The sequence below is a fragment of the Rhinolophus sinicus genome, chromosome 9 (genome assembly GCF_057876585.1).
Source record: "Rhinolophus sinicus isolate RSI-liver-muscle chromosome 9, RSI-T2T, whole genome shotgun sequence".
Classification (NCBI taxonomy): Eukaryota; Metazoa; Chordata; class Mammalia; order Chiroptera; family Rhinolophidae; genus Rhinolophus; species Rhinolophus sinicus.
The window spans coordinates 9,503,586-9,791,943 of record NC_142509.1 but is presented as its reverse complement, the minus strand read 5'-3'; positions in this window follow the sequence as shown (position 1 = coordinate 9,791,943).

The following is a 288,358-nucleotide window of genomic DNA, read 5'->3' as shown; positions in this document are numbered from 1 at the left end:
GGCCCTGAGATAGACCAAGAAAGGTGCAGCCATTTGCATAGGGACATAGAACATAATTATAATCTGTGATTCTCTAGATATATGTATATACCACAGTTCCCCACTCTGTTATTCGTCCTAGTGAACACAGTAGAAGACTAAGCAGGAGTAATTGCCGAGCAGTATGGTAAATTCCGTTTTCTTTACAATGTATGCAAAAAGATTGTTGTAAATACACTGGCTTTTCTCAAATGAGAGATTTCCTCGTAGCAACGCTTTCCTGGGGCTGACTTAGAGGCAAGAAGAGGGTCCTCTGGAGAGCCTAAGGAAAAAACTAGCACGAGGAATAAAATTAAGTTGAAAATCTCCTTTGACATTTAAGAAAAGTCAACAACCATCTAAGTGATGAGAGAGACCAGAAATATAACTGGCTGAATGTCAATTTTAAAACTAGAAAGATAGCTGCTACTTTATCTCGCTGAGCAGGTGTTTCTGAGCAGTAAATAACTCATGGATGCTCTATTAAACTTTAATGCTTGTGATAACAGCAAAGAGCATGTTGCCACCCTCCTCAAAATACATATATATAAAAACAAACAGCGATTTTCAACATTTATGCTTTGCACCATTTTCTTTTCACAGTTGTTTTACTGCATTATCTTTTGCTATTATCTTGACCACAAGCCCCTGCTGCATGAAGCTGATTTGCAATCGTAGGCAGAACAACCTCATGTAATTAACTATCTGGCAAGTGTACGATGATCATTTCCACATAAAAAAGATTATCTCCTTGAATGAACACCCTCCAAATAAGGCACTGATTTCACTGCTTGTAAAACAGGGGATGAGATTTTAATTTTTTTTGGGGGGGCAGGCAGGCATGTTTTCCCCTGCTTTCTTCATTTAGTTTAAACTCACCTTTGTGAGGTTTTTATTGAAATAGTAATTATGGCACTTCAAAAGGACTTTAAAAAATATCCAGAAGAAACAAAAATGAAGCAATGTAATTGGAAAAAGGTTAGGTATGAAGAGATGTGCAATTTGAATCAGCCAGATGAGAGTTATTACCTAATAATGAGGCTTTGCACCCCTATTACACTGGCTTTTGTAGCTGAGCCTTTACAAACCATGAGCTAATGAAGCTTCCTGCCTCCCCTGTGACTGAGGTCGCTGTTACCGCTGTCTGATGAGTGGAGAAAATAAGCCATCAAGACCGGTGAACTTGGCTTGTCTTCAGTTCAAACTGTTTATTAATGTCATGGTTTGGAATGAAACATAGAAACCTCAACTCCAAGGCTTTCTTGCTTCGTTTCCTGTTGCTAGAGTGTCCAGACTTTCTATTCCTTGCCCTGTACAACGAGGTCCCAATGTACAGACATAGTGATGATAGAGTTGGGAGCTGAGTTTAAGAACCCGTACCCAATGATGCTTAATGGACCAAGCAGTTGAGACTAAGTCCTCTATGGAAATAAAAAGGAGGGAAGGAGAGTACCACAGCTGTGCAAGAGCCCATGTTAACTATTCAGGAATTTGCTAGCTGGTTGTTAAATCTGAGGTAGCTTGAAATCAGTCATAATGGGAGTTTAGCAGGTCCTCAAATAATGTTATTTTGTTCAATGTTGTTTTGTTATAACATGGATGAGAGAAAAACATCGCTTCCCTGCTGGGGCCATTGTCTGTGTGGAGTTTGCAGGTTCCCCCCAGGTCTGCGTGGGTTTTCTCCAGATGCTCTAGTTTCCTCCCACATCCCAGACATGTACATGTGGGATGAACTGATGTGTCTGAATTGTTCCTGTCTGAGTGAGTGTGTACACGCAGGCATGTGTGACCTGCAATGAAAGAGTGTCCTGTCCAGGGTGGGTGCCACCTTGTGCCTTGAGCTGCTGGGAGAGGCTCGCCACCTGCACCCCTGACTGGAGTAAGAGGGCTGGAAAAAAATGACTTGTTTCTATTCATATTCTTAAATGTATGTATAGCTCACATTTATTTCAATGTTTAATATCAGAAGTGTTTGGGGTCTTTATTTAGAAATTTGGTGACCTTTTTGTGACCAGAAGTATGGGAGAAGAACTTTACTCTTGTTTATATCAGTTAGTCTACAGTAAAAACTGGTTTCCTTATATCACCTAATGTTTGCTTAAAGTTGCAGTTTTCAAAAACCTATCCATGATGTTAAGTGAGGACTTACTGCATTTACACTACAGATATCAGCAAACACTATAATCAGGGCTCCCTCATCCCCAAGCCAGTTCACCAAAGTGCCAATGAGAGTGAGTAAAGAGATCTGAGTGTGTTAGGGTGTCAGATAAGTCCTTTAAAACTGTTTTGCATCCTGCATGAAAAATAGTGCTTTATAGTCATAAATCAGAAGGTGATACTGAAATGGAGGGCCAGAGAAACTCCCTGGAATTTTAGTAAACTTAGGTTCATGCTCATCTGTTAAAACTGAAGTTTGGGCCATCAATTACATGATTGTGGAAAAATCAGTCACAGAAACCACGAAGGGCGTCTTTACGTTCTCTGGGGGTTTTGCCTTCATTTTTGTGTCCTCTCCCATCTGCATTCAATCCCCATCGTTTATTCATTAATGCATTCAGCAGGTTAGTGTTAATTCCTCCCTGAAGAAGAATTTTTATTTTAAATGGGGAAGGCAGGAGAAGAGGCCAAAATAATAAACTAACACGTAATTTAACATTTTGTACAGACAGTTTCTTATGCGCTTTGTAATTATTTACTGATTTATTCCTCACACAAACCAATTAGGTAAATATTGTTATTATGCCTATTTTACAAATGAGGAAACAGGTGCAAAGAGTTTACTGTAATGCATCTGTATTTTGGCAGTGACTGCACAGAGCTTTGCTCAATCAACATTTAGACAATAACCTTTACATGGACATCAGGGTGCCAGAGAAGGCCATTCTGGGGTCTGTTTTCAGATTCTGTAGAGGGAAGAACACTGAATTAGAAGTCTGAAGACCTGCATTCTAGAATTCTTCTCTGCTACTTATTTTACCTCCTGGAGACGCTGTTTCCTATGCAAATGCAGCTAATATCGTCTTTGTTTTCTTTATTTGTTTTGGTGAGGACTAAAGAGATAATGTATGGAAAAGTATTTTGGTTAATGGTGAATTGTTTTGCAAATGTAAAACCAATTCTGTTTTCTTCACTTGACTTCCTTTTTCCCCTCCCATCTCCTTTTTCCCATGGTCCCCATCAATTTAAGCGATTGATTTCTACTCCAAAGAAGGTGCTATTTTAAAGTCATTCCTTAAAACTTGCAAAGATCCTTGAACTGACAAGCAGTATTTTGTAACAAAGCTGAATTATCATACTAAAGTCCAAATTTTTGCCTGATTCCTGGGAGAGGGATCTCAGTTCCTCATAGCACGCATTGACCCATTGAGTTCTCCAGGCGTGTAAAACACATTTACCTATATGTGCAGTACATTCATTTAAAGGGATATGGGAAATATGGAGATAGACGAGACCCGCCATATGGCGAGTGACTCAAGCAGCACCAATGGCAAAATTGCGAGTCATCACCTCCTCTGCTTCCCTGAGCTTGCCGCAGAAAGCAAGGTCACTTCAGCACGTCCATATCTGCTGTTGCCCTTGTCTCCCTAACTCCCCTTCTGCTCCACCCACAAACCCTGGCCTCTCACTCAGAGCCTCACAGCCCCTGTGCCTCTGCTCTCAAATCAGCCTCTGAGCCTGATGGTCCACTCATGCCAGGAGGAAAGCCAGTTTTCCTACTCTGTGCTGCTCATTCTGCCACCTTGACCATCACCCGCCCACTCTAAAGGAATGTGCCCTGCCTCCCCACCCACTGGGCAGGATGGTTCAGCCGGGGAAGAGACAGCTTGGAGTGACAGAATCAGCTTCAGCAAGCACAAGAGGCTTACTTACACTAGTGATACTTACACTGCCCCTGGATTTTAGCAATGGCTCTGCCTCTAATTTGCCAAGAGGTGCTGGTGTAAACAACCTAGGACTAGACTATCCAAGTCAGGGGCAAAGAGGAACATGTTTATTAAGTTAAAATGTATTGAGCATTTGTGAAGTGCCATACACTCTCCTAAATGATTTACAAGCATTATCACATTTAATCCTCCCATCAACCCATGAAGTAATTACTATTAGGATTCCCATTTTGTAGCGGAGGAAACCAAAACGTAGAAAGGTTAAGAAACTTGCCTGAGATCATATCCTCAGCAAAACTGAAGAGCTGGGATTTGAATACTGGATGTCTGACTAAAGAATCTATATTCTTAAACATTCCTCTACTCTGCGTCTTGAAAAAGTGATTTTATATATTATAATATTTTTCTGTCTAAATGGTAACTAGAGAGTGGGCTGTAGTAGGCAGAATTCTAAGAAGGCCCCACGATGTTCACCCATTGGTGTTAATCTCCTCTCTGTAAGTGTGGGTGGGACCTGTGACTTGCTTCTAGCCAATAGAATATGGCAGAGGTGATGGGATGTCACTCCTATGATATTGTTATATGTAAGACTTTTCTTAGCAAACAAGAATGGGAGAGATTCTGCTGCTAGCCTTGAAGAAGCAAACAGCTATGAACTTCCTGTGGAGACAGCCACAGGGCAGGGAACTGCTGGTGGCCTCTAGGACCTGAAGGAAGCCTCTGGATGACAACCAGTGAGAAGTGGAGGCCCTCAGTTGCATGTCTGCAAGGAAATAAAACTCTGTTAACATGCTGAATGAGCTTGGAGTTAGTTTTTCCAGTCGAGCCTGCAGATAAGAACACAGCTTGGTAACACCTTGATTGCAGCCTCATGAGACCTGAGCAGAGGGCCCAGTTAAGCCGTGCTGGGATTGCTAACACACAGACTGTAAGGTAATAAATACGTGTTGTTTTAGGCTGCTAAATTGGTGGTAATTTGATATGCTGCAATAGAAAACTAGTACTGATTAAGAAATTCGCCCAAGTTCACATCCTTAGTAAAGTTATAGAGTTGGGATTTGAACCCAGTGGTTGGTCGGACACAAGAGCCACATCCTTAACCAGTTCTCTATTCTGCCTCTTTCAAAAGTGTTTTTATAGATGATTTTCTTTTCAATATTGTAATTATTTCTTCAATTTTCTATGCCTTATCAACTCATAGCCTATAATATCCTTGAAAAAAGAGGCCTTAGAAGAGGCTTTTGATATTTCTTTCAAAGAGCTCATCTCCTCTTTGACTTTCTTTTGGTTGTTGTTGGCAACACTGCATGTGTCACAGTCCCAGGCCCCTTTAGACCCACTACTGCACTCACAGCATTTCCATATTTTTGTGGGTTTATACAATGTCTAGCATCTATACTTCAAAGCTCCTAAATTACATAATATTATTTAATACGTTGGAAAACTAGATCTCTGTGAAAAACGTCATGAAGATTTTAGATGAGAGGAAATGTAGAATGGAAGAAGGATAGTCAATGCACTTAGTTGGAGTCGGAAAATAAACAAAGAGACCAAATGTGAAAGGAAACGGACCAGAATAAAGGGCTATTTCAGCCTCTGGTTAGGACGTCAGATCCCTTGTTAAGACTGGTATTATAATCCTTGCCCCTGAATGCAGTCAGAATCAGTGACATAATTTGCATGGCCCACTGCCCAAGGGGAATGCAGGGCACCTTGTTCAAAAATGGTGACAACAGAGCCCTTCTGAGTGCAGGGCCATGTGACTACACAGCCTGCATATTCGGGAAGCCAGCCCTGAGCATGGTTCATACAAATTTTGAGTCATATTGGACCTTGTGGTAGTTACTATTAGACATCTATTATTATTGTAATAACTCTTTTTCTCTCTGTGCTTCTTACCTGCCCACGTATTCAAAAGAACTTTCAAGCTGATGCCTAGAATCTACACTATGTTTCCTATCCCATCTCTTCTCCCCTTGGCTACACTGGAATGTTTAATGTATGAGGCAGGAGGGCTCTTATCTTCTGGTTTTACATATCAGAAAATTTAATAGCAAAAATGATCAATACCTGATCAAAGTCAGACCAAAAATGTGGTTCCTTTCTCTTTGCATCTTCTTCTAATAGGATCATAAAGGTAAGTGAGGGCAGATTTCCTGTTCTTTTCCTTACTTTTGTACCTCCAGCCTCCACCCCAGCCTAGCAGTGTCCTAGTACGTGTTATGCTCAGGGTGGTGGCTCAGGATATACTGATTATTTAAATGATTGGTTGAAATTTATTGGTAAGACCTAGAGAAGAGACTTTTTGAGGTGATAAAGCGAGGGAACAGCGTTTTAAATGAAATTGACTTTGTGGGAGGTGATTGTTTTAGAGCTGACCCAGCATTCCAGTTCCACCCCCACTCCCGATCCTGGTCTTCTTTATGGCATCCTTTCTTTTTCTTTTTCTTCCTATCAAGACCTAGGTAAAAGGGTTGGGCATTTCTCCTATAGGAAGCTATGTCCTTAAGTCCTGTGACAGCTTCTTTTATGAAAATTGTAACTGTTATGAGGGACATTTAGAGATTTAAGCTATGAGGTTGAGGGTATTAGATCTTTCCCATGCCATCAGGTCACCTGAGGCCTAGGTATGCACAATCACCTCGAACAATCACCTCGCTGCCAAGCAAGTGGGATTCCACCTTGAAAGAGCTGAGCAGTCCTTCTCAAGTATGGGCCGCCTTCATTTTTATACGGCCCCTAATAATTCCTCAGTCCTCTATCAGCATGGTCTGTGGTCTTAGCGCTCCTCCTGCTTTCAGCCCTATTTGGGAAACAGTTTGATTTCTTCTCATATTGCATGGTTGCAGTCACTGTGTGGCGAAGTCCAGTTGTGAAGTTTTGGATCAGGGACATTACTGTGTTTCCCCGAAAATAAGACCTTGCTGGACAAACACCTGTAGTGTGTCTTTTGGAGCAAAAAATAATATAAGATCTGGTCTTATTTTAATATAAGACCTGGTATAATATAATATAATATAATATAATATAATATAATATAATATAATATAATATAATATAATATAATATAATATAACACTGGGTCTTATATTACTTTTTGCTCCAAAAGATGCATTAGAGCTGATTGTCTGGCTAGGTCTTATTTTCAGGGAAACACGATACAATAATTTAACCCAATCTTCTTTCCAGAAGAGGAAAATCAAGGGACTGCAGTTTTCAGGATAACATGACAATCACCAGCAAATTCACAGCCAGGACTCATGGCTTCTAATTGTGCATCCACTGTTCTATTCTGCATACTAAACAACTCCCTCTCTCCTGAGTCATTGTACTACTAGCTATGACCTCAGCATGTTTTTTTCTTCCATAGTTGCCCTTGGTCCTAAGATATAAATATCATTCTTCTCTACTTGTGCTAATGGATTCCAAATACCATCATTACACATGACTCTTACATCTTGGAATCATCTTTTCTTTTCCAGCTGTCTTCCTTTTCCAGGTGTGCGTGGGTAGTAATAATGGTGTATGCTAACTAGTTCCAACTCATTTATCCCTTTCATCTTTATTGATACTCACCGATTAATGTTATAAAAAATCTTACTTGAACATTTTCTAAATATTTAAGACCCAGCATCTTTAAAAGAACATAAAATGTGTTTCTCTCCTATTCCCTCCAACTCCTTCTGGCCTCTGCTTTATGGTGAACTTGTATCTTCAGTAGTTGAGTACTAATGATGACTTCTGTTATGGAATCTGTCTTGTTGGCCCTGTAGTTTATTTTGAAGGTATCCTCTTTTATCGTAGGATTTCAAAAGTATGAGATACCAATTCACCATGTGTTAGAAATTACAATTAATATGAATTAAAATTAATTCTACAAGTGCCAGTCTATCTTTCTCCATTTTGTTCTCCTGTTTCCTTCAAATAGAAGCTTTGAATGATTAAAAGTATGAAAGAAATATGATATCAGCAGATCACATTTGATTTATTGGCATTTGGTGCACAAATTACCACAATCCATAGATGGAGGGACTGTCATTTTGTGGAAGGAACACCTTTGTGTCACTGCTCTCACCCTCTTAGCTGGGCTCTGGGACTCTGTGGAATTTCGCCCTGCAATTATGTCATTTCATAAGGTGTAATAATATCCGCAGAGAGATTCCCTAGGTCAGATGAGTAGCTGCCTCCAGTCAAGGCTGCTAATGTTGACCTGTGAAGAGGCTCTGTACCCTGGGGAATGGAGAGGGGAACAGAAACTTCCAGAGCTGCCACTTAACTGATGTCAAAAAGAGTCAGATTCTAGTAATCAGAGGGAATGTTGAAATCAAGGGCCAATGGCTATTGAAACACCTTAGTAACTGCCAGAGATTTGTGTGTGGAGGCATATCAATGAAAATGAGGCCAGTAGGAATGTGCCATTTGCCGAATGGTGTGTCAGAAAGCTATTCAGAGTTGGCTAATAGACAGAATATGGTGTCTCTAAACTATGTTGTCTTTAGTTTCCCTGTATTTTGCATAATCAAAATTCATAACGCACGCTTCCGTATTTTTATTTTCTACCCTACTTCTTTTATTTCTTCTGCATGACCCTTGCCCAATGAGGCCGCAGAATGCAGCTAGTCATGTCTGCGCTGACACTTGATTGGACAGAATGCTGAGGTGTATAAGGCTTTACTCTGTTTGGAGGAAACAGGCCAGAGCTTGATGCTGTACATTTTCATGTGGTGTGTGTGTGTGTGTGTGTGTGTGTGTGTGTGTGTGTGTGTGTGTGCATGCTGCAGGATTGGCTGCAAGCCTTTGATAACAAATAGAATAATACTGTTTATATTCGCATGGGGAAAGACTTGACTATCAGAAATGCGCTCTTCACAGCATAATTACAACTTGTGCTGGTGAACAATGAAGATATAATCAGTGCACCTATTTGTCCTCCTGGATTCCAGCTGCTAAAGCAATTTCTTTTTCACAAAACTGACAATTTTGCGGTTCTTGTGAAAAATCCACCATTTCCCTCCTGAAATCCTGTGAAATGGAGCTCGCCAGAGGAAATACTGTGAAAGCAGTCTGGTTCCTGCATCATCTCCATGAAATTAGGCAGATCATATTTCCAACACTGCCATCCTGATTACATGTTTGTTTAAAATGACAGTTGATGTTGTGTATCTCTTTCATTAGGGAGGCTCAGCGATCTTGACATTATTAACTAACTGCAGCACTTGCTGCATATAAACACTAATCCATAGAGACGTCTCAGATGGTGCTTGAAGAAAAATAAGGCTCTTGGAATGTGAGAAACCAACAGAAGGATCTTGGCCGTATTTGCCATTTGGCAGGTGTATGATCAGCTATCACAAGTAAGCCATTTTCTATGAGGCCCAAATACAAAGATTCAGAGGGCAAATATTGACCTCTGGGTTCAAGCACTTAAAGTGGCCAAATCAAGTGGATGGGAAACTGGGGACTTCTGGAGGAGAAAGGAAGCCAGACAGAGAAGGGCTGATTGGCTTTTTTCTTTCTCATTCTTTAAGACCTGGTTGCATTACACATCTAATGCTGGATAGTGAACCACATACAGAAAGGAATGATCATTTGTTTTATTGACATTTCTGAATTGTGTAGCACACTGAAGCCTTATTCTAAATGATCAGAATTTGATGGGCTGGGAGACCTGGATAGGATTTTGGTGTTTTCTCATCAAGTGTTTTTAGAGTCTATGTAGCCAGTTGCCCCTTGGAGATTTGGCCCCTTTCATATCTAGGATACTCTTCATTAGATGCCTTTGTGATGGTGGAAACTGGTGACACTCACTTCTCTTCATCAAAGTCATTTGTGGCTATTCCCTGCTGGCCTGAGCTCTTGCCTCCTCATTCTTGAGCACGGGCCCTCTGAAAAACTGCTTTGCTGCCTGTGAGGCTATCCCAACAAGGCCTCTGCTCCTGCTCAGTTCCTGCCTTGTCATCTTCCTCTCCATTCCTTCTTGCCCATCCCATCCAGTTCCTGACCTGGGGCTGGGTTTACGTTTACACGTATTACCCCACCCCCCCACCCCCAAAACTCTATCCACCTTTCCTCTTGTAGGGCTTCCCTGAGAAGTTCACATGCATGCTGTATCCTTAAAGAGTTGATCCCAAATCGACTCTGCTGACCTCCTGTGGTCTACTGTGGTTTCATGCAGGTCTCTTTCTGGCACAGAATTCCAACCACCAATCCTATTCCTATATTGGGAGTGGAACCAAGAACAGGACAATAATGACTCTTGTGACAAGAAAGGGTTGAGGTAAAGGAATAAAATTATGTTTAAGTCTATCAAAAAGGGAAAATAACCTTGGCATCTCAAAATTATTACTTTTACCTCCTTTTCTCCCACTTTCCTCTTCCCCACAGAAATCATTTATTTACCTTATTAATCCTTCTCCAGAATGGGGAATAGGAGTATGGGAAAGTTGTTCTTGCTCAGACAAGGACTTTTGAAACCAACATATACCATATAGGAGCAGTAGAAAGTTTGTAGATGAATAAACTCAAGATGGGGCAGATTTAAACAAAATTACAGTGACCACAACTGATGGCTTGAATGCATACTTTACTAAACTGCCCAAAATGTTAATTCAAAGTCAGCATGAGTCTAAGAAAGCTCAGTTCCCGATAACTTACATTATATTATCAGCTCACCCTGGAAATAGTAGTATCCATCTCCATGTAAGTGGATTTTTTTTTCTGGTTTGCCCAGGATAGTCCCAATTTATATCCAAAGTCCTGGGTTAGCACCTCCTTTCACTTTCAAAAGTATTCTGATTTGGATGATAAATTATATGGTCGCCCTACCCATAGGATCCTTTAAACCCCAGATGAGTCCAGTTGTGGGAGTGACAGCCATGACCAAGAGTCCAAAAGTCAGGGGAAATGATTTTTATGTCCAAATGAAGAAAGGTTTGGAAAGAGAACAGGTAAATAAGAATACGTAACCAAGCAAAGTACTGGAGATAGAGAAGAAGTGACACAAACTAGGAGGGTCCAGGGAACCTGAAGAGGTGACAGTCAGTAGGGAAGGAACCTTTCATGGCTACCACCCTTGGCTTTGGAAAGAGAGTAATCTTTGTCTGTAGGGGTTTAGACAGTAAGGTATTTATCAACCAGGAACCTTTGGTCTTTCTTCCTAGACCCTTGTCCCTTAGGTTCTCTTGAGGTTTTATATGGGTAAAGGATCAACCAGGCCCCTTGTCAAAGGAAGTGGTGACAGATTCTTCTTGTTTTCCAAAGTGCTCTTGTGGGAATTATCAATTTCTTGAACAAGAGAGTTTAACTGTTGTTTGATCAGACAAGGGAAATTCACCATCTGCCATAGGCCCTTTGTCCTTCTGGAAAATTACTGAACTGTAGTATATCAAAACTATACACAAACAAAAATCAATTGCTTGAGATTCCAGCTCTGACCACAAAGTCAATAAGAATGACAAAGATAAATTTGTTCTTCCCTAAAACACTCTTAGAACACAAATGGAATGGAACTCAAATATGGAGACTTGTGTAGAGGGGCATTTGAAAATTAAGAATAAAGAAGAAATGAGAGATTCCAAAAGAGGAAGATATAGTCAAGGAAAGAAAAGTAATAGATCAAGAAAGTAGATGTAATGGAAATTACCAGAAAAAAAAACACAAAAAAAAAACAGAGAAAAACAGCAAACTCTTCTTTCCTGAAACATTGTGTAAGCTATTTTTCTATAATTTTTTCATGCAGTTCAAGCGTAGAATAGAATAAAGAGGCAACTACTAATAGCTCTGTTTATACTTGCCAGAAGGTGGGAAATAAGCAGATTATGGCCCTATAATCTGCACCCTAAACGGGGTGCAGAATCAGCACATTTAGGCAAAGTAACGATGATGATGGTAATGTTAAAAATAGTAATAATATCTATTTCTTATTGAATTCTTAAGATGTGTCTGGCATTTTCTAAAGTGCATTATGTTTATTCATTTTTGTTTTTACAGTTAGTCTATAGGGTACATCCTATTATTATCTTTATTTTACAAATGAGGAAACTGAAGTACAGAGTGGTTTAGTTAATTGCCCAAGTCACATACCCAGAGAATGGCAGATTTGAGATTTAGGACATTTGATTGGGAATGGAGATGAATGGAAATTCTTGATTACATCCAACATTCAATGCGTGGAGTGAGGAACATTGAGGAAAATTTCCAGGGCCTGAATATAGAAGAAAAAGCCCCTCAATCTCACATGTATATTCAGAAAAGAAAACCAAAGCCCATGATAGTGAGTGAGATGAATGGTTTTCAGATATGTCTCCTAAGATACGTTTATGATTAATTCAATCTACCCCTTAATATTCATTTTATATATATAAAATAACTGAACTTGTTATATTATTATTGTAACTTTTTTATAAGCATATTTGCTTGATTATTTAGCATGGGTCTTGGAGATGTGGAGGATAGGTCAGTAATATTTTATGAAACTAATTATACGGAGAAGATTTGTGAAAGACAACATAACGAACAGGGACTCCTATGGAGAAGGATCTGTGTCTTACAGAAAGGAAGGAATTCATCCAAACGCTGACAGCAAGACCAGAGAGTGAAGCCAAGGCACAAAATTACACAAAAATTATTTGTAGGTAAGCTGATCACTTTGTCCTGATTTTCTACTGCCTTAGTTTATCACTAGTAAAGCTGCACTAAAGTATTTCTTCCCTCAAGAGGTTTATAATGTAGCTGGGAAGACTGGATTTATATAAAAGTATACATGGTAATATTCCACCCAGGTAGACTATAGACTTTGCAAGGTCAAGGACTATATCATCTCAAGTAAAAGGAAATCCAATTAAAAATGGCTTGACTAAGAAGACATTTATTATCTCATAGAGCAAAGAGTACAGATAGGGTATGACCATGTTGATGAATTTGCTGATTCAAAGTTATGCCAGAGCTCCAGAATCCACTTCTCTGTGGTTTTCTTGGCTTTTCCCTCCCGGTTGCAAGATGGCTGTTGCAGTTCCAGGGATCACAGTGTCAATGTCTAAAGTCAGAAAAGGAATTATCTGTATTTTTGTTTCCTTTTCAGGAATGTGGTATCTTCTAAAAAGTCTTTCAACATACTTTTTCATTTTTTTAAACATATCTTTATCCATCACAGGCCAAATTTGACTCATATGCCCAGACTAAACTGATCCCTTGACAAAGCAGAATGAAGTTACCATGATTGACTTAGATCAGAGGGTCTCAAACTGTGGACTGTGGACACGGGGGACTTTCCATGAGACTTTCAGAGGATCGGCAAAGTCAAACTATTTTTGTAATAGTACTAAGATCTTATTGGTCATTTTAACTGTGTAGATATTTGCACTTTAGTGCAAAGCCATGGTGGGTAAACTGCTGGCGTAAACCAAAGCAAAGTGACTAACTGTACTACGAGTAGCCATTGTGTTCTCCACCGCCACAAGCTCACAGTTTAAAAAAAAAAAAAAAAAAAAAAAAAGCCTGTTTCACTTTAAAAATGTCCTTGATAAAGCAGTAAAAATGGCTCATCTTATTAAATCTTGGCCCTTAAATACTTATTTTAAAAAATATTCTATGTGACAAGATGGGAAGTACTCATAAAGCACTTCTGCTGTGTTCCAAAGTACGATTGTTGTCTCGAGGCATAAACACATGCGATTATTTGAGTAGTAAGCTGAAGTATCCATTTTTTTTCACAGAATACCGTTTGTACTTGAAAGAATAATGACAAATTATGGTTATTCAGACCTATATACTTGGCAGAAGTATTTCCAAAAATGAAATAAATCACTTCAAGGAAAACAGCTGACAATATTTGTTGCTAATGATAAAATTTGAGCTTTCAAATGAAAGAATTTTGGAGAAACCTGTGCCTGCTACCATCAGTTTGACGTTTTCCCAATACTTAAAGACATTTCTGATGAAATTAGTGGTGATGTTAACAATTTTTTAAAAAAATATTCTACAGTGAAATAAGTCAATATTTGGAAGATCTGCATAAATTAGTGAACCAGTATTATTCAAATGACCAAGGCATGCTGTTATAAAATTATACATGAGTAAATGATCCACTCAAAGAACAAGATGAGTCACTGGATTTCAGTGCAGTAGAATATGAAAAAGTCATTGTCATGCGGGAGACCTGCTCGATGTGCCATTTGTCATGCGAGGCGTCCTGCGGGGTCTCTGGTCCCGCTCCCCACACTAGAACGCAGGATAGGGTGAGGCCAAAAAGGAACACCCACGGAGCCATAGACAGGGGAGTCATACCACTATAGTCTCACAGGAGGCTGGAGTCACACGATCTGCAATCTGCTGTCTGCTTTTCTGCCAACCGACGGACTGACCAACCAACGCAGCCGGTGGCTAACTGGCTAACTGGTTACAGCTGATGGTCAATCAGCCACAGCTGATGGCCATCTACTACCTGAGCCAGCACCTTTCCACGTGAGGCCGAGAGCCTGGAAACTGCTCTCTAGGACTCTGTCCCCATACTGTGCGTACTGCAGCAGTGAGCCACGCCATTAGAGAATGGTTGCCCTGGTTGTTGGCCAACCTATGGCAGTTTCGTAACCTTTGTCGCAGGGATGGATGCACTGTCACGAAGGCTAGCTTTTCCATGTCGCCTGGGGAGCAGAGAATGCTGTCTGCTCCCTCATCCCATAAACGTAACAGCCAAGCCCCAAGCCGAGACTGGCTCTCCAGGGCGCTGTCTGTACCGCCTCCCCAGCTCCTGCAACTCAGTGGGAGTGTAAGGGGTGTAGGTTGTGAATTCAGTCACAGCTGGGTTGCTGGCAGCAACGCCCGCGGGGCCCAAAAGTTGCTCACGTTTTACCTTTTGCTTCAAGATTGGCCGGGCTTGCGGGTTGGGAGCTACATTGTCTCCACTCGCTTCCTCTGCCTCTGCCTCAGAGTCTCCACTGTGGGGCCCCTCTTCTAACAGGTGGACCCGGGCTTCCAGCGCTTCCAACCAGAACACCTTGTCCAGCACCTGGGCCATTTCATGAAGCGCATTTTCTGTGTTGAGACTCAAGGCCGTGAGGAACATCCAGCAAACGCGGCCGGCTGTAGCCTTCGCCTCCTCCGGCAACCGCTCAGCCAGAGCCTGCAGGGCCCTCTCCATGCTGGCCGTAGAGCCATCCATGTCCTCCCACCCCTCCTTGGGGGTCCAACTCCTGAGAACAGTGGCCACCGGGCACCACACACTGTGTGCGGGCCACACATCCTCCTGCCCAGAGTCAGACGCCATTCCTACCTGGTCGGAATCTTGCTCACTGTGCCAGGTGTCTGAGTGGGTGGAGGCCTCCGTGTAACATGTCCAAAACCCTTGGAGCCTACAGCAGCAGCCCACCAAAAAGCCGGTGATACCTGCTATGGCCAACAGGGCAGCATGCCATCCGGAGGCTCGAGAGGACCACCAATTCACCGAGGCGTCACTTCTCTCCCAGGTAGACTGCGCTCCCCGTCTCTGGTGCTGCTCCTCACGGGCTTCCCGAGACTGAGTTTTCACACACACAAACTGCTCTAACATCCCTCGGAAAGTTTTGGCTGGCGCCATACCCTGCTCGCTGCACCATTTGTTGTGCCAGGTGGCCTGTGAGGTCTCTAGTCCCACTCCCCACATAAGAACGCAGGATATGGCTAGGCCAAAAAGGAACACCCACGGAGCCATAGGTAGGGGAGTCATACCACTATAGTCTCACTAGTGGCACTATAGTCTCACTGGAGGCCAGAGCCACACGACCCACAACCCACCGTCCGCCTTCCTACCTGCCAACCGACCGACTCCCCAACCAGCGCAGCCATGACAGTTATATCAGTGGCTAATTGGCTAACTGGTTACAGCTGAGGGCCAACTAGCCAAAGCTGACAGCCATCTACTACTCGAGCCAGCACCTTTCCATGTGAGGCCAAGAGTCTGGAAACTGCTCTCTGGGACTCTGTCCCCACAGTCATTCACTTGTTTTAAGATTCCATGTTGCAACTAAGATTTAAGAATCCTCACTTGCAAGTTTTAGAATATCAAAGAAGACTATCCACAATTATCTGAAAAATAAATGCTCCACTCTTTTGTTAATCATATACCTACGTAATTAAACACTACATTTTCTTCACATTAAACCAAAACAAATATCACAATTGATTAAATGTAGAAGCAGAGAGGAAATCCAGCTGTCTTCTATTGAGCCATACATTAAGGAGATTTACAAAAGCGTAAACCAATGCCACTTGTCTCACCAAATTGTTTTGGAACATGTAGTTATTTTTCATCAAAAATATATCATTTATGTGTGTACTGGATTTATATCAGTATGTACTGGATTTATTATCATTCGTTTAGAATACATTTCCAAACAAGTATTTAAAATTTTCTCAGTTTTAAATTCTAATATGGTAAATATCAATAGATACAATTCACATAAGCAAAACTCCTTGAGGCCCTCAATTATTCTGAAGAGTAGAAACAGATCCCGAGACCAAAAAGTTTGGGAAATGCCAGTTTAAAGAAACACAATTTATCCCTGGGTGTGGGAGGGACCCAGTCTGCCTGGAAGCACATGGCTACTGAATCCTGACCAGTTAGAAATCCTGTTGGGAAGGAAGGATGGAGGTTGGGTGGTCACCCAGTATTTGCTTCAGGGATTGTCATGTGATGAATGGAAAGAAGAAGTATCAACTACTCTTCCAAGGAGAGAAGACCATAGCTCATGGGGAGGGGGAAGTGGGGAGAAGACCCCTCCATGATTCCTCCTCCTTCTCCTCCCTCTCTTCAATCCTCTTTTATTTTAGAAAAGGGAGAGTCAAACAAGGTATTAGGCAAGGAGTGCAAGCATCAGGGGAGGAGATAGTATCTGAAGTATAGAAAAAGAGAACTGGAAACCACCCAAATCATTTTGTCTCAATTTATTTTTTGTAACGTTGAATTATTTCCCTTGTTTTCCCCTAGATTCATAGGTACATGCACATATACAGACACATAATTTTGAAATATATTCATATATTTTTCTAACAGCTGCTTTCCAGTGGGGCCTGGAATGTGTATCCTATAGCCAAAATATACCACACATATTCTACATAAATGTATATGGAAAACCTTTGAGGAAAAGTGTTATTTTGTTTTAATATTTTGTTTTTTCTTTCTTGTGGGAGCTGCTGAAAAGGGGAGAGGAGAAGTAAGATTAAATTGTGTTCTGTATTACTAAGCCAGATAAAAGCGAGGATAAAACTACTAGAATTTCTTTTTAAAAGACATGAATCTCCTGACTTGGCAACCATAGATCTTATCATGGAGCTGAAGGGATAGGGCGTAGGTGATGCAAGTCGGAATCTCTGCATTAAAAGCAATAAATAAGGAAAATGATGATTAAAACTACACGAAGCCACTGCAGATTATTGAGGCTCCTTCCTGATACTGTCACCTCTGGATCCTTGTCATTTGCTTTACCTACCATAACCTCCACCCTTCCATAAGTGGTTTGACTTCTCTGTCTCCTGGACTAGACCACAAGCTAGTAGCAATACTTGTTACTACTATGTGTCTTTTGACTTGGTATTTCTAGGTTTAAGCATGTTTGGTATATATTGGGGACCTAAATATCCTTCTAAGGACAGTTGTGACCTGGAGCTATTTTATACTCCTGAAGGAATGCAGACATGAGGGTACACCCTGAGTATACATGGAGTACAGCTTAGCAGTCAGGTTCCAGAGGAGACCAAAGGCCTGGGTTAGAGATGTCTTACTGAGATATTATTCTGGGTTCTTTGGTCACCGGTAACCATTTTATTTCTGCCTTTTTCTCCCTGACTCCTTGAGATTCTGTATTTACTCTCCTGTTCTCTCTGATCATCCTTCAATCCAAACTGACCTTTTCCTCAGTTTCTCTGGGACTCTGGCTATGCAAATCTAGTTCCCCATCTTGCTCCTGGTTCTTACTCTCTTGTTATTGCACATGTTTCCTTGACCAGAAATGTGTTTCCCTGGTTTCCTATCTGGCAAACACCTACGCAGCCCTCAAGACCCAACTCCAAAGTTTCACATTCTGTGAAGTTTTCCCTGGTTCCCCCTGGAAGAATTAATTATCTCCAACTCCCACCTCCATAGTTTTTGCTTTGCATCTATATTATAGCCTTTCTTACAATGCATCAGATTTTGCTGTTTCCACATGTTTCCCAGACCATGCTGGGAACTCCCAGGGGGGCAGAGGCTTTGCCTTACTCATCAACATGAATGAAGCACCTAGTGAAGGAAGGACATGTGCTACATATCCCACAGAAACTCAGGCAAGATTCAGTGAAAGAATGAAAATAGTGTCTCAGGCCTCAGTCTCTGAGTCACTTGTCTAACCAAGTCTTCACGTCCTACACAGTTCACCCCACTTGCTCATTCTCCTTTCTTTTTTCCACTCTTCTTTGCCTTCAACCAGAAGCTTGAGCCTTTCATCTGGTGTTCTGGGAGACCCTTCGTACCCAGGGCTCAGCCGCTGAATAATCATTGCCAATTGGAATACACGGGTATTGTCATTTAACATAAATTTTCACAAGACAGTGTTCTGTCCATACTAAATAGTTAGTTAGACATGTGGGTGTACTAGATGGAGGGGGTTTTCAAATGACAAATCAATTGACCTATTAAGTAGTGGGTATTGAGTCCCTGTGCCATGCCTACCCCTAGTGATATGGGGCGGAGGGTGAGGGGACAAAGAAATAAATAAATTCATTTTATTTATATGGAATTGCCAATATTTGACTCTATAAAAGCAGCTTTTTATATAGCTGGGGTCGCTTAGTGGACATATATTGAACAGGCAGAGACCAGGGCAGGGTGCATATGCCCACACAGGATTGCCGTGGGAGGAGTCGTGTGTGGTTGGGCCATGAGGGGGTGAAGAAGCAGAATATGCCTTGGGTTCTGAAAGTAATACATGTATTGGGGGGGTGTTACTCTCCAACACACCCAAATGCTGGAGGACCAAACAGATTATGTTTGGGGTGGACCAGCAAAAGCCTGGTGAAAACTCGTGCTGAATCCTGCAGGGTAGCAAGACTAACAGAAGAGTAAGGCCAGGTCAGACAAGGCAATTAGAATAAGCCTTAGGATATCATCTTGATTTGGCTACTGCAGGATTTAGAACAGGCTGGCAATTTCACAAAGCTGTGTTTTGTGGACATTAGACTGAAAATATTCTAGGCCTGTGTGGAAAGCTTCTTTGTTCAATAAGTTCTTTTTAAGATTTAAAAAAAATTTTTTTTTTTTAAATCCAGGGATCCTAATTAGCAATGAAGATATGTTAGATTCACTAATTTCCTCTAAAGGATATTTCCCCTAAAGATGGTCTGGCTTCACAACAAAGGGGAATTGCGAGTAAGCTCCTTGCACTACTTAAAATTTTGATGGTATATTTTGAGGCATGTGCCAGGCCTGCTCAGGGCCCTCAAAATGCACTCTTAGCATTCTCATCTTAGGTGAAATGTCTTGATGCTGGGCCTCCCAAATCAAAAGGTGTCTGTAAAATGCTATTTCATCATTAGAATTCTGACTCTGAGGCTTGTAGCAGCTCAAAACTGCATCTCAGAAGTTCATTATACCCAATGTGTCCTGAAGACACGTAAGAAAGCCTTTCACCTAAATTATTATTATATTTTTTGGCCAGGAATTTTTACATTCATTTCATTCCCTCTGGGATACGTGGCTCCAGCAATGGTCTGCAGTGGGTTATCTGAGATCATTGGGATACATTTCTAGATCTATAAAGACAAACAAAAAGCTGTTGTATCACAGCGGAAGTGGTACCATGTTGAACATTTTTGTATAAACCCAGATCGTTTTCTAAAGGGAAATATTGAGCTCACAGCCATAATGTACTATCCAACCTAACCAACATTTATGTCATTGTTTTTGGGGAAAGTCCGTTTTGAATTTCAAGTCAAAACTCAAGCCCTCATGTTCTCCCTAGAGCAACCTTGGGAAAGAGAGGGCGTCCTCCGATTTTTCTCTCTACATTAAGAGTCGGCCTTAGGAGTGGGACTTGGAATTCAGGTGACAAGGGAGAGTTCAGGGTTGGACATTTTGTCCTTGTGTACCTATTACTAGTGCTTCCTTTTATTTTTAAAAGTTCGCAGTCTGGACAATTCAATGATAGCCACAAAATATGTGATCGCCAGAATAATGCTACTTCTGAGGCTCTATGAGCAATAATAGGGAAGGAAGAGGGTGGGGAGAGCCTGGGGACCAAGGAGTGTCTGCGTAAGGGTGGGTGTCCCGAGGTGTGCAATCTGCTGATTGCAGCCCCCATAGGTGGTCTGTGGACCACGCCAGCCAGGAAATGTTTCTGAGGAAAGTCTACCATGAGGAATAATATGAGTGCTGATTTCTGCTTTAGGAAAAGTGTTTGTTTCCAAAGAGAAAAAGAGGGGGAAAAATGGCGAAAACCTGAGAGGCTCAGCTCAAATTGGACTTAATGAGTCTGTGCCTCTCCTGCCACCAACTCTTCTCTCATCTGGTAAGAGAGAGACAGCAGGTTTTATTCACTGAAAACTCTGATGACCATGGGAAGGAGTGAAATGTAGCCAGATACTCAGAGCGCCTGTTTGGCAGGCGCCTGCTTTCTCACCCTGGGCTGAGGCTGTTTCCTGCTGAACAAAAAAATGGCTGTGAAATGTCAGCTTGGGAAGGCATTGCTGGGCCTCAGCTCGTAACTCCTCCTCCGAGGGGCTTAGTGCCTGGCAAAGCAATCCTATCAGTTCTGCCAGTGATTCCCCCTGCTGTCAATAGGGGTTATCATATCAATAGACCCACAAATAATTGCCTCTACCAAGTACTCCTTTTCCCAGAGAAGCTAATCCCTAAAGGGGTGGGGGGTAGAGGGGTAGAGAGCTAATGAACCACATCAGAAGGCAAAGCAGAAGGAAAATCTCTCCCAGGAAGGTCAAGGCAGCACATGCCTCTCCATGAGCTGATAAGGCAATAGGGTATGGGACTAGGAGAGAATCTTTAGCTGCAAACAAGGATGGGGAAGTAGGGAAAAAAGAAGGAAAGAACAGAATCGGCTTTTTACCCTGTGTGCCTCATAAAATGAATGATCAAAAGTAAATTACAGACTTGCAAATGGGTGGTTAACGACTGAGACAATATGAGTGCAGAGAGAAAGCTCATCAAAACACACTGGGCAAGAGCCGGAGAGGGAAGGACGGAATACAAATGACACTCTGTAAAGCTGGAGCATCAAAGCAAATGGCCCCCAGCAGAGGGCCAGGGTCATTCCCCACACCTGGCAGGGGTGTGGGGAGGACGTGCAGAGGAGGCTTCTTTCAAAGGAGAAAGAGATGAAGAGGCTGTGTGCATAGAGGAAAATAATAAGGGAAGCATGCTGGAGAGGAGGGAGAACAACAATGGCACAAAGCCCCAGTTCCTTGGGAAGCTGATGGAAACAGCCCTCTCTTCCCCTACAAAGGGTGGGACTTCCATGAAGGGGCTGGGGGCTGGGGGAGGGGAGGAGAGGCCGAGGAGAACACTCTTGTTTTGTAGCCATTCACAGCCTCTCTACATTGCAGATGACCTGAACTATAGAAGTCATACAAGGAAGGGGGTGAGGGGAGGGTCAGGGACCCCCAGATTCACTCATGATCAGTGTGAAGCCCTTTCAGTCCTTCAGCTGCTTCTCATTCTATGGGGGCTTCAAAAAAGCTGGAGGACTTGGGTTCTAGGAGTGTTTTAGAGGGAAAGAGGTTGCTGACGTGAAACCATGCTACCACAGAAGAACAAATAGTTCTAGGAGGAGAACCACATGGCAACACCTCCACTAGTTTGGGGAAAGGTGGGGGAACTTGAGAAGAACCACTAGCACTGGCTGCTCTAAGGAGGACAGATGCTACTGCATACCACAAGGTCATACACATTCGTTGGACCGTGGTTAATTTCAAAACAAGTGATTTTGAAACTCTAGCATGTGCCAGGCACTATGCAAGTGCTGAGGGGGCACAACTGGTTACAATTGCCTCTGTTTTTAAGAAGCTTACAGTATAGCAAGGGAGACAGATATACAAATAACTATTTGCAAGAATAGTTGCAAGAAGAGAACAATTAACTCTGAGCACAGTAGGAGGCTTCACAGAGGAGGTGACATAAGACCCTGGCCTCTAAGTTCTAGATGAGGAGAGTAGGGTGAGGGTGACATGCCTGGAAGAGGATACAGAGGCAGTGAAAGAGCAGAATGTGTTTGGAAAGTGGTAAGCACCTCAGTGAGACTTGGGAGCAGGATATGAATGTGGGAAGTGAATCTGGAAAACTAGGCTGAGGCTAGATTGGGGAGGGTCTTTAAATCATGCTAAAGAGATTGGGTTTTATCCTATAGGGAAGTTCCTGGAGGTTCCTGAGTAGGGGAATGGCACGATGGGGTCTGTGTTTGGAAAGCCCTCTCTGGCAGCTGGGTAGAGGATGCACACACATGGAGATGCCTGGGGACATCTGTACTGTGGTCATTGGGTACATCTGCTGTGCCAGGTGCCTACCTGCTTATACACAGGGACAAGGCCCAGCAGGTAGGATCGTAGGAGGGAGCAGAATTGGCAGGGCCTAGCAAAGGGTATTGGATTTCTCAGTCCCACACAGGGGAAGAGCCACCTGCTCCATGCAGGTTTGAGCCAAGCCACACAGTAGGCTGCTTTTCTCCCTGCCCTTTAGGCTTAGGCAGTAAATGTTCAGCTCAAAGGACATAAAGTGCAAATCATAAGAGAGTGAAGGCAACCAAAACACTAGCACTGACATTTGCCCAGGAATTGCCTTAAGAAGCCAAGAAGTGAAGAAGCTTTCTAATAGGTGTGAATTTCTGACACGTTAGCAGAGACAACTAAGATGGTCTCGTCGCTCCCTTATCCCTTATCTCCTTTCCCCCCCTTATCTCTTAAATATGGCATTTGCCTGATTTTAATTTTTATTTATTGACATTTGCACAGGATGTGGGGACTGGAGTGCTCTTACTCGCCCCTCACCCTGGTGTTTAATTGAATCCCATTGATCCTCTAGGTCACAGCTAAAGCGTCACTTCCTCAGAGGAACCTTTTCCAACTCTATAGATTGGCTTTGGTTCTCTTGCTTTTTTTTTTTTTGAGAATATTGTGGAACAGTGTGTTTCTCCAGGACCCATAAGTTGTCCTTCAATCTAGTTGCAGGGGGCGCAGCCCACCATCCCATGTGGGAACAGGCAACCTTGTTGTTAAGAGCTCGCACTCCAACCAACTGATTCATCCGGCCACCCCTGGTTCTTTTGTTTTGTGTCTCTCAGGACCTATCTCTTCAGCAATGGCCCTGTTTTAGATCTTTTATTGTTTTCTGCTTTCTTTCTCCTTCAAAACATATCTGCCCCACGATATACTCTCTCAACGTTGAAAGAGTTGTTAAATGACTGATGAAAGCCATGGATAAACATATTCAAAATATAATGTTAGGACTGAACATGGCTAAGTATGTTACTTTCTTGCTTAAGCTAAAGGGGATGGTTAATTCTTTGAATTTCAGGCATTTCTTACTAGTTTATGAGAGGCTCTCAGACCCCAATAGAAAGGGCTACCTGGTCTATGAGGAAAGAATAGAGATATTTTGACCTGGTGGATCTTTCCCATCATCTTTCAAGTCCCACATACACTATACAAACCCACTATATGTCCTAGAGACCCTCTTGTCACTGATAGCTTTACCACTTCCAATGCATTGGCTGGACAATATGCCTCCATTCCCCAATGAGCAGAGACTACCAGCTGCTGGATAACTCCATTCTCTTCTTCTTCCCGTCAAACATGATGGTGTTAGGGGTGGCAATTATATCCAATTATAAAGAACACATTTCCTAGCCTTCTTTGCACATGGAGGTGGACACATGACAGAGTTATGATCAATAAGATATCAGTGGAAGTCATTGGGTGGGGCTTCCAAGAAAACTGTAAAAGGGGACTAGACTCAACTGGCACATACACTTTTTGCACTTCCCTCACTCTGGACCTGGGATGTGATGACAAGAGCTGGAGCAGCAATCTTGCAACCATGAGGCAAAGACCCAGCAAAGTCCAGAGACCTTAGCTTTGACATCCTTGAGCCACTACACCAATGTCAGCAACTGCCCACATCTGGATTTCTCATTAAGTGAGAAAAATAAACCCCGATCTTGTTTAAACTACCATATTTTGGGGGTTTTCTGTTACATGCAGTAAAATGATCCTGAACTGATACACCCATCATGTTTTGCAGATGCCCTAGTGAGTGAGTCAGCCCATGTTGAGTGCCTGCTGTGTGTGGCACCGTGTTGCCTCGGAGACTTCTGCCTTCCAGTGATATAATCACCAAGTAAGTGCACTTGCCTTCATCGGGTCTGCAAGGCCCTGTCAGACCAAGCTCCTACCCACCCATTTAGCCCCATTTCATACTGCCTCTTCCTCTTCCCCTCCAATAGTCTCCAGCCCCACTGGTCAGTTCTGCGGAACACAACTCTCCCAGGGACAGGGGCTTTTTGGTGCTCATTGTTCTTTCTGCTTGATGCTCCTCCCTCCCTCTCCATCTCTCCCCCAGCTCTGCAAGGCTTCTCATATCTAAATGCTACCTGGTAGCTAAAGCAAACCCTTCCCCAGTCCCCTCAGTATTCTTTATCTGAGTACTTTTTTAGGTTTTAAAATTCATAGCACTATCACCCTTTGAAACTGCTTATTTATTTATTTATTTATTTATTTATTTATTTATTTATTGTTTATATTTTTTTGATCAGTTTCTCTCTCTGCATCCTGTTGCCTTCTCCCCACCCCATCTGAAGCCTACGAGTTCTGCTTAGGCAGGGCCACCTCTGTATTACTCAGCATTTTATGCTCTTAGTCCCTGCAGAGCATGTCACATGGGATTGACACATGGAAATGCTCTGTAAGTAGAACCCATTCTCGTTATGCATGGGTTCCATATTTGTGGATTCACTTGCTCACTAAAATTTATTTGTCACCTCCCAAATCAATACCCGTGGTGCATTTGCAGTTATTCCCATATACGTGCAAAACTGAAAAATCTGAGTCACCCACATGCAGGTTCCCAGGTGAGGTCAAGCAAGGTGATGGATGCTCTGTCTTCTTGTTTCAACTCTCCTACTTAAACAGGTGTCCTTTTGGTGATCTGTTTATTGCTTTTTCGCACTTTTGTGCTTTTTGTTGGTGATTTTGCTGTTTCACTTGCCCCCATTATAAGTGTAGTGCTGCAGTGCCGTCTAGTGATGCTGAGAGCTAGAAGGCCGCCTTGTACCGTATGGAGAAACGTGTTGTACATGAGCTTTGTCCAGGCATGAGGTATAGTGTTGCTGGCTGCGAGTTTGATGTTAATAGATTGACAATATATGTTAATAATACGGTTCTAAACATAAACAAGGCTTTGTACTGATGGGTTGACAAAATCTTGTGATCAAAGTCTTGTAGGAACCGAACCCTGTACTTCCCCCCAGGAGTGATGGCTCAGTGTTCTCTAATTCAGTGTTCGTGGCGATTATAGAACATTCCTACCTCAAATGACCAGAATGGATTGTGTTTACTGATGAATGTTATAGTTTGTACAGGGTGCAGCAGGGGCACTGGGAAAGGGTGGGGATTCTTAGCATTGCAGCCAATGCATAGACAGTTAATCTGCTCGTAAGTTGGCAGATCCTGTGGTCATTTATTGTTGGTGGAGGGAGGTTTCTTAAATTCTCTTGATGACATCCTAGAGGACTGCAGTAAGATGCTCCAGGATCCACAAGGTGCCCTGAGGTGGTGATATTTTTGAAAAGGGAATTAAAAGCCAGCATCTCTCTGGGCCTGCTTGTGTCAGATGATTATTGAGAAGAAGAATGACAAGAGAAAATGAAAAAGAAATGGGCTGACAGCCTGCAGAGTGGTATTTCAACTCCCAAACAAAACATTCACTAGTAATTATAGAATAACCTTCATTTAAATGCAAATAAGCCTGTAATTAAGATAAGGGACATACAATTTGCCAGCGGTTTTGTTATTTCTTTTTATTTAAAAAAAATTTTTTTGGGGGGTGACAATTATGGTTTTCAGAGATTCCTCTGCTTTGTTGATGAGTAGTCATTATGTTTATGGATTGTGTTGTGAGTGCAATATTTGGATAACTGCAGAATAGAAATTAGTATTACTTACTTTCAGCTGCCCCCAGCAAAAGAAAAAGAAATGTGTACAGAGCATAATGTTGACATAAGCAAAACTTCGTAAGTGGCATGGCCTGGACGACATCACATAATGCACTGTCCCAGATCACCAGGAGCCTGAGACAAATACATTGACTCCAGAATTACAGGAGGAAAACAAACAGCTTTCTTGATGACTTCTAGCAGAGCTGCTGAGCCCTTGCAAACCCTCTACAATTGCACTGAGTGCTTTTCCTTGGTAGAAAATGGGCTGAATCAAGGATACAATTTTAGGTGTTTCCTCAATAGGATCTTCAGAGAGGGAACATGTTGACCTAGCTGTGGTCTGCATGTTAGTTTGTGACACTGGGCAAGTCTGTTAACCTCTTTTGCCAAGTTAATATCAGTCATTTCATTTACCACCTGCTATTGACTCTGGTTGACTCACACTCTGGATTAGGAAAAGTCAGATTCTCCCCCAGGTAGATTAAAAACAAAAAGACTATTTGTCAGGGAAGCAGCATTCAATTATTTATTCAATAAATACACCCCCCATTCTCCTCCTCCTCCTCCTCCTCCTTCCCCTCCTCCTCCTCCTCCTCCTCCCTTCCTTCTTTTCCTCCTTCTCTCTCTTACCTCTACTAGTGCCAAAACTGTTAGTAAATGCTTGGAGATATAGTAGTGAACACACAGGCATCAAGGTGAAATATACCATACGAAGTACGCTATGGACCACTCTCATGGGCACTTCTGGCTACTGTTTCAGGAGGCCTGATCCAACCACCCTAACCAGTCCCTGCTGCCACTTTTCCCTAATGGGTTGGCTTACCTTAGTGTTGAAACCTTCTTTTCAGTTAGAAAGCATTAGAAGCAGAGAGTGTCAGAACAGCTGAAAGGTCCAGCAAGTTTAATTTATTCTTTTAATTAGCAAGGGGGTTGCTTTAATAGTTCATTAGCTGTCACTTAATTAAAGAAAACTTTTCCCCCTAAAATATAAAGACCTTAAACTAGAACTTCCTAAGACATGGCTGTTTTCCAGAAGTTTCTTAGGCAGTCTGAGTGCTAGGCTATATCCTTCAGGAAGTGGTCAGGTAACTGCCTTCTTAGTTTTTTTTAAATTGTGCTTTGAAAGGATACTGTATATTTGTAGGCTCCTTTGAGGAATTGGAGAAGTTTGGGACAATAAGCTGGGTAACATGAGCAAAAACCAATTCAAATGACATATTTAACATATCTGACTCTGCTCACTCATGCTTCTAGCCCCCATTCTAACCTATTGTGGGGACAGAGCCAGGAGTGCAGTTTCCAGGCTCTCGGCCTCACGTAGAAAGCTGCTGGCTCAGGTAGTAAATGGCCATCAACCGTGATTGGATGGCCATCAGCTGTGGCTAATTGGCTGTCAGCTGTAACCAGTGAGCCATTGGCCACTAATATAACTGCTGTGGCTACGCTAGCAGAAAATGGGGGCTAGCAAGAAGATGGTGGCTGAGCTAGCAAGAGCGGATTGCAGTTAGCAAGTGAGGTTGGTTGGCACAGAAGAGGATGGCAGGTTGTGGATAGTGTGGCTCCTGCTCCCTGTGTCTTCAACCCAGCCTCCAGTGAGAATATAGTCACATGACTCCCCTATCTATGGCTCCGTGGGTGTTCCTTTTTGGCCTCACCATGTCCTGCGTTCTTATGTGGGGAGTGGGATAGAGACCCCGCATGACACCCCGCATAACACCTGTCCTCTGCCACTTTCCTTCTCAACTCCAAGAGGATTTCACAAAAAAACATGTGCTTTAAATTAACACATCTCACCTGAAAGGTGATTCCATAGCTTTCCTGAAACTCTCTTTATCTCTGCTAAGTGTTATCTGTTTGTCTCACTGTAGATGTCTCCTAAGAGAACCTAAAATGCCCTTGATAGTTTGTACACTGCTACCTACGACTGAAATATGTTTGATGGATTAACTGGGTAACTTACAGAACTTCAATGTCTTTTTTCTTTAAGTGTATAACTTTGTGTCCTCTGGGGTGATTGTTAACTTCAAAAGCCATTTCAAGGTTCAATAAAACTAATGGAGGTGAGACAGACCTAGTAGAGCATTCTAATTCTTGTCTTCACCATTCTTTATCACCTACATGATGAGCTTGCTGGCTATTCTGCAGTATCCACAGATAATGCACACTCATCCCCCATTTTTACTCAGATGACGCTTCCTCCATGCAGCCTTCTTTAACGTCCCCTAAGAACACTAGAATTAATTAGGTGCTTCTTTTATATTCTGTAAGAGCAGCACCTCCTCTCTTCTGCCAAAAAGTGCTATTTGAATGCGACCAATGGTTGCTCCATATTTCTTGAGATAGGAACTAGATCTTAAAATTGTTGAAAACATACCCTTCGGGAATCATATGCAGCTTCTATTACACATTCGAGGGTAGAAGCTCAGATGTGTCCTGCTAAGCTTCCTTTGTACTGGGAGGGGTCACCTTTTCAATTAAAAGTAATTAAAAGTAAAGTACAGCTACATTGTATCCATGCAGCTTTGAGGAAGTTTATTACCTGTAGGTCTTAGGAAGCCTTGACCTGGGGGAAATAATCTGATCAGATACTTCAGCCTTAGATATTCTGTTTAATAATTAAATAAATCTCTCTTTATATGTGTGTATATGAAGAGAATATCATGCAATTAATGGGTCTTTCATTCCTCTAGTTGGAACCAGAGAGTTGGGAAGGGCAACCTGAACTTGATGGAAGGTGGACATGTTGAAGGGACTCCTGGCCTGAGTGGTCAGTGAGCCCCACTCATGTAGCAAAAGGTTGAGAAAAGAGCTGACCATGTGGGGACGCTATAGACAGACTTGTCAGTGGATTTTGGGAGAGTTACATATCACAATTTAATTTTAATGTCCCCTTTAATTCTTTCTTTTAATAGAGGGGCTGTTTATTTTTTATTAAATGTGTTTTCATTTTTTATTTTTCTATTTCACCCATTTATTTACTTTAATTAATTTGTTTTTTTCAGTTACAATTGATGTTCAATATTATTCTATATTAGTTTCAGGTGTACAGGATAGTGGTTAGACATTTATTTATGCAGTGATCCCCCTGATTAGTCTAGTAACCACCAACACTATATATAGTTGCTGCAACATTATTAACTATACTCTCCATGCTGGTCTTTACATCCTCATGACTATTTGGTAACTACCAATTTGTATTTCTTAATCCCTTCACCTTTTTCATCCAGTTGGCAACCTCCTCCCCTCTGGCAACCATCAGTTTGTTCTCTGCATGTATGAGTCTGTTTCTGTTTTCTTTGTTCATTTACTTTGTTCTTTACATTTCAAACATAAGTGAGATCACATGGTATTTGTTTTTTTCAGTCTGACTTATTTCACTGAGCATAATACCCTCTAGATCATTATCATTACAGGCCTATCTCAAGAAAGAAGAAAAATCACAAATAAACAACCTCATGTTACACCTTAAAGAACTAGAAAAAGAAGAACAAATGAAACCCAAGGTCAGCAGAAGAAAGGAAATAACAAAACTCAGAGCAGAACTAAATGAAATAGAGAACAAAAAGACAATAGAAAAAATTAATGTGACAAAGAGCTGGTTCTTTGAAAAGATTAACAAAATTCACAAACCCTTGGCTAGACTCACTAAGATAAAAAGAGAGAAGACACTAACTAAAAAAATCAGAAATGAAAAAAAGGGGAAGTACCACAGAAATACAAAGGATCATCCAAGAATACTATGAAGGATTATATGCCACCAAATTCAATAACCTAGAAGAAATGGACAAGTTCTTAGAAACATATAGCCTTCTAAGGCTGAACCATGAAGAACTGGAAAATCTAAACAGACCGATCACCAGTAACAAAATTGAATCAGTCATCCAAAACCTTCCCAAAAGCAAAAGTCTGGGACCAGATGGCTTCACTAACGAATTCTACCAAACCTTCAAAGAGGATCTAATACCAATCCTGCTCAAACTCTTCCAAAAAATTGAAGAAGAGACAGTACTCCTTAACTCATTTTATGAGGCCAACATTACACTATACCAAAACCTGATAAGGACAACACACAAAAAAGAAAACTACAGACCAATATCTCTGATGAATACAGATGCAAAAATCCTAAACAAAATTCTAGCAAACCGAATACAAAAATGCATTAAAAAGATTATTCATCACGACCAAGTGGGGTTCATCCCCGGGGCACAAGGATGGTTCAACATACGCAAATCCATCAATGTGATACATCACATAAACAAAATAAAGGACAAAAATCATATGATTATATCAATTGATGCAGAAAAAACACTTGACAAGATACAACATCCATTTATGATTAAAACACTTAATAAAATAGGTATAGAAGGAAAATACCTTAACATAATAAAGGCCGTATACGACAAGCCCTCAGCTAATCTCATAATTAATGGTGAAAAACTGAAGCCCTTTGCTCTACGTTCAGGAACAGGACAGGGCTGTCTCCTATCACCTCTGCTTTTCAACATAGTGTTGGAAGTCCTCGCCAGAGCAATCAGGCAAGAGAAAGAAATAAAAGGCATCCAAATTGGGAATGAAGAAGTTAAAATATCACTCTTTGCAGATGATATGATGCTATATATAGAAAACCCTAAAGACTCCACCAAAAAGCTATTAGAAACAATCAACAAATACAGTAAAGTTGCCGGCTACAAAATCAACGTACAAAAGTCCATTGCATTCCTATACACTAACAATTAAATCTCAGAAAAAGAAATACAAAAAACAATTCCTTTTGCAATCGCAGCAAAAATAATAAAATATCTAGGAATAACTTAACCAAGGATGTGAAGGACCTATATGCTGAAAACTATAAGACATTTTTCTTACTGCCGAATAGTATTCCATTGTGTATATATACCACAACTTCCTTATCTATATAAGAACATTTGTGACAACATGGATGGATCTTGAGAGAGTAATGCTGAGCAAAACAAGTCAGACAGAAAAAGCAGAGAACCATGTGATTTCACTGATATGTGGTATATAAACCAAAAACAACAAAAGAACAAGACAAACAAATGAGAAACAGAAACTCATAGACACAGACAATAGTTTAGTGGTTGCCAGAGGGTAACGGGGGCGGGGGGTGGGGGGTGGGAGATGAGGGTAAGGGGAATCGAATATATGGTGATGGAAGGAGAACTGACTCTGGGTGATGAACACACAATGGGATTTATAGATGATGTAATACAGAATTGTACACCTGAAATCTGTGTAATTTTACTAACAATTGTCACCCCAATAAATTTAATAAAATAAAATAAAAAAAAAAAAGACATTTTTCAATGAAATTGAAGAAGACACAAAGAAATGGAAAGACATTCCGTGCTCATGGATTGGAAGAATCAACATAGTTAAAATGGCCATATTACCCAAAGCAATATACAGATTTAATGCAATCCCTATCAAAATCCCAATGGCATTTTTAAAAGAAATAGAACAAAAAATCATCAGATTTATTTGGAACTACAAAAGACCCCGAAAGGCCAAAGCAATCTTAAGAAAAAAGAACAATACTGGAGGTATCACACTCCCTGACTTTAGCTTGTACTACAGGGCTACAATAATCAAAACAGCATGGTATTGGCAGAAAAACAGACACATAGACCAATGGAATAGAATTGAGAACCCAGAAATAAAACCACATAAATATGGACAGATAATTTTTGACAAAGAAGCTAAAAACATACAGTGGAGGAAAGACAGCCTCTTCAATAAATGGTGCTGGGAGAATTGGATAGCCACGTGCAAAAGAATGAAACTGGACTGCTATCTGTCACCATGTACCAAAATTAATTCAAAATGCATCAAAGACTTAAGCATAAGGCCTGACACAAAAAACTGCATAGAAGAAAACATAGGTACTAAACTTATGGACCTTGGGTTCAAAGAGCATTTTACGAATTTGACTCCAAAGGCAATGGAAGTAAAAGCTAAAATAAACGAATGGGACTATATGAAACTTAAAAGTTTCAGCACAGCAAAAGAAACCATCGACAAAATAAAGAGGCAACCAACTGAATGGGAGAAGATTTTTGCAAACAGTGCCTCCGATAAGGGGCTAATATCCAAAATATACAAGGAACTCATGAAACTCAATAACAAAAACACAAACAACCCAATTGAAAAATGGGCAGAGGACCTGAGGAGATATTTTTCCAAAGAGGACATACAAATGGCAAATAGACATATGGGAAAATGCTCAACGTCACTAATCATCAGAGTAATGCAAATCAAAACCACAGTGAGATATCACTTCACCCCAGTCAGAATGGCTATCATCAACGAGACAAATAGTAACAAGTGTTGGAGAGGCTGTGGAGAAAAAGGAACCCTTATACACTGTTGGTGGGAATGCAGACTGGTGCAGCCGTTATGGAAGGCAGTGTGGAGGTTCCTTAAAAAATTACGAATAGAATTGCCATATGACCCAGCAATCCCTCTCCTGGGTATCTACCCAAAAAATCTGAAAACATTTACACATAAAGACACGTGTGCTCCAATGTTCATTGCAGCTTTGTTTACAGTGGCCAAGACATGGAAACCCCCAAAATGTCCTTCAATAGATGAAATGGATAAAGAAGTTGTGGTGTATATACACAATGGAATACTATTTGGCGGTAAAAAAAGATGATATAGGAACATTTGTGACAACATGGATCGATCTTGAGAGTATGATGCTAAGCGAAATAAGTCAGACAGAAAAAGCAGAGAACCATATTCACTGATATGTGGTATGTAAACCAAAAACAACAAAAGAACAAGACAAACAAATGAGAAACAAAAACTCATAGACACAGACAATAGTTTAGTGCTTACCACAGGGTAATGGGGGAGGGAGGTGGGAGATGAGGGTAAAGGAGATCAAATATATGGTGATGGAAGAAGAACTGACTCTGGGTGGTGAACACACAATGCGATTTATAGATGATGTAATATAGAATTGTACACCTGAAATCTATGTAATTTTGCTAACAATTGTCACCCCAATAAATTTAAGAAAAAAAAACAAGAAAAAAAAAACTGCTTTTGCTGCATCCCAAAAATTTTGGTAGGATGTATTTTCATTGTCATTTGTTTCTATGTATCTTTCGATCTCTCCTCTAATTTCTTCTTTGACCCGGTCGTTCTTTAAAAGTATGTTGTTTAATCTCCATGTATTTGTTTTTTCCTGCTTTCCTTTTGCAGTTGATATCCAATTGCAAAGCCTTGTGATCAGAGAATATGCTTGGTATGATTTCAATCTTCTTAAATTTGTTGAGGCTGATTTTGTGTCCCAATATATGGTCTATCCTTGAGAATGTTCCATATACACTAGAAAAGAATGTATAGTCTGATGTTTTAGGATGAAGTGCTCTATATATGTCAATTATGTCCATTTCATCTAATGTGTCATTTAGGGCTGCTATTTCGTTATTTATTTTCTGTTTGGATGATCTATCCATAGCTGTCAATGATGTATTTAAGTCCCCTAGTATAATTGTGTTTTGGTCAATTTCTCCCTTTAGTTCTGTTAGTAGTTGCTTGGTGTATTTCGGTGCTCCCTGATTGGGGGCATAAATATTGATGACTGTTATGTCTTCTTGTTGTACAGTCCCCTTCACCATTATGAAATGTCCATCTTTGTCTCTTGTTACCTTTTTCACCCTGAAGTCTGTTTCATCTGATATCATTATGGCTACACCTGATTTTCTCTGGGTACCATTTGCTTGGAGTGTCAATTTCCACCCTTTCACTTTGAGTCTATGCTTGTCCTTGTAACTGAGATGTGTCTCTTGGAGATAGCGTATGGTTGGGTTTAGTTTTTTGATCCAATCTGCTACTTTGTGCCTTTTTGTTGTTGAGTTCAGTGCATTTACATTTAGGGTGATTATTGATATGTGAGGATTTCGTGTCATTCTATCTTTAGTTTGCTGATAAGGCTGTGTCTCCATTGTTTCTTTGCCTTTTTGTTGTTGTCTATTATTTCTGTATGGTGGTAGTCTATGATGTTTTCCTCTGTTTCTTCTTTTATTACAGTATATATTTCAGTTCTGGATTTTTTTTTTTTTTGAGTGGTTACCCTTAAGTTTATGTAAAAGAAAGTTTGATATTTAGAGTATTCTATTTTTCTTCAGCACACTTACTTTCTCCATTCCTATATTCAGGTTCAGGCCTTTACTCTCCCCCTTTTTATGTTTTGGTTGCCACAAATTGTCCCTGTTGATGGTGGTCGAATAGCCTCCTTTAGTATTTCCTGTTGTGCAGGTCATGTGTTAGAAAATTCCCTCAGCTTCTGTATATCTGGAAAGGTATATCTGTATATTCCTCCTTCATATCTAAAGGATATCTTTGCTGGCTATATTATTCTTGGCTCATAATTTCTCTCTTTCAATAGTTTGAATATTTGGTTCCACTCCCTCCTGGCTTGTAGAATTTCTGCTGAAAAATCAGATGATAATCTAATGGGCTTTCCTTTGTTGGTTACCATCTTCTTTTCCCTGGCTGCCTTGAGGATTCTTTCTTTGTCGTTGATTTTAGACAGCTTCAATACAATGTGCCTTGGAGAAGGCCCGTTGGGATTGAGGTAACTAGGTGTTCTTTTTGCTTCTTGGATTCGAGGATCCACTTCTGTGCACAAGTTTGGGAAGTTCTCATCGACAATTTGTTTGAATATATTCTCTGTTCCCTTCTCTCTTTCTTCTCCTTCTGATATGCCCATTATTCTTATGTTGCTTTTTCTGATGGAGTCAGAAAGTTCTTGTAGAGTTCTTTCATTTCTTTTAGGTCTCAAGTCTCTTTCTTCTAACATCATTTTGAGGTTTCTATCTTCAATGTCACTGATTCTTTCCTCCATCTGGTCAACGCTACTACCTAAGCTGGCTATTTCATTCTTAATTTCTTCTTTTGAGTTCTTAACCTCCAGAAATTCTCTTTGGTTCTTTTTTAAAATTTCAATCTCTTTCGTATAATGTTCATGTTGTTCTTTGATGTGTTTCTGTGTTCATTAAACCGTGTTTCTGTATTGTTCTGTATCTCGTTGAGTTTTTTCAGAACAGCAATCTTGAATTCTCTGTCATTTATGTCACATACTTCCATATCTTTAAGTTCCTTTTCTTTGTACTCTTCACTTTCTTTCTGAGCTGTCTTGTTGCCTTGGTTATTCATGGCAATTACTGATTTATTATTTCTTCTCCGAGACATCTACAGGAGTGGCTTCTGCAACAGTTTGCTAGGAAGAGGTCTTTCTTTTGTTTTTCAGTACTTGTTGGTAGAATGTTTATTTTCTCTCTGACTGCAGCCTTTTTTTGTCTCTCACACAGTAGGTAGTGCTATGTTTTCTCTGCACTCTTCCAGCTTCTCACACAATTGGGGTATTCCCTGGGAGACAGGCTTCTCCTCTGTTCATAGTTGTCCTGGGTCACAGGGCGCAGTGTCCGTGTGGGTATGCCGAGAGCTTTTGAAGTTCCAAAGCTCTTCCTGCACCAGATTCAGAGCCCGTATGTTTCAGCAGTTCTGTTTACTCCTGCAGGGATCCACCCAGATAGGTGGGGCCAGGGGCGGGGTGAGTTGTGAAAGGTGGCCCAGAGCAATGGTGGTGACCGCCACCACAGCTGGTCCTGTTTCCACAGCTCCCTCCCGTTTGCCGGAACTATTTGGGCTGCAGATCTGTGTCTGCGGTCCACAGTTCTCAGAACAGCAAATATTCTGTTCTTTTGATCTGACACTGCTACTGTTCCGCTTCTAGCATCAGGCAGGTGGGGGCGGGGCGAGCTCTGGGAGGGGAGGGAGGGGGCAGCTAGTCTCAGTGCCTAAGGCTCCGTTCTCTGCTCGGCAGTGAGGGCTTAAACCACCATTTTCAGCCTTTTTCCCTTAGTCTTTTCTCCGAGGTCTCTGCCGTGAGCGTTGGGTTCAGCCGTGGTATATGCTGTCCCCTCAGCCCTGTGGGCCATAAGCATAGCCCAGCAGTCTGAGTTCTTCCTGCTCCCGCAGCTGCAGTAGTTCCGGGATGCAGCGAGCTCGGAGCACTGAGCTAGGTCTGCGTCCTGCGCCCGCGCGGCTCCGTCTCCGCACTTCTCCCTTCCCTCGTCTCCCTCTTGTTTTATTTGCCCACCTTTAGGTGAATTCAATAGTGGGCCTCTTCGTCTTGCCTGTCTGCTGTGCTGGGAGTCCTTCGTGGAGTTGTAGTTTTCAATTAGTTTTAAATTCCAGGGGAGATTTACAGAGGCTCACCTCATGCCGCCATTTTGATGATGTCTCAAGACTTCATTTTTTTTATAGCCTACTAATATTGCATTGCATATATGTACCATTTCTTCTTTATCCAATCATCTATTGACGGGTATTTTGGTTGTTTCCATATTTTGGCTATTGTAAATAGTGCTGCAGTGAACGTAGGGGCCTATATATCTTTTTGAATTAGTGTTTTGGATTTATTTGGATAAATACCCAGAAGTGGAATTGCTGGGTCATAAGGTGGTTCTGTTTTCTGTTTTTTGAGGAACCTCCAAACCATTTTCCATAATGGCTGCACCAATTTGCAATCCTACCAACAGTGCAAGAGTGCAATCCCACCAACAGTGCCCTTTTCTTCATATCCTCGGCAATAATTTTTAATTGATTTATTGATAATAGGCAACCTGACAGGTGTGAGTGATATCTCATTGTGGTTTTAATTTTCTCTGATGATTAGTGATGTAGAGCATCTTTTCATATGTCTATTGGCTGTGTGTATGCCCTCTTTGGAGAAATGTTTATTTAGGTCCTCTGCCCATTTTTTAATTGGATTGTTTGCTTTTTCGGTATTGAGTTGTATGAGTTCTTTATAAATTTTGGATATTAAGCGCTTGTCAGAAGCGCTTGTCTTCTCTCATTCAGTAGGCTATCTTTTTGTTTTCTTGATGGTTTTCTTTGCTGTGCAAAAAACTTTAGTGTGAAATAGTCCCATTTTTTTTTCCTTTCGTTTCCCTTGCCCAGGGAGATAGATCAGAAAAAATATCACAGTGTCAGAGAGTTTACTGCCTATGTTTTCTTCTAGGATTTTTATGATTTTGGGTTTTACATTTAAGTCTTTAATTCATTTTGAGTTTATTTTTGTATGCGAGTATGTTCTGTTTTTATGCCTGAATCATGCTGTTCTGATAGGCTTGTAATATTGTTTGACATCAGGTTGTGTGATACCTCCAACTTTGTTCTTCTTTCTCAATATTACTGTGTCTATTCAGGGTCTTTTGTGGTTACACATAAATTTTAAAATTGTTTGTTCCAGTTCTATAAAAATGCCATTGGCATTTTGATAGTGATTGCATTGAATTTGTAGATTGCTTTGGGTCATATGGACATTTTAATGATGTTAATTGTTCCTATCCATGAGCACAACATAGGCTTCCATTTATTTGTATCTTCTTCAATTTCTTTCTTCAGTGTCTAATAATTTTCTGAGCATACATCTTTTACCTCCTTGGTTAAATTTACTCCTAGGTTTTATTTGTTTGTTTAATGCAATTGTAAATGGAATTGTTTTCTTAATTTCTCTTTCTGACAGTTCATTACTGGTATATAAAAATGCAACCAATTTCTGAATATTAATTTCATATCCTGCTAATTTACACAATTCATTTATCAGTTCTAACAGTACTTTTTGTAAAATCTTTGGGCTTCTTTATATATAGGATCATGTTATCAGCAAATAATGACAGTTTTACTTCTTCCTTTCCAATTGGATGTCTTTTATTTATTTTTCTTGTCTGATGGCTGTGGCGAGGACTTCCAGTACTATGTTGAATAAAAATGGTGAAAGTGGACGTCCTTGTCTTGTTCCTGATCTTAAGGAGAGTGCTTTTAGCTTTTCTCCATTGAGTATGATATTAGCTATGGGTTTGCTGTATATAGCTTTTTTATGTTGAAGTATATTGCCTCCATTCCCACTTTGCTGAGAGTTTTACCATAAATGGATGCTTGATTTTGTCAAACGATTTTTCTACGTCTATTGATATGATCATATGATTTTTATCTTTCCTGTTGTTTATGTGGTATATCATGGTGAACTAACTTTTCATCCCAGAAATAAATCCCACTTGATCATGATGTATGATTGCTTTAATGTATTTCTGAGTTCAGTTTGCTAATATTTTGTTCAGGATTTTTGCATTTATGTTCATCAGGGATATCACTGTATATGTATTAATATCTTTTCTGGCTTTGGAATCAGGGTAATCATGGCCTTGTAAGATGAGGTTGGGAGTCTTCCATCCTCTTGAATTTTTTGTAATAACTTGAAAAGGATAGGTGTTAATTCTTCCTTGAATGTTTGGTAAAATTCACAAGTGAAATCATCTGGTCCAGGAGTTTTGTTTGTGGGGAGTTTTTTGGTTACCTATTCAATTTCTTTAGTAGTTATCAGTCTGTTCAGAATTTCTGTTTCTTCTTGATTCAGTCTTGGAAGATTATATATTTCTAGGCATTTATCAATTTCTTCCATATTGTCATATTTTTTGGCATATAGTTGTTTGTAGTATTTTTCTTATAATGCTTGTATTTCTGTGGTATCGATTGTCACCTCTCCTTTTTAATTTCTGATTTTATTTATTTGGGTCCTCTCTCTTTTTTTTTTTTTTTTTTTTTTTGATGAATCTGGTTGAAGTTTTATCAATTTTGTTTATCTTGTCAAAGAACCAGCTCTTTAGTATTGGATTTTTAGGCTCTATTTTATTTCTGCCTCCGATACTTGTTATTTCCTTCCTTCTACTCACTATGGGCTTCATTTGCTGTTCTTCTTTTAGTTCCTTTAGGTGTACAGTCAGATTATTTATTTGAGATTTTTCTTATTTCTTGAGGTAGGCCTGCTTTGCTATGAATTTCCCTCTTAAGACTGCTTTCAGTGTGTTCCATATGTTTGGGGTCATTGTGTTTTCATTTTCATTTTTCTCAAGATATCTTTTGATTTCTTCCTTGATCTCATTTTTAACCCATTCATCATTTAGTAGCATGTTATTTAGCCTCCATGTGTTTGTGTGTTTTTCAGTTTTGATTTTTTGATTTCTAGTTTCATACTATTGTGGTCAGACAAGATGCTTGGTATGATTTCAATCTTATTAAATATATTGACTTGTTTTGTGGCCTACCACGTAGTCTATCTTGGAAAATGTTCCACGTGCACTTGAAAAGAATGTATGTTCTGCTGCTTTGGGGTAAAGTGCTCTAAAAATACTAAATAAATCCATGTGATCTAATATGTAATTTAAGGCTGCTGTTTCCTTGTTGATTTTCTGTCTGGAAGATCTTTCTCTTGATGTGAATGAGGTATTAAGTCCCCTGCTATGACCTATTACTGTGAATAACTCATTTTATGTTGATTAATATTTGCTTTATGTATTTAGGTGCTCCTGTGTTGGGTGCATAAATGTTTACAAGGATTATATCCTCTTGTTGGATTGATCCCTTTATCATTATGAAAGGTCCTTCTTTGTCTCTTATTATAGCCTTTGCTTTAAAGTCTATTTTGTGTGATATAGCTATTGCTACCCAGGATTTTTGTTTTCTTTCTTTCTTTTTTTTGATATTTGCATGAAATATCTTTTCCCATCTCTTTACTTTTAGTCTGTGTGTCTTTCAATCTGAAATTGTCTTTTGTATACAGCATATGCATGGGTCTTGTTTTCTTATCCATTCAGCCACCCTAAGTCTTTTGGTTGGAGCATTTAGTCCATTTACATTTAAAGTAATTATTGATAGGTACACAGTTATTGCCCTTTTATTATTCATATTTATGTTCTCCTCTGTCCCCCCTTCTTTTTCTTAAATAAGTCCCTTTAACATTTCTTATAATACTGATTAGATGGTAATGAATTCCTTTAGCTTCTTGCAGGGAAAGCTCATTATCTCTCCTTCAATTTTAAATGATAGCTTTGCTGGGTAGAGTAATCTTGGTTGTAGTTCCTTATATTTCATCACTTTGAATATTTTGTGCTAATCCCCTCTGGCCCACAAAGTTTCTTTTAAGAAATCAGCTGACAGTTTTATGGGAGCTCCCTTGTAGGTAACTGACTGCCTTTCTCTTTCTGCCTTTACGATCCTCCCTTTGTGTTTAACCTTAGGCATTCTGATTATAATGTGTCTTGGTGTGGGCCTGTTTGGGTTCATCTTGTTTGGGACTCTCTGTGCTTCCTGGACTTGTATGTCTATTTCTTTTGCCAGGTTAGGATATTTTTCTGTCATTATTTTTTTGAAATATGTTCTCAATCCCTTGTTCTCTCTTTTTCTTCTGTTACCCCTATGATGTGAATGTTGTTATGCTTGATGTTGTCCCACAGGTCCCTTAAAATATCTTCATTTTTTTAAAATTCTATTTTCTGTTCTGATTGGGTGTTTTCTGCTACCTTGTCTTCTAAATCTCTGATTTGATCCTCTACTTCATTTAATTTCTTATAACCATGGTTTCCAATTCTGTATCTGATAGGTTGCTTGCCTCTATTTCATTTATTTTTCTAGAGTTTTCTCCTCTTCTTTCACTTGGGACATGTTTTTTTGTTTCCTCATTTTGGCTGCCTCTCTGTGTTTGTTTCTATGTATTAGGTAGCTCTGCTACATCTCCCAATCTTGGCTATAGAAGGTATTCTCTAGTAGGTGTCCTGTGGGGCCCACTGGCACAGTCTCCCTGGTCACCTGTGCTGGGTGTTCCATGAGTTTCCCTTGTGTGGGTTGTGTGCCCTCCTGTTATAGATGATCCTTGGTTACTATTGGCATGTGAATGGGTGGAATTGACCCACAGGCTGATTGGCTGTGGGGTTTGGCCACATCCACAGCTTATGGGCTAATGTGTAGGAGGCTTATCCTGCAGCTGGCTCTAGTACCTGTTGAGACCATCCTTTGGGTATGCCACTTGTGGGGCTAATTGGGTGGTATTATACTGTGGTCTGAAACCGACCTCCAGGCATGTTGGTTCTGGGGCCTCTTGGGAGGGGCTTTGGTGCAGGCCCAGGTCATACCCACTTCCTGCCACTGACTGGGGACTACCTTGTAGGAGCTACAAAGTGATCTGCAGTTGTTCACTGCCTGTGCTGGGACTGGAGGCTCATGGGAGAGGCCATGTTGCCAACCAAGAGTGGTTGCCACAAGTATGATGCCTGGGGTAGTTCCACAAAAACCCAGGACACCCTGAGGCCTGCTTCCACCTGCCAACTCCTGTAAGGCTAAGCCTCTGATAGAGCCTCGTGCGATTCACAAGTTGGTGAGGCAGGGTCTCAGGGAGTCACCATGGTGGGATTAGTATTGTTCACCAGGTTGATATAGATTCTGGTTTGATGACAGTTCTGAACCTGGAACTACTCAGCAAAAGTCTCAGAGCACACCGAGGCCAGCCGCTGCCTGCCTGGGGCCCATGCACTTCTGAGAATTGTCCAAGAAAGAGTACAATCTCCCTTTTAATTCTTATAGTTTAATTTTTCTCTATTCTTCAGTCATGTTTTTGAACCATTACAGTTGTAGCTGAGCTGTGCTTAGAGCCATAATGGAAGTATTTATGTCTACACTTTGGTGGAAAGGAGATGGAGGAGGGCTATGGCAGGCTACAGAAATCTGTGGTAATGGGCAGAAAAACCTGAAGCAAATGACATAGAGCGAAAGCTGATGGACAGCTCTGAGTAGATTTGTGCAAGGTTCAAGTATTCCTACTTGGGGAAGGGACTGGATTTCTTGCAGTTATGCAAATGGGAGCTCAGTACAATCATTTGGTTGTATAATTTGGTATTCAAATGAATGATAAACCCACCTGCTCTGGGAGGTTTTTTGGAGAAAGAATTTATTCATTCCTTTTGTTTTCTGGTTTCTAACTAATTAGAGATGGATCCCAAGGTCCAGATGGAGATAAAAATACAGCATTTTCTTTATTATTGGTACATCTGGATTGGATAATACAGGAAAATTCAATTAGTTTAAACTTTGGGACCTGTAAAATCCTGGTGTGGTCATAGACCACCAAGTTGAGCAGGATGAAACAGAGATGAACATGAAAGACATTTTCAAACATCTCTAACAGATACTGCTAATATTTCTGGGGTTTGTTGCATACATTTAAATTATTGGGAAATGTTCAATTCAGCTAGAGAATAGTAAAAAAATATTTTGTTTTGGCATCCAAGTTCATGGACCCCCTCTATTTTATTCTTGGACTCCTGAGGTGTCTGTATATCCTAAATTAGGTAGTTCTTTCTTAGGAAGCAACTCAATGAGCAAGGAAAACATCAACAAGCATTTTTAAGGGATTGAGTAGGCTTCAAAGACTCCGATACTTTGACTACCACTCTAGATGCATCTCCACAGGCAATTCAAGTCAATTGGGGGGGGGGGTAGGGAGAAATGTGGCAAGGTGTCTATCTGGCCCCAGGTGTACCACTCTACCCCCTGCTCAGCTCCAGATATGCCCTGACTTTTTTTCCATTTCTTCACTAGTTCACCGTAACCTCAGCAGCCTCTCACAACCTGCTCCTTTCTGAATTTTGCATGGTACCTAAGTGAAAAAAGTTCACTTAGTTTCCCTTCACTCTCTCATTAAGTGAAAGCAAAGCAAACACACACAAAATGATGGATATCTTTTCAGATGCAGCGAAATTTGTCTCTTTCCAGGAAATTTTATTGTCACTTTTGACAGTAGAGGTAGACTTGGTCAGCAACCTCCCTCCCCCGACCAAAGCATGGTTCACTAGGGATGGGAGAAGGAGCACCGGTGACCGTCACCGTCCTAACCCATCACCTGCTGCTGTGAAGACAACAGGGAAAGGAATACAGTCAGAAAAGGACATGGTTTTTAGCGTGAGCTTTATTGACCTTCTTGATAACGCAATGGAGAAATCGCTATCCATGACTTCATTGTCATATTTGTCAAATTAACTATTTGGACATGTCAGGGACTATGGGTGTCATCAGGAATCATTTAGCTGATTGTCTACTATGTGCAGTGCACTGTACAGCGTGCTGTGTTGGCTGCAAAGGAGACTTCAATGATAAACAACAGTAAACATTAGTTTACTCCCACCACCACAGACATCATGACAGTTAATTTTATGTGTCAATGAGGCTGGGCCATGGTGTCTAGATATAAGGTCAAACATTATTCTGGATGTTCCTGTGAGGGTTTTCTTTGAGATGAGATTAATGTTTAAATTGATGGGCTTTGAGTAAAGCAGATTGCCCTTCCCAATGTGGGTGGGCCTCCGACAATCAGCTGAAGGCCTGACTAGAACAAAAGTCTGACCTCCCTCAAGCAATAGCGAATTTTGCCAGCAGATGGCTTTTGGACTGGAACAGAAATACTGAATGTCCCCTTGGTCTCCAGCCTGCCAGCTTACCTTGCAGATTTTATACTTGCCAGCCTCCACAATCATGTATGCCAATTCCTTAAAATAAATATGTTTTTCTACACACACACACGCACACACACACACACACACACACACACACACACACACAATATTGATTCTGTTTCTCTGGAGAACCCTAACTAATAGAGATATTTTACATTTCTCTCTTTCACCTGATTTGTTACTTTTTAGGGCACATTTCCCCCTGGAGGAAGTTGTCTATGACTAGGTTCAGGTTCTCCCATAGCAGCATTGCTCACTATTTCCTCAGAGACTTGGTGGAGAAATTAATCTGCATCTCTAACAACAGCATTGGATTTTTGCAAAGAGCATCCAAGCTTATAGGAATCATATTTGACTTAAGAAAAGCAATAAACAAAATGAAAATGATTATAAAATACTTAAAGATTTCCTTTCTTCCTCACATATTTGGGGTAAGGAGTGATTTTCTCATCTGATAATAAAATTATTTTAATTTCTCACTACAGAGAAGGAGCTAAATCTCCATATGTCTAGTTCAGGGTTTAGAAGAAATATGGTCCAACTGTTAAACAGGCTTTGGTTCTGCTGGTTTCCTGTATTCCACACATTCTCTGCAGAGAATTTTATTTTCTGTAGCTTACTTTATTGTAAGAATATAGTATATAGTACATAAACATACAAAATATATATTAATTGATTACTATTGATAAGGCTTCCAGTCAACAGTAGGATATTAGTAGTTAAGTTTTTGCGGAGTCAAAAGTTATTCATGGATATTCAACTTTGTGGGTGGTTGGCGCCCCTAACCCCCATGTTGTTCAAGGTCAAGTGTACTTCCTTGCACTCTGGCTTTTAGCCAGAGTAAACCTTCAATGCATTGTGTCTTTTAAAACTCTTTGCTGTTACATGCTGTTCCCCCTGCCTGAAAAATTTTTTTAACTCTTTATTTTGCTTGGGTAATTCTATCTTGCCTTTTATGATTCCCTACAGCCAAAGGGCTCTGGTGACATTCTTATCCCCAAACTCTATGTCTTTCTCTGTGCTTTCACAGCACCCACATCCTCCTCTATCATGCTACTTTAAATTCTACCATATTTATTGGCTTATAAGTCTCCTACATTCTACTGTGATGATGGATTTTTTTTATCACCCATTTTATTTCCAATATCACTCAAAATGGAACATGATAGGAGTTTAATAAATGTGTAGTGAATGAGTGAATAAATGAATGAACAATTGGCTGCAGAATATGAATTTTAGGGAGAAAGAAATACAAGCTCTTCTGATAAATGTTATTGTAGTTCACAATTTTGTGGGTCAGGATTATGGGAAGTCTCCTCTTAGCGATTCTTCTGATCCATACAGCATTGAGTGAAGTCATTCAGTGAAATTTGGCTAATATATAAGCATGTCTGTAAAGTTGAAGATGGCTTTACTCTTGTGACTGGCACCTTGTTCGCCATGGCTAAAAGATTGGGCTCAGCTGAAAGTACCTACAAGTATGTGTGGTCTCACCAGACAGCAGCTCAGGGTAGTCAGATTTCTTGTATGGCAGGTAAGCATTCCAAGAGAGATAGCCAGAAGCTGCAAGGCTTCTTCTGACCTGGCCTTGGGAGCATCACTTACACTGCATTTTATTGGTTCAGCAAGTCAGAGAGCCAACCCCTGTCCAAGGAGAGGAGACCAGAACGTCATGAACAGCAGGTCGCCTGGCTCATTGGAGGAGCTAACTAACTATGGAGATTTGGTAGCTCCTGCAGCTAACAATAATCAACTATTGTCATGTTTTACTATGCTAAGTTTCTCTGCTATTATTCTGAAAGTATGATTTTCAAGCATTTCCATCCTATCTTTATAAATAAGATGGGAGAAATGAGGGTTTACTATTGTACATTTAGGTGGACGTGTAGCTGGATGAAAATCATATCCATAGAATGTTCACCATAAAACACATGTCGACTTTAAATGTAGTCTATACTGTCATGACCAAGGGCTCTGTTCTTCAAAGTGCAACATTTCAATTGATAATTTGATGTAGATTTCTCAACTTCAGTGGAATCTCTTTTCTAAGAGTGTTTTGGGTGGTGTAGAGAGTTATTTTGGACTGTCACAAGGATAATCAAATGTTATCACTAATACTTAATTGCATTCTGAAATATATGGGACAGCCCCATACAACAAAGAATTACCCGGTTCAAAATTTCATTAGCACTCCTATTGAGAAACACTGAATACATAAAGATAAGCCTCCCACATTTGCTAATGTCACAACCTAATATGATTATGACAGGAGAGAACTGACTGAATAGCAGATTACGTGAAAGAGAAGACAGATTTTAGTTGGATGCAAGTTTACTAAGAGCCCAAACTCACTGTTATCTTAAGCTGTATTAATATAAATTTCAGTCCACCATATACTGAGAAAAGTGTTCTTGGAGTTTGCTGGTCACTTCTGGGCCCCTGGCTTTAAGAGAAGCATGTACAACTCAAAGAATAGACACCGGGAGGACTAAGAGTCTAGAAACCATGACTTATGTGTGGGAAACATGATACTATCTTCAAATATTTGAAATATTGTGTGGAAGAAGGATTCTGCATATTCTTTGAGATTCTAGAAAGCAGAATTAGGATAAATGAAAAAACACTTTTCTAACAATTAAAATAGTTTGTTAAAAAATGAGGTGTTCTGCCTTGTGGGATAATAACCCTGCTTAGCAGTATCCTTGTAGAAAGTGGAGCACCATTAGCCATTTTAAATGAACTGAATATTTAAATTAACTGAATCCCCATTCAGGATATTCCTGAATGGAGTGTTACCTCTAAGTTACCTTGTATTATTATTATTATTATTATTATTATTATTATTATTATTATTATTATTTTGGTATTTATGGACTCATATTCATGAAATACGTGTGGACTGCACCTCTCCCTGCTTCTATAATAATGCCTCAACTCTTAATTCCTTTCTCTAGCTTTGTAATCCCAAATAAGTCCCTTAAACTATGTAAACTTTTAGTTATTCAATCATAAAGTAGGAAACCATAGTGCCTGACATATTTTCCTAACCAGATAACTATGATAAACAAATTACATAATAGTTATAAACTGTAAAGTATATGAAAATATAAGAGTTTATTTTGTATTCTACCAAAACTCTAGATAGTCAATGTGCATCCCTGTAATGGTCTTATGTCTGAAAAAAATGTTTTAATATTTTTTAAAAGGGCATTTGAATGACTTGTAATTGTTTCCGTTTTTCTGATAAGGTGCGAAGGTCTCTAATAGCTGTCAAAGAAGTGTCATGTGAAGTCAGTTAAGTAGCACTTACTGTTCTCTTATTGGTTGGCCTTTATTTGGTCCAATACAGAGTACAACTTTTGAACAAGAAGTGGTGAAGGGGGGATTTGCTTAACAAACTTTTACTTAAATGATGTTTATTTGGAGGGAGATACCATCATAATTATCTTCAAAAAACAAATGTGTACTGGCATCTACTCTCTTTAAGATGGCTCCATAGTTAGTGGAATAGTTCAAATTCTCCTGCTTGTTAAAAGAAATTATTAAAAGGAAAAAGAATACATCAACTTAAGCTAACTTGTTGTTTTATTAAGAGATCCAAATTACGTGCATTAGCCTCAATAAGCCCTTCTAAATTATAGAAGAAAAACAAAATTATGGTTCTTTTATTTTTTAATTAAATTTATTATAGCTAGTGTGCTGATTTCAGGTTGAATTTATGGTATACTAACGTTATACTTTATATCACATTGGGGTCTCTTGTATAATCGACATGTACTATACACTTGTGCTTGTTTTCTGTGAGTTGGAGCACAATATTACTATTTTAAATTATTATAGAAGTTTATTGTTATATTTCTCCCCTTATATCATATTGTTGGTGATGCCTATGATTATTCGGAACACAATTCCCAATTACAGCAATCTTCCTACAGGGAAAATAATATTTGGTTCATAACAATCCAGTTTATTACGAGATTTCTAGGAATGCCGTTACAAAATGAGGCAACTATATACATTTCTCACTAGAGGTGAATTGCTGATTTTGTTTGTTTTTCTAAAGATAAAGATAATAGTTCTTCATGATAGAACTACAGATACGCCCCATGGAAGGGAAAGTGATTATTGACCTCTCAATGGACATGACCAGTGTTGGTCTTTAGTGGTGTTCTGTTTAGAGCCGTTCCTTCCCCTACCCTTCTGCAAATATTCCCACATCAAATAACACACTGGACAGGAATTTTTTTTAAAATTAAAGTTTATTGGGGTAAAATTACATTGGTTTCAGGTGTACAATTCTGTAATACATCATCTATATATCACATTGTTAATTAAAGTTTATGGGGGTGACAGTTGTTGAGAAAACCCTGTCCAAGTCCAACCCTGCACAAACAGAAAGAATGCTGAGGTCTGGAGTGCTCACTGGAATAGCTTGTCCTGGACCATAGAGCTGGGAAAAGTAGCAGATCTGAATTCAAGTCCACGGTGGTTTTTGTTATTCACATTTCTCCTTACTATCATGGTGCAATTGTTGCTGCAGCTAGTGCAGAAGGTGCTATTAGTTATCTGATACTGAGTCCCTGCTAAGCCCCCCCCCCCATTTCCCTATGTCCAGCTGTGCTGATTGTAATTGGTAGTCTCCCAGTGCATCAGGTAAAGTCTGGGAAGTTCCACAACCTCTGCAAAGAAAAGGTAAATGCCATTTGAAGTGCCAGAAGGAAAATCAATGTGACGGATTCTCTTACCTCTAAGGTGTGCCTCTTGTGATGATTGCCCCCTTATTCTCTGACCCTTCTGGGCCCAAGACATCCCACACCCAGATTAGCTGGCTCTTATAAACTTATTTATGTGCTGTCAGCCAATATCCTGCAGCAACAGCAGCAACAACCTTGATTTGTTTTCCTCTTTTACAGCTCTGTTGCTAGAAGAGGTGGATGGAACATTTAATTTGGCATTAAATTCTATTCTGGGGCATCGTCCCCTGTGGCAAAGGTGATGTGGATGGTTTGCATTTATGATTTTGTTCAGTTCAACTCATTTTTATGCCCAGGGAAGAGTTTGTACTCAAGCTTTTCTTGCTTCTCTTGCAGTTTTATTTCTGATTTCATATACACAATTTCATAGAGTGAAACAGTCTGCTTTCCTTTTGTATTCAGACTACCATTTTTTTCCATTAGAAGTGTTGGCAACAACCTTGTTTCTGCACATACGTGCAAAATAGATAGTGCATCTGAATTCTGAGTGCTGGTTCCATTCTTGAGGGCTATGGTCTGTGTTAGGGGCAGACATGACAGGATCCACATGCATTCCACGGAAGGGATTCCCCTGGGCTCTTCTTTCCTTTTGCATTTTCACCTCTGATTTTCTTCATGGTGGATGGTTCAGTGTGGGAGGGGGAGGTCAACTTGTTTTCCTCTTCTTTATCCTGAATCACCTTCAGCAGGGTTGACAATCAACTTGCTCTGTGTATTTGTATGTTAGAGCCAGAATGGACTGGAAATTATTATCATTTCTCCCAAGGTGAGGTCCCTTAAAGCCTCACAAGCTTTGCTGACTTGCTGCTGTTTCCAGACCTGCCAATAATCCCCCTCTCTCAAGACCCCACAGCTTTCCTAATTACTGGTTTCTCTGCTCAGGCGTGCCCTCTGCCCTCTATTTTTTCTTAAGGTGGCCTTCGTTCCCAAATTCCTTTCTCCACCAACAATAAAAAATTTACCCCCAATTTCCTTCTCCCCCCAGCATTGACCTCACTAGTCTGCTCATCTTTCTTGTGGCTTCTGTCTGGTATCTTCCTTCACAGTGCATCCTTGGCCAAGCGCAGCCTGTGAATAGATACACAAGTCTCAAGGGGAGAAAATCAAGGTAAGGTGAAGGGAGAGACTAAAGCAAGGGGAGCTTCTTGAGAGAACCCATCTATCGTTCCTTCAGGAGTTTCTTAATCACAGATTTTCAGGACACTTGTATCTGGCACCCAGCCTGATGGAACCCAGAACACATTGTTTCTGAAGGAGCCTTTGTTATTTATGGTCGTGAGAGATATTAAAAAAGAGACAACAGGCCAAAAATGGAGTCACTTGTGCTAAACTCCACATCAGTAAACCAAGACTTAATACCTACCCTAATTGCAGTGTTGGCCGCTCCCAGGAATGTAACCTTTAACTAGCCAATCTGGAATTACCTGGTCAGCACAAGTGAGGTAATTGGCTCCATAGGTCCCTTCTGTCCTTTAATGGAAGGCTATCTTGCCTGAAACAATTCACTCTTTGCTAGAAACTTTCTTTTCCTACCCCCTTTTCCCTGTAAAAGCCTTTTTATTCTTTCTTTTTTTTTTTTTTTTTTAGCTCTTCGGAGCTCCTTTCTATTTGCTAGATGGAATGCTGCCCAATTCATGAATGATTAAATAAGCCCAATTAAATATTTAAATTTCTTAGTTGAAATTTTTTAAGAGATAAAGAATAAAAATGGAGAGAAAAACCACAATTAAACTGCAAATGCTATCCAGAGCCTGAGGCTGTTGAAGACAAAAAGGATTGTGCAAAAGAAATTGCAAAAGAGAAACAAGAAAGAAAACCCCACAGTTGTTCCCTGAGTCCGGCCTATTTGTACAATTCCACTGTTAATAAACATTTAGTCTGTTTCTACTAGTAGTTCAGGACGTGGGTAACCGGGAATGAGTCCTCTAACTACACAGATACTTTCCTTACCACACCAGGACCTCCAGTTGTGTACCCCTAGGATAAAATCCTTAAGATCTGCAGGGCCCTAGACACTTTGAGTGATTCTAGCTTCCATCACTAGATGGAGCCCTTGCTATGCATAAATCCAGCCCCCAAGGGCCCTGGGGTAGCCAGTGAAGCCTTAGCTGGAGGGCAGCATTTTTAAAGAATGGTACCTGGTGAAGAAAATCCATTCCTCTTCCAGTTAGGCCAGAAGCCTAGCTGTAATGCAGGTGCTCAAAAATTCTCAGTATGTAGATTTATACACAGTCTTCCCCTCTCCACACACACACCCATTACCTTTACGAACTATTTATCGGAGGTCTGGATGTGTCCCATTGACAATCTCAGTCCCTCCAGGCATATTTGCAGTAGCTGGAAGTTCCTCATTTTGGGGTGAGACTCTCTGGATTCATAAACATGCAGCTTCAATATAATTAGCTGCCTAATTGTTCGCCCACACTGAGCCCATGTGTGTGTTACTAATTATGATTTATTTAAAAACCCTCTGTTTGCCATTCTTTGTTCTCTCTTTCCTCTCCGCTGAAGGGCCAAGAGAGGGATTTGATTTGCAAACTGTTCTGAATGGTAGGTTTTTACTTTCCTCTGCGTTATCTGGACTTCTTCCGGTTTCAAAATCTAAGTAGCTACTTGTACCTAATTCCCAGTGTGCCTACCTGCTACTTGCTACTTCTCCCACCAACAGCTAAAGGTATAAGGACAGGTGTGGATGCCCTATGTCGTAGAAGTAACCAAGACATTAAATGTCACATCGACATACCTGCTGCCCCAAAACTGTGTTTCTAACACAGATATTATACCCAAGCTTCAGCCCATATATACAGTTGCTTGCTGGACAGCTCCACCTACTTGTATACAGGCAGTTCCAACTCAGCGTGTGCAAAACTGGACCTACCGCTCAGCCCTCCCTATACCTCACCTTGTTCAGGTCTGAAACCTGAGTCTCCTGGAGTCTTCACTCTCCTGTTCTCCCAGTTCCTATCTATAAGTTTGGTTACTCTTACTTCCTCATATCGCTGTTCTAACTGTTATAACCAAACTGTCCCATTGTTGCCTAGAGCCTAGGGATGGTGTCCCACTGATTTTCCTGCATCCACTCTTGGGACTCATAATCCATCACACTCCATCCATGACACGGCTAGGTTGTTCTTCTTAACACACCATGTGCTCATGTCCCTCACCTGTTTAAAAGCCCTTCACAGGCCTCTAGCACATTTTATCAAATTTTCCCAGAGGTGCCCTCTGCTCCCTCTGCTTCCCGGGGTCTCATGTCTTGGTGCTTCTCCCACAACTGAGTACTCCAGCCTCAACCAGTCCCGGCAGCTCCCTCCGGTCATGCTGTCATATTCTCATGCCCCTGAAGGGACATTTCTCCTCCTCCTCGACTAAATAGAGCCCATTTTCTTCATCCCTTAGATTAAGCCTGACCTGATCCCTGCAGGAACAGGGGTTACCAAAGTCTCAGGGCACATTTGTCAAAGCCCTTATCACATGTCATTACAATTGCCTCTCCTTATTTGTCTTCCCCTAGAGACTGCAAGCTCCAAGGACTGTGCCATTCAACCTCATAGGTGTCCCCAGTGCCTCTCACTCGGTGAGTAAACAGAAGCCACAGTGAAGGAATAGAAGCCACAACTAGCGTTACTACTATAGGGTGGTGGTGCCAGCTGGAATGACTGGTGTGTGTGTGTGTGTGTGTGAGAGAGAGAGAGAGAGAGAGAGAGAGAGAGAACACAGGAACTCTGGGGCTCACAGCAGGTCCTCATTCTCTCTTTTTAAGTTAATTATTATCTAAATGAAGACCCTCAGGGCACATGCATTTACTTGCAGCCTGGGGAGGGTACCTACAAAGTGAAATATTCATAAGGTATACAGATGCCGTGCACAACAAATACATGCCCTGAAGATGAGAGGGACGTTTCATAGGGAGAAACCTGAATAAGCAAAGCACTGCTAATCAGAGCCTAGTAATCAAGAGCCCTGGATTCTGGACAGACCTTCGGTAATCACCCTCATTGTGAGTTCTAATCAGCACAAAGAAGGCACAGAGAGCCGCAGAGGAAACAGAAGTGCTACTGCAGGCATATTTTATCCTTGAAATGGTCAAAGTGAACTTGGAGTTGGATGCAGCACATCCTGGTGTGGAGAAGTAGAGAAGCTTTGCCCAAACGTGTAGAACTATATCTGGGGCCTGCCCTTGGCCGTCAGCCTCCAGCTCTCAGCCCCTTCAGGGTTTGTCTCAATTGCCAAACCAGTCATGCCCCTCCCAGAAGACCCCCCACCTGGTGACTGAGCCTGGTGGCGGTGTAGAGGCCCAGCCACCTCAGCCTGATAAGGGACAACACGGTTGGGCAATGGTCCCTTCAGTCGCTCCCTGTAGGTTGGCTGAGGCGTGGTCTGAATATCAATTGAACTTCCCTGTTTCCAGTCCTACTTCTTATCCTTTTTTTTCTTAGATTTTTGACCCCTGACTTACATATTGTACTCTGAACTCCATCTCAGAGCTGGTTTTAGAGCATCCAACCCAGGATGGTTCTAACCACAAAGATGTTGTCTAACATGGGATTTTGGACCTGGATCACTCACTTCCTGGCTGGCACGAGGACTCCTTCACTGGAGGCAAGTGGACTAAAGAATGTCTCTGGCGCAAAGTGGGGGGTCCAACAGCTAAAAGTCACCGGTGATATACTGACAGAAGAGAATGCACGAGTGGGTACAATATATTAGATGTTTGAAAGAAATGGAGAAAATATTAGCTGTAAGGATAACAGGATTGGGTGGCTTTGCTAGGGGTTATTGACACTCTGCAGAATGAAAATAAACAGCTGAAAGTAACAGGCAATTGAGAACCAGGTGTGAAAGCCAGAGGGCGTCTTTGATTGCGTACAGGGAACTCTGGCAGCTGGGCTAGGAAAGCTGAGGACAAAACCCAGGACGCCCAGACAGAGCAGTTGAGTTTCAATCACATGGTTAATGGCCCAACCCACCCCAACACAATCAAGGAAGTTTAGCTGTGGGCAGAGCCCTGTTTAGTAGCACCTGAGATCCTGGCTGACTGGTGAGGGCCTGCAATGACAAAGATGGGAAGATTGGAGACTCGGGGGCATGTGGATGCGTATGTGGAAGTGAGCACCATGGGTGAGGAGCTTGGTATCACATGTTATTGCAGACCAGAGATTATCCCCCAGGGAAGAGGCACTAAACAGTTGCCAAGACAAAATGACTGGCGTGTTGACATTAACCATGTGCATATGAATGAAGGGGTCCTAGTGGAAAAGATGGAGGGCATGCATGGGCCCAACCACATGGACTCCCACTCACCAAGGTTGGTTTCTGCCTCTATCAACAACACATTTGGCCCAGGAACTGCTAATGAACGTACAGTGCAGTGGTGTTTCAAGAATTTCTGCAAAGGAGATGAGAGCCTTGAAGATGAGGAGCGTAGTGGCCGCCATCGGAAGTTGACAACGACCAATTGAGAACAACCATCGAAGCTGATCCTCTTACAACTACACAGGAAGTTGCTGAAGAACTCAACATCTACGGTTCGGCATTTCAAGCAAATTGGAAAGGTGGAAAAGCTCATTAAGTGGGTGCCTCATGAGCTGACAACAAATCAAAAAAATTGTCTTTTTGAGGTGTCATCTATTCTTCTACACAACAACATTGAACCATTTCTCCATCGAATTGTGATGTATGACAAAAAGTGGATTTTATATGACAACCGGCGATGACCAGTTCAGTGGTTGGACTGAGAAGAAGCTCCCAAGCTCTTCCCAAAGCCAAACTTGCACCAAAAAAAGGTCGTGGTCACTGCTTGGTGGTCTGCTGCTGGTCTGATCCACTACAGCTTTCTGAATCCCAGCGGAACCATTACATCTGAGAAGTATGCTCAGCAAATCCATGAGATGCACCAAAAACTACAACGCCTGCAGGCGGCATTGGGCAATAGAAAAGACCCAATTCTCCACAACAATGCCCAACCACACATCGCACAACCAACACTTCAAAAGTTGAACAAATTGTGCTATGAAGTTTTGCCTCATCCTCCATATTCACCTGACCTCTCGCCAACTGACTACCACTTCTTCAAGCATCTCAACAACTTTTTGCAGGGAGAATGCTTCCACAACCAACAGGATGCAGAAAATGTATTCCAAGAGTTCATTGAATCCTGAAGCATGGATTTTTATGCTACGGGAATAAACAAACGTATTTCTCATTGGCAAAAATGTGTTGATTGTAATGGTTCCTATTTTGATTAATAAAGATGTATTTGAGCCTAGTTATAATGATTTAAAATTCACAGTCTGAAACCACAATTATGTTTACATCAACCTAATAGATTGGATTCTGGGGGTGGAGACAATAAGCATCAATTACAACCCAAGACAATTGGGCTGTTGGTTTTCCCACCAGCCACCCTGTTCTAAGTTTCTCCTCAGGCAGATGGTGCCCACCACAATTCTGGAGGAGCTACTTTCTGAATGTACATTGACAAATAGATCCAAGTAGCGAGGGGGTATAATGTGGAAGACACGGAGATGCGTCATCGAGATCCCCTTCAGGGAAAATCTTGCTGCTCAGATGTGGGACAGGCATCTTCCACTCTCAGCTTCTCAGGGTCTTTCTCACCTGGAGAGGTGGCCACACCTGAGGTCATATATTTCTGAGGCAGCATGTGTTTGCTACCTGAGCAAGATGGGGTTTAAAGACCAGGCCATTTGGGACCAACACAAGATACCCTGATAGGCACTACTCACTCCAGAGCTCTCTGCTGGGTTGACTTGGCTGAGGCTTGTTGGGTCCGCATCATGGTTCCCCTATTCCCTCCGCCCAATCCTCCCTTTTCTTTCCCTGTTGCTGACCCCTAATGTACACCTTATACCCCACACTCTGTCTCACAGTCTGCTTCCAGAGGACCCGACCTATGGCACTGCCCATTAGCATGAGCCTTTCTGCCTCTGGCTGGGATGCTTCCAGTCCTTATGTTTAGCTTCTGTTGGTCAGTATTGAGATTCTGGTGCTGAAGGTAGCCTGAACTGGTCTTGGCAAACCTCTTCTCTAGCTCCAGCTCAGTCCGGACACACAGTGTATAGAAAGCCTGAGTGGAACACACAATGGGATTTATAGATGATGTAATACAGAATCGTACACCTGAAATCTATGTAACTTTACTAACAATTGTCACCCCAACAAATTTAATTTTTTTAAAAAAAGAAAGCCTGAGTGGTCAAAAACATTTTGTCTTCAGTTTCAAAATGAAAATCCCACATTGATCTTGACCACACATCTGATTCTTAGCTATAAATCCATTCCTTCTTATAAATTCACTGTGGTTCTTTTATGGAATTTAAATCTAATTCAGTGAATGAAGTTTAATCTAGTGTATCTTTGATTGGAGCAGAAAATAGAAGAAAAACTTCTGTTCATGACTATGTTGTAAGACCATAGCAACTTGGTTGGCAGAGAAGGATAAGTGTGTATCTTTGAAAATAACGGTTTTGAGAGAACAACAATAATAACTTTAGCAGATTCAGGTAATATGATGTCCTAGATCCATTTGATTACTTCTGCTGTCCTCTCCTCCAGGTCTTAGCCTCTTTCTTGGGTCTGCGTCTGAACTGACCAGACTCACGGAGGCTTTGGTTTCTCTAGAAATGACCTGGAAAGGCCTGGCCACACAGCTCAGGACAAAGAGTGATTCTCTGTCAGGTGAACTATGACCAGGAAAAGACTGCAGATAGAAATGAGAGAGCAGATAAGTTGGTCAGTCTTTCTCTTCCTAATGGTTTATTCTTAAATATGGTGGTTCTGTGTGGCCTCTCTGGAGATGACCATCAGGATGAACAACCAGTGGTATTTTCTTATGAAGCTGTGGTCATCCTGGTAACACATGACCTTGGACCTTGTATTTGCTTTCCCTTCTTTCTTATTTCTTTTCCTTGCCTCCTCATTCTTGTTCCTGATCTTTTATCTGCCCCCTCCCCCAGTTACATGATATCATATGAGCTTCATCCCAAGAACCGTTTCCCAGGGAACTCAAGCTAAGGCAAATAACTAATACAGAGGGTGTCAAAAAAATGTATAGACATTTTAAGAAAGGAAAACTGTATTAAAATGGTAATACTCTCAAGATCCATCCATGTTGTCATAAGACTCTGGATGATGAACACACAATGGGATTTATAGATGATGTAATACAGAATTGTACACCTGAAATCTATGTAATTTTACTAACAATTGTCACCCCAATAAATTTAATAAAATTAAAAAAAAATGGTAATACTGAATATATACTGATAACGAAAGATAAATACAAGTCACGTTTGACTTCTGCAATTACAAGAGGTGCTCAAAGTGATTACCATCCGTATCCAGACACTTTTGATTACGGCAAATTACTGCTTGAGCAACGTTGACCAAAGTGGCTTGTATACATTTTTTTGGCACCCCTGGAATTTACTGAGTTTGTGATGAGTGCCAGACATGGTTCTCAGTGCTACGTGTATATTAACTCTTTTCTTCCCCATAACAATGCAATGAAGTAGGTATTATTACCATTTTCATTTTATAGATGAAGAAAGTGTAACAGAGTTTAGTGACTTGCCCAAGGTCACCATAAAAGTCAACCTAAGAACAAAAGTTTAGGTCAGACATTCTGGCTCAAGTTATGCTCTCGCTGCTTGAAGAATGGCCACTATCAGAGCATTGGCTAAGATCTTTATGTTTCAAATATCATATGGACTGGCACCTTTAGAAAGTCTTCCCTAATAAATAAAGGAGAGGTGTTATTTCTTTCAAAATGAAATTCTTATAAAACTCTCTGCATTGAAAGGTGAGCATTTATCGAGTGTCCGTTATTGTTGCAGATTAGGTTCTGAAAACAAATCTGTTCATAGATTTTATCTATCTATCTATCTATCTATCTATCTATCTATCTATCTATCTATCTATCTATTTTCCTTGTAGTTTGATTGCTGGTGTCAGTTCTATCTGCTTATGAATGCTGTGAGACAGCAGGGGCCTTCCTTTTCTCTCTGTTATATGTACAACATTGACCAGGTGTTTATCAGCACTACTGCCCACTGATATTCTAACTCAAAACATCAGAAGATGGTTATGGTGGGTCACGTGGTCTTGAGTGAAATCTTGGGAGAAAGGTGAGCCTGGTAAGAAGAAACTTAGAGCCTTCTAGAAATAACGGCTTCTTACCAGGGCTCTATGACCCTTAGCATCTTCTCCCACAGAGATCTGTAAACACACTGGAAGCCCATGAATATCTGGAAATTCATGAAAATTTGTGAGTAGGTCAGTGGCTGCATTTTTGGGGGGAGGGAATTAAGGGAGGACATACACATTTTATCAGATTCTCATAAGTGTTGCTATTATGAAAAAACTGAATTTTAAGCCTTGGGATTACTTCTTTCTGTGTTGCCTTGTCTAAATCATTTAATAATTGGGGGGGTGGTCTCAATTTCCTCCTACAGAAATAGGACACTAGTGCTTCCCAATGCCCAAGGTTGTTGTAATCATCAGAAGAGATGAAAAATGTCTATAGAGGAATGTTGTCATCTCTAAAGCACCTTACCGATGTGGGATGGTTAGTCATGCCTATGGTAAGAAGGGGAGAGACTCTAACAGTGACTAAATAAACATGTTTGGTTCATCCAGAAGTTGACCTTGAGAAAAGGATTTGAGTATAAGTAGTTTATTTGAGATATGCTGTCAGGATGCATTGCTGGAAGAGTGTTTGAGTGAGACAGTGTGTGATAATGAGCAGGTTGCTTCTGTGAACAGTTCGTCTTAGTCTCAATGTGTAGAACATGCTCCTGAGTTGTCTTACCTGAGGGCCAAGCGTGCTCCTACAGCCAGAGAAAGCTCTCAGGCAGAGTCACAGCTACTCACATGAAGATGCCACTGCATGTACTAGAGGGGTAAATGCCAAGAGGAAATATGGGTGGAGAATTGGCAACAGCAAACTGTGAGCTAGACACAGTCACATGCATTATCTGTATTAAATTCAAAGTCAGTGGGTCCCGAACTCAGCTTTCTGCTCAAATTACATGGGAAACTGAAAAAAAGAAAAATTCAGATTTCCAGGACCCATATTTGGGAAATTTTAATTAAGTATGTCTAGGGCAGGTTCTGATAACTGTCATTTTTCAAAGCCTCTCCAGGTAATTTTAATGATCAATGTGTTTAAGAAACATGGCACTTAAGAGCCCATTTAATGTAGGCATAATTTGTTCCATTTAGATGGTAACAAAACTGAGACTTGATGTTTTGTTAAGTGTTTCTACAGTATTCCTCCTATATTGTGGTGGAAGCAGAATTCCAACTTAGTGCCTTCTCTTTACCTCAATGTCCCACTGCCTCTTCCAGGACCTGTTTCTCTTTCGATGCCATGTCTCTTTACCTTGAGGGAAAGGGTGGGACACATTATATGATGAATTATAGAATCCTAATCCTGCTCCCACCAAAGGCGTCTGTGTTACCTACATAGAATGAAGCCTCTGAATAGCTTTTCAAATAAATTCCTTTCTCATCATTTCCTCTGTTATGATCAGGTTCTTAACATCCCATGCCTGGACTGTTGCAGTGTCTTTCTAACTCATCTCCCTGCTTTCAATCATCACTTCCTCTGGTCCTGTGACCCACTGCCAACACATTTATCATGCCACTCTCTTTCCTAGAAACCTGCAAAGACTCCTCATTTCTAATCTATATAACAGAGTCAAACACTCTTGATGAGATACCAGGCCCTCCGCAATCCAGGTCCCACCCTACAGTTTCAGGCTTCATCCTGTATCTCATGGATGATGTCTCAGTCAGCATCCAGGCAGGAAAACAGAAACCTTTCTAGGTATTTGAACAGAGAAACGAAAAGAGAACTTTGGAGTATTATAGAGATTATAACTACAGGAAGTAGCTACAATCCTAAAACTGGAGGTTCAAAGAAAAGAGATTGGGATTATTGGACCGTAGAAGCTCAGAGAAGGAGCCCTGTGGCGATGAGGCTCTGTGATGGGGGAGAGATACCTTATAGCTACTGGTACCTTAGGAGCTCAGAGGAGGGGTCCTCAGAGGAGGTACCTGCACATCTGGGGAGGAGTTACTCGACTTCTGCTGTACTCCAGAGTTTGCAAAAGGACCTTGTGCTCCTGGGCTTACATCTCTGATGATGAGACCTGGGGGATTGTACTTCCAAGGAGGCACAATAAAGCTGGGAGTCAGAGGATCCTAGAGATTAGAACCAATTACTACTGCCAGGGTGAAAAGCCATTAATGGGGTAATGCTGACAAGAAGAGCAAGCCAATAGGAAGAGGCAAATCTCACACTTCCCTCTGCCTCCCAGTCTCCCTCTAGTGTTCCCTGTTTGTGTAACCTAAAAGGGAGCCAGCTGACAACGGAGACAGGTAATCTGCAGATCCCCAGCCCCAGCACCACGTAGCTGAGTAGGTATGGTGCTTCTGTGCTGAGAGACAATGGCTTAATAACTGGCCTGACCCTTGAAGTGATGGAGCCACCAAATATGCTTGGCTCTTAAACATCTCAGTTTTGACTAATGCTATCCTATCTCATTAGAATGTTCTTCCTAACCACAGTCTGTTTGGCCCACATCAACACTAAAATGACCCCTGTTGGTGAAGCCTTCCAGGTTTCCCCCTATTTCTTACCCCTAAGCCAGAAAAAAAATCCTTTCCTTGTCTGTTTTCTCCTGGTATTCTTGCTTCTATAAAGCAATTGTCATATTGTACTACAATGACTTGCTTCGAATCTGTATGTACTGCTTGCAGGAGAATTCTTCAAGAGGAGGATGTTGCTTGACTACTCTCTATGTCTCCAAGAGTTCAATACGTGTATGTCAAATTGAGAAAGTCCAGATGTACGAATGAAGAAATGAATGCAGTGGGCAGATTCCCTGCTTTCCGAACACAAGACCCAAACAAGTGTACAGATCGAGGGGAGGGTGGTGGGTCTTGCCCATTTTCCCTACCAACAATTTTAGCATTACAAAACATGGAAACAAGAAAATAAAACAGACATTGCTTTCAGGATTATTTTAGAATTTAGAAATCCCTTTGGATTTCTAGCTCCCATGTCCTTTGGCCTAAAGAAAATTGAGAATTTGACAGAGGTTTGCTTCTGTTCAGCACAGTCCACTTCCCATTCCCCTCTCTTTTACCTCTTTTCTCTTATTTTTGCAGGACCTTGATTGTTTCCCCCCTAGTAATTAATTCCTACTGAGGTGTCAAGTAATATTGGCTTGAGGTTCTGGAGTGTCTTCATTTTAATGGGAATTCTCAAAGATGGGCAGTCCTTCTAAAATCTAAGGTCTGTATTGCTAATGGTAGACTTTTAGATATTTACAACAGGTTGTGAATGAAGGCATTTTTGGAAGCTTTCATGTTCATACTTGTGTTCCTAAAAACTCATTTAAATTCAGATCTAGCATGTGCTTATCCAGTATTAGTATCTTCTAAGCATTCCATTAAGCACGTTGGCATTCATTGTATCGTGCAATTTAATCTTCACAGCAACTCTGAGGTAGGAATTATTATCCCATATTTATACCTAAGGAAACTGGGGCTCAGAGAGATCAAATAACTTATCTGTGATCACACAGAAAGTAAGAGACAGCGCTAGAATTTGGATGCAGGTCTATTTGAATCTATGCTCACTGTTTCTTTTCCATTAATTCTGCTTACAGGAGGGCTCAGTTCCAAAGTGGACCCCGATGCAAAACGAAACGCCAGGTCTCTATGGAGAAATCTCTTCCTTCTCCAGAGGGCAATGATATTTGGATACATATTTTTCCAAAACATCAGCCTCAAGCAATGCCTGAGTCTCCTGCTCCCAAGGAGAAACTGACTGGAGGGGTGTGGTCCAGGAACAACATCTCTGGCTGGGATACCAGAGGCTTTGCCACTGGGTCATATGACTTTCCTGATCCTGTTTTCTCAATTTTGAAATTAGAGGGTTGGGTGACTTCCAAGGCTTCCTTAAGCTCTAACATGGAATGAATATTTCCTGTTTTGGAGTAAGGGGTCCTTTATCTTCAAGGTCATGGTCTCTGTTGACTCTCTAAGGACTCTCAGAAAGTGATGGAGAGTTGAGAAGCTTGAATCTCTGGTTAAAAATCAGCTGTTTGGAGTGAGGAGCCTGAATTGCCAGTTTGTTATCTGTGAGGGAGATGCATTAGCAGGTCTCAGGCCCCAGTGTGGACAAGTGTCCCGAACATAAACGTTGGTGGTCCAGGTAGACCACTCATGACAAGTCTGTACTGATTAACCCAGTCTTCACTTGCTCAGTATTTGGAACAGGCCTGGAGCTGCCTTGGTTAAATGCTAAATAATTCATGATGCTCTCCCTGCTATTGTTGCCTTGAACAGCTCTTGACTCTGCCCTTTGCTGCAGCTTCCTGGAGCTCCCATGAATTACGGTTTGGAAAGGAAGACATGCGAGGATGCCAGTCCCTGGGGACTGGAGACAAACATAGTCGTGGTTTCTATGGCACCCCTGAGACCCCAAATTGCTGAGTCTCCCACATCTCTTATCGTAACATTTAGAGCTGCCTTGTAGTTCACCCGAGGACATGTTCTCTGGAAATCATAGAATATTTATTAGTGTTATTACATTTTCTCCAGCACCTTTCATCCCAGAGGATCCCAAAATGCTTTGCTAACAAAATATCCAGGGAGATTTTATCCATTTCTAAAATCAAACCATGTTCCTTACTTTTTCTCTCACCCCACCTCTTCTATTTGCCTCCCCTCCATCAATTTCCACCTGAACTTTTAAGACTCTTCATTACTTACCAAATAACACTCAAATGACTTAACTTGGTTATATTAATTTTCTATGGTGGCCGTAACAAATTACACAAATGTGGTTGCTTATAACAATACACATTTATTTTCTTACAGTTTTGGAGGCCAGAAGTCCAACATTCCTTTCACTGGGCCAAAACCAAGGTATTGGCAGGGCCGTGCTCGCTCTGTAGGTGCCAGAGGAGAATCTGTCATTTCACTTTTCCTACTCCTAGGCCTGTATTCCTTGCATTCTTTGGCTTATGGCCCGTTTCACCATCTTCAAGACCAGCAGTGTAGCATTTTCAGTTCTCTCTCTGTTTTATCTTCACATTGTTTTCTTCTCTACTCTCAAACTTCCCTCTGCCTTCCTCTTATAAGGACACTTATGATCACATTTAGGGTCTATTGGCATAATCCAAGAGGATCTCATCATATCTGCAAAATCACATTTGCCATATAAAGTGACATTCAGATTCCAGTTAGAGTTTGGATATCTTTGGGGGCCATTATTTAGCCTACCCACACTTGGCAATGAAAGCTCTTTCCACCTGACCAAAGTCAACATCTAATTTCCCACCACTCCTCACCACTAACCATATGCTTTAGCCAAACTGGACGCTCAGTTCTCTTCAAAAAGTTTTTCATCTTTCTGCTTCTGGGTCTTTGCTTATGATTTTCTCTTTGTTTGGACCAGAAATGCTCCCTTTCCCCCACGATGACCTGCCCTCCCTGTTCATTCCAGGTAGAACAAGTCCCTCTGAAGTGGATGCCGTTCCTGTGGTCTTGCTTACCTCTGGTTGTGTAAGGCGCTTACTGGCTTCCCTGCTAAGCTGCAGGCTCCCTACATGTGAGAACTCTCCATCCTTCACAGGACCCACTTGCTGCCTTCCACACGGGGAACTTTTAATAAATGCCACATACATTATTTCATGGGATAATGGGAGAGGGAAAGTTTTCATGTTGATTCTTCAAGCTATGGTTTTGTCATTTAACAAATATTTATTGTTCAGTTAAAAATACTTATTAAGTTTTCCTCTGATTCCAGTCCAATTCATAGCGATAAACAAGTATGCCTTAATCATGAAAGAACTTAAGACCTAGAGGGGACTTTGGACAACAAACAAGCAAGTATGACTCCTGCTAAGTATAAGAGAAGATCAGGGTGCTGTAAGAGCACCCAGCAGGGGCCTATCTGGCCTCACTGTGAGAATCAATGAAAATTAATTCAGAAATTAGAGATTCTACTAAAAGGACAATGATAATATTATTATTCATAACAAAGATCCACCTTCTATTTGCATAGTGCTTTTTACGAGGTGTGACCATAATGCAATAGAGTGATTTTTTAAAACAAACATACCAAATTATATTACAGGGAATTTCAGCATTGGAAAGGACCTCAAAAGCCATATTGTTCAACTTTCTGATGCAGCTATTTCTTCTACAATTTGCCTGATATATGTTTGCCCAGATTCTGCTTGAACATCTCCAAGGAGTATTGTTTTTCAAAAAAAGGCACTTTGGGTTCTATGTGCACATTACAGAATATAAAGTTAGTTCCATATACATTTATCTATCTATCTATCTATCTATCTATCTATCTATCTATCTATCTATCTATCTATCTATCTATCATCTATCTATCTATCTATCTATCTATCTATCTATCTATCTATCTATGTAAAATTTGTGTATATAACAATACATAAAGTTTGTGTATGTATATATTATATATAAATACATATGTGTGTATATATATGAATATATATATGTAAAAATGTACATATATAGCAATAGAGCTACAATTCTGAGAAAGGAGTTCCAAAAACATTTTGGAAAATGACATTATTGTTAGAACCCATTAGGTTATATATCTACACTCTCTCAAAGTGCCTAATTTGATCACGAATACATACATGCATATGAAAATCTTGAGGTATGTAAAAAATGATTTTTTTAAATAATTATTTCAAAATGATTTCATGGGATCACATCTATGCAATAGCTTTACTCCTTTTCTAAAATGGAGGCCGATGCTCAAAATGAGGGTGGTTTAGTAGAAAGACTATAAGCCTTGGAGTCACTCAGACAGATGAGATCAGATCATTGTTCTCCTACTTAGAAACTGTATGGCCTTAATTAAGCTATTTAATATCTCTGAATCACAGTTTTATGTGTAAAATGAGGCTAATAACACTTTCTTTACAGGACAGTTGTAAAAAGGAAATATGCTTAGCACACAGTGGAACTCAAGTTATTTTATACTCTTTTATGAAGAAGTTGAGACTGGTATTATATACTGTTTTATGGTAAACAAAATAAGGAATAATAAGGTAAGATGATTTTTCTAAGGTTTCGCAGTTTTCTCAATGCAAAGGCCCAGTTAATTGTTTCTGATATGCTATTCTTTATTTCTGTCCTAAAGATGTGCGTTGTTTTTCCTTTTTTTTTCAAAAGTAAATATAAATGTATGCCTATATGAACACACATTAACTTTATCATCTCCCAACACTGTCTGACTTTTCCGTTACGTATATTGGCTGACTCAAAGAATTAAGATACGGTAAATCGGAGCCTTCGTTTTTGAAATCAGAACCTATGTTAGCTGACTTCAGGGAGAAGCATATTTTAGTACAAGGGTACATCTTATGATTTTAGCGTGCTCTGATGATACATGAAAATTCACCTGATGTTTAATGTCATTTGGTTGACATCTATCCCTGCAGTAGTTCTGCCACAGGGCTGTACCCCATTCCTCCATCTGCATGCAGTGCACTTCGTCCACATCAAATCTTTGAATGGGTTGCTATGTCATAAGTCAGGGAATCAATCACTATAAGTGTAGTGGAAAAAGGGATTTATTTTGTTAGTCAGATCCCACAATTGGGAATGAACTGGAGAAGTGAAGGTCCAGAAAGGGACCCGGGAAAACAGAAAATGAGCCAACAACTAACGGGGCAATCTGAGAATACGTCCATTCTCTGAAGTGGAAATATAAAAGGGAACTCGGGGAAGGCTAGGGGAAATGTTGCCTCTATGCAGCGATCACCTCTGTGGGTCTTGAGTCAGGTGTCTGGTAGTGAGTCTGAGTCTGCTGTTGTTCAGCAGGGTCAGTAGTTGAGGAAAAGGGCTGACTAAGGAACAGACAAGAATGAGAACAAGATGAACCAGAAAATGAACAAGAGAACCCATTGGCAATTCTGCTGTGTCCGTCACCACACTGGATTATGGCAGCCTTCAGAGAATATTAGCTACTGTTTCACTTCGGCCTTCCAAATCTTGTGCAAATTCTTGTTTTAGCCAATTCTATATTGGAACTATATATAGAAGAGCTTCTTGGATAAGTTGTTTTAGTTTAACCAAGTTGACACAGAATAATCTGTCAGAGTTACTTACTAAAGGACACAAAAAAGAGAAGAGGTTTGTGGCATATATGCTTGTCTTCTCATCTATACTCACTTGAAAGTCCCCTGACCTTCTTGTAATGTAGTCTTCCAATAGGGTATTGGAGTTATTCATTATATTTTTATTATGGTGAAGTTATAGGCCCAGCTATAAGCCCAGATTTTATGTGCAGTTCAGTATGCTTTGAAAAATTATATAGATATTGAATTATGGCATTATTATGTCCTGATAAACCCATTGTAAATTGAAAATACCATAAGTTGAAAACGGATTTAATACACCTAACCTATCAAACATCATAGCTTAGTCTAGCCTACCTTAAACATGTTAAGAACACTTCCATTAGCCGACACCCGGGCAATTATCTTGAGTTTCATCTCAAGATTACTTGCCTTTCTCTTTTTCACCAAAAGCAGGTGGCACAGGTGGGCATTTTGTAGACATCATAGCATGTGAAAACACAAAACTCAATATCCAAAAAATGCAGGCAACACAGTATATTCTAGAGTATTAATTGTTTACCTTCATAATTGCGTGGTTGAATGGGGGCTACTTGGCTGACTGAAAGCATCCTGAGAGAGTATCACACCACATTTTGTTAGCCTGGGAAAAGACCAACATTTGAAGCATGGTTTCTACTGAATGTATATTGCTTTCACCATCATAAAGTCAAAAAATTGTAAGTTGAACCACTGTAAGTTGGGGACCTTCTGTACACCTGTGCAATCAACACCCTATTGAAACGTTGAAAACCTGAAAATCTTAAAAAGAAGAAAATTGGAGAGCTCAGGTAATGTGAGCTCTCCAATTTTCTTCTTTTTAAGATTATCTAGGCTATTGTAGGCCCTTTGTGTTTTCGTATATTTTTAGAATCAACTTGCTCATTTCTGTAAAATGCCTGGTTGGAATTTTTACTGGTGTTGCAATGACTTTATAGAAAATTTGGGGAAAACTGACGTTTTTAACAATGTTGAGTCTTCTAATCCATGAACGTTGTATATCTCTTCGTTTATTTATATTTTCCTTGATATCCCTCAGCAGTATTTTGTAGATTTCAATGCAGTCTTTGGTACATCTTTTGTTAACTTTATTCCTAAGTATTGTATGACTAATGATATTATTGTAAATAGTATTTAAAGTATTTATTATCCATATTTTGTACACTAATATTTGTATAGTGACTTTGCATTCTGTGACCTTACTTTATTCACTTCTAAATTCTAATATGTGTTTTTTTATTTCAGTAGATTTGTTAGGATTTTCTACATAAATTCTCATAATACCTATGAATAAACTCAATTTTTTTGTTTTCAGTCTTTATGCTTTTTATTTACTTTTCATGCCTTATCTTACTGGCTAGAATCTCTAGTATAATGTTGAATAGGAGAAGTAAAAAGAAGAGCATTCTCATTCTTTTCCGGAAATAAAGGGAAAAGAGTTTAATATCTCACTATTTAATATATTGAGAATCATAGGATTTTTTTGTAGATACCTTTTACCACATTAAGACCTTCCTTTCTATTTCTACTTTGTTCAGGGTTTTAATTGTGAATGGGTATTGAGTTTTGTCAAATAATTTTTAAGTTAAAATGGTCATCTATTGATATAATATATAATTTTCTCCCTTGTTTTGTTAATATGTAAATTATATTGAATGTTTTTTGAATATTAAACAACCTTTGTTTCCTGATATAAACCTCACATGGTCATTACTTGGAATTTTTGTATAATGGTGGGTTTGATTTGCTAATATTTTGTGAAAGATTTTTGTGTCTATGTTCAGGGAGGATATATGATCACAATTTTTCTTTAATTGAAATACTTTTGTCAAGTTTTGAAATTAGGATTTTGCTGTCTTCATAAACCAAATGTGAAATAGTCCCTTTTTCATTTTCTGAAAGCGTTTATGAATACCTGTATTATTTCTTAAGTATATCACATGATTACTAGTAAAAGAATCTGGACTATAAATTTTCCTTGTGGCTATGAATTTCACATTATAAAAACTAGATGTGGGCTATTTTTATTTTCTGTCAGTTTTATAAAATTGTGTTTTAAAGGAATTTGTTTATTTCATCTAGTTGTTATATTTATTGGCATAAGATTATTATGATGTCCCTTATCATCCTGTATATGTCTGTAGGATATGCAGCGATGTTCCCCTTTTTATTTTTGATAGTGGTAATTACAGTATTCTCTCTTGATTGGTCTTGCTCAGATTTTCTCAATTTTATTAATCTTTCAAAGACCACTTTTTGTTTTATGATTCTTCTACTTATTTTTTATTTAATTTTCTCTTTTTCCCCCTAGCTTCTTATAATGGAAATAATCAATGTTGGAGGAGAACTTTCAACCTACTCTACACCTGAGCACTTCAATATTTTTTACAAAGTGCTTTCAACTCTCACTGAGTTTTAAAGACAAAGAGGTTGTTTTCAGCAACTGCAAGGGAATCTGCTTAAATAATTAGGGTAGAGGAATAATTTCATTCTCTTTTGGAGAGCAGTCTATCAGGTAGCCAGTGCACTGCTACAGCTCCCACAGATCCATTCTCTGCTGGAATCGGACCATTTATATTTCAACTACATACACATTCTTCTAAAGTTTTGGGTCACTAGCCATATAGGTGCTGAATCTCTTGCTTCCCATAGGTCACAAAGTGAAAATGAAACAAGTGCAACAATATTTGCTAACAAGAGAAGGAAATTTATATTCAGAGGTCTGAGGTGTTACAAATCCAATTCTGAAACTAGATCATACTTCTGATTTATCTACTTAATCCTGTGTGAAAAGAAATATTGAGCACTTCTTCTATTTCTCCATTATATCACATTTCATCTTGTAGTATGCTTTAATGTAATATATTTTATTAATTTATCTGTTTATTTGTTTATTGTCTATTTTTCTCACTCTACTGGTAAGGTCCATTAGAACAGAATCATTGTAGGTTTTTATCTATTACTCTCTCTTCAGAGTGTAAATAACAAATAGTATGTTCTCAGTAAGCATTTTTTTTTCATGTATATCTTTTCTATTCTTGCTAGGTTATAAATCCTTGAGCATATGTAGAGTGTTACCCATCTCTAACAATTGTTTGCCTGTGGAAAGCCCTCAATTAACAGTGATTGAATGATTTGATGAATGAATGAAACCTTTGAACATTTCAGTTAATGTCAATAAGTATTAAAGTTGAAAGAATGCTTGAATACTCAGCAGTGAGAAAAAGAGGAAAGATCCAAAGCTTGGAAGGGAGTTATGTTTGATTTTTGTGAAGACTCCTTTCTTGCTATGGCCAGCAGCTGCAAAATGCTTGCTATAGAAACACTGGTTCTAGACAGGTATTGTTGAGTTATGGAGGCCAAGGACTGGGAGGTAGGCTTCCACAGTCTTTTCTTGGCTCTGTTACGTTGTCTTTGCACAGAGCGACCCTGGAGACTCGTAGCCTCTTTGTGCTGCTCTGTCCCTATGGAGATGAGGAGATGAGAGAGCAGAAGAGAAGAGCTTTCTTCCCCTTTTCCACATAAGTGTTTGTTTTTAGCTTCATGAATTTTCCAAAGTGCTTAGATACCAAGGTGACAGACGTCAGAGAAAAATGTGACCGCAAAATAACTTGTTAAGAAGACATATAGGAATGGAGTGCATTCCTAAAGTGGTATGGAGCATGGGATCTGGAATAATTTAGTGAAAAGTTTGCAGATCTTTTTATGAACTCAGTAGCTAGGCAGCTTAGTCCTGGTTCAGACAGGATCTTGGCTAAAGTTAAGGAAATGAAGTAGTTCTAATGAGCAGTGATCTGAGTCACCCCATAGGGGTCTTAGGTAGGGCATGAATGGTAGAAACTGATGCCAGAAAGAATTAGAATCGAATGCGCCACCTGTCTTCCCCTAACACATTTGGCCTGCTGTGATGATTGCTATTCCAAAAGCAGGAAGCTGCCTCCAAAGTTACCACATATCCTAAGATCCCACAAATCACAACTTGTTACTCTAACTCAAGCATTCTACAGTTCCATTTTTGTTGCAGTAGTAAATAATACTGCTGTGGGCAACCAGAGACATATAGCCTTTTATTTATTTGGTCTTTGGCTTCTTTGTTACCTGTGTGTAGGTTCGGGGGGAGGGGCAGGGAGTTTTAAGTAGAGACAATAATGAGCATGGGAAAGGCTTTGGGAAGAGACTCTGGGGAGAATAAAATCTGTATTTTGCTAACATCTTCATCTGTAGCCACATCAGGAGAGAGAGCAATCTGGGGTTGCCATAACAACTAATAAACTGTAATTAGTCAAAGAAGAGGGATAAAGTCAAGAGTACAAAAAAAAGAAGAAGAAGAAGAAAAAGGAAAAAGAGAAAAACCAAGCCAAAAACAAGAAGAAAGAAAGAGAGACCTTTAAGGAAAAAAATAATTCATTTTTAGTGTGCATTGATATATGTGTTTTATAATATATTGGTGGGGGCATAGGACAATAAACAAAATATGGAAGGAGAGATGAAAAACATGACAACTATTAGTGTAAGGGTGTTTTTTTTTAAAAAAGTTGAAGTTCTAACAGTGAGGAAGTTAATTTGAGATAACAAACTTGAGGAATATTACACACAAACACACACATGTGTACACACCTGTGCACATACACACTCCAGGAGAGTAGCAGCTTGGAACCATCATACAAGACCAAATTTACTTAGATGATTTGTATCACAATTTCTAAGAGTACTCCTTTCCATGACTGAATTGATGCATTATATGTGGGGGTAGCATTCTGTCCTCATAGGTCAATGCCTTTTCATGCCTCCCCCTTCACCTCACAGACCACTATTCTGTGTCACATTTACTCCCCTCCCGGCTGCCTGGAGAACTGTGCCAGCAAGAAGCGAGAATAGTACCTGGAAGATGGGATGGGAGGCAGCAGCCATGCCTGGTAGCTTCCTTGAAGTCTGGGCTACTCCGTTTCAGGAGGTAAGTGTATTTATTCATTCAACAGGTGTTTTGTGAATTCCCAAATCCAACTATATGTTGGGCACGAGGTGCTAGAGAATGGGACAAATATGGTTTGTGACCACAGTGAATTTGAAATTGTGTTTGTGTCCATAATTGAGAGTGAAATTTAGGGAGTTAGGCAGGGCAAGAACCTTATTGTCTCTAATTCTCTTCACAAGCTCTCCTGGGAATCAGACCGGGAGCAACTCCATGATGGTTATCCCACAGCAGGAAGACGGAAGAGGAAGCTGAGGCACATCTTTCAGGAAGAAGAGTAACAGGCATGTTTTCATGCAGAAAAAAGATTAAGGTGTCTGGAACTCAGAAGATTAAAATTCCCAACAATCAAATACCTTTGCATCCTTCACCTTTGATGAGTAACACAGGGATGCCTTATGCTGCTGATTTTAGCCCACCTTCCCCCTTGTGAACAGGGAGGACCTTGGTTTCCTCAGTGGGCTTGACAACCGTGCCTTAGGGAAGAATGAGACTGATGAAGCATGCCTGTGTCTGTTTTCAGTTAGAAACATTAGCAAACTCAACTACAAAAGGCCACCTCACAGAACAAAAAAATTGCGATGTGCAAAGTACAATGGAATTCTCCCAGCTGCAAATAGAAGTATCTTTGGCTGCCAAGACAGAGGGACCTTGCAGAAGATAGAGCATGAAAGGGATTCAGCACAAAACAAAAGTCAGAGCACAATGGTATATATTTCAGGCACATGAAAGGATATGTGGCAGCAATACTAAAGAGACATGATTTTCCTACAGAATGGGGGCGAAGGGAGAGCAGAAACCCAATCAGCCAATACAATTGTGGCAGAGAAACAGATTTGGTCCTGTAAAGGGAGAGAGGAAAAAAGCTTATTTTTATGAATTAATCTCTAGTTGGTTTTCAGAAGTTGTTCAGAAACAAGTGAACATATGAATAATACATACTGTACACAGGCCCAAAAACACAGAGCTATCTCCAGTTGAGATTTTGAAAATGAAGGCATTCGGAGAAATATAATTGAGTAAAGGGATCAGAGAGAAGGCATCTGAAGGTGGGGGTGTGAGCAGCAGCAGGAAACAGATATCCTGGGGGGGAAATGTACATTTCTTATCTCCTCAATTAGGCTGCAAATTCTTAGATAGCTAGAACAATCTTTTCATCTTTTACAAATTTGTGTTTTCCCAGGTTGCATACCACAATATTTTGCACATAGTAGATGCTCAAAAATATTAATAGATGAATTAATTCAGTGTTGATGTGATGATGAATTTGGCTGATTGCTAAGCTGGTAATCATTGTGACATTGGTATGAAAACAGAGATGAAAACTATATTCTTGGGACGAACATTAATACAGACGAGGCACCCTTTAGTTGCCTAGATTGATAAATAAATCCAGGGATGGTGTGCCTCCAGTAATGTTTTATACAATGGTGCATTTCATTGATTAGCCAATCAACCCCAAAGTAGCATGCTTACTTTATCTAAAGAGTGCAACAGCTAGCTGAAGTTAGAGGTCTTGATGAGTGCTTCCACAGAACAATGGTCCCAAAAGAAGCTCTGTGGAAAAAGAATTCCACGGTCAATTAAGCTTAGGAAATGCTGCTTTCTATATTCCCCTCATTATCATTTAAAAGGCTCAGAGATCCTACAGTAAATTGCCCTGTTGAACGTTGTTTAATCCAAAGCTTTCCAAACTAAGTTGACCATGGAAGGTTTCCTTTTTTCTTTCTTTTTTCTTTTTTTTTAAATTTCCTTCTTTTTAAAAAATACCCATTAGCATTTTTCAGAACTAGTTTTCCATAAAATGACCTTTGAGAAATCCTGGTTAAGGTGATCGTTAAGAAGCAGTGTCTGCCAAGTTCTATGAATGGGGGTTAGGGGAAGGGTAATTAACACAAGGCTCCTCCCTCTGGGGGCTTGTGATGCAGTAGAGACAGACCATCAGCCATACATATATCCATGTCTCTGACCCTAACAATAGTCTGTGCTCCTTGTAAAGCACACTGCAGATATGATCTCATCATCCAACAAGATCTTATCACTCCATCCCTGAACCCCCATCATTACATCATGGCCTCCATCCCTAACCCAAGCAGCTTTAGACCCCTGATCGTGGCCACTGTGATGTGTGCGTAAAGCTATGAGTGATGCCTCTGTGCTGCACAAACCTGCTTCTGCAAGCTATTGCCACTCAGTGGCCTCAGAACAACTGTTGCTGTTATTCATGGACTTCTCCGTATCCGTGGAAATGACAGCACCTGCTTCTCCCTTTGGAGGTGCGTGGTGAAGAAGAGAGAATCTACTTCTTCTCTTAAAGTTAGTTATTTGCATTTCTGGTGCAATCCTTTATCTCTCACCTCTGTACCCATATACACTTACTGTACACTTCCATCTTACTCACTTTGGTCCCATTGTAAGAGCTATTGCAGTTTCAAGATTAGATAGATTCACCAGCTTTGCCAATAACTATGGGACTCTGGGTAGATTAATCTTCTTAAACCTCCAATTCTTCATCTGGAAAGTGAGGAAAATATCATTCATTGCATAGATTATCAGATAATTTAATGAGCCACTGTGGTACAGAGATGCTGGTACATGGCACGCACTTAACAATTACGAGTTCCCTCACTCTTCTCAATTTTCCACTAAATCAGTCTGTCCAGAATTTTCTGCAATGACAGAAGTGTTTTATATCTGTGTGTCTAGCATAGAAGCTACTAGCTGCATATGCCTAAGTAGCACTTGGAATGCACCCAGTGCAACTGAGGAACTAAAATTTTAGTTTTGTTTAGTTTTATTAATTTAAATAGCCCCATAGAGCTAGTGGCTACCATATTGGATGGCACAGCTCCACATAATTTAACTAGCAGCTTTGAGTAGCGGCAAGACAGGGGCAGGCAGCTGCCACGCCCCTCTGCCTCTCAGGCCTCGGGAGAATGAACACATCCATTGTACTGGACATACTCCTCAGGGAAAGAAGGCTGGGTCTTGCTGGAATTTCAAATACACTTGAGTTTCAAGAAGATGTTGTATGTAATGAAGATATTTCAAAAATCTTGCCACAGAAATGTAGGAGGGCCATCAGACTCCAAGCTACTCTATTCCATATAATTATACTCATATCTACCTTTCTAATCATTGGTCCAGAGATGAAATAATGATATTTGCCAAGAAGATTTTAGAACCTTGGCAATTAACAGACTGCATTACCCAACCTCGTGTGAAGTCACTTCTTCCTCAGACCCAAGCCAAATATATAAATGTCAAGGTCTTGGAAATATTAAAACCATTGAGACGAGGGTTGGAGAATTTGGGGAGGGGGTGTGTGGAGGGAATGTAAATTTGGTGAAAAATTAGAAAAACATGCAATATTTATTTTTGTAGTACAATTTACATATCTAAAATCATTTTGCTAAGAAGAAACATAAAATGTATTATGTATAACTTGATTTGCTCATAAAATTATCATTTAAGTAAAATTAGAGATGTGAAGAACTGGAAAAACAAAATGGAAAAAATAGGAAAGAACAGATTTTTTACTGATTCATTTTCTTTATATATTTATTTCACAAAAGGCATCCTCAGGGGTTGGGGGGAGAGGTTCCTTCCAGACATTTTCCTTCTTTCTTTCTTTTTTTCTCTTTCTTTTTTTCTTTCTTTCTTTCTTTCTTTCTTTCTTTCTTTCTTTCTTTCTTTCTTTCTTTCTTTCTTTCTTTCTTTCTTTCTTTCTTCCTTCCTTCCTCTCTCTCCCCCCCTCTCTTTCTCCTTCTTCTCTCTCTCTCTCTCTCCCCCCCATCCCCTTGGGTCTTCACATCTTCATTTAAAACACTCCCTCTCCAATTCAAGCCCATTTTCCTGTTATAAGCACTGCAATGGAAAACAGTTAGCTATCATCTCCCTTAAACCATCCTCCCAAGTTGTAGTTATTTGGAGACTTCTCACATGTCTCTACAGTTGGACATCCCAATTCTTTCCCCATCTTCTCTTCCAGCTCAGCCTCACCCTACCAATTCCTTGCCACCTGCTTGCAAGCCCAGGGCCCCAAAGGGAGCTGGTGTTGACCAGCTGTCTGTTTCTCTTTGGCTTCTGTGTGTGTACTCATGGATCTTGCCAGTTTGGTCTGTGGATAAGTTGTTGGTTGGTGGATGAAGGAGACTAAGAACTCTAATCATAATGACACATATCTCTTAACTGTTTATCAAGTGCCAAGTACTTTTCTAAGCACTTTGTATTCATTACTCCATTTAATCATCCCCAAAACACTAAAAGTACAAAGCTATAATTATTGTATTTCCTAGATGAAGAAAGTGTGGCTTAAGGAAGGTTAAGTAGCTTGCCTGAAGTCATGCAGCTGGTAAGTTACTGAGCCAGCCCCAGAGCTTGGATTCAAAGCCAGTTTGTGTTACTCTAGTCTTTGACCTATTACCAACTACGCAACAGTGACGTCAAACAATAAGAAGCCTATTTACAAAGGGCTTTACGGTTTACAAATTTTCTATACACACTAGCTTATGTGATTTTCACTGCAACAAAGTTCCTGGACAGATATGGGGAAACTGGGATACCCATTTTAGAGAGGTGCAAACATCTCACGGAAGTTAAATGACCTGCCCAAAGTCACACAGTAAATGGTGCTACTGGTGTTCAAACAGCATGTTTTCTGACCCGAAGTCTATTTCTCGCTCCACACAGCAGTTGAACTGAACAAATGCCTTTGGAATTAATGTGTACACACATTATTGAAACTAATGTGCGCACACATACACTTGCCAACTTTTCAGACCTCGTGCCAATGAGTTTGAGTTGGGTGGTAGGGAGGAAAGCTGGCATAACCAAGATTTCTACCACTGTCCTAATACCAAGTTCACAAGGAGGATGGAGAGACATCAGGAAAGAAGGCTTCTGGTCTTTCTTCCTGGTTTTTGTTTATTTGTTTCTCCTTTTAAAATTCTTTTTTATGAGGCTGCCATAAAAGCACTCATTAGGCAGTGTTGATTTTCATTAATGTTGATTCTCCAAGAGCATAATCAATCTTCTGTGACCAACGACCTCATTCCCATGGGAGAAGAAAGCTGTTTAACAAATTAGCTTTACAGATTGTAGGTAAGGCATACAGATGTGAGGTAGCCTACGTTGCCAAAACAGGACGTGGATTAGTGGTTTAATATGCACAAAAACAAGAGCATTAAACTGTCTCCTTGCAGTTATGAAAAATGCATCATTAGAAAGCAGCTGTCCTCCTTCCCCTCTCACACCCCTACCCCTCCTCACACTCCTTCCCTGTGCCCACTTTTGCCCTCCGTGAAATCTATGCTTTGAAAGCACCTAGAGGCAGCAGCACATCTGTGGTTAGTGGGAGGGGAACATAAGTCACAGATGCACAGAGGAAAGCAGGGAGTGGGGAGAGCAGCATAGTTACCAGTTGACTTGGAGCCTAGCAACTTCCCCAGGCACTCTGATTCTTCATGGTTGAACAGGAAAAACCTTCACTCTCAAATAGTATTCCCCATCCAGGGTGACCCAGCTGAACCTCCACTGGTGAAACTCCACAGAGCACCTTGCTGAGTACTCTGTCCTCTCCAGGTGGCCTTTCCAAAGGCAGTATTTCCTGGATAGGGGGCTCCCGCACTTCCCACTCACTGGAAGAAGTCCTGGAAGCCTGAATGAGAAGGAGTCATGGGCCTTGGCACAGAGACAGAGTCGCGACAAGCTTTCCCTACGTCCCCATGTCTTTTCCTATGGCTGTGTCTGGCGCTGTGCGGACCTCCCTACTAAAGCCTTGAGTTTCTGCCGTCAGTGCTGGTCAGCTGGTTCTCTCTCTGCGCACATCTGGGCTGGAGAGTGGCCCCTCCTCCGACAGACCCGGGAGCAGCTGGAGTGAGGGCATTGCTGGACACCAGCTGTGTTTTTCCTTCTAGCGGGCTTCCACCACTGCCACCTAGTTTTATCTTCTTAACATTCCTGTGGGGGACCAGGAGGGACAGAGTCATTTTTCTTACAGAGACATGCTTCACAGTGGCAGGCCACAGCCTTTGCAGACTGGGGTTTTGGAGGAGAGAAGGAAAGGAGAGTGGAACTCTCCTTGGAGGGGACTGGCTGGTGGGCTGGGTGAGAAGTCCTGTTGGTTCAGTTGGCAAGTGCCCTTTCCACTTTCCCCCTTCTGTCTCCTCAGGCTCAGGCACTGAGCTCACTGCCTTGTTGTGCTAGGTTTACAGATCTCATAACAGGACACATTTGCATCCTGATTTTCACCTAAGGCTGGTCTTTGAAATGCCCTCAGCCTCCAGGTGCAGTGCAGCAGAGATGTGGGCAGAGGTGGCTAGAGTGGCTCACAGCTCCATTAAACACCTCTTCTTGCCTGGGGCATGTCCCCAGATGGCCTGGCTTATACAATAGGGAGTCTTCTTCCTCACACCCTCCTGCCTTCTGCTCTGTCAGCCTGCAGTACAGTCACATGTCCGAAATCAGGCCACTGTTGTCAGCTCCGCAGCCGCACACCACAGCGAGTTCGGCCCAGCCTAGCTGCAGAAACCTGCAGAATGGGCTGCAGTGATCAGGGTGGGAGAGATTTCAAACTTAGGTCCCTGGGAATTAACTCTGGTTGCATAGGAAAAGGTTGGTCTGGCCACAGACTTTCTTTCTGCTTGCATTCCTTTTCATTCTTATTTAAATCAATCAGATATATTTTGAGTACTTACTACATGCAAAGCCCTTTAAAAGGCCCTGAGGAGGGCCCAAGATGAGTAAATAAGACTAAATTTCCTGAGTTTACTCAGGATTATAGTCCCTGGCTCCAGTGACGTTTCTTGTTCACATGAGGGGGGTACTTTTGTCTGTGGTTTTATTGCTGTGTGACTATTTCCAAATTTCCTGAAGCAGTGACCCTTTCGTTCTGTGCCCCTGTTCTTTACTCTTAGCATACTAGCAATTCAGTTAGTACCCAGCACTCTGCCCATCACTTAGCTTGTCCTCAATTAATATTTGAGAAATGACAGATAAATGGACTTCTTGGGGAGAGCCATAAATATACCTCTTTCTAGGTCCTGGGAGGAGGGTCCCTACTGATCAGTTGCTACAATTCCTTGAGCCAGGAGTGCAGTTTCCAGGCTCTCGGCCTCATGTGGAAAGGTGCTGGCCTTGGTAGTAAATGGCCATCAACTGTGATTGGATGGCCATCAGCTATGGCTATTTGTCTGTCAGCTGTAACCAGTGAGCCATTGGCCACTAATGTAACTGCCGTGGCTACGCTAGCAGCAAAATGGGAGGCTAGCAAGAAGATGGTGGCTGAGGTAGCAAGCGCGGATTGCAGCTAGCGAATGGGGTTGGCTGGTTGGCAGAGAAGTGGACGGCAGGTTGCAGATTGTGCGGATCCTGTTTCCTGTGTCTCTGGCCCAGCTGCCAGTGAGACTATAGTGGTATGACTCCCCTATCTATGGCTCCGTGGGTGTTCCTTTTTGCCTCACCATGTCCTGCGTTCTTATGCAGGGAGTGGGACCAGAGACTCCGCATGACACCCTGCATGACAAGCACCTACTTGTGTAAGCCACTCTGCTCAATGATTTAGATACATCAGCTCTAACCTTTACAACAGTGCTACATGGTGAGTGTTTTATCCGCAGCTTATAGATGAGAAAAGGAAAAAGCAGAGAAGTTAACTAATTGGTCGAGGGTTACATAACCAGGAAAGGGCACTCCAGGATTCAAAACCGCAGTTTTCAGTCTTCAGAGGCATGATCTTTCCCCTGCTGTTTATGACCAGATAAAACAATCTGACTATTAGGCCAGCCTGTGGGGATAGAGCCAGGAGTGCAGTTTCCAGGCTCTCGCCCTCATGAGGAAAGGTGCTGGCTCAGGTAGTAAATGGCCATCAACTGTGAATGAATGGCCATCAGCTGTGGCTAGTTGGCTGTCAGCTGTAACCAGTGAACCATTGGCCACTAATATAACTGCTGTGGCTACACTAGCAGAAAATGGGGGCTAGCAAGACGATGGTGGCTGAGCTAGTAAGCGATGGAGTGCAGGTTGCGGATTGCAGAGAAATGGACGGCAGTTTGTGGATAGTGTGGCTCCTGCTTCCTGTGTCTCCAACCCAGCCGCCAGCGAGACTATAGTGGTGTGACTCCCCTATCTATGGCTCCATAGGTGTTCCTTTTTGGCCTCACCATATCCTGAGTTCTTATGTGGGGAGCAGGACTAGAGACCCCCCATGACACCCTGCATGACACATGGTGCAATGAGCAGGGTACGGTGGTGGCCAAAGCTCTGCGACGGGCAGGGGAGCAGTTTGTGCTGAACACTCAGTCTCAGGAAGACCAGGAGGAGCAGCTGCCAGAGAGCTGGACCCCCGTGGAGGGGTGGGAAGACGTGGCAGTTTCCCCAACCAGCATAGGCTGGAGAAAGCGAAGGTCATTGCAGCCCTGTGGGCTGCGAAGTGCTTGCTGAGGCGGCCTGGATGCAGGACTTGTCCCAGGAGGAAAGGCTTGCTGAGTCCTCTGTGGGAGGTAAGGGTGAGGTCAAGGTCACCCCTCACCTCCCGGACAGCCCTGGCGAATGACTATGGACTATGGGGAATTGCCTTCCATCCCTAATTTAATGGACCACTTGATTGTTTGGGAATATATCACCATGTAGTGGAACTGGCGGATGTTTGCTTTTGTGTCTTGACTGGCCTCCATAGAGAATAAACACCTTGACTGTGAGTCGCTGTTGTTCCAGCACGGTACCCTGAGTGGCCCAGAGAGAGTGGCAGTGCCCTGAGAGGCCTGGCTGAGTCCAGGAAGTCTGGCTGTGCCCAGAGAGAGTGGCAGTGCCCTGAGAAACCATGGCTGTGCCCAGAGAGCCTGGCTGAGTCCACGATATTGCGTTCACCTCCAGTTTCCTCACACAGGGCCGCTCGCGGAAGATGCTTGTCGCGTAGATTGTGAGGTGAGACCCTGTAGGGGTGGAGTGTTGGGACAGAGCCAGGAGTGCAGTTTCCAGACCCTGGGCCTCACGTGGAAAGGTGCTGGCTTATGTAGTAGATGGCCATCAGCAGTTACCGGTTAGCCATTAGCCACTAATATAACTGCCGTGGCTACACTAGGGGGTTGGTTTGTTGGCAGAGAAGCAGACAGCAGGTTGTGGATCATGTGGCTCTTGCTTCCTGTGTCTTCAATCCAGCCGCCAGCGAGAATATAGGGGTACGAACCCCCCATCCATGGCTCTGTTGGTGTTCCTTTTTGGCCCGGCCATATCCTGCATTCTTATGCATGGAGCGGGACCAGAGACCCTGCATGGCAGTTATATAAGAAAAGTCAAAACAGTGGAGGTAAAGTTACAGCCCAGCTGTCTGCTGCTGCAACAGTGGCATCTTGATGTTGTGTCATATCACATCTGTCATGCAGGGTGTCGTGCTGGGTCTCAGCTCCCACTCCCCACATAAGAACGCAGGGCATGGTGAGGCCAAAGAGGAACACCCACGGAGCCATAGATAGGGGAGTCATACCACTATATTCTCACTGGCGGCTGGGTTGGAGACACAGGAAGCAGGAGCCACACGACCTGCAACCTGCTATCCGCTTCTCTGTCAAGCAAACAACCCCACTTGCTAGCTGCACTCTGCTCTGCTAACTGCTATCTGCTGTGCTAACTGCAAGCCGCTCCTGCTAGCTCAGCCACCATCTTCTTGCTAGCCCCCATTTGCTGCTAGCATAGCCACGGCACTTATATTAGTGGCCAATGGCTCACTGGTTACAGCTGATGGCCAACCAGCCACAGCTGATGGCCATCCAATCACAGTTGATGGCCATTTACTACCTGAGCCAGCAGCTTTCCACGTGAGGCCAAGAGCCTGGAAACTGCACTCCTGGCTCTGTCCCCACAACGTCTGAGGAGGGTTTGTGACTCTGGGTCTGACCAGGGCTCCTGTCTTCCTCTATGGCCCTGGGTGGTCCTTAAGCCAGGGCCTCATATTACTTTCTAGGGGATTACAGGTGCAAATAGTGTAGAAACTGGCTTGCAAGCTCTGTCCTTGAAACTAGGCACAGCCTTAAGTTGACACTCAGATTCAGATGCTTCCCAATGATTTTGGAACTGCTCCCCAAGAGCAATGGCTTTCAACTGCAGTCGTCCCTTGGGCTGGAAGTGAAGCAGTGACCTCAAGGTGAAAGTCTCCGTATCCCATTACCAATCCAATTACCTGGCACTTGCAGGTTAGATGGGAATTGCCAGACCGGAACCCAGCAATGGATCATTTAGTTCTGTGTCTTGTCTCTGACAGTAGTCAGGCCTGAGAGTCTCACTCAGACGCTTCTTATTGTCAGTCTGCAGATGCACAAGCATGCTCTCCTTTAAATGAAGGAATAGAGCTGGTCATGTTAGTGGTGAGCAGCACAGAAACCCACTATATTGCTGCAACTCCCACCAGTCCCAGCCCCAATGTCCATATTCATTAATTCTTGAATGGATATTTATTAAGCAGCGACTATATGGTAGGAAATGTTAGATACTGGGCATACAACGGTGAACAAAGTCTTTGCTCTTATCGGCTTTCATTGTAATGGGAGAGAGAGTAGAGGCAATAAACAATTAAGCAGATGGATGTGTATTATGACAACTGTTTGAAGTACTATGGAAAAATAAAAACATACCTGGTAAAGAATTTGGACAGTGATGAGGAGTTTGTACTCTGATTATTGGGTGTCCAGGGAAGGTCTCTTGGAGAAGGTGACATTTCAACAGAGGCTCAAAGGCATTGCAGGGGCATGAGGAGTCTATGTGAAGGGAGTTGTGTTTTCCATATTGGGAGAGGTCTTGGTGCTAGAAGCAGAAAAGTAACCAAGTGCAAAATAGAAATATTTTTGGATGCTGGAGGGATAACAGGGTGGCAGATGTGGTTGGGAAGGAATGTGTGAATAGAGAGGTAGAGATGATTTCAGGAAGGTTGGGGGAGTCCTGGTCACAGAGGCTTTCTGGACCATGATGTGGAGTTTGGCTTTTATTCTGAGTGACACAGGAAGCCATTTGGAGGGTTCTGGGCGGTATAGATCATATAGTAACTAAGCATCCATTAAACATGTCTTCAGATAAATATTTGTTGAATAAATATATGAGATATTTGTTGGATGCCTGAAAGAATAAATACCACTGAACTACACAAGTAACTACACAGAGACAAAGGGTTCTCAGAATAACATACTGCATCCATATTTGCTGAGAAGAGAGGGATGTCTTCCCACTGAAAAAGTGATCAGCTGTCAGCTACTTTGCCTTTTATCCTCCAAATGGAGGGTGGATCTTCTTGCTAAGAGCCGAAAAGTAAAAGCATAGAGGGCAGGCAAGAGAAAGCATGCAATCCAGTAAGCTTTTAGGTCTGCACTGATTCTCCTGCCTTCCCAGGAGTGGAGCATGCCCCTCCCCCTGCAGTGAGGTCATTCTCCTGACATGCGGAACAGGTGCTCCTTACTGCGCTTGATTTGAGGCATTCTTTCTATGATCTCTGCTCAAATACCTACCTGTCCCTTGTCTCAGGACCTGGGCTTTCCATCACAGCCCCATCCTTTTCTTGAGCTTCAAAAACAACTTCATTCTTTAAAAGTCTCCCCTGAAACAGAATGGGAGAAGCAATCCCTTACTTTGTCATTCCCTGTTTGTACCAAGTTTCCTGTTCAAATTTCACCTTTTTAAAGATGCCTTTCTTTACTCTTCTTCCTGACTCTTTTTCTTACAGGATCAAAAACTTTCCTCTTTCCTCATCTATAGTTTGACCAAGGACCCAGGGCCATGCTTTGCATTTCTCTCCCTTCCAGGGAATTTCTTGCAGCGAAGAACATCGATTTTCATCTTTGTCTTCGGCACCCAGTACGGTGCCTATGCACAGTGGTCACAGAAATGTTTTCATTTATTGCCTTCTTTCCTTTTCATGTTTCCTCCCTTCTTTTTTTCTTGTTTTCTTGCTTTTGTTTTTAATTAAGCAGGGTTGCAAGTCATTCAGAAATTATGTTTTCTGTTTGACAAGATCTTGGGCATATAACATACATGAAAGATTCCTACTGAGCCATAGGCGACATGGGTGACTGGAATTTAAAAGAAAAACCTAAAAACCTTTGTTTTTATTTTTTATACAGGTAACAGTGATCACCACCAAACAATTATAAAATATAGATAGGTAAGCCTATACAAATCGGCTCTATTTCTGCTCCAAGAAAACACCTGTTAATATTTTGATGGCTATCCTTCTGAGCTCTTTTGCTAAAATACAGGCTCTTTAGAGGCTCTGTGCATTGGGCTGCTTGCAAAAAATAGGGAAGGGGCTGAGGGAAGTGTTGTGCGGCATGTGTTAGGGAAAGGGCAGATGTGGTAAGATGGTGCTAATGAGGCTGCCTACAGTCCGACTCCGATTCCACCCTTGGCATTTCTTTCCCCTTTTAGACGCAAGGGCCCAGGCTGACCATCTATCTTGTGGGATGGAGCTGTCAGAGCCACCACCAGTCTGGCATTCTAATGTCAAACAGCTTGGCACCTCTGAATTCGCCTTTCCCTTCTCTCTACCTGCACATAACCTCCTTTCCCAGATTTCCTGGTGCCTTCTCTGCCTGCCCTGTAAGGTCCCATGCATGTTGCCTACACATACGACATCCCTCAATCACAAAATACAAAGTATCTGCCTTCACCAGGAACTTCACAGGCTTGACTCATTTACCTACCTGTATGTTACTACTCAATTGACTGAACCTACAAAAAGCAAACATATGCTGATCGATAGAGAAATAATTTTGCAAATTGTGGGCATAAATCTTTAGCGATCTGTGTGCACTGCCATTTGTTAAAATGCTGAAAAGGTAAATCAATTTTCTTTATTAAAACGCGATTGTTTTATCTATTGCTAGTCTAGGCAGAGGCCAGCAGACAGGGTGTGGGGAGGAGCAAGGGAGCAGGTTTTTGCCCCTTCATTTAGGGGGAATCTGTTGGTCTGAGAAAGGTCAAGTGTTGGGAGGAGATGAGAACTTTCAGGGTGGGCAAATGCTTTAATATTAAAAGAAAAAAGCAGTCGTGGACTAGTGTGATGCGTAGAAAAGACCAGCTTGACACTGTGGCGAGGGTGTTAAGGAGCAAACAAGAAATCTCTTATCTTCATCATTCCAGACTGTATCAGCCAGGGTAAGTTAGATTAATGCTGTAGTAACAAACTCAAAACTGCAGTGGCTTCCAATAACAACGTTTTACTTTTTGCTTTTAGTACATGTGCATTGTTTGTCAGCGGGGACTAGGCTGACGGAGAAGCCACCATCTCAAACTTGGCTGTTCAACATGCCAGAGATAAAGAGAGGAAAGACATCAATCATGCATTGGTGAAATTAGCCTCTTCTGCTCTCATTTCACTGGCAGGGAAACAGGGATGGGGAAGTGCCATCCTATCACGTGCCCTGATGGTGGAGAGGCAGAGCACTTGTGAGTAGTTTTACTGACCAGCACACATAGCACCCTGGGACCTCCATTTTACGGTACCTTACACTGCCTGGTAATGCTATGTTACTATGTCTGTGAGCACTGGGTAGAGACTGTTTCTGATTCATCTTAGCATCTGACATGTACTATGAACGTAAAAAGATGCTTCGTTGCAGACTGAATTAATTAATTGATAAGCAAGACAGAAAGGAAGCTACAGAACTTAGGAGACTGGTACAGAGAGGTGACTGTGCAATACGGTCCGTAGAAGCACCTTCTCTTGGGGCTGGTACAGGTGACACTATTTTTATAGCATTTTAATGTGTCTGCAACTGTGCTGAGGTTTAAATGCATTATCCCATTTAATGCTTACAACAGGTCTCTTGTTATCCTCATTTTGCAGATTTGAAAGCTCTTTTCCTTCCACAATAAAGATAATCATGGATTTTGGAGATGACAGGCCCCTCTCAACTCCCATTACCCATCATGTCATGATGAAGTTGAAAGGACCAAACACTGCTGGTGGCATTGGTAATTTGCCTTTTCTGAGCCTTGGTTTCCTTATTAGCTAAAAAATGAACAACAACAACAAAACAACAAAAAACAAACAAAAAAAAGATTGGTTCGAAATGGCCTCTAAGATCCTTTCACAATAGCATTTTAATGACTTACCTCTGAATGGTTTGTACATGGGTTTACTGGACAGCGAAACAAAGGGCTGTAGCTTTCTGTGTCCGTGTGCATAGAAACTGGAGGGAGAGTAAAATCGAAAGAAGCCAAATTTTAAACCCACGATGTCATTAGATATAATATTGTTCAGCTAAAGGCTTTCTTGTGTTAATAAACTACTATTAATGTTGAATTTCAAGAGGCATGTAGTGTCTCCTGTATAGTAGAGAATGTGCTTAGGAATTATTTGAGGAGGGAGATTTTAGGGACAGAGTGTCAAACTATATTTCATTAAGTCTCACTGCCATAGGCCAGGTTTGGATGTTAATTCTCCCCACGCTCTTAACAAATCTCAAAACCGCCAGAAAATGAAGTAGAGCCTTGACTACCCTGCTTCTAACTGCTCTGCTTAAAGCAGACACTGACTCAAATAACGAAAGACTCGGGAAGGCAGTTTCTTCCTTGGATTTAATATGACAGAATGGCAGAAATGGATTTAGTGGACAGAGAAGGCCACGAAACAATCCAATGCATTGTGGTGGAGCAGGGCACAGAGGTATGGAAGCTTCTCCATTACAATGTCCCCGCTGTCCTAAAGATCCCTTAGACTAGCATGGACGCAAGCTCACAATTCTCGACAGTTCACTATGTGCCAGAAACTGTGCTCAGCACTTTACAGGCTTACTTAATGTAATCCTCCTATTAGCAACACTTTGCAGAAGAGAAAACTGAGGATTCGAAAGTTTAAGGAACGTGTCTAAACACACACAGGCAGTGAGCGTTAGAGCCAAATGTCCAGCAAGACAGTGGTGAGTTCACACTCTCAGCAAATGTTATGCAATCTCGGTAGGTCCAGATCATTTAAAAAGTCACATGAGATGGTGGGGTGCCCATGTAGGAATATCAAAATAGCATAAAGAAACCACCAGGAGGTGTTTTTCCAACCCTCAGGCCCGAGGTGGCCTGGCGTAGCTATTTCTCTAGCTTGTATGATTATTGGGCCCTCTTCCCTGAGGTCCTGGCAGGCAGGAAATGTGTCCCAATCATTTCTGCTTTCCTGGCACGCAATCACTTCCTGTATCTGGTACACAGTAGGTGCTCATTAACTATATGCTGAAAGAATAAATGTGGTTAGATCTGGGGCCCATATTTTAGAAAGGATTTGAAAAATCTGCAGATAGGTCACTGGGTAATATAAAGCATGGTTAATGAAAACCCAAAGATTTGAGGGGATTGGGAGTAAAATATAGTCTGATATATATATTTTCTTAACTCAGGGAAAAGAACGCTGGGGGATATAAGGATGGCTTGTATCTTCAGCGGTATTTATACACAGTTTTTAACCCATTTAACACAAGTGTTTTGTGCACCCTCTGTGTGCTGGGCACTGGCATGTGCCCTGGGTGACAGTGAGCTGTAAGAAAAAGGCCTGCCCTTCCTGGAGCATGTGGCTGGTATTCTTGCCTTGTGCTTGGCACAGGAGTGAACGTAGCCTCCGAGGATCCCAGATTTTCCTCGCCTAGTCCTGCAATGTAATGACCAGTGGGAGGTGTCCCCAGGACCTGGTGCGCAGCAGCTCGAAATCTTGAAGCATGGGAGACTTCTCGGGTTAGGGCTCTGCTCAGAGAGGAGAGAAATCAGCTTAAGTTTGTATGAGAGGAAAATACCTAATGCAATCATGTTCATTACCTTTAAATTCTGTACTGTTTTTTCAACAATTTTTAGTGGAATCCCAGAGTTTTGTGGGGCTGCTTTTGGGGCTGTTGGAGTCTAGGAAAAGAGAGAGGTAACAACAGAGGGAGGTTTAGAGACAGATCCAAGATTTCCTACTGCATGTTGGTTAGAATAGCTCCATTTTGTTCTGTGTGTTTAGGGTCCACATAGGAGACCTGCAAATTCTGGCTCCATCGCTTATTGCCTGTGTGTCCTTGGACAAATGTCTTAAACTCTCTGTTCCTGAGGGGTTTTGTGTGTGTGTGTGTGTAAAAAATGAAAGAGTCTTGCTTCTACAAACACACACACACACACACACACACACACACACACACACACACACAAATGGCTTAAAAATTACTAGCTTAGGATTTTGCTTTGTCTTTCCCCTTACAAGCAATAATGGCAGCAGCGAGGGAAAGAAAACTTGCTCCCTCCAGAGATGCAGGGCAGCTGTAATGAGAAATTGGCTGTAGCATTGATTTCTGAAAACAAAACATTCTCTTATGCAAATGTGCAGAGAACTGCCTCTATTTGGGCTAACGGGAGATATTGGATTCCTCAGGCAAAGAACGATTAGGTTGGTGCAAAAGTAATTGTGATGTTTGCAATTATTTTTAACCTTTTAAACCGCAATTGCTTTTGCACCAACCTCGTAAGAGCACATGAAACAAAGGCTTGGCCAAGGATGAGGATAAGTGTTTTCTTTCAGACGGTGGATGGATCTAGAACAAAGGGAGGTGGGTCGGACAGGCATTATTAGCACGATACAGTGGCTTGGGAGGAGGACGCTAACAGAGATGGCCCACCTGTGTCGTTAGCCTACGTGTCCCTAGACTGATGAATAGACAGAGAAACGTGGTGGAAAACAGCAGGCTTTGAGTCAGGGAACTTGAGTTCAGATCCCAGTTACACTATTTAATGGCCATGAGATTGCTGGCATTTTAAAACTTGTGCATATATAAATTGTGAATGCCACATAGGTATTAACTGATAGTAGAAGTAATGACCATAGTCTCTACACATTTTAGGTGAAATCATTTTGAAACAAAACAAACTTATTGTAAAGAAGGTCATTGCTGGAGGGATACACTCCTGTCTTCCAGAAGTGTCCTGTCTCATGGGACAACAGGACAGGACATATAAACTTGGCATGAAGAGCAGGGGGTCAACAAATGTGTGTGAAGGTGGGCAGAAAGCATCCTAGAAAAGCTGGCATGGATGAAGGGGATTTTCTCCGATGTACAGAAGGAGGGATGTATGAATTATGAAGGTCTGGAGGCAGACAGGAAAGGACTGAGCTTAGCTAAGCTGGAACCGAGAGCCTGGTATCAGGCAGCACAGGAAACCATCTATCTATCCATCCGCCATCCCAGGAGGGTGACCTCAGATCTGAGAAGACCACGCTCTCAGTTGGCTGTGAGGGATGGGCCAAGGTTTTGAAGGGACTTTTGGAGATGGCCGGAAAGAAGTGATGGAGGGTTCTGGGAGAGCCAGTGGTTCCAGCTGACAAGATAATGGAGTAGTGAATAAATGAAATAAAGGAGAGGAAGAAGGAAACCCATGATAAATCCACCTTTCACAGGTGGTGGAGGTAGATAAACACTCTTCCTCGACATTAAAGATTGCTTTTCTCCCCTTTGCTTTCTAAAGTTCAGGGGAAATGACACCAAATTGGCGTTTTTCTTCCTGCTTGGCTCCCTTTACTGGACTTCCTAACTTTTCCTGCTGGTCTTCCTCCAGCTTTCTTTCGTGTCCATGTTCATGGGCATGGGAAATTATGTGCTGGTTAGACTCTGAAGACATTGAAGGGGGGTCTCTCCAAGGACCAGCTCAACCCTTATCCCTGCCGGACTCATTCCAAAATGATATCCCAATATCTACACAAATCGCTACTCTTTCTTTCATATTCCCTTCCTTATACTTTTCTTCTTATTTCTTCTGTAAGTACTTGTAATTCAACTTCTACTGTGGCAATGAGTTTACATTCTTAATGTTTCCTTTACATGTAAAGTAGATATAAATTATTATCTGCAGTGCAGTGATGAGAAACCTAGCATTCACAGCATTTAATTAGGATTAGAGTCAGACTGGAAGTAACACAAACTCCCAAATAATAGCTATTACTAAAAAAGAGAGAAGAAAATGTATTTCACTCCCATTTTAAATAATGTTTGAAAGCAGGCAGTCCAGGGAAAGTATGATGGCTCCACAAAATTGTTAAGGATTCAGGCTCCTCCATTACTCATCCAAGTGGGTCCGTGATGGCAGCTACACACAGCTCCCGCCATTGTATACGTATATATTTCAGGCATCAGAAAGAAGAAATAGGTCAAGAAGGGCAAAATCTCACACACTTGCTCCTTTTACCTCATTAGCTAGAACTTTGTCACATGGCCACACTTAGCTTCAAGGGAGACTGGGAAATATTGCCCTTATTCCAAATGATCATGATTAAACTCAAAACACAGGTTTTATTATTAGGGATGAACTAGATAACAGATATTGGATGGACAAATAACAGTCTCTTGCCTGGGGTCTTGCCCTGGACCCCAGACCAGTAAGAGAAAGAACTTAATACTAGGTCTTTGATTTAAGATCCAGCACTTTTTCCAGTACATGTGGACAGTCCAACGAGGACATAGCAGGCACTGGCAGAACCCTAACTAAAGATGAGACACATTTTCTGCTCTGAAGGATTGTTCAGTCTTTGAGAAATCTAATGCATGAACTATATAATAAATGTTAAACAGTTTATGAGTATCAAGAGAATATACATTTATGTACGTTAACTACATCACAAGATCAAGAGAAAGGAGCATTTCCATGTGGGCTGGAGCTGCCGAGGATGGTTCCAGCAGTGAGAACTGGAGGCCAACTTTGAGTGCTGGCTACTTCATATGGAGAGAGAATGTTGTCTCTTGGATGGGCAGCTTGTTGGAGAGGTTGGTTTCTTATCTTTGGAGGACAGTGTGATCTTAGCACAGGAATTGCTGCTCAACTGTTATCTAAGCTTAAATAATAAAATAAAAGAAGCCTTTCCATCTGCATACATATACTCTAAAAACTCTTTACTGCAATAACAACATCTGTCTACGACTTATCCTGGAGTAATAGTGATGGCTAACATTTCATAAGTGCTTGTGCGTTCTGAGCCCTTTCTATGTATTACTTACTGTTCCTCTCAGTCTTAAGGAGTAGGAATTGTGATGCTTTTATTTTACTGTCAAGTAAACTGAGGCATAGAGAGGTTTAGTAACTTGCCCAAGATCATGTATTTAAGCATTAAAGCTAATGCTCAAATCCAGGAGCTCTAATGCTAGAATCTAATTCTAGAATTCTCCGCACGACAATATGTAGCTTTTTCTGTAACAGCCTTTGTCTTTAGGAGCTGATATGTTTAAAGCTGCACAGTCAGAATACGCTAACTACAAGAAGTCGTTCCAGGGGACATAAGGAGTCATATTTATGGGGGCTGAGGACAAAGCCCGTGTCCTGAGTTTGTGTGATTATGTGAGCTACTTTGCTATTGGTTTGTTTTATTGTGGATAGGATTATTGTGTCCAAACTTTTTGCCTAACTTTTCTGATCGTAAAAACAAAAATGAGATGAGTGAAGACCAGAGATTTAGGTAAGTCTTGGGCTTTCCTTGACCTTAATTTCTGCACTTGGGTGCTCTGTGGAGTTTCCAGATCAGTTGCAGAGGCCTGTTGCACTCTGCCAATACTCAAGCCCTTTCTGATTCCCTTTCTTCCCATTTATGAAACTCTGAAACATAGAACCAAGGATGGCAGCAAGAACTCATCCTGCATCATTCCAGATAACACTTCATAGCTCTTAAATCAATAATGTATGAGGCATGCTCCTTGTGAAATCTACACACCCATGTCCTTGAGCTGCCATGTAGAGACAATCTGCATCCATTCACCAAGCATACTGTGTGCTTAACACATTGCACTGTGTCTGAAGATACAAAGGTGAATAAGATACTGACCTCACACAGCTCAGTCATGATAGAGGTTCTGAACCGAAGAACCATGAATGATTTTCAGTGGATCTGTAAACACTCAAACTGTATGCAATATTTTGTATCTCTGCCAAGATGCTCACATTTTTTCCTAGGGAGAAATTTCATAGTATTTTTTATATATATATATATATATATATATATATATATATATATATATATATATATATAAAATTCTGTGAGGAGGTGGTAATCCAGAAAAAGTTAAGTATGTGATCAGGACAGCAACCTAAGCAAATATTCACAACATAATATTGTTCTTTGGTAGAGATACGAATGAACTGCGATGGAATACAGAAGCAGGAGCAACTAACGTTCATCTGGGGATGGACGTGGATTAGGGCTCCCTCAGCAGATGATGTCAGCTGGGACTAAAGGAATAAGCAGGAATTGGACAGGTGGGAAGGCAAAGAGAAGGGCGTTACACAGTGTGAACTCAGAGGACCGGTAGGTCTAAACTGTCCTGTACTAAGACAGTGCACATCTGGATTTTGATGGTGGGTATACAGGCTATGAAGACACGTGAGACGGGTGGAGGGGAATGTGGATTCTTGAAAGTCAGTGCCTAGGATTTTCTAACTGGCTAGGGAGGGTGGCTATCAGTGATTGTGGCAGTTGGGAGTAGGTAGAAGAGAAAGTCTGATATGTGCCTAATAACTCCTAAAGCAGGAATCTGACCTCTGGAGACAGACTGCCTAAGTCTTAGAGAAGGTCGACTTCACATCTCAGCTTCCTCTTTCTGAAAACTGGGCTTGATATTTGATAAATAAATCATGCAATCTTCCCTTCACACCCTGCCACAAATGAAAACATTCACAACTTCACAACTGGCCACTGTGGGCCCCTGACAATCAATTACCCACCGGAGATGAAATTATTGTTTAATGGCTCCTGGAATGGGCTACCACTCAGACATTCATCACAATCAATAATACATCAGCAGGGACAAAAGAAATTACCTGCCTCCTGCTAAGTGAAAGAGCCCATTTATATGCAGCAAGGCCCCTTCATGCCTACTGAGCAGCCCACGCAGGTGGGTTTCCACATTGCAGCTCCTCACTCCAGGGAGATGGGTAAGTAGGCGCTTAGGTGAGTACATACACCAGTACCTACTCAGGCTCGACAGAGTCAAGGCAGGTCTGGTGGGCGGGCCAGAGATGGGGATGGTGAACAAGTGATGATGCCTGAACAAATTTACAATGAACCTGTTGCCACTCTCTCTTCACATACTTTTTCAATGTACATTACATCTCCATGATTTTCTAAAGAGATGGATAGGAAATAATTTCCTTATAGATATTTTGTAGGCCACTGTGTTTGACTTCTGGTGAATCCTGGCTCTGCAAGATACCATTCCTGCAGAATGATCATAGATGAATTTTTGACCTCTTAGATCTGAGTTTTTTCACCCATAAAATTGGCTTAATAATATTGCCCTTAGAAAATTGTTATGAGGATTAAATGAAAGACCATATATAATACACATAACAGGTATTTCCTTTCCTTTCCACCCATATTTGGGAAAATATTCTATAGACAGTGTGATTCACCCTGATATTGGTGACAGATGAAATTAATTTGAATAAAGGCAGATTAAGAGAGGAATCATATTTAAATTTCAAGTCTTAGAGAACTCTTAGAGAATTTCCATGTTCTTTCAATGTTTATGAATCAACAAAGAGCATGGAAATATCATATTTATTCTTAGATCAGCTCAGAGTCATTTTAATCAAACCAGAACCCAAGATACGAAGTTCGCTCCCCTTTCTTCCTTCGCTTCATTCATTCATCCATCCATCTATTCACTTGTTCACTATTGGATTTCTATTGAGTGCTGACAATTGGCCAGGTGCTACGTTAGGCCCTGGAGATGTACAGATAAAAAATACACTTACCTTGCCCCTCCCCCCACCCCATCTCGCTCGCTCTCAAAAAACTTGCAGCATAGTGAAGAAAAAGAGCTCTAATGAATAACAGAGCAAATACAGTGAGTACCCAGTCTCCTTGGATAGGCGTGGAAGGCTTCAGTGAGGAGATGAAGCTGAGCTCTCTCCTACTGGAGGGGTAGGTAGGGAGAGCCTGAGACAGTGGGGATGCTTCTTGCTCATAGTTTCTCTCATCAGTTTCTTACTCTTTTTCCAGTCTCAATACTTTGTGCTGTGCTCATTTTACAGATGGGTAAACTAATTTAAAGGAAATCAGGTGATTTTTCTGAAATCATAGAGAGGTTGAGGATAGAGCCAGAACTGGAATTCACTTGTCCTGATTCCCAGCCTAGTTTTTTTTTATTATTTTTTTTTATTTTATTTTTTTTTAACCTCTGCCATGTCTGTGGAGTGCCTTGGAGAAGAGCAGTTTCATTTAACAGACATTGGCCATAATCACAATCCATACTCTGCTAGGCCACCGTGAGAAAGGGTTGACATAAATATGAAAATGATCTCAACGTAAGACATGCAAATAAACAGTAGCAGTGCCATACAGTGAGTCATAGTAGAAGGGGAATAGCAAAGTTCTAAGGATGCACAGAGAAAGAAACAATAAAGTTTACAGGGTGAGGGAGAAGGCTTTCCAGACAATTTGACACTGGAGGAGTTAATAACATCTATCTTTACTGGAATATGCATAGCTCAGCTCAGAGTGGCCTTGAAGTAACAACAAATTCTAAGATTATATAACTTCAATATTGCCCCTGTTTGTTACTCAGCTGTCCCATTTTCTTGACCTGTGGGCTTCCTGACTAAAGCTAAAATTTGCTTCTTCAACTACGTGCTTAATCCTCCATCCCTGTCTGGGGTTCCTTTTGAGCCTAAGTCTGGATGCTTGGCAATAGGGAAGCAACAAGGCGTGTGTAAATGCAGCAATCTCTGCCAGTGTAGGAGTGTTTTATTATGATTAAAAAACGTTATTCCTTAAAACAACAATCTATACTGGTAATTATGTGCTGAGGTCCATCAGCTTTGTGCTCTGAAGGGTGCAACATTATTGTCAAGAACACTCGATTGCTTGCCTCTTGTTTTACAATCTAGGCTTGCACTGGAGGCTCCATCCTAAATATTAGAGGAGAAACCAAGAATGAGACAGTGGTAAATCCAAAAACGTGGATGTGCTTCACCTACAGATCCCTGCTTTCCTGCAGAGATGACTGACCTTAGCAGCTGCAGGGTCCTCTACCTGACAATGAGGAACAGGGAATGTGGGGCCTTGGGAACAGAGAGGTAGATGCATGGAGAGGCCTCCACAGCCCAGGCAGAACCTCCTGCCTTTGATCATGTTTGGTATTTCCCTGACTTTGTTTTGAATTTACCGTATTTTGCCATGCATAATGTGCACCCATGTTTTGGGTCCAAACTTTCAGGGAAAAAAAAAAATTTGGTTTTAATTTTTAATTCAAATTTTTATTTGTTTACATTTTGGTACTTGTTTTTTGTATTATAAAGTAATTTTAGCGTTTATTTTTTAACATATTATAGTACAAGAAATTTTATGTGACAAATAATTACAAAACACAAGAAGAGATACAAAGTACAAGAAATTTTACGTACCAGTAACAAATTTATGATATGTACACATAATAGAATGCCAAGAAGTCTTCAGTGTTGCAAGTTTGTTGTAAGTTCAACAAAATCAATTATCATATTTCAGGGCATAATTATCATATTATAGGGTACAGATATCATTATTGATTTCTAGGGTTACACTTTTAATTCATAAGCATAAATAAAATAATTAAAAACATTTATATAGAAATGGAATCAGTACTACCCATGTATATAATGTGTATCCTTATTTTTCCCTCACAAATTTGGGCAAAAGGTGCGCATTATACACGGCAATATACAGTATCTTCTCATTGACTAAACATCCTCAAATTCCACCATTGAACACTCATTACTTTGAGTTAACAAGACCTCCTTTTTGCTTATTCACTTTCTTTTCTACTCTCTCTCTGTTTCATGCACGCTCTCCCTTGCTCGTTCTCAACACAAATAGAGGGGGTTATTTTAGTGATAGTTTTACAAAACCGAAATCAAGTAAGTACATTTCTCTGTAACTTGTTTTTCTCTTAACAATATATCACAGAAATCCCACTGGGTCAATAGATATAGATCGAACAAGAACACATTCATTTTATTAGTTGAAAAGTATTTTGTGGTATGCGTGTCCTACAGAGTATTTCCCCATTCCCCTATGGAGGGGCATTCTATTTGTTTCCACTTGTAGTCACCACAAATTACGCTGCAGTAATCATCTTTGTATGCACACTCTTTAGCACTGTGCTTTCATTTTTTGATTTAGGGACTAATAAGTGTGATTGAAGGGCAAAGTATATGTATATTTTGAATTTTAATAGATCTTGATATTGCCAAATCATTGTAGCTATTCACATTCCCACCAGCAATGCTTGAGAGTGCCTTACCTCCAAGACTCTTACCAGGTTAAAATCTCTTTTAAAAGGCAAATACTTCTGGAAAGGTGTTTAGCAGTCAAAATAACAATGCCTACAATTTATCTAATCTTTTTGCAATTTACGAAGTGCTTTTTGTCACATATATTATCTCATCCAACCACAATAAAAGTCTTTCTGGATGATTTTTATAGAAGCAGAACTTCAGGACTAGAGTGCAGAGTGATTTGCTCAAGGCCAGAGGACTAGTTGACGTCAGAGGGTCATCAACTCCAGAACTGACAACCCCAGGGTGCTTTCCCCTGTACCCAGCCCTATCTTTATAGGTAAGTGTAAATTATTTAACTTTAAGGTGCAATGAAAAGAGTTCTGTGTCTGTGCCCATGGCCTGGCCCTACTACTAACAATGTTGCTGGCTTTGGGCAAGTGCACCAACTACTTATCCGTAAAATGAAGGATTAAGTAAGATGCTCTCCGGCGCCTCTTCCAGCTCTAACAACAATGGCTCTGAGCAGTGCTAACAGATGCTAGCAGGGCTACAGAGGCCTAAAGAAAAGGGAATTCTAAGGGGGGATTGGAGTTACAGTGGGGAAAAGGAGGAAGAAATTCTTTAAATTCATAAAACACTATACAAATCACAGGTTTTTGTGTGGATTAAAGCGATAACGGTTGAAATATGTCTAGCATAATGCCTGGCCCACTGCTCCTGCCTTTTATTAAGTACTTACCACTGGGAGTATGGGTGTTGAGTATTTGCAGCCAAGCAAGTAAGAGCAGGAAATGGGAGACACTTGGTTTCTTCTTTCAGCAACTTGAGGCAAAAACCTAAACGATCTTGGAGCATGTGTTCATAAGTTACTTATAAATTCTGGCATTTAAAGACTTACATGTACCAGGCAGATGTTAGTGGGTTGATATACATTGAGCTATTTTCCCTGGAGGATGGTCGCATTCTGTACAAGGGTTTTTCTGGTAAATTCTTTAGATCAGAGACTTGCACCTGCTCAGATTACTATGGAGGTGACTTTTAGAAGCCTCATGCTGAGGTGAGGTCTTCTAAAACCCCTGGCTCTTTTTCATACAGCCCACTGTCAATCCAGTCTCACTCATTCTATTGATTATATTTTTTCTGATTATGAAAGTAGCACATGATAATTACAAAAGTGATAGTAAGCATTTATATGAGTATAACTAGCCTTCTAGCCATTAAAAACAGTGTTTTAAACACAATTGAGGTCATACTGTATTTTTATATGTATGAACCATTTTGAGACCAATGTTTTCCACCTAACATTATAATGTCTTTCTCTGTCTTACACGCCATTCGGCAGAGAACACTCCAGGCCCATCAATGCTGCCGCAGCTGGCAAGAACCCATTCCTTTGCGTGGTCGAGCAATATTCCATTGTATACATGTACCACCTCCTCTTTATCCATGCATCCATTGATGGATATATCCACCCAATGGATCTCATCCACTGAGATCAGCCAGGCTGCCTCCACATCTTGGCCATTGTAAATAATGCTGCATTGAACATATGGATGCACATGTCCTCTCGCAGTAGCGTTTTGGGTTTTTTCAGACAAATACCCAGAAGTCGTAACTGGGTCCTTCTTTGTCTCCTCTTATAGCCTTTCTTTTAAAGTCTGTTTTGTCTGGTATGAGTACTGCTACCCCAGTCTTTTTTGTTTTTCTTTCCATTTCTATTTCCATGAAATCACTTTTTCCATCCCTTTACTTTCCATCTGTGTGTGTCCTTCAATCTGTAGTGAGTCTCTTTTAGGCAGCATATGTAAGGGTTTTGTTTTCTAATCCATTTGGCCCTCCTATGTCTTTTGATTGGAGCATTTAATCCATTTACATTGAAAGTAATTGTTGATAGAAATGTAGCTATTGTCATTTTGTATTCATAATTTTGATTTTTTTTTTAATCTTAAAAAAGTCACTCTGGTGGCTCATGCGGTTAGAGTTCCATGCTCTTAACTCTGAAGGCTGCCAGTTCGATTCCCACATGGGCCAGTGGGCTCTCAACCACAAGGTTGCCAGTTCAACTCCTCGAGTTCTGCAAGGGATGGTGGGCTGCACCCCCTGCAACTAGCAATGGCAACTGGACCTGGAGCTGAGCTGCACCTTTCACAACTAAGACTGAAAGGACAACAACTTGAAGCTGAACGGCACCCTTCACAACTAAGATTGAAAGGACAACAACTTGACTTGAAAAAAAAAAGGCCTGGAAGCACACACTGTTCCCCAATAAAGTCCTGTTCCCCTACCCCAATAAAATCTTAAAAAACAAAACAAACAAAAAAAACAACAAAAAAAAGTCACTCTAACATTCCTTGTAATACTGGTCTGTTGGTGATGAACTCTAGCTTTTTCATGTCTGGGAAGCTCATTATTTCTCCTTCAATTTTAAATGCTCGTCTTGTCAGGTAGAGTAATCTTGGTTGTAGATTCTTGATTTTTATCACATTGAATATTTTGTGCCAATTCCTTCTGGCCTGCAAAGTTTCTATTGAGAAATCAGCTGACAATCTGACGGGGGCTCCTTTGTAAGGTACCTTTCTCTTGCTGCTTCTAGGATTCCTCTTTGTCTTTAACCTTTTACATTTTAATTATAATGTGTCTAGGTGTGGGCCTGTTTGGATTCATTTTGTTTGGGACTCTCTGTGCTTTCTGGACTTGTATGTCTATTTTCTTCACCAAGTTAAGAAAGTTTTCAGTCATTATTTCTTCAAATAGATTTTCAATCCCTTGCTTTCTCGCTTCTCCTTCTGTTACCACTATAATGTGAATCTTGCTACATTTGATGTTGTCCCAGAGGGCTCTTAAACTATCCTCATTTTTTTGGATTCTTTTTTTTTCTATTTGCTTTTCTGATTGGGTATTTACTGCTACCTTGTCTTTAAGTTGCTGATTCGATCCCCTGCTTCATCTAGTCTGCTGGTGATTCCTTCTAGTGCATTCTTCATTTCAGTTATTGTATTCTTCACTTCTGACTGGTTCTATTTTATGCTTGCTATGTCTCTGTTAAAGTTCTTCCTGAGATCACTGAGCATCCTTATAACCAGTGTGTTTTGAAGTCTGTCTGTCTCTGGTAGGTTGCTTGCCTCCATTTTGTTTAGTTCTTTTTCTGGAATTTTCTCCTGTTCTTTCAATTGGGACATATTTCTTTATTTTCTCATTTTGGCTGTCTCTCTGTGTTTTGTTTCTATATATTAGGTAGACATATTTTGTCTCCTAGTCTTGGCCGGGTGGCCTCATGTAGTAGGTGCCCTGTGGGATGCTGGCAGAATCTCCCTGGTCACCTGTACTGGGTGCTCCAGGTGTGGCCCTTGTATGGATTGTGTGTGCCCTTCTGTTATAGTTGAGACTTCATTGCTATTGACAGGTCAGTGGGTGGCACTGGCCCTCAGCATGATGGATTGTGAGGTTTGGCCCCATCCACAACTTACAGGCTGCTGTGTGTAAGGAGGGGCTTTCCGCAGCAGGCTCTGATGCCTGTTGAGACCTCCCTCTGTGTGTGCCACTTGTGGGACTAATTGGGCAGTGCTCTGCTGTGGTCTGAAGCCAACCTCCAAACATGTAGGTTCTGGGGTCTCTTGGGAGGGGCTCTTGTAAAAGCGCAGGTCACCCCTGCCTGTGACCAGTGTGGGACTACCTGGTAGGAGCTACAAAGTGATCTACAGTTGTTTGCTCTCTCTGCTAAACCTCTAAACCTCAAGGCATGTGGGAGAGGCCACACTATGAATGAAGAATGGCTTCTTACCAGTACCAGGCCTGGGGTAGCTCTGCAAAATGCCAGGGTACCCTGAGACCTGCCACCACCTGCTGGCTCCCTTAAGGTTCAGCCACTGATAAAGCTTGTGAGGTATGTGAGTTGGGTGAGGCAGGGTCTCAGGGAATCACTAGAGTAGGAAGAGTTGTGGTTACCAGGTTAATGTAGATTCTGGTTTGGTGCCAGTGCTGAACCTGGAGTGACTCAGCAAAAGTTCAGAGCACACCAACGTCATTCATGGCCCACCGGGGGCCCTCAAACTCTGATAGTTTTCCAAGAAAGAGTGCAATGTGGGCAGGGCTAGCTGCCTCTAGCATTGGGGGAGTTTGGCAGGGTCCCAGTGAATCAGCAGGGTGAAGCAACAGAGCTGACCACACCAATCAGATTCAGATTTGGCTGTAAGCATAGGGGGAGGGCTCAATACAGGAAAGGTGACACCTACGTGCTGGCTGCATGGGAAGATGACCCCTCACAGAAACTATGGCAACTGTCCTCCAGCCCTTATACTGAAGCTCACACTTCAGTCTGCCCCCCCGTATGTCTCTGATGCCCCCTGAGTCACTGTCCCTCTGCCTGACCCCAAGGTGAGTGCCTGAGAGCGAATGAGTCTGTGTGTGGGCTCTTTGTTTCAGAGGACGTTTTGGTTTTCTGCAACTTCCATTCCACCTGGATTATTGGAATCCCCATTATTTTTAAAGCCAGATGTTGTGGGGTCTCCTATTCCCAGCACCAGTACTCCAGGTGGGGAGCCTGGTGGAGGCTGGGGTCCCTCGCTCCTCTGGGGGGAAACTTTATGGCTGAGATGTCCTTCCTGATTCTCATCTGCCACATGCAGGTGTGGGGCACATTTCATGTATCCACCCCTCTTGCTAGTATCGATGTGGCTTCTTCTTTCTGTTTTTAGTTTTGGCACTTCTGTCCAGCTAGACTTCAGATGGTTTTCCAAGTTGATTGTTATATAATTTAGTTGTAATTTTAATGTATTCATGAAAGATTGCAGGCAGGCAGAGTGTTTATCTACTCCACCATCTTGGATATCCTCCTCCTATGCATTTCAATTTTCAAACTAAATGTTTGTGAAAATACTTTGAAACTGTAAAATATCATCCAAATAACACTAAGATCATTATTGTTATTAAATTTAATTTGGTTGTTTGGGGACCCCTTTGCAGTATGTATTTTAAATACTTAAGTATTTGTGAATGTTGATTAGGCCACATCAGTTTCTTCATTTGTAAAATTAGTGGTATCATTAATGTCTACTTTACTTATTTTCTTGAAGATCATATTAAATATTTTCTTGAGGACCGTATGAAATAATATAGACAAAGTGCTTTGTAAATTATAAAATATTAATCAGATGTTAATAATAATAATAGTTATCATTAACTTAGCCATCCTTTCTGCCTTTCCATTATCTGAAGCTTTTAAAGCAAGCCTTCAGTATCTTCAATCAGTTTCTACTGAGGAGCATTGGCGATGCCTCCAGAAAAGAAAGAACAAGGCCTGGTCATGCAGTCCACAGTGATTCCTTACATTGGTGCTTGATGGATAAAGTGGAGAGACTGATGCTATCCCAACCCTGACACTTCATGGCTTTATGGCTATGACACTTAGGATGAGTGCCTATAATTTTCTGAGGCTTATATAACATACATAACACATATATATTATATGTGTGTGTTGAGTATCTTGAATAAATGGCATAATGCTTGACATAGCATCATGGCTTATTAATGATTATTATTAGTTGAAGGTTACCTTTAGCTGCATTATAAAAGGCCAATACTCATATATTTTGGATGACCAAGGAGAGCAAGTTCACATTGGCTAGTGGAGGGACCTGAGGCTGCTAAAGAATATTTCTCTAAGAGATCTTTATGGAGTCAATAATATTAAGTTTTTTTAAACACATATAAATATTACCTTTATTAATAATAATACAACTGAGCAAATATTGATCCTGGGAATTATGTTATGGGGCTGAGTTTTTTTAACTCAAAATTGCAGGCAAAGCACTTGAAACCAAATCGTTTGGAGGAAAACTAGGGCAAGGAACAGGTTTTTGGTTCTGGTTTTGTCTTGTATTCGTTCTGTGTGAGAGGAGCAGGAATCTTGCCTTTTGACTCGCATGAAGATGGCACTGAGTTTGGAATTCATCTCACACTGTGCTCCTGGGTTGTTACCCACCCAGCCTGCTTCAGACTCAGGGGGCTGCCCTGCCACTGTGGGAGGGCTGTTAAGTTTGGGGGAGGGAAGTTCCATCCGAGGTCAGGCTTCTTACAGACAGGATGTGGAGCCTTGGGAATTGAAGCAGTGTTTCTGAGCAATGCTGGCAAATGAAGCTGGGGATATAGGGGTGGAGCTGAGCAAGCACTGAGGTCAAACCTGGGAAAGGAGAAGAAAGAGAGAGAGGCAAATAGAAATCGCACAGTGGCTGTGTGTAGCTGTAATCTAACATGACTTTCCCCTCTGTTGGCAAGGGGGGCACATGATGTTAACATTCATTATCATGTCATATTCGATTGACTGCCAGAATTTATTATATTTTCTGCTGTTACACACTGAATACTGACAAAACCCATTCCCTTGCCCAAGAAAGGTCTCTGCTTTCTAATCTTCGCAGAATAACAGGGAGGTGGAAGGCCATCAATACCAGAGTAATGAGTGTCAAAGTGAGGCCAGGCTTGCAGCACCTTAATTCCAGAAGCAGCAGGAAAAGGAGGGAAGAAAGGGCCATGGAGGGTTGTGTGCCTGCCTCAGGATAATGAAGCATTGAGATGGGGTTGGGTCTTTAACTAGGTGCGGGGGTGTAGCTGAGGGGGGTCACTCACTGTGGGTGTGTCAGTGCAGATAGTGAAGCATATGACTTCATACAATCTTCTAGTAAGAACTGAGCACAACAATACAGGAAGGTGGAGAAGCCATTTCTACCATTAAGGTAATCCACTTTATCGGTGAACTGGATTATAGGTATTTTGCCTAACTAAGTTAATTAAGTCACTCCAAAACTATTTATTGAGCGTCCCTTATGGACCAGGCATTGTGCCAAACTCCTAGGGATACAGGCACAGACAGACACAATTCTTCAGAATATAACAGGCTCATGGGGACCAGGGACAGACAATCTAACAGCTATTAGACAATGTTCTAAATGTGGTAATGGAGTTTCATTGAGTCACTTGAATATTTATTAAAACTATTTGTTTAAAACACTAGACTAGATGCTGGAAATATGGAGATAAAACAGGATCAGTGTCCTCTGGGACTTCACAGAGCGTACTGGGGAGCACAGAGCAGGGAGGGGCCCAGCACAACCCCATCTGAAGTGGAAGAAAGACTGGAACGGTGCTGGAGAAGACTCTTGGTGGGGAACTAGTAGCCAGGCAGATGTGGGGCAAGAAGGGCTCATGAAGGAAGAGAAACCAGTGTGAAAGGCTCAGAGCAAGGAAGAAAATGTCTGGTTGAGAAATTTCAGCAAGAACTGGGCATGCTGGAGCATAGGGGTGTGTGAGTGGAGGTGGATGGAGAAGCCACAAACCCCACCCTGCAAAGTACCATCAGTGAAAGTCACACAACCTTGGGGAATTCACTATTCGAGCCAGGATTTGCTCTTTAGTCTGCGCATTTCCCCTGTTTAGGGTTCCTTTTCCCATTTCTCCATTTCTAATCTACTCCACTCCATCTCTACCTTATCTTAAAGTACATTTCCATCAGCATTTTCATCTGGGTTAAGTATTAGGTGACAATAGCTGATGAGCCCAAGGTGAGTTACATTTTAATGGAAACTCCTAAACATTAGACAGACTTCAGAGCTCAGATCCCAGAGAACTGGGTGGAATGTAGCGGAGGCAGTAGATTTTCCCAACAAGTACACCTCTCAAATTAAGCTATCTACTCATAATACACATCTGCTTATGGGAGGTGAGAACAGAGAAAGTGAATTCTGGGTGCGCTAAATTTGGTAAGTGTGTGATTAAATAAATCAGACTGCGAAAGGCCAGGGCTGTGTCCCGGACTGAATCCCCAAGGATAGGACTCAGGCACAGATTCTTCTTTTCTTGTGTGGAGACAGAAAATTCCAGAGAGGTTTCGTTTTTTACATTTATCTTAGTCCTGAAGAACATCATGAGGAGTCTAAAATATCCTTGATGGGGGGCCAGAGACTCAATGTTTTAAATTCTGAAGGAATAGCTCTCATATGGAAAGCTGGGGTTTTATTTATATTAGGATGAATCAGATCTGCTGGAGCCCTAAGGATGGGTCAACTGAGGTAAAGTTATCTTACCAGTTTCCTATAAACCTAAGGATACATTTGCATCTTTGTTTGTATAAATTAAAATAATCATTTACATACACATTTGCATACTGTAAAAACTGTGTACATAAGATTAAATTAATTAGTAGCTCTGATACGTAAATTGTATCTAACAAGTACAACAATGAGGTATTGTGGTAAGAGCTCAGGCTTTGAAGCCTTTCCATGTATCCACCACTTATTAACTATATAACTTTTCTCTTTGAGTCTCAGTTTTTTTTTTCGCGTGTGAAAATAAGTAAAACAATATCTACCTCATCTATCTATTTGTTTAATTCTCAGCTAGTTGAATAATAGCTACAGAGTACCTAGCACAAAGCCTAGCACAAAGAAGGTGTGCAATTTAAATCTGTTCTTTTCACAATCAGGATTGTGGCCCAAAGTGAGAAGAGCATGAAGAGCAGTCTTGGGCAGGAGCCTCTGTATTCCCAGGTTTAGTTCTCCAAGGAAGGGGAAGGTGATGCACTGGATGGTGGGGAGAGAAAAACAAGCTGATGCGACTGCATGGCTTGACTCTCCCAATGTTTAGGGGCCATCACCATTCTCAGGGTCCCATTCCTTTTCTTAACCAGTGTGGAGTCCACCTTCAGAGATGAATCTGCATATATCAGGAACTCTCCATTCCTTTGCTCGTCTATTATTTTTTCATGCTCATTTGGAAAAGTCCAGCCATCTGCCAACTTCTTGTGCAGACCGTGACTGGAGCCACTGAAGGTGCCTGGAGGAAATGACTCTAATCATGTCATGTGAGGTGGAATTTCTAGGAAGCAGATATCAAGATGGAATTTGAAATGGCTGGGGAAGGGGTAACCCTTTGGAAAGATAAAGCTGAGGAGTGAGCAGTGGTAGGCAAGGAAAACTTTCAGAATATGAGGCAAATCTGATATATGTGAGAGAGTAAGGAGAACCCTGTGATTCTGAGAAAGCCTTGGCCAACCTAATGAAGAGCCCTGGTGCAGAGACGGCCCATAAAGAAGTGCCATGAGGGCACTTTTTCTGTGATCAGTTATGGATGAGGAGCTGCCAAGAAAAACATGGCTTTGGCTCAAATGTTCTGTCAGATCCTACTGCATAGGGAGGCTGTTAGCTAATTGGCATAAAGTTCTGAAAGTCCCTTTTCTACTGTCAGATAATTTCCATACTTTATTTCACTTAGACAATAGCAGTACTCAGAAATAACTCATGACAGTCCCTGTCAATATTCCTGCATCTGTACCCCCGTACCCTGCCTTCTTGCCTATAGAGCTGAAGAGCTCTGTGCCTGCTCCGATCAAAATCAGGCCCTTCCACTTGTGTGAGAGATTTCCTTCCTGCTTGAATGCTCAAGAATCTTGCTCCTTCCTCCTCATCACCCCAGCAGACAGATAGCTAGTTGGCATCTTACTTCTGCAATTCTCTTAGTAATACTCCTTCAGATTGTTGTCCATACTCTTCATCTCCATCTTCTCACTTCAAATTGCTCTTGATCTCAATCTACTGACGATTTTGTTGTCTCCACCGCACTAGTGAAATTGTTTTGTCAAGATCATCTCACATTATTACATCCTACTTGACTTCTCAGCTACATTTTGTAGTTTTCTTTGCTTCTCCTTCTTGGAAAACTTTCTTCATTTGGTTTCAGAGACACTGTGCTCTTAGTTTCCTCTTCTCACTGGTCACACCTGAGCCTCCATACCTAGTATCTCCTAATCTCCACAATCTGTCAAATTGGAATGCTGCAGGGCTCAGTTTTTATACCTCTTTCCTACCTCAGTTTACTGCCTAAGTGATCTCATCTGCTTGCATGGCTTTAAGTAATGACTTACTGACATCTTTTATCTCTTGCCCCGTCTTCCTTGCTTACCTCCAGATTGGTGTGTCTAACCATCTCCTCTTGGATATTTAATATATATTTGATAATCAATAAGTTCAAAACAGACTTTTGATTTTTCCCTTCCTCTAAACCCCTTTCTCTCCTATTTAACCAGGTAGTCAGACCAAAACTCTGCTGTCATCCTTCACTCCTCTTTCACATCCCACATTCAAACCATCAACAAATTATTCAGAATTAACTTTTGAAATATATCTAAGCTGTGATTGCCTTTCACTTCTTCCAACTCTGCCCTCTATTCCAAGCCCATTGAACCTCTCATTGCACTAATATGAGAACCTCCTAACTACTCTCCCTGCTGCCACTTTTATACCCCTGGGCTCTATTCTTCACATAACAGTTAGTCAGGTCATTTCTCTGCTAACAAACCTCCAGTGGCTACCATCACACTAAGTGCTCTGGGGTTAAACTATCCTTAAACTTAGTAGTTTAAAGCAATATTATGGACTGAATGTTTGTGTTCTTCCAAATTCATATTTTGAAACTTTACCCCCGCCCCAGTGTAATGGTATGAGGAGATGGGAACTTTGGGAGGAAATTAAGATTAGATGAGGCCATGAGGGTGGAGCCCTCATGAATAAGATTGGTGCCCTTATAAGATCACCAGAGAGCTTCCTTCTTTTCCTTGCTTTCCATGTGAAGACGCAGTGAAAAGTTGTAATTCTGGAAGAGGACTTTCACCAGAATTTGACTACCCTGGCATTCCGATCTTAGATTTTCTGCTTCCAGAACTGTGAGAAATAAATTTCTGTTGTTTATAAGACACCCAGTCTGTGGTAGTTTTGTTATACGTAATAGCCCATGGTAACTAAGACAAATAGCAATCATTTTTATTATGTCTCCAGATTTTGAGGGTCAGAAATCCAGGCAAGATGGAGCAAGGGATTCTTCCTTTCTAAATGACATTGACTTGCATCACTTAGTAAGATTCAACTTAAAGTTGTTCTGGTTCTGAGGGTCCAAGATAGCTTTGCTCTCATGCCTGGCACCTTGGCAAGGAGGATTGAAAGGCTGAGCTCCATCGGGCTTGGTTGGGCTCCTTTTCCTCACCATGTATTCCAGGGCCTCTCCACATCATCTCTTCAGCAAGACTCTAGATGGTAGTGAAGGGCCCCCCGAGACCAGAATAAAAACTGGCAATTCTCCTAAAGCCTAGGTCCAGAGCTGGCTCAGCATCACTTCTGCCATAGCCCATTGGGCAAAGCCATCACAAGCCAGCTCAGATCCAAGGGGAGGAGAAACACACCTCTCCTCTCAATGGGAGGGGTAGCAAAGAATTTGTAGCCACTTTGAGTCCACCATGCTAAAAATACAATTAAGATTCTTTTTTTATGGAGTACAATGCCCTACATGATTGGTCTCTGGCCACCACTCTCACTTCATTTCCTCTGCTCATTTTATTCCAGACATTTTAGCTTCCTTGCTGTTTCTTGAATATTTTTTCTGATTCAAGACACTTGTAAATGCTGGATAATCCCCAAAACATTCACACCAACTTTTACCCTCTGTCCCCTACCTCTTCATTCCGGTATCTGCTCAAAGGCTAAACTCAGCGATGCCTCTTCCCACCTGGCCTGGCCTCTCTCTTCTGGTAACCCATGGCTCTCCACAGTCCTAGACGTCACCTGACCTTATGTTTCCTTTGGTTTGATTATTCTTTATTTTTGGAGTGGAATGTTTTCTGTTTTGCTCACCACTGAATCTCCAGCCCCTAGAAGAATGGAGGGCACTTAGAAAGGCCTTGGAAAATATTTGTTAAATGTTGCAGAAATCAAGTAACTTTTTTTCTGTTCAAGGAGCTTAGCAGTGATATGGGGGAGACCAGGTATGTCCTCTTATCCTCTGAGGCACCTTGTTAGGAATGGCTTGACTTGACTTGTATTTATTTCTTATAGTTGCATGTGGGAATTATGGGAAAGGAAAATCTCAAATGTAGTGACAGAAAAGAGGCTCTGGAGGGCTTCCTTCCAATCACTAAAACTGGCAGACCCCAGTGCTTTCTGTTTGGCTTAAGTATATCGGTGTAGTTGAAGCATATATAGAGGGGGAGAGTTTGGGGTTTGCAAATGTTCTTGTCTTGCGGTGGTGCTGTGTGGGTTGAGGTAGAGTGTTCAGTCAGAGGGAACAATTCTTACTGAGAATTCTAGGACAAAAATGACCTTGAAATACCATGTCTCTGCCAGCAGATTGATTTATTCTTCATTAAATTCCCAGCAGAGAACGTAATGCCTGTCACATAATAGGCACTTAATAAATATTAGGAAAGTAATATATTCTATTGGGTTTATTCATATGTGGTTTCTGTTGAAATCAAATGTGAGGCTTCATGTGACAGATAAGAACCCTGGCCAACTCTGGGTCAGGCTGCTGGCTGGAGACAAAAGTGTAAAGGGGACAGTCTGGAGAAGTCTCATAGCCCATCCTGACTGTACCGCTCTAAGACCTTTAAGACTGCTGTGATTGAAAAACAGCAGAGACCCAATATAAACTAGCTAAAGCAAAGTGGCCACCCTGATGGAAGTACCCTGGGGTATCTTATAGAATCTATGGAATCTGAATACCAAGGAAGATCTGGGAAAGCCAAGAGGCAGCTGCGTCTCTGGAGGAAGCATAGCGGGTGTTTGAAATGCTGGCAGGAGCCTCTTCATCTTGCATCTCAGTTTTTCCCTGCTGTGTGTTGGCACCTTCTTCTCATGTTGGATATCAGTTTTCTACATATGGCAAAAAAACATGGCCACCTATAACATTCAAGATTTATGGCTTTGGTGAAATGAGGGAGGCCCATATGATTCTCTCATAAACTCGACTTCAGTAATGGAGGGAAAGGGCACTTTTGGTCCAGCTGGTTATTGGTGTAGCATCCTGAACAAATCAACTATGGTTAGAAGGTAGACTTAGATAAGAACACAGTAGCTCATATGGAACTGGGATAATTGGGGGATGGGAAGATGGTTCTCAAAGAATGGCAGACAATCATGTACCTGTTGGCCTCACCACCTTCTAGGTGAAGCTAATCCATATATAATCCCTCTGAGAGACAATGCTTGTGTTTTCCTCCACATGGTCACACCTTCTATCCACAAATGATTGCGCTTTTGCCCAAGGGCAACACATTCAAATTCTTCATAACTTATGCAGTAGTCCAGAAGGAAATATTGAGCCTGGTTAGGTTATTTTTTAGGAAACTTGGAATTGGTAAACTTGGAGATTGCAGGAGTTAACAGTGGGGGTAGAAGCTGAAAGTGTGCATTGGGAGATGACACAAGTAGGTTTGAGCCCAATAGGATAGCCGAAGCTGCATGCTGCTCAGTTATAAGGATGCAAAAGCCATATTTAAGCAAAGGAAAGTGCTCAGGGGCATAAGACTGGAATTGATACACAGGCAGAAACTGATTGCCATAATAGAGGTGGGAGTGAGAGATGTGACCCTGAGAGAAGGACCAATAGCTAGTCCCCAGAGCTTCCTGGATCCTTATTAACATTCCAGTGTCAATCTCAGTCCACCCATAATGCTATAGTAAACTCTTTTATATAAGTAAGCTTGGTCTCTGTTCTTCAAACCAAAGAAATTTGAAGGAAAAGTTTGTCCTTATGTCCCCACATTGCTGGTGGGGTGCTCTGCCCCCCTGGCTCAGATCAGTTCTGGAGAACAGATTAGAAATTCAAGAGACTGGGTATTTATGGTGAAAGTTAAGATAAAGAGGATTTTGCTCATTTTACAGATGAGGAAACTATAACTATATGAGATGGTCATTTAATTAGACATCTGGCTGGAGGTCAGACAGTGGATGAAGAATTCCAAACCACATCCTTCTACTCCAACTTCAATGACTTCATTCCATTACAGTGACCTTACCTTTGGTTACTTGCACTGAAAGTGTTAAGATCTTAGGACTTTGATTGATCTAGTAAATAACATTTATAAGAAAAACTCTAGAAAGAAAATGCACTTTTACTTAATTATCAATAAAAGCAGCATCCTGCATTATGAAGTTTAAATTTGCCTATTTTGTGCCAACACACACACACACACACACACACACACACCTCAAGTAGAGGAAAACGACATAGTTTTGCATTAAAATCATTATTGTCCTTTGAAAATATAAATTTTGATTAGAGGTAGTTTTTTCCCCACAATGATTGATTAACTGACTTTAATTAATACTCTTGGGACTACGATTTTACAAATTATCTTCTTGACTAAATTTTACTATTTAATTTAAATTTAACAATTGTTGCTTAATTGATACCTGTAACGGAATGGATGGTGGCCCCCCAGAACTGATATGTCCACATCCTCACCCCCAGAATCTGTGACTATGACCTTATTTGGAAAAAGTGTCTTTGCAGATGTAATTAAGTTGAAGATTTTGAGATGAGATTACCTGGGTGAACCCTAAATACCATGGCAAGTGTCCAAAGGCAAGTGTCCTCATAAAAGACAGAAGTGGAGAGGACACAGACACAGAGAAGAAGAGGCCATGTGAAGACAGAAGCAGGAGTTAGATTTATGCAACCACGAGCCAGGAAAATCTAGACACCCAGTAGCTGGAAAGGCAAGGAAAGATTCTCCCCTAGAGCCTTCCAGGGGAGGTAGAGCCTGCTGACACTTTGGTTTTGAACTTCTGACATTTAGAACTGTGGAAGAATAAATTTCTGTTGTTTCAAGTCACTTAGTTTGTGCTAATTTGTTACTGTAACCATAGTACTAATACAGTATGCTTCCTGTTTCTTTTAAGAAAATCTTTACTTTCTTTTGCCTCTACTTCCTCAAGCTAATTCATAATATTTGCTCTATGATTTGATCATGCTCTCCCAGGGGTCTCTTAAACTATGTTCATTTTTGGTGGGTTTTTTATTTTTGCTGTTCTAGTTGGGTATTTTATGCTACCTTGTCTTCTAAATTGCTGATTTGATCCCCTACTTCATCTAGTCTGATGGTGATTCCTTCTAGTGCATTCTTCATTTCAGTTATTGTATTTCACTTCTGATTGGTTCTTTTTTATGGTTTCTATGTCCTTTTTTTATGCTCGCTATCTCTCGGATGAAATTCTGACTCTGTTGAAATTGGACATCCTTATAACCAGTGTTTTGAACTCTGTATCTGGTAGCTTGCTTGCCTCCATTTTGTTTAGTTCTTTTTCTGGAGTTTTCTCCTGTTCTTTCATTTGGAATGTGTTTTTTTGTTCTCCCATTTTGGCTGCCTTTCTATTTGTTTCTATGTATTAGGTAGATCTGCTACATCCCTCACTCTTGACCAGGTGGCCTTATGCAGTAGGTGCCCTGTGGGGCTGAGTGGCACAGTCTCCCTGGTCACCTGTACCAGGTGCTCCAGGAATGTCCCTTGTGTGGATTGTGGGTACCCTGCTGCTATAGTTGAACCTGGATTGCTAGTGGCATGTCATTGGGTGGGATTGACCCTCAGGCTGATTGGCTGTGGGTTTTGGCCCCATCCACAGTTTATAGACTGCTGTGCAGGGGGCTTACCCCACTGAGTGGGATTCACCCCAGTGGGCTTTATTGTCTGTTGACATCATCCTTTGTGTGAGCCACTTGTGGGGCTAATTAGATGGTGCTCTTCTGTGGTCTGAAGCCAATCTTCAAATGTGTTGTTTCTGGGGCCTCTTGAGAGGGGCTCTGTTGCAGGCACATGTCACCCACTGCCTGTGACCTGCCAGGAACTACCTGGTAAGAGCTACAAAGTGATCGACTGTTGTTCACTGCCTCTGCTAAACCTCAAGGCATGTGGGAGAGGCCATGCTGTGAACCGAGGATGTTTGCCACCAGTACCAGGCTTAGGGTAGCTCTACAAAATGCTAGGACACCCCATAGTCTGTTGGCTCCCTTAAGGTTCAGCCACTGATAAAGCCTCATGCAATACTCAAGTTGAGTGACACAGGATCTCAGGGATTCACAGAGGGAAAAGTTGTGGTCACCAGGATAACATAAATTTTGTTTTGGTGCCAGTGCTGAGCCTGAAGCTACTCAACAAAAGTCTCAGAGCACACTGTGGCCAGTAGCCATCAGCCTGGGGTCTGTAGGACTCGGATAGTTTTCCAAGATGGAGTGCATGTGGGCAGGATTGGCTGCTCTCAGAGAAAGTGCCCCTAGTGTTGGGGAATTTGGGTGGGTTGGGGTCCCAGTGAGTCAGCAGGGTGGAGCTGAGGAGCTTACCAGACTAATCAGATTCAGATTTGGCCATAAGCATAGAAAGGCGGTCTCAACACAGGAAAGATGGTGCCCACATGCCAGCTGCATGAGAGGTGGACATCCTCACAGAGAAATAGTGACTGTCCTCCAGCCCTCAAACTGAAGCAATACAACTTAGTCTGCTCCCCATATGTCTCTAACACACACCAAGTTATTAACCCTTCACTGGAACCCAAGGTGAGTACCTGGGAGTGAGAGAGTCTGTGTTTGAGCCCTTTAAGAAGACACCTCGGTTTCCCTCCACCTTCCATTTTACCAAGGAGGTTGGAATCCCCACTGTTTTTCACAGCCAGATGTTGTGGGGTCTCCTTTTCCCAGCACCAGTACTCTGGGCTGGGGAGGCTAGTGTGGCGCTGGGGTCCCTCGCTTCCCTGAGAGGGGAACTCTGTGGCCAAGATATCCCTCCTGGTTCTCAACTGCCACAGGAAGGTTTGGGGTTAGCCAGTTCCGAGTCTCTGCCCCTCCTACCAGTCTTGATGTGGCTTCTTTATATCCTGAGTTATAAAACTGTTTAGCCAGACTTCAGATAATTCCCCGAGTTGATCAGTGTATAGTTTAGTTGAAATTTTAATTTGTCCATTGAGGGGAGCAAGTACAGTGTTTATCTACTCTGCCATCTTGGAGCTTCTCCTTCCAGGCTTTAGTCTTGAATCTAAAGGCCCACTCTGGCTGCTTTAAGGTTTTAGAGACTTAAGCATTTCAGAAAATCAAATTCTGTGTCTTTGGTTAGTTATTGACTTGCGTGAACTAAGCTGTAGAGGATGTGACCTATTACCTGTCCCTTGCAAGGTACTTCTCATGCAAAAAAAAAAAAAAAAAAAAAAAAAAAAAAAAGAAGAAAGAAAAAGAAAAGAAAAAAAGAAAGCTACCCTCCTCCATGAACCTTCTCTTAGCATCCCAGCTTGCTTTAAAATTACTCCGTGTCCCATTCCTTTTCTCTAGTCTGAAACTACGTGAGAGATAAATGTGGAGATGGTTCCACTGTGACAAACTCTGACCATCTCTTTTTAGTTTGGTTAAAGTTATAATATAGCAACCAATCTTCTACTCTCTCTATGAAGTCCCTTCTCTCAACTGACAGATTGAATTATTATTATTATTATTATTATTATTATTAATTATTATTATTTTATTTATTTATTTTTGTACAATACTAGAAATCATCCTTTAGATTCTGTAGTGAAAGACTCCTTGTTATTAAAGGGTTAGGGTGAGCCTTGCTCTTTCTCTTAAGTCTACTGAACATTCAAAATGGAATTTGAGTAAGGGAAACATTTGTCAAACACACTTACACAGCAGTTTTCTTACATCAAATTTGGCTGGTTAGGATGAATCTTAAACTGATTGTTTTCTTGGCATAAGCCATTATTTCTTTTCTAAGTTGATAGGAAACTAAACAGAGCAATTAAACTTTACTACCGTCTCCCTGGGACTCTACCAGATTTGTTCATATATTTGTGCTATTTAGGGGCCCCCTGGCTATCCTTGTCATTAAGAGCCCCATTTCTACCAACACCCTTACGAGTAAGGTGAAGGATATTCGAAGACAACATAACAATCTCCTAAAACATTGAAGAAGCAGGAGAGGAAAGTGGGCATCATGGCTAATGTTAGCTTTAAATGAAAAACACCACTTCTTCCCCTATCACACACACACACACACACACACACACACACACACACACACACCTCAGAATTTTTTTTAAAAAGGTACATGTCTTGCCAGGATTATTTATGTAAATGCTTTAAAGAATGGGCCTAAAGATATTTTTTTTCTCAGCAGCCTTTTGAGCAGTTTCTGTCTTTTTCATCTGTTTTCATCTAAGCTGTACTTTAATGTCTTTTAACTGTATAGTTTTATGTGTCACCACTGATGCTAGTCGCCAGATAAATACAGCATAGTGCTGGCATAGATCTTCTTTATGGGGTATATATATACAAAGTTGCTTCCACATTTGTACACGTGCTCCATATTTTTGGAACCTGAAGCTGACAGGAGAAATAATAAACCAACTTTGTAAAGTAACAGATTCCCAATAGTTTAAGGCATTGAGGAAATCTTGACAACCCTTTTTATTATGATGTATAGACAGCATTCATACAGCAGCAAACATTTATTTTGTTGCTACCAAGTTCTAGGCACTCTGCTAGGCTTTGGGGATACCACTATGATTAAAATATGGGCTGTGCTTGAGAATTTTAAAGTCTTGAGCGGCAGGCTTGGATATAAATGAGCTGAAACAAAACAATGCAATAATTTAAATGGAATATCTTGGGAGCACACAGGAGAGAACAACAAACATTTTCCAGGTGTAGGGTCAGCAAAACCTTCAGTGCACAACCAAATCTTGTGGCTTCTTGAGAACAAAGAGTTAACCAAGGTAGATTCAATGCTGAAAATAGAATTTATTTTACCTGAAAAAAATAGGACAGTAGTGGGTGACAAATTGCTCCATGTTTATTTCTTCCTTCAGAAATGGAAATATTACAAGTCACTGTGAACAGTTTTCCCTGCTCTCCAACGTCTGCCCCTATCCCATGTGGGAGGAGAAAATAATGAAAAGTAGCTCTGATAGCTGCCTTTAAATATTTGAGGTGCTGTCCTGTAGAGAAGGAATAATACTTGCTCAGAGATGCTCCAGAGGGTCATGGTTGGGACCCAAAGGCAACAATTACAAGGAGGGAGATTTTAGCTTCATGTGAGAAAGAGAACTCTCTTCCATGTAACTGGCTGCCTTAGGGGGCAGCAAGCTCCCCATCATCAGGATTCAAGCAAAGCGAGGTGATCACGTCAAGAGGAATAGCCAAGCTCAGGTTTCTTCTAACCCAATGTTATTTTCCATTGGATGCTTTGATTTGTGCTTGATTGGGGCGTAGAAGGAGGGTTGGGGGAAAGGGTGAAGCAATAAGGCACAACAGTGGTGTTTAGGATAAAGGATTCTCACTTGTTCCTCAAAATCTCCAAGTGGAATAATTCTACCCTATTATCCACTCAAACTTCTTCATATCTCTGGATAGAAAGAGGTATGGATGTTATCATTCCAATCCTATAGAGAATGAAGCCTCTAAAACTCACCAAGAATAACATCTACTTTCCATTAAGGTAGGAGCACAAACTTATTTCATTATGAGATGGTGGGGTCTTGCAGATTCTCAGAAGAAGGGAAAGTAGAAGGGCAACGTAGTGTTTATTTATAAAGCCAGATTTTACATACAGTGTCCGCCAAGGACTTAGTGCCGTGCTTCAAGTGAATAAATCTCTCCAGTGTCAGAGACATAAGACGTTGTCAAGCTGCCTGTGAGACAATGTGATCATAAAGTCTTAGAACTGAAAAACCTCCAGTCACCTTGGTAAGAAAATAATCCTCTCTCAAGTGACGCTTTGTAGTTTAATGGAGTTGCTCCCTATCCAGTAAATGAAATCTGGAGTTGTGCTCTGTGCTGCAGGAGGGGCTGCAGAGCAGAGGGAGGATGCTTCTTTCTCTCTCACTCACTCCGAGTTCTCACTAGGCTGACCCCAATCTGCTTTTATAGTCGCGTTGCCCATAACTGTCCTACACGAAACATATGCCTCAGCCAAATTGCCTACTCAGCCTGCCCAGGAAGGCTATGGAGAAGAGTTCAAGCCGGAGGAACTGCCCAAGTGAAGCAGGGAGTAACCCATCTCTTAAATGTGGGTTTGGCTGAATAGGCAGAATGAGGTTAAAATGAAGCCCAGGCTGTATTTTGTTAGATAGCCAGAGAATGTCCCAATAATCATAAATGCATCTGGTCAGGTGACTAGGGGTAGAAATCTAGTAGAAATGCCCTGTCTCAACAGCAAAATCCTGGCCTCGTCACAGGTGAGTCCATGCGAGTGTGGAGCATGGGAGAGGAGGAGGAGGATGGATAGTCTGAGGCCTAATCAGGTCTAATTAGTCGAAGACAGGAGATGAGGTGTCAACCAGCTTGGGGTCCATGGATGCCAAGAAACTTACCAACCGAGAGAGGAGTTTCCCTGAAAGAGGCTTGCAACCAAATGCCATTTCAAAGTGGGATTGATCGACCTAGAGAGGATTGACTCATTAAGATAACATTCTGTGCGGAAGAGAAGGGCACATCTGGCCCTGTTTTTGCTGTGTGCCAGAATCTTTACTCCAGTCATCAGGAAGGATCTGACCTCCAGGACCTGGCAGTTATATATAACAATGGCCAGAGAGATACTTTAACGTGGAGCTTTTTGAAGGTGACAAAAGGATTTAAGTGTGATAGAACTCACAACATATAATAAGGGCAATCTACTGTTCATTCTACGTTGCAATATAGAGCAAAGGAAGTATAGGTTTTCAGTTTCTTTTCAGTAAGAAAATGGGTTGGTTTAACCCATTTGGTTCTGATATAGTCCAGATCCCTCTTGAGTATTTCCTGTATTGTTCTTAACTCAAAATATCCGTGCTAGTATAAGTATGCCTTGCTAAAGGAGCTTATTTGTTGATGCACTTTTTTCAAAGGAGTTTTTTAAGACCTGAGTCTTAGCTGAATTCTATGGAAAGCTATACTTCCCCGTAATATATTCCTCAAATAGCTGGTGGTGCTGACATGTCTCTGAGATAGACTCCAGCCTGAGCACTTTGTCTCCTACCTGGGGTGGGTGAGGCTAGTCTGGTAGACAGGAACCAGATCAGAAAGGGCTGGTCATTTGTGTAGAAGACTTAGCCGTTGAGCTTTATACTGTGGGAGTATGTGTGTGTCGGGCGGTGGGGTGGGGGGGTGAGTCATTGAAGGCTATTAAGCAAAGCAGTAGATGAGTCTGGAGACAGAACATTGAAAGTGGATGACAGAGAAACTAAATCTTAGGAACCTATAGGCTTCCTATCTGATTTATCTCTCTTGAGACTAGTAGACCCATTTCATATCTCCTCCAACAGGCAGGTCATCTCCCAGGCAAAGTGGGATGCTGTTAACGAAATGCTGTTTCCACAGTGCATGGACATAAGGAGATTGTTGAATACTTAAATTTGGAGGTACAGGGTAGAAATTAATGAAACAGAGATAGATTTTGAGGGGACGGGGGCACTTGGTGATGAGAGTGGAGTTAATTTTATCTTCAGAAGGTTGGATTAGAAGAAACCATTACATAGAAAATCAAATGTATCCTTTATTTGTCTTGGAACTAATGCTTTTTGACTTACTTTAATTTAGTATAATTCTTTAGTCTTCTGAAGCCTGTGAAATGGCACATTTCTAGGAAATTTGTCAACAGCTGGCGCACCTCCATAGAGAAGGTAACTTAAATACAAAAAACTTAGTTCTTCTGTTGTGTTGTTTGAAGGCCCAGACGACCTTCTGAGAGATCATCTTGGTGGTGGGTGGAATAACATTGGAAAGTTTTTCGAGGCCATTAGTCCTTTCTGTCTGTCACCCTAGGATAAGGAGGACAGAACGGGTGAAGTTGCAAAGTGAAGACAAAGGTCAGTCAAAACTGGAAAACAAATGGGGGTCTCGGGCAAAGACAACTGGGTGTGTTAGTTCATGGAGGTGGAATGTTTCTCGGATAAACAAATACAGTCCCTTGGTGAAAAGAAAGCAGGACATTTTATAAATGTGCCAATGACCATAAGACTGTTATTGTTAGCCCTAATGTGAATGACATCAGTGATAAAACACACCAACAGGGACAAGTGGTTAATTAGGTTTGGCAGTAATTGGAGGGGATTTTCAGATTTTCTAGTTCCTCCTTTGGCACAAATAGACCCTTCAAGGATATCTGGATATCTTGGTATTTTCTTGATAAATGATCACCAAACTTCTGTCACTGAAATGTAAAGGATGAGTTGGAGCTAATGGGGCAAAGGATCAGTGGTGACAATAACTTAACTCTCAAGTATTCCTAGGAAGAGACTACTGTGTCCAAAAGCCCACCAGCAAGAAACACTACGTTGTTTACAGCATGTTGAAGGTATGACGTGGTAGAGGAAGAGGAATCACAAGAAAGAGTTTCAAGTAAATCCTTGTAGGTCATTTTAGAGAATTTAGGCAATGAAGACCTTTAATAGATTTTATACTGAAGAATAAAGTGACATGTTATACTGGAGAATAAAGTGACATGTTCATACTTGAAGTTCAGGCAGCTAATGATGATACGGAAGGTTTGAGATAGGGAGACTTGTTAAGAGACCATGGGACGATGCAGATAAGAGCTGATGTATATCTCAGCTAAGGCGCTGGCTGCAAACATGGAGCAGATGAGAAGAATTAAAAAATTAGAAAGTACGATTGATCTGACTTGGTGATTGTACTAGTCAGAATTCTTTAGAGAAACAGAACCAATGGGGTGTGTGTGTGTGTGTGTGTGTGTGTGTGTGTGTGTGTGTGTGTGTATTTCCATAATAATGGCTCATGTGATTATAGAGGCTAAAAAATCCCATGATCTGCCATCTACAAGCTAGCGAACCAGGAAAGCGAGTGGTGTGATTCAGTCTGAGTCTGAAAGTCTCAGAATCTGGGTCCAATAGTGTAAGTCCGGTCTGAATCTGAAAGCCTGAGAACAAGGAACATCTATGTCTGACGTGTGAGGGCAAACAAGATGTATGTCTCAGCTCAAGTGAATTAACTCTTCCTTTGCTTTTCCTGTTCTATTTGGGCTGTCAACGGATTGGGTGACACCGGCCCACATTGGTGAGGGTGATCTACTTTACTCAGTATACTGATTCAAATGCTAAATATTTTCCAGAGGTACCCACACGAACACACCCAGAAATAATGTTTACCAGCTATCTGGGCATCTCTTAGCCCAGTGAAGTTGACACATAAAATTAACCATCACAGTGATGAATTAATATGAAAAGTTCCTTAGAGGGAGGAGACAAAGAAGACTGACAAGTTTCTGGTTTAGATGATAGACCCATCAAAGTAGATAGTGGAGCAATCAATTATAACAAGAAAATTAGGCAGAAGAGAAGGTTTTGGGGGATGGGGGTCACCCATTTTTAGATATGCTCTGTCTGAGGTATTGTGAGATGAGCAAGAAAAAACATCTATCTGAAGCTCTAGTAAGGAGTTACAGCTGGAAATTTGGATTTAGTAGACATTAACTTACATGTAGCAATTAAGATAATGAAAGTGGATGTGTTGGCTTAGGGAAAGCCATAAGCATACATGAGATAGAACACATTGGGCCTATGGGGATTAGGCATTCTGGGCCTTGGAGATTCATGTCTTCCCTATTTTGACAGCTCAGCAAGATGCCAGCTAGGTAGCCCTGAGTTAGCTCACTGGAAGAGGCTGAACTCCGAGCCTTTACCTCTTTCTAATAATGCCATTCTCTGAAAAGGAAGTGCCTACTCTTCAAGTGTCAAATGGATAGTCCCTGCTTCTTCTCAACGCTGCTATACATGGGAACTGTAATATGAATGTTTACAAAGTGATACGGTCTCTCTGTTAGAGCGCTTCCCATGGTGTATCCAGCCATGTCTAGCCCAGACGTGGCTCTTTGTGGGCAAGGATCAAAGCTGCATGGGCTCTGCCACTTCTCTTTCATAGGTTTTTCCCCATAACTCTTTTTTATATTTTCAAAGCGTGACACTGGTCGTGGTGGTGGTTGTGGTGGTGTGTTTGTCTGTGCTCCCTTTCCATGGCATCTGTCCTTACCTGACTTGAGGAAAGGAGACTTGGGTCAATGAAATGACCTGAAAAGCAAGGTTCTTGCTAATACATGTAGGACTTTACTGAGAATTAGTGAGAAAGATTAGGAGTATATAATTTATTCCAATCAGAAATCAATGCAGAATTTTATGCAAGAGAATGACATGTCTTTCAATTTTCTTTTGGAATACTAACTTGAAGTTTCATGGGAAAAATAAAGACCCAGATCCTTTAAGACTATCTTTGAAAGGAGTATCTCATGGTAGAGAAGGGTATCCTGGACTCAGGACTCTGATTCTTCTTCTAAAAATACCTTTTTGTAAGTTTCTTTCTAATTTTTACTGTTTTGGCCAATTCAGCATGATGGGGACATTTTTACTCTATGACCGTTCCCTTTATACACTTTTAATATATCCTTGCAGTAAGGCCTGATGTTTTCATTCATTATTTTAAGATTTTATGATTATTCAGTAACTCAAATGACACTTTGCTAAAATTAAGGAATTTTTAAAATGACAAATATTTTACAGTAAATTATGATTATTTACTCTATGCAGGGGGATATCTGAAGTGCATTACATGCAAAAACTTATTTTATCTTCACAGAAACCAGATGAGGTAAGTTCTGTGATTATCCCCATTTTAAAAATAATGAAGGAATGCAGACAGAGAGTCCATAAGTCTTTCAAGATTACTTGGCTAATTAGTGGTGGAGTCAGGATGTGAGTGAGAACTGTTTGCCTATTGGGCTCTTGCTCTTAACTGCTCTATCACCTCTTCACAGTAAACAGAAAATAAGACATATCTAAGGAATCTTGCAATCGATGGCTTGCCCTATCAGGTCCAACGTCCTCTCCATAAAAGATCCATGGCACATAAGGAGTGATTGGTCTCTTGTTCTAGACATCATTTCAGTACCCAGTGCTCAGGGGTGCACAGCTGAATCTCTACCACTAGAAGCCCAGGCCATAGGGTTTTAAGACCAGAGAGGGAGGTAAAAGGAGTCCTTTTCTCTCTAAAGCCTACTTTCAATAGTCTGGAGTTCTCCCTGAGGCATCTCCCCTGTCTGGGAGATTGTCAACAGCAATTCTGTACTTTTTCTGTTTTGGGCATATCTTTACCAGGGCACAGGTCTCAGCTTTGTATTTCCATCAACAGAGCAAGTCCAAAATATATACAGGAACTGCCCACTTGTAGCACCATTGCATAGGTTGCTATATAGGGTGGTTGGCAATTTCCTGATTCCTCTAGAGAGAACTCATCTCTGTCTCTCTCTCCCTCTCTCTCCACCTCTTTGTTTTTCTCTTTCTCTTCCCCATTGTAACCTGCTCTTGATTTAATTAATCGTGGTGCCTGCTGTAGTCTCCTCTGGTTAGTCCGTAGGCACCACAGGACAGTGATGTGCCCTTGGTTTCTGTAGCATCTCTCACTTGCACATGGTGCCTTCATACAAAATACACGTTCCGGGGCTGAATGAGTAGACTGAATGTAGTTCAAACCGAATTTTTAGCATCCAGTCTCCTGCCCTCAGATTCCTCTTTCAAAAGGCCTTCTGAATTTCTTAATTTGTTGAATATTTTAAAAAACAGATCATGCAATTCAGTGGTAACTTAATATATTCCTCCAGAATCTTCTGTTAATTAACTTAGTGATTTAACAACACTGGACTTTATTGTCATTTTATAGTGCTTTGCTAATACTTCATTCTTATTCTCATCTTATTTCTCCACCCTCTAATCTGAAATAATTTTTACTATCTTCCATGCAGCACTTTTTATCCTTCATAATCAATATTAATTTCATTCTAAGATCATATTTTGAGATGGAGCTGTTTGCTTGGTTCAAGTTTGGAGATCAAGAGGTAGTTTGTAGACTCTGTGTTTTCAAAGAAAATTTCTTATTAAGATAATTATCTGCCAGGCTACAAGGATAATTTTAATCTCGTTGGCACAGAACTCACACACTGATGTATTGCTTCAAGGTGACTGGGTCACTCTTCGAGAGAGTTTGCCACAGCTTGGGTGAGGTGGCCATGGAGGGTGAGAGGGAAAGGTATCCAAAAAGCAGGTGGTGTTCACCCCATCGCCCTGGATTTCTGTGCAGTTGGCACGGCGGGGCTTGGCATCGGGAGACTCATGCATGCTGCTCCAAGCTTTCAGAAGCGTTTGACACTGCACGGAATGAAGGTTCTAGGAACAAAGCCATCAGTGGGAGTGGGCCAACAGGAAAAAAAAAAAGTGAGGGAGAGCTGGTGAATAAATAGATATCAAAAAGTAACTCTGAGGAGATTTGCAGTGATCTGAGAACACATCTGGATTTGGTGAGGAATTTTTGCTCCACATTCCAAGCAATTTGTGAATTCAAGACATTCCATTTGCAATAGAACTTAAAAGGGTTTGCGTAGAATTTGGTTTTATTAAGGTGAACAATAGGATTTACTTGTTCATCATTTAAAAAGCCAAGAAGTTGTTATATACGTGCAGAATGGGAGCAAAATAAGAAATCATTTCTGTTCTTTCTGGAATCAGCATTCTGAAAATTAGAATGAGCCTTTCTTTTCTTGGCTTGTTTTTTGTCAGGAGAATGTTATCAACTGAGTAATTATGCAGAGGTTCACATGGGGGAAATGCAGACAATGGAGGTAGCTCTTTAAAAGGGAAAGTAAATTGCATCATGGCTTAATCAAAAAGGAGGCCTTCTGATTCATAAATAGATTCTGAGATGATGGAGCTACAGGCAGAACTGACATCTGAGGATGGGAATGAACCCTTTGTGTATTTTTATGATATTCACAAATTAGTCTTTTCCTTTTTTCCCGTTCTCTGTTTTAAACAGACACATGAAAACTATTCTAGCACCCTTTCTCTTTCTCCCTCCTTTCCTTTCCCTTTTTTTCTCCTCCTCCTTCTTTCCCCTTGTCTTCCTCTCTCTCTCTTTCTTCTGCTCGACATTTTCTCCAAATTTTTTCTCAGCTACCTCCCAGAATACGTGCTAAGTTAAAAAAGTTACATTATTTTCTTCAGGCATTTTTTTTTTCTTTTTTGGGTGAGCTTACATTCCTGAATTCTCATACCTAGAGCAGTAGGTACCTTCTACGTAGATTTTAATTGTTTCTTTGCTAGTAAGGTCCTATTGTGGTATATTTTGTATTTTCATCTTTTAGTTTCATCTTCTAAAGTAACCTGACAGGAGGTGAGACAGTATCTTCCCGTTTTATAGATTAGAACACCCGAGCAAAGACAGCTGCGCTGCTCAGGCTGTCTTGACTGGGAAGGGACAGACTTTGGAACTAAATCCACCCCCCCCCTTTTTTTTAATCCCACGCCTATTGCCCTTCCACCCTTTCTAGCTGCCCTGGATCACTGTAATAGTTTCCTAAGTTGTCCCACACATTCACTCTTTTTTTTTTAATTAAAGTTTCTTGGGGTGACAATTGTTAGTAAAGTTACATAAATTTCAGGTGTACAATTCTGTATTACATCATCTATAAATACCATTGTGTGTTCACCACCCAGAGTCAGTTCTCCTTCCATCACGTATATTTGATTTCCTTTACCCTCATCTACCACCCCCTCCCCCCTTACCCTCTGGTAACCACTAAACTATTGTCTGGGTCTATGAGATTTTGTTTCTCATTTGTCTTGTTCTTTTGTTGTTTTTGGTTTATATACCACATATCACTGAAATCATATGGTTCTCTGCTTTTTCTGTCTGACTTATTTCGCTTAGCATCATACTCTCAAGATCCATCCATGTTGTCACAAATGTTCCTATATCATCTTTCCTTACCACCGAATAGTATTCCATTGTGTATATATACCACAACTTCTTTATCCATTCAGCTATCGAAGGACATTTTGCTTGTTTCCATGTCTTGGCCACCGTAAACAAAGCAGCAATGAACACTGGAGCACATGTGTGTTTACGGATAAATGTTTTCAGATTTTTTGGGTAGATACCCAGGAGAGGGATTGCTGGGTCATATGGCAATTCTATTCATAATTTTTTGAGGAACCTCCACACTGCCTTCCATAACGGCTGCACCAGTCTGCATTCCCACCAACAGTGTATGAGGGTTCCTTTTTCTCCACAGCCTCTCCAACATTTGTTACTATTTGTCTTGTTGATGATAGCCATTCTGACTGGGGTGAGGTGATATCTCATTGTGGTTTTTATTTGCATTTCTCTGATGATTAGTGATGTTGAGCATTTTTTCATATGTCTATTTGCCATTTGTATGTCCTCTTTGGAGAAATGTCTCTTCAGGTCCTCTGCCCATTTTTCAATTGGTTTCTTTGTTTTTTGGTTGTTGAGTTTCATGAGTTCCTTGTATATTTCAGATGCACTGTTTGTAAAAATCTTCTCCCATTCAGTTGGTTGCCTCTTTATTTTGTCGATGGTTTCTTTTGCTGTGCAGAAGCTTTTAAGTTTGACATAGTCCCATTCATCTATTTTAGCTTTTACTTCCATTGCCTTTGGAGTCAAATTCATAAAATGCTCTTTGAGCCTAAGGTCCATAAGTTTAGTACCTATGTTTTCTTGTATGCAGTTTATTGTTTCAGGTCTTATGCTTAAGTCTTTGATCCATTTTGAATTAATTTTGGTACATGGTAACAGATAGCAGTCCAGTTTCATTCATTTGCATGCCACACATTCACTCATTTTTTTTTAATACCATTTTTTTTTATTAGTTTCAGGTACACAAAACAATGTAATAGACATTTATCATTTATATCCCTCACACAGTGACAACCCCCTCCCCCCATCCACTATCCCTGACATTGCACACAGCCATTACATTTCCACTGTCTCTATTCTTAATGCTGTAATCTGCTTCTTGTAACTATGTGTGTGTGTGTGTATATATATATATATATATATATATATATATATATGAAATTGTAGTTGGCATTCGTAATTTTTCAGCCTCAGCGTCAGGTGTACAGTGCAGTGATCAGGCATTTACATCTTCCCTGAGGTGGTCTCTAATGAGACACGTGTCCATTGGATACTCTACTAAATCTTTACAACATTATTGATTACATTCCCTAAATTGACATTTGTAACCCCGTGGCCATCTTGTGGTTACTGACTGTGCTTTCTAATCCCCTCACCTTCCCCCTTATCCCCACCCCCCCATCTAGCAACCCTCAGTTTTTCCTCCATGTCTCTGAGACTGTTTCTGATTAGTTCATTCATTTATTCTTTTCTTTAGATTCCCCATATAAGTGAGGTCATATGGTATTTGTCTTTCTCTGTCTGACTTAAATGCTCAACCTCACTAACCACTAAAGAAATGCAAATAAAAACCAGAATGAGATACCACCTCACCCCAGTCAGAATGGCCATCATCAATGAATCAACAAACAACCAGTGCTGGTGGGGATGTGGAGAAAAGGGAAGACACGTTCACTCTTGATGCTATGCAATGTGTTCTTCAAGTAGAAGCTCAAGCGGTCACTTTAAAGTAAAGGTTTGATCTTGCAGTGTCATGCCATAAATGGCTTCCCTTTGCTCATGGATAAAGCCTAATCTAGTTCACATGCCCACAGGTCATACAGAGCTTGGCCAGGCCTGGTTCTTGACTTCATCTTGCCTCTGCTGCTCCCACACTCTCCCCATTACTGTTCTCCATCCACTTGCTTTGCCTGTCCCTCCACAGCCTCTTGTTCGCTCTGCATGGGATGTTCTCCCCCCATCCCTGCCTTCAGATTTTGGCTCAAGCAAAGAACCAAGCATTGATTCTTTGAGAAGTCTTCTTTGATGACCTCTCCTACCTCCTAGATCAGATTCATGTCTTCTACCTTCTCAGGACACAGTAGAAATTTTATACCCATGTGTATGAAATGTTGCACACACTTTACAAAGATTTGATTAATATTTATCTCCAATAGACTCTAAGCTCCATGAGGCCAGAGGCTATGTCTTTTTTAGCTCATGATTATAATCAGTAGGTACTCAAAAATATTTATTGAACTATGTCAATGATAATAGAATTGAACTGTGTAGAAGCCAAGCAAGTATTGTTTTCCTATGTGAATTGTCCTGGGAGGGTGTGACCTTGGGACCTGGACAACCTAACAATTTCTTTAAGGATTGGGTAGAACACCATGGTTAAATATGAAAATTAAAGACAGTTCAAGATAACCTTGAAAGCTGTCAGGAACCATTAAAGAAGGCAGTAGGACACAATTCTCTAAGAGTAGTGTCAAATGCTATGTCTTTGGAGAAATCTTTCCTGTTCAACTCAGGTCCAGTTGGATGTTTCCTGCTATTTTTCCCTCACCACTTAATACAGTCCTAATTGTTTAAATTCCTGTTTGAACTCACCTCCAACACTTTCATTGCAGGATCATGTATTTCTATTTGTCCACTTTTCTCATAAATTTGTAACATGGCAGGAGTTTTACTAATATTTGTGGAATGAATGATTTTGCACTTATTAAGGAGAGTCAAACCATGCCCATATGTAATCAGGAAGAACCAACTAAACTAGTATTGTATAAGGGCTGAAAGAGTAATAGTGGATCCCAAGCCAACGAGGAGGCATTTGCAGTGATCTTGACGCTCTCTCCCATCTGCTTCACTAAAGGAGGATGAGAAACAGATCATACTAATCTCATTGCTGTTATTGTTATCATCCCAGATCCATTTTATCTCTTCTATGGGACGCTCATGGTTTGGTGAGAAAATGGTGGGCTTTGCTGTCATACACACCCTGGTTCTAATGATGTCATTTGTTAGGTCTGTGACCTTAGACTACTCATCTGGGCTTCAGATTTCCCACCATGGAATAGAGATAATATCTTCTTCTCAAGGTTGTCACATGGTTTGTGAGACAGGTACACATTTCATCAGCATGTGAGCTTTCCCAGCCTTTCCTTTTCCCCACCCCATCAGCCCTAGCCCACCAAAGAACTTTTTGTCTTTGCTGGAAGCCTGCACAGCTTTCCTTCCTCCTTTCTAATGAGAATTTAGTCTGTGACAGATAGTTCTGCTGCTTTTTTGTGATGTCGAATCAAATAAATGAATACAGAGAGCTCTGACTAGAGAAGTGGGAGGTAACAGAGAAAGGAATAAAAGACCAGGGCCTTATGACAGGAGCTCTGGGGCATCTGGGGTAGTGTCTGGCTAATCAGGGAGGGCTTCACGGTCGCTCTGGAGCACAGCAGAACTGTAGTTGAGTAGTCAACGTGTTTTGTTTGTTTGTTTTTAGGAAATACTACTCTATTTTATGAATTAGATTCTCTTGACATATTTAAGAGAGTTAAAATTATAATCCCTTTAAAACTTAGTTGTGACTTTCAGACTGTGGTCCTTTGAATGAATCCCTACTCCAAGATTGGGCCACATGGAGACCTGGATCTTAGTGGGTACACACTTAGATGACATGATGTATGCAAAGCCCTCGAGCACAGCCTGGAACATAATAAGCACTTAATAAGCTATTCTCATTCTCCCTACATCTTATGGCCTTACTGACACCATTCTGAGTCAGGTAGACAAAATGAAGAGGCAGATGAAGGAAGTTATTGATATAGGTTACCCCAAAGCCCCTTTGCTTCAATTATTTGAGTGTTTCTATAGGAAATGTGTTTGAGGCTCAAATTATTCAGATAATTGATCTGAGTCTCCACTTCACTTGCCCTCAGATGGCAAAGCACGCAGTTGCACAATTGGTTTCTGGGGTTTACTTTTCTTTCCTAGGTTGTTTACTGAAAATGGTGAATAAAATCTGATGTTCTCAAGCCAGCTGCCCATCATGAGTGATATCCTGGGGTCCGTTTGGCGAGATTTGAGTTGACGTGCAGGTCAGCCTCCAGGGCCACAGCTGTGTGATGATTCAAACTGCCAGAGCTGGGTGACCTTTCCAATTGATGTTGGCAGGTTCAGGGCTCTGCAGAGAGGACAACAGCTCTGAATGGCAGTTAAAAAAAAGAAACGAAGGAGAAGAAATCAAAAATCAAATAAATAAAACACAAGTAGAGAAAGGAGATTTCAACATCAAAGGAAATAAACGCTATGAAAGATGGAGAGAAGTTTTTGATGATTTAGACCTCATTGGCAGCTTGCTGCCTCTCCCTCTTGACTCTCTTGTCTGCATTCTGGGGAAAACGGAGGGAAACATTCTTACTGATTTTTGTCAAGTGAAAGATGCTTAATATGGTAATCAGCCCCTTCTGAGGAGAATGTATGTAGCAGCTCATGCAGCCCCAGCGGCAATGATTATACCGTCCCTAATTGTCTCTGGTGTCGGCTCAGACCAAAAAAGATGAAGGGGAGAGGGGAGAAGCACCAAAATAGAACATTTGAATCATGTACCAAGGGGCATTCTGGACTTCTCAAACCATGAGGAGAAAATCCAGCGGTGGGGAAACAACTGTACCTATCCTCATTTCTACCTTGATACTCACTGAAACTGGTTTTTGATTATTACTTTTGTTTTTAATTTCCATAGCTTGATTCCCCCTGAAATATTTGGACGTTTGCTTAGGAAGCTGTGCTGAATCCCAATCTGCTTGTTTCCTTACATGCCCATCGAAGTTGACATTAAAGGGTGTGTAGGACAGGCTTGGGACTAGAGTGACCTGCTCCCTTAGCCTGGTTCAGGTGACTGGACAACAGCAGTGCTGCTCTCCCATTCATTACAGGTTTAGAGTGTTCTGTAGGCCCACAAAAATAAACCTTTAGCCTCAGGGGCATTTTGGGGTGAGTCCCTTTAAGTGCAAACCTTGCTAAGCAGCCCTACCATGGTCTCTCGCCATTCATCCGTTATCCATCTATTCAGTCTTTTACTTGGAGGTGACATGACATGATGGAAACAATATGAGCTTTGGAGCCAAATGACCACACAAACGACCTGCCAGCCGTGCCACCTTGGGAAAGGGAGACAGCTATCACTTACTGAGTGGGATTGTCATGTGGAATACGTACCGCGTTTCCCCGAAAATAAGACCAGGTCTTATATTAAGGTTTGCTCAAAAAGAAGCATTCAGGCTTATGTTCAGGGGATGTCATCCTGAAAAATCATGCTAGGGATTCTTTTCCGGTTAGGTCTTATTTTCGGGGAAACACGGTACCTGTCAGGAGAGGTAGAGAGACACATAGATAGAGCAGTGGAAATAAAGAGCCAGACTGAAAGTGCCTAGCTCACAACCTGGCGTATAGCAGGCCCTCTGGGCAAGGCTGGAGAGCTCAGCTGTCCTGCAAACACTGAGAGCTGGTTCTATGCCAGACACTGACCTAGGTATGGAGGTCACAGGAGGAAAGACAGACGTCCCATAGGAAATTGTTAGGGAATCTAAGACTATTTTGAATTTCTTACATAAAGAAACTACAGAGTACACTGTAATCTTTGAGGCTATAGCATCCATGCCTGGAGATTGCTGTGCAGTGTGATAGCAGGCAGGCATTTTGACATGTTAATGATATTCTCCTACCAGAGCCACTTCAATGTGCCTCTGGGCTGGTTCACATCACTGGTGATTAAGGAAACAAACACATGGGCTTGTAATAAACATTGTGAGTGCTGCTGCTGCTGCTGCTGCTGCTGCTGCTGCTGCTGCTGCTGCTGCTGCTGCTGCTGCTGACTATTAAAAAAGCCCTGTGGGCGAGAAACAAAGGCTTAAGGGAAAATCTCACCTTATCAGTCATTGAAGGTCTACCGAAGAAGTTTGAGGCCTAAGAAGTGAGACATCGTTGTAATGACTCTACATTGCAACCTCTTTCAAAAAACATTTTCTTAATTGAGAAGGGATTAATGTATATATTGCAAGTGTCTCTAGCAGAGCTTCGTAGCAGGAGATATTTGGGGCTGGGAGAGGGGATAGGGTCTTGATGTGTGCCTCATAAACCAGTGCTTCTGAAACCATATTTGAATAGGGATTACTCAGGGATTTTGTTGAAATACAGATTCAAAGCAGCTCGTCTGGAGCAGGGCCTGACAGTCTGTATTTTTCAAGCTGCTCCGTACTGCTCGTCCTCAGACCACATTTTGAGTCACAAGGTACAACATTTTAGCAGCTGTCTCTGCTCCCTACGCTGAGGGAGTACTGCTCCTCTGTCGGAGGCAGGAGGGGCCTGATTCAGTAAACTTCCTCCCTGGACCACTTTTTACACCTACTGGTTCTGCCTCAGCTGGAAATCATACTTGATTCAGCAGGTGCATTCTCCCCTGCGTCCTGGAGACACATCTGGAAAGTCAAACACGCAACGACTTCTTGGGGTTTCCATCCAGAGCACAGTGGGTGAGAGAAAGATCACACAACTTCCTGGGATGGGGCCAGTAAGAATTCTATCTCCACTCACTGCTGCTCTTCCTAGGTTTGGACAGTGATGATTAAAGGCCCACGTTTCCACCTAAGTGTTGGCAATTGGCTGGCAGGCTTGAAAACACGAGCTTTTCCAGCAGCCCATAAGCATTGGGGAAATACTTTTCATTCTGAGCAGGGTGATGCAAATTGCCTAGCATCTGGAACAAATTGCTCTCTGGTTACCTGGGCTGCAGAGGAGCAGGCGAGAAAAGGCTGCCATCAGAAAGAGAAACAGAGGCTCCTGACTCCACAGGAAAGGCAGGAAAGGAGAGTCAGCCGGACCATGGGGAGGCTGTGTGGCTTCCGTGTCCAGTGGTGGGGAGCAGCATTCCTCTGGAGGAGCTGTGGAGCAAGTCTCCTCATTAGCATCCTGTAAAGTAGGGTTCTGTAGAGAGTGTGGAAAAATGTGGACTTTGCAGAGGGGAGAGGGACTCACTGTGGATTAGAGTGTATGGATCACACTGAGTCCAAGTCCCAGACACAAGTAATAATGGCTAAACTACTGTCTGCTGTGCCCTAATCCCTCTATGCATTTCTCTATGAATCCTCATAACATCCCTTTGAAGTGGGCAGGTTATTTTTTATACCCATTTTATGAATGAAAAGCAATTGAAGCGTAGAGAGTTGAAATAAGTTGTCCAAGAACACACCCCTGGTAGCTGGAGCCCGTGGTGACTGAGGAAACTAGCAGCATCCTGCAAATATGCTGTTTTCAGGTTGTGAATAAATAGTCTGGGGTGCTCCCAGCAGTCTCTTCCTCTCCTGGCACTGCCAACCTCCCCTCCTTGGGCACTCCTCTGGGGACTTCTGCCCTGCCTTTCGGCGCTTCCCTTTCTGCTCCTGACCCTCTCTATCCCCTGCAGTCCCAAGTCCACATAGGACCCATTTCTGCCCTCAGTTCTTTTCCCTTGGTAATATGTCCCCTGCACCCATGATCACCCCTGGAAATCTGCATATTCCACTTTCATCCCCTCTCATCTGTGTCTTTTGAAATGACCAAGATGACAACTAGCAAGGCAGATAATACTGGTCTATGCTGGTCCACTGCTGGCAGTGGGCTGGCTCAGGCAACCTGACTGTGCCGTCCTCTTCCCCTGCAAGGCGGCACTCACAGAATATGATGCTGGCAACACACTATCTAGCAAAACCCTAGTTCTGAATTCATGGTACACAATTGCAACTCCTACCTGAGTCAACAAGTGGATAGAAATGACACATTTAACCCAGCAGCAATGAAGATTCGTGCCCTAAGAACTTAACGTGACTCACCAGTGCTTTCACTTGTATTTGGTTCCTTCTCCTGATGCTTCCTAGCTCTTAGAATTTTTCTCCAATATTTTACTCTTCCCATTTCTTTCCTTTGATTTATTCTCCTTTGTCTGGAAGTATACTGCTTCCCCTGTGGCGGGCTCTAAAAGTGACATTCCAAAGATATATTCACTTCCTAACCCCTGGAAGCTATAGATATCACTTTATATGGCCAAGAGTGAATATTACCTTGTATGGCAAAAAATGGGATTAAATTACATATTTTGAAGGGAGTTTATTCTGGATTATCAAGGTAGGCCTTAATTCAATGTAAGTGACTTTATAAGAAAGAGATGGAGAAGTTTTGAGACAGGTACACAGACGGCAAAAACAGAGAGAGACAATTATACTAATCAGGATTATATATATATGCATATATACAACCATATATATGACTATATATGCATTTGTGATTATGTATGTAGAGATATATTGTTATATACAGAGGGTGCCAAAAAATGTATACTCATTTTAAGTAAGGAAAACTGTATTAAAATTGTAATACTCAATGTACACCAATAACAAAAGATGAATGCAAGTCACGTTTGACTTCTGCAATTACAAGCTGTGCTCAGAGTGGTTACCATCAGTATCCAGACACTTCTGATTACGGTGAACTACTGCATGAATAAAGTTGACCAAAGTGTCCACTGGTATAGATTTTTTTGGCTCCCCCGGTATACGTATATAAAGAGAGAGAGAGACATTTATTATGAAGAATTGGCTAACATGATTATGGAGGCTAAGAAGTTCCACACAATCTGCTCTCTGCAAGCTGGACACCCCGAGAAGGTAGTAGTGTAGTTCTAGTCTGAGTCCAAAGGCCTGCGGACCAGGAGAGCCGGTGGAGTAAGTTTCAGTCTGAGGGCCAAAGATCCCTGTCCCAGCTTAAATAGTCAGGCAGAGAGATGGAATTCTCCCTTCCTCTGCCTTTTTGTTCTATTCAAGCCCTCAATGGATTGGATGAGGCCCACCCACGTTGGGGAGGGCCATGTGCTTTCTTATCCCACCTGGAAACACCCTCACAGACACACCCAGAAACAATGTTTAGGCGGCAAATATCTGGGCGCTCCATTACCCAGTGAAGTTGACACATAAAGTTAGCCTTCACAACATTGGCACGAAGCAGCCATCAGTCAAGAAATGCCAAGAGCCCCCCAAACCTGGAAGAGGCAAGGATCAGAATTTCCTTTAGATTCTTTGGAGGAAGTGTAGCCCTGCTGACACCTTGATTTTGGACTTCTAGCCTCAAATTCTGTGAGAGAATAAGTTTGTATTGTTTTAAGCCACCCAGTTTGTGGAAATTGGTTGCAGCAGCTCTAGAAAATGAATATACTTCCAGGGAATGAAATCATCCGTCCTAAAAACTGTCTCTCCCCAGCAGCTGCTGAATTTCTTTCGCACCCTTAGTATCTCAATTTAACTGTCTGTAATCCTTTTCTACCTCTTCACTGTGCTGTTCTCTTTATTGCCCTATAATCGAGCTTCCCGGCCCTAATTAACCAATAAACTCCTTGTGGTCCAGCCCATGGGCCAGGCCTGCTCTGTTTCTACTTCCTTCCTCTATGACATCACATCTGCTTCGTCCATCCTTTCTGGGTGGCTGCACCTTCCTTTTGGCCTTCCCTTCCTCTGCCAGGCTTTGAAACATTGGCTTTCATCTGGGTTCCCTCCTTGATCAACCTCTCTTCTCAGTCCACATACCCCTCTTCCAAAGTTTTAGCTAGAAACCCCATGGTCATTTTGGAGGACTCTGCTCAAATTTATTCCACACCTCAGTCACATCTCCCCTTTTGCTCCCAACTCCCACAGGCTAAGTTGACTCTACCTCCTCTGGGTTTGCTAGAATCAAAAGTAGCACTCACACATTGACACGAAATCAAAAGTGTATTAAATTTATCAGAAGAGGCCACTGACACAGCAGGATTCATACACACAAACTTTAATCAAGCCCTGTGTTGTCAGTTGCCCTTGCTTTCCAAACATTCTTTGTCTTGCACTGTAATGGCACAGCCAGAGACAGAACCTGCAGCGGTGGATCAAGCAGGCCTCAACCCTTGTACCAGACAATTCCATCAGAGGTTTCTTTTGTTCTATTTATTTTTTTCCTCATTCAATAGTTCCTGAAAAAAAACGGGAGGCCATCATTTGGCGTGAGCTCAGCCCTGAAAAAAATGGGAGGCCATCATTTGGGGTGAGCTCAGCCCATTTCCCACTGGCTCATCTGACCATGTGATATGTTCATTTTTCCAGTTGCTATCAAACAAGAAAGGATCAGCAAAAGACCTTGGAGATGAATAAGTAAGGGAGTCAGCCACTGTCTAACTTAGTTGGAGAGGTGGCCCAAGATGCTGGAAAGTACAGTGATTTATAATAGGATAGGCTGGCACCTTCTAACAATTCTTAGAGCTGGAAATCAGAATCACTTTACTGATTACAGTTACTTAGGCAGAGGCATTTTCAGCATTCAGACGAGTTTCTCTGAGTGTCTCAAGCTGCCAGCTTTGTATGGATTACCCAGTCCTCTCCTCTACGTTGGGCCACTCCTCTAAGCTTTGTCTTGTTATCTGCCTGGATGTCATGATTGCCTTGAAGCCCCACATACACTTCACACTCAGCTTCCAGACTGAATTTATTATATTTCTCTTCCTGTATTTAAATTGTTTTTCCTAAATTAATTACCTTCTTTGTTAGTGACCCCATCCCCTAGTGACCTATGCTGGACACTGGGGAATCACTTTGGACTCCACCCTATCTTCCCGCCCCTTACCCTACCATTTGGCAATTTGTCTCAGTTGGCCTTCTAAATCTTTCTTGAATCCTACAACTACCTTGACTGGATGGCCTTGGACAAGCTCTTGACCTCCCTATACCTTATTTTCTCTTCTGTAAAATAGAAATTTTAATAGTGACTTTTTAAATTTACTGTGAAAATTAAATATGTAATACTTTGAATTTGAATGAGATCTGGCACGTGAAAAGCACTCAATAAATATTAGCTATATTATTACTGGTTAAAGTCTTCACCATCTTCTCTATGCAAAACTACTATGTTATTGACTATTGGACTTTCTTCCTTATTTTGTCCTGCTTAAAACTATTCTTTCCAGAGCTCCCGGAGTGGCTGATGATTTAACCCACAAGTCCAAGTGTATCATTTCTCTTTTAAAACTCTTCAAGTGTTCCCGTTACCTACAGGATAAGATAAGAGTTTCTTAAGGTAAAGGAAGTCCTCCATGATATGGCTACTGCCCAGCTCTCCAGCCTTGCCCTGGCATTTTCTGACTAGTATTTTGTTTTCTGTCACTACTAAACTGTGTAGATAATCACTTGACTACTGGAGATGGAGGAGTAGGTTCCTGTGTAATTCTTTTTCTCTGGAGTGCCCCGCCTCCACTTTGAACTCCCTTTTTTTTTCCAGATGGCCTGTCCTAGCTAATTTAAGACTTAGTCCATGTGTGTGCTCCTATATCCCTAGACTTGCCTAAGTACCCTTATCTCACAGGCTCACACGTACCTTGATCATAGAACTCAACAAACTCTACATGTGATTATGTGTCTATCTCCTCTACATCTTCTTCTTCTTTGTATTCACAACGTGTGGCACAGCACATAGTAAATGTCTGAAAATGCTCACTGTGCTTAATTGTCTCCTCTGTCTAGGTTATGTCCTCTCCAGATGGGTCCAGGGAAACCACTGCTTTGCAACTTTGGTGAATTGGGGAAGTGGGAGATCAGGGCTGCACGATTCCAAGCGTTTTCATTCTGGTAGAATACAGCGTGGATAATATCTCTTGGAGTTGTGTAGCACAGTGGCCCTCCAGGAGAGGCTATGGCCGTATGAACATACCATGTTTCCCCGAAAATAAGACCTAGCTGGGCAATCAGCTCTACTGATCTGTCTTTTGGACCTATTAATACAAGACCCAGTCTTATTTTACTATAATATAAGACCGGGTCTTAAATAATATAAGACTGGGCCTTATATTAAGTTTTGCTCCAAAAGAAGCATTAGAGCTGATTGTCTGGCTAGGTCTTATTTTAGGATTCAACTGCTCTGAACACAATTAATACATAACATTTTTGAGGTCAGTTAAGGCAACAGGGGACAGGTGATGAAATGCAGAACACTGAAACACCAGGCTGAGACTAGGTCTAGAAGAGTCAAGGATGTGGCCTACAGAGGCACAGCTAGAAGGGACAAGGACAGTTCCTGAAGTGACCCCTACTACAGGCAGATGTTGGAGGATAGAGGGGTTTTAGTTGGGTTGCCTGCCATTTAAGGGTATTCTTCTGCTCCTGGGCAGGTCTATGGGGCCAGTCTCCCAGTCCAGGAAGGCACGTGAACTTGAACAAAGCAGGGTATCCATGACTTTCAGTTGCTAAGTGGGGTATAAGGCAGGATAATCAGGCAGAACCAAGGAGAGGTGACTCAGGCAGGATCCAGTTGTCTGAACACGGTGTGACAGGGAGTGGGGCAGGGTAGACTTTGATAGTGTTGATGGGGACGCCCAGGGCCATCCTGGGCACTGTCTCCTAGGAAGGAATGGCAGCTGGAAGCCATCTGGAGCAATGGGGTCATCTGGGAGCTGGACACTGGCACTGGGGTCCTTGTTTGGCGAAGGCGGTCAATCCCAAACTTGCCTGAGTGTTGCTGTCCCTGCTGATGGGCCATGGTTTCCCATTCTTAAATGCAGCATTATCTCAGTGACAGGACAAAGCTTCCTTGTACAAGTATACACTTCTACATGGAATGAGCACAGGAGTTGTGAGAAGTGTCCTGATTTCAGAAATATTGAAAAAAGAAATGAATTCCTCTTCTGCCAAGAGGAATACAGTTTTTATTAGCTCTGTGAGAAGTGGCTCAGGAAGTGGGGCAGGACCAATCCCACAGGTGGGCATTCCCACAGCTGAAGGCAGAGACAGGCAGCCCCAGGAAACTCTGTGTGAGGAGACTCGGGGGTCCTCAGGCCCTCTCCCACCCCTGCTTTGCTCAGTTCTGACGCGTTTCTTTGTTAGGCTGCTAAGCCCCAGAATGGTTCTGTTCTCCCTCCTCCTTCCAATCAGGGTTAGGCCGGATTCTCCCTTTGCCAGAATGTTTTCCAGGATTTCCTAGGGAGATCCCACACGCCTCATTCACCTGTCCAAGGGCTCTGTGCCCTTCTTGGTTGCAGAAATGCTTCCTCATCTCCCACAGCCACAGTGCAAATTTGCTTTTCTCCTCTGAGGAGCGGCAGAGCAGCTGTCTGGCCCTCTTAGGGGGCGTTTTATGTTGGTTCTTCATCTTTTCCTGGGTTTGCTGCCCCAGATGACAGATATTCCATAAGAGCCCTCTTCACCTCCTGTACACTGGCAGGGAAGTAATTTATCACTGCATTTTTAAAAATCCTCATTATGGCAAATTAAAGCAGCAAAGCTGGCAACAGAGGGTTTTTGAAAAAAATAGTGTTCATGAAATATTTATTAAAACAGCCATTGTAATAAATATTTGAAAACCAGTTATTAACGTTAAATCATATCAGTGTCAAGCATACGTTATACACCGTCTGTTCTGCTAATTGAGTGTCAGGGTCAGACGCTCCGTCTCCTGGCAGGTCAGCTGGAGCAGCGTGTCCCAGCACTCTGATGGCTTCCCGAAGTCTCCACCAAAGACTGTTCCAGAACTGAGGTTGTATGCAACCAGAGACGCTCCTGGGATGCACGCGCTCTAACCACTCCTCGCCCAGTTGTAGAGAGAGACAGAAGGATGGGGTGGCAGTGAACTTGGCAAAATCAGCATCATGAAGAAACTATAGGATCCCTTGTGAGAGAGAACCTTATCTGCCAGCATTAAAGATTTCTTTGGAGATGAGAGTAGTAGATTCTTAGTTAATTGTGGGAAATGCTGGAATAAGCCCTGAGCCTACCCCAGTGTGGTTTTCACCATCATACCTGTTTTTATTTGTTTTGTTTTCCCTCTTGATTAACATAATGTGTCTGTCCATCTGTGACCTCACCCTGTCCCAGCACCTGCAAATCCCATGTCTGCCCATGACACGCGCTGGACATTCGTGAATACAGCACACACCCTGCCTGCGTAGCCGCTTTCAGACTCCTCCCTCAGTCAACCCATGTGTGTTCTGCTCTTAACTTCCCCTGCCACTGTCCTGGCCACATGTTTTCTCATTTCCTTCCTTACCTCTTAGTTGGCTATTTATTAGTCTTTTTCTGTAATACAAAGAAAATTAGAAGGAGAAAATGCAAACATTCATAAACCTGTCACCCAGAACAAACGGTGCCATCTGACCCTGCTCTGTAGACCTGTGTAGTATTGCTGCTGGCTACTCTGTTCTTACCACTGTCCCATGTGCCCTACCCTCTGCAGGGACATTGAGTCTTGTTCAGTTCCTTGTGCTGTCTGAGCTCCTTCTGGCCACGGGGCGGTTCTATATGTTGTTCCCTTGGCCTAGAGTGCTTTTCCCAACAGCTTAGCCATCAGCTACTCTCTCCTCCTTCTTTAGTTCTCTGTTTAAATGCCTCCTCCTAGGGTTGTTCCTATGATGGGCTTTCCTAGTTCCTCATACCTGTTCTCAGACCTCATCACAGCTGTCGTTTTCTGTTTGTGGGACTATTAGACCAATGTCTGTGTTTCCAACTTGCTGTAAGATCCATGAAGAGAACGGTCATGTTTGACCCCTCTTGGAATGCTAGCATCTAGCACAGAGCAGGTGCCAAATAGATATTTGTTGAGTAAATAAATTAAGGAGATAGTTGGATGGCCTCAAAACCATGTTGTGTAAATTCCTACATTTTGACTTAGTATAAACACATATTTATATGTAATTACATTTATGAACCATTATACATGATATTATTTATTTAAGACACAGAACCAAACAATAGGCATATTCACATGCTGTTCTTATTAAGAGAGGACTCAGAGGCTCAGAGAGGTTAGGTAATTTGTTCATGGCCACACAACTATTATACTAAAGAGTAGGTCTCAGGCTCCTTGACTTCTGATTTCATGCTCTCTCCACTACATCTTGCAGCTTTCTCTAAAGTTTAGTTAGCTTCCTTGTGAAATAGTCCAGTTCATAACCCATGGTGAATACATGGATATAAAGATTCATTTTCTTGGTATTATCATTTCCTCCATTTACTCCCTATGACTAACACCTAAGATGCCTTACATCTGGGCCTAAGGTAGGTTTCTGGCATCAGTAAAAATACATGCAAAAGGCAGTGGTAGAAATTGGATCTGAAAAGCAGAGTATCAGTGTGCTTATGACTGTTCAAAGCAAACAGGGCTCCGAGAAAGCTAGCAGCAGGGCCCTCACTTAAGTGGATTCAGGTTTCTGACTCCCTAACAGTTCCAAAGCCTGCAAAGATGATATCACAATGTATCAGCAAACATAATAATAATAAAGCCTTCAAACCTGATGAGGGGGCAAAGCCAATTATTATTTTTCAATACAGAATAAGCAGAATGATTTGCCAGTGGGGCAAGAGACTTATACCATGAGTTCCTGAGAGAATAGAATAAATGTTAATTCCATAAACTACAATCTCATGCAAAGCAAAGCAAGAAAATAAATCTGAATGTCAGGATAATAACAGACACAGTAAAATCAATATTGATTATTTGGAGGAAAAGGCAGTAAAATGTTAAGTTCTGAGGCTAAAATTATACTAAAAGCTGGAGTTTAAGCACAGAGTCTGGCTAAGGAATGCATATAAAGCATTATCTAAACATCAGTAGAGATATTTTATTTCTAGTGTCAACATTGCTCTGTTTTATGGGAGAATGTGGCTGCATGTCTAAGGTCTTCGGAAATGGAAGGCGGGGAAGAATCCCAATGGTTTCTATTAATTGGGATCTCGTGGGGTCTATAAATCTCTTACCTTAGTTTTTGTCCCTGTCATATTTCTCCTTGGCTGTGGGGAGAACAATGGAGATATATGTGTCCTTCACATTGATATAACTGAAAAGAAGAAAAAAAGAGCAGAAACAGCCAAGCAAAAAGTAAACTAAGCTCCTCCACAATATGATGTATCACACAGTCAGCTCAGCTTTCTTCTCTGAAGTGAGGTCTCTGCTGCAGGACGAAGAAGAACCGTTTCTCCATGGAGGCTGGCCAGCCCGCAGAGAAAGGAAACTGAATACTGAGCAGAAGTAAAATGCAAGATAATTTAGTTTATTTTGAAAGAGAAAGTGGCCTAAAGCAGATTAAGCATACCCATTTTAACAACAAGAAAGCACATTCCAATTAAGTCAGACCTATCTGTGAACTGTGTTCCCTAGGAGGTGTGTTCTGTTTTCTTTACCCTGCAGTTACATAAAAGCAGTCAGGAAGAGGGGGAAGAAGAAGAAGGGGTGCACTTGCAGGGGAAGGATAAAAACGGAACTAGGAGAAGAGGAAAAAGGGAGCTGGTTAAACAGTGGGACAGACACAGAGGAGAGAAGTGTGCTGGCACCTATGAGTCCTGCCTCTGCTTCTGACTAATTTTGGAACCTGAGGCAGCCAGTTACTCACACTGCAACCAGTGTTCTCTTCTCTAAAGTAAGGAGGGGAGGGTGAGAGGATGCATGCGTACTCCTTGACTCCAAAGCCCTGGAGTCTACAGCGCTCTTGGATCACCTGTCTTCACCTGGGCTCTGTACCTACCTCAGTGATGTTTCCTGTTATCTGATCCATTTTTAATGTTGTAAAATCAATTTCTATCACAATAATATATGCATATGGTAATAAACCAAACAGTGTAGAGTGCCTAATGATACAAATAAATCATCCTGGGCTCCACCCCACCATCCTCTACTCCCAATTCTACGTTAGCCCTTCATGTCAGTGAGTCTCAGCCTTGACTACATATATCTGAGGACTTAAAAAAATCTAAGGGCGCCAGCCTTGCCCTATGGTAATGACAGTAGAGTCTCTGGGGTGAGACCCAGATATCAGCCTTCTTCAAAGCTCCCTAAGTAAATGTGACATGGAGCCCAGGTTGATACCATGTTTTAATCTAAGGCCGAACAGTAACCTAGAAAATAAGCTTAAAACTTGATTTCTTGATTTTCAATTTTAGTCAATATCAATTTAATACTAATTCAACATTATGAATGGTGAGAATTTAGATTATTAATCCTCCCCTCTTACACACACAGCATCTCTTCTCATTACTTGAAATTTTATTATAGTATTAAAATTATTGTATTTGGTTACATTTGAATATATATTCTTATATGTACTTAAATCCTTATTTTTACAGCATCAACTTTTGACAGTATCTTCTGCATAGTCTCTGGTTAAGATGAGAGTATCAGCGCCCGAACTGGTCATGCTTCCTTCCTTTCCCCTTCTCTGTCATGCCCCTTTTCTCACATTGACAAGGCTGATACATCATTTACATTCTGGTCTGCAGCACAAACAACGCTTCTGTTTTCTTGTCCACAGGTTTTCTTTTAAAAGTTGAAAACTAATAAATAGCATTTATTTTATTGTGACCATGAAAAATATTATTCAATCTCTGGCCAAGGAGAGAGCTGGGTTTCCATTTCCTTCCCTACGGGAGTCCCCTCTAGGAAACTGTTCCTAGATTCCACGTCAAATAGATTCTCTTTTCTCATACCCTATCATTTGCTTAAAATTATGCCTCATTTTACATTGTTTTTTATTTAGAACGTGAATTTCTTATACAATATTTTTCAGGAGGAATTAATTACCTTTCTCCTGGACCACTGCCTTTGTCATGCCTTCAGTTATTTTTCAAACTCGGAATTACATCTTCTATCCTCATGAGTCTCTGTTTTTTTCCCCGTTTATCTCCATCTGGGAGCTCCATCCTCCTCCTCCAATCTGTATGGGTGACTTTTTAGGCTTCACACACAGCAACTGTTGTGAAATGTCCTCTGCTGCTCTCTTAATGAAATCCTCTGTTTCTTGGCACACACATTTTCTTCTTCCGGGGTTATCGAGTGAATTCTATTAATAAAACAATTTCCTAAGAATGGGTAGTTTAGAAGTAAATTTTTCAGCCCTTACGTTTTAAAAGTGACCTTATTCTACCCTTACAAGAGATTGATTGTCTAGGTGAGTATTAAATTATGGATTGAAATTATAGTCCTTCGGAACATTGAATGCATTGCTGCATCATCTTCCTGTATCCAGCTGGCTAACTGGAAATCAGGTGGCATGCACACATGATTCTCAGACCTTTGTAGGTAACTGATTTTTGTCCTTCTGGAAGCTCTTAGAATCTTCTACTTAGAATATAGTTTGGGTGAGAATTTTTGTTGTTGTTGTTTGTCTTTGTTTTGCCTATTTTTTTGTTTTGTCCCTTAGAAGCTTTTATAATCTTTTTATCAATGACAATATGTCTAGATGTAGGTCTTTTTGTTTTAATCTTAAAAACTCTTGTCCTTCAGCTCTGGAAATTCTTTGTTTCATGGATAAGTCTTTCTTTGTATTCATTCCATTTTCTCTTTCTAAGGTTCATATTAGTTGGATGTTAGATCTTTCGAGTCACTCCTCTTTAGCTCTTAGTTTTCCCTCATAATTTCATTGTCTTTGAGTTTTTGCTTTATAGCTGGGAGATTTTCTTAATTGTGTTTTCCAGTTGTAGCATTTAAATCGTGTTAGTTGCATTTTTAGTATTTATGAGCTCATTTTTAAGCTCCAATTATCCTCTTTTCATAACGGAGAAAGTATCTTTTTGCATCTCTCTCAGTTGATGTTGATGATGATGATGATGATGACGATGATGAAATTTCTTTTCTGTTTTCAAAATTACGTCTTTTTCTTCCAGGGTCCTCTATTTTGTTTGTTTATCTAAGCCTTTCTCTTTCCTGCTTCTGGTTGTCATATTTAAAGTGATCATTATTTGTATATTAATACTTAAGAAAAAACTATTGGAATTCTGACCTTGGGCTGTGGGCACTGTGGGGCAGAACCATACAAAGAGGACCGACATACTTCTCTAAAAGACTGAACTTTCTACAAGTTGTTCAACTTATTTAGTAGACATTGTCTTTCTCCTTTGTTTTCAGTTTGACTTTTCATTTCTTCCCTCTTCTATGCTTGGTCACTCCCGACCCAGAACCTCATAGGGCTCCATGGGGCAAGCTGAATCCCACCTCATCTGTTAGCTCTGAGTGGGCAGTGGCCTTTTGTCCTTGCTCCATTGCTTTCTGTCTCCAAGAAATGCTTTAAAATGTCTGTTTGTAAGCAACACCCACATATCCAAGCTCCTCTTCTTGTAGCTTTTGCATATTATTTTATTCCCTTTTACACTTCTGTACTTATATTTCAATTGTTTCTTAGAAGGAACTGGAGGCAAATGTGTGTCTTTTGTCTTCTCTACCAGTTTAACCAGAGCAGAGTTTTTTAAGATATTAAATTGTTGCTAGATAAAAGGTCCTCAACTCCAATTTATCCTTAAGTCTTCCAAATTTCTATTCTCGATAGGACAGTGATATGAGAAAGAAAACATTTTCTGGACTCAATTATCAGGAGTCCAAGCAATATTACCCTAAGCTGGATAAAACCTCGTCAAGATCGAGTGGTTTATATCCTCTGTGATAGGCACACTGATCCTAAAACTACAGTCCCAGAGAACCAGACAGAATCAGATGGAACCTCTCAGATTATCTGGTAATATTTTCTCATTTTAGAAATGAGGAAGTGGCAGCTCAGAGAAACTAAACTGCTCAAATCACACAGCCAATGAACCTAAATCTTCTCTCATTCCATTGTTCTTTCCACTATACCACCCTTAATTTTAATTAAATTGGTGTTGATTAAAATATAATTCAGATCCTTTAACTAGTGGTTAAAAGGCTGTATTTGAATAGACATAGCTCAAGAAGCACAAATGTGATCATTTCGGAGAAGCACAACTTCTAATAGCAACTTTAAAATAAAATGCAAACTCTTTTATTACATTTCTCGGAGGACCACATGGTGACTCAGGATGTAGATGTGTAATGATTTCCCCTGGTTTCAACATGGCATTTTGGGGACCTGCTCTTGTAGAGTTAGGGTCAGTGATGGCACCACCAGACCAAAGCGGTCTGGCCCGGAGCTCCTGGCTGGGGTCAGGGGAAGCACAGTGACTAGAAAATGGCCCAAGAAGGCACATCCATAAGCAGGTGGGTCATACCATCATACCAGAGCAGAGACCACGGGCGCCAGGCATCCCAAGAGGTTTTCTCTAAAGAAAAATTAATTTGTGTTATTTACAAAGCAAATGATCTGAGTCAGCTGGAGTCTACATTTTTTTTTTTTTTAAGTTAAAAAAAAAAAAAAAGGATAATGAAGCCCAACCCAGGCCTGGCTCACATAAAAACTGATGTAAAACAGATTTACAACAGTGCACTGCCGGGCTTTTATGTGAGGCTGAGCTTCAGAGGGGGGCACATCCATCTCCAAAGAAGCCAAAGTCAGTGAGATTTAAAAGGCAGCCTTTCTTTGTTCCATAATAGGTTGAGCACTTCAAAGTAAAAAGAATCAAAAGGTGTTAAGCACGATATTTATAATGGCAACATTGCACACCTATTTTGGTAATAGGCTTTAAGTACTAAAGACATAAAATCATCTTATAGTTCACGTGCTAGGCTGTGTCTCTTCCTTTGTGAATTTGTCACATAGGAATGATGTCAACACAGCCTGCAAATAAATGGTTGTTACACCCGACAGTTGATGTCCAGGGCCTTAGTTAGCTTAGTGTTCAAAAGGTCTTAAGTTCCCGGGATAATTCAGAGGCATGTCAATGGATTGTTTCACAGAAGAGAGGAGCTTATCTGCATAAAATGCAAACCCTGGGTATAATAATTACGAACTTTATTTAACCATCCAGAAGTTTAGTCTATATGTCATGAAATATTCAGAAATTGAATACATTCCAAAAGTCCCCTCCCCACCTCTGTTTTCTGTTAATCATGTAGGCAGAGTTAGAAACATCTGTGATAGTTTTTGCAGGGAAGGTCGTTTTGCAGGGAGGTGGAGTCAGAAAAATTTCAGGGTTTTCACAAGGCCTGGGCATAGCTGCCACCAACACAGTTGGACACGGGTTTTTGTCTAGATAACTAGGAGAGGAGAAAAGAGGCTATTGAGTGTAGCGAGGGAAGCAGAAGATTTTACTAGTGTGGCCAAGCAGGAGGAGAGGCTCCAATATTGCCCTAGTGTCACAAAAGAAGCCAAGGAACGTCCCCATTTGTGTCTGCGTGAGGAACTGCTGCAGAAACTAAAGGCACGCTACTAGCGCTGGATGGGGTGAGAATGTGTTTCGGAGTCAGATAAGGGCACCTGAGCTTTGTAGAGAAAGTTGAAATGAGAACAATGTCTTTGTCCATATTGAGTGCAAAATAATTAGGTGAGACAGCAGAGAAGCTAGAAGAAGACATATAGAGAGGAAAAGTTGATTAATTTCCCCACTTCTGGTGTGAAAAGTTCATCAACTGAAAAGCCAAGAGTGCATGAATAACTAGGTAATAATGCATTTAACTGTCACAATGGCTTCCTTAATTCATTCCTCCTCCACCCACCCCTTGCTCCTGTCTTCGGTGTATAATATTAACATACATTTTTTGGTATCTCTTTGGATCCCAAAGTTTTCTTATGAACTCCCTGCACGGGTCAGTGGCAATTTCCCATTTATAACACAGATTCTAAAAGCAGAGTTTCCTGAGCTTATGCTGTCTCACTGACCAGGGCAGAACAATCTAAGAGCACGAAGATAATCTTGAGTGCCTTAGTGATCTCTTCACATTCAAAGAGTGAACATGATGAGTTAATATTTTCTTCCACGTTCTATAATGATCTTCAGTGCACCAAGCTTTTAATTTTCAAGAGGAACCCACAAATGTATATTAATAAATATGCATACTTATAATTTTGCATAAATTTCATGTCATCATTCCTTTCTTGTAAGTCATGGATCCAATAATAGAAGTGAGCATAAGAACAATGTATGCATTTTTATACAGTCACATCCTCTTTTTCTGGAAGATTCCTGAGTAGCAAGAGAATTGTTAGCCTAACAATTTATGTGTATATTTCTCCAGGGTGAACCAAGACCAGATGTTGGTAACACCAAACTAAGTACACATTTGGCAATTGTCTGGATTTTGTTCACTGGGGACAGCCCTGAACCCATAGACCAGAAGACGTTTTGATTTAATCTTGTCCACTTTCAATCCTGAATTTCTCACCCAGCCACCCTCAGGGCTGACCCTCATTAGTGAAAGACTCATCTCTATTTTATTCTGTGATGCGTGGATGATTTCCTGCTTAGGTTTTCTCCCACTCCAGTCCCCAGTCTCCCGGAAGCCTCCATGTACACTGTCTGCAGTGTAAACGACAGGGGGATTTTCATTTGAGCGATAGAATTTAATTATCCACTTTTAGAATGGAGCGAGGATGCAAGGCTAACAGCTCAACACTTGTCAGAAGCACCCGGGGACCATCTTCTGAAGATGACTGTGTGCAGTGTGTTCAGAGCCTGGGTTTTCATGCTTCTTCTGCAAATCTGCAGAGACTCTGCTCCGTCCCCCACTGCCTAACTCACTTCAAACCCCGCTGTGTTCTGAGCCTGAATCCTAGGCAGGAAAATCCTAATCATTGAATCTCACAAAAGTCTTTATTTTGATCATTTTCCCCATTTATCTTGTTTTTGTCACTTACTCTTTTATTCCTACATATGACCAGGTCAGTTTATTGCCTTCTTCAATCACTGAGTTCTATGTCTCGCTGAGTCAGTTTTTAAAGTTGGATTAGCTAGTTTGAGGGGGAAATAGGATCATTTCAGTTTTGCCCTTGTTTGAACTTACTTAGTATCTCCGCACCTCCCACTGAAGTAGTGGGAAGATGTGTGTCATTTGAAGCTCCCTTCAGTGGCTCTGTCAATGGAGAGCCTCTATTGGCCCCTGGCTGATGGTGCCACACATGAAACTCTCTCCTCAACTTCCTACGTGACATTTGTGGGCTCACATGGATTGAATAACACATGATATGTAGGCACGAGGAGGGCACTTAACGTGAGGAAACTTGTTCAGATTTTCTCGGGTTACTTATTTCTCCTTGACATTCTGTTTGATTTACCTAATGTAAAGGCTCTGTGATATCCCAGGACAAAAGGAAAAGAAAGTGCCTTCAAGTTTGCCAGAATCCCCTTAAAAATATCTTCCTCTCCCTTCTGACAGTTGGGATAACTTTCAACTTTATAGCTCAAAGTCCTAAACTCTCTCCTGAACCCTAAATTTGTCTCTCTCAGTTCCATTTGAAGGTCTAAAGGCCTCTCAAATTGAACACTTCCCAGCTTCTTGATTTCCCCCACCAAACCTGCTCCTACTGCCGTCATTCTTATTTTAATAGATGGTACCACTACTGATTTAGTTGCCCAAGCAACTATATTTAATTACTTAAGTGAGTATGTCTCCTTGTTTCCGCTTTTTTCTTAATTGCATCAAACAGCAAGTCCTATCAACTCTATCACACAAATATCCCAAATCCATCTCTTCATCTCTACTGCTACCACTTTAGACTCAGCTACCATAAACTTTTATTGGACTTCTGCAAGAGCCTCTCATCTCTCTCTGGCTCTCTCATCTATCAATCATTTATCTATCTAATTTTAAAATAGGGAATAAAGGAGCATTTTCTTATGGCTTAATAAAGCATAAAAGGGCATACAGTAAAAAGTGCACCTCTCAATACTGCACCACAGCTATCGTCTCTCCTACAGTAAATACAAAATAAGAAACAAAACTAAATAAAAACTTTTAGTCTGAACCATATGCCATTGTCAATTTTTCATCATTTGTGACCTCCAAAAAAGGCAATTAGGTATGGTTTGATCTATTAGTTTCTTACGATGTCTTTTAAATATTTTGCAATGTGTATACATGCAAAATAAAAACAGTACAATTTCTGTACACTTTCCCCCATCCACATTTTACACAAAACTAGCAACCTTTACCATATGATGATATATACCAACTTTTTTTTTCATTTAATAATATATCTTGGAGATATTTTGTTAACTTTAAGTAAAGAGTGACTTTAAAAAAAAATTGTTGAACAGTCCCATTATTTGGTTAGACACTTATCAATTTATTTTATCTATTAATGGCCATTTAGGCTATTTCTAATATTTTGCCATTATGCAATGCTGCAATAAATAACCTTTAAATGCATTGCTTCATAAGCACTAAATTCTTAGCTGAGTTCTTTTCTGTTACTCTCCCTTTTCCCCAATCCATTTTCTAATAACCAAGGTGAACATTTTTGTTTTAATTTTAAATTTATTTTATTATTTTTAAAAATTAAGTGTGTTGAGGTCACATTGATTAATAACATTATATAAAATTCAGGTGTACACCTGTATAGTACAACACCTGTATACTCCATTGTGTGCTCATCACCCGAAGTCCAGTCTCCTGAAGGTGATCTTTCTGAACATAATTCCAGTTATATTATCCTTCTACTGAAGATCCTGCTGCACAGGAGGCCCACACAGCCCTCAGTGATTCAGCTTCTGCTGATCGCCATGTTCACTGTGCTCCTTACCCCCATGTCACCAAATGCCAGTCTTCTCTGTGTTCCTTTATTCTACATTGTAGGGCCATTGCACTAATTGCCTAGACTGTTCCCCCTTGGATCTTCATACTGCTGTCTCTCTGCCATTTAGGCTTTAGTTTAAATGCAGTGGTGTGCTGGTAAATGTTTAACAGCCAGCTCTCCGGACAAAAGAAGCCATGATTTGTAGCATTTGTTAATTTGTGTAAACATTCTGCCATGGCCTACTTAGAGCTACCAATGTAATGCCAAGTGCTCACAAAATTGTGGAAATCTTAGCACTCTGTTCTTCTGAATTGGTAGCTGGCTTCAGTATAAATGATTAAAATACTGCTTTTCCTAACAACCCAATTTAAAGTAGACCCCAATCACTATTAAATCCATTTCTTTTATTTTTCCCTTTAACTATTATCACTATTGATCTAATCTTTTCCTGTTCAATTACTTATTTGAACTGAGTCCCAGGAAAGCAGGGACCTTGCTTGTGTTTTTCAAGGCTTCTGTTTCCTGTGTTTAGATTGATACCTGAAAAATAATACGTACTCAGAAAACATTTGCAGAATGTATATGTGAAAGAATGGATTTCAATCACTGATTAATTTCCTTAATTTTGGCTCGAAACCTTTAAACATTGTTCTTCCTACTTTCCACCTGAATATGTTCCAAAAATCTGATGTGACTCTCATAAGACCAGTCATATTTAAATTTTCTTGGTATATGGTCACTGTTTTTGGATTGCTTAATCTGCAAACCTGTCTGTACTCTGATTCCACGTGACCTGTCCAGCCTCCCTCTCTTCACAATGCAGCCTCCATCCCAGTTATCACCTCCCACTAGAAGCTATGCTGGTCTCCATTTCTGTGACTTTGCATATATATTCACCTACTCCTATTTGAACATTTCCTCATTTCCCCCTTTTAAAATATCAGTCTTTCACAGTCCTATTCAAATCCTATATCCTTCTTGCTCTTCAACCGGTACAGATATGTCCCTTCTCTGAACTGCTATTGTATCAACAGTTGAGAAAATCTCAAGCCTTGACCTAAAAAAAGAGGATGCATCTTAAATATGGACTGTATAGTCTTGTGATATTAATAAATTAATATTAATTTTGTATAGGTTATATAGAATGTGTTTCTTTTCAGAATTAACGTGTTTGAACTATTTAAGAATGAAGTGTAATGATGTCTATACTTTACTTTCTAATTATTTTTGATATGGGCAAGAGAGAGAGACAGATTGAGAAAATGGGAGAAAATAATTGTTGCATTGAAGAGTAGTAGGTGTTCATTGTGATATTATTCTTTTGTTATTTTTGTAGGTTTCAAATATAAATAAAAAAGTTGAGGAATAAATGATGCATTAGAAGTACCTATTAGGCTTTAGAATGTACAGTTATTTGGACCCCACCCGTGGAAATCTATAGATTCCGATTCAGACATAGATGATTAAGTCCAGGCATAGGTATTTTTATAGAATTCCACAAGTGATTCTGATGTGTAGTGTCTTTGGCTGGGCTTCTTAGAAGCTTAGTGTGAGACCACTTGCTTCATTGGAGAACAGCTCTCTGGAGAAGAGGAGTGAGAAAAGCAGAACAGGGCAATGGAAAAAAGTTAAGCAAGGATGTGGTCTTAGCTGGAGACTGACTTCAGGTTGATTCCATAGGAAAACTTTGGAGCGCAAGTCACACTGAGCTCAGTCCCATTTTGAGACAAGGGGCTGATCTTTTGTATCCCCAGGCCACTCAGTTACGAGGTCTAATCTGAAAGAGGAGCTAATGGTGGTGGGAAGTAGCCACACAGAAGGTTTGACCAAGGGCATTTCTCTGTAGGAGACAGTTGTGAGCTGTTATCCACCAACATGTTGTCTGCGGCATAGGAACACCATCCAGTGAAAGGGACCTGGGCAGGATACCAGCAGGCTTCACTATATACAGCCTGAGTGTTGAGAAGTACATCTGTCAAAGCAGCATGGATTAGAAAGGTATTGCTCCTTATTCTGTATGTCCTATCTCCCCAGCTGAAGACAGGGAACATGTCTCCAGCTATTAATGTTTTCTACAGAGGTTAGCACAGTGTTAGGCACATCATAAACAAATATAGATTCTTGCTGGTTAATTGACATGGCTTATCTCAGTACTCTTATAATAGCACCTACCCAGGCAGTTAAAGAAATTTGCTTAGGAGATAAGATTCCTTGACTCTGGCATGGTGAGGAGAAGGGTATAAAATGTACTGTAGAGGAGTCAGTGATAAGGTCTACCAGTTGCCCAAGACTTCCATGTTATAACTGCCAGCTCCCTTTCATTGTCTGCTGCATATCAGACACTGTATTCAGAGCAATACATATTGTCTTATTTGGGGTTTCCTCTCAAGCAAACCCCAAAGAATTCAAGCACAAGTGCGTAGTTTATTTGGGAGGTGATTCCAAGACGCATCAGTAGGAGAGTGGGGACAGAGACTGGAAAAGAAAGGCAGGCAATACTTGGCAGCATTAGCAAGTTAGCACCATGGGAGCCTGCAGCTTAGCTCACTGAGAAATGCTGGGCCCAGTGTGAAATTTACACCTCAGATTTTTTATACCCAAGAGGTAGGGAGCTAAGATATTTATATGCCAATCATATCAATCATTGCTTGAGGGCTGCTCTTGTGGGATTGGGAAGCCTGATTCTCCGACTCCTCTTGCCAGCACTTGGTGAGGGCAGAGCAGTCCCCAGCCACAAAAGAAGACCTTCAGGTAAAGCAATGCAGAAATGTGACCCTGGTAAGGGTCAGCACCTGCGCCGTCCATCTCATCTCATTTATCTGTACAACATCCCTTCAAAGGAGGAAATGATATCCTCTTTTGTAGACTAGGAAAGGGAGACCAGGAAAGGTTCAGCAGCTTCCAAATGTTCCCTATTTAGTGGTTGGCAAAGAAGAATTTGAACTCAGATGCCCTGTCCCAACAGTTTTTGTTCTTACTTCTACTGAAACGGCCCTTTACCGTAAAGCAGCAACATGGGTGCTAATAGAGACTTTTGTCAATGGTGATCACAATGATTGCTGCTGCTGAATGAATGGATGGTCTAGTACATTTGGCAGCTCTCCTCAGTACAAACTTAATGGTGAATATATATCCATCAGGTATCAGTAATTTGGAAATGGGCTTGGAAGCAGCATCCACCCTACTAAGTAATAAAGGTCAGCCTGCCTAGAGAACCATTCATGCAGGAGCCAGCTGGCTGGCACTGAGTGATTTCTTTGGAACAGCCTGGGCTACTAAGAATACCTGTCATTTCTCTGTCGGTCACAGCTCTAGCCCAAGTAGGGTTCCAGTGACTGCCTCCCCAACCTTCACATCAGTGCAAAGACCCTCACTCATGTCGTTCTGCATCTCCACCAGCTGTCAGTTCCCTGACAGTTCTCTTCCAGAGGAATCAGATCAGCTGTGCTGATTAAAGACTCCCGCGATTCATAAGAACAAGAAAGAAACCTAATAGGGAGGGGCTGTGGTTGGAAGGGAAGAGCAGGCTCCTAGTTAATTCACTTGGCTAGCTGCTTGGATGGATGATGAGCTATCCCCATTGAGGGGCTTCTGTGTTCAGGGTTCACATGAGTCTCTAACGTCTCTTGATTATTTTGTGCTGGTTCCCCCAGGTATGAATGCCTGGCCACCAAGGTGACTGGTTCCTGGGCACCAATCAAGTGAAAGTCTATGCCCAGAACCTCCATCCCATTCTGTGTGTGCCCAGTCAGCTGAGCGCACAGAGCCTCACTGAGCCGAGGGGTGGGATACAGAGACCTGAGTTGTTGGAAAAAACTGGTTGATGTCTCCATTGCCGTAATACTATAGCAGCAGAGAAAGCGACCTGGAAAGCTGTGAGTTCAGAGTGCTTAAGAGAAGGCTGGAGGTTAATCCTGGGAATCCTAGCCAGGGTGGGTGGGAACAAGGAGTTGGATTAGAAGTTCTCTAAATTCCCTCCCTAATTCTAAGGTCCAACAATTCTATAGCAAAAGACAAAATACTTTTTTATCCCTATCTGTAAAATAAATTTGAGAAAGACCTTATATATATTTATTTATAAATTATGTATGTTTTATTGTACTAATGTACTGTTTATGTTATAAAATTCATATATACATATTTTCAAAAGGTGACATTAAATATAAATAGACAAGTTAGTATTTTCCTCTAGGTCCCCGTTGGGTAAACTTACACCTCCCTTGAGTGTAAGCCTTCTAGTGTGGAGACAACTGCTATAGATACAATGCTTCCTTTCCCTGTTTTACCTAATGTGACTCTATAGGACCTAAGGGATTTAGGCAAAACAAAACCTCCAGGTGGGCAGTTCGCAGAGCCATTCAGAGTAGAGGAGCTGTGCAGTCAGAGTCACCTGGGTTTAAAAATCCTGGCTCCACTAATTTTTATCCAAGCGACATCACATTGGTTACTTAACTTAATGAGACTCAGCTTTCTCACTTGTGAAATGAACCTCATTATAATAATAGTTCCAAACTTACAAGGTTGCTGGGACACATGGAGATAAAGCATGTAAAATGCTCAGTATCACACACATAATAAAGATTCAATAAATGGCAACTGCCACTAAAATTTTAAAATTAATATATGCCTCCCCCTGTCAACCATCTCCTTCCCCAGCATCCAGTTAATCGTTACTCTAGCACCTCAGTGTTCAGTGAAGCTCATAGCTAGAATGCTGGGGCTCAGGTACTGCTGCTTCCTCCTGGAGGTCTCAAGGCCCCTGAAAAGTGCCTCTATGACAAGTTTCCATGAAGGTGTCTAAAGCTGTGGCCTTATCCCACCCATAGCCATCACTGTGGAATTCAGTGTTATGGAGAAGAGGGAAGAAAATCTTCCCTTTTGAAGAGATGGGCCCAGTAACACAGAGCAGGGAGACAAAACAACCTGATTTTGAAGATGACTTGAGAGTTTCTACTGCCTCCACGCTCCCCCTCAGATGCCTCTGTTACCAGAGATAAAGTTGCCTCCCTCCTTTTTTTTTTTTTTTTTTTTTTTTTTTTTTTTAGCACAATGTATTATATTTTTTCCTGGAATTTTTTTCCTGGCTAAGGTTAAAAAAAATAAGAGATGGAACCAGAATCTGCCACTTAATAGTTGTGCAACTTTGGGAAAATAACTCATTTGAGTATCAATTTATTCATCTGTAAACTGGGCATATAAATTAGGATAAAAATGGGTGATGTAAGGAAAGTGCTTTGTACATATTTCCACACATATGTGAGGGACTATTTTTGGTTCTTCCTCTAAGGGAAAGTGCTATGATAAAATTGTGAACAACAAAACAGAAACTCTATTTTGGTACTCCATGCCTCTGTGGATCCTATCAGAGAGAGAGAGATCTTAGTGTAATTTAAATAAGCAGGCTCAGAATTAGAGGGAAGGAAAATGAAGGGTGAGGAATTTAACTATTATAATTCTGATGTATTGCGCCATCTAAAAAGACATCTATATGAACTCCCGTACAAGCAGCAATTACCTGGAAAATAAATGTAATACGAATCTCCTAAGTTGGCAGTAAAATTAGCATTGCTGAATTTTAATTAATAGTCCAGCTTGGAAGGAATATACTTCGCCTTAGAAAAGAATGGCCTTAACCATGGAGCACGCTCACCTAAATCAGTGCTTTTAGCATGATTTTTTTTTTCCTTCCCCTTAGTTTCCTGGAGACGTTTTGCACTCCCCATATCACTGGGAGAACCGTGAGGGTAAGAGTATTATAGCAGCTCATCCAAAGAAATGTTGATCATTAGTCTCCTCTGTGGGTCTCAATTTCCTCATTTGAAAAATGGTGGAAGTGTGCTGTGGCTGAGGAAGATGTGGACCCATGACTTCTTGGGTCCCTTTTAAGTTTAATGCTCTTTGTGCTTTGATCTGGACACGTTTCCAGTTTCTCTATTTTTTGTTCTAAACACTGTCATAATAGAAGCAGTGAGGTCAATGGTAATTGGGGGGTGGGGTGTTGAGCATCCTGGATGTGCCAGGCACGATTGATGGCGATCATCACAGCAGCCTTTTGAGGTAGCTATTATTTGCATGCCCATTTTATAAATGAGATGGACGCTCGGCAAAACCTTGCCCAAGGTCGTCCAGCTGGGCACCAAATGGCCATGGGGGGTAATGGGATGATAAAAATCAAAGGAAGTTTTTTTCACTGCAACTATTAAGGATCCCAGTGTTGCTTTTGAGACTCAGAGACATGTCCTGCTTATGGGACTCTTAGACTCAGCAGGGCTGAGTGTCTCATAAGATTCATGAACCTGTAACACATCACATTCCCCTGCAGATTTCCTGCGCCTCCCATTTCCATCAAGTGCAGTGCAACTGTTTCCTTATTCTAGTGCTCTGGATATTTTGAGATCACCATTGGTTATTTCTTTTTCTTTCTTTCTTCATATCCAAGCATTCATTAAATTCCATTCTTTCATTACTTAATTAATTCAGTGATAATGTGTCAGATATTGCATGAGAAACTTAATAATAGCTTCTTAATTTATATAGTGCTTTAGAATTTTTAAAGGGCATCCATGTGTATTATCATCTTTAGTCCTCACAATGCCCCCTGAAATGGCTGATTGGTATTTTACCAGATGAAGAGATGGAAGTTCAGAGAGGACCACAATCAAACAGACAGAACAGAGGAAGGGCTCTAATGGAGCACAGATCTTCCTCAGGTTTAAAGTCCAGTGCTCCCTGCAGCATGGTTCTCCTGAGTATCTTCTATATTTTTCTTTCATTTTTCACTTCCACAGTTTCCACCAAAGTCTAAGTCGACATCAGCTCACTTCTGTTTTCTGTGACAGCCTTGTAGCTGGTGTCCTGGATTTCTGTCTCCCTACTTCAATCCAAATTTAAACTCCAATTCCTTGTTTTGAAACCTACAGTGGATCCCTACTGACTGCGATTTAAGTTACACTCCTCTATAAATCTTTCGATGTTCTCCATAATCTGTCTTTAGTCTACAATTGCAAGTACATGTTTCACCTTTCTCTTCTTAGCATATGGGTCTCCCTGTCATTCTCTGAATATATTTAGCCCATTTGCTGTAGTGAGTTGTTTACATATGTGCTCACCAACATGTCTGGTTCATCTTTGTATCTGCAGCACCTGGCACCATGCCATGCACATGGTAAGCACTCGACGCCTTGAACAAACGGTCATGACCCTTAACATCCTATTCACATCACTGTCTCAAATCTTAAAGACCCAACTGCAGCACATCAGGATAACCCTAAATTCTAGTTAGTACTCAGAGCTTATATCTTTGCTTTTCAAAGTGTGACCCAGCAAGATAAGCATCACCTGGGAGCTTGTAAGAAATGCAGAATCTCAGGAAATTTCAGACTTAATCAAGAGCTGCCTTTTCACAAGGCAGTGGATATGCACATTAGGTTCTGAGAAGTATTGGACTAAAGGTTCTAGTCATGATGTAATGGGCCAAGCAGAGGCTTTAAATTTTTTTTTCTATTTTATTTTATTTTTTAATAATTTTATTTTTCAATTACAGTTGACATACAATATTATATTAGTTTCAGTTATACAACAAAGTGATTTATATAACTTACAAAGTTATGTATTTATACAACTTACAAAGTGATCAACCCAATCAATTCCGTACCCGTCTGACACCGTACATAGCTATGACAACACGACTGACTATATTTCCCATGCTATACTCTACCTCCCCAGGGTTATTTTGTAACTACCAATATGTACCTCTTAATCTCATCCCCCACTCACATATCCTCTTAACCCTGCCTACCAATCCAGCAACCATTAAAATGTTCTCCGTATCTATGAGCTTGTTTCTGTTTTTTTTGTTTGTTTATCCTGTTCTCTAGATTCCACATACAAGTGAAATCATATGACATTTGTCTTTCTCTGTCTGACTTACTCCACTCAAGACAATATCCTGTAGGTCATCCATGGTGTTGTAGATGGCAAATTTCATTCTTTTTTTATGGCTGAGCAATATTCCATTGTACATATGCACCACCTACTCTTTTTCCATTCATCCACTGATGGACACCCAGGTTGCTTCCATATCTTGGCTGTTGTAAGTAATGCTGCAGTGAACATATAGGGATGCACATGTTTCCTCAAAGTATCAGTTTGAGTTTCTTCACATAAATATCCAGAAGTGGGATTACCAGGTCCTCCTTTGTCTCTTATTATAGGCTTTGTTTTAAAGTCTATTTTGTCTGGTATAAATCTCGCTAACACAGCTTTTTAATTTTATTTATTTTTCCTTTTTCATTTCCATTTGCATGAAATGTCTTTTCCCATCCCTTTACTTTCAGTTTGTGTGTGTCTTTTAATTTGAAGTGAGTCTCTTGTAGGTAGCGTATGTAAGGGTTCTGTTTTCTTACCCATTCAGCCACTCTCTGTCTTTTGTTTGGAGCATTTAATCTATTTATATTGAAATTAATTGTTGACAGATATGTAGTTATTGCTATTTTATTGTTCATATTTTTTATCTTTTTCTTAAAGAAGTCGCCTTAATGTTTCTTGTAATACTGGTTTGGTAGTGATGAACACCTTTAGCTTCTTGTTGTCTGGGAAGCTCTTTATCTCTCTTTCAATTTTAAATGATAGCTTTGCTGGATAGAGTAATCTTGGTTGTATGACCTCACTTTTCATCACTTTGAACATTTCCTGCCAATCCCTTCTGGCCTTGCAAAATTTCTGTTGAGAAATCAACTGACAGCCTTATGGGAGCTCCCTTGTAGGAAAGTAAATGCCTTTCTCTTGCTGCTCTTAAGATTTTCTATTTGTGTTTAACCTTTGGCATTTGAATTATGATGTGTCTTGGTGCGGGCCTCTTTGGGTTCATCTTGTTTGGGACTCTCTGTGCTTCCTGGGGTTGTATGTCTATTTCCTTCACCAGTTTAGTGAAGTTTTCCATCATTATTTCTTCAAACATGCGTTCATTCCTTGCTCTCTCTCTTTTCCTTCTGGTACCCCTATGATGCAAATGTTGGTAAGTTTGATGTTGTTCCAGAGGACCGTTAAACTAGGCTCATTTTGCGGGGACTCTTTTTTCTTTTTGCTGTTCTGATTGGGTGTTTTCTACTACCTTATCTTGTAAATCACTGATTCAATCCTCTGCTTCATCTAATCTACTCTTGAGTCTCTCTAATGTATTCTTCATTTCAGTTATTATATTCTTTATTTCTGACTTTAAAAACAATGTTTCCTATCTCCATTTTTATGTTTCCTATTCCTTTGTTGAAGTTCTCCCTAAGATCATTGAGCATCCTTATAACCGTGTTTTGAACTCTGCATTTGGTAGATTGCTTGTCTCTATTTTGTTTAGTTATTTTTTCTGGAGCTTTGTTCTGTTCTTTCATTTAGGACATGTTTCTTTGTCTCCCCATTTGGGCTCCCTCTCTGTGTTTGTTTCTGCATATTAAGTAGAGCTGCTATGTCTCCTGGCCTTAGTAGAGTGGTCTTATGTAGTAGGTATTCTTATGGGGCCCAGTGGCACAGTCTCCCCTGTCACCAGAGCTGGGTGCTTTGCATATGTCCCTTGTGTGTGTTGTATGTGCCCTCTTGTTGTAGTTGAGCCCTGATTGCTGGTTGCACATCAGTAGGAAGGATTGACCCTCGGGTTGATTGGTTGGGAGGACTGGCTGTGACTACAGTGCATGAGCTGTTCTGCAGGGCCTGAACTTACAGAGCAGGATTCATTTTAGCAGGGCTCTGTTGCCTGTTCAGGCTTCCCTTTGGATGTGTTATCTGTAGAGGTGGCCTAGTGGTGCTCCAGTGTGGTCCAAAGGGAGCCACTGGGAGTGCCAGCCCCAGAGCCTACTGAGAGGGTCAGCACTGCAGGCCAAGTTCAGCCTCAGCCTATGCCCTGCCCAGGGCCATTTGGTAGGAGCCACAAAATACTCTGCAGATGTCTTCCGCCTACGCTGGGTTTAGAAGTACCTGGGAGAGACTAAGCTGCAAACTGAGGCCAGCTGCTGTTAGTGTCAGGCTTGAGGCTGCTTAGCAAGAGGCATGGGGCACATCAAGGCAGGATGCTGCTTATATGGGGATTGTGAACCTTTGAGAGATTTTAGGAAAGTTCACAGCATGAGCCAAGATAGGCTTTTTGTATGGAAAAGCCACCGGAAACATCTTGGGTGGGCCTGGAAGTTGGATGGGGCAGTGTCTCAGAGAATCATCAATGCAGGACGAACAGTGTCAGCTAGGTTGATGGAGACTCCGATATGGCAGCCACCTATGTCTGCATGCTGGAAGGGGGAGGAGCTCAACTTCTGTCTGCAAGAAAACTGCCCTTCCAGACCCTGCCCTGAAGCCAGCCAATTCAGTTCTGTCTTGTATGTCCCTGGTGCCTTTTGAGTTGCTGTGCCAGTGCTGGAACTCAGAGCAAGTGAATCCATCAGTGAGTAAGTTTGTGCACAAGCCCTATAAGAGGAATGCCTGGGACTCCAGCAGCCCTCTGTCTCACTCAGCTACAGTCTCCACTGGTTTTCACAGCCAGAAGTTGTGGGGACCTCTCATCCTGGCACTGGAACCCTGGGCTGGGAAACCTGGTGTGGGACTAGGACCCTTCACTTCTCAGGAAAGACCTCTGCAGCAAAGATAGCCTTCCTAATTTTTAATCACCACACATGGGTATGGGGACCAGCCCATTCAGCAACTGACAGCCTTATGGGAGCTCCCTTGTAGGAGCTCCCAAAAATAAGACCTAGCTGGACGATCAGCTTTAATGTCTTTTGGAGCAAAAATTAATGTAAGACCCAGTCTTATTTTACTATAAGACCGGGTATAATATAATATAACATAATATAATGTAATATAATGTAATATAATATTATAATATAATATAATACTGGGTCTTATATTAATTTTTGCTCCAAAAGATGCATTAGAGCTGATTGTCTGGCTAGGTCTTATTTTCGGGGAAACACGGTACCAGTCTTGAGGTGGCTTCTTTTGTATGTCATTAGTTGTAAGACTTCTGTTCAACTAGACTTCAGGTGATTCTCAGTGATGGTTGTTCTATAGTTTAGTTGTAATTTTGATATGGTCATGAGAAGATGCAAGCACAGTGTTTACTTACTCTGCCATCTTGACTGGACATCCAAGCAAAAACTTTAATTCATAAATGCCTGGATTTGAATCCCAGCTTTGCCACTTACTAATTAAGTGACCTTGTAAACCTTGTAACATTATTTAGGCCTCTACTTCCTTACACATAAAATGAGGATAATAATAAATTACCAACCATGAGTGAGATATTCTACATGTATTATTACTAAGTATCACAAACATTGGCATCGTGGATAGTCTTATCCCATTTTGGAGCTGAGGAAACTGAGGCTGCATGGTATTAGCCAAGTAACACTATGCATTAGCTGGCAGACTTGCAATTCAAACTCAATCTATTTGATGATAAATGCCATTTTCACTCACTTCACCATTCTGTACTCTCTATTGTCAGGCTAGATCACATATTGTAGAGACCAAATAGGATTCAGGTTGTTATGTTTCTGGTGCCCTGTAATGCTGCATACAAATGTTAATCATATTACTGGCTTGAATTGTTCTCTATTTACTTTAAATATTTTGCTTTGTTTCCTTGTAGTTAATAGTGTCCTTCCTTCTTGCTTGGGTATTTGATGAATTTGAGGTACCACTTCTTGCTGCAAACAAGAGATATCAAATATACTCTGAATGTACATGTGGATGCTTGCACAAGTTGATTAGTGATGAGCCAGAGATGGAATGAAAAGAGGCAGAAAATAGGGGAGAAGAAGATAAATTGGCATTTGATTTATCTGGTGGACAGGAAAGTGTGAAAGAAAATTGATTGGAAGTGGGACTAGGAAAGCAAAACAGATGAACCTGGAGTGTTTAAGAATATTCAAAGAGGAAGTTAAGGAGAATTCTTGAGAGTATCTCAGGCTGCAAAAGCTAGGAAAGGAAATGACTATTGGGTTGGGTGTTAGGTATGGATTTCTATAAGCTGTGGAATGAGTGTAGTATTTTTTCAGGAAGTTGGGCTTTCTTAGGTCATGCTGTTTGTCTTTTTTATATATTAATCTATTATTCACCCATCATTGCTGCTTTGGAGGTTTTGAAATGTGAAGAATAATTGGGTAATCAAAGCCAGACCTTAGCAATATCTGTAGAAAGTGGGCATTGTTCCTGGAAGTATGAGCAGAATTTGTAGTATCACCAAATACATCTACCATCACCACTGGGCCATCATCCTGCTGTGGCAAATAGAAGTGGTCACCACGCTCTCAGGAGCACAGCTCCCAGAAGGTGTATTATTTGTTCATTTTTCCATGTGCACATTTCTGGGTTCTCCGTTCTCAGTCACAGGAGAGAAACTGAAGCAGCATATCTGATTTCCAGTAGTGCAGGGAGATTAGAATCTGGGAAGATAGAAGATATCAACCAGCTTGGGATGCCTGGAACTACTTTAGATTTTAACCTAAACCCAAAGATTGTGTCTAGAAAACAGTGAAGAGAATGCATTTCTTAAAGAATGGAAGCTGACATAGAATTCTAGCTAGTTTTAAATATCTGAAGCTTTTGGAACTAAGGAGAGAATCCAGACTCTTCCTGGGCTAGTCAAGCTGGACCATACACCCACACTATGAACCTGTAATTTGCAGAATTTTATGTAGGTTTTGTTCTTAGTCTCCTCGCGCTGATCCCAGCTGGGTAAGAACAGCCTACTACCAAGGAGAACTAAGAGAAAGCACTAAACTTTCGAGAGTCAGTTTAAGAAGAAACAAAGTATTACACACTTTAGTTTGGGGAGTAACTTTGTATTTTATTGTATATCCCAGTAAAACAAATATCTACTTGAAGGCAGGGACTAGGAAAACTGAAATACAATTAGAAAACTACTGACCGGCGAGTCAAAATACTTTTGTTCAAACTTTCAGCTTTGTCATGTAATTTTAATAGATTCTGTAAATTTACTTAACCTTTATGTATAAAAAGGAATAATAATATATTTCCTGGTTATTAAAGTTAAATATGATGTCTGAGAAAAATTTTGTAACTTCTGGTTTACCTGTTTTCATGTTACTATACTATTTGAAACTTGATTTTACATAGAGAAACTAAAAATCCTTGATAGTAATTTATTGAGTGCTTACTGTGTGTCAGGTACTGCACTAAAGACATTTGTGTATATAGTGTCTAAACCTTGGAATCTTGTTTTGAAGTAGATACTATTTATTGTCTACATTTTGCCAATGAGTAAATTAAGGCCTTAAAGAAATTAACATCTGACCCAACGTAACATAGTTGCTGGATGGCAAAGCCAGAACTTGAAGTTCCACCCATCTCTCTAAAGCCTGGACCACCTTGTCCTTTCCACTCTAGCATCATGAGGGACAATCGGTTGTCATTCTTATAAACTTGTGGATTTGATGTATAATAATGTTAGAGAGGAACTGTTGGATGAACTGATCCTTGATTGTCCAAAAGTCACTGGCCAACCCTTTTGGAGGCAAAGGCTCTTTCATATAGAGACCCAGTTATAGTTAAATTACAGATAAACAATGAATAATATTTTGGTGGGATAAATATATCCCGTACAGAATTTGAAACATGCTATGCAAAAAAATTATTTGCTGTATTTTTATTTGCTAAATCTGGAGACTCTAATATAGGAAAGCACTGGGCCCAGAATTGTTTAGAATCTACCAGAACCAAAGCCTGTGATTTGGTCTCAGGGCTTGGCTGGAATCTGAGCAGTGTTTCTGGGAGCAGAAGAGATGAAGGTCAGTGAGATGCAGTGGGACAGGCCTGGACTGGGCCTCAGGACATCTGTATTCTAGTCCTAGTTCCACCCCCCTGTTTGGACAGGCTGCTACCTCCCTTTGCCCGCTGGCTGTGTGGTACCCGTAGGTCTTCCCACAGCTTCTGGAAGCAATATACCTTTTGTGATTGGACTTTGGAGCAGAAACGTTGGAGTTGTTGCAGCATAAACAGATGTCATTTCCAGGAATCAAAGGTTTGGGCAGAGTAGTGGCTATAAAACATGGCAATGTCTCAGGGCTGTCTATAGAAGAGAGAGGTGTGGAGAGAATTTACATGTAAAAACTGAAAACCAATTTATCTGGAGCCAATTCCAGCTTAGATCATGGGAAAAATTGCTGTTTGAATTCGTAGGTCCATTGCCAGGTTTATTGACAAAACGAAATAAAAAACCCCACCTCTTTGCTTTATGAATTTGTGGTAGATTACAAAAAACGGGGGTATTTATACTCTGCAGTTGGTGACATGCTGGATTTTGACAGACCTTTCTTTTATAAGTGTAAAAATGCTTATGGATGAGCGAGACTACACCCCCGTTCCACAACTCTGGGTCTCTGGATAGAATCTTTTACCTGTACAGGCATCAGTGAATTCTGCCCTCCTCCCTGCAGACTACAAACGGCTTGTCCTCATTTCAAAACTGGAGAAAGTAGGAGCCAGGTAAGGAAAGTGACTTTCCTAAGGTCACAGGTTGATGAGGTTGATAGTAGCTGCTGGGCAGAGCAGAGGCAAATCTCTGCAGCTAGGCCTGGACCCTCATCCCCCGGATGCCACAGAGCCCCTTCCTGACCCGACCAGGGAAGCCCAGGCTGCCTAATCCCCTCTAGGAATATTTGGCACGTCCCTGCCTGTCCTTACAAGTTTACAACTGCCTTAAGGACCGGAAGCCTGTTCCTCATATCTGTAGCTCTGTCATCTCCCAGCCCTTTCTCACCAGTGTTTGCAATCCTTCTCAGCTTCACTCAGTCTGAAATGTGTAGAGATCATAACATGTGGGGTCGTACAAGAAGCCAGCAGCCCTTCCATAATTGCCACTGACGTGGAAATACAGCAGCAAATGAGTAGCAATTCATATGTCGCTGCATGACAGAACAAAAACCTCTACTGAGGAATTAAAGCCATAAATATCCTACAGGGTTCCTACCTGTGAGCATGTTCCTGACATCTGGAATGGCAGCTCATTGCAGCCACTCGGCTGTCAGCGTGCTGCTCCGATGCCAGCTGCAATTAAGCTGTGAGAGCAGAAGGGACAGGAAGAGGAAGAGCTGTGGGGCAGGGTTGAGGGAGGTTTGCCAGTGGGAATCTGGTGACAAAAAAGCCCCTTTCCCCTACAGTGACCAAAATGACTAAGAGGCCCCCACCCACTACTGCACAGAAAGCCTGCTTGTGACAAAAGGCCCTATCCTTGCAAGAGGCATTAGCAGCTTTGTGGCTGGTCTCCCATCTGGTTGACAGCAACATGACAGCTCAGAGTTTTCGATCCTGGAGGGGAAAGAACTGTGGGCTGAGAAGAGGAAAGAAGGGGCAGCTTGGGAATGTCCACGTGGCTGTGTCTGGGTTCGCTCCAATGGGCTGAGAGGAATAGCACATCACTGCTAAGAATGAGTGAAATGTGCTGAAAGCTTGGAAGAAATCCAATCGCTGATCCTTAGAAGTAGGGAATTTTGCTAATGGGGATATCTTCTGCCAGGTGTTTACTATTTCTGGAGGTGGGAGGGATGTTGATGGCAGGAATTGCTTCCTGTGCTAGAAGCAGCTGGGGAAATGTGATTCTCCTACTGTGGTGAGAATTTCTAGGTCTGGTGCTTTTTGCTGGGACCAACAGTACTTGCTAAATGAAATGGATCCTGGGTTGCTTGCAACAGTTTGCACAGTGTTTTCAGGAGACACCTCACCTTTCCTTCCCCTTATGTTCTCTGCCCAGTGCCCAGCCTGTGTGCTCCTGTGGGTGAGCTCCTGCATGCAGATCCATTACAGGGAGACATTCTTCAGAAGGGTGGCCTTGGGGGTCCTTGGGAGCTCTTTCTTAGGCCCTTTGTATCTTAGTTTTCCTCCTTGGAAAAAGGGAAGAAAGATATTGGCTGTACACCATCTTTGGGTACTGAAGGGTCTGAGATTTGAGATCTACAGTCTTCATCCTCTAGTTTATCCAGATGAAAGCTGCTATAGCTGAAGTCTTTCTGTTTCCAGGGAAATTGAGAGGGGTGGAAATGAGGGAAACAGAAAGAATCCTTCCCCACAAGAGTTTAGAGATATAATTGAAAATATGATCTTTTTCTCTATGTCTCAATTTTGCGATTGTATGAAATGGAGATAAAAATAAACAGCAGGAGTCACGATGCAAGTTACCTGATCTTCTACCAAGGCGAAAATGAGTAGGCTTTAGTTCTATGTGCAGCCTGACTCCCAGTGGTCACGTCGCTGCCACTGCTGAGTCCCCAGGAGGACCCCTATAGTGAGTGCACGTGCTGGCCAGAGGAGAAAAATAAGGATCCAAGTTGACATCTGTAAGAAAATCCAGCTTTATAGTCAGCAACCCGGTGAAAGTGTTGCCCTCTGGCTTATTTGTGGCACCTCACTGAGGCCTTGGGAGAAGTCAGTCTGTTTTCTACACCGTAACATTTACACATGTTGCCCTAAAATTCCTGGACTTTTAAACACTTTTATGAAATTGTGGGGGGGATTGGTAAGGGAGGAAGAGTGTGGGCTTTGAATATAGTTTCCACTCCAAATCCCTTCCCGACAACGAACCATGGAACGGTGAGTAAAGTTTCTTCTGAGCCCCACTGGCTTACCTGGAAGCAGGAATGATAATCCACCTGCCAGTGAAATAGGAAGGGCGAGGGGTCACTGCATGCTCTTGCTTGGCACGTACCAGGTGATGAATTGTTTTCTGTGTCCCCTCACCCTCAGCAGCAATCATCAGATGTCACTGCTTCTTCTAAAGGGCAGAGTGAAATAAACCAACAACTAAGCTTTTATTTTGTGTTTATTTTTGTGAGGGGAAATGGATGGTTTTAGCTCCACCACCTCCTAGTTTGAACCCAAGAAAGTGTGTTTTCTACAAATATGTAAAGATAGTATGTTTGACCTAGTAGGCACCCTAGGAATGGATGGCTATTCATGCAAATTTTTAAAAAATCAAAGAATTGGAAAAGTCTTCCAGGAGTCATCTGAGGTCCAATCTTTAGAATGTCATAAAATTAGGTTTGAATCATCTAAAAATATTTTGAAGATCCCCATTAAAGGGACTTTACCTAGAAGAGTATAAATCATATCTTACCATATATGTAAAATAAGACAGAGGAAGAGCTTATATGTTTGCTTATATATGATAAACTATTTCTGGAACGATTCATCAGAAATCAATAACTGGGTGACACTAGGGAAAGGAAGCTGGTTGTGTGGAGCAGGAATTAGAAGAAACTATTTCACTGGGTGCCCTTTGTACCTTTTGAATTTTGAACTATGTGAGTGTATTGATTACCTATTTGATGTAAAAGAAAAACACAAAAAATAAAAAATGTAAATTACATTAAAAGTTAAACTATAAGTTGTATTCAGTGAAAATCAAAGTGGTTCCTGTTAATTTCTAAGAAGTTACCTAAACATCTATAAAAGCATGCCATAGAAAATGTACTTCAAAAATAAAATGTTAATTTTCATTACCACCCAGTGAAATTCACCTTAGTTTGTATCTGTTACTATCTCAGCAAAAATGACCTCTCAGAAGTAGTAATAGTTAGTCTCTGTGTTAATGTGTGTGTGTGTACACAGTGAGTTCTGGTTAGGGCTCAGCCCCAGTGAAGCTGAGGTCTTGGGTCTGACCCGCAGGTGGCCAATTCACTCCAGTCTGTTCTGGGTGCACACACTGTGCCCCTCGCCCCGATTAGCTGACTGTGGATGTGGCTGTTGGCCTTGCAGGAGCAACTCTGGGTGACAGTCTCCTCAGCTAGGTTCATTGCCCCCCATGTAAGGGTGGAGGCAAATGGGGCAGGGCAGTGCCAAGATGAGAAGAACTTGGGAAATACAGTGGGACACTTGCACACTAGTGTTCCTCTGTGGCAGGAATGGGTCCGTTAAAGGACAGCCTAGCAGGTTGCCTCAGCAATCGAGCAGCCTCTTCTTCCGTGTTTTTGCACAGGGCTTAGACTTCATGGCCAGGGTTGGTGCAAGTCTACAAATGTGTTAAGATGGTTAAAATGCCTAAAAAGCTCTTTTGGAAGTTCAAAATAAATATCTGAACATATTTTGGGGAGTCTTCAGACCTGGCATTAATTCCTCCTTTGTAGTCTGCCTAAGACAAGCACTTGTGATAGTTTATTCATGAGAAAGTTTTCTGAGACTGGCGTGCAGGGGCTGTGTATGTGTGTGTGTTTGAAGGCGCGCATGTGCAGGGAGATGCAGGGTGGAAACAAGGTTTCATTTCCCTTCCTAGTACTGAAGATTTTCTAGATTCCACTGAGGGTGGGAGTGGGTTGGGGGGGGGTGTATGTGAGGGTGGGGGTTTCTAGTCCCCGTCTAACCTTATCTGTATATCCTACAACCTTCTATGCAAGATCCCCAGGCCCTCGTAGTGTCAGCCAGGCTGGGATCATAATATTAATAACATACACTTGTGAAACTTTTTATATTCCTAACCCTGCTCCCATGTTAATTGTTTCATTCACGGGACAGGACAAGACCATAAATTAGGCTTATCCCCATTTCGTAGGTAAAGAACTTGGAGTTGGCCTCGAGTGTCTCACTCAACATCAGGTATCAAGACTTACAGAGCGCTCCTGATTCCTAAACACAGCTATTTCTCATACATGAATAAGATGCCTTAGGATGCTTAGTATTTGTGCTTTGTGATCTGATTAAAAAGCCAGGAGGGCGGGCTGTTGGTTAGGAAACTTGCTGACAAATTAAGTTATATTCCTTGAACAAAGTTTTCATTGGGGCCTAGATTTAAGGCAAAGTCGAGGCTAGATCTCATTTTACTTGAACTTGGTCCTAATCTGCCTGTCACTGTTCAATAGCTACCTGCTAGGTAGTTATTGGAATATCATGTGTTTACCCAGTAATTACACACCCATGCAGATTACTCACTAATTACACTCAGTAGGAGCAAAAGTCATTAGGACAACACCTCCCTGTCACTGGGGGTAAAGGAGACACACCACTCAGTATTAATTTGATAATTGTATATTATTTACCATATCTGAGGTTATTTTGCCACAGAACAATAGCAAAGAGCTGCGTGGCTCACCTGCTGATGCCATCTGCCAGTACAAGTCACGGGCAGTGTGATTGCTCTTTCCCATCCTCCTTGTGTGAACTATGGGGGCAGCCAGACTGGGAGGGACACTTGGAGTTGCCAGTACCTGTGTGTATCTATCCCAAGCAAATTTAAAATCTGAGGCCAGCCTTCCCCAGTGCCCAGCATGTTCCTGAGCTGCTGTGTGCTCAGGGAATTAAAACTAATTTTAATATTAGCCCTGAGCGAAGCATAATTAGAAAGATAAATCTTCAGCAACTCTCTCCTGCCTAGACCTCTCCACTGCCACCTCCCACCCTCATCCCACCTCCCTGCCATCGTGCATTATAAAGCCAAATATAAATGGATTGGAGAGTATCTGCAACAAGGCTAAACACATTTGTTCAGCTAATTGAAAGCTGGTTCCTATGTCAAGCAGAAACCAGTGGTGTGACACCTGTGAGGGTGGGACAGTCCCTGCCTCCAGACACTAAGAGGAGGGAACAGCTGGGTGTGGACCTCCCCCTGCTCATTCCTTCAGCTCCAGCACCAGCACATCATTTGTCCTTGGAGAAGCTGCTTGCTTACTGAGGCCACAAAAACCTGTAAAGCCAATGGTGAGATATTTCTTTCACTAAATGATGGTGTCTTGGACTTCAAAAGCCCATCTTCATCTCCAGAAATGACTGTTCATCTGTCTTAGCTTTTTATCACTGCAGAAGGACTCTCCTTGTTTCTCCTTGAGGGGCACATGCAGGTAAGCAGGCAAGTGTCTGGTGACTAAGGAAGGAGGGACTGTGGTAGCTACAGGATTGGCCCCCCTGAAATGCAGGAAACGTGGTCTTGAAGGGCACTCAGGTGCGGAGTGGCCTCTGTGTACCCCAACATGTCAGGGAGAGTTAAGGCCCTGTAGACACGAAGACGACTGGACTCTCTGCTATTGAGAGAAAAGAAGGTATAGGAGTTAGGGAGGACGTGGCATGTGGATTGCATAATTTAGGATTTTCTGCTTCACTCTTTTGAAAATGGGCTTAGCTGGTGATAATAGGCCATCCTGGTTCAGAAGACAACGCTCTATTTATCATTCTCCTTTACCTTTTTTCAAGTAAACATTAAGCAACCAGCACCTTAACTCACATGTCTCAATGATTTCACTGAGGACTGCTTTTAAAAGTGCTAAGTACTTCACTGACAGCAGTACCACCACAGCCTGTGAAGTCCATGCAAAACAGGGACATAGAGAAGGCAATTTGGAGACAAAAGCCAAGTGGCCCCAGGCCTAGGATACACCAGGACAGCTACGTCAGCCTCTTCCTCCCTTGAGTGGGCATGAAGGTAAAAATCACTGGTGGCTGAGACCCATTTCCTCAGGTCCCCCAATCCCCACGCTTCTATCTCCTCCAGCCCCACGCCCAGCTAGTTTGATTTTCTTAAGGGCACTTCATAAGCTACTAACAGCAGAGGAGAATTCTGAGCCTTCTGTTCCTGCCTATTTCCCACACCTTTTTTACCCTACAACTGTCATCTTTGGCTTTCTTTTCAAATTTCTGCTCTTTACGTTACAAGGTGTTAAAAATGGGGGAGGGGGGCAGTGACTCACAGGTCAATTAGAGAACTAGGGAGTCAACTTGCTCCCTACTGCCAACACCCATTCACTTCTAACCTTGCCCCAAGTTCAGTCAAGTTCTAAGCCTGGAGTGTCCCACCAACCCTCTTACTAGCACCCCCAAACCTTTTCTCGTAGGCTTCCCTGTTATCCTCAGTTCCCAGATGTGTGGTTAGCACGCGAAAGCAATGTGGTGTTTGGTTGCCTCTGAGAAAGGCAGGCATGTGGAGGTGGTTGATGCAGAAGGAGGTGTACACACCACAAACACACTCCTGCTGCCTGAGCGTTAGGTGCTCCTAAGGGATTTGCAAATATACCACGTACATGCATTCCTCCATGCCCTTTCTCATACTCTTTCCTGCATTTGGAAGTTTTTCCTCTGTTTTTTTTATGAGACTCATTCATGAATCAGCTCAACAGTCAGCTCCTTTTTTGAGGCTTTCCCCCGTGACCTCTAGCTGACCTAGTCCCTCTTCTTCTGAGTCCCTGTTGCCCTCAGGCACAGTCAAAGCAATTGGGGGGGGGGTGATTCTTCCATTAGCAAACTTCCTTTTGAGATCTGGACTCCATCCCATTTATCTTAACACCCTTGGTGACAAGGAGGATATTAAGACAAAAGGCAGGCCCCACATGGGGCCAGAGTGGGTCTAAATCCCCAGGGAAACAAGGCTTTCCAGTGAGCGAGGGTCACCTTGACATTTTTAAATACTAGGGAATCTATGAGAAGGGGACTGACATCTCTTAGTATCTACTATGTGCTAAATGCAGTGTTAAGTCCCTTCTATGTCACTTTAATTTTCATGAAGTAGGCGTTTCCATTCCCTTTAACAGATGAGGGAAGCCTTAGAGAGGCTAGTAACCCCCTCGCTAGTAACCCCCTAGAGAGGTTAATGGACTCCTCTGCAAACCCATGCTTCTCTTTCTCTAAAGCACACACATGTTCCTGCCCTGCGCTGCCTCCTCAGAAGGTGACTGAAAAGGAGGTTTCCCCTCTTTACCAGGAGCACCCTCTTCTGATACCTCTGCCTCTTTCCTGCCTCGTGGGATCTGTCCATCTTCTTTTGCAGGGTTTGTTTGACCCTGCAGGAGGGAGACCAAGCAATATTCACCTACTTTCTGTGTCATGCCTTCTGATTCAAGATTAACCAAACCATTTCTGACCAAATTTCAGGCTGTCCCTTATGCACTATTTTCTATTTTCCGACAGTCTTTGCAAATGGTTGCACGGGGAAAGTCAGTCTGGTTCTGGAGTGGTGAAACCATGAATTTACTTTGAATGTGGGGAATTCACAATTGTTGCTTGAAAACAGTTTATTTTTCCAAACAGACTCCCTTTGAGCTAGTCCACCCTTCCCCTCCTCTCTTGTTAAAATACCACTTATTGGGCTTTCAACCATATAAAGGTTTTATATGATCTATTATATGGTGCCTTAATTGCTGCTGTTTACTTATTATGATTGCATTTGAATTGCTGTGGAGAGCCAACACTGACTTGGCAAAGGGCACCCAATGACAGTGTCATGATATGGCTTTCAGCCTGAAAGTAGAGAACCAGATTGAAAGTAGAGAACCCTGGAGCAAGAAGCAACAGAAGGGACTGAGCAGTCCTCCTGACTGGGCTGGCTGGTGTGGAATTGCGAGTTTGCATTGAGTTGCTCAGTCGGGTTTCTGAGTAGAGTAAGCCTCTAGAGACAAGCTGCTGAGAATCTTCCTGAGTATTGTACAGCACTTGACTTAAGTAAAATATGCTGAACTTCCTATACCAAAATAACACTCTCAATTCACTCTCAGGGATGTGTTTTTCTATCAGTCATTATGGCTTTACCAGGATCCAGCTACATACCCACCCTTTTTACCCTGTCCCCACTGTGATTAGTAGCCAACGACTGAGGGAAATGAAAATGTCCCATGTGGCATCATTGCTCTCCACTGATGACTCACGTTCTAAGTGACCATCGATGTGTGTGGTTCACCTACACTAAAACTCAACTTGCTCTAAAATGGCTTTGCTAGGAGCATACAAGCTGGACCGTCACAGTTCATTCATTCACCAATGATATACTGAGCTTTTAATTATGCCAGTTCTGTGCTAGGTACTCCCTCCCCTGCCCCATTCTTGGTGATGGGGTTAAGGATTGTCTGGTAGTAGCTGCAAAGAATTATAAGATCTAGTTCCTATTTTCAGGGAGCTCAGTCTAGTGGGGCAGGTGAAGGGGCAATAGATACACAAAATGCCAGAGAAACATCCCATGGCACGTGAGCAGGGTTTCCTGCCCCCTCCTCTCTTCTCTAGCTCGGCATCATCACCAGGTAGTCTACATTAATGTTTTCAGGTGCAGACCAACATGTTGGCAGGGTCTTGTCCTCACAGGCATATGTTTGTTAGGAGGAAAGATGAATGACAACTCTTTGAGGAAGTAATCACTCGTTTGTTTCAGTGATGGCTAGTGTCTTCCTTCAGTCAGCGAAGACATCCCAGTTATCACTTGGTACCTGGGGCTTTTTGGTGGAAAAGATACTGTAGGAAAAAAAGTATTTCTGCCTCAGTAGGATGAAAGTGTCAACAGAGAGGCCAGGGAGGAGGGAGCAGAGCAGTGGGCAGCCCCAGCAGGAAGATGGCAGCCTTCGGGGTGATGAGTATGGGGGAGAGCCAGGGCACGCTCTGCTCCACAGAGAAAGGAGGAAGCAGGCCGTCTGCGTGCAGGATGGCTGGGAGCCAGGCAGGCACGGGGAATTTTCAAGGGGATAAATACTAAGAGATTTCCATCCCTTTGGGACGAGTGCCAGGGAAAGAGGCCAAGATTCCAGGGAACGCAGCCAGGACAGGGTTATTATAATCCCTAGGAGGATTCATTTGCCAGCTACAAAAGCAAAAGCAAGCAGCACCCTGAAATGGAGACTAGCTATTTTGGAGCAATTAGCCATTGGTGCCTGCTGCTGGCTTTGGAGAAACTCCAGAAGCCAGTGAGGTAGAGAGATGGGCAGGAAGTTGTGGTCTGCTACAGAGGAGATGACTCCATCCTTGGTACCTCTACCCACCTGATAGCTTACTGTAAATACAATGCTAGGCCTGAGGGTCCCAGGGGCTCCTGCTCCCATGGGGTCCACACCTGCACCAGGACAACACTGGGCTGTCACAGCTCAATCCACAGGACGCTCTACAGCTGCACAAGAACACAATATCCAGGAGGTTAGACCAAGTCAGATTCTCTGTTCACATCAGGCATTATTCTCAGCCTGGGACTCGGGGATCTTTAGGGAATTTGCCTTTGGGACAGTGAATCACCGGAAATTATTTATAAAGACAGAAAAAGGCTAAAGAGATCCTAACTCCTCCCATAGTGTCATTAATGTGCTGTAAACATGTCACTCCCCATCATGGTCTCTAAGAAGAACCAGCAAGACCTGGACAAACTGGGGTGAAGGCGGAAGGAATACAATTTGTACTTAAAATAATTTGATCACAGCTCAGTAAAGGAATAGACATTGCCTTTTTTTCTCTCCACTGCCTGCTCTGGAAATTTTCCAGACTCTAGTCTTACTTCTATGCCTTGGAGTTTCTTCCTGGTATCCTGGGGCTTAGAGCTCCTGGTGACAGCTTTAGCCCATTTGCCTAGGTCTGGGACCCTGCGTAATCCTCGGTGTGTCTTGTGTCTACTTCTCTGCCTCTTCCCAAGGTCTTCCTATGGGCTGTGGCCACATCCTGGAAATAAATCCATTGGAGTAAAATGAGATTAGGTGCCATTATTGAACAAAAGCAACAAACTTCCAACTTCACGAAGCAAGAGAGGTAGTGTATGTTTTCTTTAGCCTGCGTCACTGCGTGGAATACAGGAAGCACTGATTCGGAGGGAGCTGTCCCGCCCATCTGTATAGATGAACAATGAGGAGGGGAGAGCTGAGATGAACAGCATATGGAGATGAGCCAACATAGCAAAGTCAACTGTAAATGCAGGAGTCCCTAGAACTCCTTAAGCAAGAATCTCTTTTGTACATTGAAAAATAACTTTCCAACTCCGTTTCATGTCCACTGACCTTTTCAGACCCTGGTCATTTTCTCACACAACCCCAGTACCAACCACCTCCCCAAAGCAGAGGTACTGCGCAGGCACAGTCCATAGCCAGGGCTGGCACCTCAATGCCCTTGTTCCAAGCTAAGATGACATGTATTTCATGCTTTCTTTCCCCAGGTATTTTGCGATAGGATCATTGGGCGTGAGTTAGAACCTTACTTGCCTGAAGTTGAACTTGAATTGCTTTTTGAGGAATCACATCTCTGTGGACATCTGCTGGGACTATATGGAGGTAACAGAGAAGAAAGATGATAATCCCAGCAATAGTACTCAGGAAGGAGCCCCAGCAATCTCTGTGCTGGATGCTGAAGTAGATAAGAGAGAAGAGATAATGGAATATCATGTAAGAGTTTGGATGGCCAGTCCCCAAAGGGCTTCATAGGAGTCCCACTCTACCTACTAAAGAAGTGGCAGATGTCCCTGCGACTCTCCCCTTCACTGGGAAGACAGGCTGGGAGCTGGTGATGCCTGGCAGAGGGAGACTTCCAGCCCCCAATGTATAGCTCAGTGTGGAGGCTTCGCATTCTGAGAGCTGTCCAGTCTCTTGAGATTGGATGTGGAAAGAGAAGTGGGAGAAGGGAGAGCAATGACTTTGTTTCAACTCATTGTGAACTCCATAGGAAGCAGTAACTGACCCCATTTTTCTGACCCCCATAGGGAGCAGTACATGTGTAGGTGATGTCATCGCCCCGTCATGGGTGGTTGTGTATTTCTTTACGTTTCCAATCATGTTTTCCAAGGAGTCCCATTTAACAAGCTGGTATTTCCAAAGCACTCCTCCTTTTAGATGGCTGGCAACCCCAGGGAAAGGCAGTTTGGGATTAAATTTGTTTTTTGTTTTTTTTCAGGACCTAACAGAGGTGAGGCCTTTGCCCATACGCTGGTCCTTCTCTGAAACCCCTTTGCCTTACCTTTAGCTCATTTCCCTCACGCATCTTCCCTGCACCATGAAGGAGGTGTCCCTCGCCTCCTGGACCTTAGCCTCCTGGATGATGAGGCCTGCCTCCCGTGCTTTGTCCTCCACGCGGCCTAGTGCAGGGCCCTGAGGTGGTCAATGGCTAAGTAGCAAGGAAACAGGGGTAAGCAATTGATCCTTGCTACCTAGCTATTGGTATATGGCCCTCCCTGCCCCACATACCCCCTCCCTCCACAATCCCTAGCATTCCTATATAGGTCAAAAAGAAGATGATAAAGGGATAGCCACAGGATGTGTGGAAAGGAAGAAGAATCTTGTTTCTTTGCTTCAAAGATGGAAGAGCTCATAGTGTATTCGTGATCATCACATCTCCCTGTGTTTATGGTGGTATCAGCTGGTTGGCTGCGGAGTGCTTTTCCCCATCCTGGGTACATTCTCTGCCAGAGTCAGAACCCAAAGTTCAGGTCATGCCTAAGATAATATACTACCTGGACATGCTAGCTGGGGGAAACATAGCTGCCAAAGCCCGCCTGTGAACCTTGGTTGTGACACCGGCTGGGCAGGGTGAAGGGTTGTTTGGCAGAGACCTAGGCCAGGGAGGCGTATGCTCTGCGGGCAGGACCTGGAGCTCTGGGGGGTGCCTGCCGCCCCCTGGGGCTCCCTGCCTGCTCTGCGTCCACCCTCCAGCAGGGGGCTCTGCTATCAAAAGGAACCTGTTGGCAGGCAGAACTGAGCCTCAGCTCCGGCCGTCCTGCGCTGACAGCCCACAGGACGTGAGCCAGAGGGTAAAAAGGACTTTGAGAATTCAGAGAGGAGACTGGTGTGCAACAAAGAGGCCTGCAAGGCCGACAGGAAGTTAGTAGCCAACACAGGCACAATCTGCCGGCCTCAGTGGGGAGGTGGGGGGCCCTGGCTTGCCCAGTACGCGGCGGCATCATCTGAACATCTTGATTTGCTGCTAATTGAGCAGTCTGGCACCCGCAAAACCACGTGACGCCCATGCAGCTGAGACCAGAGACTCCAGTTCCCCTGGCTCACTGCGGAGCAGTGAGAACCAACTGTCGTGGGCTGATGAGAAAGCTCACCGTGCCAGCGAGAGCGGTCTGGGCAGGGCCTCTGAGCCAGTGGACATCCAAGGGGCCTGGCGGCAGTCCCGAGGAAGGCCTGGCTCAGACGCTGCTCTTCACCACACAAACCCTCCAGCTGGCAGGACCGAGATCTTCTGAGTCATGACGGTGATAACCGGCCCAGCCCCCACTGGTAGCTCAGTACGTGCAGCTCAGATGCTGTCTTGCTAATCCTCTCCACAACTTCACATACTGCATGTTGTTACCCCATCTTAGGGATAAGGAGACTTGGGCTCAGGGAGGTTAGATAGCAGACAGCAGCCATATATATATATATATATATATATATATATATATATATATATAAAATACACACACACACATATATATATACACGTATATATATGTTTTATATATATGTTAAGTAACATATATATAAAACATTTTCCTTATCCATTCATCATTCGATAGATATTAAGTCGTTTCTACATCTTGGCTACTGTGAATAATGCTACAGAGAACACGGGAGTGCAGGTATCTCTTTGAGGTCCTGATTACAATATTTTTGGATAAATATCAAGAGGTGAGATTGTTGGATCATATGGTAGTTGCATGATTACACTTACATGAGGCGTCTAAAATAGTCAGACTCAGAAGCATAAAATTCAATGATGGTTGCCATGGGCTGGAGATGGGGAAAGGCGAAGTCGCTAACCAATGGGTATAAAGCTTCAGTTCTGCAAGATAAATAAGCCCCAGCAATGTGCTGTACAGCAGTGTGCCTATAGATAACAATACTGCATTGTACAGTTAGAAATCTGTTAAGAGGGCAGATCTCAGGTTAAGTGTTCTTACCAAAACAAAATTTAAAAAGAGAAAAGCAGGAAGAGATCCAGGATGACCCTGTCAGTCAGATCATTCATGAATTTCTTTAAAATTTCTTTTTCATTCTAAGTATAACTGAGGAAGACTTGGAGCACTGGAGTAATAGTCATCTTGTACTCACCTGATATTTTACAGTCTAAACAGTGCTTTACGTCTATCACCATATTTGGTTTTCATAACTACCTCATGAGTGGGGCAGATGTTTTCTCCTTTTTTTTCTGATGTGGGTAAAGTGAGGTCCAGGCGATGAGGAGCCTGCCCTGGTAACGTAGCCAATGCCCACCTTTGGATGCTCACGTTCTCTCTCATTCGCTACTTGGTGTCACTGGCAGAATCAGTGTGGAGATGGAGCACTGATCTGATCCCGGCCTTAGCGCTGGAAGCAACCCCTTGCTGCCCAGCTTTGATTTGGCAATTGCTAATGAGTCTGTTCCCACCACTGTGCTCATTTTTGTGGCGTCATCCTTCAAATCCATTTGTTCTATTATTAGATTAATCCTGAGGATTAGGCCCGTGCAAGGAGACTTTGATGCAGTGGAAGGGGTGTCTAAGTGTTTCTCTCTCTCTCCCTCTCTCATTGTATCTAAGTGCTTCTCCCTCCTGGTACCAAGGAAGAAAGGGCAGGACACACACAGGTGAGGGAGAGCATGTGTGCAAGAGTGTGTGTCCCTGTAGACGAGAAAGGTGGCAGCAATGAGGGAAAGGTCTGGAGTCTCACATTTTTTTTTTACCGAAAGTAAAAAATCAATCTATGACCTTAAAGAAGTTTATGAATTTCTAGCTTAAGAATCAATGCACATTGATTTTTGTGCCTCTATATGGGCTGTACATGTACACTATCAAGTGATGAAAGCTGTGTTTTGTTGGGCTTGGAATGGGAATAAGCAGGTGCCATTTCTACCAGATTGCCAAGAGTAAGAAAGGGGAAAAAAATAAAAATAAATAACAAGCTCATTCTGTGGCGGTCTCAGTGCAGAGCCCGGGGCCTCTGGCTGTGACAGCTGAGTTCTGATGCTGGCCCTGATCAAGGCACTGACATTTGGATTCCTGAGCACAGTGTCCCAATCCTTCTCCTCACACATACTTCCTTGTAGCCCCAAGCCTTTTCTACCAACAGCGACCCTTGTCTGCGATGGTTTCTAAGCTTAGATTTACAGGGTGAGAGATTGCTAAGTGAAAGGAAGATAGGGAACAGAACGGAGATAAGGACAGAAGGTGTAATGTAAAGATGACAACAATTTACATTTGAGCAACACATTCCATGTAAAGAATACTTTTCCGTACATTGTATCACATGCACACCATGAGACCCCTGGGAGTTGGGCAGAATATGTATCATTGCCCTCGGTTTACACATAAAGGAGCCGATACTCAGAAAGATTGGGACTTGCTTAAGATCATATAGTTGGTACTAACACAACCAGCTCTTGCACCCAGATCTTCGCCCCTGCACCCCACCCCCATCTCCTACCCTGGGATGGCTCCTCTAGTGTCCAGAGGACACAGCAGCTGTTGTCATGGGACCTACAGGCTAAATGAGAACAATCATTATGTACAGGAAAAACGTGTAGACATATGCACAAAACATGTAAAGATGGTGACGCAATTGAGTCAGTGTTGAAGAATAAACACAAATGTTTGGGGGACACTGAGGTGGAAAAATCAGGAAGAGAAAGACACAACCTGAAGGTGGGACTTGGGGTTCTGTTGGGCCTAGGAAGTGGAACCCCCCCCCCCATGGGACACCAGCTTTGGGATTTCCGATACTGAGCAGGCAGCTTAGCTGCTGGAGGTACCGCCTTCATGGATGACCTTGGGGCCCCCCAAACTCAACTGTCCCCAGGTGATCTTTCTCGCCTGCCCCCATGCCCCACAGTCCTGCTCCTGCTGTAATTTCTAGCTCAGTTGGTGGCTTGGCTGTTTCAGGAGCCTAGAGTGCCTCTCCCTTACCCTCCACCTCGCATCAGTTACCAGCTTTTATTCATTTTACTTCTTACATTTTTCTTGAATCCCCTTCTTTTATTCCTTCTATCTCTCTCCTAGTTCAGGGTCTCATAATTTCTTACCTGAAGTATTTGTGTATTCTTCTCTGATATGTATATTTATTTGATTTTTTTTTAAAAAAAGACAACTCATGGTGGTGGAGTAAGCCACTTTCTGTATTGACAGTGATCACCCTCCCCACTTTATGTCTCCACTTTCTTTCATCCTTACACACATAGGCCACAAGGCCTAGGCAGGACCATGGATTCAGAAGTAACTGTTGTGGAGAGACGGTGTGCCCACTTACTTGGAATTCCTGAAGGACTCCCCACACCTTCGCACGATCTGGAAGGGTGTCACCTCAAAAAGATGGCAGGTAAAGTTTTCTAGCAACCTTGTCATATAGGGAGCTTGAAAGAAAAATTAAGGCAAGTTATAAAAAATTGTATTGGGGCAGCCGGATGGCTCAGTTGCTTAGAGTGTGAGCTCTGAACAACAGGGTTGCCAGTTCGATTCCCACGTGGGTCAGTGAGTTGCGCCCTCCACAACTAGACTGAAGACAACAAGTTGCTGCTGAGCTGCCGGTGGCCAGATGGCTCAGTTGGTTAGAGCATGCGAGCTCTTAATAACAAGGTTGCTGGTTCAATTCTTGCATGGGATGGTGGGCTGCGCCCCCTGCAATTAAGATTGAAAATGGTGACTGGACTTGGAGCTGAGCTGCGCCCTCCACAACTAGATTGAAGGACAATGACTGATGGGTCCTGGAAAAACACACTGTTCCCCAATATTCCACCATTAAAAAAAAAAAAGAGCTGTATTTCTTACACACCTAAATTTGTGGACTGTGATTCACAGACACTAGCCTCATGTATTGCCAATAAATTTCAGAGACTTTCAAATGTCATGTTAAAATAAAGCAATGTTTCATGTTTCTCCCTACAACCCTCCCCCCACTCCAGCTGCCAGAGTGCTCTAGCTAAAATGTGCATCTGATTGTTTTATTCCTGAATTTAAAAACCTCAGGGTGTCTGCATGCCTGAAGGGGCAGGTCTGAATGTCTTAGCAAGGTCCTCTGTGAGCTCCACTCTCTCCCCCAACCTCTCCAGGCTCCTCCTGCCTCTTATGTTTATATTCCAATTAAGCTAAATCCTTAGAAACATCAGCACCTCCCATAATGGTTCATACCATAGCACCTGTACTCATGTTGTTCCCTTAGGCAACATTTCTTCTCCCCCAGTTCCCTCAGCCCCGGTATAATTTTCACTCAACCCTACAACTCTTCTCCTCAGACATCACTTTTTCCAGAAAGCCTTCCCTGGCTCCCTCAGCTGGCTCCCACAGCACTTTCTCATGGTACTTTTTTCATACTATGGCAGCCATCTTTGAATCCCCAGCTCTGCTGAAGGATTTGGCATGTGTACACAAGGTCAAAGTCAAGGTTGCTGGACTGGAGAGGTAACTACAGGTGAGAAAGCAGCCTTCAGGAGAAACCTGCTTGCTTCCTTCACTTTTTATCTCAAGGAGGACACAAAGGGGGTGGAGTTGAATTTGAGGTCCTTCATGGGTTGGCTTCCATGAGGTTTGCAGCACTAAAAATAAATTCTGGTAGCTTAAAATGGTATGTGAAATGAAAAATCAAGAAGTAGTATTTTAACCAAAGTGACTTCTGGCATGAAACGTCAGTACTTTAGGAATAAAACTTTCTCTATTTCTTTGGGCCTTTTAGGTCCTTCTTTTCATGGAAGCCTAATTAGGCCAGGCTCCTAGAACTTAAGAGAGAGTCAGAAAGACAAGTTTCTCTACCCTCCACCTCTGCACCCCCAAAGGGGTAACAAGGTCCAGAGAAAGAAGAGGAAGAAATCCACAGATGTCTATCTGGGATTGGAACTGTCCCTGCTCCGTCAAACTTGTCCCTGATTCTCTCCCTTAAGTCTTCACCGTCATTGGTTGATTCAGCACTTGGACATGGAGGAGGGACATCTTAAACTGGGAAATCTTGAGCTAATAATAATTAGGGACTCTGATTAGTGTCCATCACCACATTTGCTTGATTTTGAGGGACAGGTGATGAACAGTTGGAAACAGCAGCTGAACTACAAACAGCACAGAGTAGAGCTGGTGCCTTGGAAGGAGGTGAAAGAAGCTCTTTGAACTCCCAGTGCCCAGTCCTGCAGGCAGCACCAGCTAACAGCCAGCCCTTGGGGCCCCCACAGCCGGAAGCCAGGCTCCCTTTGCACTGGCATTGGTTCTGTGCATCCTGCTCAGATGCCTTTGTTTTTCCTTTTGTATGTGCATGGGTCTCTGCGTCTGTGGGTAACATGTGTTGTGTTCATATACATACATACATGCATACATGCATCCATACGGATGAAGAATCAAGAAAAGAGGAGATGGCTATTTCCTTTGTTCTCCCTCACAGGTTTGCATTTCTGTGGTCTGGGAGGGAGTGTCACTTGGAGGACGCCTGCTCTGACAGTGCAGAGCTTTCCAGCACCAACTGTGTACACAGAGAGGTAGGAGGGGCAGGCAGGGGCTCACACCCAACCTGCAATGCTGACTCTTAATCAGAGCAGCTCTTTTTATAAGCTGGGTTATAAATGTAAAAAAAAACATCCCTCAAAGGTCCCTGGGAATACTTGCAGAGAACACACACCTGCTCTGTGGTCAGTAAACAGTCTTCTCTGGGCTTGGGAGGAGGCGGCAGTGAAGGAACGGAGAAAGGAAATGACAAGGATGGGTGCTGGGGCAGGACGAAAAAGGCACAGCGAGCGGAAGGGATGAGCCCAGCAAGACATCAGGGTTTCTTGCTTAATTTTGTGGAAAATAAAATTCACCCCCAAAAAAACAGTAAAGCGGAAAATAAACAGCTTGGACCCTGAATGAGCCAACTCCTCATAAACTGGTCATTCTAATCATGATGGGGAAAGCAGCTGGGAGAATTATCAGGGGGTAATCTCCCTCCAGTCAGCAGCCAGAGGCTTTGTCCCAGAGATAGAGCAGATATCTCTGCTTGGGAGAATTCCTGCTTGGGAGAGAGGAGCTAACAGGAACACTTATTGAGCTAGACAAGAGTTTTTTAACCTCGGCACTACTGACATTTTGGACCCATAATGATTTGGTGTGGAGTGCTATCCTGTGTATTTTAGAATGTTTAATGGCATCCCTGGTCTCTGCTTGCTAGCTGCCAGTAGCACCCCCCACCACCACCACCAGTTGTAATAACCAAAAATGTCTCCAGACATCTCCAAATGTCCTTTGGGGGAAAAAAATCACCCCTGGTTAAGAAACCCTGAGCTAAACTGTGTGCTGGGTGCTTCACACATGTTATCTCAAGTAATATCCCTCTAGACAGGACTTACTCCCTCCATCTAACAGACAAGAAGCCAGGCTGCAACAAGATCTCAGATCTATCTGACTCCAAGGCCTTGGGCTCTTTGTTAACACCAGGCTCTCACTGGAACGGAGTCTGTTCCACATTACCTGAAAGAGGGACAGCCACTGTGCATGACAAATCTATGGAGAAGTCTGACAGTAATGCCTTCTGTGGTCTAGTTAGACCTAAGGATGTGACTTTCTGAACTTCTGGAAGATGTTCTTTCCCTCTCAACTCTTCCTAAGTTCAGTCATAGCAGAGATTCATGATTAGAGGGTTTATGCTTTTACCTTAAGTTAAATCTTGATCTGCTGTGGGGAGGGGAGGGAGTGGAAGAGGAAGAACATAGAAGGAATACTATGTTAAGCCAATTGAAATCTCAGTATGAATGAATTCACTAGATAGGAAGTACCTTTCTCTCACAGCTCTTCTTTCAATTAGAATTGGACTGAAGTAGGAGACCCTGTAGGCAAAAGCAAAGGAATAGCTCTTCTTCTGGTATTAGAAGTGTCATAAAAATATTGAGTGCATTGGTTAGGTTTCCAGATGAGTTCACTATTTTAATGCTTGCAAAAATACTGTTATTATGGTAAAATTAGCACCACTAGTGGTTATTCTGTATGGTGCATTCTCAGTAGAGGAAACCACTCATAAGAATCAAAATACTTCCAAATGGTCATTGTTGAAATTTATTGCTATTTTCTTTCTATTTAGGACCATATTTATTCTTACCTGCAATTTTCTAATTCTCCCTAAACAGGTCTCCCTGTCATCAGTCTCCACCCTATCCATTTATCCAGTCTCTATTGTCTATACTTATTTGAAACTGATATTGCCATATTATAACTCTTATCTATTCCTCTCCCCTTTCAATGCACAAAAGGCTCCCTCTCAAACCTCGGGACAAATTTTAAATTTCTTGGCATTATTCACAAGACTTTTCTTAATACGAGTTCGACCTATTCTTTGCCACTCCCACAGTGACCTTATAAGTTAATCACACAGAACTAGTGGAAATTCTCCAAATGCGATTGGCGTCCTCATTCCTCTGTAAACCTTTGCACCTGCTGTACATTTTGCCTGAAATATCCTTAATATTTTTAGCTAGCTGACTAACTTATTTTTATTCTTGAAGATTTATCCCAAAGATTCTGTCTTTCTAGAAATCCTCCTTTAACTCTTTCCTCCATTGTCCACTCTGTTTGCTCTTTACAGTATCCAATGCAGGCCATAATATTGCATGTCATGCCATGAGTTACCTGCTTATTTCTCTGTCTCCCGCACTAGCCCAGGAGTGTCTCAAGGGCAGGGAATATATCTTAGTCATCATTTCATCCTCAGTGACTAGCACAATGCTTGACATAGTGGAGACGGAGGAAATAATAAATATTTGTAAGATGGCTGACTGACTGTATCCATTAATCATGGGTGGTTCAGCCTAATCATTTACCTTTTCTTTTGACACTCTAACTTAGATAATATTCAGACCTTAAAATTGATCGGAAGCCCTCTCAACCCAGAAACTAGTAAACCACTTTTTTGGGGGTTGGGGTGGGGTGGTAAATCAGTTACTTTTTATTATTTCTCTGTGAAGTATTGAGTCGTTGAGCCTCCATGTTCAGTTTCTTCCACATTCAAATGCTTAAAAGCCAGAGGCAGTAAAGATGGAAAACACGGTAGATGTCAGTTTAAAGCAAAGGGAGTTCCTTCTGCCTTTGGTGGATTTGAGGTTCCCCTCTGATACATACCCATTGTTCTTTTTTATTTTTATTTTCTATTTGTTGAGCATCGTTAATTTTTCATAGTGCACATTGCATGTTCAGAATGTTTAAGAATCATTGCTACTGGGTCTGGGCCATTGTAAGTGATCTTCGTCTTCCTGGTTAGTTACTTGTCTCTTCATCAACACCAAGATGATTCTTTCCATGCAATCAATGCTCTATAACTGGTTTGACTACCTGACTGACATTAGCAGTGTGATCTGCACGAGGTCAGGACAGGAAAAGAAACTTGCTTAATTGACTTACTCCAAGATGGGTCATGGTGAAATTTCAAGCTGTGCTGACCTGAGGATTCTACATGGAAACTCTTTACTTATTAATGTATTTACCCCGGCCACCCACTTTACCTCACAACTGCAGATGCCTTTTGATAACAAGTGTGGATTATGAAAGGTGTAAGACATGTGTTAGGGACAGAAGGTTCAGAGTTCTGGTCAGCTGTTAAGAACTTGTGAGAGGTGTCAGCAATGTAGCAGCATTAGCTAGTGGTGACCCAGAGAAGCAGCACCGGAACCCTACCCCTAGACCTTTACTTCCTTAGGCTCTCCTTTCACAGAGGGTTATCAGGGGTGCTGCCAGCCACCGAGGGGAAGTGGCCTATGTGATAGGATTCCAAGAGAAATCATGTGCCCAGTGTTTTCTGGGGAAGGGAAAAAAGTTTTCTTCTTTCTTGACTCCAGCAGATTTATTTATTAATCAAACATGAGACCAACTTGGCAGTCCAAATGGTCAAGGTCTGGAGGAAATTAATGAAAACTTTGTACTAATACTCGCGAATCTAATATACAAACTATTGGTCATGGGTTGAATTAATTTTTTTTTTAAAGTAACTGAAGTTAGTATCTCCTTTCCCATCTCAGCCCAAGAAAGAAAGGGCAGGATGATGTTTGGAAAATATTGCTGCGGAAGATGGTTGAGTTTTTCCTAAAGAAAAAGGCATAGATGGTATGTTCTCATTGCAGAGACGGAAGCTGTACATTTAGAGATAAAGTTGGAGCTTTCCCAGAGACAGGTGAAGAGGTGAGGCCCGTTCTTCAGCATGCTCCATGTGTGAGACATGGATTCTACAAGGCAGACTGCAGCAAAAACATTTTTAAGCCTGCCCAGAGCAGAATGCCCAAGAGATGGGTGGCAGATGACAAGCACAAGGGCCAGTGCTGGGCAGCAAAGTCCACAGATGGCGGGAGCACTAGGGAAAAATAGAGATTGGAACCATCATCAGATTCCATGGAGAGAAAAACGGAGAAGGCCACAAATTACTGAGACTGGTAGGCTGGGCGCTTACAGTAAATTAAGTCTGACTTTGAGAAATAAAGTAAAGTGACAATTATTGGACTCTGCTAGCATACCAACGACATCTTCTTGGAGAGGCTGGGAACATCATAGACACATGGGAATAAAAATAACCAAATTGGTGATTAAGCTTCATGCTATGCCAGCCACTGTACATAGTGCTGCCTACAAATAGCATAATTTCTGTCCTCTAAGAATTTGCATTCTTAGAAATTCTGATAGTCTGTCGTTTCACGGGAGTTTGGAATTAGTTGGCACTCTCTAGTCCCTCTCACTGAGAAAGAAGAGAGTAGAGAAGGTTTTTACACTGAATTCACTTGCAAGCTTGACTCCCATTGAATATCAATGTCTAATCCTAGAATCCATATCCCATTGCTGTGGCTGAGAGCACTAACTCTGGAGTAAAAGGCAGACCTAGGTTTCAGTCCCTGCTCTGTGACTGGTGGTTGCATGGCCTTGGTGAATTCTCTTAGCTCTGGAATCCTACCCTGTCTCCTTCTGGAGAGTGCGGTTCTTACTAGCACCTACCTTATGTGATTTGAGGATTAAAAATGTGATGGAAATTGCCTCCAAACAGAGGAGACAGGCTATCTACAAAGAAATAAATATTTATTCTGGTGTCAAGTAATTAAAAGTGCTGTGAAATAAAAGCATGGCTAGCGGATAGATAGTTGCCTGGAGGTCAGTAGTTATTTAGATAGAGTGGTCAGGAAAGATGTCATTTGAGCAGAGACTGGGTGCGGCAAGGGGAGGGAATGAACTGATACGCAGAAAGCACACACTGTCTTCCAGACTTAAACTAAATGTCCCATAACCGCTTGTTACTTACTCTCTCATCCCGATATTCAGGGACTGACTCAGGACAAAGCCTCTATTCAAGAGCACAGAGGTTGGTAGGAGAGACTTTAACTCTTTCTTGTATCTGAGTCTGTGAGTCTGCAAGGCTCTGGCAGTAACAAAGGTTTATAATTTTCTACCTTGAAAGATGCTTTAATTATCCAGACAGTACCCTTGAAAGATTGGTCAAGCAGATATAAAGAATGAGATATAAAAGAAACAAAACGATGTATGCAGGGTCGATACAAAGTATACAGGGGTGGGTATGCATGTGTGTGAGTGCGTGTGTGTGTCTGCGTGCGTGTGTGTGTGTGTGTGTGTGTGTGTGTGTGTGTGTGTGAGAGAGAGAGAGAGAGAGAGAGAGAGAGAGAGAGAGAGAGAGAGAGAGAGAGAGAGGAGGACATAACAGAAATGAGAACAGGTATAAAAATGAAGAGATGCTTTAAAAGATGTTTTTTAATAACGGATATATTTTGAGTTAACGGGTTTCAGTGGATTCTCAGTGGGTTTCTGAGGCCCAAGTTTCTTGTAGTGCGTTAGTCAGACTGTATAAAGAATTGGCTCCCAGAAAGGCCCCGGTTATTTGTTCTCAGCTCCATATGCTCCCCACCCTCCTACTGCTCTGATGTCAACTTTTGACATTTTTCATCGGACAATTTATACACTCTCACCTGCCAGCCTTCCCACAGTACTCGTGTTTGTTAGATCTCATACAAACTCCTCTCTCCGATCTCTTGATGAAATAATAAATCCGGGGAACTTTGAAGATAGAGGACTGTAGGGGAGCACAAATGAAAATCCTTTCTTGATACTTTAAGTATTCTGAATGCTGAGTCCCCAGTACTGATGGGGTCTACATTGTGCACTTCCTTTTAGACACATTTAGACAAATCTGTCAAGCAGGAGTTCCTAAAAGCCTGTAATTTTCCAGGGAATATGGGACATATCACATTGGTAATGGAATATTCTTGTAAAGCCACATGGTCCTGAGCTAAGCTATCTATTTATTTGATTTAAATTGTTTTAAGCACTTTATAGTTCCTGATGTGATAGCTGAATTTAACTTAAAGACATAGACCTGGCCTTCAAAAACTTAAAGTCCCAAATAGCATGCTTATTTAGGATACTAATATTTCTAAAGACACCTTTTTTTCAGTATCTCATAGCCCTATATGAAAAAGTTTATGGACGCGGTTGCTGAATACATTCTAGGCTCTTTAACCTGGAATATGTAGCCCTTCCCCAGGTACTTTGCAGCCTGTCTCTCACTTCTCTTCCATGACACCCCTCTGCTCGGACCCACTGCCTGATTCACAGCTGGACATTATGAACAGCCCCTGCTACTCATGCCCTGCCCATTCTTGACAATTGACTTCAGCTCTCTCCTTTCATGCATTCCCTCATCGCTCCTTTTTTAAAAAATGACTTTATATTTTAGAGCAGTTTTAAGTTCACAGAAAAATTGAGCAGAAAGTACAGAGAGTTTGCATATAGTCTCTGCCTCCACACACGCACAGCCTCCCCCTATCGACATGCCCACCATGGTCCAGTTTTATAACCGATGCGTCTACAGTGACACATTATCACCCCAAGGTCCTGGTTACACATTCGCGCTGCGCATTCTGTGGCTTTGGACCAATACAGAATGATACGTAGCATCATACAAGGTAGTCTCACTGCCCTAAAAGCCTCTGTACCCCACCTATTCATCCTTCCCTCCCCTAATCCCTTGAAACCACTGAACTTTTTACTGTCTCCACAGATTCGCCTTTTCCAGAATGTCATAGCTGGAATCATACAGTGTGTAACCTTTGCAGATCGGCTCCTCTCACTTAGTAATATGCATTTAGGCTTCCTCTATGTCTTTTCATGACTTGATGGGTCACTTGTTTTTAGTGCTGAATAATATTCCATTGTCTGGATGTGCCATACCTTTCTGCTCTTTTGAAAATTCTTGTTGTTCTTAATGTCTAGACCTGCTCTATACGGTACATGAGCCACTCGTTACATAAAATTTAAACAGTATGGCAATTTAAACTTAACATAATTAAAAACTAAGTAAAATTAAAAATTTAGTTCTTCAGTCACATTAGCCACACTTAAACTGCTCTATAGCCATGTGTGCCTGGTGGTCTCTATCTTAGACAGATGAGATGTAGAGCATTTTCAATCATCATAAAAAGTTCTCTTGGATAGTGCTGCTCAAGGCTACCACTTTGGTGTTAGACGTGCAAATTTACTGCGGCTCTATTATAGTTAGATACTTGCCAAATTAATGTACATTAGCTAATTTAGCTCTATTAACAACGCCATTTTACACAGAGAAACACTAACGATCAGAAGGTGTGAGAGATCAAAAGTCAGCCAGTCAGTGGCAAGGCCAGGACTGGAGCCACGTGTTCCTGACTCCCAGACTCTGCTACTGACACTACTCGCCACCCTTCCTCTCGTTTGCTCTGTGATGTCTCTGTGTTGTTCCCTTAGGATTTACTTCACTTCCAATCATAAGATGCCCTCATTGAAAAGGGTCAGCGAGTCATTCATCCCAACACTCTCATTTTACAGATGAGAAAACAGATTTCAAAAAGGGAGTAACTTATGTCTGGTGACAGACATAAAGTGATTAGCAGGGCAGAGACTGGAAGTCCAAGACCCCTGCTGACTAGCTTGGTGAACCTCTGGCCAGCTCTGTGTTCCGAATGCAGGGGCTGTGCTACACTTTTGGAGCCCCACAGCTCTCAGCACAAGCCGTTGAAGTAGAAGGTGCTTAATATACGTGTTTTCATTTGGTGAAAGACCAAGGTGTGCACCTGTACTTGCTGAGGGGTGTAGAGAGCAGAGGCCACGGTCTAGCTTCCTCTTCCGGAGATTGGGAGAGGTTTGTAAGACAACTGTCTTTCACGTGCCTTCCTGTACTATGATTTGTCTTCTTCTGAAAAGGACAAGTTGCAGATGTGATGTGGCAACAAAGAACGGGGTGGTGTTGGTGGCTGGCAGTCAGGAGCAATACCTCATTCTTTCAAGAACGTTCGAAAGATATTCACTGATCACCCACTGTATGCCAAGCACTGCAGCAGGAAGTGGGGGTCCAGACTTAAGTCAGGAAGCCTGGGATCAGATAGAATAAGATTTGCAAATTCAAAGCTAGAACAGGAGACAGAGAAGGAGTTGGGAGCATCAGCCCAGCAGTCACAGGATGGGAGGGAGGAGGCAGAGCGAGATATTGTCTTTGGCAGAGATAAACCCTGTGGATGATGAAGTGGCCTCCTCAGGGGATGCCTGGCAAATACTAAAAACAAGATCAATTTCTGACTTTTCTCTGTGTGGGAGAAGCATCCTGACCTGGGTGGAGGTGCCCCTCGCTGTAGAACTGACTCTGGCTTCATATTTAAAGCTGGAGTTTATACACAGCTCTGCCCTCCCAACCCCTTCAGATGGCCAAGGTCCCCTTCAAATGCATATGTGAGCTCCACCTGATTTTTCAGTACTCCCTGGAAGAAAGAAAGGAAAGAAAGAAAGAAAGGGGTTGGAAGGATGGTGGAGAGGATCTCGACCACCATTCCCCACCCCCCTGCCCCAATCTGTTAACAGGGCCAAGGCAAGTGGGGAGCACAGCAGTTGTATAGAAGTCTTTTATAACTCTGTATGGACATCCACCCGTGGTCCCAGCTGCCGCCTCCTAACAGTTCAGGAGCAGCCCAGAGGACAAAGCTGCTGTAGTCCTTAGCAGGGCACCAGGCCAGCGTGGCTGCCCAGCCTGGGTCAGGCATCAGTTCCACTAGGTGCCCACTGTCACACCTTCTGTACAGGTGAGAGAGCCCCAGTGTCCATCCTGCCAATGGAAATGTGACAGCTGCTGGCACCTTCTGCTCCCCTCCTGCCTGGTCCAGCCCTGAGTTCACTAACCCTTCCTCCTGCTTTCTCTCTTCGTGTGCCTGCTCCTTTGTGATTGTGCTTGCTCAGCCCTTCCTTCTATCCCCTTTCTTAGCCACCATCCTATGCCAGGCCCTATTTCTGGAGTGTCCTCTGAGGATGGAATTTCAAATAATATTGACTGAAGCAGTAAGGGGGTGTTTATTGCCCTCTAACTTGTCTCCTTGCTTTCTACCCTTGTCAGGCTTCCATCTATTCTCAGACGCAGGGTGACTAGAGTGACCCTTTTAAACATCACTTACATCATGTCATTCTTTAACTCAGAACTCTCTAATGGCTGCCATTCATTCTGAGCGTAGAAGCCAAGCTCCCTTCAAGGGATAACAAAGCTTTACATGACCTGACCCCCTGGCCTATCACTCTCCCTCTTGTTCTCTTGGCTTCAGCCATGCTGGCCTACTTGCTGCCCCTCAAACTTGCCAGCACAACCCGGCCACAGGGGTTTTGCTCTTTCTCTCCCCTTTTCCTCTTCCCCGGGCACCCACATTACTCACTCCTCTTCTTCCTTCAGTGTAGACTAGGTGGAGAGTTTGCAAGGAGATAAGATGAGAAAAACATCCAAAGTCACCTTCTAGGAAGGGCTGTCCCTGACCACCACCACCCTCGTTTATGGTAATCTCAAGCCTCTATACTGTTTGATTTTGTTTTTCTCCTAAGCACATATCAGACATGGCTGAATCCAGGAGTTCAGTCACTTTAGAAATTCCTCTCCCCATCTTTTGGCTCTTTTTTCCTGTTTCCGTTCCATTCCCCTCTCCACAGTGTTGGCAAAATGGCCACCCAGCATCTCAGGGTTTTAGCCTCCAATCTGTAAACAAAAGAGTATGCTTCATTTTCAATGATTATGAAACAATGAAAGGGCTGATTCTCACTGGACCAACTTGAGACATAGCTTATTTTTTAACCACTTTGTCTGGCCAGCGGAAAGGACCTTTCTGTTTGGCTAGGCCTGGGTCACACATGTATCTCTGGAAAGGAAGTGGTGGTGGAATCAGCCCCACCCAAAGCACAGAGCTTGGGACTGATGAGAAATGGTTCCCCAAGGGAAATTCAGGCACAGTTACCAGGAGAAGGGAAAATGGGTAGGGGGAAGGTGAAAAGAACTGTATTCAGTGGATCCCTGAAAACATATACCCATTGCATCTATCTCTTCCCTCTGGTGCCATCTTAGCATGGCACCAGAAGTCATTTGGAGCTCGTAAAATATACCCTGTGATGTGTTACTCTCCTATTCGTAAGTCTTTGGTGCTTCGAGGTTAAAGTTCAAATGTTTTAGACTAGCATTAAAAGCCTCCACAGATTGACCTCACCTTATCTTTCCTGTGTTGTCTCCTTGCAAGCTCTCTTCCTAGCCCACTAAGTCTATTCACTGCTGAATCCTGACTTCCATGCTTTTCTGCGTGTGTTATTCTCATCTTCCAAAGTATAGTTGGTGCTACCTCCAACTTGACACCTTCCTTCAATATCTGAACACACTTTTATGAAAACCTATAACATTCACCACTCCTGGCATTTCCTATATATTGTCTGACATTGTTAGGAATTCACGTGAGACTTCTCCCTCTATTCTTCCAGCCCTCTCGTAGGTCGTGAGGGTAGAGATCACTTTGCATGTTCTTCAGGAGTTCAATCAAGGACTTAGCTTATTGTGGAAACCCAATAAATTGTGATTGATTGTTTAAATGTCACTTTTCCTAAATTTGAGCCTTATTCCAAAGAGCTTGCTTCTTTCTCACCACATCTACCAGATGGATATTGAGATTTGCGGTTCTTGTGGACACTGAAGAGTCAAGGGTCATCTGGAAGAGTGATACTTAAAGACGCTTTACAAACTTTATCTTTACCTTCTCATTCTCTTTCCCTGTCTCCTTCTTCAAAGTTACGATTTCCTTACCAGGAATGTATGCTCTGAGAAATAATAACTCTAAAAGTGTTAATAGTTGTTATGCAAAATATAATCCCTCAAATTGTTCTTTTTGTCTTGAGACAGGTTGTATAGTGTCCTCTAACTTGAAGAGGTCTATGGCTGAATAACCACTGCTTTCTGTGTTCACAACCCCTCTTCCCCTCCTCGCCAACCTGTGTCTCTATTTTCTCTCCTCTATTTTTACACACACTCTCAGATTCTGCTGCGGTGCTGTGAACATTGCCTTCGAGCCAGGAGAGCTAGCTGTACAAGCTTGAGCACCTCTCTGAGTCTCAGTGTTCAGATTTATAAAATAAGGATATAATACAGATTTCACAGTTACTAGGCAGACCAAATGAACAAGGTACGAAAAAGCTTCCGATTGTGCCAGATGCATTGTAAGCACTTAGTGAATGTTAATTGACCAAATCTCTGCCTCTCTCAGATACTGCCTCTCTTTCACTACAGCTGACGTGAGGTTGCCATCTAGTGGGCTTGCAACTGACGGCTGTGAGGGGCAAGTCAGGGCTGGGTGCACAGGCCAAGTCCCAAGATACTCCAAAGGATGGAGCTGGGATATCTTCTCTGGCATTTGGCTGTCTTGTTTGTGTGGTTCCACAGCTCAGTCCCCAGACATGGGTCTCCCATGTACCTCCAGTGACTTTCCTTCTAATGGCAGAGCAGAAATCCTAATCTGCCCCCTTCTTGGCTGTTGTTCACTCTTCCTACCAACTCCTACTTCGTGCTGTAGGTGGCAATGAGGGCAGGAGGCTACATTTGCTTTAGAGGTTTTTAGTTTTACTAAGCCCAAGACCCCTGCCCCCAGCCATTTTTCAGTAATTTTTCAGATTGCCAGATGGAATGGGCGTGTGACATAACCAGTGTTCCTATGGAGCAGAGTACCTCTGAGTGAATGGAAATAAAATTAAACCAAGAGTAGCTCCTTCAGATTGAAATCTTAACACAAAAGCAAGCCTTAGACCAGTCTGAACCCTATTCTGAACCATTAAGAAATCAAGACCTTGAGGCCACAAAAGAGGAAATAATTCACCAACAGTGTTTCCAAGTGAGTTATGCAGATGTGCCTCCAAAGCTGACTCTGTGGGCAAAACCCTGGGAGAATGATACATACAATATCCCATCTCCTAGAGCTCTGCGATGTACATATCAACATATCAAAGTACAAAAGGATCTCAGAAGTCCTGAAAGGGGAAAAAATGTGTTTGGCTTTATTTGGTGAGTTTTTGCCAAATTAGATGGGTAGGATAATGCTTTTTTCTGCAGAACAACTATTAACACTTTATAGAGTTATTGTTTCTCAGAGCAGATCATAAACAATACAAAGTTATATACAGCTACAAGCTAGACTCTGTGTACAACATAGGCATTCATTCATTCATTAAAAAATATTTTTGAGTACCTGCTGTGTGCCATACCCTCATGCAGCAATGAAGAGAATGAAAAAAGCCCTTGCCAACATGGGGCTTACCTTCTTATGGGCAGAAACAGACAATAAGTAAACATGTAAAACATTCAATACATCCAATGCTGAACAATAATCTCTATCTGTACAGAAACAAGGACTCTGAGGGGAGAGTGATGGGCTTGTATTTTGAGTGGCCAGGGAAATATTTGAAGAAGATAAGCCATGTGGCCATCATACAGAAGAGCATTCCAGGCAGAGGAAAGATCAAGGGCCTGGCCCCACAGGTTAGAATGTGTCTGGGATGAAGATTTGTAATAAAGCCAAAGAGCTTGTCGTGGGGTAGGGGTGGAGGCAATTAAGGGATAGAAGGGAAGAAGGATCAGAGTGGGCTGTTGATATGATATCGTGGGAAGGCTCAGAGAAGGTGGAGGCCAGGGAGGTCAGGATTGAAGGCGAGATTTAAATCAGGTCTGGAGGATGGATAGAGTACACGGGTACTCAGAAGAGAGAAATCAGGATGTTCTATACTTGAGAAACAATCATGAGGGGAGGTGGAAGACTGAGAATATAACGTGTGCTTTGGACTTGAAGTGACAGGATGTGAATTCAAGTCCTATATCTTGACCTCAGTTTCCACAATTACCGGGCAGGAGAGTGGCACAGTACTCCCAGTGACGTTGTGTAGGTATACTCGCATGCATGCCAATGTAGCAAGTGCTAAGGAAAGGTAAGCTCCCATTATTGAGAGATGGAGATTCAATCAATAACCCCACAGAAATAGATTCTCAGGGACCTGCAATGTCCCCTTTGCCAGAGGTGAATAAGTGAACTGCTATAGCCCATCACGGTTCAGACAGAGGCTTGAAGTTGGTCTCTATGATGTATTAGACCCTTTTCTTGCTCTCAAAACCTTCTCCTAACCCCCACCCCTCAATGACAAAATAATGAAATACTACTGTCCATCACATTGTAGAAATGTGGAAACCGTGAGAGCACTTAGCTGTTCTGTTTGAGGTCTTCCAGTGAATCAACTCTTGGAGGAGGAGCCAAGATAGGGCTCCACACTTCTGTCCATTCTTCTGCTGAATAAGACTCATGTCTAAAAGCTAGCCAAGCATGTGATAAAAATACAGATAACATAAAATAACATCTTCATGATTTTTATGTGTACAGTTCAGTAATGTTAGGTACATTCACAATGGTGTGTATCCAGTCTCCAGAAGTCTTCTCATGTTACAAAACTAAAACACTCTGCCCATTGAACAACAACTCCCTATGCCCCCGTCCCCAGACCCTGCTTGTACCTCATCCCATTATTGTCAATTTCCACGATAATATTCATATATGTATATGTATCCATTCATCCATCAGTGGGTACCTGTGTTGCTCCTACCTTTTGGCTTTTGTGAATAATGCTGCTTTGAACTAGAGTGTACAGATAACTATATGAGACTCGGTTATGAATTATGTTTCAGAATTAGAATTGATGGATAGTAATATGGTAATTTTTAAAGTAGAGTTTATTGGGGTGACAATTGTTAGTAAAGTTACATACATTTCAGGTGTACAATTCTGTATTACATCATCTATAAATCACATTGAGTGTTCACCACCCAAAGTCAGTTCTCCTTCCATCACCATGTATTTGATCCCCTTTACCCTCATCGACCAACCCCCTCCCTCCTTACCCTCTGGTAACCACTAAACTATTGTCCGTGTCTATGAGTTTTTGTTTCTCATTTGTTTGTCTTGTTCTTTTGTTGTTTTTGGTTGATATACCACATATCAGTGAAATCATATGATTCTCTGCTTTTTTTTGTCTGAATTATTTCATTTAGCATTATAATCTCAAGATCCAACCATGTTGTCACAAATGGTCCTATTTCACGTTTTCTTACCGCCGAATAGTATTCCATTGTGTATATATACCACAACTTCTTTATCCATTCATCTATCGAAGGACATTCTGGTTGTTTCCATGTCTTGGCTACCATAAAAAAAGCAGCAAAGAACATTGGAGCACACATGTCTTTATGTATAAATGTTTTCAGATTTTTTTGGTAGATACCCAGGAGAGGGATTGCTGGGTCATATGGTCATTCTATTCATAATTTTTTGAGGAACCTCCACACTGCCTTCCATAATGGCTGCACCAGTCTGCATTCCCACCAACAGTGTATGAGGGTTCCTTTTTCTCCACAGCCTCTCCAACACTTGTTACTATTTGTCTTGTTGATGATAGCCATTCTGACTGGGGTGAGGTGATATCTCATTGTGATTTTTATTTGCTTTTCTCTGATGATTAGTGATGTTGAGCATTTTTTCATATGTTTATTTGCCATTTGTATGTCTTCTTTGGAGAAATGTCTCTTCAGGTCCTCTGCCCATTTTTCAATTGGGTTGTCTGTTTTTTTGTTGTTGAGTTTCATGAGTTCCTTGTATATTTTGGATATTAGCCCCTTATCAGAGGCACTGTTTGCAAAAATCTTCCCCATTCAGTTGGTTGCCTCTTTATTTTGTCGATGGTTTCTTTTGCTGTGCTGAAACTTTTAAGTTTCATATAGTCCCACTCATTTATTTTAGCTTTTACTTCCATTGCCTTTGGAGTAAAATTCATGAAATGCTCTTTGAACCCAAGGTCCATAAGTTTAGTATCTATGTTTTTGTCTATGCAGTTTATTGTGTCAGGTCTTACGCTTAAGTTTTTGATCCATTTTGAATTAATTTTGGTACATGGTGGCAGATAGCAGTCCAGTTTCATTCTTTTGTATGTGGCTTTCCAATTCTGCCAGCATCATTGATTGAAGAGGCTGTCTTTTCTCCATTGTATGTTTTTGGCTTTTTTGTCAAAACTTATCTGTCCATATTTATGTGGTTTTATTTCTGGGTTCTCAATCCTATTCCATTGATCTATGTGTCTGTTTTTCTGCCAATACCATGCTGTTTTGATTATTGTAGCCCTGTAGTACAAGCTAAAGTCAGGGAGTGTGATACCTCCAGCATTGTTCTTTTGTCTTAAGATTGCTTTGGCTATTCAGGGTCTTTTGTGGTTCCGAACAAATCTGATGATTTTTTGTTCTATTTCTTTAAAAAATGTCATTGGGATTTTGATGGGGGATTGCATTAAATCTGTATATTGCTTAGGGTAATATGGCCATTTTAACTATGTTGATTCTTCCAATCCATGAGCATGGAAAGTCTTTCCATTTCTTTGTGTCGTCTTCAATTTCTTTTAAAAATATCTTGTAGTTTTCAGCATATAGGTCTTTCACATCCTCGGTTAAGTTTATTCCTAGGTATTTTATTCTTTTTGCTGCAATTGCAAAAGGAATTTTTTTTAAATTTCTTTTTCTGAGATTTCATTGTTAGTATATAGGAAGGCAATGGACTTTTGTACATTGATTTTGTAGCCAGCAACTTTACAGTATTCGTTGATTGTTTCTAATAGCTTTTTGGTGGAGTCTGTAGGGTTTTCTACATATAGCATCATGTCATCTGCAGAGTGACAATTTAACTTCTTCATTCCCAATTTGGATGCCTTTTATTTCTTTCTCTTGCCTGATTGCTCTGGCGAGGACTTCCAACACTATATTGAAAAGCAGAGGTGATAGGGGACAGCTCTGTCGTGTTCCTGAACGTAGAGCAAAGGGCTTCAGTTTTTCACTGTTAATTATGAAATTAGCTGAGGGTTTGTCGTATATGGCCTTTATTATGTTAAGGTATTTTCCTTCTATACTTATTTTATTAAGTGTTTTAATCATAAATGGATGTTGTATCTTGTCAAATGCTTTTTCTGCGTCAATTGATATACTCATATGATTTTTTTCCTTTATTTTGTTTATGTGATGTATCACATTGATGGATTTGCAGATGTTGAACCATCCTTGTGCCCCAGGGATGAACCCCACTTGGTCGTGATGAGTAATCTTTTTAATGAATTGTTGCATTTGATTTGCCTAAATTTTGTTTAGGATTTTTGCGTCTGCATTCATCAGATATTGGTCTGTAGTTTTCGTTTCTTGTGTTTTCCTTACCAGGTTATGGTATAAGGGTACTGTTGGCCTCATAAAATGAGTTGGGGAGTACTGTCTCTTCTTCAATTTTTTGGAAGAATTTGAGCAGGATTGGTATTAGATCCTCTTTGAAGGTTTGGTAGAATTCACTAGTGAAGCCCTCTGGTCCTGAACTCTTCCTTTGGGAAGGTTTTGGATGACTGGTGATTCAATTTCATTACCGGTAATCGGTCTGTTTAGATTTTCCAGTTCTTCATGGTTCAGCCTAGGAAAGCTATATGTTTCTAAGAACTTGTCCATTTCTTCTAGGTTATTGAATTTGGTGGCATATAGTCCATCATAGTATTCTTGGATGATCCTTTGTATTTCTGTGGTGTCCGTGATAACTTCCCCTTTTTCAATTTCTGATTTTGTTAATTAGTGTCTTCTCTCTTTTTATCTTAGTGGGTCTAGTCAAGGGTTTGTCAATTTTGTTAATCTTTTCAAAGAACCAGCTCTTTGTCACATTAATTTTTTTCTCATGTCTTTTTGTTCTCTATTTCATTTAGTTCTGCTCTGACTTTCTTATGTCCTTTCTTCTGCTGACTTTGGGATTCATTTGTTCTTCTTTTTCTAGGTCTTTAAGGTGTATTGTGAGGTTATTTATTTGGGATTTTTCTTATTTCTTAAGATAGGCCTGTAATGATATAAATTTCCTTCTTAAAACTGCTTTCATTGCATCTCCAATTTTTTTTTTTTTTCCAAGTCAAGTTGTTCTTTCAATCTTAGTTGTGGAGGGTGCTGTTCTGCCGTTGCTAGTTGCAGGGGGCACAGCCCACCATCTCTTGCGGGAGTCAAACTGGCAAACTTGTGGTTGAGAGGACGTGCTCCAACCAACTGAGCCATCTGGGAGCTCAGCGGCAGCTCAGCTCAAGGTGCCCTGTTCAATCTTAGTTGCAGGGGGCAGAGCCCACCATCCCTTGCGGGGTTCAAGGAATTGAACTGGCAACCTTGTGATTGAGAGCCCACTGGCCCATGTGGGAATCGAACCGGCAGCCTTCGGAGTTAGGAGCACGGAGCTCTAACCGCCTGAGCCACCGGGCCGGCCCCTGCATCCCAAAAATTTTGGTAGGATATATTTTCATTGTCATTTGTTTCTATGTATCTTTTCATCTCTCCTCTAATTTCTTCTTTGACCCGGTCATTTTTTAAATGTATGTTGCTTAATCTCCATGTATTTGTGTTTTTTCCTGCTTTCTTTTTGCAATTGATATCCAATTTCAAAGCCTTGTGATCAGAGAATATGCTTGGTATGATTTCAATCTTCTTAAATTAGCTGAGACTAGTTTTATGTCCCAATGTATGGTCTATCCTTGAGAATGTTCCATGTATACAAGAAAGAAATGTATAGTCTGGTGTTTTAGGATAAAGTGCTCTATAAATGTCAATTATGTCCCTTTCATTTAATGTGTCATTTAGGGCTGCTATTTCATTATTTATTTTCTGTTTGGATGATCTATCCATAGCTGTCAATGTTGTACTTACGTCCCCTAGTATAATTGTGTTTTGGTCAATTTCTCCCTTTAGTTCTGTTAGTAGTTGCTTGGTGTATTTCGGTGCTCCCTGATTGGGGGCATAAATATTGATGATTGTTAGGTCTCCTTGTTGTATAGTCCCCTTTACCATTATGAAATGTCTATCTTTGTCTCTTGTTATTATTTTTTACCCTGAGACTCTTTCATCTGATATCAGTATGGCTACACCTGATTTTCTCTGGATACCATTTGCTTGGAGTGTCAATTTCCACCCTTTCACTTTGAGTCTATGCTTGTCCTTGTAGCTGAGATGTGTCTCTTGGAGACAGCATATGGTTGGGTTTAGTTTTTTGATCCAATCTGCTACTCTGTGACTTTTTATTGGTGAGTTCAGTCCATTTACATTTAGGGTGATTATTGATACGTGAGAATTTCCTGTCATTCTATCTTTAGTTTTCTGGTAAGACTGTGTCTCCATTGTTTCTTTGCCTTTTTGTTGTTGTCTATTATTTCTGTGTGGTGGTATTCTATGATTTTTCCCTCTGTTTCTTCTTTTATTACAGTATATATTTCAGTTCTGGATTTTTTTTGAGTGGTTACCCTTAAGTTTATGTAAAAGAAAGTTTGATATTTAGAGTATTCTAATTTCTTCAGCACGCTTACTTTCTCCATTCTCATATTCTGGTTCAGGCCTTTACTCTCCCCCTTTTTATGTTTTCGTTGACACAAATTGTCCCTGTTGATGGTGGTCGAATAGCCTCCTTTAGTATCTCTTGTAGTGCAGGTCATGTGTTAGAAAATTCCCTCAGCTTCTGTATGTCTGGAAAGGTCTTTATTCCTCCTTCGTATCTAAAGGATATCTTTGCTGGGTGTATTATTCTTGGCTCATGATTTCCCTCTTTCAATAGTTTGAATATTTGGTTCCACTTCCTCCTGGTTTGTAGAATTTCTGCTAAAAAATTTGATGATATTCTTTTTTTTTTAAATTTAATTTTATTAAATTTATTGGGGTGACAATTGTTAGTAAAATTACATAGATTTCAGGTGTACAATTCTGTATTCCATCATCTATAAATCCCATTGTGTGTTCATCACCCAGAGTCAGTTCTTCCATCACCATATATTCGATCCCCCTTACCCTCATCTCCCACCCCCCACCCCCCGCCCCCGTTACCCTCTGGCAACCACTAAACTATTGTCTGTTTCTATGAGTTTCTGTTTCTCATTTGTTTGTCTTGTTCTTTTGTTGTTTTTCGTTTATATACCACATATCAGTGAAATCACATGGTTCTCTGCTTTTTCTGTCTGACTTGTTTCGCTCAGCATTACTCTCTCAAGATCCATCCATGTTGTCACAAATGTTCCTATATCATCTTTTCTTACTGCCGAATAGTATTCCATTGTGTATATATACCACAACTTCTTTATCCATTCATCTATCGAAGGACATTTTGGTTGTTTCCATGTCTTGGCCACCGTAAACAAAGCTGCAATGAACATTGGAGCACACATGTCTTTATCTCTAAATGTTTTCAGATTTTTTGGGTAGATACCCAGAAGAGGGATTGCTGGGTCATATGGCAATCTTAAGGAAAAAGAACAATAATGGAGGTATCACACTTCCTGACTTTGGCTTGTACTACAGGGCTACAATAATCAAAACAGCATGGTATTGGCAGAAAAACAGACACATAGACCAATGGAATAGAATTGAGAACCCAGAAATTTGATGATATTCTAATGGGCTTTCCTTTGTAGGTTACTGTCTTCTTTTCCCTGGCTGCCTTGAGGATTCCTTTTTTGTCGTTGGTTTTTGACAGCTTCAATACAATGTGCCTTGGAGAAGGCCTGTTTGGGTTTAGGTAATTAGGTGTTCTATTTGCTTCTTGGATTTAAAGATCCAGCTCTTTCCACTAGTTTGGGAAGTTCCATTGACTATTTGTTTGAATAGACTCTCTGTTCCCTTCTCTCTTTCTTCTCCTTCTGGTATGCCCATTATTCTTATATTGCTCTTTCTGATGGAAACAGAAAGTTCTTGTAGAGTTCTTTCATTTCTTTTAAGTCTCAAGTCTCTTTCTTCTTACATCTGTGTCATTTCCATATTTCAATCTTCGATGTCACTGATTCTTTCCTCCATCTTGTAAACTCTACTACCTAAGCTGGCTATTTCATTCTTCATTTCTTCTATTGAGTTCTTAATCTCCAGAAATTTTATTTGATTCTTTTTGAAAATTTCAGTCTCTTTCGTAAAATGCTCATGTTGTTCTTTGATTGTGTTTCTGAGTTCATTAAACTGCCTTTCTGTGTTTTCTTGCATCTTGTTAAGTGTTTTCAGAACTGCAATCTTGAATTCTCTGTCATTTAAGTCACATATTTCCATATCTTTAAGTTCCTTTTCTGGAGACTTTTCACTTTCTTTCGGAGCTGTCTTGTTGCCTTGGTTATTCATGGCTATTAATGCTTTAATATTTCTCTTCCTAGACATCTACAGGAGTGGCTTCTGCAACAGGTTGATAGGAAGAGGTCTTTCTTTTGTTTTCCAGTATGTGTTTGTAGAATGTTTTATTTTCTCTCCAGCTGCAGCCTTTTTTTCTCTCTTACACTGTAGTGTTATGTTTTCTCTGCACTATTCCAGCTTCTCACACAATGGGGGGATTCCCTGGAAGGCAGGCTTCTCCTCTGGTAACAGTTCGCCTGGGTCATAGGGCTCCATATCCCTGTGGGGATGCAGAGAGCTTTTGAAGTTCCAAAGCTCTTCCTGCACCAGATTCAGAGCCCATGTTTCAGCAGTTCTGTTTACTCCTGCAGGGTTCCACCCAGATAGGTGGGGACAGGGCGGTGTGAATTGGGAGAATTGGCCCAGAGCAATGGCAGCGACCACCACCACACCCGGTCATGCTTCCACAGTTCCCTCCCCTTTTATAGAACTAGTTGGGCTGTGAATCTGTGTCTGCGGGCCACAGTTCTCAGAACTGCAAATGTTTTGTTCTTTTGATCTGTCACTGTTACTGTTCTGCTTCTAGCACTGGGCAGGTGGGGGCAGGGCGAGCTCTGGGAGGGTGGCTCATCTCCGTGCCTAAGGCTTCTGTTCTCTGCTCAGCAGTGAGGGCTTAAACCACCATTTTCAGCCTTCTTCCCTCAGTCTTTGCTCCGAGGTCTCTGCCATGAGCGTTGGATTCAGCTGTGTTATATGCTGTCCCCTCAGCCTTGTAGGCCATAAATGGAGCCCTAGCAGTCCGAGTTCTTCCCTCTCCTGTGGCTGTGATAGTTCCGGGAAGCAGTGAGCTCGGAGTACTGAGCTAGGTTTGCGTCCTGCACCTGCGTGGCTCCGTCTCCGTGCTTCTCCCTTCCCTCCTCCCCCGCTCTTGTGATTTGCCCACCTTTAGGGGAATTCAGTAGTGAGCCTCTTCACCTTGCTTGTCTGCTGTGCAGGGAGTCCTTTGTGGAGTTATAGTTTTTCAATTTGTTGTAAATTCCCGGGGAGATTTCCAGAGGCTCACCTCACTCTGCCATTTGATGACGTCCTCTGGTAATTTTATTTTTAATATTTTGAGGAACAATTGCACTGTTTTCCATAGTGCCTGCACCATTCTACATTCCCACCAAGATTGCCCAGGAGTTCCAGTTTCTTCACATCCTCATAAACACTTGATGTTTTCTGTTTTTCTTTTCTTTTTTTTTTTTTAAATATTCTAATGGGTATGAGATGTGTCTCATCATAGTTTTGATTTACATGTCCCTAATGATTAATGAGATTTTTCATGTGATTTTTGGCTATTTGTATATCTTCTTTGCAGAAATGTCTATTCAAGTCCTTTGTCCATTTTTAATAGGGTTTGTAAGCCAAGCCTTTTAATGATCAGTGAGTTAAGGTAATAAATACAGAGGAATGGGCAAGCTGGGATAAGAGTTTATCAGCTCTGATTCCAAAATTCCAGTTGGCTGACTTCTCATCTACCCCTCTGACATGATCAAGCCTCCTGCTCAGAGTGGCTGTTGACACTAGTGGTGAGAAATGCCCCCCCCCAAGGAAGTATCCCCCCACCCCAAGGAAATGACTGGTGAGAATGAGGGCTGGCTTTAGGCCCCTGCATTTCATCCACAATGAGGTTGAAGAAAATATATGTATTAAAAAATATATCTTATTCTTTTCCTTTTCCCTTTGGTAGCCCAATATTAAATATTATTGCCACAGCAACAATCACAACTATTACTGCCACCACCCAAACCACCACCACTCCTCTCACCACCAGCAGCCCACATGGAACAAGTGCCCTCCGTGCACCACATCTGGAGCCTCCAAGGCTGGAATCCATCAGAATTCAAATCCCCCAGGTGAGAAACAACCAGCTATCCAAATTGTTTGATGGGCTAAACATCCCTAAGTGTCTGAAAATGAGAAGAAAATGTGGGCATTTCTTTCTTCAGTTCTTTTTCTTTTCTAATTCATACCAGAGCATAATGATGCTATGGTTAGGAATTTTAAGTAGCAGCTTCAGTCAGGCAGGGTGGTTTACAGAGATTAACTTATCCCCTCACAGTGTTCAGTAACCAACCAGAAGGCTCTCCCAAACTAAGCAATCTTATAATTAAGTGATAATTGTTTTTTTGGAGATTTGTTTGTTTGGTTTTTTTTTTTTTTTTTTTCCTGTGTAGCCTCGAGAAAGATAAACAGCTGCAAGAATCAATAAGCATCAAGGTCATAGGCTGAATTATTTACCAATTCTCTGTTATTTATCTCAAACTTTCCTTTCTACCAGAAAAAAATTGTGTCTATTTCATGGAACATTTAGAACGTACCTGGTTTAATTTCACAGTTGTTATTACTGCCTTTATGTTTTTACGACTGAGCAACTTGCTGCCTTGCTCTCAGAATCTAGAGAATGGGAGCATGGAAAAGTCTCATGATAGGTTCATTCACTGAGCTGGGTCGGGGTGGGTGAAGCCCTGTGGGGGCATCAGGCTGCAGGTAGTACTGGAGTTAGGGGGCAACAGAATGTGCAGGTTGCGCATACCCAGTCCCTGTCTACTTCCATGATGACCTCAATAGCTTCCTAACAGATCGCCTAACCTTCTGCTTTGTTGTCTCCCACCCCCTATGGATTCTGCAATCTGCACTCAAAATGAACTTTTCTAAATCCAAATCTGTCAGTTCTCTGTGATAAGAAGTCTTCAGAGCCGAGCTTTCTCTCTAAAATCATGTAAATTGGCATACATTCCTTAGGAATTCTGCAGCAGTGTTCCCCACTGGCACACCTGGTTTACATCCCGCTGCTCTCTGCCTTCCTCTCTAAACTCCTGTCTTGCTTCTTTGACTTCCTCAAACATACCATGCTTTTCCTCCTCAGATTCCTCTCAGTTGTTGGTCCTGGGGGATAATCTCCATCTGTTTCCCAGGGCAAACCCTACTCATGTGAGTTCTATAAACCTATATATATTTTTTCTTTTTCTTTTTTTTTTTTTTTTAAATTTATTGGGGTGGTAATTGTTAGTAAAATGACATAGATTTCAGGTGTACAATTCTGTATTACATCATCTATAAATCCCATCCCCCTTACCATCATCTCCCACCGCCCACAACGCGTACCCTCTGGTAACCACTAAACTATAGTCTGTGTCTATGAGTTTCTGTTTCTCATTTGTTTGTCTTGTTCTCTTGTTGTTTTTGGTTTATATACCACATATCAGTGAAATCACATGGTTCTCTGCTTTTTCTATCTGACTTATTTCGCTCAGCATTACACTCTCAAGATCCATCCATGTTGTCACAAATATTCCTATATCATCTTTTCTTACTGCCGAATAGTATTCCATTGTGTATATATACCACAACTTCTTTATCCATTCAGCTATCGAAGGACATTTTGGTTGTTTCCATGTCTTGGCCACGGTAAATAAAGCTGCAGTGAACATTGGAGCACATGTGTCTTTATGTATAAATGTTTTCAGATTTTTTTGGTAGATACCCAGGAGAGGGATTGCTGGGTCATATGGGAATTCCATTCGTAATTTTTTGAGGAACCTCCACACCGCCTTCCATAACGGCTGCACCAGTCTGCATTCACACCAGCCGTGTATGAGGGTTCCTTTTTCTCCACAGCCTCTCCAACATTTGTTACTATTTGTCTTGTTGATGATAGCCATTCTGACTGGGGTGAGGTGATACCTCATTGTGGTTTTGATTTGCATTTCTCTGATGATTAGTGATGTCGAGCATTTTTTCATATGTCTATTTGCCATTTGTATGTCCTCTTTGGAGAAATGTCTCTTCAAGTCCTCTGCCCATTTTTCAATTGGGTTGTTTGTTTTTTTGTTGTTGAGTTGCATGAGTTCCTTGTATATTCTGGCTATTAGCCCCTTATCGGAGGCACTATTTGCAAAAATCTTCTCCCATTCAGTTGGTGGCCTCTTTATTTTGTTGATGGTTTCTTTTGCTGCGCTGAAGATTTTAAGTTTCATATAGTCCCCTTCATTTATTTTAGCTTTTACTTTCTTGCCTTTGGAGTCAAATTCACAAAATGCTCTTTGAGCCTAAGGTCCATAAGTTTAGTACCTATGTTTTCTTATATGTAGTTTCTTGTGTCAGGTTTTATGCTTAAGTCTTTGATCCATTTTGAATTAACTTTGGTACATGGTGACAGATAGCAGTCCAGTTTCATTCTTTTGCACGTGGCTATCCAATTCTCCCAGCACCATTTATTGAAGAGGCTGTCTTTGCTCCATTGTATGTTTTTAGCTTCTTTGTCAAAAATTATCTGTCCATATTTATGTGGTTTTATTTCTGGGTTCTCAATTCTATTCCATTGGTCTATGTGTCTGTTTTTCTGCCAATACCATGCTGTTTTGATTATTGTAGCCCTGTAGTACAAGCCAAAGTCAGGAAGTGTGATACCTCCATTATTGTTCTTTTTCCTTAAGATTGCTTTGGCTATTCGGGGTCTTTTGTGGTTCCAAACAAATCTGATGTTTTTTTGTTCTATTTCTTTAAAATATGCCATTGGGATTTTGATGGGGATTGCATTGAATCTGTATATTGCTTTGGGTAATATGGCCATTTTAACTATGTTGATTCTTCCAATCCATGAGCACGGAATGTGTTTCCATTTCTTTGTGTCTTCTTCAATTTCTTTCAAAAAAGTCTTATAGTTTTCAGCATATAGGTCTTTCACATCCTTGGTTAAGTTTATTCCTAGGTATTTTATTCTTTTTGCTGCAATTGCAAAAGGAATTGTTTTTGCATTTATTTTTCTGAGATTTCATTGGTGGTATATCGGAAAGCAATGCACTTTTGTATGTTGATTTTGTAGCCAGCAACTTTACTGTATTTGTTGATTGTTTCTAATAGCTTTTTGGTGGAGTCTGTAGGGTTTTCTGTATATAGCATCACGTCATCAGCAAAGAGTGATAATTCAACTTGTTCATTCCCAATTTGGATGCCTTTTATTTCTTTCTCTTGCCTGATTGCTCTGGCAAGGACTTCCAACACTATGTTGAAAAGCAGAGGTGATAGGGGACAGCTCTGTCGTGTTCCTGAACGTAGAGCAAAAGGCTTCAGTTTTTCACCATTAATTATGAGATTAGCTGAGGTCTTGTCATATATGGCCTTTATTATGTTAAGGTATTTTCCTTCTATACCCATTTTATGAAGTGTTTTAATCATAAATGGATGTTGTATCTTGTCAAATGCTTTTTCTGTATCAATTGATATAATCATGTGATTTTTGTCCTTTATTTTGTTTATGTGATGTATCACATTGATGGATTTGCAGATGTTGAACCATCATTGTGCCCCGGGGATGAACCACACTTGGTCATGATAAATAATCTTTTTAATGCATTGTTGTATTTGATTTGCTAGAATTTTGTTTAGGATTTTTGCATCTGTATTCATCGGAGATATTGGTCTGTAGTTTTCTTTTTGTGTGTTGTCCTTACCAGGTTTTGGTATCAGGGTAATGTTGACCTCATAAAATGAGTTAGGGAGTACTGTCTGTTCTTCAATTTTTTGGAAGAATTTGAGCAGGATTGGTATTAGATCCTCTTTGAAGGTTTGGTAGAATTCACTAGTGAAGCCAAGCCATCTGGTCCTGGACTTTTGCTTTTGGGAAGGTTTTGGATGACTGATTCAACTTCGTTACTGGTGGTCGGTCTGTTTAGATTTTCCGGTACTTCATGGTTCAGCCTTGGAAGGCTATATGTTTCTAAGAACTTGTCCATTTCTTCTAGGTTATTGAATTTGGTGGCATATAGTCCTTCATAGCATTCTTGGATGATCCTTTGTATTTCTGTGGTGTCCGTGATAACTTCCACTTTTTGATTTCTGCTTTTGTTAATTAGTGTCTTCTCTCTTTTTATCTTAGTGAGTGTAGCCAAGGGTTTGTCAATTTTGTTAATCTTTTCAAAGAAACAGCCCTTTTTCACATTAATTTTTTTATTGTCTTTTTGTTCTCTATTTTATTTAGTTCTGCTCTGATTTTTATTTCCTTTCTTCTGTTGACCTTGGGTTTCACTTGTTCTTCTTTTTCTAGTTCTTTAAGGTGTAACATGAGGTTATTTATTTGGGATTTTCCTTGTTTCTTGAGATAGGCCTGTAATGATATAAATTTCACTCTTAAAACTGCTTTTGTTTCATCCCAAAAATTTTCGTAGGAGGTATTTTCATTGTCATTTGTTTCTATGTACCTTTTGATCTCTCCTTTAATTTCTTCTTTGACCCAGTCATACTTTAAAAATATGTTGTTTAATCTCCATGTATTTGTGTTTTTTCCCGCTTTCTTTTTGCAGTTGATATCCAATTTCAAAGCCTTGTGATCAGAGAATATGCTTGGTATGATTTCAATCTTCTTAAATTTGCTGAGGCTGATTTATATCTCAATATATGGTCTATCCTTGAGAATGTTCCATGTACACTAGAAAAGAACGTATAGTCTGATGTTTTAGGATGAAGTGCTCTATATATGTCAATTATGGTCATTTCATCTAATGTGTCATTTAGGGCTGCTATTTCGTTATTAGTTTCTGTTTGGATGATCTATCCTCAGCTGTCAATGATGTATTTAACTCCCCTAGTATAATTGTGTTTTGGTCAATTTCTCCCTTTAGTTCTGTTAGTAGTTTCTTGGTATATTTCAGTGCTCCCTGATTGGGGGCATAAATATTGATGACTGTTTTGTCTTCTTGTTGTATAGTCCCCTTTACCATTATGAAATGTCTATCTTTGTCTCTTGTTATCTTTTTCACCTTGAAGTCTGTTTCATCTGATATCATTATGGCTACACCTGATTTTCTCTGGGTATCATTTGCTTGGAGTGTCAATTTCCACCTTTTCACTTTGAGTCTATGCTTGTTCTTGTAGCTGAGATGTGTCTCTTGGAGACAGCATATGGTTGGGTTTAATTGTTTGATCCAATCTGCTACTCTGTTCTTTTTTATTGGTGAGTTCAGTCCATTTACATTTAGGGTGATTATTGATGTGTGAGGATTTCCTGTCATTCTATCTTTAGTTTTCTGGTAAGGCTGTGTCTCCATTGTTTCTTTGCCTTTTTGTTGTTGTCTATTATTTCTGTGTGGTGGTATTCTATGATGTTTCCCTCTAATCTTTTATTACAGTGTATATTTCAGTTCTGGATTTTGTTTTTGAGTGGTTACCCTTAAGTTTATGTAAAAGAAAGTTTGATATTTAGAGTATTCCATTTTCTTCAGCGTGCTTACTTTCTCCATTCTCATATTCCGGTTCAGGCCTTTACTCTCCCGCTTTTTATGTTTTGGTTGCCACAAGTTGTCCCCGTTGATGGTGGTCGAATAGCCTCCTTTGGTATTTCTTGTAGTGCAGGTCGTGTATTAGAAAATTCCCTCAGCTTCTGTATGTCTGGAAAGGTCTTTATTCCTCCTTCATATCTAAAGGATATCTTTGCTGGATATATTATTCTTGGCTCATAATTTCTCTTTTTCAATAGTTTGAATATTTGGTTCTAGTCCCTCCTCACTTGTAGAGTTTCTGCTGAAAAACCTGATGATAATCTAATGGGTTTTCCTTTGTAGGTTACCGTCTTCTTTTCCCGGGCTGCCTCGAGGATTCTTTCTTTGTCGTTGATTTCAGACAGCTTCAATACAATGTGTCTTGGCGAAGGCCTGTTGGGATTGAGGTAATTAGGTGTTCTATTTGCTTCTTGGATTCGATGATCCAGTTCTGTCCACACGGTTGGGAAGTTCTCATCAACAATTTGTTTGAATATATTCTCTGTTCCCTTCTCTCTTTCTTCTCCTTCTGTATGCCCATTATTCTTGTATTGCTCTTTCTGATGGAGACAGAAAGTTTTTGTAAATTTCTTTCATTCCTTTTAAGTCTCAAGTCTCTTTCTTCTTCCATCTGTGTAATTTCCAGGTTTCTATCTTCGATGTCACTGATTCTTTCCTCCATCTGCTCAACTCTACTACCTAAGCTGGTTATTTCATTCTTCATTTCTTCTATTGAGTTCTTAATCTCCAGAAATTCTATTTGGTTCTTCTTTTAAATTTCAATTTCTTTCGTAAAATGCTCATGTTGTTCTTTGATTGTGTTTCTGAGTTCATTAAACTGCCTATCTGTGTTTTCTTGCATCTCATTGAGTGTTTTCAGAACTGCAATCTTGAATTCTCTGTCATTTAAGTCACATATTTCCATATCTTTAAGTTCCTTTTCTGGAGACTTTTCACTTTCTTTCTGAGTTGTCTTGTTGTCTTGGTTATTTATGGCAATTACTGATTTATTATTTCTCTTCCTAGACATCTACAGGAGTGGCTTCTGCAACAGGTTGATAGGAACAGGTCTTTCGTTTTTCATTACGTGTTGGTAGAATGTTTTATTTTCTCTCCGACTGCAGCCTTTTTTTTCTCTCTCACACGGTAGTGCTATGTTTTCTCTGCACTATTCCAGCTTCTCACACAATGGGGGGATTCCCTGGGAGACGGGCTTCTCCTTTGTTAATAGTTCACCTGGGTCACAGGGTGCAGTGTCAGGGTTGGTATGCATAGAGCTTTTGCGGTTCCAAAGCTCTTCCTGCACCAGATGCAGAGCCCGTATGTTTCAGCAGTCCTGTTTACTCCTGCAGGGATCCACCCAGATAGGTGGGGCCAGTGGTGGAGTGCATTGTTAAAGGTGGCCCAGAGCAATGGCTGTGACCACCACTACAGCCGGTCCTGCTTCCACAGCTCCTTCCCCTTTGCTGGAACTAGTTGGGCTGCGAATCTGTGTCTGCAGTCCACAGTTCTCAGAACAGCAAGTATTCTGTTCTTTTGATCTGACACTGCTACTGTTCCGCTTCTAGCATCAGGCAGGTGGGGGCGGGGCGAGCTCTGGGAGGGGAGGGAGGGGGCAGCTAGTCTCAGTGCCTAAGGCTCCGTTCTCTGCTCGGCAGTGCGGGCTTAATCCACCGTTTTCAGCCTTCTTCCCTCAGTCTTTTCTCTGAGGTCTCTGCCATGAGCCCTGGGTTCAGCCGTGTTATATGCTGCCCCCTCAGCCCTGTGGGCCATAAGCGGAGCCCTAGCAGTCCGAGTTCTTCCCTCTCCTGCAGCTACGGTAGTTCCGGGAAGCAGTGAGGTCGGAGCACTGAGCTGGGTCTGTGTCCTGCACCCGCGCTGCTCCATCTCCACACTTCTCCCTTCCCTCCTACCCCGCTCGCGTGATTCGCTCACCTTTAGGTGAATTCAGTAGTGGGCCTCTTCATCTTTTCTGTCTGCTGTGCAGGGAGTCCTTTGTGGAGTTATTGTTGTTCGATTCGTTGTAAATTCCAGGGGAGCTTTACAGAGGCTCACCTCACGCCGCCATTTTGATGACGTCTCACCGTGAGAAATCTTGCATCATTTGAGAAAAGGACCATGCTACATGTACAGGTATTATATCACTTATAATAGTTCAATGTTTAGCCCACAATAGATAGTAAATATTTGTGCAGTTGATGAAGGGTCTTGTAAGTTACCTTGGACCACTGAAAAGAAAAGAAGGCTCTAGGAAAATGTCACCTAGTAGAATGCTGCCGTGAAATTCTAACTGATCCTGTCTAAAAAGCATCTTACTTACTTTGATTGAACCTCACACTGACAGAAAATAGTTGTGAGGAATTAAAGAAAGCACAGTATATAAAAATAAATATTAAAAACCTGAAATATTGAGTTAGTTATCTGTTTAGTAGACTGTTATTCTTCTAAGCATACCTGCCCATTTAACTGTATTTTACTATTGAATTAATTTGTATATAATCAAAGACTGTAACGGTTCTATAAAACAATAAGACATCTGTGGGGAGAGATCCAAGGGTGCAGTTTCCAGGCTCTAGGCCTCACATGGAAAGGTGCTGGCTCCGGTAGTAGATGGCCCTCAACTGTGACTAGTTGGCTATCAGCTGTAGCCGGTTAGCCAATTGGCCACTAATATAACTGCCGTGGCTACGCTAGCAGAAAATGGGGGCTAGCAAGAATATGGTGGCTGAGCTAGCAAGCGGCGTAGTGTGGATTGCAGATTGCAGAGAAGCGGATTGCTAGCAAGTGAGATTGTTTGGCAGAGACAAGTGGATGGCGGGTTGCAGATAGTGTGGCTTCTGTCTTCTGTGTCTCCAACCCAGCCGCCAGCGAGAATATAGTGGTATGACTCGCCTATCTATGGCTCCGTGGGTGTTCCTTTTTGGCCTCACCATGTCCTGCATTCTTATGTGGGGAGCGGAACCAGAGACACTGCAGGCCTCCCCGCATGACAACATCTGAATTAGAAATACACACATTTTAGTGAATCGCTAGCTCTTTCAGAAAAGTAGCATAGATATGCTTAACCTCTACCAATTCTGAATTGAGTTAGAAGCACGTACACCAAATATCAAATTGACTTGTTACTTAATGTCCTTTTCAGGAACATTTTCAGTTTTTCTTCTCTGGCAGATAAGGCTGGTAGGTAATTTTGAGTTTGCTAAAACACCTCTATAAGTCAATATGGTACCAAATATTTGGATGGAAAGCTATTTGATATGATGTGAACAAAATCTCTAGATAAATAACTCAGATTTTTCCTTTTCGTTTGAAGTTTTGAGTGCTTGTAGACAAATGTAAAAGCACACAATTTCCTATTTGGAGGTCCTTTGCTCTCCTCAGAGGCATTGGATGTTGATCCTGGCTATAGGCCAGGGACCTGCTTTCTTGCCCCAGTGCTCTTACAGGGTGCTGAGCAGCTTTGGAAGAACTTCTTGATCTCTATTAAGGGTGTAGATCTCAATGATGCATTCATTTCCCACCCTTGCTTTGTCTGTCCTCCACCCCAGCAACTAGTAATGAACTCAAAATCAATCTGTCTGGTTGCCTGATGAAATTAGAGGACTTCCACTAGTCTTGCAACTGCTCATAGGAAACCAGATAAAGCAATCAGTTTATTGTGATCTCTCTCTCTCTCTCTCTCTCTCTCTCTCTCTGTCTTTCTCTCTCTCTCTCTCTCTCTCTCTCTCTCTCTCTCTCTCTCTCTCTCTCTGTCTCTCTGCTGTTGATTAAGTAATGGCACCCTGTGGCTTGGTCCTGATAAAGCATCTTCTTAAAAAGCAAAATAATGGGTCACCACATAATCCCGGCTATTATTCTATAACCAGGCACCAGACCAGGGATGGCTTAACCTCAGTAAGGCAACATGTTAGTGCTAAGCATCCCCTCCTGAGCATCCTGGTTATAATCAGAGATAGTCTATATTGAGAAGAGATTGTCCAGACGTGAGATAGACCCTGACCTACAAAGGGTCTGGGAGGCTGTGGGGACAGAGTCCCAGAGAGCAGTTTCCAGGCTCTCGGCCTCATGTGGAAGGATGCTGTCTTGGGTAGTAGATGGTCATCAGCTGTGACTGGTTGGCCATCAGCTGTAACCAATTAGCCAATTAGCCACTGATATAACTGCCGTGGCTATGCTAGCAGCAGATGGTGGCTGAGCTAGCAAGCGCAGATTGCAGTTAGTATGGCGGATTGCAGCTAGCAAGTGGGGTTGGTTGGTTGGCAGAGAAGTGGAGGACAGGTGGCAGATCGTGTGGATCTTACTTCATGTGTCTCACCGAGACGCCAGAGAGAATATAGTGGTATGAGTCCCCTATCTATGGCTCCGTGGGTGTTCATGTTTGGCCTCACCATGTCCTGCATTCTAGTGTGGGGAGCAGGACCAGAGACCCTGCATGACACACTGCATGACAGAGGCTCGATGGGATACTCCACTGGCTGTTTGGAAAGATTCAAATAACTCCATAGCAGGAACTCAAACCAGATTTTCTGAGTGTTCCAAAATCCAATTCTTTCACATTGTTATTAGTCTAATCCTAACATATAGAGACTGGAAGGTAGCACTATCTCCATAATGACCACTGAAAGAAAAAAGCCTGAGATCAAAACGAAAATGCTGGAGATAAGAGCAGCTGACTGTGGGAGACCAGGAAGCCTGCAGCCTAGAAAAAGCTAAGTTTAGGACTGAGAAAATGAGCTAGATGATTAGGAAATCCTATGCAATATGGGCAGAAGGCATACTCATTCCTCTTTCATAGATTCAACACCCAACAGAGATTCAGAAGGATGAGGGGTTCATCCCATGTCACACACATTGACACTTGAATCTATCTATATATTGCAAAACTATATTTAATACCTATCCCTAGAGGGTCTTTACTTTTTGAAAAACTAACAAAAAATTGCTGTATTTTAAAGAAATAAGTTGATTCTATCATGCGTAAAGTTATCAAGCATTAACATAGGGAGGTAGGGGTTTGATTTTCTTTTCAATATTCCTGTCCCCAGTTAAAAAGTGATAGCAGGCTTATTATTATTATTATTATTATTATTATTATTATTATTATTATTTTCTTTACATAGGGATAACACCGGGATTGCATGAGAAATCTGAGTTGCTATGCAAAGTTACCAGTTCTTTTATGTAAAGAAAATTAAGAGGTATTATATTAGGATTTATTCTAAGCTGCTATTACGAAGAGACCCACTCAATGCAGTTCTTAAACAAGAATAGAAATCTTGGACCCTTTATCAAAAGTGCTTTTCAGTCAGTAAAAAGGTGGCTAGAAGCATGCCGCTCACATACTCTTCCTTTTAAGGCTCAACTTCCTTTGAAGTGTCAGACCTTAGTCACATGGCCACACAACCAAGTAAGGAAACCAGCCTTCAGTTGGGTACCAATGTTCCCAGGTAAAAGACAGATATTCTGCTATTAAAGAAAGAAGGGTCAAGTTATATTGGTGGACAATTTGCGGGCTCTTTCACAGGTGCTTACATAGAAGGAATGCAAGACAACATGGATCTCAAATTAAGATATTGATCTACTGCTTGGACTGAGATAGCGATTGAAATAAAAAAAAAAAGAAAGAGAAGAAAAAAAGAGGAAAAAAAGGAACTTGAGGTAGGTAAAAGGGTCATCATCCCAGACTTAGATAAAAATGGTCAAACATAGATTTGCACATTGGAAGGTGGAATTGAAACAAGAAAGGAATATGTAGTCTACTTTTCAGTTCTTTAGATTTGAGTCCAAACTAGCTTAAATGGGGCTTAACTGTAATTATTTGGGAGGCTTAATAATGGCAATCCCATGAAGCAGTTCACTTTAATTGGGTTGGATTTGGAAATCTGTAATTTCTTAGCTCTTTATTTTGAAAGGTCCCTTTTTGTTCCCAGTGATATGACTTGTTCTGAAGTGTACATTATCTGATGATAATATAGCCTCTCCAGCTTTCTTATTTTTAATGTTTGCATAAATATTTTAAAGACCATATCTGTATCTTTGTTGTTAAAGAAGGTTTCTTGTGGTTAAAAATGTTGAATCTTACTTTTCTATTTAGTCTGAGAATTTTTGCCATTTATTTGGTATATTTAGACCATTTATATTTAACGTAATTATTGATATGGTTGGGTTTAAGTCCACCATTTTGCTACTGGTTTTCTAGTTGTCTTATGTGCTTTTGTTCTTATTTTGTCATTCACCTTTTGGATTAACTAACGATTTTCTATTATTCTATTTTATATCCACTATTGTCTTGTTAGCTATATCTCTTGTTTTATTTTATTTTATTTTTAGTGGTTGTTCTATGGTGTCTAATATGCACTTTACTTATTCTGGACTTACCTGAAACAATATTATATCATTTCTTGTATAATGTAAGATTCTTACAACAGAATACTTCTGTTCTCCTGCCCATCTTTTGTACTATTGCAATCATGCATTTTACGTCTACATATATTATAAATATGTATATATTTATATAAATATATAGAAAATATATAAAATATTGCTTTTTTCTTTAAAAATTCATGTATTTTTGAAAGAAATTAAAACATGAGAAAAAGGAAATACTAACATTTTAAAGTGCTCTTTATTTCTTTCAGTAGATCCAGTTTCCATCCTTCATCATTTGCTGCTGCCCAAATAACATCTTTCAATATTTTTTTGTGGGACTGATTTACTGGTGATAGATTCTTTCAGTTTTTGTCTGAAAAATATTTTATTTTGTCCTTATTTTAAAAGCCATTTTTACTGACTATAGAATACTAAGATGATAGGGTTTTTCCCCCCTCTTTTTTCAGTTTTTTAAAAGATGTTGTATTGATTTAAGCCTTGCATAGTTTTCTTCTCACATTCTTATCTTTATCTGAACATAATGGGACAATTTTTTTCTCCAGCAATTTTTAATATTTTGTCTTTATCACTGGCTTTAAGAAATTTGATTATGATGTGGGATTTTCTTTGTGTTTACCCTGTATGGAATTTATTGACCTTATTTCATATGAGTTTATAGTTTTTATAAAATTTGGAAAATGTGGAGCCATTATATTTTTCAAATATTGTTATACATCATTCTTTTTGGCCTTTCTTTCTGCTACTCCTGTCACCTGTATGTTAGACTACTTGATATTGTCCCCCAGTCACTGAGACTCTCATTTTGTTTTTAGAATTTTTTTTCCTTTGTTCATTTCATTTTGGGTAGGTTTTATTACTGTCTTCACATTTACTTAACTTTTGTTCTGCAGTGTCTAATCTGTTACTAATTTCATCCAGTGAAAAATTTACTTTAAATATTGTGTTTTTCATTTCTAAAACAATGATTGGCAAAATTTTCTGTAAATAGCCAGATGATAAATATTTCAGGCTTTGCAGGCCATACAATCTCTTTTCTATAGCCTAGTATTCAATAACGACTCAGGGGATTCACATGCAGATTTTTAAAGCTCATTTTTTACATAGTTCCCTTTTTTCTGGAACTCTGTTCTACAACTTCTGCCTGCCAGTTTCCTTGAACTCCATTCTTCCTCTCCTTAATTCATAAAGGTTGCTGCACTCTGTTAGTGGGGCTCTTCCTGAATGTATAGTTTAGAAATTGCTAGCCGGCAGACATCTGGGGCAATTATTGAATTGAGTTCACTTAATTTCTTTATCTTCTTTCAGGAATTGCTATTTCCTCCTGTCCATTGTGCAAAATCTAAAAAAGGTTGATTTATACATTTTGTTGGGCTTTCTAGTTGTTTTTTACGGTTATGTAATTTCAATATTTGTTACCCCATCATGACTAAAAGCAGCTATCTTTTTAGCCCTTCAAAGTGTTGCTGTCACAAGGCAGCCTATTTGTTATACCAGTGTGTATTTCTGCGACAACATAGCTAAATGTTTAGTCCTTAACCAATAAACGAATAATAAATGAAAGAATGATGGTAGGTTCAGTGATCTCTGGCCTGTTTTATAGAGTGACATGAGCCTGGGTTTAATAATATTTGACATAATGAGTTTGTACAGAAATAGTAGTTATAATCTAAAGTTTTTTTTGTGTGTATGTGTGTGTTTTTAAATTAGGAATTGGTAATGTTCACTATAATAGGTTGGACAAAACATCCTGTTGCACACCACTGGCCATTTGTTGTATTACATGGCAGGAATATTGTTGAACAAAATATTTTTAATAAAAACTAAAAAATGACTGTAGTAGGTATGAATTTAATATTCTACTCATTTCTTTACAGATTCACACCAATAAAAAAACATTTATAGTGTATATTCTAGAGGTCTTGCAGCTACAAGGGACAAAGTAGGTATGCTCCTGGATGAGTGTGCAGTGTGTGTGTGCAGGGATTCTAATTGCAGCCTAGTAATTGAAGCTTGAAACATAAATATAGGGCTTCCTCCATTGACAAAGATATCGAGCAGCCATTCAAGTTGTAGATGGAAAAAATATATATCTATTCAAATTTGTCTTTTAGTTCCTCAACATTGGGAGGCAGATAAGACTGATAATTGTCAGGATGTAAAGTTAATACTCATGGGTTTTATGGTGAATGAAAGAGAAAATATCAGAGGCATTTTAGGAGATCTCCTTTTGGACAAGCAATTAGTATACTTGTTAGATTATTTCTAAAAGGAATCACACACTGAGTACACAGTCATTGGGCCTTCCCTATCAGGTGTATTTCACAAGTTTTACCAGTGGGTACTGTATTAACAACTGATATATCAACAATTGTGTTTAAAGGTCAAAACCAGCATTGTCAAGCAGAGAAGCCAACATAACAGCAGGATGTACAACCTGGAAACATGGTTTCTAAGCTGTTCTTGGGGATTATTGAGGGACCTATGTATTAGTAGAAAATCTTACACAGATTAGGAAAAAAATAGATTATTACAACTCTTAATGGAAATATCTTTGTATTTGTATCTAAGTATTTGAGAGTTGAATAAAGTTGTATTTGAATGTAAGGGATAATCTGGACTGGCACAAGTATACTCTACGCTTTCCCACTCAACTGGAGATGGAGGCTTTCTGTATCTCAAAAGATGATGCTGTTGGAGACCATATTGGCAAGGCAACCATTAGCTGAAGCCAGAGAAAATCATCTTAATTAGTTTAGGTCATACCCCAGCCACAGGAGACAGCTCTAATTCATAGCAGGAACTGGAGGAATCCTACCATGATGCATTGTCATCACCATTCCTAGAAGATAGGAGTCTATGAAGAATCTGCAGCATTCAAATTCATTTGTTCAACTTTAAAGAGTGACTTTATATAGCTGTGCTTTCCAAGAAAGCTTGATTTTTATTTATAATTTTTTTCTTACGCTAGAACAAAAAATATGTGCTCCTGTTTTGAGTTCTTCTGAACTCAAACTTTAGAGGAAAATGATCTTGTGCTGTTTTTCCTTTGTCATTAGAATGCAGAATTTGACAGTGCGTAGGCTGTGGGCTTTCAGTCCTGCTGGTAAAGCTGGCAGTAAAATGGCTTTGAATTCATCCAAGAAATATATCGAATGAACTAGTGAAGTGACACTGCTTTCTTGCCTTCGTGGATTTCACATCTAGTGATAGGAAAAGATGTTATAGAGGAATCAACACACATAATTATATGAGTACAGTTTTGATAGTTTCTGTGTGTGAGGGTGGGAGGAAGCTTACATTGGTCAGGACTAATGTTAGGGGCTTACCTTAGTCTGGAGTTGAAGGCTGAAAAATGAAAGATAAGCAGTTAACAGAAAAGGAGCAAGGGTGTGAGTGGATGTGGAGATTCAGAAGTGGGAAGGACCTTGATAAGTCTGAGGAAAGAGAAAGGCCAATGTGAAGGAGCCAGAGTGAGAGAGAGGGAGATTTTATGGCAATGAGGTGCTGACTAGAAGTTCAATCATGCTGGACCATAGAAACTATTCTAAAGACTTGGAACTCTAAGGTCAATAGAAAACCCACTGAATCCTTTTCATGACATGATGAGATCTGCCTATTAAAAGGAGACTGTACTGGAAAGAGATAACAATGGATATAAAAGATGTTGCAGAAGAGTAAACATGACTTTTAAAATTTACAAATGGTTTCTGCCATTCTCTAGTTCTCTTGTGTGCTCCAACCAAATTAAACACTCTTTTGTAACACTGAAGGAACAGAAGTCAATTTATTAGGTAAGTGGACAAAGAGGAAAAGAGAAAAATGGCACAAATTACCTGCTCTCCCACTGTCATTATGCCAAATGGCTGACAGACTCTCCCTCAGGAGGGACATGACTTATGGTGCTCACATAGTTCATGATTCCTCTGGAGCACAGCCCCACCTTCCTCATCCTGGAGAGAGCCAGGGGAATAGATGTGGATGTCAGGGTATCGTCTTAATGAATTTGGACATTATACCAACCTCAGCAGCCCTGGTCTGTGGCCATATCTTTTATAATTTCTCTTCCACTTTTGCCTTTTCAAACAAAACAAGTTTTTCACTGCATCTCCATCTTGATTTATCTCAGATAACAGGGGACTTGTCTTTCAGGACTTATTTCCCTTATATCCAGAATAGGGGGAACAGGCGAATGCTAGAGCCCAGCTTTCATCAGCTCACCACATCTCTCTTCCTTAGGGCGACAAGTTTAGCAAATTAAAAATAACCCCTTAAATATATAAAACCCAACCCAACAACCACACAAACAATAATAACAACAAACCCCCAATCTTACACAAGGGCATATTATCTAGTACTAATTTCTTTTCGATTCAGATTGTTTAGAAACAAGCATATTGAACATCTGTACTTCAATACTGATATGGCTCTGTGTGTGTGTGTTTTGTTTTTGCTTATTTTGTTTTCCTGGTTTGTTTCGGTGGTGGGAATAAAGAAGAAAATCAGTAAAGGAAAATTCCTGTGCAGAAGCTGAAGCATGCTTCATGATTTTTTTCCCCATCATCCAGGACTAGATAACCACAAAACACTCTTTTATAGCACTTAGGGTAAATGATATGTTAAAAATATCATCTATGGAGACCTTCTCTAGGATAGGACCATTTGAGACTAAAATTATCCATGCTATACTCAGGCTTAGTTTCCATTTCTCTCCTCAGACAATCTCCAGAAGAGTTTAAAGTAATGCTATTTTAGGTGTGGTGTGTGGATTGGGGCCAAGCAATGAAACACTTGTCACTGGTCTTGAGACACATATATAAACAGAAAATAAGCATTTTCTGTAATTGTTTGTCTGTTGTGTTGAATCTAATAACAAAGAACTGGGCTAGTATTTCATATATCTTTATTTTTTTTTTCCTGGTAATTCATTTCTGTCATGTTTTATAAAAGTATTTAATCAACAACAAATTGGAAAAAAATCCAAAAACCCCAAGTCTGGCACTCCCTGGACTGGTCTGCTTTTTTGTTTTGTTGAATCTTTTGAATCTATAATGATTTCAAATAAAAAGGATAAAAAGAAGCCATGTAAAACAAAAAGCTGGTCCTTCACTACAGATAGAGAAGCAATAGTTCTTAAAACACTAAAAACACTAGCTTTGGACTGAATCAGGTATACATGGGAAAAGTCACTTAAAAAAAAATCGTAAGTTCTAGAGACGGCCCAAGATGGCGGTTAGGTAAGCGTTATGCCTGCTACCTGCCAGGATCACATAAAAACTACAAATTATAGAACAATCAACCTCAAGAACCATCTGAAGACCAGCTGAACAGAGCCCCTACAACTCAGGATGCAAAGAAGAGGCCACATCGAGACTGGGAGGAGGGGCAGACATACAAAATGGGCTGACCCCAAACCCACAGGTAGTGGTTGAACATTGGGAGGGACACCTCAGTGGTGGAGGTCCCCCAAGAAGAGCAAGGGGTCCCAGCCTCACACCAGGATCCCCAGCCCAGGTGTGAAAGAGGAGTCCCCATAACATTTGGCAATGAAAAGCAGTGAGGACTGTCTGTCCTTCCCATTGAGGCGAAAGACAGCTTGAAAGCCAGAGGTACACTTAAAGGGCTGACACCTAGACTCACTCACTTAGGCTCTGGTGGAGGGGTGATAACTCGAGAGGTGCCAGATCTATGGGGAAAGAATGAGTTGTGTGTCTTTAGGGTGAGGACTGTTGGGTGAGGACAACCCCCATTGTCCCTGTGTGGAGACAGCCTCACGTGTAGCTTACAAGAGGGCATCATCTTTTCTATGTTGACTCCTCCCCCAAAGGGCCACATCTGAGACCACACTGGTCTGGTAAAATCTGCACATGTGCACCACCTTGGGGACACTCTGGGTCCCCACCCCAACTAGCTAGTTCTGCATTGCCCAGGGCACTCTCCACTCCTGGGCAGCCAGCTGCACGTCACAAGCTATGGAAGTCTTTTATAGCATTGGAAGGCCTGTGGTGGCCTGGGGAACTTTCAGTGGTGGGCAAAGAGCCACAACTTGAGCTGCAGCCTCTCTCGGGTGGTTCTTGGGGCTCTGCAGCCTGAGGCAAGTGGTGTTCGCAGGGCATTTTGTGAAATGGTCACAGGCCCGGCACTGGCACAAGATCTGAATCTGCATTAACTTCGTGAAAACCACTGGTGAGGCCTCGTGACTCCCTAGGACCCCCGCCATCTGGCCCCAGCTAGTGGCTGCATTGCTAGAGTCACTCTCAACAGTGGATCAACCAGCCTGGCCCATGCATCTAAGGATGATCTTTTAATGACTGAGCTTTACTGGCATCCAGCAAGTGGCAACAGCCCTAGTGGGGTCCTAGTCTTTTGCTAAGCTTCCCTAGGCACAATACTGGTGGCAGCCAGCCTCAGTTCCAAGCAAAGCAACTCCCACATGCCTCCAGGTCCAGCACAGGCAGCAACCAACCACATATAGCTTTGTGGCTCCTACCAGGTAGCTGTGGGCTAATCACAGGCAAGGCTGAAATTGGCCTGCATGGAAATCCCTCCCAAGAGACACCAGAAACAACAAACCCAGAGGCCAGCTTCAGACTACACCAAAGCACTACCTGGTTAGTCCCACAAGTGGCACACACAAAGGGAGCTTTCCATAGGCATATGAGTCCACTGGCGTGAATCCCTCAGCTGAAGAGTAAGCCCCCATACAGCAACTCATATAATGTGGATGTAGACAATCTGCAGTGCCAGTCAGTCTGGGAGTCACTCCCACCCACTGATGCACCGAAAGCAATCAAGGCTCAACTATAACAGGAGAATATACATAACACACACAAGAGGCACTCCCAGAACGCACGCACAGGTGATCAGGGAGACTGCACCATTGGACCACACAGGATGCATACTATATAAGGCCATCTGGCAAAAACTGAAAGACATAGGAGATCTACCTAATACATAGAAGCAAACACAAAGAGGTAACCAGAATGAGGAAACAAAGAAACATGTTCCCCACCCCCCCAAAAAAAGAACCCAAAACAAACAAACAAACAAACAAACAAACAAAAACCAGAAACCTCCAGAAAAAGAACTAAATGAAATGGAGGCAACCAATCTACCAGAGCATTTTAAAATACTGGTTATAAGAATGCTTAAGGAACATGGTGAGAACTTCAACAAAAAGATAGTAAACATAAAGAAGGACACAGAAAGCATAAAAAGGAACCAGTCAGAAATAAAGAATACAATAACTGAAATGAAGAATACACTAGAAGGAGTCAATAGCAAATTAGATGAAGCAGGAGGTCAAATCCGTGATTTAGAAGACAAGGTAGCAGAAAACACCCAGTCAGAACAAAAATAAAAATAAATAAATAAAAAAGAAGCAAAGATAGTTTTAAGGGACCTTTGGGACAACATCAAGCATAACAACATTTACATCAGAGGGGTGCCAGAAGTAGATGAAAGGGATCAAGGGATTGAAAACATATTTGAGGAAATAAGTGGCTGAAAACTTCCTCAATATAGTGAAGGAAATAGAAATACAAGCCCCGGAAGTACAGAGGGTCAGAAAAAAGATAAGCCCAAAAAGGCCCACCCCAAGACACATTATAATCAAAGTGGCAAAGGTTAAAGACAAAGACAGAATACTAAAAGTGGCAAGAGAAAGACAATTAATTATTTACAAGGGAGCTGCCATAAGACTATCAGCTGATTTCTCAACAGAAACTTTGAAGGCCAGAAGGGAGTGGCAGGAAATATTCAAAGTAATGAAAAACAAGCGCTGCAGCCAAGACCACTCTACCCAGCAAGGCTGTCATTTAAAATTGAAGGAGAGATAAAGAGCTTCCCAGACAAGAAAAAGCTAAAGGAATTCATTACCAACAAGTCAGTACTACAAGAAATGTTAATAGGACTTCTTTAAGAAGGGGGAAAACAAACAAACAAAGAAGATCAATAACATAAATAATAAAATGGCAATAATTATGTACCTATCAATAATCACTTCAAATGTAAATAGATTAAATGCTCCAATCAAAAGACATAGGGTAGCCAAATTGATAAGAAAACAAGACCCACCCATGCACATGCTGTCTACAAAAGACCCAGAATTCAAAGATACACATAGACTGAAAGTAAAGGGATGAAAAAAGATATTTCATACAAATGGAAATTAGAAAAAAGCTGGGGCAGCAATGCTTATATCAAATAAAATAGACTTTAAAATGAAGATTATAATAAGAGACAAAGAAGGACATCACATAATAATAAAAGGAAGGAAGGTTCCCATTACCCTGATTCCAAAACCAGACAAAGACATTACAAAAAAAGAAAACTATAGGTTGATATCCCTAATGAACGTAGATACAAAAATCCTCAACGAAGTATTACCAAACAATGCAGCAAATAATGCAACAAAACATTAAAAAGATCACATACCATGATCAAATGGGACTCATTCCTGGGATGCAAGGTTGGTACAATATCTGCAAATCAATTAATGTGATACACCATACAAACAAAATGAAAAATAAAAATGATATTGTCATATCAATAGATGCAGCAAAAGCATTTGACAAAATGCAACACTCATTTACGAGAAAAGCTCTCAGCAAAGTGGGAATAGAGGCCCAACAAAATAAAGGTCATATACAACAAACCCACAGTTAATACCATACTCAATGGGGGAAAAGCTAAACTCATTCCCCTTAAGATCAGGAAGAAGACAAGGATGTCCACTTTCACCACTTTTATTTAACCTAGTACTGGAAGCCCTAGCCAGAGCAATCAGACAAGAAAAAGAAATAAAAGGCATCCAAATTGGAAAGGAGGATGTCGTTATATTTGCACACGACATGATACTATATAGAGAGAACCCCAAAGCTTTAACCAAAAAACTATTAGAACAGATAAATTAATTTAATAAAGTAGCAGGATACAAAATTACAATTCAGAAATTGGTTGCATTTTTATACACCAATAATGAACTATTGGAAAGAGAAATTAAGGAAACAATCCCATTTACAACAAAAACCAAAAAAACCTGGGAATAAATTTAACCAAGGAAGTAAAAGACCTGTACTCAGAAAATTGTAAGACATTGAAGAGAGAACTTAAAGAAGATACAAATAAACGGAAACATACACCATGCTCAGGAATAGGAAGAATTAATATAGTTAAAATGTCTATACTACCCAAAGCAATTGGGTAGTACAGATTAAGTGCAATCTCTATCAAAATACCAACGGCATTTTTCACAGAACTAGCACAAATAACCCTAAAATTTATCTGGAACTATAAAAGACCCTGAATAGCCCTGGCAATCTTGAGACCAAGAACAAAGCTGGAGGTATCACACTACCTGATATCAAATTATACAACAAGGCTACAATAATCAAAATGCATGCTATTAACATAAAAACAGATACATACATCAATGGAACAGAATACAGAGAGCCCAGAAATAAATCCAAGCCCATGCAGTTATTTAATCTATGACAAAGGAAGCAAGAATTTACATTGGTGTAAAGACAGCCCATTTAATAAATCGTGATGGGAAAACTGGACAGATACATGCAAAAAAATAAAACTGGACCATTTTCTTATGCCATATACAAGAATAAACTCACCATGGATTAAAGACTTAAATGTAAGGCCCCAAACCATAAATTCAAGAAGAAAATATAGGAAATATACTTTCAGACATTACCCTTAGTAATATTTTTATACAGATATATCTCTTTGAGAAAGAGAAACAAGAGAAAAAATAAACCAATGGGACTACATCAAACTAAAGAGGTTGTTTGTTTGTTTGTTTGTTGTTGTTTTTTGTTGTTGTTGTCACAGAAAAGGAAATGATCAACAAAACAAAAAGGCATCCTAGGTCAGCGTTAGCTGCCGTGGGCTGGCGCGGGCTGCTGTGTGCTGCTGTGGGCTGCTGTGTGTTGCCAGGAGTGGCCAGTGGCCAGCGTGAGTGGCTGGCAGCCATCGTGAGTGGCTGGCAGCAAGTGAGAGCTGCCGTGAGCTACTGTGAGTGGCCGACCGATGACTGGGGACTGACGGCCTCAGCCGAGGGGGAATGCAAGGCTCATAATACCAGCATGGGCCAGGGAACTGTGTCCTAGACAACTAGACTGTGAAACAATGGCTTGAACTTGAGGGCTGCGGGAGGCAGAAAAAAAGGGGGGAAAAAGGCATCTTACTGAATGGGAGAAGATATTTGCCAATGATACATCTTGGTGATATCCAAAATTTATTAAAAATTCATACAACTCAACACTGAAAGAAACAAACAATCCAATTAAAAAGTGGGGATGACCTGAAAAGATATTTCTCCAAAGAGGACATACAGACGGCTAATAGACATATGGAAAGATGCTCATGTCACTAATCATCAGAGAAATGCAAATGAAACCCACAAGGAGATAGATACCACCGTCACTCCTGTCAGAATGGCTATGATCAATAAATCCATAAGTGCTCTAAAGGATGTGGAGAAAAGGGAACCCTGTGCACTGTTGCTGGGATTGCAAACTGGTGTAGCCACTATGGAAAACACCTCCAAAAATTAAAGTTTGGAGATTCCTCCAAAAATTAAAAATAGAACTATCTTATGAGCCAGCAATTCCACTCCTGGATGTTTATCTAAAGAAATCCAAAACACTAATTCAAAAAAATATATGCACCCTTACGTTTACTGTAGCGCTATTCACAATAGCCAAGATATGGAAACAACCAAAATGCCCATTAATAGATGATTGGATAAAGAAATTTTGGTACACTCATACAATAGAGTATTACTATACCAGAAAAAAAAGAATGAAATCTTGCCATTTGCAACAACATGGATGGACCTAGAGGGTATTCTGCTAAGTGAAATAAGTCAGACTGAAAAAGACAAATACCACACGATCTCACTTACATGTGGAATCTAAAGAACAGAATAAATGAACAAACAAAACAGAAATAGACTCATAGATACAGAAAACAAATGGATGGTGGTTAGATAGGAGGGGGATTGGGGGTTGGGTGAGAAAGGTGAAGAGGTTAGGAAGTACAAATTGGTAGTCACAAAATAGTCACAGGGATGAGAAATACAGTATGGAGACTATAGTCAATATGTTGTAAAGACTATGTATAGTCAGAGGGGTACTAGACTTATTGGGGGGATCACTTCATAAATTATATAAATGTCTAACCACTATAATGTATACCTGAAACTAATGTAAAATAATATTGAATGTCAACTATAGTTAATAAAAATATATAGGCACAGAATGTAAAGTACAGTGTAGGGAATATAGTCAATAGTATTCTAATAGCTATGTGCAGAGTCAGATGGGTAGTAGACTTGGTGAGGTTATCACTTTGTGAGGGGTGTAAATGTCTAATTACTATGTTGTTTTGTACACCTGAAACTAATATTAATAATTAAAAATGGATATCAGTAGTTATGGCTGGACTCATTAGGATATAATCTCTTGCTACATTTTTAAAAATCCATTATCTATTACTATAATAACGCTGTGTAGGAAAACCAAACCAACACACATAAAGATCAGTGGCATAAAGTGATGAATATTCTTTCAGCTCACTGGCAGCCTGTCTGAGCTGCACTCACCCATGTGCCTTCAGTCAGCTGGTGGCTCAGTGGGGAATGGCTCTTCCAGGATGGCCTTAGATGGGACCATCCAGCTCTGGTCCACGTGGTTTCTCAGTCTCCAGCCAACTAGCTTGGGCTTGTTCTCATGACAGATTCAGCTTCTAAGGAAGCACACAGGAGGGAGATTGTAAGGCCCTTCCAGGCCTCGGCTCAGAACTGACACGCTGTGATTTTCACTGCATTCTCTGGGCAAGTCAGGAGGCCAGAACAGATTTTAGGGGTGGAGAAATAGACTCTGCCTGGTAAGATACTGAATAAAGAAAGGAAAAGAATTGGAGCCATTTTACAATCAACTTACCAGGTCTGGGTAATTGTAAGAGATTTCACATTTTCCGGGATATCAGGGTGAGCTCAGATTTCAGATGCCAGTATCTGACTTCCTGGCCCTAAGAGCTAGTGATGAAATATTTCCCCTATCCCTGAAGTGACCAAATTAGACACCATCAATTGATTATTATAGTCTGCTGATGAACTTGGAAGTGACTTTAGAATCTTTTGGAATTGGATTTACAGATTGTAATCTATCACTCAGCACTGCAATTATGAACAGTCAGGATTAGCTCAGGGGCCACAGACCCTCAGAGGGCAGGGCATATGTACTGCCTGGTTTTTAACAGGTGACTCGGGTATTAATCTTGACCCCTCATGGGTTATTGTAGCCGAATTATAAGACCCGTGAACATCTGTTTACACAAGTGAAAAGCAGAAAAGTTAGGCCTTTGTTAAGAAAACCATATGTTCTCCCACATGGGGCAGGTAGCATTAAGCTACATGTGGGTCCTTGGAGCTGCTGTGGGTTAAGCTACAGTGTTGTGTTAGTTTGGGGATTATCAAGGGGAATAGATGTGGTTACAATACTAGAAGGAAGTTGTCAGGAACGGCACAAACTAAACCTGAACACGTTATGTAGCATCTTCAGTCTGACTTCAGGGCATGGAAAAAATCAGTTTTGGGATGTTCTCCTGTTGTCCTGGAAGATGGAAGGAGAAAGTGGAGAGAACTGGGAGCTGCAAGGGAGGATGAGATTTCCCCGCTGCAGGGATGATGTTTTTGCTTAGTGGGCCTTAGGAGTGGCCCTGCAGCGTCAGAGGCTATGGTCGAACCTAGCATAGTGAGCCATGGAGATTGACTGGAAGAACAGGAAGAATCCTTGATAAGGTAAAAGGTCTTTTCTTGTTTGGCATTAGCTGAAGTCTGTGTCTATAACAGTCACAGAACTTCCACAGAACAATTACGGAGCCCTGGGGACTTAAGAGAGGCAGATCCTATTCATCAGCTTTTTCAGCAGTATCGCTGTGCTAAAACACACTCTGTGCTGAAAACATAATCATTTCCACCAGTTCTGTAAGATTGTAGCCCCGTTTTGCAGGGAGCTGAGGAGAGGTAATGGAAGTCCACCTGTGCAGTCAGTCTGGAGCGTCTAGACAGGTGTGAGCAGGTCCTGCCGTGGAATGGGGACACAGTGGAGAGCTCAGGTCTTGGGGAACAGGTGAGGCCAGCAATGATAAGACAGAGGACATCAACACTGCATAGACCAAAGAAAAAATGGGGGCCGATTGTAAGATACACTTGCTTCTGAGGTTACCAGACCCAAGACAGACCATCAGAGGGGATAGCCTGAGAACAAGTCAACTTGAGGATGCCCTTCAGGAATCAGTTATAGAGTCAATATTCAACTCAAATATGTGACATTAAAGACTATATCCTTGACCACTACACTCTATGACCTCTCAAGGACAGGAAAGCTTTGAAAAAAGTAGGGGGATTGACCTGATTTGTAAGCTTCAATGATGGAATGCCCACTGTGGATCGCAGAGAAGACTGAAGCAGCTAGAGCTAGATCACGGGCATAGCATGACTCTGAACCACTTTCCCGTGGAGTCTCTCAAAGACACAGTAGACCCCCAGTGACCTTCCCAGCATGCTTTGGTCAGCCAAGTAGGACACAGCCCACTGAAAGTCAGGCCCCAATAGCAAGCAGCCTGGAAAGGGTATTAAGCTTCTGGGCTCAGATGCATGACAAACCTTCAGGGGTAGGATTTGGACATGTACAGGTTCCTTCAGGCTTCATAGAGATGAAAAATTACCTATCACCCAAATCTAGTAAGAGGGAGCTGGTGTGTACCAGAGCAGGAAGTGAAAGAAAAAAAGGTATGAACTTGTTCATGACTGGGAGGAATTGAAATGGAGATGCTGTAATCCTGTGCACTGGGAGAGTATTGGAACGACGACCTTATGTTAAATTTATGTGTTCCCATTTTTGTTGAGTATGACTATATTTCTGTACATTTTATTTTACCCTTTAAACATTTATGTTCCTGTGTTATGATTAATTAAGTGTAGTAAAATGAAGTGTTTGCAAAGTTAAAAAAAAAAAAGAAAGCACTTCTCTGGTGTCTTTGTATTTTACTTTTTTTTCTTTTCACTCTAGCCAGTCTTTATTTCTCTTTGCTCTTTCCTTCTGTTGGTCACCTTTCTTTATTTCTCCATTTTGTTCCTCAGGGGCCAAGCCTTTAATCCTCATTCCTTTAGAGGACTTGATGCAGGATACTTTCCACAGAACAGGGGTTTATTCTAACTGGAGAACCAGCCAGTTTATAATGTCAGGAGCCCAGGGAAATTCACTGGCAGTGGTGAGCAGATATCTCTTGGGCCTATGTGGCTATCCGGTCAGATAGGAAGATGAGTTCTGGAGATAAGAAGATCATTCTGGGATCATCGTCTCTAACTTGCAAGCAGGTAATCTTAATGAAGTAGCTAGAAGTACGAGTAAAATTTACCCACAATGTTAATTCGCTTACACCCTCCAATACTCAATTTTAAATCAGTCAGAGGAAAGACTTAGTAGACTGCTGTTTTAGAGATGCCTCAATACATGGCTTAATCAATTTACCACGAGCTTTCAGAGAGGACTTAAAGGTTCTACTGGACAAATAATCATTTGTCTAAGTCAGTGGTTCCCAAACTTCAAAGAACCTAAGGCTCACTTGGTGGTTCATTGAAATGGAGATTCTTGGACATCCTCTCTGAAGACTTTGGTTTAGTGTGTCTGGAAACCGGTCTAAGAAGCTGCATTTTATTTATTTTATTTTTTCCACAATTCTTTATTTTTATTTTTTATATTAGTTTCAGGTGTATAAAACAACATAACAATTAGACATTTATACCCCTCACAAAGTGATAAACCCCCACCTCCAATCTACTACCCCTCTGACACCATACATAGCCGTTACAATACCATTGACTATATTCCCTTTGCTGTACTTTACATCCCGCAACTATATACATATATTTAATTATAATTGACATTCAATATTATTCTACATCAGCTTTGGGTGCATAGCACAGTGGTCAGGCATCTACACAATCTAGGAAGTGATCCCCCCAATAAGTCCAGTACCCATCTGACACCCCACATAATCTATACAACATTATTGGTTATGTTCTTCATACTGTATTTCACATCCCCGTGACTATTTTGCGACTATCAATTTGTACTTTCTAATCACTTGACCTCCCCCAGCCCCCCAAGCTCCCTCCCACCTAGCAACCATCAGTTTTTTTCTCTGTATCTGTGTCTGTTTGTTTTGTTTGCTCGTTTACTCTGCAAGAAGCTACATTTTAAATAAGGTTCTCAGGTGATTCTAAAGCAGGTCATTCATGGACTTCACTCGGAGAAACACTGCTTAAATGAATAAAGACTGCCATTATTCTTGAGATGAGGGTGAGGAAAAAAAGTGAGTATTTCTTGATATTACGTAGCATTTGAGTCCTCACTGTATGTAGCGTTCCGTGTGGGCACTGAGTGGGCTACAAGGAAGGAGGCCCGGGTACATATCAGCTGTTCTTCTTCTGTCTTTAATTGCTCCTCCAAGTTTTGAACCTGGGATAATTTCTCCAAGTCAGTACGGTTGGGTACACACTTCTGCATGTGTTTCCCTAGGCCTCCTATTATGGGTGTTTAGCTACTGTATAAATGTAAAATTAAGTCAGGTAAATAAGGTGATAAATATTTTAGTAGTTGCAGTAGTACTAGTAGTAGTAGTAGCTAAATGAAGGTCTAGGGCTATATTCAACCAATAATGTCCTACAGTCAATACAGAAAAGATGCTAAGCACATTTCCTAGCATGACCTTTCTTCTAATGTGTTTTGAAAGTAGGAAAGCCATCGCGCCTCACTCTTGCCTTTGATCAGAATGGTGTTTGTATGCCTGCCATACTGCTTCTGACCATAGCTGGGATCTCAAGGCAGCACCCAGAATGGAGTGTAAACCTGGGTCCCAGCAGAACTCCCACTAAGACGGTTGCCTTCTTATGCTGTAAATCTCTTCAGGAGTCATTCTGATCGCATAAATTCTGCCTCTTGCCTTCCTCTCTTAATTATGGTCTAGTAGCTAGGGATTAGCCAAACCGTCTTTGCTGCATGTCTCAGGGCAAGATATCTCCCTTCCTGCTTCACCTGCAATCTGTGAACAACCAGCTTACGGCAAGACCAAGGTCAGTGAGATGCTTTGAAAGACTCGCATGTGCCCTAGAGGCAGGAGACTGAGAAACACAAACTCTTCATTGCTCTGGCTCTCTGTAGTATGCAGATGGCCATGGTGGGTACTGAGGCTGGGGCAGTGAGTGTGTGTGTGTGTGTGTGTGTGTGTGTGTGAAATCTGAATGTAGATACGTGGAGTAGACCTTCACTTTAAGAAGAGTGTTTTCTGAAGGGACTTCTTCAAATCAGCTTTTTAAAGTAATATGAAAGGAGTATTGAAAGATTTTTTATGTCATAATCAATTTTGGAATTTTGTATATTTTAAATTGCGTTGCCTGCTATCTGTCACCATGTACCAAAATTAATTCAAAATGGATCAAAGACTTAAGCATAAGACCTGACACAATAAACTGCATAGAAGAAAACATAGATACTAAACTTATGGACCTTGGGTTCAAAGAGCATTTCATGACTTTGACACCAAAGGCAAAGGAAGTAAAAGCTAAAATACATGAATGGGACTATATCAAACTTAAAAGCTTCCGCACAGCAAAAGAAACCATGGACAAAATAAAGAGGCAACCAACTGAATGGAAGAAAGTTTTTGCAAACAGGGCGTCTGATAAGGGGCTAATATCCAAAATATACAAGGAACTCAGACAACTCAACAACCAAAAAACAAACAACCCAATTGAAAAATGGGCAGAGGACCTGAAGAGACATTTCTCCAAAGAGGACATACAAATGGCAAATAGACATACGAAAAATGCTCAACATCACTAATCATCAGAGAAATGCAAATATAAACCACAATGAGATATCACCTCACCCTAGTCAGAATGGCTATCATCAACAAGACAAATAGCAACAAGTGTAGAGAGGCTGTGGAGAAAAAGGAACCCTCAGACACTGTTGGTGGGAATGCAGACTGGTGCAGCCGCTATGGAAGGCAGTGTGGAGGTTCCTCAAAAAATTAAAAAGAGGGGCCGGCCTAGTGGCTCTGGCAGTTGGAGCTTCATGCTCCTAATGCCGAAGGCTGCTGGTTGGATTCCCACATGGGCCAGTGGGCTCTCAACCACAGGGTTGCTGGTTCTACTCCTCGACTCCCACAAGGGATGGTTGCAGGCTCCCCCTGCAACTAAGACTGAACACAGCACCTTGAACTGAGCTGCCTCCTGGATGGCTCAGTTGGTTGGAGCGCGTCTTCTCAACCACAAGGTTGCCGGTTCAACTCCCGCAAGGGATGGTGGGCTGCACCCCCTGCAACTAACAACAGCATGTGGACCTGGAGCTGAGCTGTGCCCTCCACAGCTGGGATTGAAGGAGCAACAACTTGACTTGGAAAGAATCCTGGAAGTACACACTCTTCCCCAATAAAATCCTGTTCCCCCCTTACCCAATAAAATCTTAATAAAAATAAAAAAAAGAATAGAATTACCATATGACCCAGCAATCCCTCTCCTGGGATTGCTGGGTCACATGGTAACACAAAACATCTGAAAACATTTATCCATAAAGACAAGTGTGCTCCAATGTTCATTGCAATTTTATTTACAGTGACCAAGACATGGAAACAACCAAAATGTCCTTCGATAGGTAAATGGATAAAGAAGTTGTGGTATATATACACAATGGAATACTATTTGGTGGTAAGAAAAGATGAAATAGGACCATTTGTGACAACATGAATGGATCTTGAGATTATAACTCTAAGTGAAATAAGTCAGACAGAAAAAGTAGAGAACCATATGATTTCACTGACACGTAGTATATAAAACTGAAAACAACAAAAGAACAAGCTAAACAAATGAAGGAACAAAAACTCATAGACATAGACAATAGTTTAGGGGTTACCAGAGGGTAAAGGGGGTGGGAGGCTCTAGAAGAGGGTAAATGGGGTCTAATGTATGGTGATGGAAAGAGAACTAACTCTGGGTGGTGAACACAGAATGTGAGATATAGATGACGTATTACAGAATTGTGCACCTGAAACCTATGTAACTTTACTAACAATAGTCACCCCAATAAACTTTAATTTAAAAAAAGGACATAAAAAGTTGGGTTGCCATCAATATTCTATTTGATATAAACCAGTCTGTCTTAATTTTTTGTGGAGGATCATAAATCACCCTTATTTCTTCCCTGATGAAGGCTATAGCTAGAATACTCACACGAACTTTACACAAGATTTTGTTTAATTTCAAAGGGTTATGGACCACCCATGTATTCCAGATTAGGACGTGCTGCTTGGGATAGATAAGAAAAACCTTGAGTATAAGGCAGAGACAGGGTCCAGAAAAAGGAGTTACAGAAAGGTGAGTAACCCAATGTGGATTACAGAGTCGATTTGGAATGCCTTAAACTGGAAGTTACCCAGAATCTGGGAGTTATTTTACAGGATATTTTAATAGTTTTCATTTGGGTCTGACGAGGATCAATGGGTGCATGAGAAAATAACTAAACAACAGTTATTAAGAATACACGCATATATAATATTTAATCCTTTGCATCCATTCAAATATACATTATATACCTACATTTTTTGAGTGCCTAATAGTTGTATTTTTTTCACAACGATGCTATGATATGTTTATTTTTTATGCCTATTGGGCAATGAAGAAACAAAGGCTCAGAGAGGTTAACTTACTGAGTCATGGTCACACAGCTATTGACAGAAACACTGGCCTTTATTTCAGATCTTCCTGAGAGCAAAGCTGGTGTTCTCTACCCTCTGGCCTCTGCCCTGTTGCCTGAGCCACATTCTGATTGCTGCTGCCCAAGAATCACAGAGCTGAACAGAAAATGCAGCTACCACAGAGAGGCCTCACCTGCTCCTCCTGACAACCAGCCTGAAGGGCAGAACCAAGCTGTTATTACCCTTTGTACAAATGAAGGAATAGCTGCTTAGAAAAACGAAGTGAAATTATCCAGTTAGTGTCAGACAGAGCTAGAATCCAGGCCGTCAGTTTCCTACCCCTGTGCACGTCCCACTGCTACTTTTATTTGACATTCCTCCTGTGGATTTTTCTCCATGGACACCCACTGCTACTTTACATCACATTGTGCTCCCCCTGTGTAAGCAGCACTCCTCTCCAGTGGAGCACCACAGCATGCCTCCTCTGCCCTCCGTAAAAGTTCCTGCCGCAGATTTCCCTGGAGTCTCCTAGGACTGGCCTCGGCCAGGCCTCCCTGACTTAGGTGATGTCCAAGGAGGTGACACTTTCCTCACCATTTATCACACAACAAAAAAACTCTTTGGAAAAAAAATAAATTAAATCCAGACCGAAAAAAAAAAGAACAGCAACCCTTTCCTCCAAGTTAATTAATTTGAGCACTATTTTCAGGAAAAGCGTTTCTTAAATCCCTATCGCTGAAGGCAATTTTCTTGCCACAATCACTCAGTGTTCCTGACAGAAAGGAGCATAATCACTCCTTGACAGAAGGTGACTGGCAGAAAGAAGGCTGAGGGGAAAGCAGATTTCTACAGCCATTGAAGGGGCTCAAATACCTCAGAGGACCACCTCCCCTGCAATCCCAGGGAAGCTCCAGGGCCTGATAAACATGCTTCTCTCTGCAGTGAATACTGACTGTCTTGTGTTGCATGGTGTGGAGCTGTGTGTGCACGTGTGAAGTGTGTGCAATTGTGTGCACAAGTGTGCTTGTATATGTATGCGTATGTGTGCACACATGGGCATGTGCTGTGTGTGGTTGTATATGTATGTCCATGCTGTGCATTTGTGCGTGCATGTGTGTATGTGTCTATGTATCTATGTATCTATGTGCGTGCATGTGTGTGTGAGTGCACAAACGCTCGTGGAGGGAGGGAGTAGCAGGATCTTTGCATCCACAGGCACCCTGGGTGCACGGTCACTGACCTCCGATAGGCCAGTGTGTGTGGCCCACAGGTAGAGGCATGTGCAGTAAGGCACTCCACAAGCAGTGCAGGGGCACCTGTCTTAGGTTATCTCCATACCTACTGCTGTGCCTCAGCATCATTTAAAGCCCAGGTCTACTTGAGATCTCTCTAGGGGATGCAATTGACCATTATTGATGGGAAAATTGTGATGGACCTTTTTCCACTCCTGCAAGTAGAGGTAAAATATGGGGTCAGTGCCCCAGTTCCCTTAGTCATTAAGAGCTATAATAGCTTCCATTCATCAAGCAATCAGGCACTAGGCTAAGCACTCTATGTGTTTGCATAGATACTATTTCTTATAATCCTCTCGACACCCCGAGAAGTTCCTGTTATAATCACTGGATTTTACAGATGAAGAAACTGAGGCAACATGACTCACTCGGTTCACACAATACAGCCAGGACTTGAGCCCCAGACGGCTTGACTGTCAGAGCTCTGACCCTCATGCAGTCTGTTATCTGGATTCGGAGCTGTGGTCTGATGCCCAAAGAACCATGGTCCTAGGACAGCCGGACTGGGAAGCATGCCAGAACGAGAGCTAGAAGACAGAATCCACTCCCTCTCTGATGAGTGAAGGTGATGCTGAGCAGGGATAGTCTTGAGAGTGGCAAAGAGACAGCTCCTGAACTTGCTTATGCACACCCGGGCACAGGGGGAAGCATGCAGTCTCCAGAGCCCAACAGGTCAGTGAATGTCCCCTTGGTGCCTTTGCTCCTTACCGACTGTGGGCTCACTGTGGGTTCATTTATATCACCTGTGAGCCTATAATGATTCATGAATAAACTGAGGATAAAATATTTGCCTCTCAGGGTTCTGTGAACATTAAGGGAGAGAATACATTTAAATGGCTTACCGCAGTGCCAGGCTTAAAGAATTGTTCAGGAATCAGCAACTATCAGTTATTTTCTCCTCCAAGTGGCAGGTAACAAACCTGCATTTCATGTTGCACATCTCTACCCATAAGCATCAGGGGATTGAGCTAGGCAGGTCTCCATCCCATCTGGGTCTAAACCCTGTCAGTCTTGGGACACCAGATGTGACACTCATCCTCTCCGAGATCCATGTTCCTCATTTGCAAAATGGGAAAGAATTTTGGTCGTGGCCCAAGGAAGTATTCAACAAATGATACATCAAAGATATTGTTGATGACTATTATTATTATTATTATTATTATTATTATTATTATTATTATTATGTTGCTAATCCATCAAATCATGTAGGAATTCTCCCAAGCTCTTGTGGAAACTCAGTTGCAAACAGTGTTGTCCTTGCCTGGAGATTAGTATATCAGTGCCATTCATAGTTCATTAGAGAAGGCTGTGTGCTGCTAAGTGAGTCCCCTAGGAGTTGAGGATATTTCTAAAAATTGTTTTAAGTAAATCTGTGGAATACAAAGCAAGGACAGAGAACAGTCTTTTCCTCAGGCCTCTTTTGTGCTCACTGTGGACCAAGCGCACCCGACATCTGAGAGGATAACTCTCGTTTTTCTTTTCTAAATCACACGGACTGGATGAATGACTGGGGTTCTGTGTGTCACCCAAGAAAGCTTCCTGCCAGTAAGAATATAGGATGTGCTCACCTTGCACTGGGCATTAGGACTTCACCTATTTTCCTCAGCCTTTGTCCGTCAGACCAGATCAGATTTAAGTGTCCTCGGGTTTTTAGTCTTTCCTCTCTTATGTCTGAAATTAATTTATTTAAATTTTAGGGCCTTCCCCAGCTCTAACACATTTCTCTTCAACCAATTCATCTACAAATATTTTTTCTGATTTAGTGGCTCTCAATCAGGTTATAGGTTAGACTCACTTGGCCAGGGTGGGGCTGGGGAGGAACATTTAAAATATATTGTCATCTAGAGGCTGAAAGGTGGGGAAAAGGGGAGATATTGATCAATGGGCCCAAACCTTCAGTTATAAGTTCTAGATACCTAAAATACAGTTTCATGGCTATAGTTAGTAATAATATATTGTGATTTGAAATTTGCTAAGAGAATAGATCAAAAGTGTTCTTACCACACACAGAAAAAGGAAACTATGTGAGATGATGGATATGTTAATTAGCTTGATTGCCCTAATCATTTCATAACATATACTATAGCACAATATCATGTTGTACACTTTAAAGATCTACAATTTTTATTTGTCAAAAAAAAAAAAAAAAAAAAAGAACTAGTTAGAAAGCTATACCTAGTAAATGGGACAGGGAAGGGAGACAGGAAAGGTTGGCAACATCAGCGTGTTGGATACTTGGAGTGGGTCTTCCTGCAAATGAGGCTGCAAAAGCGATTTAAAACCAAGTGGGAGTAGAGGGCATGTGAGGGAGGTGGAATGGGAGGCAGGAAGAGATTTTAACAATTGAACTTAAATATAGGTTGTTTTAAAACAAGGTTAGCCAACTACAGACTGTGGGATAAATCCAGCCTTCTTTCTGTTTTTGTACAGCACAGCTAAGAATGTTTCTACCTTTCTAAATGGTTGAAAAATATCAAAAGAAAAATAATACTTGAGGCACATGAAAATTATATAAAATTCAAATTTCAGTATCCATTAATAGTTTTATCATCATACACATACAAAAAAAAAACACACAAAAAATTGGCACTTGAGTCCCATCTCAGATCAACTAAAAAGGGATCTGGGTTGGGTGTGGGGAAGGAGGGTCTTGGGTACTGGTTGCTCTTTAAAAGCTGCACGGGGAACTATGCAACTCAAGCTGAGAATTAGTAATCTACTTCTCACTATATGTTAGTAAGAATCTCAACCTTGCAATGTTGATGAGAAAATATAAAATGCAATCGTGTCTGTGGAAATTCTTCATAAACTAGACAGTAACATGCATACAGGTTTCTTGTTGCCTTTGGCTTTGGACAGGAGTTCTCTGAGTTGGATTCCAGATGTGGGTGCAGTCGGTGAGCAGTGAACATAACTTTCCCTGTGCAGCCCTAACCTCCCCACTTGCATGCCTTTTGCACTCGTTTCTCCGCAGGGAATCCGTGTTGACCTGCACCGACCTCAGGGTGTCTGCTGAGCCTGGCTGACTTCAGAGATGGCTTTAGGCCACAGAGCCATGTGGCAGGACAGAGCCCTCAAATTCATGTCGCTTGTAAACAGATCTGACTTGCCATTGGGATGGAGATGACATGGTCCCTGACAGGGACTAAGGTGACCCTTTGAGTCCTACCTTGTCCACCTAGGGCACTGCTTCATGGAAACAGGCCCTTTGGCCATGTCCACTGGGCAGTTAGCACCTGCCCAGAGAACCAGCTCCTCGCAGCTGTGCTCATCAAGTCAGCACCTGTGTCAAATCCATTGTCGCACACTGTTACCCTGGCCCTGATTCCATATGTGAAATCAATTACCACACATAGGGCATGCTTAACACTTCAATAGGGCATTTTTCTGTATCATTGTTTGCACAGAGGGGCCAGGAAGAATCATTATCAAGTGATTGGAAATTAATTTTATATGGGCACACAGGGAGGAGAGGTTGGAGCTGAGGTGAGTGATTTGAGAGAGTCTGAGGGAACTCCATGGAGCCTCGGGCGCCCAGTGATGGGAGAGTTCAGAGAGGAACATGCTGGGTGAGGCTCTACCAGGCAATTATGAAACTACTCGTTCAAACCTGGAGGATGAGCATAAGTTCCTCTGATTCTTTTAGGTGTGTACCTGACTCCAGAGTGCTGGCTTTTGCCCAGGGGGACCCCCACACAGCATCCTCCCCACCCAAGTCGGTACAGACGCATTCTGGAAAGCATGGGCTTGACATCAGACCTCCTTGGTACGAATCCCAGTCCAGTTACTTCACTGCTGTGAGGCTTTGGACAAGGCACGCAACCTCTATAACCTCAATTTCTCTATCTGCAAATGAGGGTAATAACAGCACATACTAAACAAAACTGCCAGGAGAAGAAGAGGCAATGTGTGTAAAATCTTTAGTCTTGTGCCTTAATGTCTGAGCCCATTTGGGCTGCAATAACAGAATACCAAATGTATTCTGGCTTATAAACAAATTATTCCCCACAATCTGGAGGCCGGAAATCCAAGAGCAAGTGCTGACAGATTCTGTGTCTGGTGAGGACCCCCTTCGTGGTTCATAGATGTTGTGTCGTCCCCTGGTGGAAGGAGTGAGGAAGCTCTCTGGGGTCTCTTATAAGGGCACGTATCCCCTTCATGACCTAATGCTCTCATGACCTAATCACTTCCCAAAGGCTCCACCTCCAAATACCATCACCTGGGTGATTAGGTTTCAGCACATGACTTTTGGGGTGACACCTTCTGTAGCACTAAATCAATGTTTTAAAATGAAAGCTTTTTCTCCCTCTTCATTTAATCACAGAGCCCTATGTCCTTCAGTCATGCTATACACCTTCTCAGCAATGTTTTATTCTAAGGTTGGTTTTTCCTCTTTCTCCCCCTCGTGCATGCCAATGAAGGGGCCGCCCTTGCTTATCTCTGAAATCCTTCCTCCCTCCAAACTCCTAAGTGTCGCAGGTGAATTCAAATAAACACATACACATACACACAACACCCTCCCTTGTTTGCACAAAGACAAAGAAAACGGATGAAGGTTAATTTTTTTGGCCCCTTCTCATAATGACTCATCCATAACTATTTCTACTGGTTGTATTTTCTTCTGTGACAGAAACAATTTACTGCATTCCTGCAAAGCCCATTTTCTCAGCATGATCTAGTTGTGTGGTGGTTTGGGAAGTAATTTACTGATATTTTGCTTCAAAATAGCTTACCAAGACAAAGGGGTTCTGTTGACACCAAGGTGCATTCCTTATGGGCTGGAAAAATAGGATAAAACAATTTAAAAAGTAAAAACATGGTATTATTGTCACTTTGTACTTGGGCTGTAAATCACACACCCCTAGTTGAGACTGGCCTCTCCTCCCCTTCGATTCTGCATCTTGCTCTGAGGTAGACTGTTCGCATGGAAAATTTATATTATATCTTGTTTTTCTATTTGGTCATGAGCCCCATCCGGAGGATGTCAATGTTTTCCTTCTTTTTTTGTTTTTTGTTTTTTGTTTGTTTGTTTGTTTTTGTTTTTGTCTGTCACACCTGTGAAAGGCAAGCAGCAATTGCGAGACCCCTAACTGAGGACTGTGGCAGCGCTTTCACCTCTCTGGATGCCGTCCTTGGTCCCAGGTTTCCCCCACACGCACCCCGGACAGTCCTCAGTTTGGGAGCACTGCTTCTAGTCCCCTTGATACTTCTCTGCGCAAAGTGCAGACTAGAGAACTACAGACGGATCCTTGTCAGGTCCCTGACTGTGAGCAGCAGCAGTGAATCTGTCCTCCTTGAGCTCCCCAGGGAGGGAGAATCCGCAGCCTCCTGGATAATCTGCTCCAGCCTGAGCTCTCCAAATTAGACAGAATGTAGGCTTTGTCTTGGTCTTAGAGTTGGTATACATTTGTTATTAGTTTTGCCCAAGGTTTTATACTCCTTTTAAAATTAATAATGATTTTAGGATTTTATAATGGTCAAGGTTTATGGTCGTCAGTCTAATCCTATAAGCCTAAATCCTAAACCAACATGAATTATGCTCAGACGGCCTGAGCAGCTGCATAGATCTTTGATTTCCTGAGCAGTTGACATGAATGAGGGAGAGAGAAATAGCCATTGTTAGCTCCACAGTGCGTTCTACCAAGAGGGGGGCCTGTGGAAATTTATTTCTAAAGGAGAGGGCTTCAAGGACCTAACATAGATTACATTTCGTTAAAAATGTATTTGTTTAAGTGCTTTTACAAAATTAGAACATGATCCTTTCCATTTTTAAGCAAATATTGGATTACTATCCTACCTTTCTGAGCATTTTATAATTTACTCTTTAATCATTTAGTTATTCACAAAAGTCTGTTGAAGCCTTACTGTGTGCTAGGCATTGTGCTAGAAGCTTCAAAAAAAAAAAAAAGAAAGATTTAAAAAATGGTCTCTCCCAGTTTAGTGGGCGATGTCAACATTCTCAAAAACTTAAGAAGCAGGATCCTTTCCTTTCTATTTTTGTTACTTTCAGCTTCCTTAGCTGACTAGTTGGAACTGAAAAGTGATGGGGCTTCCCAAGACGTGCTGCTGACTTAATATGAATAATTTTTCCATCCACATTCATTTCTGCCTCCAGACATTTTGACTGTTTCTTTCTTTGTTCCTACCAACATAAGAACACATGTTTCCTTGTAAACAAAAGTATCCATAATTTGTGACTTATGAAACTATCCTAGAGAAAGTCAAGTTTCAAAAAAGTAGTCTAGAATCCCGCCTGTCTCATTTTTGTCTGTCCTGATTTTCACTGAGTCCTGGGCATGTGTTAATTTGTACTGCATTACCATAGTGACAATTGAGTTCCAAGGACAGACAGTTAATTTCTCTAATTCTCAAGTCTCCAGAGCTTTGCAATCAGGTGAAAAGTCCAGTGTGTCTTCAGATAGGATAGTTAAGGCCCGGACCGTGCCCTCTACACTCTACATTCATGGCCAGCACCAATGCCCTTGAATAACCTGGGAGGGTCAACACCAAGAAGATTCCAACCATGATCACACACTTGGGCCCCTCCTGGGCCACCTGGCCAAGTTAAGGGCATCTTCTTCTTCGTCCTTCCCTTGTAGAGGCTGCTGAGCACAGCTAAATGTTGTTGGGACCCTATGGAGGAAGCTGACGGTCTTCTTGATTTGCTGGGAAGCCCAGGAGAAACACACGTCTTGTTAATAATAGAACCAGCTGCTTGACAAGGCTCTTTTAATTTATTACAGGGACACTTCAGATGGCAGGTGGTTGGAACCAAAAAGGAAAGAATGGAAAAATAGTGTTTCTTTTTGTTTGTGGCATTGACTTTTGAAACAATTCTGATCCCCAATCTCTTTGACCTTTTGGGGGCTTGGCTGAGCTACACCAATAGGGGAAGATGTAGTCATAGGCCCCCTTCCCCTCCTCTGAAACCAATGCCTTTTATTTAACTGACCTCAGTCCATGGTCCTGAGACATCTAGAATTTGTCTTTATGGCCTTCCTTATACCCCAGGAAGGATTCTTGAGGCCAACCCAAAAGGGCAGCTTTGGCTGTTGAACAGGCGACTCTATTAATTTGGGATGAGCTGAGTGTCAGTAAATTGAGTTTCAAGGGCAGCCGAGGAAACTTGTCAATTTGAAGCAGCCTGCCGTGTGTCCAAAGAATCCTTAGGAGCTAGATTTTGGAGTCCTGTTTACGTTGGTTTATGTACTAGCTACAATCCCCCAGGTAGCTTAAGTAATTTCTTCATTTAGAACATCCAAAACTGTATGACATTTGAGAGATTTCTTCAACCTTGTCAAGGGCAAATGCTCACTTTATTACTTTCCTTGATTCTTATAGACAACAGACTGCTTTCTCCCTCATGGCAACTAGAGGATCAGAGGTGAGTAGAAATTACCACAGATGTTTTATGATGCTCAAGCCCTTGCAATCGTACTCTCCAAACTAGCTAATAGCTTCTCTCCTGTGTTTTCTCATTCTGTCTCCTTTAATTTTTCCTCCCATTTTCTTTCCAAGTCAAGATCATTGCCCTTTATATGAATCATAATAATACTTAGCATTCATGTAACACTGCATTTTTAAGACCTTAAATGATCATTAATTAGCTAATTCATATAAGATACCGCTTGTACAGTAGTCCAGCTGTTACCCCATTTCACAGATGGGAAAACTCAAGGTTCCAGTGGACCAACTCACAACCCAAAGCCAGGTAATCCTCCTCTCACATCAGAGCCTCTGGTTTCAAGTAAAGTCTTCCTTCACACTTGATTTCCTTGAAATCACAAGGAAAGAGAGAAAGATTAGAAGTTGTTTTCCCTACATGCCTTCTCTATTAAAATCCAGTCTGTTTCAATTTTCAACTATTTCCTCAGGACTCTAAATTAAAAAACAATTCTAGGCCTGTCCAACAGGGGGTGCCTGCACTGAACTTTTGGGGCTACCCATGACTTAATAAGCCTATCCTTGCCCCTGTCACCCATGTCATCAATGAACATTGGAAATACTTCAGGACTCAAGACCAATTCCTATTCAGAATCTCTTTTGTGGCTTCCTGAGTGCACCCACCTTCTAGCAGAGTCACCTAAGATGTATTTTATTAGATTTTTTTATGAGCATAACACATGGGGAAGAATCAACAACCTTGCTGTAGTCAAGCTATAATATGATTGTTGCTTCACTATTTCTACAAGGTTCATCTTCCTTTTGGGGATAGAAGTAAACTGGATTGGTCAGACATGACATGGTCGTTTTAAAGCAACATCGGTTATTACCCAGCACCAAACCATCTTTCTCCCAATTGATTTTCTTGTGATTTGTCTTGAGATTCTTTCTCATAGGCAAATGAGATGTTTTTACTAATCTCTAATTTTCTGACTCCTGATCTTTCTGCCTTTTTAAAAACATACATTATGTTAGTCTGTTTTTCGTCTTTGTAAATCTTATCCAATCCTTCATGAGTTCTCAAAAATTAAATCTGTTGAAACTAAAATTCCATCAGTCAATTTTTTTTAAATTTTTTTTTAATTAAATTTATTGGGGTGACAATTGTTAGTAAAATTACATAGTCAATTTTTAATGATGACGTCCATTAAGTCATGGGTAGCCCCAAAAGTGCAGTGCAGGCACCCCCTGTTGGACAGGCCTAGAATTTTTTTTTTTTAACTTAGAGTCCTGAGGAAATAGTTGAAAATTGGAACAGACTGGATTTTAATAGAGAAGGCAAGTAGGGAAAACAACTTCTAATAGAGACTCTGTATGGCAGGGATGATATTTTATTCATTTTTTTTCTTTTATTCCCCATGGTGTTGAGACACTGTGCCCTGGCAGTTTCACAGGTGCTGAAAGTCTGTGTGAAATGCACTTAGCTTTCTGGGAAATGCTACAGAATATATTATCTTGCCCAACCTTCAAGGAATTTTCAATTTAGGTGGGCAAGAAAGTCTTATATCCACAAAACTTTTAGAAAATAGTAAATGACAATATGATCAAGGGCCAACACAGACCATAACAGCCATGTGTATAATGCTTCAGCAAGTAAGTTAATTAGGAGTGAGGTCTTACAGCTGTGCCTGACAGTGTGCTGTGAGCATAGCGGGAGGCCATGGAGGGTGGGGTTCCACTGGACTTTGCAATCAGACGAATCTGGATTCAAACCTGAGCCTCCTGCCATTGAGTAGCTGTGTGATTTGGTCAAGTTACTGGACCCTTATAAGCCTTGGTTTACTCATCTGTAATATGGGAATGATAATATTTCCAAGAATGCAAAAGTTTTATCCCTTTTGTTCAATACTGTACCCTCTTTGGCTAGAAAAGTACCTATCACATAGTAAAAGATTAATACACATTTGCTGAAACAATGAACTAAACTGGGTTTTTATTAGTTTAGGTAATATATTTATGATCACAGTATTTGTCATAATAAGAGTTCAGTACTCAGTGAAATTTTATCAGTGTTATAATTTTACCTGGGTTTAGGAGTACTGAGCCCTCTGACCATGCAGGTCTCCAGTTTTATTTGTCCTATTATCAAGGAGGCAGCAGACTTTCTAAAAGAATATCAAGTCTGTAGAAAGCTGTACACATATTCTGATCTGTTCCATGAATTTCCACAATGACTTCCCCTTGCTAATTTATCGTTTGTTGACTCCAGTCTTTCTGGATCTTGACTTTCTTTATTTTCCCCAGATAATATGAGTTACTTGCTGCATCTCTTTTCCTGCAGCCTCCATCTTCTCTTGATGGTTGCAGGTAATTTTCGTATGAATGACCAATGCCTAGTGTGAGTGCATGAAGCACAGAGTGAAATCCTAATACCTCCTCGATAACTAGCTTATAGTCCCTGGGAAGAAATGTCCTCAGGTCTCTGGGGAATTGAACTCCCTGGCAGATGTGAAGCATTTTTTCATCTACCCGAATTTTCTGAAAATCAGAACAGGAATAGTTTACGTTAGAGACACTGTTTATATAAAGAGAATACAAACTTGGGTTCCAGCCTCTGCCATTTGCTAGCTGTACAGTTTTGGAGAAATTTAGTTCTTTGATTTTCCATTTCTTCTTCAATAAATTGTGTTTAAAAATGCCTACCGAATAGGGTTGGGGTCAGTGTTAAGAAAAATGATGTGTATAAAGTATTACATTCTGCCTGGCATATAAGTTACTTTTATTTTTCTGTTTCTTTTCTCCAGAAACCACGTCCAGCCATTCATAAGTTCTTCAAAAGGGATCTAATGGTCCAGAAGTCACTTTTCATATATAAAGAGAATGATGATGCACAAAGAACCAACTTTTTGTAAGTAGCTCTGTGTGTGGTCCATACTTTCAGACACTGCAGGGTGCTGGGTGCTGCAAAGAATACCAAAAACTGAGAGGTTCAGTCTGACTGAGAGTCCTGACTAACACTGACACTGAAAGTACAGTGAGCAGAACGAGATAGCAGTGAATAAGAGTTGAATTAGTAAAATCTCAGTGCTGTGGTAATTCAGGGAAGAGGAAGGTCAATGAGAGCTGGGTGAGGTAGGAAGATGCTCAGTGAAGATGCCCTGGAAGCGTTACTGGTCCTTGAAGAATGACTGTGGGGTGTCTGTGTTGGGAGGAGAATGAGAAGGGGTGGGGGGTGCAGAGTGAGGCTTTTGCTTTCATCATATTGTAAAGATAGATTTTTCTGAGCTAGACCTACCAAATATCTTAGGGATCGTATAACTATGAGGCTATACATAGTACTTTGCAATCAGGAGACCCCACCAACCATGGTGAAGGCCAATGAAGACAAAGCAGTGACCCCGGCAGTGGTCACGACCCACGACTCAGCGCTGGTACTTCCAATACAGAGGGCAGGGCTGTAGAGAGCGCTGCAGATGGGGTCCTGGCCAGCAGGGGACATTCCAGCAGGTGTCCAGGAGTCGGGGGAGTGCATAGTCAGGGCCACTGCACTTCATCATTCCAGGGGAAACCACTTAGAAAGAAAGAAGCTGCTGTTTAAAGGCAATGCAGGTTGGCAGCCCCTAGTACTGTCCATCCTGCACGATGGTGTCTTCTCCAGTCAACATACACCCTGGGAAGATGCTGTCTGTAGTAAAATAGTCCTATGCATTCCACTTGACAAGATGAGATGGGGGATCAAAAATTCGTTTACAAGGTTGATTACCAGAGCATTATACATAGTACAATGATTTTGTTACTACCACAACCTTTTATATGTCTCATGTGACAACACTGCAAAGTGCACTGTGCATTGATTATAACTTGGAATTCCTTTATTTCAAAGCAGCTTTTCATCGGCATGTGTCTCCCAGAGGCTGCTTGGGTTGAGACGGTTTTAAAACAGGATGTGGAGGTAAAAGTTTCCCCAATTTTCTTCACATTGCTCACTTTTTATGTATTCCTTCTCTTTCCTTCTCTCTTCTTCCTCATATATCTTCCCCTTCCCTTTCTTTCTCCTCTTCTTTTTCCTTCTGTTGACAAACGTGAAAGGTATAATATAACTTTAAGGAGCTCTGGGTGTGAGCACTAACTTCCACTCTAGAAAAATACATATATTAAAAGGGGACAGCTGAAGACATATCTGGAACTTGTCTGATCCCTCTTTTGTACTCTTCTGTCCCCTTTCCTATGTTTTATTTCTGACGCTACCTTTCATTTTTGACTTGGTTTTTCTCCATGGATTTTGCATATGCTGCTTTGGGGAGTCTTTTAGACTTTTTTTGACTGTGACATATGGTATGAAATATATTTTATATCCTTAACCCAGCACACATGGAGAAATATACACACACGTACACATAAAACAAACAAAGTGATCATTAAATGATATTTAACCTCACTATGGCATTCTGACACTTTACATTCTACTCTGTTCTCTTCCATTTCATCCCATCCATTCAATTTCATTAAAAAATAATTCACTGGATCATAACCCACTAGATTGATTTCATAATTAATTAATAGGTCATAATTGGTAATTTGAAAAACTCTTTTAAATGATTATTGATTTCTTAACTAGTCCCATCTCTGAGTGGTCTTTTGTTCCTAACTGATTCCGGAATATTCTTGGATGGATTGTTTCCTTGAATTCCCAGCCCAAAATGATGAGGCCCATAATATGAATTGAAGAGCATATAAACAAGTTTGAAATAATTTTGTGGAAACAGCCACAGGAAATTAGTTTTAAAACTCTAGATGTCACATTTTATTCAATATTTTTAAAGTTTTATTTTTTTTTTCTATTTTAGTCCAATCCCTACCTGTATTTAGATGAAAATTCTAGCAGGCCCATGACTTGTTTGCTCCCTATTAAATAGATATGCACACTGGACAATCAGAATGGACACTGGCAGCAACCAATCCATATGAGTATACTGAGACTGGCTGGCTCACTGTCACATTGGTTCTCAAGTAAACAGTCTGTTATTTAAGTCACAGATGCAATCTGAGTTAGCAAATTAGAATATACGGTCTAAGATTTTCATCACAATTCTGAACTTGATTTAACATCAAACCAATCCTCGGCCAGCATGACAGTAGCCTCCTTCTCTCCCCATCCCCAGCTTGCAGATAGATTTTGATGGGGATGAGCAGGGAGACTGGGGAGGGAATGGCACCATGCTTCCCTTGGTGGGAAGTGGGAATTGCCTGCTGAGGAAAAGGTGCAGCCCACATCAGGAGAATGACACGAGGTCCCAAGTGGTGGAAATTGTTATGGACCCTCTCAGTTGTTCTCCGCTTGCCCTCTGGCAGGAGCCTTCTTGGGAAGATCCAAACTGGCTCTGGCCCACCTGTCTTTCTCTGGCATGGCCCATATCTGGCCATAGGAAACTGAAAGTGAAGGCTGATCTGGAGGTGGCCACCATACGATTTATCCTTTTCCTGTGAGTCAGGCACAGGTCTGCTCTCCCTCACACACTGACCACCAGAAACCTAGCCAGCTCTCTTGGGGAAAGAAGGAAGCATACTCTTCCCTCCCTCCCCCAAGGCTTGGGTGTAGAAGCATGGTAACAGCTCTTTCTAAAGAAAAACTCATCAAATCCTCCCTTGACCCTTTTATGTCTTGAGAGCAGGTGAAGTGCTCAGAATATGCAATGAGTTTTCATTAATTTCCTTTGGTAATCCACCTTGCTCTGACCACTCACTTTGACATTTTCTGCCTACTGTATCTTCACATCTCTTCTAAAACTTAAGATTTTATATCCTGTCACTTTATGAAAAATATTTAAAATGACATGAGATTATTAAAAAAAGATAGAATTACTTTTATTGCATAACTCTTTGTATTATTATAAACCAGGTCAGATCAATCAATTTCAAATTAAATAGCTGCATTAGAGTTGTTCCTACTTATCTTTGGGGTATATGTCCCAAGACACCCCCAGTGGATGCCTGAAACCATGGATAGTACTGAACCCTATATATAATGCTTTTTCCCATACATACACATGTATGATACAGTTTAATTTATAAATTAGACACAGTAAGAGATTAACAAAAATAACTAACAAAATACAAAAATTACAAGAAGACACTGCAGTAAAAGTTAGGTGAATGGCTTTTGGGGCCATTATTGAGTAAAACAAGGGTTATTAGAACACAAGTACTGCAATACGGTAACAGTTGATGTCATAACCCAGACGACTTAAGTGACTAACAGGCAGGGAGGTGTACAGCATGGATAAGCTAGATGCAGTGATGATTCACGTCCTAGGTGAGATGGAGTGGGATGGCATGAGATTTCATCATGCTGCTCAGAAAGTGCAGAATTTAAAACTTATGAATTTTTTCTGGAATTTTCCATGTAATATTTTTGGATTGTAGTTGACCATAGCTAACTAAAACTGCGGGAAGAGAAATTGAGGATAAGGGGGGACTATTGTATTTAATTATGTCTTGCTTTACAATAGATTTGTTTTTTCAAAATTCATGTAAACCTACTCTCTGAATAATCCTTTCATATTCACTACTATTATAACGGCAAAACAAAATCTGTAATCCACTCTTTTCTCTCTTCACAAATGGAATCTTAAAGCAAGTACTCCAAGAGAAAAAGATATGGTATCCTTCTGCTGAGTTACCAGAGCAGTATTTGGAGGGTCAGGGCAATTCAAGGTAAAACTCCCCACCCCAAATTATCTGCCATACCCCACTCTGCCACACCAAACTATAAAGGGGAGAAAGAGGGAAGACAGCCAAGTTTAGCCATGAGTGCGGGGAGACTGAGTCAGGAAAATAAGGAATGCATCATGGTTCCGGGTTGAAGCTGGAGAGAATAGGGCTGGGACAGGTGGGGGTGGGGGGTGGGGGGAACATGTTTGTAGAGATGCAAAGAGGGCCTGAGGCCTTCTGTGTTCCAGGCTACTGATAGTCTGGTCAGACTCCTAGGCCACTTCAGCCTGGGTCCTGGCTAATATGTATCTTGGTCGCCTGACTTCTTGTTTGCTCCTTCACTCTCCTGGGTGTTACAGCCAGTAATGGAAAGACCATTATCTTTTGGCTTTTGACAAGGCTTCCAGGTGGCAATATTTTCCTATTTTTACTTCTTTTGGTGGTGATTAAAATAGTTTTACTATTAAACAGTTACTACCTGAACTATGAGAGTTTGGTTTGGGAGGATGATGTTTGCCAGGTGGAGATTATATGGAAATTCTTTGTGGATTGGGAAGGGAAACGTATAATAAGTATAACCTGAGGGGAAAAGATTGCCACTTAAAAAAGTAAATGACTTTATCCACTTGTGCATTATAAGGAAGTGCAGGTTTTATCTCAGGGAAGATGGCCCTTTTGTTTAGCAAAGCCAATTAACAGGCCTTTGAGTTAGGCTCCAAAGGCTAGTCTGCAGTGAAGGATGGAGACAAAGAGAATTCAATCTCTCTGCACAGTAAAGCAGACGCCTTGACCCATGTGACTCATCCAAGAGCTGCGCCACATTTAAAGCAACACAGTCCCAACTGGGGTTCCAGGTTTGCATCTCTTGAGTCTTTCTTTGCCAGAGTCTAAGAACAGAGCCCATGGTTCTCAAGCACTCACCGACTCTTGGGAGCCTCTAAGTTCCCTTCTTCCAAAAGCTTTTATTTTCATACAAGCCATTCCATCCCTTCCATCATGAAACTCTCTCCACTGTTTCCCTCCTTCCCTCCCTCCAGAAGGACTTATTACTAATGGGTCCCCACAGAACAGCAGTCCCTAGACAGTATAGTCTGTTCTCATCAAGACAGCAGTTGTGAGAGTTCTATCAGACAAAAGACATGGCTGTTGTCTTTTCTTTCCTGGTGAATAGAGGAAGGGGGAGAAGTTTGGGGAGTAACACTCACCTATTTTACCTCAGATGGGGATGATGGGGCAGATTATGAACTCTTGCACACATACTGATCATTTTTGTCCTGTCATGAAAGTTACTATTAGTTACCTGGAAACTAATAGTAGGGTGTTGAGCCACCCCAGAAACCTAGAGAGTAAGACAATGATAGGGTGCTTTGGGCACAGAGGATGATGCCCAGCCATCTGACTACAGGGCAGTACCCACGACAGGGCTAGAATGAGAATTCTTGCGCCAGGGGAAGAGTTGATTTGATGCCTTTTAGGAAACGATGGTATCTGACACTGAATTTGATATTATTTCTCTTATAGCTTAAAACTTCCCTCTCTTATCTCAAAATCTTTGATAAAAGTCTACTAAACTAAACAATCAGAGGTGGTGGTGTGGGGACAGAGTCCCAGAGAGCAGTTTCCAGGCTCCTGGCCTCGCTTGGGAGGTTCTGGCTCAGGTAGTGAATGACCATTAACGGTGATTGGTTGGTCATCAGCTGTAACCAGTTAACCAATTGGCTACTGATGTAACTGCAGGGCTGCGTTGAGTGGTTGGTTGGTTGGCAGGCAGAGAAGTGAATTGGGGACTGTGGATCGTGTGGCTACTACTGCATGTGTCTCCCCCAGCAGCCAGAGAGACTATAGTGGTATGACTAGCCTTCCTATGGCTCCGTGGGTGTTCCTTTTTGGCCTAGCCACATCCTGAGTCCTTATGTGGGGAGCGGGACCAGAGGCCCCGCAGGCCGCCCAGCACGACAAATGGCGGAGGGAGCAGGGTCTCCGGCGCGGCAGGTATTTTTTTGAGAAATGAAGAAAAGGAGCCCTGTCCAAGGTTGAGATGAAGAAGGGCAGCGGAGAAAAGACCAGAAGAAGAGAATAGAGCGGATATTCTAATAAAAGAAAGGGAGATTTGGAGAGATTGGAAGTCTTGGGGATACTTATGTTATGTGAAAAATAATGATAACACTAATCCACAAAATAGATAATTCACCTCCAGTAACACCAGTTGTCGTTTAGGTCCTGAAGTTAGTACTAGGCATGTCAAGCTCCTTATATGAGAAGGGGCTCCTCTTTCAGTATCCTCACCTCACCCCATTCAGCCCAAGGATACCCCTGTCTCATGCATTTCAGTTAGCAACAAAGATAACATCTAATGACTTGCAAAGAAACTTCCTAAAACAGTGTTTCTTCTCCATAGGAATAAATACATCCTCTCTCTCTCTCTCTCTCTCTCTCTCTCTCTCTCTCTCTCTCTCTCTCTCTTCTTCCCTCTTTCCCCTTCTTGCCTTCTTTTGAGGGATTCATTGACACCCTCAAGGAGGCAATCTTTCACTCAGATTTTCTTTTATTTCCCAATTTATTCTCTTCTTTTTGAACTCTTGCTTAGTGGCTTCAAGAAAATTACTTTCCCTTTTTCTCCCTTCAGTCTCTCTCTTTCCCTTTTTCTTCCCTGCCCCTCCTAGTTTCTCTTGCTCTCTTTTTTTTCAACTGGTGAGGAAAAAATATGACTTTAATTATGGGGGATAAGTATTAAGTAGTGCTATCTATATACCTCTATCAAGCAAAAGTCAAGTCATAAGTTTTGAAGTGAAATGAGACATATTAAAGAGCCTGTGCCATCAACCTCAACAGCCCTTGAGGTAAACCAAAAGCCTTCTTCAAGAGCCCCATACAGTTTCCATTCTCTTCTTATCTTTCTCCAATTAATCTTACTTTCCTCAAGAATGAACTTTCATGTAAAAAAAAAAGACATTTTTGTTTTATTGTTCTACAGTTTGGTTTAATTACTGGTATTGTAGTTATTGTTTTCTAGAAACTGCATAATACTAAAACCACATTAGGGGTCAGAGAAGCATTTGTGGGCTAGGCTAGAACACTATTTATAACATTTTTTCTATGAGGAAGTTTATTCCAGGTCCCAAGCAACTAACTTAAAAATGAACTTGTTGATTATAACTTGAAACAAAGCTTATACATTGGAAACTGCTTGCTCATGAATATGTAAGAGGTTTTGATGGCTATGTTAGCAAGTGGTTCAGTGAGCACAGGCAGTTCTCTTAAGGTTCTGACCTGTTTTCAGTAAACACAAGCCTATTGCCCATATGCTGGACAATTTACTGGCTACAATGCAGAAACTCTTGCCGAAAGGCAGATGGGTCCCTACAATAGGTAGGAAGCTCCAGTTCATGTGCTTAGTCCTTGAACTCTGCTTCTGCATGAGAGACGTGTTTCCCAGGAACTTTGTTTATTCATATGGGACGTACTAATCAGGTGAGGGCTCAGAAGTCAATTCCTGTTCTGGCAGAACTTGGCAGCCAGTGTTTTAAGGCAAGAAACACAAGTTCTCTTTTGATGGCTTCTGTGGGCCATCTTGAGCAAGTCAATTTAGCTTTACAGACCCTTTCACAAGATTATTTTTGGGAAAAAAATGCAGTAACATCTTTGTCTCTCTCTCTGTCTCTCTGTCTCTGTCTCTGTCTCTGTCTCTCTCTCTCTGTCTCTCTCTCTCTCACACACACACACACATATACAACACACATTCTTTTATTTTCTAATCCTTTTAGATTTATTGGTTGTACTAGAGATGGCCAATAGAGGATATTTTCTTAACCTAACAGGAATTTGCTTCATGGATTGGGGACTTTAATCTTCCAAGCATTTACCTCCAGTGACGATCATCTGGGGAAAAAGAAGTTGCCAGGGCAATGCTGTGCCGGCCCCTGCACTCCCAGAATGAGTCCCCTGTGGAGAGCCATTTACACTTAGGAAGAAATGTGATCACCTCAGCTTACTGTGGTGTTTGGGCGATTTGAATTGCAATGTGGTGTATCCAATCCACAGAGTAAAGAAAACTGAACCTGTATCATTAAAGCTTGACGTGTTGAAATAAGTGGTCTGGGTCTGGCTTGTGTGGAGATAAAATATTCATCTGGTAGCACCTGCATAACAGAATCCTTGCTAAAAATTGAATGGGCAGGCCTCTTCTCTGTGGACATTTGTGTGTGTGTGTGTGTTTGTGTGTGTGTGTGTATGTGTGTGTGTATGTATGTGTGTATGTGTGTGTGTATGTATGTATGTATGTATGTATGTATGTGTGTATGTGTGTATGTATGGATGGATATATGTACGTGTGTACATACTTTTTTTTTCTCTTCTGGTCACTGTTTTTCTCTCTCAGAGACATGATTTGTTGAAGAGTGATTCTCTGTAGAGAAACTGGCTTCTTTCATCTGAGGGGCAGGAATATTTGCAAATTCCTCTAAATGCTTTCCCAACTCCCCCTAAAAGATGAAGAGCTGATTCGCCTGGGGCTATTGCAAGAGGGTTGTGTCCACACAGCATTAGCAGCTCCTGACATACAGGCACCTTTGAAGCTGCTGGCAGCACCACCCTTAATAACACTCTTCTTTACAAAGTGCTTGTTGTTAAATATTTATGAGGCCTTGCAAAATGGGCTCCTATCGCTGCCCCGGGAATATATACAAGGAGCTCTAGGGCATCATATAAGGTTGCCCTGCAGAAAGAGGGGTGGGGTGCAGAGTGCACTCACCTCTCTGTGATGCTGCTAAAACTGCAGGGCTCTGAGCTGGCGAAATCACCGCATCAGTGGAGGGGTGTTGCAGAGGTGTTGGCTGCAGGACAGTGGTGGGGGTGGGGCTGAGAGTGGGGGTGGGGGTGGGGATGGATGCAGCTGTTTCCAAGTAAGAGCAGAGGCAGGCTCCCACCATCACAATCTTAAATATTAATGGGATCCAAAAATATGTTGATAAAAAATGAAAAATACAAAAGAAAAGGAAAAGCAATAGACTGGGGGAAAACAACTGCAGTAAAGATGACAAATTCAAAGTTAGTTTCTCTTTTCTTCAGCCCTACTCTGCTCTGGTAGCTCAGCTGTTCAGCAGGCAGAGCACAGCCCCTGATTTCCTGTATCCATCCAGACAGGTCGTGTCAAACCGGAGTGAGTTCACACATCACCTGAGGATCTTGTAATTGGAAGCTCCCAGTGAAGTAGAGCAGGAGTGGGGCCTGAGATTTTGCGTTTCTCACAAGCTCCCAGGTGCATCTGCTGCTGCTACTGCTAGTCCAACTTGAGAGGCAGGGCTCTAGCCAGGCTCTCCAATAGAACTTTCTATGATGACGCACATCATAGGCTGTTCCATACCTGGGATGTTCTATATCTGTGACGTCCACACCTGTGATGTCCAATACAGTAACCACCAGCCACATGAGGCTACTCACCCTGTAACGTAGCCAGAGTGATGTTTTAATTTTATTCCATTTTAATTCATTTACATATAAATAGTCCTTTGTGACTAGAGGCTGCCTGTTGGAGAACTAAGGAAGAGGTTTCTGTCAGTGAGCTTCAGAGCAGGTTCTTATCAGTGGGAGGTAATATCTGGAACTTGTCTGCTGCCCAAGTCTAAGAATCAGTGTGAGCCCAGAGTTCCCACCAAGATGAGCCATGCCCTTGCTTTCTGGTTTGTGTTCCTGCACTCCCATCGAATGGTGCCTGCTTTGAGGTGGCAGCTTCTTGACTGGGCTCTGCCCATTTACTGCTTTCCTGAACACCCGTACCCTTGAGGACTAGACCGTGTCCTACACAACTCCACATGCAGAATTCTTTGTTAATACCACAGCAGCAGAATCTTGAGTGACTGCTGACCACTAACCTACAGACCCCATGAGTCTATGACAGCCCCCAGGGCTCCACGTGCACTTCTCCCTAGTTCTGCTGTGGGTTGTTGGTGAGGCACGCTGGTGAACAGTGGAGAGGCAACAGGGAATAGAGACGAAGCTTAGGCTCTAAGTTCAGACAGAGAGGGAGGGGTTTGCATCCTGACTTGCTTCTTCCTAACTGTATGGTCTTGGACAAGTGCAACTTTCCTGAGCCTCAATTTCCTCACCTAAAAATAATGGAGCTATGATAGTATTTGCCTTTCAATAAATGTTGTGAGGACTGAAGATGATATTTATAAAATGTGTTCAATAAATAGTATCTTACAATAATAATAATAATAATAATAATAATAATAATTCTATGCTTTAGTTCTTGAGCTGGGCCCACTGGCTCCATCTCCACTTATTCCTCGTTTACTCTCTTTCAATGAGCCCATAATCAATGACCCCAAATCTTTGAAAACCAAAATATATGGGAACAGTACATAAATTCTTAAGAGGAATTGCTAGATTTGTTTTGCTAAGAAGCAGACCTGTGAGAGAAAATACATATAGTAAAAGAAAAATCTTGTAATTCTTTTTAGCCATACTAATCATTAAATAAATGGGGGGTAAAAAGCACCTGCTCAAACATTAAATAATCTGTTAGAGCAATGTAATCCTATACTGGTGGCATTGTAAATTAGTGTAATAATTCTGGAAAGAAATCTGGCAAAAGTTCATTCATTCAGTGGACATGTATTCAGTGCCTACCAAATTCCAGAGATTTTGTTAGGCTCTTGGGGAAACAGAAATGAATAAGACCAAATCCTTGTCCACAAAAATTTGTAAAATGGTGGGCAATATATAAAATATGTCCTCACAAAAAAATCTATCCTACTTTCTGATTCAGTAACCCAAAAAAAATAATTAAAAAAAATTTTTTTTAATTTATTTTTTAATTTATTGGGGTGACAATTGCTAGTAAAATTACATAGATTTCAGGTGTACGATTCTGTATTACATCATCTATACATCCCATTGTGTGTTCACCACCCAGAGTCAGTTCTCCTTTCGTCACCATATATTCGATCCCCCTTACCCTCATCTCCCACCCCCCACCCCCTTTATAAAAATTTTTTCTTATAATGATGTGTATTGCTATGTCATCTATAATAGTGAAAGACTAGCCACCATCCAAATAACCAACAATTAAGAAATGCTAAAAATTATAATAATTTATCAGTAGAGTAAAATTTAACATTGACATTAAAATTACAAATAGAACTATGGAGGCATTTAAAAAAATGTTAAATGAAAAGCACACAAAAGAGAATGTACAAAATAATTTAACTGTGAATAGTTATGTATGAACAAAGTAAGAATCAGATATCAGTAACTTTAATAAACGGGGTTTTCTGTTTTGAATAGAGCATTATATTGTGATAGTCATTAGATTTGCTGACACATACTACCTCCCACAAATCCCACATCCCAACCTTCCTACTTCTTGGACCATGGTTTCATGATAGGATGGCAACTCCTGACCCCTTTGAAGTTAGGCAAGACTATAAGATTTGCTTTGGCCAATGAAATTATGGAGAATTAACACGTAGTACTTCTTGGTAAGACTTTAACAGCCAGTTCTCTTAAGATGAACAATTCATCACATTTCATTTCCCACATTCCATTCCATTTCCAATGCAACCAACATACTTCACATGCCAGATACTCCATCAGCCTGGATCCTTAAGTGAAGAGATATGCAGCAGAGCCCCAGACAATATATATTTAGCATGAGTGAAAAATAAACTTTGCTATTTTTTAAAAAGATTTTTATTAAAAATCTTTATAGCTAACATACAGTATCATATGAGTTTCAGGGGTACACCTTAGTTGTTCAACATTTATAGACCTAAAGAAGTGATCACCATGATAAGGCCAGCAACCATCTGACACCATGCTGTGTTGTCCAAAATATTATTGATTATATTCCCCATGCTGTATGCTACATCTCTATGCCTTATTTGTTTTATACCTGGAAATTTGGACCACTTATTGCCCGTCATCTTTCCTCACTTTTTAATTTAATTTTTCAATCATACTTGACATTCAGTATTGTTATATAGTAATTTCAGGGGTACAACATAGTGGTTAGACATTTATATAATTTAAGAAGTGATCCTCCTCTCTATTCTAGTAACCGCCTGGCACTATACGTAGCTATTACCATATTACTGACTATATTCCCTACGCTGTACTGACTATATTCCCCATGACTATTTTGTAACTACAAATTTGTACTTCTTAATTCCTTCATTTTTTCACCCTGCGCAACAAACCCTGTCCCATTTGTCAACGCAACAAATCTAGTACCCATCTGACCCCATAGTTATTACAATATTAGTGATTATATACCTTATCTTATACACTACATCCCTATGATTACTGTGTAACAACCAATTTGTACTTCTTAATCTCTTCCGCATTTTTCACCCACACCCACAACTGCCCTCCCATCTGGCAACCATCAAAATGTTCTCTGCATTTATGAGTTTGTTTCTGATTTGTTTGTTTATTTTGTTCTTTAAATTCCTCACATAAGCGAAATCACATTGCATCTGTCTTTCTCTGTCTGACATACTCCACTTAGCACAATACCCTCCAGGCCCATCCATGCCTCCACAGATGGCAAGAACCCATTCCCTTCCATGGCCAAGCAATATTCCATTGTATATATGTATGTATGTATATATATATATATATATATATATATATATATATATATATATATATATCCTCCTTTTTATCCATTCTTCCTCAGTGGACACTCAGGCTGCCTTCACATCTTGGCCATTGTGAACAATGGGGCAATGAACATATGGATGCACATGTCCCCTCAAAGTAACATTTTGGGTTTCTTTGGATAAATACCCAGAAGTGGAATTACTGGGTCCTTCTTTTTCTCTTGTTATAACCTTTGTTTTAAAGTCTATTTTGTATAAGTATAGCTACTCCAGCTTTTTTTTGTTTGTTTCCATTTTCATGAAATGTCTTTTTCCATCTCATTACTTTCCATCTGTGTGTGTGTTTTTCAATCTGAAGTGATTCTTTTGTAGACCGAATATGTAAGGGTTTTGTTTTCTTATCATTCAGCCCTCCTATGTCTTTTGATTAGAGCATTTAATCCATTTACATTGAAAGTAATTTTTGATAGATATGTAGCTATTGCCATTTTATTATTCATAAGTTTGATCTTTCTTTTTTTTTTTTTTTTTTCCATCTTAAAGAAGTCATTCTAACATTCCTTGGTTTGGTGATGATGCACTTCTTTAGCTTTTTCTTGTCTGGAAAGCTCTTTACCTGTCCTTCAATTTTGAATGATAGTCTTGTTGTGCAGAATAGTCTTGGTTGTAGATCCTTGCTTTTCATCACTTTGAATATTTCCTGCCAATTCCTTCTGGCCTACAAAGTTGTCTCTTGAGAAATCAGCTGAAATCCTATGGGGGCTTCCTTATAAATTACTAGTTGCCTTTCTCTTGATGCTGTTAGGATTCTCTCTTTGTCTTTAACCTTTGCCATTTTAATTAAATTTGTCCTGGTGTAGGTCTGTTTGGCTTCATCTTGTTTGAGACTCTCTGTGCTTCTTGGACTTATATGTCTATTTTCTTCACCAGGTTAAGAAAGTTTTCAGTCATTATTTCTTCAAATGGGTTCTCAGTCCCTTACTTCCTCTCTTCTTCTTCTGGATGTGAATGTTGTTATGCTTGATGTTGTTCCAGAGTTCTATCCTCATTTTTTCAGATTCTTTTTTCTTTTTGCTGTTCTGATGGGGTATGTTCTGCTACCTTGTGTTCCAAATTGCTGATTTGATCCTCTGTTTCATCTAGTCTGCTGGTGAGTCCTTCTAGTGCATTCTTCATTTCAGTTATTGTATTCTTCACTTCCGACTGGTTCTTTTTATGGTTTCTATGTCATTTATTATGCTTGTTATCTCTGTGTTGAAGTTCTCACTGAGTTCCTTCAGGATCCTTATAACCATTGTTTTGAACTCTGTCTCTGGTAGGTGGCTTGCATCCATTTCATTTTTGTTTTTTTCTGGTGTTTTCTACTGTTCTTTTATTGGGGATATATTTCTTTGTTTCCTCATTTTGACTTCCTCCCTGTGTTTATTTCTATGTATTAGGTAGATCTGCTATGTCTCCCAGTCTTAGTAGAGTGGCCTTATGTAGTAGGTGCCCTGTGGGGCCCTGGCACAGTCTTCCTAGTCACCTGCACCAGGTGCTCCAAGAGTGTCCATTGTGTGGGTTGTGTGTGCCCTCCTGTTACAGTTGAGTCTTGATTGCTATTGGTACATCGCTGGGTGGGATTGACCCTCAGGGTGATTGACTGTGGCGTTCAGCCATGTCCACAGTTTATGGGCTGCTGTGTGTGGGGCTTACTCCAGTGAGTCTGATTTGTCCCAGGGGGCTCTGATGCCTATTGAGACCACCCTTTGGGTGTGCCATTTGTGGGGATAATTGGGTGGTGCTCTGCTGTGGTCTGAAGCCAACCTCCAAGTATGTTTGTTCTGGGGCCTCTTGGGAGGGCCTCCAGTGTAGGCCTAGCTCATCCACTGCTTGTGACCAGCCAGGGACTACCTCGTAAGAGCTACTAAATAATTTGTGGTTTTTGCTGTCTGTGTTAAACATGGAGGCACATGGGAGAGGCCACACTGGGAACCAAGATTGGCTGCTACCAGTACCATGCCTGGGGTAGCTCTGCAAAAAGCCAGGACACCCTGAGGCCTACTGCTACCTGCCAGTTCCCTTAAAGTTCAGCCGCTGATAAAGCCTCTTGCGGTAGGCGGGAAGAGTTGTGGTCATCAGGTTAATGTAGATTCTGGTTTGGTGCCAGTGCTGAACTTGGAGCTACTCAGCAAAAGTCTCAGAGCACACCGAGGCCAGGCATTGCTCACCTTGGGTCTGTGGGCTCTGATAGTTTTCCAAGAAAGAGTACAATGGAGTCAAGGCTGGCTACTTGCTGAGAAAGTGCCTCCAGTGTTGGGGGAATTGGGTGGGGCAGGGTCCGAGTGAGTCAGTGGGGCAGAGCCCTTGAGCTCACCAGACAAATCAGATTCAGATTTGGCTATAAGTGGAGGGGGAAGGCTCAACACATTAGAGATGGCTGCTGCCTGCTCCACTGCATGGGAGAAGAACCCCACACAGAAAAAATAGCAACACTCCTCCAGTTCTGGCATCTAAGCCACACACCCCAGTCTTCTCCCCACAGGCTACTGATGCCCCCTGTGTCACCTTTCCTCTGCTGGAGCCCCAGGTGAGTGCCTGCAAGTGAGTGAGTCTGTGCGTGGGCCATTTAAGAGGACATTTGGGTTTCCCTCAGCCTTCCATCCCACCCAGATGGTTGGAAGCCCCACTGTTTTTCACAGCTAGATGTTGTGGAGGCTCCTATTTCCAGCACCAGAACTCTGGGCCAGGGAGTCTAAAGTGGGGCTGGGGTCCTATGCTGTTCCAGGGGGAACCTCTGTGGCTGAGGTATCCCTCCCTATTCTCAACCACCACATGGAGATTTGGGACCAGCTTGGTTCACTTCTCCACTCCTCCTTTCAGTCTTGACATGGCTTCTTTTGTGTATCTTTAGTTATAAAACTTCTGTTCAGCCAGACTTTAGATGGTTGTCCATGTTGATTGTTCTATAATTTAATTTTAATTTTAATGTGTTCATGGAAAGAAGCAGACATGGTTTTTATCTACTCTGCCATCTTGGATCTCCTCCTAAACTTTGTTATTTTTAGGTCCAAAGACTGTTTCTACCAATATCCCAATCAATACAAATGCATGTATTTTTTTTACTATTTTTTAAATTTTATAGATCACATATTCATTCTAAAGTGATACTAATATGACCTTTTGGAGCTATATCACAAATCACAAAATATTATGAGTTTTATGACCTTGAAATTCACCATAGGATAGATCTTCTTATACTTCCATAAACACTTATGGGTTTGAACACCATGTAGTATGTTCTAATTCAGCAGTTCTAAAACTTTTTGGTCCCAGGATCTTCATAATACACTTCAAAATAATTGAGGTTTTCAAAAAACTACTATTATGTGTTAGTTATCACTATCAATGTTTGCCATATTAGGGAAAAAAACTGGAAAAAGGTCATATTTATTAATTAATATAAAATAACAATAAACCCTTTATAAAAATGTGGTCATGAAAAACAACCATAGTTTCCAAAAAAAAAAAAAAAAAAAGAGTAGTAAGAAAAGTGTCATTATTATACTTCTTGAAAATTTCTTTAGTATCTGATTTGGTAGAATTCAGCTGGATTCTCATATCTGCTTTTGCATTCAGTCTGTTGGAATAGGTTGTTTTGGTTGAAGTATATGAAGAAAATCTGGTCTCACACAGATGAGTAGTAGGAAAAAGAGAAGCATTCTAATAGGCTTTTCAAGTAACTATGAATATTTCTCTTTGTTACTATACCAAAACTTGATAGGTGGTAGTGGTTTCTTAAAGGTGAATTGCAATATGGAATCTGAAACTATATTAGCAAACTTTTCATAGTCTGTTATATAAAAATTCATTGGTCTGTCTTGCCCTGTCAGTGGATTTTTTACCATGTGTGATTTCATAACATCAGGCATTGACCATTTGGAAAATACTGGTTTGTTGAGTTATTCAGATAATCCAAAAGTTGACACATTTCATAATACAAAATCAAAAACTCACATTTATTAATGTAACTACTGATCATATCAGAAAAGCCTTCGAGTATTGGGAAGTTGTCAAGCTCATGATGGCAGATACACATTTTCTGATTTTTGCTCACAAGCTCACATTTTATCATTGGCATCAAATACTCTCAGTTGTTTTCCTTTAAGTGACAGGCTCACTTTGCTCATTTTTGAGAAAAAGTCTGCCAAATGCCCAAGTCTAAATAACCATGGTTTGTTTGGAATCTGTTCTTTTAAGCAAAAAGTGTGTTCCAAGAAAAAAAGTGGCTAGTTGAGCTTACAATTTAATCTCACATGTGCTTTTCCTCGAAATACTCATCATACTTGGTTTTGCAGAATACATGCCTTATGTATGCATCATTCGTCACACGGAATATTTACAATGTCTGTGTTTAAGGGTAGAGATTTAATAGCTTTAACAATTTTTACTGTTTCATTAAAGGGCACTCTTAGGTGAACTGGCATTGTTCTTTTTCTTACTGTGTGTGTGTGTGGCAGTGAAGAATAATACAATGACCACTAAGAAAATGTGGTGCCTCTGCCTTGATTCCTGCTAAGGGGATAGCATACTTGCCCATCACTGCTTTTGTACCACCACCAGTGCAAATGTCAACAGAGTGAAAAGCCAAATAGCATTCCTAGTTTAAGTAGGAAAATAATTTTGACCTTCACGTGATCCAGAAAAGGTGGTCAGCTTTTCCTGGGGTCTGCGATCACACTTTGTGCACCAGTGTTCTAGTCTATTGCAGAAGTGGTGTGCTGCAATAGCACTAGCTCTGGTCTTTTTCCTCATCCTGCTCCTGAGTATCTGTGTCACCTCGGGGAAGTAACCTGTGTACTTTCTCTATTGGGCTCCGGTTTCCCTGCATGTAAAATAATAGCATCCGTTCATTCATTTATTCAGCAGATACTTATTAACTATTATATACACTGCCTGTATGAGGCACTGCCATGAAAAAGCAGACAAATTCTTTGAACTCATTTTACAGTCTAGCGAGGACCACAACAATATGTATGCATGTGTGTACTTACTTAGATAAAAATAAAATATAAACATTTAACAAGTAAATAAATGAGTGAAACAAGTACAGAGTGTTGTATGTGCTAGAAATAAAATTAACCAAAGTTTTCTGATGAAAATGGGGGAGGAGAGGGGGCAAAGTAGACCCATGAGGGCTAAGGAAGCCTGTGTTCCCAGAAGACATTCGGGCTGAGACCTAAAGACGAGAAGGTACTAAGCAGGTACGTTTCCAAATCTCTTAGCTTGGTACAAAAGTAATTGTGGTTTTTGCAATTATTTTTAACCTTTTAAACCCCAATTACTTTTGCACCCACCTAATGATTTCTGTGATCTTGACAGTGCCCAGTGGGGTACCTCAGAAATACCTTTGAATTGTAGAAAGGATGCATAATACCAATATTATGTAACATTTGTTAAGCATATATTACCTGGGCAGTGTTTCAAGAACCTTACTGGTATTAATTTATTTAATCGTCACAACAATTTGATGAAATAGAATTTTATTATTTCCACTTTGTGAAAGATAAAATTGTGGTCCAGGGGTCACACAGGTAGGAAATAATACAGGCAGAATGAAAACCCAGGTAATCTGATTCAAGAGGTGTTAGCCGCTTCCTGAATTACTTAGGGACTTAGGGAGTATTTTACCATTTTAGAAAATATATAGAAATCCCCTTAGATATGGATACTATTGTCACTATTAGCAATATACATGTATTTTAAAAATACATGTGTCTCAATAATACAAATTTGGTTGATTTTTTAAAAATATTTTATAAATTATAGGATGCTATCTATACATGTGATTAAAATTGGAAGGGTGATAAGAGGAATTGTATTTGAGCTACATAGAAGGGATAAGGCAAAGAGAAGTAGGGGTGTAAACTTTCAGCTTTTGGTCTTGTTTTGAACCTGAAAGGGAAAGGTTAAATGCCTGACCATATAAGCATCTGGCACTTCACAGCTGCTTATACTTAAGGGGGCTATTCTACGAGCAAAGCATGGAGATTTATGAATGCCGCGTATCTGGGGGGCAAACCTCAGGACTGCTCTTTTGGATCAATTTGTTCCAGCTGCCTCTGAGCTCTGAAAGATGCTTCTACCCACCCCTTCCTGAAATTCTTTCCTACTGCTTTAAAGAGCCTTCCCTCTGCACTCATGAACACACTAATCTTGGCCTAAGGAGAGTTGGTGCTCAAGGTCTGGCTGCCTTTCTTGTGAGAGGCAACACTTTTAAAAGCTGATATTTAAATACTCTGCTTGACTGTTTTAACTGAGCACAAGCATGGTCTGCGAATGCAAGTTTTTATTCGTAGTGGCTTCTTGTCTTGCTATTAAGAGTATGGCAACCAAGGGACACAGGTATGTTTGGTCATAAATTTTCCTTTCAAGAAACTTCTCCGGGGGTGGTAGACGAGGGTAAAGGGGATCAAATATATGGTGATGGAAGGAGAACTGACTCTGGGTGGTGAACACACAATGGGATTTATAGATGATGTAATACAGAATTGTACACCTGAAATCTATGTAACTTTACTAACAATTGTCACCCCAATAAACTTTAATTAAAAATAAATAAATAAATAAATAAATAAATAAATAAATAAATAAATAAATCATGGTGTGTGTCTGGAAAAAAAAAGAAACTTCTCCTTTTCTTAAGCAGTGTGCTTTAAGTTTGTTTCATTTTCTCATAATGGATTTGGTTTTTGCTTGTCTGTGTTTTGAACCAGCAGACAAGAGTCTGGAGAAAGCAAAGTAAAAGGCAATCTGAACAGAGGGCCTAGGAAAATGAATATGGATTTCTCATCAGACTTCAATAGACAAACTTTCTAGATATAAACTCTTTCTTCCTTCCCCTTCCCAGAACACCAAGTTTTCATGTACTTATGACTTTTCTTGCCAAGTTTAGGCAACAGTTTCCTATAAGCATTGTCCTTGGGACAAATAGTAAAACAAAGACGTCCATTGTGCTATTAACTATACAATTGAATGTACAGCAGAAACAATAGTCTTAACAATAAACACATTGGATTTGCAAGTGGTGAGCTTTTTGAAAGAAGAAAAGCATCATGATATAAAACGTATTCCACAGCAATAACTGGATAGAAAAGGCATGGTGGTATAAAAGTTAGATTCCACACAGTCCGAGGAGGTGAATAAAATCCTTTCTGTTTGCGATGGTTTCCAGAGAGATGTAGAAGAGGATATCAAGACAATGCCAAAGTTATGGACCACAACATCCCAGAGTTAATGGTGGTGGGTGGCCGATGGTGTATGGTGGCTGCATATCCCAAAGAAGTTCAATGTGAGGAGCACAGAAGAGACTTCTACATTCCTTGCTGTACACAGTAGGGCACCTCAGTTGTGGATTAGCAGAGTGAATGAGGTACCAGGACAGATGGGCCTGAGGGCAGCTGCACAGAACCCCTGCACCCCAGGGTGGTCACAGAAGAGTAGCAGTGGGGGTGGGGGCTGGGGCAGTGTTGAGACTCCAGGGAGGCACTGAAGGACGAGAGAGCAGACAGTATTGAAGTGACCTATGTCTGGGACAAAGACAATGTGAAGTATTTGCTCATGGCTATCACAGGACACATTGGGATGATGGATATTAGCAGAAGACACCAGGGAAAGATGACCAGAATCAGGGAGGCAAGCTTCATCTCCAAGGCAACTGGAAAAGGTGGAGGATGGGAATGAATCAGGTAACAACTCCCCCAACAGTCCTGGATGACACAGCGTGCCAGCTTCCCTCCTCTCCTCACCCTGCTCATAGGCAGGGGAGGGGGTGGGCATGGAACATGAGCATTTAACAAGAAGATACTGAGTTTTAAACTAGCAGAAACAGACCAGCTTGAGTGGTCCAGGTTAAGTGTTCCCCAACAGAGTAGAAATGGGGTCTAAAGAAAGTAATGGAGAAATATTGACATTCCATCCTGGCACACGTGAACTTGTGACATGACATGCCTGCGACAGTCAACGTAATAACTTGTTCCCTCCACAGTTAGCATTTTGTAAGGGTTTCATCTGAGTGTCGGGCTTGTTGAGAGGTCTAAGGCGACATGTGGATAATGGGAGCTATAAGGACTTAATTTATAGGTGAACTGCAGTAGGAAGTTGACAAACAGACTGAACAATGGATAGGATTTCTAAGTACTTAACATTGGAAAGAGACTTTATGTGATGATATGTATTATGTATAATATTTATATAAAGATATATGCAATATGTATTTACCCACATATTATATGCATATATGCATATATCTATATAATATATATCACCCATATATAGTCAATGACTGATGTGATTGCTGTTTGTAGAGGGGAAACAAATCACATCAGTGACCAGGCTAAATATATGCGTTTTGCGGGTGAGCTGAAATGTTTAGTGAGTGCAAAGTTGCTTTGGATCATCGCTGCCAAGTTGATACCTAGCATGAATATGCTGCCCATGTGCCTAGATCAGTATAAATATGGATACCCCTGCATGAATTGCGCAGGAAAAGTGGGACGATTGACAGCCTCTTGCTGAGCACAGCGGCTCCCATCCCCTGGAAGGGCCTGAATAGCTGAGCGCAGCCCTGATGGGCGACAAGAAAGAAAACAGCAGCCAAGCAAATGCAGATGCTCTGGAGATATTTACTTGACAGACTGAAGCCTGTTTGTCATCTGGGCTGTCGCTTATCAGACTTTTCTATAGGAGCCTTCTACAGGATGTTACGTAACCTGCTGGCTCACAACAGCCCCAGTGGAATTGCATGCGGACAGCACGGAGGAGAAGGGGGCTGTGAGACAGGGGACACAGCCTTGCTGTCCCTCCCCGCAATGGATTCTGTATCCTCCGCGTTGCCATGCTTGAAGGTACAACCAGGGAATGGAGACGCTTGCTCTTTAGGGCTTTGTCAATCAAGGGAAGAAAATTAATAATGGCAAAGCTGGGAGCAGAGCAGGAGCGAATGAAGCAGGTTGTCTGCCGGGGCTGGACATTTGAGATAGTGCCCTGGGAAACGCAGGAATCTCATTCCCACTTCTGTCCCTGATCTACGTGATTGACGTCGCCCCTCCCCCACATCGATCACCAACTCAAGGCTGGTAGTTGAACTCAATTCTCCCTTTCTGGGACCCCTCCCAGAAAGGTTAGTACCTATAGGTTTAGTACCACAAGACTACAGTAGTCTCTCCTCATCTGCTGTTTTGCTTTCTGTGACTGTAGTTACCTGCAATTACCCACAGTCTGAAAATATTAAAAGGAAAAATCCAGAAATAAACAAGTCATAAGTTTAAATTGTGCACGATTTTGAGTCACATGACGGAATCTCTCGAGGTCCTGTTCTGTCTCACCTGGGGTGTGAATCATCCATTTGTCCAGCGTCCCCGTGCTATACACTCCCTACCCATTAGTCACTTAGTAGCCTTCTCAGTTATCAGATTGTCATGGTATCACAGTGCTTATGTTCAAGTAAACTTTATTTTACTTAATAATGACCCCAAAGCCATTCACTTAACTGTTATTACACTGTGTGGTTATAATTGTTCTATTTTATCATTTGTTTATTTTTTTTTGGTTAATTTCTTACTATACCAAATTTATAAATTAAACACCATCATAATTGTGTATGTATAGGAAAAAGCAGAGTACATCTAGGGCTCAGTACTATCCATGGTCTCAGACATTCAGTGGGGATCTTGGAACACATCTCCACTAAAAAGGGAGGTGACTTATTAATATGACATGAAATGTTTGCATGTTGGAAATCATGTAATGATATCAGCTTTATAGATGTCTTCTGGACGTAGTGCTGTTGGTTTGATTCATATATTCTTCCAAGTAGGACAGAGTTCCTTACTGACCCTTCTAGCAGGCAGAGGTTAAGTCAAGCAGAAGCCAGTCAGAGAATAACCACTACAGTAATATCTTGTTATGCAGTGGGCATAGTCCCGAATATTTATGTATGCAGTTTGGTAATGGGTTTTATTTTAGAGGCCTTAGGCAATCTGGCTATTTTAAAGAATCCTGATGTGAGTGAAGAGTGAAGAATTCTATTGTGATGGAATGAATCACACTCTATTCCCTAATTTATCTGTTTTATAAGTTTGGAGTTGTGCTTATTAAGTTTTTCTTACCTTACATACATTACCCACATACTGCTGAGTCATTAGAGGGCATGTAGCAGAAAGTGAGACTTTGGATATAAGTTTTCAAATAACCATTATTATCTCACTAAAAGGTAGAGTCTTATTAATAGGTTAAGGGGCTGTGCTGAAGCGTGTTCAATTTTTATACATTTTTGGTGGTCACCCTTGTTATGTAAGGCTGATAGCATTCTGAGACATGACAAGTTATGCAAAGTATACGTAATCCACAGCTGTAAATTCATATGAATTGATTGTTGAGGCTGTTATAATTGAGTTCTACGGTGATAGCAACTATGCTAGTAGAAGAGCAGGTATGGCTTGATATACTCAGTTGCAATATACTATTACAAAGAGGCAGCAATGCTTTCCCTTGTTTAATTCCCTAACATACTGACTCTGGGTTTGTCCATGCAACTTGTGTTTGTCAGTGAGACAATAGCAAATGTAACATAGCAGAGACTTGAAAATTGCCTATGTTTTCTGGTTTGCCCTCTTTGCTCTTCTGATAAATTCTGTGACAATTACCATGAGAAGGAGCCCAGGCTAGCCTGTTAGCTAACAAGAGACATGTGTACACATATCTGTGCCCCCCTAGACATCACTGACTAGCAAGTGAGGAAAGTCAACTTAGGGAATATAGCCCCAGCTGAGAGACCAGCTGACAGTGATCAGCCAAACCATCCCAGACAAGAACTGCCTGGGCAACACACCAGAAAGAATAAAAAATAATAAATGTTTGTTGTTTGAACCCACAATTTTGGGCTGACTTGTTATGCAGCAAAAACTAATTGATACACAAGTTAAAAACAGTGTATTTGTATAATGGGGGGGGGGCATTATCTGGATGACAGGTACCAACACCATGTAACCCATCAATAAACTGATTATATAGTGGAAGATTCGGAAACCTAAAGAACTAATTAAGAAAAACTCACATAGGATGATGATGGAATTATACAGCGGTTTATTAAATATTAGGTTGGTGCAAAAGTATTTGCGGTTTAAAAGGTTAAACGTAATTGTAAAACCACAATTACTTTCACACCAACCTAATAGTTAACCTACTTACATATATCAGTAATCGAAATATTTGTAACAGGTGTGGTGCTATCGCACAAAGGGATTCGCACATTCTTGTAGCTACAGATAGCCATCGGCAAAGTCTCAGAATTGGTCCCATTCTTCACAGGCTTCCCCTCCAGCTCCACATTTGTCTCTAAATGCTGGTCCTCATCTAATGTAATAACCATGTCTCTAGAGTAGGTTGGTTATGAGAGCGCCACAGTATTGCTCTGTATTTATATTGTCCAATATATATTGTTTCAAGTATTTTTCCTTTAAAAGTTATAGTTGCTACTGTTATATCACTGATAATTTTTTTACTCCTATATTTTCATGTGCATACCTGCACATAGCATGGCACTGTGTGTGACATTCACTTCAGTCTTATTAGGAAAAGACATTCCACTTTACTCTGCTGTACTTTATATTTGATGTACAGTGTCGATCCTCGCTGCTTGTGGCTTCCCTGACCTTCACTAGCAACTGAGCCTTAAAAAAAGTAATTCACATGACATTTTTGTGGGCCATTTGTACATACTTCTCAGTGCCGGAATCTCCCTGTCTTAGTCAGTTTGAGCTGCTATAACAAAATACCATAGACTAGATGGCTTAAACAACAAACATTTGTTTCTTGCAATTCTTGGTAAGTCCAAGACCAAGACATCAACAGGCCTGGTGTGTGGTGAGAGTTCTCTTTCTGGTTTGCAGATAGTTGTCTTTTCGTATATCCTCACATGGAGGAGAGAGCAAGCTCTAGTATCTTTTTCATCTTGTAAAGGCACTAATCTAAACCTAACCACCTCCTAAAAGCCACACTTCCTAACACCATCCCATTGGGGGTTAGAATTTCAAAATATGAATTTTGGAAGGGGACATAAACATGTAGTCCCTAGAACTCCTTTTAGTCATTTGTCCCCTAAACTTAGTTTTTGGCTTCCTGGAACTTTAAGGGACTTTGCTCTGCCTACATGGCTATGTGGTCATCCAGTTTCTTGGCCATATGTTGTTCTGATTGTGCCAAATTAGCCACGATGACAATACCAACTCCTAGCCAATCTGACTCCTTCAGGAGCAGCAGTAAACATACACTGAAGGCTACTATCTGCCTTCTCTTGTCTCTCTCAGATTCAGTGATTTCTCCAATCCTTGATGACTCTGTGATCAATTACTTTTACATTCTCCTCTAGCCCTCTGGGTTGGCTATGTTTCCTGTCCTCTTTGTTTTGAATGTGAAAACCAATGATATTCCCAATAGACCTTTTGTGGTGGTTAATTTCATGTGTCAACTTGACTATGTCACAGGGTGCCCAGACATTTGGTCAAACCTAATCTGGGTGCGTCAGTGAAGTGTTTTTGGATGAGACTAGCATTTGAATCTGCAGACTGAATAAAGCAGACTGCCCTCCCTAAAGCTGGCCCTCATCCAATCAGTTAAGGTCTAAACAGAACAAAAAGCTGGACTTTGCTGCAAGTGCAAGGGAACTTCTCCTGCAGGACTGTTGAGCTAAGACATCAGCTTTTCCCTGCCTTCTGGCTGGAACTTACACCATTGGTTTGCTTGGGTCTCCATTTTACTGACTACAGGTCTTGAGACTTCTCAGTATCCATAATCAAATGAGGTAATTCCTTATAATAAATCTCTTTACACACACACACACACACACACACATACACACACACACACTTCCTATTGGCTCTGTTTCTATGGAGAGCCCTAATATATAGTTGTTTTAAGGAACCTGTTTGAGTCAGAAGCAAATAGCAGACACTTTTCTCATTTTTTCCCCTTTCATTCTTCAAAAAATTGACCCTTCTCTTGTAGTGGTAAAATAAAGCATACATCAATAAATGGTCATGCTTAATATGATCTGAGTCATACTTTCAAATCATTACTGTTCTAGAAGAAATTGTCAACTAATATTCCAAAATTCTTTATTCCTTTTCTGACCCAAGATAAGTGAATTTTACTGAAATTTGACTTGAGAAGACATTAACCTGGAAATGGGCCTTCCTCTCATGAGCTATTGTTAGAACTGTGAAAAAACACTACTGCTTTGAGATAAAATATGGGAAGTGGTCAAAATAGAGAGGTGCATAGGGTACGGTGTGAAAAGAGTACTATTGAGAGGAAACATAATATGACCCTTTATTCTAGGTTGTGCTCTAGGGGGAAATAAATTTAATTCAGGGTCATTTGCAGTGAAAACTTAGTGTGTCACTGAGTTGGGCCTGGAGTGCTTTAGAAACAGAAGAATAGTTTAACCTGAGACTGGGGGTGGTCTTGTGCAGGATAAGCTATACTTCTCAGGTGCTAACATAGTAGAGAGAAAGAGCTCCAGGCTCTGTGGGTGTGAGATGAGAGACAAATAGAAATGAGGTTCTGAGCAACTGGCCAAGGCAGATGTAGAATGGAAACTATGCCAAATTGACTTCAATATTATTAGGCTGTGTCCCTGTGATTCCTCTTTTGTATACAATTCTATTTCGAGATTCTCTGTTACTGTAGTATGATAGTTTGTGTCTCTATTTACAGACTCTCTTGTGTCCCAAAGTACAGGATGGGAGTCAAGCAGGGGGAAGCCACACCCACAGCAGGAGGGAGGAAGGCAGAATTAGAGGAAAGGCAGGATCCCCAAGACCTCATGAACATGTTTCAAAAGCTGTGTCCTAATGGCTGCTGAGGATCATTCTGTATCAAATTTGTGAAGAGCTGCATTTCCCTTTGGGTCTGCAAAGAGAAGGGCATTAGGGGAAGAGTCATGCTCCTTCTGAACCCTGGGGATTTTCTGGTCTCAGGGGGTACAGTGAGGGGAGAAAAGCTTTCTTAGAAACTGGGCTACTTATGTTGGACTTTTCTGTTTCTTTTTCTGCTCACATCTAGCAATCAATGTCTCTGCTGTTTCATGTTTGGATTCAATATGGAAATATTGGGAAACTTCACCAGATTGGGAGCTGTCTGCAGGCAGGATCTTTGCTTTAAGCCCTCCTATGGTTTCCATCTCTACAACAATTCTGTATGGCTGAGGAAGCATTTTGGGGGGCTATGCTTCTGTAATAGAAGCCATTTAGGAAGCAATGAGCTTTGCTGTGTGCTCCTGGGAGTGTTTCAGTAGCCTTGGGCAGAAGACAGCATCTGAGCAAGGAGGCAGGCGGGGACCCAGGGCAGGGTGATCAGTGACAGCCACGAGTGCCCTCGGGCTAGTCTTACTACCTGACAGGCCCATCATACCACTGGGCCTGCAAAGGGGTTTGCCTTGCCCTGATTAGCGAGGCCTGTCAAGGGAGTGTCTCTCTCTGCAGTCTGGTGTTTAAGTATATAAGAAAAAGTAGTCTGAAAGTAGAACAGGGAAGGGAAATAAACATCCAGATTTCCCAGAGCTCTTGTACAAGCAGGGAACACCGTGGCCTCCCTGTGCATCGTGTTCCTCCGAGTCCCAGGCTGAATTCTCTTACTCCAGGCTTGTTTGTTCCTCAACTCACAGATTCATAGTGTGTTTGGGCATAAAGGGACTTCTGAGATCATATAACCCAACATTTGTTGCCTGGTATGAATTTCTTTGAACAATTGTGTCTTGCAGCATGTCGATAAATGTTATGCCAAGAAAAAAGTGGGTGTGCATGTATTTGTGGGTGGGTAATGTTTAAATTTGGAATGGCTAGGATGAAAGAGTTAAATAGGTCGTTCACTGGAAGATAACTTATAGCCTTTAATATACTAGCATATAGTGCAGTGTTTCTAAAGCATGTTTGTCCAAACCCTTCAACAAAAAAGACACACACACACACACACACACACACACACACAACTTAAAAGTTTCATGAAACAATATTTACCCTTACTCTATGTAATGGCCTCTGATATCTTTTATTCTAATTTATTTAAAAAATATTCATTGCTGCCCACTTAATTTCACGTCCTATTTACCAATTTTTCATGACCAGCAATATGAAAAATGATACAGTACAAGTCTTTATGAGGGGGACAAATTATTTGACATTTCCCCAATTTATTTCACTGTAGAATCCTTTCTGGTGGACAGAGTTTCCTACAGGCCTGGCGTTCCATGGACCATGGTTTTGGAAATGCTGAGCTAGTCTAATCCCTTTTTTGTACAGCTCAGGGCATGAGGATCAAACCCAGGACATGACTTGCCCAAAGTCACACCACAAGCTAGTAGTGGCAGAGCTGGAGCCCTGAATCCAGATGATCTGACTCCTGGATTGGTTTGCTTTTTCTGTATCATAATACCATTCAACTTAGTGTTGTTTTAAAAATTAAATCGTGTGATCCAAGGAAAACCCATACACAGGGAAGATGATTATTATGACTACTGCCATAAGAGACAAGCCAATTAACATCAATTGATACCTGCCAGATAGAGGGTAACGGAGGAAGAAGCATAAAGGTGATTAACACATCATTTCTTCACTTTAGAATTGTATTTCCTATACTGGGTGACTGACACATATAAGTCCCTGAGATATAAGCCAGACTATGATAGAAGTTTAAACTCATGATCAGAGGGCGTGGGGAAATGGGGAAGGGGAAACAAAATCATATGCACATGGACTATAGGTCTGAGAATACTTTTTGGAGAGCAGAATTTCAGTAAGGACTTGAGGGTTGACCAGGACTTTCATTGATTAAAAAGGGAAGGGATAAGTGTAAGGGCAATAGGAGGACTTGAGGTGAAGAGACAGCATGAGAAACGATAGGAGAAGTACTCAAGTACGTTATCTGGGGATGACCACGATTAGAGAAAATGCTGTGGGAGGGGGTAAAACTAGAAAGGTGGCCTGGCCTTGTTTATGTAAGACCTGAGGTGACAGGCTGTATCATTGGTACTATTTTGTAAGCAATGTAGAACCATGGGATTTTTTGAGTTTTATTTTTAGTAAGATATTTCTGGTATTCCATAAGCTGGAATGCAAAGGAATATACAGAAAAAAGAAAATTAAGTGAGGACGTTGCTGCAATAGTTTAAACAAGAGATAATAAGGACCCAAACCAACTCAGGAAGTAGGGTGAAAGGCTGAAGTTTGGTGCAAGAGATGTATGAGGTCTGACACTTAAGTTTGCAAACTTGCCACCATGAGCTTACATAGGCAGCACTGTACAAACCGCTTGGTAAGATTTCATAACCTTAGTAAATCAGTGTCTCACAGCTGTGTTCGTGTAGATGTGTAGTGGTGACTTGCTGAGTTGGCGTTCATTATTGTTGCGTGTTTTTGTATGCTGTCACGAGAATGTCTGAGCTTGAATTAGAGCAACGAACAAACATTAAATTTCTTGTTAAACTTGGCAAGAGTGGAAATGAAACCAGGGACATGTTAGTCCAAGTTTATGGGGATAATGTCATGAAGACAACGGCAGTGTACAAATGTATTAAATGTTTTTCTGAGGGGAGAGAATGCATCACTGATGTAGAGAGGTCAGGGCAGCCAGTAACAAGCAGAACTGATGAAAACATTGCAAACATTCATCGAACTGTGCATCCAAATCATTGGCTGACTATGAGAAGCATAGCAGACCAAGTAAACATCGGTAGAGAAACAGTTTGGGAAATCTTAACTGAAAATCTTGGCATGAGAAAGGTGTGTCCAAAAATCATTCCAAATGACTCACCGATGAACAAAAGCAAAGGAGAGTCGAAGTATGCCAAGACCTTTTGGAGAGGCAGGACGATGGTTTGGGCCATGTAATCACTGGTGATGAAACTTGAGTGTACCAATACTACCCTGAAACAAAGCGTCAAAGTGCACAATGGAAGTCAGCCAATTCTTCATGACCAAAAAACTTTCGTCAGTCCAAATCAAGAGTCAAAATGATGTTGCTAAATTTTTTTGATATCAGAGGAATTATTCATTATGAATTTGTATCAACTAGATAAATAATCAACCAAGTTTATTATTTGGAAGTGCTGAAAAGGCTGTGTGAAAAAGTTAAATGAAAACGATCTGAACTTTTCACCAACTATTCATGGTTCTTGCATCATGACAATACACCAGCTCACATGACACTGTGAGGGAGTTTTTAGCCATTAAACAAATACTGTATTGGAATATTCTCCCTATTCATCTGAACTGGCCCCAATGACTTCTTTTTGTACCTGAAGATAAAGTAAATATTGAAAGGAAGACACTTTGATGACATTCAGGACATCGAGTTTGAAACAATGACAGTTCTGATGGCCATTCCAGAAAAAAAGTTCCAAAATTGCTTGAAGGGTGGACTAGGCACTGGTGTCAGTGCATAACTTCCCCGGGGGGAGTACTTGGAAGGTGACTGTAGTGATATTTAGCAATGAGGTATGTAGCACTTTTTCTTGGATGAGTTCGCTAACTTGTCAGACCTCGTATTTAATTTAGAATCATGGGAATTTGACAAGTAATTAGGTGAAGAAGAGGAGAACAGTGGGCAGAAAAGTTCTCAGTACTTGGGTAGGTAGAATGATGATAGTATTAACTGGTGTACAGGGCCTTGGCAATGAAGTTTTGAGGGGAAGATAATGGTATCCTTGGAGGAGATGGGATTGAAATTTCAAGTCAAGATATACTCTCCATAACTTTAAAAAAACAACAACAACAACAAAAAAACAAAAACAACCAAGAACAACAAAACCATAAGCCAGTACTCAGAAGGATCCTTGAAAATTGCTACTGGTTAACCCTGTCAAATCATGGGTTTAGAGCTACTGAGTAATTAAATGTTTCTGTTACTAAATTTGAAGAATTTTCTGAATTCTTTCTCCTGAAATCTTTTCTCTGAGGTTTGTGTAATAGAGTTTTTCCCTCCCTCTGGTGGTCATAGACACTGAAGACTTCATCTAGGACTAGAAGGCATTTTGGTATTTCTGCAGTATTTTACAGCGTCAGAAGAGACTTTTAATGTTGGACATAAATGGGCAAATGATAATAATAATAGTTGTAATGAAATGTGAATGGTAATGAACATGAAATTTGGTAACATGTTTCTTTACCAAACGTGAAATTTGGTAAAGAAATCAGCCAGGCTAAGGTGGGAGCTCATGAAAGTTAGTCAAAAGTAAATTTCAAGACAGAGAGAAGTTAGATTATGGAGGAATCCTAATGTTAAGAAGAAAAATGTAGATATGGTAAGGCTGAAAATAGAAAACCATTTCATTCTTTTTTCTTTTTTTTAAAAAATTTTATTTTATTAAATTTATTGGGGTGACAATTGTTAGTAAAATTACATAGATTTCAGGTGTACAATTCTGTATTACATCATCTATAAATCCCATTGTGTGTTCATCACCCAGAGTCAGTTCTTCCATCACCATATATTCTATCCCCCAAAACCATTTCATTCTTGAGGAAATTACATGAAAAAAAGTGTTTAATGAGGTTGTCTAGCATAAAAATTCTTGGTGAATTAAAATTAAAGAAATACTTAAGTCAGGTGGAACTCTAAGGTTACTGCAATAAATTAAAGGAGTTCAAGAATGTTGTAATTAGTGTAAGGAAACTAAAATTGTCATTGTCAAGATTACCAATAACTCCCATTTTGAAACATATGATATTCATTTACTGTCTTTATTTAATCTTTTAACGTTTTAAACACTGTTGATCATTCCCTTCTTTTGGAAACTAATTTTTAAGTAAATTTTACATTCAAGTATAATATATAAAGAAAAGTGTGCAAATACAAACTGTATACATACATTAGTTTTTATAAAGTCAAAAGTCCCATGAAAGCCCAGAGAAAGAAATAGGACATTACTATAACCACAGGATTCCACCACGTCTCTTTGTATTTACCTACCTGATCTCCAGAGGTAACCATTACCCTAAAGTCTACTAGCATCAGTTTGCTTTCTACATAAATCAAGTCATATATTGTGTATTCTTTAGTCTCTGACTTCTAGTGCTCAATAGTATGTCTGTAGGATTCATCTGTATTTGTATATTGCAATAGTTCATTTATTCTCATGGCTGTGTAGTATTCTATTCCATAGATGTATCATAATTTAAGCATTGTAGTGTTTATATTTGAGTCATTGTAGTGTTTATATTTGTGTTATTTCCAGTTTGTGTCTGCTATGAATAGTGCTGCTATGAAAACAATCATACATATCTTTTGGTGCTTATATGTATACATTTCTATTTGGCATTTACTTAGAACTGGAAATTTTGGGTCATATAGTCAGCTTCAGTAAATACTGCATAACAATTATTCAAAGTGGTTATAACAATTTACACTCACACAGGTAGTGTATATCAGTTCCAGTTGTTCTGTCTTTTCAATAATATTTAGTATTATTGGTTGTTTCAATGTAAGCCATGTGGTAATATTTCAGCATTTTTAAATTTATGCTTCCCTGATGGCTAATGAAATTAAACACTTTCTTATATCATTTTTGGCCATTTAGGTATCACACTTTGTGAAATTCCTGTTCAAATCTTTTGCCCATTTTTTTTTGGATTTTGTCTTTTTCTTATTGATTTAAAGGTATTACTTATATATTCTGGATATGAACCCTTTGTCTATCACCTTCCACTCTATGGCTTCAGTTTTTACTTTCTTAGATGTGAAAACAGAAATTCTTAATTTTAACATACTCCACATTATCAATCTTTTTCTCTAGGTTAGTATTGTTTGTGTCTTTTAAAGGAAATCTGACTAAATCAAAGTAATGTAGATAGTGTTCTTTTTATCTTCTAGAAGCTTTGTTTTTCTTTTCCATTAGGAACTAGAATCCATCTGAAATTTACTTTTGTATATGGTGTAAAGTAGGGGGTAAAACGTTGTTTTTTCCAACACTGATATTAAAGTTATCCAGTTATATTTATTAAGAAAAAATTACCGTTTCTTTTTACTACTAAAGTATTGCCTTTGTCATAAACAAAATTACTGTATGTGGATTTCTTTCTGCGCTCTGTATACAGCGCAATACTACAAGTTCTTAATTAATGCCGTTTTATAGCTTTACAGTGACTCATGATATTTAAAAATTCAAGTCCCCCAACTTCCTTCCTATTCTTTCAGATAGTCATGGGCATTTTGAGCCCTTTTTATTTTGATAATGTTGGTATCAATTTGTACATTTCCCTCAAAAAATATGTTGGGATATTGATTCAGACTGCCCGGAATCTATGCATCAATTAGAGAAGAACAAGCATTTCCACAATAATGAATCATTGAGTCACCCATCTATTAATATGGCATATTTTCCCATTTACTTAGGTTTTCTTTAATTTCTCTTAGTAATGATTTTTAGTTTTCTGTGTAAAAGTGTACTTTTTTTGTTAAATTTATTACCAGTGTTTGATGATACACAAAGAGGTCAATGACATAGTTTTAGTAATTTTAATAATCTCATTCTTTGTTAGTAGTATATAGAAGTATGTGTAGAAATCTACGTAATTTTACTAACAATTGTCACCCCAATAAATTTAATAAAATAAAAATAAATAAATAAAAAGAACTTAGTTTTATATCATTAACCTTATGTCCAATGACTTTGCTGTATCTACTTATTGATTCTAATAGTTATTTTCTATAGATTATTTAACATTTTCTGGGTTTACCATCATGCCATCTGTGAATAGTGACAGTTTTATTTCTTTCTTTCCAATCATTTCTTTCATCCCCTTCTTTTTCTTGCCTTATTGCACAGGCTATGACCTCCAGTACCATGTTGAATAAAGGTGGTGATAGTGCTTATCCTTGTCTTGTTCTTGGTCTCAAAGGGAAGTTTTCAAAATTCCGTTAAATGTTGTTGCTGTAGTATTTTATTGTTGTTTTTTTATAATTGTTATCAAACTACAGAGTCTCCCAATTATTATTTTGGTAAGAGGGTTTTCTTTTTTTCAATACCATAAACGTTTGTTCAATGTCATCAAATGTTCTGCATCTAATGAAAATATAATGAATTTAGTAATTTAGACTACATATGTGCTAAATTATATTGATGACTTTGTTTTGAATTTTTGAAACTGTGATTTTGAGAATGATGGCTTGCATTTTCCCTTTTTCTTTTGTAATGTTTTGTAACATTTTAGTAGAAAGTTATGTTGGCCTCATAGAGCTAGTTTGATGCGATGTGCTATGAAATTCGTCTATTAAATGCATAATTTCAAGTTTTTTTCTAGTTCAAATATTTTTTTGATATGTTTATATAGGTTGTATTCTGTGCTAAAATTCTTCATCTTGTCATCCATTTTCTTGAACATATTAACTATAGCTATTTAAAATCCATTTGTGAGAACCCAAGTCTGTATCACCTGTGCCAGTTTTCTACTATCTCTTTTCCGTTTGGTTTTGTCTTTTAACACATCTGGTACTTTTCTTTTTTATACTAGACTTTGTGGATAAACGATTAAAGAGGCTTTGGGTGATCTTTCTGCAGAGTAGTTTATCTTACTCTCTGGCAGCTCACAGAAGTAGAAACAGATCACATCAACTAAATCAGAGAACGAGTTAACAAAAGGCAAGAGTTCAGCTTGCAAAGTACTTTCTGGGTCTTTCCCTCTCCGAAGGCCTAGCCCTTCAAAGGTGTTGACTGAGACATGGAGCATAATAGATGCCACAAAAATATTTATTAAGTGAAGGATTATTGGTAATAGAAGGGAAAATAAACTGTAATGGACAATTCAGAAAAATAAGCATTTCCCAGTATAATGAATTAGATTCAAGGAAAAGGGGAAAGGAAGTGTTAAAAATGGCAACTATTTCCAGCCTCTGTGTAGCGGTACTGCTGATAGCTGAGTCAGTAACTAAGAGCAGACTTGAGGTATTTGTAATGGAGACCCAGAGAGGGAGGAGGTGGGGCAGATTATGTGTCCTATTTTAAGTTACGTAACGTTGGGTGACATAAAACAATCCAAGTGCAGATCATGGTAGACAGTTAAAAATACGGGATATGAGTTGAGAGGTCTTGGCTAGAGGAAGAAAAGATGTCAATGCTACATTCCAGCCCAAAGGTTACAGAGTGTGCACATTTTATAAGATTATACAGATTTGACAACTCTTTAGAATGGCATTTATGGATATAGCAAAATAAATTTGGATCAAATGAGAACGACTAGAACTCAAAAGTTCTGCCTTCTGAAAAGTCTAGTTATGACTTAAGTTATCTCATAAGTTCAAAGAGATTTTTAATGAACAAGTAGAAGGTATTATATTTGTTCATTTTTCTGGGAGGAAACTCTCAAGGGGCTCTCTTTCAGACTCACCTTCCTAGATCCCTCTAAATTCCAGATTACTAAGCATGGTGATAGGGAACACATTCTTATATAAAAGAAATAACCTTTATTGGTTCTTCAATACTCCCTATATAGGCTCCTGGCTATTTGTAAGGTCTTTCATTGATTAATCCCCATTCCTGATCAGTTAAATTATTTTTGCGTTTGTCCTACCGCATATCCACATGTTGATAACATACATAATTCAGTACTAGAGTAGGCAGGTTGACTACAAAATGCACTGATGTAGCCTGGTGACCATTTTGTTTAGAAAGTTATTAAACCACGCAAATCTATTTAGAAATCCATGATTTCCTAGTGTGGGTCTGTATATATTCCTTGGGAGAAATATTCTAGACAGTCTCAGTGATGGCTCAGAACTGCAGTTCTCTCTTTCTGGGTAATGATAGAGACGATAGAGCCGAGCTCCAAGTAGTTGTGGTTTCAGCTGAGCCTCCAGCATGAATTATAGCATTGCGTTCCAAGAGCCCTTTAGTGTCCTAGACTCCGTAATAGATGTTTCCAGTTCTCATGAAAATATTGAACAAACATCAAGGAATGATGCTTTACAAGCTGAAGCTAATGCAGAGGGTCGTTAGCGTTGTTATTAGAGACAATACAGATGATTTAGCCAAGACCTTTGACAAGGGTATACACCTGTCTGTGAATAACAGGCGGCTGTTTATTACTCACCCTATTAATTAGATGAAGGATAAGGATGGGAGGCAGTGTCACATAGTGTTTAAATAGTGAGAGCATGATTTAAGAGATTGCAATGACTCCATCATAGATGGGGTACTCGGCTGCCCAGTTCAGGCAGTGGGCACAAGTACAAAAAGAGACTGGTCTCAGGTCACCTGATTGCTCTGTCTCTAAACCGGAATTGCATCTCTCCCAGAAATCTAGTTAATGTGAACTCTAGGAAGAACTTATTTTAACTACTGTGACATATACTTTGGGGGAGTCTGAAGCGGATAAAAATCTGTGCTTCTCTCTAATTTACTGTCACCATTATTAAATTATTGCTTTCTTTTAATAGTGGGATAGTCTCAGGTTGAATCTTGCTTTAGTAAAGTGAGAAAAATTCAGTGATTAGCAGCAGTAATGTCTTAAAGGAAAATGATATTTAGAAGAATATAAAGCAACTAATTTACCATAATTAATTTGATAAATGAACAAGAAAAAACACACACATAGACACACAAAAGCCATGTGTTGCCTTTCTTAATTAACTTGTAACCCATTTACCTGTCTTTCAAGACTGTTCACAGCTCGGCTTTATATAAAGCCACTTCCATACTCTGGAGCAGTGTAGCAAGTTTTGTTGTCTGTTCCATCTCTCACATATCTCACACATAGTTGAGATGTTGAGTCAGTGTCCTTTTCTCATTTTCTTATTGCTTGTACAGTTTCTCCATTCTTTTAACACTATAACACATTCTTGAACCTGTCTTGCCATTTCTTTGTGGTTGGATGATTACAAATATCAGTAACACCTACATGTTCGCTATATGAACTTTTTGAATTCTTATTGTTATATGTCAGATATATTTCCAAATGCTTTAAATGCATTATCTAATTTAATGCTCATAGGAGTTCAGTTTCGAGTTTTTGGATGAAAATACAGTACTGAGGCTTATGAGGATAAGAGCTGGCTGTTCCCACAGTGAGTGAATGGCACAGCTGGGGTTGAGGCACACCTAGTTTTTTTTCTGAATTTCCTGAGACTGTAGTAAACCCTCAAACTTTGATGTACCTGCAAATCACTAGTGAATTTTGTTACGGTGCAGATTCTGATTCTGGTGTCTGGGATGGGGTAAAATTCTGCATTTTTAACAAGCACCTTGGGGAGGTGATATAGCTGGTCCTGGATCAACTTTGAGTGGCTAAGACCCAGATGGAATTCTTTCTTCCTTGAGGAAAGGGATGGGGGGCATGAAGAGTGGGAAAATTTGTCTTACGTCCTCTGAAATTTGAAAGTATCCTCAACTCTATCCCACTGCATTATCGGAATTCAAAAGGGGAAATAAATTCAGGGTTTTTTTTTTTCATTTTTCTTTTTTTCCTGTGCCTCCAATTTCAACAGACTGCCCCTGTGGACAGCCACAGGGAGAGCTTTCTCTGTTACAGAGGGTCTAGTGCAGGCCATTGCTCCTCTGTTTTTCAGCAAACACCTCTGGATGATGAGTTGCTATTGGGCAAAAGCAGAACTTTTGATCTTCTTAGAAAGCCATTCTATTGTTTGCTTCAAAAATGCCCCGAGGCTGCCAGTTCCCCCAGTTGAGGCTTTAAACATATGATGGCCATTTATCTATTTTCAGTCCTTTCAAATTCCTTCTCATTCTTGTGATTTGGGACAGGGGAAGAGGGCAGCACCTGAATGGCCGCTACTCTCCATTCATTATCCAATAGATCTCTATTAAGCCAGAGACTTTTTTCCAATTGTTTCTTTACTTCTAGGGATACAGACCTCCTTTCACCCATTATGGCTCTGATCATTTTGCTGCCCTTTTCTGAGCCTTCACTTTGTTGGCTCTGCTTTCTTTGAGGCAAAGATGATCAAAGTAGCTCTAAGCATGCCAGCAATTTTTACAATAAATAGCATTTTCTGGGTTATTTTTTATTCCTATTTTAATGCAGCTCACTCACCTTGCTTCTTCTTTAAACTTTCCCTGTGCATTTTCTATGGCTTTATATCAAACAAAAAAGTCACTTCAGATAATATCAGAATACTTGCCCCATCCCATATTCACCTTAATGTTGGAATTGGAGAGATTCAGTAAATTGTGTTGTCCACAAAGGTTTTTTTTCTTCCTTTTTTTCTCTTTTTTTCTGGAGTTTCTTGGGAGCACAGTGGTTTGCCTTGGCCAGAAGTACATTCAAGAGGCATTGAGAATTTAAGAGTTTTGAGACCTCCGTCAAATCACATCCATTTCCATCAACAACATAGTGTTCCTACAGCCTGTGTTACTTCTCTTTTTGGGTCTTCCCAACAGATAATCAGTCACCTACCAGTAGCATCTGTTTTTGCTTTTCCAACTCCAGCTTACTCTTATTATATAAGTACTATGACTACTTGCCACGTAAGGAGCAATTCCGATTAACGGCTAAAATTTACTGTGTACTTAACTTTGTGCAAGGTACATTTTAAGACCATCACATGTTAACTCATTTGACTCTCTATGCAACTCATTACGTAGGTTCCATTATTATTCTATTCTACAGATGAGAAAATCGAAACAAAGAGAGGCCCAGTGACTTGACTATGGTCACAGAGCTAGAAGTGGAGGAGGCAGGATTGAACTCAGACACTCTGGTTCTTTTAACTTGAACTTTTTAACACCAATTTCCTCCTTACTATGTAATAGGCAATGCATTAAATTCTACATACATTACCTAAATTTTGGTAGTGGTATGCCTTATCTGAAGGACTCCATGCTTCCATTCCTCATTCAAAACAAACTATATCTTAGTCTTTTAGGAAGACCTCACTGATTAAAATGAAGGAGTAAGCAAAGCTCAGAGATTCCAGCTACAAATCATAAGGTTAGTGCCATGTGTGTCACATTTGGTGTTTATGGGTTTACGTTTTCAAGCTTCTATGACACTGAGTACCATGAGGGCAGGGGCTGTGTCATATTCATCTATGAATCAAATCTGTAATGCTCCATGAGGAAGGCCGAAGCACTTTTCTCTCAATGGTTGAGGAACTGATTCCAAGACACATAGAATCTGAGAGGTGAATGAGTGTGGAAGTTTGGGTGTGGGAACCATAAATGAGAGCCTTCCTTACTGCCGGTCCTCTGGAAGGTTCCTCCTCATTGATACTGTTTTCTCTCTACACTTTGATAAATCCTTTCCCTGTTTGTGCCTGGCAAATTTTACAGCTTCCTCTGGCCGAACATTATTGTCCTTAGAGGGGAGAGAGCCAGATTCTGGCTTCTGTGTTACAGTTGACTATACAGAACTGAGGCGGGTGGAACTCATTTTCCTTCAAAATTTCTTTTATGCCTGTAATTCAACAGTGTCACCATAAGGATTAAAAGACTCCCATTTGGTCCATCCAAAAAATCAATTCTATTGATTTTGCTTCCTGTGACCTAGGACCCTGGTCTCACAATCTGCTTTCTATTTTGAAGCTCTTGTGGGTGACAAGGAAGGGTGCCAGACCCAAATGACCCACCTCAAATCCCTGGTGGGTGTGGGATTAGTCGAGACATCTCAGTTTACCCTGTCATACCCTAACATGTCCCCCAGGGTTCAGAGAGGAAAATACACTGCAAGGTTGTCAGTTGATGAGATTTGACTTAAAATACCAAACACAATGCATGAACATGGTAATCATCTCAGCAAGTATTGAGTTCTGCTCCCCATTTTTCTTTAATTTCCTCTCCTATTTCCATTTCATCTTCACACTAAACTGTGAGCCCAGAGAGCAGACATTATTATGTTATTATACAGGAAGCAAAACTAAGGCAGAGAAAAACTTGCCTACACTAACAATTTCAACCACAGTACCAATTGATTCAGAGCAGCCTTTATTCTCAGTAAAGTATATACACTCTGCATTGTGGAGAGTTGGGTTCTAGGAATCCAAACGTAAGTACAGAATCATATCAATAAGCATTGAAAATAGAGTAGTAGCGATAATGATGATATGTGCATTCATGTAGTAGATTTGTTTCCTGGTCATGCTGCAAAAAAAGCAAAACAAAACAAAACAAAAAACTTGTCAGTTTATTTTCTTCCAAACACACATCAACTGAGTGTCATTTCATAGGTACAGTAGAAAGGAGAATCGGTAAAGTAACAGAGGTTTATTTTATGTTGTCTTATAACAAAGATTTGATAGTAGGCAGTGGCTCACATTGGTTCAGTAGTTCAGTGATGTTAGGGCTCAAGTCAGCATGCCTGCAGTTTATTTCCTTATGGTCATGAGATGGCTGCAGCATTACCAAGAATCAAGTCTTGCATTCCAGTTAGGAAACACAAAGCAGCACAGGGTATTTCTCCTATCAGTGAGAAAAACCCTCCTCACTTACATCTCATTGACTAAAATGAGATTAAGCCCACCCCTGGATTACTCGCTGACCTCATGTTTCCTAAAATCAAAGGATCCCCTCTGATTCCTAAGCAAATGTGGGGTAAGGCTCTGTCTGCTAGCAAGGAGAACTGGCTTTTAGGAAGGCGGTTAACAGTGCCTAACAAAAGGTCATTAGGCTAGAAGTAAAATAAGAAAGTATATCTTTTTCTTCCATGTACTAATTGAGGCGCATTGTGAAAATCTTTGTGCCTCTGCTTTCTTACTTGTAAATTAGATACAGTAATAGTCTATTCGTCTCATAAGGATGGAGCGAGGAAATATATGCGTGCAGAAATGTTTTGAAGATTACAAAGTACTGTGAAAAAGCAAATTATTATGTTTAGGGCATTTTTTCATTTGGGGTGATATTAGAGAAGCATAAAACTGTCTCTTCCTAATGGAAGTCATAACCAGGTAGGAAACCCAAGCTATTCATATGCAAAATGTGAAATAATGTAAGGTTTAACTATCAACTCAAGACAACAATAGCAATGTTATTACAGGTAGTATAAAGAGACAATAAAGTGTAATGGTTAAGACTAAGGGGTTTGTAGTTACACATACCTGATGTGAAGTCCCAACACCAGCACACCTTAGTTATGTGATCTTGGGCAATTTACTTATCTTTTGAGTCTCACTTTCCTCATCTGTAAAACTGGAAGAAAAAAAAAAATCCTTCCTGTCAATGTTTTTGCAATGTTAAGTCACATGAGATATGTACAAAATACTTAGTACAGTGTCTGGCATGGGAGAGGAACTCAATAAATGTTAATTAACAAATAGTTATTATGTGATTTGCTAGAAATATCTCTTCCCCCCAACCCTTCCTCCATTCCTTCTGGAACCAGCTACCCCTGTGTCCCTGGGAAATGAATGCCTTTTAACATACTGAAAATGTCCTAAATGATCTCAGCCCTACACAAGTTCCCTGAAGCTCCAGATTAACCTTTTACCAGGATGGTTATTGACGATTTACCCTTAGTCTTTGCTTCCTGTCTCTTAACTGGTTTTGGATTTGCAATGAGACTGTGCTTCTAGCCCTGAGGTTGTAAATGAACTCATTCTTCTCTTTGCCAGAATCTTGGCGTCTTGTGACACTGAGCAAAAATGACCCACACTGGATTTTCCCCTGGCCTGGAGGAGAACAGGGAACGAGAGATGGCAAAATGTCAAGAGATCTATCACTGAAAGGGAGACCCCACAAATATACTTCCCTCTATCTTGTGTCCAGGTCCAATTTAACTTCATGAATACAGTTCTGAACTTTGGAAGAAGAGAAAAAAGTTGGCCAACCTGCCTTATGGGTTTTGTGCATGATTCTTTGTATCTTAAAAAAAGAAAAGAAAAAAAAAAGAAAAAGAAAAAAGAAATAAAGAAAAAAGGAAAAAAAAACAAGTATTTAATATGTGAAGGAAGTTATGTGTAGACTAGTGTAGGGATTGTTTTGCTTCATCAGAAATATAAACAAGGATTGAACTGCCACAGTAACATACTATAAATTTTTTTTTAAAATTTAAATTTATTGGGGTGACAATTATTAGTAAAGGTACATAGATTTCAGGTGTACAATTCTGTATTACATCATCTATAAATCCCATTGTGTGTTCACCACCCAGAGTCAGTTCTCCTTCCATCACCATATACTTGATCCCCCGTACCCAACATATTATAATTTAAATTAAAATTGCAGAAGGGCTGGACACAGGGAATTGGATTTTAACCCTTCACAGGTTAAATGGAAGGCTGTATAGATTGCTTTTCTGCTGTAAAACAGGAGAGACTTTTTAGTTTTTGTCAGTTGTTGTCTTTCTCAGCATCCCTCAACTGTAGCCACCACATTTCCTCACCTTAGTTCATTTGCCCTCCCTACCTCCTAAGCCATCCCTGGCTAGAGAAGGCAATAGAACAGCAAGCTTGGACATGTCGGCTGATGGGATCTGCAGAAACCTTGTGGTGATGGGCTTGGGATAGGCCAGCAGCCCTCAGATGCACACCAAATTGCAGCCTCCACTCTGCCTCATCCCAACAACTCCAGCATGCTGTTAAATTTGGAGGTTTGGATTTCCCTGTTTCCCTCTTGAAGCTAATGTTCTTTTCTGAACTGTGATCTTGGGCTTGAACTGTTTAACTGGACTTTGTACCTGCTCTTTCTCACCAATTCCCTCTAGCAAAGGCTGAAAATGAACCTCAGTTCCTCATACCAGTTAGGCCCTAGTGCAAATGGATGGTTACCTCTGCTCAGGAAGCCCAGACACTGCCACTCGCTGCCCGCACACCAACCTGAGCCTGAATGAGATCCTTGGACAAGACTGCTGAGCAGCCAGCCACCTTCTTCAGGGGTCATTTCTAGAATCATATTCATTTCTTTCTCTCTGCCTCCCCTCTGTCATCCTCCTACCCCAAAGTCCCCACACCTGAAACATGAACGATGATATTTTTCTGCCTGAACTTTCAGACACCATCTAGATCTGTTTTCCAAGCTGAACAACCGAAACCCTGAAGGTGTGCAGCAGTGGCTTCATGCATAGCTGTTGGAATAGACATATTTGGGTTCAAATCCTGACTCTGCCACATGCTATGTATCACTGGACACTTCCTCCTTTGAGCACCCATTTCCTTATCTGCAGAAGGCGATAATAAAACCTCTCAATGAGATCATTTGAATAATACACTCAGAACCATGCACGGCACATAGTAAGTGACAATACAAAGTACCAATAAAATTATGATAGATGATTCAGAAAGGTAAAACTTTTTTTTTTTTTAATCCTGTGCCTGCAAGTAATAATACTTGAGTGCAATTTAATACATAGCTTTAAACATTAAAATAAACATGGATGCATTGTGAAGCAGAGTACAACATTCATTTAAATTTTAAGATAAAACAGGTGACTTCTGAAAACTTTCACGCTTGTTGTATGCTGCTTCAGGCCCCGTTCTGACAGCCTGGGGGTAAAAGGGCTCTTCTTTGCTGTTTGAGGTATTTCAAAGACTTGAGTAATAAGCAATAAAGCCTAAGTCAGAAAGGGAAGAACACAGGAAACATATCTGCGGGGAGCAGATCAATTTGCCAGCTATGGATAGTTAATAAGGAGATTTAGATCGTTCTTGGCTCTATTCACAATAGACATTCACCTTTATTTCCTTCATCAGCTCCACCCAATGCTTCCTACCAAATAAATGCTCCTGTCATGGCTGTAGAGAAAACACGGCTCAAGTTATAATCTAGAGGGAAGAGCAGTTTAGAAGCTTTGTGAGCAGGGATAATTTTCTCAAACTCTCTGCACCTCAGTTTCCTCATCTGGAAAATGGGTTTATAATACTTACCTCAAACAGCTGTAGTGGAACTAGACATATGCCACGAAGTTATCTAGTATAATTCCCAGCGCTTCCCAGCATCAGTACTCCTGCTACCCTGCCCCTGGCCACCTCTACCACCGACACGGGAGAGTGCAATATCCTCCTCACTGCTGTCCTTGTTTCTATTGTCTCCGCACCGCTGGCCCCTACCTCCTCTAACCACAGAGCAGCCAGAATAATCTTTCAAGAATTGAGCTCCAACTGGAAGACTGGGTGGAGGAGCCGAGTAAGTGGCCAAGTCATTGATGTTTGAGCTCCCACCGCACACATGACACCATTTTGGTGGACTGTGCCCCCACCTCTGTACAGGTCTGGCCTTTGCAGGGCTCTATGGCAGTGACTGCCAACCTTCCCTTCTGCCCATGGACCTTGGCAGAGAAGCCCAGCCTTGTCCATGCCTTGTTCTTATTGCACACGACTTGACTCCAAGAGTCGCATTAAAGCAAAGAATGAGATTTGCATACAGACATTAGGAAAAGAATAGACTCCCTAAGCAGAAAACCGCACAGCCCATAATTGCTGTAGGTATCTAAGGTGTCAGGCCTCTGCTACCCAGTGAGGCTGCGAACCAGCTTTTTCATCATAAAGGAATGAGCTGCCAATGATTTTCATAGCTTGATTAACGCTCTTCAAACTGATCTCCATTGGGTGCAGAAGTGAAGCCCGAGGAAGATGGATGTTTCCTATTACTTGATGTAATGACTGTGAGGCCGGCTAATGAAACCTTTACAGCCCAAGTTTACAGGAAAAAAACCAACAAACACAGATCAATACCTGAGTTATAGTTCGAATGCATTGATAAATGGGTGACAGGCTGCGGGCCTGGCCTCACATAGGAAAGGAGAGCAGGGAAGAAGAATGGGGCATATTGAGAGGGAACTGGAGACAAAAAGAAGACAAAGAAAAAGGACGGAATTAGTTTGGACTAATTGGGCCCAAGGGCACTGAGAAGAGGTTGTGAAATCTGAGCATGAAGAAGATTTCAGAGAAGGACCAGATACCCAGGAGGTGAAAGTGAGCGAGAACGGAGGGAGACTGCAGGGCTGGGTTGTGCTGCTGAAGGGGTCGTCCTGAAGTGGGGAGAGTGAACGCACTGGGCTGATGGTGATCTGGCTTTTGTTGTGCTCATAAAGAGAATGGGCAACCCTCCACCCTCGTCTTCCCCTCTGCTAATTAAAACGTCACCCCCACTGTTTCCATTCCTAGTTCTCATTAAGATTTTCTTGTGGTGACACAGACATCCTTTTAGTTCCTGTGTCCTAAGATCAGATCCTCAGTGAGGAAGGGCCTGTGCTCAGCTTTGGCCTCTGTTCTTCAGAAACAAGCCTCCGGCAAGGTGACACCAACCGCTGGCGGTGCAAGCCAAGAAAGTCTCAGCTTCTGACAAATCGCCCATTCATCTTCACAGACACTGTTCCTGGGCACAACCTGTGGCTCAGGGAGGAAATGCGAACTGGAAAAATTCAGAGCTGCCGCAGGGTATCCCTCATCTCCGCTGTGTCCTCAGTCTTTGCTTGAGTTCACTGGTCTGCGGTGACCAGCCTCTCCCTCACCCTTGTAGGCTCCCCCTCACCTTCTCACATAATATGTCATTTACTTCTTAACTGTGCACGTTGTCTGCCTTGCCCAGCTCTGCTGTAGGAAAGGGACTTGTGTGAGTTTTGCTCATCGTTGGACCTGTTAGGTACGTATCAAGAACTCAGTAGATATCTGTTGAATGAAGAAATGAATGGGACTTGTCACTATGCTTTAGACCTGGCCTCACAGTGAACTAGCTGAGCAACGACTGCCCTGCATCTGTTTTCTTATCTGGAAAATGGGGATAATAATCCCCATTGTATTGTTTGTCAGAGTTATTAAAGGAACAGATAATAACTGTCATTATTATAAATGTAATAGGTCCACAGGATTTACATCACACGGGATGCCCGAGCACCATAAACACTGTAGAAGCAATTACCAACCAGCACCTTATATTGATCTGTGCTCTTTTCCCACCTCATGGCTGAAACTGCCACCTGCTCTCAGCTCCTGACTCATGAAGATGATCTCTATGTCTTTATGCAAAGACAAGTTATTTTCTGGTCCCAGCATCCACAAAACTAGAACACAGACCGTTGCACGGTGTCTGGGTAGTATGTTGTATAAGATATGCACTCACTGAGTGGAAATCAGACAAAAGCACTGTGTATAGAACCTGAGAGTGGAGCTTTCGGGACCTGTGTTTTAAATATAGATGATGGCATCACCACTCTCCAGGAGCAGAGCTGGGGAAAGGAATCTCTGGGGAGCACATTTCCTTCAGTTCTGCTGATTCAGGAGGAACAGGTGAGTCAGCAGTAGAC